At 43.5% G+C, this 266304-nt stretch overlaps 1 protein-coding gene and 1 non-coding gene across 4 annotated transcripts; both read right to left on the reverse strand.

The window, feature by feature from the left end:
- Positions 1–580: 580 nt before the first annotated feature.
- COP1 (COP1 E3 ubiquitin ligase) lies at positions 581–208281 on the reverse strand. 3 transcript variants are annotated; one of them, XM_039485499.1, is made up of 20 exons: positions 207730–208281; positions 194909–194968; positions 193085–193182; positions 190677–190753; positions 186184–186303; positions 183575–183643; positions 168475–168534; positions 166212–166288; positions 158857–158914; positions 153214–153328; positions 141334–141469; positions 109365–109508; positions 98132–98240; positions 96146–96227; positions 86798–86914; positions 68664–68781; positions 55855–55979; positions 54005–54165; positions 3578–3622; positions 581–919 (listed from the first exon to the last, which is right to left on the reverse strand). In XM_039485499.1, exons 1-20 carry the CDS (start codon positions 208068–208070, stop codon positions 902–904), a joined length of 2130 nt encoding a protein of 709 aa, XP_039341433.1. In that variant the 5' UTR covers positions 208071–208281; the 3' UTR covers positions 581–901. The 3 variants fall into 3 exon arrangements, with proteins under 3 accessions (XP_039341433.1, XP_039341434.1, XP_039341436.1); XM_039485500.1 differs by having other exon boundaries at positions 190689–190753; positions 207730–208279; XM_039485502.1 differs by lacking the exon at positions 207730–208281 and adding an exon at positions 207290–207313.
- On the reverse strand, positions 27646–27782 carry LOC120371227. The gene has a single exon (XR_005584222.1).
- Positions 208282–266304: the final 58023 nt, after the last annotated feature.

Below are 266304 nucleotides of genomic sequence, written 5' to 3' on the forward strand. Positions count from 1 at the left end.
TTTCACCTCTAGCTGAATGATTCAAATCCAGCCCCACTCAGCAGTGCAAGAAGTCATTAGCTAATGGCAGTTTGGTGCCTTATGAGAAACAGTTTAGTTGAGTCAGTCCAGTTCGCAGTCAACAGATGTCCACGTCACAGTTGGTACCCTTGTTTTGTTGGCAAGCTGCAGAGGCACCAAGGATTTTGTGGGCAAGGAGACAGAAAGACCCCATCCTTACAAGCAGTCCCTCCAGGTCAGGGTTGAGGCATACTGGCAGGGGGAGAGGGAAGCTGCCACCTTCCTGTTGTATCTGGAGGACTTCAGTCTCCAGAACTGTCAACCTGGCAATTTTCATGAACACTGAATGCATCTAAAAAACCAAAACACAACTAAACCACATACATCTTATGCTCTCAAAGCAAACTGCTTCAATGTCCAGGTAAAGCTCAAAGAGATTTTTTTTCCCTTTGTGAGGAGGGAGAAAAAGCCCAGGTAAGGTAACCCAGAAGCGTGTGATTCCATAGTACAGCCCTTCTGTGGTCTTGTTAGCTCCCTTCCCAAGTAAATCTGTTCCCATATGCAACAAGAATCTTCCAGCTTCACCTTGTGGCTCAATAATCTTTATTATTCCTTTTTGTTATTTGTTTTTATTTAAAAGACTGTTTCCCTATCATAAAAATTAGACAACCATACAAGCAGCAGCAAAGTCCGTGGAGTTAACCTTGATGGCAGACAGTTCACTGGTGTTCCCTGTGTTTCAAAAGGTCCTATAGAGTCCGTAAATGGAAAAAACCCCAAACATGATGGCTGTGGAGAGGAATATCAAGGTGTTTCCGGTTTCTTGCCCCACTGAAGATTCCAAATGAAAGCTGTAGCGTGTCAGCAGGACCAAGTACCTCACGCCTTGAGAGAAAACACTTCATACCAGCTCCAGTACCTGGTTAAAAAATGGGAGCAAACAAGCAATTAGAACAGGGATTTACTGTGTTCATTATCTCCTACAGCACTAGGAGGTGAGCTGACCCTTTCTCTGCCTCCCTTACTCTCTGTTCACCAGCATACAGTAGTGTCTTGCATGGCCTTGTATGCCGTTTTAAAAAACGAAAGGCATGCATTATGTTTTGATATATCACGACATGATGCAAGACTGTCCAATCACCTCTTACCTTCTTTGCTCCTAATGAGCACTTTCAATCTGGTGTCTTCCTGGTGCACTGATGAAGATAGCACACCCTTTTGTTCAGACGTGCATGAACTAACTCTTCCAAGCTCTGATAGCACCATGATCTGGGGTCCTGGAACGCAGGACTTCCCCCAGCAGGATACAATTTGCACACTCTACAGAGCTGCCTGGGTACTCATCTGCTGAGCAACCAATGGAGTTCCTATTAATTCTTCCTACACCTAAAAAAACAAAAAAAACCAAAACAAAACCCTGGTCCCATCCCACTGACCACCACTTAAAAAAGGCAACACCAGAATTCTAATATCTGTCACTGTTTACACATTTCTCTTCATATCTTCATTAATTAACAAGCTAGGTGTATGTGCAAAATCTCCTCTTTACAACCAATTTTTCCCTGCTGCTGCTGGATTCATTTAAGGATATCATAAGCCTCCGTGCGTGTTACCAATTTCACTAACAGGGAAGTGACTGAAGTAATGAACAAATTGCAACCAGACTAAATGAATCACCAAGGAGCAAAAGGCAGCAGGTGCAACATACTACTGCAGCAGGGAGCTAATACGGAATACTCTAACGTTTAAAAATGCCCTGCAAAGAAAAAAACTAACCACACATCACTAGGGCCTTTTGGGGTGGGGGCTTCTTTCTGATTAAAAGAATGAACTGAGAGGTGAAATTTTTCCTATTAATTTTTCCTCGTTTTTTGTTTGTAACATAAAAATACCAGGGCTATTAAGTCCAGTCAGGTTTTGCCAGAGAACTAGAATGGTCACTGAAGGTCACAGTGACTTGGTTGCACAGAAGGGAAAAGAACCCAGGTCTCTCCGGGGTGAAAACCTGTGGGTAAGTTTGAAAATGGATTGTGAAACACTAATCAACAATTACAAGAAAAAGGCTAGAGCTTGACTACAAAGCCATTTAGGCACCAAGCCTCTAGGGCTAAGGGGATTATGTCACAATGGAGGCTAATGTTGCCGATCATGCTCTGGGGCCAGTCTGTGTGGTATGCCCTGTGATGTGTAGTTCTGACAATCAGAAAGCGGAAAGGGTGCAAGTTCTGAGGTTCATGGAACAACAAAGTCGACAAGCAGAGAGTATCAGCATCACCATTTGGTGATAAAGTGCCAGGGATAAACTCATTTACAGAGTGCTTGTGAAGAGAGGTCCTGAAAACAGGAGACCAAATCACAGCTATCAACCTAGTGTCCTGTTTACTATCTTGCTGGAGACTGAGCTCAAATTTTGACATTTTAAGAAATCTGACTTTAAATTCAAGTTTAAAAGGTAAGTTTGCAGTTCTAATTAGCAGTCATGCCACACACAATCCCTGTGGGAAAGGGAAGATCTCTGAGTGAGTTCAAGGATTGTTGAACACTACCCTCTTCATGTAAGAGGCAGCCAGTCAAGTTTTACAAGCTGTTGTCTGTAGGCAGATTCTTGCACTAGGAATGAAAAAAGGTGAGTGGAGCATGTGCTCATTTGGAACATCAATTCTTATTGCTGAGAGTTTGGATTTCAGCATGATTCATTACGGCACCCTAACTCAGTGGTAGTAGCCAGAGGACTGCAGGGGTTCTCAAACTTCCTTGCACCACGACCCACTTCTGACAACAAAGTTACTACATGACCCTGGGAGTGGGGTGGAGCCTGAGCCCGCCACCTCGGGTGGGGGATGAGGGGACCGCAGCCTGAGCCCTGCATTGAGGTGGAGCTTGGGCTTCAGCTCTTGGTTCCAGCAAGTCTAATGCTGGCCCTGGCAACCCTATTAAAATGGCGTTGCAACCCACAGCTTGAGAACCGCTGGGCTAACACCAAGGAGTTAAGATAAAGCCTCCTCAATTCGTGGCTCGTAGCCACAGAGATTAGCATGCAAACATGAATGCATATGCAGGTGCGTGTGTGTGAGTGGCACAGCATTAAATTAAAGTCTTGCACTTAAAGTAAAGCCACAGTCACTTTTGGATTGATGACAAAACTCTAATGGCTTTTGTGGCAAATGAAACATGGAGCCTATTTGTTAGTACAGGAACACACACCATATGTGAAAACAGAACAGCATTACATGGCTAATCTCAAGGGTAACATACTGCAAAATGTTTCAAGCTTTTCCGCTCTATGTTGATTTCTTTCTCATGCTGCAGAGAGCCCTCAGCACTGGCAATGGCACAGTGGCTGCTGGCCAGTTGCCACCATCTTTTCCACACCTGCCTCCTAACTTGGCTTCTCTGCCTTCAGTTTGCTTTATTCTCCGCTCCAGCTTGTGCCAAAGACAAATGCATTGCTTAAGCTACAAACACCCACAGTTGGGATGACCTCTTCTAACTGCTTCTCCTGGCTGCGGAGTTATGACCTTGTTCCCTAAGAATGGATTCAAGCGTTTAAAAAATGGTGATGCAGGAAATCACTTACCTTAATTGTACCCTGACTGTTAGCAGCGATGAGCACATTGGATTCCTGAAAAAGAAGAGGAGCTATCAGAGTTTGCAATGCAGGTTTGGAAGGGGCATAGAGTAGGGGACTGATTTTAAAAACATTAAACACTTGTCTGATTTCAAAGCAATTGAACTCTTGCCATTTCTGTTGGGCTTTTGTGGCCAGAAATCTTATTTTGAAAGATTACATCAGCTTGAAGAATTAGGAAGGAACGATCCTTAGTGCTTGCACAGACATTTAAATCTTGAAAGTAAATTACAAACTCAAATTAATCGTCACAATACACCTCTGAAGAAGACAAGTAGTATAATCATCACTCATCTCTTGGCAGTATGTATACAAAGGTCTCTGGTGCCTAAACGAAACTGAACTGAATAATTAACATGACCCCCAAACCCTCCAACGAAGGCAACATACCCAATTAAACAGACAAGAAATCTGAAATAGAAAATAAAATAGAAGGACAACAGCTTCTCACAAACAAATCAGAAGGGTCAGAAAATACAACAGTTCAAAAGGAAGAGAATCAGAGGACTCTGGCTCTGGCCTGAAGGATGCTAGAGAGATGTGATGTAGGTACCTCTCTTAGGTATGTATAGAGCAGTGGTTCTCAACCTATTTACCACTGTGGGACGCATATGCAGCTCACTGTGTTTCGTGAACCGCATCCACACTATTTATCGATCGACAGACATCTGTCTATCTCACAGCTGTGTGCTGATTGGGCCGTAAGTGGTCCATGGGCTGAGAACCACTGGTATAGAGAGTCAAACTAGCCACACCTCAGTTGTCTATTTATATGGCCTGTTTCACCAGCCTGGTAGATCCCCAGGAAAATAAAGTTCCCAAATTGCAGGCTCTGGATGGAAGTGGGCCTGCCATCTCCTACACACTCAAGTCCACCACTTCAGATGCTTTGGCGGGAGACAAGGTAGGGGGAAAGATCCAAAAAGACAGACAAAAAGGAGAGAGATTATCAATAAGTTGAAAGAAATAACTGTTGGAGGGAGGAAGAACCCTGAAAAAGAAATCAAAGAGGCAGAATCAAACTTCTCAGAATGGTTTCCCACATCCCTTCTTTTCTAGCCATGCAATACCAGCAATTGTAGTGTTTACTGCCAAACTGCTTGGTCTAAAAGCAGCTGATATTAGAAGCAGCAAGATAAACGGAAAGATCTGTCTCAGAAAAGCTATCCATCCTCTGATGAATTTGGCTTAATTATCCCATCACTTCACGCATACATTTTTAATAATCTCAGTGAACAGAATATCCTCACTTCAAAGGCGCATTACACACTTGTATTCTGTGTGAGAGTTCGAGGAAAACAGCTAGCCTAAACCAGCTGTGTGTAAAACTGGTAGATGCTGGCACTTTGTAGCATCAGAGGTGAACACATTGTTAGCTCAGCACATAGCAAGATTAGGCTACAGACTGCCTCATCGTGAGGTTCTGAAGTCTACAGGACCACCAGCTTTGAAACAAAGGGAGAGAAAACTGGTATATTATTCAACATAAAAAGCTAGTTACCTAACAATAGCTGCCATTTGGTAAACCACTGGACTACTGCATTACAAATGGATTTGATCATCCCTGGATAGCGTCCATTACAGGATTAGCAAGAACTCTTGATAGCATCTCACATGTGACCCTCTAAGTCAAAGCACTTGTATAGAAAACATGCCCTAAAAAGAACCATAAAGTCCCCATTTCAATTCTTACACTGGATACGAGGATGGTCTTGATATTGGCACTGTCTGAGAATGCCACAACTTCCCAATGTAAAGCATCAGAGCATTATACCAAATCACAAGAACACGTACGTCATTAAGGAAAATCTTTGATAAACATATACAAAAACAATGCCCGACAACTAGCTTACTTTGAGATATCTGACTAATTTTTGGAGACAAGGGAGGAACATAAACAGATATCAGATGTCTAGTACAAAGGGCTGCAGCTGATAAGTGCAAGATTGTTGGTTGTGAACGATTCTTGTTTGCATTGTGAATGACTGGTAATTCAGCATCCCTGCTGCAGTCTGTCAGGGCACCACTGTAAATGAGCTCTGGCTCAATGGGTTGCTTTACCAGCTAAATAAAACAAAATGCCAGAGGGTAATTCACTCTTTCCTGGGAACCTGCCGTTTTTCTAGCAGAACTCCTCTCTGGGTCTGAGATAATCATTGATCTGCGGCTTTCATCCCCAGCACACACAGACAAACAGGAGCAGACACAGGGGAAATTAGCACCAAGTCTGTCACTGAACAAATAGCCACTTGCTTGTCAAAGCACTCTAGCACTGTGGTTGCTTCTACAGGGGCAAAATCTAAGTAACTGTTTTATCCCCTGGAGGAGCAATTCTCTTCCCCTTTGTATTGCCTATAAAACAGCTATTATGCTCAATGCATTAAAAACCTAAGCAGGCTGTGAAATAAAAATTATTCACATAGCATGTGATCTGTAGATTTACAAGTGGTGACAGATGCTCATGTGTTTAATCAATCTTTTTGCCTGTGTATACTGTGACAGACCCAGACCAGTGGGGTACAGGAGTCTGGTGGAGGGCAAATATACTGGTCACTGGATGAATAGTTTTCTGTTCCCTGAGTGACCAGAGCAGGTTCTGCACTAGAGTAATCAGGAACCTGCTAGAACCAATTAAGGCAGACAGGCTGATTAGATCACCTGCAGCCAATCAAGGCAGGCTAATCAGGGCACCTGGGTTTAAAAAGGAGCTCACTCCAGTCAGGCGGGAAGGAGCCAGAGGAGAGGAAGAGCGTGTGAGGAGCTGGGAGCAAGAGGCACAAGGAGCTGAGAGCGAGAGGGTGTGCTGCTGGAGGACTAAGGAGTACAAGCGTTATCAGACACCAGGCGGAAGGTCCTGTGGTGAGAATAAAGAAGGTGTTTGGAGGAGGCCATGGGGAAGTAGCCCAGGGAGTTGTAGCTGTCATGCAGCTGTTACAGCAGGCAGTATAGACAGCTGCAATCCACAGGGCCCTGGGCTGGAACCCGGAGTAGAGGGCGGGCCTGGGTTCCCCCCAAACCTCCCACCTCCTGATCAGACACAGGAGGAGTTGATCCAGACTGTGGGGAAGATGACTGAGGTGAGCAAATCTGCCAACAAGCGCAGGACCCACCAAGGTAGAGGAGGAACTTTGTCACAATACATAAAAAGTTGCCCAGTTTGTGCCAAATCTAGGGTTGATTTTACTGCTTAACAGGAGCCATAAACTCGATTTTAAGGTTCTTTGATTTATGCCCAGAACATACCATGACCTTTATCAGCATCTCTTAGATGCCATCAAAAGGCGGCACAACAACTTACTATGAGGGGAGGAACCTCCACTCTGCCAGATTGAATTGTATAAAGAACTGTTGCTTACCCTATAGTAACTGTAATTATTTGAGGTGTTGGATCCCACTTAGAGGTGCATGCACTTCACACATGCAACAGAACAGCAGTGTCCATTGAGACCTCACATGCGCCCAGTGCCACCACAAGCTCCTGCACAAGGACATAAAGGCCAGGGAGGCAGTGACCCTCACCCCACCCTTGAGTTCCCTCCCAAATCAAAAGCATTTACTGTGGACTCTGAACACCAAGGATGGAAGGCAGGTCATTGGATCCACAATGACTACAGCATCTCAGAGAACCAGTTACTGTAGGGCCTGGTCTACACGGGGGGTGGTGGTAAGCTGAAGTCGATGTATCTTATTTCGACTTACATCCCGTCCTCACGGCACAGGATCGATGGCCATGGTTCCCCCGTCGACTCCGGAACTCCACCAGAGCGAGCGGTGGTAGTGGAGTGGACAGGGAGCACGTTTGGTGATCGCTATATCGCGTCTAGACGAGATGTGATATATTGATCCCCAATAAATCGATTGCTACCCACCGATACAGCAGGTAGTCTGGACGTACCCTAGGATAAGTAACCTTTCTTCCAGTCTAGGTGGCTGGCAAGCAGTATCCTCTCTGGATGGTAGGAATGAGGAATGTCAGCAGCAGTAGTCAAAAACTGAAGTACCAGCTCTTTTGAACTTGGCATCAGACCTGGCTGCCATGCAAAGGCAATGTTTGACAAAAGTCAGTGGGCTTCTCCCTACTGCTGTGTCTCTGAAGTAGGCCAAAGAAACTGCATATGCCCTAGTGAAGTGTGTCTTGGCATCTGGAGGGAAAAGGCACTGCATGACCCACTTAGAGATTCCCTGTGATGAGATGGCCTGGCCTTTTGATGAGCCCCAGATAGCCACAAAGAGAGGAGACAGTCCGAACGGTTTGGTTCTGTCAAGGTAACAGAGAAAGGCTCTGGAAATGTCCTAGGTATGTACCCTCTTCTTTCCTGGAGTCAAGTGTTGCTTCAGGAGGAAGACTGATAGGGTAACTGACCGATTTAGGTGAAACTCCAAGATCACCGTAGAGATAAAGCTAGGGTGTGATCTCAAACACCTTGTTGCCGAAAGGACTCATAAGGAGGTCTGGCCATAAGGACCAGGAACTCTCTGACCTTTGATGCAGAGGTTACTGCAGCCAGAAAGATGGATTTAAGGGAAAGGTAGCAAAAATGAATGACCCAATACTGTACTGCGGGGTTGGGCAAACGTTTCGGCCCAAGGACGACATATGGGTATGGAAATTGCATGGCAGGTCATGAATGCTCACAAAATTGGGGTTGGGATGAGGGAGGGGGTGAGAGCTCTGGGGTGGGTCTGGGGCTGAGGGGTTGGGGTGCCGGAGGGGGGCAGGGGTGCAGGCTCCAGGAGGCGCTTACCTTAAAGCTGCTTGCAGAACCAGCAGTATGTCCCCCCTCCGGCTCCTACGTGGAGGCGCGGCCAGGCTGTGAGCGCTGACCTGCCCCTTGAGGTGGGAGCAGTGTGTGGAGCCCCCTGGCTGCCCCTATGCGTAGGAACCGGAGGGAGGACATGCCTCTGCTTCCAGGATTTGCACAGAGTGGGGGAAGCCCCCGACCCCACTCCCCAGCGGGAGCTTGAGGACCGGATTAAAATGTCTGGAGGGCTGGATGTGGCCCCTGGCCCATACTTTGCCCACCCCTGCTGTACTGACTGGAGAAGCTCAGTGAGTTTCAGGAGAACAATATATGGTCCAACTCACTGAAGCCAACCCACTGGTGCCACAGAAAGCATTGGCACTGAACACTACACTGACATCTACAGTAGGGTGTGTCAACCTCTGCATTTCTGAGCCCTCTCCTCCCTCCCCCCCCCACATGCTATAAAGACTGCAGGGCCCGGGAGGGGGAGAGAGAGAGAGAAAGAGAGAAAGAAAGAAAGAAAGAAAGAAAGCCGGCCTTTGGGCATAGGTGTAATTTGACTTCTATTTTCCACGGGGGGGAGAGACAGGGCAGAGCCTGGCCTGGTGGGGCTCAGGCCAGTTCCGCAAAGTGGGGACTGCAGAGGGAGAGACCATTCAACCCTTACTCACCACAGCAGGCCACTCAGCCTGTCTGGGGGAGGGGGTGTCTGGGGGGGTGTAACCAAAAATATGAGAGTGGGCAGGGGGTTTGGCTGGGGCTGTGCGTGGATGGGTTAGCTAGGGGCTGTGTGCGGATGGGGGGGCAGCTCAGGGTGCAGGGAGGGAAGTAGCTAGGGTCTATGTGTGGACAGTGGGAGAGCTCAGGGTGCAGAGAGGGGTTAGCCAGGGGCTGTGTGCAGGCACAGGGGTAACTCAGGGTGCAGGGAGGGGGTAAGCTAAGGGCTGTGTGCTGGGTCCCCCTACAGTTGCAGCTCCCCGAGAGCTCTGCCATCCTGGAACCAGGTCCCCCGCCCAGGCACCCCTTACTGGATGTGTGAACAGTCAAAGGGGGCTGGGAGCTGAGGAGCAGCCACAACCCTGGGCACCAGCAGATGACAGGGGAATGCTGTGCCTGCCCCCTGCATGGCACCAGCCAGAGCAGTAGCTCTCTGCATTGCCCGGCTCCAGCTTCCCGTCTCCGACCTGGCCAGGGAGGAAGGGCGTGGGGGGGGGGGGGGAAGAGAGAGAGAGAGAGAGAGAGAGAGAGAGAGAGTGTGTGTGTGTGTGTGCGCTCTCCCATGACTGCCCTGCTCTGGGTAAGGCACTGCAGTTTGGTGAGGCAATGCCCCACATGTCTGTCCATGGGCTCAGGGCTTCTGCCCCATCCGGAGCACCAGTGCTTCAGCCCTGTGGCTCCCGGCTTTAGCCCCACAGGGGGCGCTGGGGCTGTGGCCATGGGGCCCTATGGGTCCCCCTGAAAGGGCTTATGGCCCCCCCAGGGCACTGTGGACCCCCAGTTGAGAACTGCTGACCTATGGTACTCAGAGGGGCTGCTACAAACAGAGACAGACTCCAGGCAGAGCTTCATGTCTTCTCACAAGTACAGATCACTTAAATCCTCAGGTGTCTTTACTCAGCACCATCTTCTCTGCATTGGTCTTTGATATCACTTGTCTGCTAGACATGGTGCTAGAGGAAGCTAGCTTGTCTGTTACCAGAACTCTGGAGTGCATCTCCTCAGGACCTGAAGAGACTTTCACAGATTGAAGTTTCATCTCTGGGAGCAACCACATGTCTTGTGACTTATACATTCTTGCAGAGAATGAAAGGATAATGGGACTCTCTTAAGCTGCAGAGGCAATTGCTGTGTCCACCTTTCAATGGAAGTCCATCGCAGGATGGTCAGGGCTTGAAGATTGCCGATTTTGGATCTGCCATGTTGAGAAGCCCTGTACGGGGAGTAAGGGTGGGGGATCTGTATTGAAGCTTTCAGGAGAGTCTGACCATAAATGTTCAGTTTATATGGGATGATAGTATTCACAGCTGTCATCGCTCAGAGAATTAGAAGTGTGCTTGAAGTTTTGAGCAGTTTGAAGAAATGTAGTCAAAGCTAAGAACTAGAAGGTCAAACACACACCAGGTTCTGTCTCATTGCTGTAGGTGGTAAAGGGGAACTGAGGGAGAGAGTCACAACTGTCCTGCCCTTTATGTATTCCTATGAGAATATGAGGCAGCACAAGGTGTATGTGCAGCCCTAACAGATGCTGCTATTCAAAAGGCTGATCTTGGGCACCTGCATATCTACAGTGGGATCCACACTGACATGTACTCAAAGACAAAACACTGTCTCAGACAGCAACTGAAAGCTCCACTCAACCACTCATACCCAACTATATAATGAGCCTCTCGATAGCAAAGGCACTCACCTGTGCCCAATCTGGTCATTAATGAAAGACAGTTGTGAGAGAATCATCAAGTACTAAGTCTCTCTCCCGCTTCCGTCCCCACAACCTCAGGCACTTTGGGTGAGTTGTAGCATTACTAAAAATGAAGACTAGATGGGCATTGATGAGAATCAAGCATGGCACAGGCAGTGGCTGTGTAAGCGTCCCTAGTACAGCTCTGCCAAATGCTGGTCCCTAGTATTGGAGCTGCCGGGACAGGGATCTCAACCCTTCAGGCTGGATCCACAGGCATAACACACCCATTTTTGGGTGGGGCTGGGAGAAAGCAAAAAGGGAGAGGAAAGACTGCCCCTTTCCTGTTTTTCCATTTGCTTTGTCCCCCAAACCAAAATTTCAGAGGCCATAGATTAAAACCTAAGCCAATGCACCAAAGCTTCTTCCTGCCATAGTTCTTTCTGAGAAATATGTAATCTTCCTAGTAGGACTTGGGGATACAAAACCCTGTAAAATGCCAGGCTTGGAAGTGGAAAGCCCTGCAATTTAACTTTTTTTTTTCCATTAGAGATCAAAAAAATTCAAGCTGTAGCTATCTTAAATGCCCCAGAACATTAATATTCACCCTACCAAAGGTGCTCTCCTGAGACTATGAACGTGTGCTTCACATGTTTTCTCCCTGATATAAAAACGTGATCCTATCCTGAAGAAGCTCAAAATAAAAAGGATTAACACATACACCATGCATATCATTTCTTTTTCTTAGTATAACTCTGTCTGTGAGGACACCTCTTCCTTGTCTACAAAACTCAAATGCAAAATATCACAGCCTGGTGCAAATATGCCTGAAGAAATAGTTGCAAGTTGTCTGAGGAATAGGAAAGTCAGGATGCTGATTTCTAAGCACATTCTCAATTACTCTGTTTGAAATGAGATACTAAATTAGGGTATTTTTTTATGTACCAATTACACAGATTCTCTGAATGTGATAGCTAAAAAAAACAAAACACCACATGAAATGTTGTCTTATTGAGAACAAAAAAAATACTTGAACTGAAAGAATTGTACTGAGTGTCTAAACAAAGCTCTCCAGCCACGTAAACTAGCAAGTCCAAGAGAAAATGCACAAATAATACAAGGGCATTTCATAAGGGCAGTTAACCTTTTAAAGTTTGGTTTTGTCAGACTAACAGACTGGAAGCTGATCTAGCTACATTTTCCACTGAAGGTAAAATTGCTACATTATGTTACACACATGGCCCTGATTGAGGAAACAAGAAGCAAAGCTTGGCAAAGGAAATATCAAGATATTTGATTTTCATTTCGGTCATGCCAATTGTGATGGTGCTACACACTGCAATGAATTGCAGTAATAGTTTGATGTGCTGAAGCTACAGTTTACTGAAAAGATTAATTCGATCGTAGCCATTTGGAGCAGGGATCATCTTTTCCTTTGGTGTGCTCGCTACTGTTAGGTCCAGTTACTTTTCACACTTAAAAGGATTCACCCTCTTTTTTAGGATAACATTTTCCCCAAATTCACAGCACACTCCGAGGGTAAAGTCTGAATATTTTGGGAATTTTCAACTAAACTTATTATTTAGATTAATTTCAAATGGGACCATTATGAAAATATTCTCTGGAGCCTGACCCTTTTCCCCCTCCCAGACCTATTTTACTAAGAAAGGGCTAATTTATCATCACACTTTCCAAATAGTTAACACTCATTGAGAGCTAATTTGGAACATATATTCATGTTCCTAGTAAAGACGGCTGCCATTTGCCCCCCAATGAGATTGAAGCCACAGGCGGTTTTCAGGAAAGATTGCCCTCATTTCACTAAAGCCTTTGCTATCACCTGTCGTATCTCTCAACCTTCAATCCTTCTAATGTGTGAGTCAAGCCACTGAAATGTGTGAAAAATGGTCAAACGATGGAACACCTTTGCTGCACATGATGCCATAATTAATAGACTAAGATGGTTTCTCAGTATAAAACCTGATTTAAAAGAATATTTTCTCATTGTATGAATAAACTAGTTTTTAAAAAAAGGAAAAGAGGAATTCTGTCACATGAAACAATATGAGGCTCCAATATGGGTCATCAGCAGATTTGAACCCTAGACCTGCAAATCAGATCCCTACCCAGACTGCTACCATGTAAACTACAGAAATACCTTATTGCCTATGGGAGGGACTAATGTATTGTGTGTAGCACTTTTGTTTATCTTTTGGAGGCAGAATTTCTTTGTGATGATGCAGAGTCTGTAGCCGTCAGCGGAAACATGCTGTGTGGCGTTTTAGGGAATAGTTAAAAGGTGTCTGACAAACAGGACACAAGGATCTTTCAGGGGATGACCCTGACAGACCTGGCACAGGTTCTGGAGGCAGTGATCCCTTTTTCTTAGCCACTGAGTGCTCTAGGGGGAGCTTCTCCCCCGAACATCTTCTAGCAGGTTTTGGTACCAAAGAACTGAGGAGGGCCTGTGCCTTTTCTTCAGCGCCGGCGAAAGGGATCAAGGAGCCTCACATATCTCTGGCACGGCGCTCTGTATTGAGGCCAAGGTATTTGTGGCACTCTCCACACGCACCAGCTCTGATACAGGGCAAAGTGTTACCCCCATAAACAGACACTTGAGCCTGGCCGCTCTACCTTTGAGAGGGGCTTAAAAACTTTACAAACGTGACATTTGTCACTGCTATGAGATTCTCCCAAACATTTCAGGCAAGATGGGTGCGGGTCATTGACCAGCACAGGCTTGTTGCAAGACCGGCCGGAATTAAACCCCAGAGAGTGAGGCATCGTTCCGATACCAAAAGATTAATTTTAACCAAAAAGACCTAAAAACTAAAACCCAGCACTAAAATCTAACTCAACTAACTTTAACTAGCTAACTCATTTCCAGTAGTAACAGGGACTATATTCAAAGGAGCAAGGGAAGAACTAGGCACAAGAAGTCTGAAATTGCTCCAACAAAAAAGTCACCAGTGGTAAGAAGGAACTGAGGGACGTCGGGGGCAGCACCACGCTCGTATACCTACACAATGCCTTGTGTAACGGCAGAGGGCACACAGGCCAGCCCAATAGGTACTGTTGAGAGAAAAAAGTTCCCTGACAACTGTGCATGGAGTGCACGCATACCTACAGTGGAATGGACATGTGCAAATACTTGAAGAAAAGATATTAGCTCACCGATGCTGTCTTTTGAAATTCCTGGGACCAACACTGCTAACATGAATTCTATACATCATTCTGACAATTATTTTCCTTTTCACATGTGAAGATCAAGTCTCTTCAACACAAAAAAGATCAAATTAGGATTATTTGGAAAGAAATGTGCAACAGCCCAGCAAATGCAAGAATGCACCCAGGTGCCTCTTTCCAGCTTCAGCTGTTAAAAAAAAATATCCCATTTTATATTAAGTTTCTACTTGCTACCCGATAACTGTATATTTTGTAACAATGAAATTATTCACACAGCAAGAGACAAATTTTTCTGTGTGTGCACGCGCGCATAAAAATAGAGAGGAGTTGCCCAATTTGTGTCATGTCTGGTACAAACGTGTGAGTGTTCTCTTGTCTCACAGGCGTTCACAGACTCTCTACCAGATCCTACATCAGGAGCAAGTTTTCAAATTAGTGCTTTCATCATCTTAACACAGGCACAACCTGCAGCTCCTATAGAAGACAAGATGTGGACTAAGCAGAAATTCACTTCCCAGCCTGTTAAATCCCTCCACAGCATTTTAATGCAGACCAACGCCTTTAACTTCTCTCTCTTATTCAGACTTTCCTTTAGATAAATCCCTCAAAACCAAAAATGTTTTCTGGCGTTTTTTTGCCCTGCATTTTCCATCTGAGCCACATGTGGATCCCTTGACATAAGCGACATCTATCCTGCTTTATTAAAGCCCCTATACTGAAGGGACCTTTATTAGTGCCTCTCTTTTTTGGATTTCACAGTTAATGCATTTTTTTCTGCTTTTATTTAAGCTGAATTCAGAACAAAATATCCTACCGTATAACTGGAAGCTCATTAACTATCATACATACACAAATTTATGCCGTCACTCACAGCATATGGGGGCACAGCGGAAAGTAGTCAAACACTCGCTCCAATGAGAGAGACTCGCATAAGAAGAAAGCCATTTGCCAGCCAAGTGTGAAATCATTTTTTCTTAGCATGACCTTTCCTTTCAGCATGTGCTTTTCAGAAAAGCAAGACCAAGAGGGCAATTCAGGACCCGGCTGGAACAAAAAAGCGTGTCTGATTGCATGTGTGTAGGGAGCTGCCCACAGGTTGCTATTGATTTATCCCATTTTGCGAGGTCCTCTGAACCCTAGACAGAAACAAATAAGGCCCACAAATAAGAGGGGGAGGAGCCTGTAAAAATGGGGGTGGGATTTGGCGATCTTCTCTGAAACTTTTATGCAGCATCTCTGTATTTCAGTCATTCTGACACAAAAATGTATACAAATAAGCACCTACCTGGAATTTACTTGGAATTCAGTCTGGAATAATTTGTCAGTGACAAATTATGCTACAAACACCACAAAGGACAGAGGCCCAATGGCTGGTGCACAGTTCCCAACAGGCAGGCAGAGACAGACATTAAAACCAGTGTATGTCAGTATCAGCATTATGAAAATTACCCCTCCCCATACGAGGGAATGCTGAGCTTCACTGCCCATCTCCTATCCACAACAAGGTCTCCAAAGCCCCCCGTCCCTACACAGCCATAGCTCATGGGACAGACTTACATTCCAGGCACTCTCCACAAGGAGTAAGTTTGAGGCTCTTAATGAAATCTCAGCTTTATACAAATACAGCAGGTAATAAGCCTGCAACACTATGTACAAATAAGCAACAAGTTAGCATCACTATTGGAATACCACAAGAAATGGCTAGGTAAAGGCCTAGTGTGGATTGCCTTTGCCCAGCTATTTATATTTGAAAGCCCCAAACACCTATTTGGTGATTCTAAACCAAGTTACACACCAGCTAGTCTGAGGACTGCACAGGCCCAGGAGGAACCGGCCATTATCACTGTTGTATTTGTTCTCTCCCCGCTTCCTCCTCTCCTACTGTTTGTTACTTTCACTTCTCACATTTTGTCTTAAACTAGAGTCAGTTTTTCAGTACACAGGCCAGGCTGTCGTGTGTTTGTGCAGGGCCCAGCAGAATGGGGCCCCAGGCACTGTTTATTACCGCTGCTATTCTTGTTCTTATTCCCTGGGCTCCTCCCACAAATGCTCACTCCACCAGAAGGAACTAAAAGATCAAATACACACATTGGACTGCTCTATAAGATGCTCCCAGGTCCTGAAAAAACTAATATTTAGAACCATAATGGCAATAATTCTGTTAAAAAACCAAGAGTGCGCAATAGAGTAAGGGTATGTCTACACTGGGAGCTAAGGCTGTGATTCCCAGCTTGCAGAGACATGCTCGTGCTAGCTCGCTAAAGACAGTAGTGTAGCCATGGTAGACTGGATAGCGGTGAGCAATGGCAAGGGATAGCCAGGCCAAGTACAAACCTCCCTGGACCCTGTGGGTAAGTACTTGGTGCAGTTAACCCACTGCTGCTTCCCGCATACTGAGGCTCCAATACTGTTTTTAAGCACACCAGCTTGATTAGTACTAGCATGAGAATTCTGAGAGAGCTGGGAATCACAGTCCCAGCTCCAATGGCAGACATAGCCTAAGGGCTTATCTACATTTAAAATCCTAGAGTGGCACAGCCGTGCTATGGTGACAGGAGGGATTCACCTGCCTGCTTAGGCAATCCACCTCCCCGACAGGCAGTAGCTAGGTTGATGAATAATTCTTCTGTCACCCTAGTGCTATCTACATTGGAATTTAGATCGGCTTAACTCTGCCACTCAGAATTATGGACTTTTCACACCCTGACTGACGTAGTTAAACTGACCTGATTTTCTAGTGTAGACCAGGCCTATGAGACGCAATCCTAAAAGCACCTCAGTGTACTGGCATTTGGGTAGGGGAAGAAAAGAAACTCAACTAGGTAGGGAACTTCTAATTTTTGTGCAGAAATTGCACTGCAAGATCTATGACAAGCAATCACTCATCACAAACTGGAAAAAGAAAGCAGGAGACTAAAGGCCCACAGTGAACCAAACAAAATCTGAAATTGAAGGGTCAGTGTGCACTACAATCACAGCTATTACAGCAGTACTGCTAACACAGTTGCAGACCAAGCTGGTTAAAACAACGTCCTGGTCTTGTATCAGAGGGGACCAAATCATGCCCCTGAACAGTGCTAACCTTGGATAGTGTACATGGGCCCAGATACCTGTGTACGCTCCCATATATTTTCCTTTTCTTTCCTGTTCTCTCTTGACCACACAAAAATGGATATTGTGTATCACCTACAAAACTCTGGCTGAAGACAACTGGAGCATGCTCCCACTGAAGAGTGATAAATCGTTTCTAAGTGGGTCTAGTAGGGTTCGTTCTTGAATTACACAAAATTCTTTCCCACTTGCTTTATGGAGCCCAATTCACTGTCTCGACATGGCTTGAGGCTCCCTTGGACCAGGCACAAAAGGTTGGCCCAAATATTAAAGCAGAGTCTCCTGCACACAGCCCTGACCAGCTAAAGGCTTGCTTCTTAATCGCCGGCTTCTCCTACTCTGCCAGTGCTGAGCTTCATCCTCTAATTAGGTGAATGATACAGGTTTAAAAACTGACCTAACAACCTTGACATTAATATTTTAAATTATTAATTCTCAATTCTATAATGCCAATCAATCACTTATATGTGCGGATTTAATTAACAATGCAATCATTAAAAAATAATATTTTGCCTTTATATTGCACATTTCACCAGAGGATCCAAAGACATGGTACAAATACTAATTAAGTCTTACGAAATCCCCGTTAGGTAACTAAGTACTAACCTGTATTACAACTGAGGAAACTGAGGCAGTGCATTCACCTGACATGGATTAAGCTGCAGAGTAAATTGGTGACAAAGACATCAACAGAACCCAGGAAGTTTTTACTGAGGAGATGGAATAAATATGCAAGGATGAATATAAAAGGTTAGTTTCCCTTATATAAATTCTGCTTCTGGAGTACATCATTGATTTACAAACTGAAGGAAAACCCATTTCGAAGTTTACTCTTTGCCAAGCAGATTAAAAGCCCAAATTACTACTAGTCTAATCTAGTCACTGTTTCTAGCTCTGGACTCTAGGACACACGCCCAGGCCCAGAACACTTACCCAATGCCCTTCCTTGGGATGTGGGATACCACGCTCTCCAACCACCCTAAATCCTGAAATCCGTGTCTTAGACTTCCTGAGCCTCCATCATTTACACACATGCCCTCAGAGTTCCATCCAGAGTGTGGGCACTCTGGGCTTTTAGTCTAGATCCTTCAGAGACAACATGGCAGGAAAACAAGGAATGCAGTCTTAGGAAAGGAACTTCTTAACAACTTTACTTCTATAAAGCACTGGAGAACTCCTCCCCCGATGTCTGATCTCAACCCTTCTGTGGGTCTACGGTTTGTCAGCATTTCAGGCTGGGCAGAGTCCATACTGCTTGCTATCTTCTGCAAGGCCTCCTTATATGTGGTGATGACTGGCCCTTTGCACAGAGCAGAGCCCCACTCTTGTGCATAAGAATGGACTTACTGGGTCAGACCAAAGGTCCATCTAGCCCAGTATCCTGTCTTCCGACAGTGGCCAATGTCAGGTACCCCAGAAGGAATGAACAGAAAATCATCAAGTGATCCATTCCCTGTCGCTCATTCCAATCTTCTCGCAAAGAGAGGCTAGGGACACCATCCCTGCCCATCAGGATTATTAGCCATTGATGGACCTATCCTCCATGAATTTATCTAGTTCTTTTTTGAACCCTGTTATAGTCTTGGCTTTCACAATCCTCTGGCAAAGAGTTCCACGGTTGACTGTGCGTTGTGTGAAGAAATACTTCCTTTTGTTTGTTTTAAGCCTGCTGCCTATTAATTGCATTTGGTGACTCCTAGTTCTTATGTTATGAGAAGGCGTAAATAAGACTTCCTTTACTTTCTCCACACCAGTCATGATTTTATAGACCTCTATCATATCCCTCCTTAGTCTTTTCCAAGCTGAAAAGTCCCAGTCTTATTAATCTCTCTTCATATGGAAGCCATTCCAGACCCCTAATCATTTTTGTTGCCCTTTTCTGAACCTTTTCCAATTTCAATATATCTTTTTGAGATGGGGCGACCACATCTGCATGCAGTATTCAAGATGTGGGTGTACCAGGGATTTATATTGAGGCAATATGATATTTTCAGTCTTATTATCTATCACTTTCTTAATGATTCCCAAAATTCTGTTCGCTTTTTTGACTGCTGCTGCACATTGAGTGGATGTTTTCAGAGAATTATCCACAAGGACTCCAGGATCTCTTTTTTGAGTGGTAACAGCTAATTTAGACCCCATCATTTTATATGTATAGTTGGGATTATGTTCTCCAACATGCATTATTTTGCATTTAGCAAAACTGGATTTCATCTGCCATTTTGTTGCCCAGTCACCTAGCTTTGAGAGATCCTTTTGCAACTCTTTGCAGTCTGCCTGGGACTTAACTATTTTGAGTAGTTTTGTACCATCTGTAAATTTTGCCACCTGTTTACCCCTTTTTCTAGATCGTTTATGAATATATTGATTAGGACTGGTTTCAGTGCAGACCCTTGGGGGACACCATTATTTACCTCTCTCCATTGTGAAAACTGACAATTTATTCCTACTCTTTGTTTCCTATCTTTTAACCAGTTACCAGTCCATGAGAAGACCTTCCTTCTTATCCAGTGACAGCTTACTTTGCTTAAGAGCCTTTGGTGAGGGACCTTGTCAAAGGCTTTCTGAAAAATCTAAGTATACTATATCCACTGGATCCCCTTGGTCCACATACTTGTTTACCTCCTCAAAGAATTCTAGTAGATTGGTGAGGCACAATCCCTTTTCAAAAACCATGTTGACTCTTCCCCAACAAATAATGTTCATCTGACAATTTTGTTCTTTCCTATAATTTCAACCAGTTTGCCTGGTACTGAAGTCAGGCTTACCGGCACGTAGCTGCAAGATCTGGAGCCCTTTTTAAAAACTGGCATCACATTAGCTATCCTCCAGCCATTTGGTACAAAAGCTGATTTAAATGATAGTTACAGACTACCGTTGTTAGTTCTTCAATTCACATTTGAGTTCTTTCAGAACTCTTGGGTGAATACCATCTCTGGTCCTGGTGACTTATTACTGTTTAGTTTATCAATTTGTTCCAAAACCTCTTCTAATGACACCTCAATCTGGGACAGTTCCTCAGATTTGTCACCTAAAGAATGGCTCAGGTTTGGGAATCTCCCTCACATCCTCAGCCATGAAAACCCATGCAACTAATTCATTTAGTTTCGCAGCTGTGTCCTTATCATCCTTGAGTGCTCCTTTAGCATCTCAACCATCCAGTGGCCCCACTAGTTGTTTAACAAGCTTCCTGCTTCTGACGTACTTAAAAATTTTTTTGCTATTACTTTGAGTCTTTGGCCAGCTGTTCTTCAAATTCTTTTTTGGCCTAATTATATTTTTACACTTCACTTGCCAGAGTTTATGCTCCTCTCTATTTTCCTCATTAGGATTTAACTTCCACTTTTAAAAGGATGCCTTTTTGCCTCTCACGGCTTTTTTTCACTTTGCTGTTTAGCCACTGTGGTACTTTTTTGGTTTTCTTACTACGTTTTTTAATTTGGGGAATACATTTAAGTTGAGCCTCTATTATGGTGTCTTTAAAAAGTTTCCATGCAGCTTGCAGGGATTTTACTTTTGGCACTGTACCTTTTAATTTCTGTTTTACCAACTTCCTCATTTTTGTGTAGTTCCCCTTTCTGAAATTAAATGCTGCAGCGTTGGGCTGCTGTGGTTCTTTCCCTCCGCCGCAGGGATGTTAAATTATATTATATTATGGTCACTATTACAAAGTGGTCCAGCTAGATTCACTTCTTGGACCAGATCCTGTACCCCACTTATGACTAAATCAAGAATTACCTCTCCTCTTGTAGGTTTCAGGACTAGCTACTCCAAGAAGCAGTCATTTAAGGTGTCAAGAAACGATCTCTGCATCCTGTATTGAGGTGACATGTATCCAATCAATATGGGGATAGTTGAAATCCCCCATTATTATTGAGTTTTTTATTTTAATAGCCTATCTAATCTCCCTGAGCATTTCACAGTCACTATCACCATCCTGGTCAGGTGGTCGGTAATATATCCCTACTGCAGGGCCTCCACCTCTCTGCTATGTGCTTCAGATCCATCAGTCATGCTGCCCCCCGCCCCTTCCTCCGACTCCATCCCACCCGCTATTCAGGTGCCTGCCTAGAAAGGCTATTGTTCCATGGGAGCGGCCTAGTAGTTGAGTCATTCAAGTTGATGGAATGCTCTCTGTGATGGTCCTTCAATGAGATTTCCTGGGCAGGGCAGTGGTCTATAATGCAGTACAATACTCTGCCCTCGGGCAAATCCAAACTCTGGCTCAACCGATGAGACAAACCAGAATTTATAATTTGATACAGAAATAGCCCACTGTGTTACAAAGCTTTCTTCTGGGGAAACTTGTTGCATACTCATTGAGATACTTTTCCTGGTTATTATATGTATAAAATTGTGTGGCCAAAATTTTTAAACCTAAGTGCCTGAGGTTCCTAAAATCCATATATGGGCAGCTAAATAAGACTGACCTGATCTCAAGTAGCGTTGAGTATTGACAAATCCCACTGAAGTCAATGGGAGTTAACGCACTCAGCATCCTTGATAATCATGCCATCATTAAGTTCCTAAGTATGGATTTAGGACTCTAAACTCACATGGGCAGAGTGCAGCACCTTCCTCCTCTTGGGGATGGTTCACAAGGTCCTGGCTTCCTTGAGGGTCATTAGAGGGCAGGCACAGCTGCCAGAGCTGTAGCAGGAGTATACCGTTAGAGACTGGATTTCATTTAGAACCCTGTGAAATCATCAGAACCGGAAAAAAATGTACCGAACTTATTTGGTCAGTAAAAGCATAAATGAGGGGGAGTGGACAGGCATGGCCACTAAATGGGAATTAAAAAGCCACCCTCAGAATAAGAAAACGTTGATGCATGAGCATGTTTATTTTAATGCCCAAATGGAGGGAGTCAGATATATTAGCATGAGTTAACAAGGAAATAAATATTGCCTATGAAGGTAGGCAAGACAGAAATAGGGTCAACACTAGGGGAGTACTTTGGCAGAGACACATGGAATTTTTTCAGCCCACCTCTCAACTGTTTTAAAGAAGATGTAACCAAGTCAGACTTTTTGTTACTGTTCATCTCATCTGGTTAGGCTGTCAGTCATTTGGGGCCAGGGCTGTCAGTAGATGTCTGTAAGCTCCCCAGCACAATGGGATCCTGATGTTGATTGCATTAGGGTAGCAATTAGTATTCCTGGACACTCATCACTACCTCCCAGCTTTGAAAATTTGGGACACATTTGTTATAAACAGACCTATACAATTTCATTTTGTGCTTCAGCATCAATGTACCAAGGGGATTACACAGGGCTCAGGTATATGAGGAACACACACTAAGAAATGTGAGGGGTTCATTGCATCTGCAAGCATTCTAATTATCCTTCTGGAAGGGCTAGATGCCTGGCAGCAATGAAAAGTCAAAGCCGCCATTTCTCTCTTAGCAAGCAATGATATTGTTAATGACAACAGGAGCATAATGCTTATAGCTCTAAACGTGGGCATGGAAGATACCATCATCTCATGGCACTGTGCACCAACGAGTGGCACTAGTATGTGTGTGGGGCGGGGGGAAGAGGGCGCAGAAGAGAGGTACTCAGGAAATAGTGCAGTTTCTACCAGGGGAGAGACGCTGTAATTACAGCATGGGGCTGAATGTGGGCCTAAGATGTTTTCATAACAGAGAGTTTGGGGGTAGATGAGAGAGAGATGAGGCAAGTGTCAGGAAAGCCAGAGGAGGAGACTTCAACAGTCCAGGCAAAGGATGATCAAGAGCTGGACAATGTTTTAAGAAGTGGGGAAGGACTTTTTGGTGATGAAGAAATAAGACCAGCAAGACTCAGTGATGGAATCTATATGGGTGAGGGAAAGGAATGGGCAAAGCCAAACATGGTACCTGCTGCTAGGATGGGGCACAGACAGCACTGTCATGTACCTGAAGCCCCGTATCCCCCGAGTTTGTCTACACACTGGTGAATACACTGGTTTAACTGAACTACACACACACACGCACACTAGTGCTACGCCATATACCAGTTCACCACAAATGCCTCTGAGTTTCAAAGATTGATTTTATCTACACTAAAGTTGAAAATCTGTGTTGACTCTGAAAAAAATTCACTACCAGAATTATGACATCCTTCAAAATTCAGTTCTGCAAATTTCTAACAGAAAGGACCAAGCACGATGCTACAGGACTGAAAACCTCACTATTGCAATATAGACAAGGCAGTGCAACCTTTACAGCACTACAGTGCCTCCATTAGTCTCCAGAGATAGAAAGCTTTTCTGAAAATACCGGTGCAGAAGGCTGAAGTGCCTTGGGGGTAGTGTGCAGTTATAGATTTTGACCAGCCAGAGCGTTTTTTCTAGTGTGAAGGTAAGTTATGCAGGAGGGGATGTGAGACTGACTGGAAAATGGTTAGAACCCATATGCATAGAGAGTAGTTTTGATGTTATCTTCTACTGTGCTTTTAAATGTCTTAGCCTTAAAGTACAGTTTTAATCTGAAAAGTTTTAAAAAGTCACATTTTTACTTAACAGGTCCATTGGTTCCCTGTGCATATTTGAGTGCCATACATTTAGAGGCATAAAGGTTTACTTGCTCCCTTTCTAGTCCTGTTTGTATAGCAGAAACAACCCAGCTAAAGAGTAAGTGAGGTTGTCCTATATATCAACAGAATTGTTTCAAAATTCCCTGTTACACCAGAGAAAACCCACAGAAGAGAATGGGGTGCAGAGGTGCAACAAGGAAACACACCCTGTTTGACTCTCAGAACTCTGAGTTTGCAGAGCTGACAGTTAGAAAAAAGTATCTTTTCACGTGTAAACAAAAGATGTTTGCTCTAGGAATCAAAAGAGGATAAATGTGGAACCCTGAGATGCCACTTTAAAAGTGTTAGCCTTCAGAGTAAAGTCACATTGTTCAATATCGCTACTAATCAATCACCAAAACATAACTGTTTGCAGTGTGGTTGTAGTCCTGTTGGTCCCAGGATATTAGAGACAAGATTTTGAGTTACACAGAGCTCTTCAAGTTTGAAGAAGAGCTCTGTGTAGCTCAAAAGCTCATCTTTTTCACCAGTACAAACTGGTCCAATTAAAAAAAAAAATCTTGGGAATTGAGAGAAGTTGTGATGAACTGAAGTTTAGGTAGAGCTGATCTGTTATAGGGATAAATGAGTGGCTGTCCATAAAATGTAAAGCACTGTATTAATCCAAACAGCTGTGTACAGTATAGATGACAAATATTCAATTTCTCCTTAACATCTCACTATTGATCTTTCTTTTTTTTTTGCGCGCAGGGAAGGGGGGGAAATGGAGCACAACTACTCTTAGGGTGTTAAGAGCTACAAGCAGAAGTTCAACTTCACACACTTTTGCACACGTGCAAACAAAAACAATTGCTCATTAGTCACATTAGAACTCAGACAAGCTGTTAAAAGTTGCCCTCTTTCCCATTTTTCAGAAGATATCCCGTGTTTGACAGTATCATCTCAAAAACTTGGCTTGCAGCACATTAAAGTATCTGAAACAGACACAGTGCAATACACATGCCATGCACGACATCTTCAGTTGGTCTTGCAGAATAAACTATTAAAGATGGTAATCCTGCCTTTGCGTGATCTGAAAGATTTAAATGTGGCCTACAGCCTGCATCTGAATTAATGCCGAAGGGGACAAGGAGTCAGTGCTTTATATAACTTTATCTACTAGACTGGTCCAATGAACCTAAGCCTGTCCTGCATGCAGAGGGGCAACTCAAGTTAGTAGCATACACTAGGTACACAGCTCAATAGCTAGAAGTCACTTCCAGTCTCATTCTTCTGCAATGTTTTACAGATACAAAAATGAGAACTTTAAAAAATTAAACTCAGTCCATGGTGAAAAGGCAAGTAGTTTATATTCTGCCTCATTTTATTTTGACAGATTTACTGATTGTGATAGCAAAAGATGAGACAGAGATGCATGAGTCCCAACACCACAGGGGAATTCCCTATTCCTGTCATACTGAAAAATCATTTCCTTTCATTCACCCCTCACTTCTAACTCAAACTAATACTTTGAATATACTAGTCTGTCTGCAATTTTATCATCAAATAATTGCAAAAAGATGACAGGACCATATATCCGACCATATATCCTACCACGACAGGTGCCAACATATATAAAAATTCCCACCTAAAAATAGGTTAGATTCAATTATGGTTGCTAGACTGCATAAAAAGGAAGGAACTAAAAACTTAAATCATTCAATACACCATCTATGCTCCCTTTTTAACCCTAATTACTACTTTTCTACAACTCACAGCCCACATGTATCTCCACGAACGCTGGCCATGTGATCTGATGAATAGCAGAGTTAGTGTGGCTTTCATACATTACAAGGTATGCAGCTTTGCATGGTTCTGTAGGGCTCTGCCTCAGCTCCCTCACATGCCAGGCAGAATGTCTGTGCCAAAGCATTGGTACATCAAGGGCTCCAAGTTTCTACCCTACACAAGTTCTTATACCTGCCACATCAGCACAGCATGAGTGCCTTCCAGTCATGCATTAAGTACCACACATTACAGCTAGTTGTTACGGTTTGTTTTTTTTCTTGCGTGGCACTACAGCCTCAGTGTGTTGGGGCAGCAGTGCTGAGGGAGCCCTTCAAGCACCAATGTCGTGGCACAGGCACCCTGGGCTCTCCTCACAACCTTAGTTCCCTGCATGCTTATGGACAGAGCCCCTTGCTCAAACGCTCCGAACTCCTCAAAGTTCTGCTCAACCCCTATTTACTCTGCTTACCCCCCCACATCTCTAGTCACACTACTTGTATCCCTACTTGCCCCCATGTCCCCCCAAAGCCTCACCACATGCTTCCGCCTACATATCCAGCAACCTTGCTCAACAGAAGTACATGTTGAGCACAGCGAATCACATACTTTGTGTCAATTGCACGCCAAGATTCAGGGAGACAGTCTGGCAGCACTGGAATACTGAAATAGCTGATGGATCTAAACAGTTCTATCAGTGAGTGATTATCCCAAAAAAGGAAAAATTTGTTATCTTTACATTTTAAAATTCCAGGAGTGGCTTATGGCCAAGATGAGATCAGATTATGAAAGAATTTTGGAACTTGTGGGAAGTATGGTTGTATAATAGTGAATGCAAAAGAAAGTGAGGAAAATAGGAGCATTTTAAAATCTTTTCTTTGCAAACATTAGTAATTTTTTCACTAAAATAATTTCACAGAAAATGCAACTTTTCTCTGAAGAGTCACTGCACTGGATCTGGACACTAAATTAAATGCAAAAGCATTACACAGAGGGCTTTGAGTCCTGTTTTAAGCAAAAGTTTCAGTACAACCTTATCAATGAAGTCCTGTTGATACTGCTGTAATACCACGTGAAAATGCCAGCATGACCAACATGAGCATTTTTATAATGTCCATTAAATACATAATGGGCAGTGAAGCCCAAGCCCCAAAGCTCCCTGGAGTTCATACTTATGGTATTGAGTATTGACTGTTCATTTAAAAATAAACCAAACAAGGTAATAAAACAGGATCACTTGTCTGCATAAGAGAATCAGGACTAGAACAGTAAGGGTGTCAGGAGTCAGGTGCTTTGGTAAAGCCTAGTCCACTGAACCTAAACCTTTCCAGAGGTCAGAGAGAATTCCACATACAGATGCACTGACATAACTGCAAAGGCAGCCTGTGGGTCATTGCCCATATACACCTCTACCCTGATACAACGCTGTCCTCAGGAGCTAAAAAAATCTTATCGCGTTATAGGTGAAACCGTTTTATTTCGAACTTGCTTTGATCCGTCGGAGCGTGCAGCCTCCTCCCCCCAGAGAGCTGCTTTACCGCATTATATACGAATTCGTGTTATATTGGGTTGCGTTATATCGGGGTAGAAGTGTATTTCCTTTTTAAAAACAGCAAATTATTCACTTGGAATTATTAATCATATGCCCTTCCTGAACTCATCCATTGTGTCATTACCTTCTCTTCCAAATCTATCAAGTCCCACTTGTGTCACTATGTCTATAAGAAATCAGCCAATTCATGATGACTCAAAAGGGCAGATGTGGCTAGTTGGAACTTGTAACCATTTAAAAAAAGGAAAATTTATGTAACAATTGTATATTTTATTGTCGCTCTTCTCACCACCCACTTTTTGATGTCAAATTTTCTTTTTAAAACTACATGCTCTTTGTGTTTCAGTAGAGGTTTCATTGAACTTAGCACCCTGGGGTCCCAATCCATTACAGCTGCATTGTACCACTGCCTGTGGCCTTGTCTACCCTACAGGAAAAAGTTCATCTAACCTATGCAATTTGAGTTACGTGAATAGTATAACTCAAGTCGACATAGCTTGGATCTACTTACCGCGGGGTCCACACTACGCAATGTTGATGGGAGACGCTCTCCCATCGACTCCTCTTACTCTTCTCGATCCGGTGGAGTACAGGAATCGACGGGAGAGTGATCTGCGGTCGATTTAGCAGGTCTTCACTAGATCTGCTAAATCGACCACCGATGTGTCGACCTCCCGCTAATCATAGACAAGCTTTGTGGAGACAGGTACAGGAGTGGGGAACAGGTCTGGATGAGGGTGAAACACAGTGTATGGAGGGGAACGATCAGGTTTAGCTAGCTGTCCTAAACCAGACAGAGACCTCCACTTTATTCTAGGAAGACTGCAAATGCAGACAAAAGACATTTCATTTGTCCACATGGTCAGACCCTGCAGCTTCCAGTTCTAGTGCGTTTCATTATTAAAAGACCTTTTGTTACGTAATCTTTTTTATCCCAGGCCCCAACTGCATCAAATCCTCAATTAAACACACTTTAATGCATGCAAATAAGCTAAAGAAAAAAGGATTCAGATTGCAGAAAAATATAATTAAGTAGGCAAATTTAACCCAGAAGGTCAAAACCATTATTAGCCAGTGTGTGAAAGGTTGCAAAGAACACATAAAGGGAAAGATGTGCACACCACACACATACATAATGGCATTAAATGAGGCACTCAAGTCTCCTTTGCAATTAACTTGGGGGAACAGCTCATTGGAAATTTTAAAAAGTTTACTTCTGCTAGCCTGACATCAGGTCAGAAACAGCTCTGATTTTATCAGGCCCAAAGATCTCCTGGCCTTGACTCTGCTCTAAACCATGCAGAACAGCAAGCTATTGGTGCATTGACAAGCCAATGTCCTTACAGTAATGCCACTGAACATCAAACTGCTTTTGAACAAGGATATGCATATTAAATGATTTAGAATATATGATCTGTCACTGGATGGTAGAAAAGGGGACAGGGGTTTGGATTCCCCATGGCATTGACTAGTGAGTCAGAGCTACCCAGGCTCTCTGGGTATGTCTACACTGCAATGCAACACCCATGGTTGGCCTGCGTCAGCTGACTCGAGCTCGGTGTGTGGGGCTGTAAAACTGCAATGCACATGTTTGGGCTTGGGCTGGAGCCTGGACTCGGGGACCTGCGAGAGGGTGCCAGAGCCCATGATCCAGACCAAGCCCAAATATCTGCACTGCAGTTTTATAGCCCCACACTCCAAGCCAGAATCAGCTGACACAGGCCAGCCATGGGTGTTGTATTGTAGTGTTGACATTTTTTATGCCAGGATTTCCAGAAACCTCACATGGGAACAAGGGGTTAAATAAATGGATTGTGTTTTTAAAAAAATATTTTTGTAAGTGAATTTCACTTCACTTGAAGGAAAAATCATGCTAGCTAAAACCAGGTATAGCGAAAGGAAACAATGTGTAAGTATCAAAGTCTGTTCTTCAGTTCTGTCCTGCAGCACATGCTGCTATAACAGTCCTGGAGCTCTCCTGAGCCAAGAGTGTCCATTACACATAATTGCCTGATGGTTTGGGGATAATCCAGAGACTACATTCATTCTCATTTGTTAATCTTTTAGTCAGGATTAGAATCCAGATCCCAAAAGCTGAACATCAAATGCATTAAATCGATTCCAGCAAACTTCAAATAGTGACCTGGTAACACTAGACTTTTATGATGTCCGCGTACTTCACAGATAAAATGAATCCTGTTCATTGGATGCTGAAATATTTTCCATCTCCCTAGTAACATACTGCACTGACTTAACCTATTCCATTCCATAGCTTACCATGGTAACTTTTGTCTGTCTAACAGAAGCATGCTCATTTTTAACAGACAGCAAAGCAGAAAAGACAAAAACAAAAAAAAAACCTCTGCCTACTCATGGTGCTACTTAGCAGTGTGCACATCAGGGAAGCGAGTGCATGGAATCTGTAGAGACTAATTTCTTCACATTGTAGAACCATAAACATTTCACTGAGGTGAGATGCTGTTGAGTAAAGTTTATCATATTTGAAGACAACTCAATCATTTTTGTTGAGCATTAAGTCTCGCCACAGATTACTCTCTATTCAGAGCAATGAATAGGAAATCAGGTTCTCAACAGTTGGAGGGGATTTTATCTTTAAGCCCAATTCATAGGACAAGTGAAATCACCTCTCTTTTATAATGAATAATTTTGATACAGTTGGCGTCAGTTTTGCACAATGGCTGCAAAAAATCTTCAGATAACAGTGGTTTTTTAACACTCAATGTCATTTTGAATGCATGTGGAGATTACCAATAATATATGATCAAAAAGGAAAGAAAATTCCAGCAATAACAGAAATGCATTAAGATACCAAAGATTCTAATAGCAAAAGGCAAGTTTAAAAGGATTCAAGCAAATAAGGATTAAAATAATCTAGTATTTGTGCTTCAATGATACAAGCGAACAAAACTCTGAGACACATGGTATCTGCCTGGATATCCTTCAGCTGCATAAATATTAGAAAAGCCAACTTGAAGAAGATAGGAGAGGTGAAAGAATAAGTATTTCTCCTATATTTGATTACATGTCTAATCTACATCATCCTCTCTGGACTAGTGCCCTTTAAATATTCCTCCTGCACAGCTGTTGATTTACTCCTCAATAGACGTCATGGTGACTGAACCCAGAGCGAATGGCAATTATACATTGCCATTTTATTGGCCTGTGTTGGATCTAGTTAAAGTATAGTAATATAAAAAAATAAGAGTAGAATACAGTTGTTAAAAGAAATCTGTTTTAGATACTTGATCCGCGTTAAGTGAATTTCTCTCCTGAAATTTGTTGAATGAATCTGTGTAACAAGCCCAAGGCCAAAATACCAGCCTTATCTAAGGCCTGAATATGCAAGTAACCAATAAGAATGCTGTTACGGGAGAGAAAGTCTGTACCAAGGGATGATAAGAACTTTGGGAAAAACAATGATGTTTTCTTAAGCCATACCCACTGATCCTCTCATCCCTTGAGAAACATGATTAGGCCTATGTAAATCTTTTAGCAATAAAAAGAGGAAGACAAGAATTAAATCAAACCTGTTAAATCTGGATGTAAGAATGCTGAGTGCATGGGAGCGAGTGTTTGTGACAGGTAGATACTTGATCAGAAACTAGTACCAACCAAAACCTAAGACTCACAACCATCAATGGGCTGAAGAAAAGGCAGGGTGGAGGCAACCGGATGACCCCCGGAGGGCATGCCGGAACCCACCCAAGCGCATCAAGGAGAGATAGAAGACTCAAAGATAATGTATACCCATCATGGATGTACCATCTGCTGATCAAGCTGATTAATGGTTACCCCAATCACGAATTGAGCATAATGAAGCAACTTCCATAGACATACATTGAGGCAAAGACCTATAAGAACAGTACCAGGGGACTGAGCTCTTTGAGTCTGGTTCTGCGACCACCCTCCGGGAGCATCGGAGGAGCATCTGACATGACTCGGCTCCACTCTCATGTCCAAGCCACCTGGCCAGTGATTTGGCACTAGCAACTCTCAGGCTGGTAACTATAACAATCATTGCAGAACTTGTGTGAATGTTTGAGAGAGTGAATGATTATAACAGCTGTCAAAACTATTTTGTTGTATTTGAAATAAATGTGGCGTTTTGCCTTGTCCCTCTTATAAGATCCTGTTGGTATTATTTTATTAGTAATCTGATTCTTCAAAACAGATTAACACAGACAGTAAGAAAGGACTGGACAGAACACAATAGACTTCTGAGGAAAGGAACTATTTGTTTTATCAGGACTGAATACTATGGATTTCAATTTACAGTGAACTGGTTTGTTTTTATCAGCAATAGAAAAGATAATTAATGGTAATATCTAGATACGGTCATCTACAATTGTAGATCATGACTTCAAATGAACTGTTGCTGTAAGTAGTAGCATTTAAGAAAATATGCACATACAATATGTGTTTTTTCTGCATGGGGAGGGGCAAAGGGAGAGAAAACATGGCACAATGTATGTCAGACTACTTCAATAACTTTTGTTTCAGGAAAACTGGGTTCAAATTTAGATTCAGTGCATGAAATTCATGTAACAATCTCAACCTCTCTCAGTGTACACTTGACAATATCACAAAACCACCACGCAACGTGACAGTCTGCTCAGAAACACGTAATCACTTCTGGTGCTTTATAGTTTCAAAGCTCTGCATAGAAATTAGCCCTCACAACACCCATCTGAGGAAGGTAAATATAATTCTCAGTTTACAGATGAAGCAATTGAAGCACAAAGGTGGTAAGTGAGTTGTCAAATGTCACCCAGGGAGTCAGTGGCACAAGTGGAATTAGAAACCAGAAGTTCCTGGAGCTCAGGCCCATTGAACTACAGTGGCCTGGTCTACACTACACAGATAGGTCGACGTAAGGCATCTTATGTCAACCTAATGTCGTCTGCGTTTACGCTACCAGGATCCTTCCACTGCCGTAACTCACCTGCTACGATGACTTAATTACGCCACATCCGCGAGATGCATAGTGCTTAATTCTACGTAGTTAGGTCGACGTAGTGGCAGTGTAGATGCTGTGTTGCTTATGTCGACTTATCTGGCCTCCAGGAGATGTCTCACAATGCTCTGCTGTGACCACTCTGGTCACTGTTCTCAACTCCACTGCCCAGCAGCCAGGTACACAGGAAACAGTCCCTCCCCTGTTAAACAACCAGGAACTTTTGAATTTTAATTTCCTGTTTGTTCAGCGTGGAAAGCTCACCTGCCCAGGTGATCATTCCAGCTCCACACTCCAAACATTCTCCTGCCTGGAGTACATAGGAGGCGGTGGATCTTCTGGGTCTGTGAGGAGAAGAGGCTGTGCAGGCACAGCTCCGATCCAGCCATAGAAACAGACATATACAAGCAGATCACTCGCAGCATGGGGGAGAAGGGCTACACCACGGACACACAGCGGTGCCATGTGAAAATCAAGGAACTACGGCAGGCATAGCAGAAGGCAAGGGATGTGAACAGTTGCTCTGGTTCAGTACCGCAGACCTGCCATTTTTACAAGGAGCTGCATGTTATTCTCAGCTGTGACCCCAACACGACCCCCAAGACCAGTGTAGTACCTCTGAGGAGTTGGAGACATGGGCCACCGCAGACAACACTGAGAAGATAGTCTTGGACAAAGAAGAGGAGGAGGAGAATGGGAAACAGTTGAGTGCTGGATCCATTGTCTCAGAGAGCCAGGAGCTGTTTATAACCCCAGAACAGTCTAGCCAGTTGCAGCAGAGCAGCATGTCTGAGAGTGATGCCAGGGAAGGAACCTCTGGTGACTATGCAATTCCAATTAACATTTTTGGGTCATATGTTCTTATAGTCTACTTTTTATTTTAAAAAAAAAACAGTTGAGGTGTAGAGTGGCTATTTGCTTCCCAGTGGCTGTACCAGATAGGCAGAGGGTGCCCCGCGAAAAAAGACTGTTTATGTACACAGAAATGTCCTGGGATTCCTTCCTAGAGATCTCCAGGAAACTTTCATGGAACTACTCTGAAATCCTTTGCAGAAGGTTTCTGGGAAGGACTGCCTTATTTCTTCCACTGCACTAGGACACTTTCCTACCCCACTCCAGTATTAATTCGCCAGGCATCATTGCAGTACACAGCATGGCAACATAAAGTCCTGATCTGTACCTGGATGCTTGCAGCAGCTGTTCCCTTGCCACCTCTGTTACCCTCAGGAGCATATCACCAGCAAGGGTTACTTATGGGAGACGGTGGCAGTTTTCATTTAAATTGCTCAACTCCCTCTGCAGAACGACATTCCAACATCACTACACTCCTGCTCCTGCCCTCACACATGTTCCACTAGGTGAGTGGGGCCAGTGCAATATCCCTTCCACTCAATCCTGGGAGAGAGTGCCAAGAACAACAGCTGCACATATGCAGAGGTATGATAGGCAAGGCCGCTGTTCTTTTAAAAGACAAGATGAATAAGTTCTCCCCTCCCAATTTTATTCCGCCGTCTTCCCAAGATTTAATTCTTGTGACAGATCTTTCGGTGTCTATACCTGCATGCAAGGAAAGTCCAGATCTTGAAAATGAAATCTTTATTAATTCAAAGCAGAAGGGGAGGAGAGGGACAGGGAATCTGAGGCACCGGGGGTAATTTGCATGGAAAAGAAGCATAGCAGTCACATCAAGGTTCAGATTATGGTAGGCCCAATAGAGAAAAGCAGCGCGCGCATTACTGTGGATCATTACTAAAACAGGTTTTCAAAGCCTCCCTGAGATATGCTGCTCCATGTTGAGCTCTTCTTATAGCCTTGGTATCTGGCTGCTCAAAATTAGCAGACAGCCTATCCACCTCTACATTCCACTCCTGTGGAAACATCTCCCCCCTTACTTCACAGGTATTATGAGGCACACAGCAGGCAACTATAACCATAGGGATATTTTTTTCCACTGAGGTCTAACCTAGTGAGCAAACTGCACCAGCGACTCTTCAAATGGCCAAAGGCACCTTCAACCACCATTCTGCACTTGCTGAACCTGTTAAACTGCTCCTTGCTGGTATCCAGGAGTACAGCTTGATGAGCCATGGGAGTAAGGTGTACGCTGGGTCTCCCAGGATAACTATTGGCATTTCAACGTCACCAATGGTAATTTTGCAGTCCGGAAAGAAAGTCCCTGCTTGCAGCTTTCTGAACAGACCTATGTCTTAAAGATTCATGCATCATGCACCTTCCCAGACCATCCCATGTTGATGTCAGTAAAAAAAAACCTCCGATAATCCACCAGTGCTCGCAACACAATAGGTAAGTGTCCCTTTCTGTTTAGGTACTTTTTGGCAAGGTGGTCTGGTGCCAAGATAGGGAAATGCATGCCATCTATTAATCCACCACAATTAGGGAACCCCATTGTGGCAAAACCATCCACTATGTCCTGCATATTTCCCAGAGTCACTATCTTTCTTAGCAGAAGACTATTAATGGCCTTGCATACTTGGATCACAGCAACCCGCACAGTGGATTTACCAATTCCAAATTGAATCCCCACTGACTAGTGGCAGTCTGGCATTGCAAGCTTCCACACAGAATTTGCCACTCGTTTCTCCACTGTCAAAGCAGGTCTCATTTTAGCGTTGCTGATCAGCAAGGCTGAGGAGAGCTCCACACACAGTTCCTGAAAAGTAGCCTTTCACATACAATAATTTTGCAGTCACTGATCATCATCCCATAAGTGCATAACAATGTGATTCCACTAGTCAGTGCTTGCTTCTCAGGACCAGAACCAGTGCTACATTGTGTTAAGCTGCTGCGCCACTGTGAATAGCAATGGGAATTGTTTCATTCCAGCAGAGCTACTTGAAGGGTGCGGCGGTTCCTCTTGCAGCTCTGGAAATACTGCAGGATAAGGGGTGTAATGTTTGCGACACTTGCCACAATAGTACACAGCTGAGCAGGGTACAAGCGTCCCTGCAGATGCTGTATGCACAGCTATGCCCACTTTTTGAAAAAAGAAAAAAAAAAGGCATGAAATATGGATTGCAGATGAAATCAGGGGAGAGAGAAAGCTGCATCATGGGATATTGAAGCCACGTTCCCAGTCACCCCTGCGAGAATGTTTTGGTCCCATGAAGCACTGCAAGCCCTTCCCAAAACCTCACTGCTCTCTGCATCAATGCAAGTGCTGCTAATGACGACACGCTCCACCAATACAAGGAGTGTGGTGTGGACATACACAACCGACTTACTGTGGCAGCTGGATGTCAGCTTAAGTTTGTAGTCGAGACATGGCCACTGTCTCTTGGGAGAGGCCAGCTACTGGAATAGTAAAGCTTTCTGTGGGTCAGACTGAGCTGCTTTGGGCTAAGGATCAGAATGGCAAAAGTGATGCAGGTTATTACTGAAGTCTATGGCCTGGTCTACACTGGCGTAGCTGAAGTCGACGCATCTTAGATCAACTTACTCTGCATCCTCGCGGCGCGGGATCGATGGCCACTGCTCCCCCGTCGACTCCGCTTCCGCCTCTTGCCCTAGTGGAGTTCCGGAGTCAACGGGGAGCATGTTTGGGGATTGATGTATCGCGTCTAGACGAGATGCGATACATCGATCCCCGATAAATTGATCACTACCCACCCGATCCGGCAGGTAGTGTAGACATACCCTATGGCTGGAACAATACCTGAGAGAATGCTTTTACAGCTTGCCAATGAACTATGCCTCTCTAACCACTATCGTGCATTCACCCTAAAAGGTAAAAGCATGACAAAAAATTTACATTGTAGTTTTACAAGCACTTGTAAATAAGCAAGCATCAGCAAAGCCAACGTAACGTGGGCAGCTGTACACTGGCTAACTGCATGCTATGGATTGACAGACAGAAGAGAAAAGTCTAAGGGCACATGTACACTTACCGGGGATTGACGCTGTGGCGATCGATGCACCGGGGGTCGATTTATGCTAAATCAACCGTAGATCACTCTCCCGTCGACTCCTGGACTCCACCGGAACAAGAAGCATAAGGTAAGTCGACGGGAGAGCATCTCCCGTCGACCCAGGGCAATGCAGACCCTGCAGTAAGTTGACCTAAGCTAAACTGACTCCAGCTATGTTATTCACGGTTCCTTTCACATAGCTGGAGTTGCGTAATTTAGGTTTACTTACCCCAGTACTGTAGACAAGGCCTAAGAGACAAAGTATCCACTTCATCCTGTGCATAGTGGCTGGTAAAACATTTGTTAGTTTGGTAACAGGTTGCTAGCAAGTGCTGACCTGTGTGCTACCTCAGATTTTCATAGGTCTTCCAACAGAATTCAGAATACTTGTTTTGTAATGTAAACTCAGATGTGAGGCAAGAATTTCCTGTACAATAACCAATTTTGCACTAGTGAAAACAAGTACACTACAAAATGAACCCAAGCGCATTCTTTTAATATGAATATGCTGCTTTTACTTTCAGCTCATCTCTTTCCTGTTTTTTACCACGGCTTGTGCAAATTGACCAGTCTCATGGTATGTTCAAATCAACATACAAGTTCTGAAACACTGTATGGAAATGGAAGCACCACTCACTTTCAATTCTAAATGAAAGATTTTTTTTATTCAGAAGAGATGTAACACTTTCCACAAGTACACTCTTCATAAACTGTATCAGTTTCCACTGTTCAGTGGACATGAGGAGATCTCTAATTTAGTCAGGGCAGACTGCTGCACAGCATGTCTCTTTCAGCAGCATCAGGCAGACTGGCCGCAGACAATCAAGCTTCCCAACCCAGGAGCTGTGGAAAATCTATGCCAGACTCACATTTAGCAGTTCGGAGAACAATGCTAAGCTTCTATCTATGGTGACATTCAGGAGGGATGCAATCACTTCCTTCCTCTGAATTGCATTTACATGCTCTCCGCACTTTGCAGGCCAAAGGAATTTTTATGGATCTGAACCAATCCTTCTTCCCAATCTCTCTCTCTTATCTTCCTTCCAATATATCTCATTATTATAAGTAAGTGGGAAACAATGCCATTGTCTTCTCCGCCAGCTCCCCAGACTGTGTCGACCCTTTAACTTAATATTCATTTCAGACACACTGAAGTGAATTTAAAAAACCTTAACACACTGAACCCCTGGCAATGCAGTAAATCATTTGCTTCATTCCAGGTTCGGCAATCCAGAACAAGAGTTTGGGATAAAGTGATTATGGTATGCAATAAAATACAAAAGACTAAAGTAACTTCAGTGTTATTTGCTTTATAAAAAATCCTCTTTCAAATTGTATAATCAAAACACCTTGAAAGAGTACTGCACAATCCTGTTTAGCTGCAACAACCCCGATGTTATCGGTAACCTTTAGCTGTGTTTCATAAAACAATGGATCCCTATTAAATATAATTTGGTTTGGTTCAGATTTATTTTTAAATGACTCCCTGCTGTGCTGGGTATTTGTTTGTAACTCATTTCTCAAAGCAGCTATTAATGTAATTCTATTTCCAGATTTATTTTGTTTGGCTAAATGGCTTGTTGTTTACAGGTACTTTCAATTAAGACCCACTGTGCCCTCCAAAGCAAGATCCATCTTTTACTCTGTAGGTACAGCGCCTAGCACACGGAAGGCAGTAGGAACAACAATAATCAGCAGCAGGTCAAGGTAAACCCCAACTAGGAATGAGCAATTCTTCTTCAAAGATGTAAAATAAAGGACACAAGACTAAGAAAAGTGAACTATTCATCAGATCTGCCTGAGTGCATTGTTTAATATGCACCTTAGCATCAAGGTTTTTTTTTTTATTATTGCTTATGGCTGGGCAGCTTGATTGATATTAGACTGACCTGAAGCTACTGGATTATAATCCATTTTGATCCAGACCATAGGAGAGAGGGTGTGAAACCTATAGTACAGGGCTCTGATACTAAAGTGATGGATACAATATAGAAGCATACATAAACAAAAGCTTTTGTTGTTACAAAGCTAGGAGCGTGACTAGTTCTGCATCAGTGCTTCCATTTCACTCAAAGGTGAAACTGTCTGATCAAAATCTTAAAATTGAACGCTGGAAGGAAAAAAATTAGTTTTATTTTTCCACCTCATTTGAACACTACAGAATGTTAAACAACTGTGGTCTTGTGTCACTTGCGACAGGTAAATATATACAATCTGAACAAGCATCAGCTTTACAAAACTGCAGAAGCTAATTTCATACAATGCAGCTACCGTTGCTGTAGCATTGGCAATGTTACCTGTTAAAAGGAAGGAAGGGAATAGATCTATAAAATAACGTTCAAACAAGAAGCTGTAGTATACTCCGAGTGGGGTTTTCAAAATTCTTCAGTGTAGGCCTAATTCTGCTCCCAGTGAAGTCAAAGGGAACTTTATTATTGACTTCAATAGGAACAGAGTTATTTCAATGAGTGCTTTTGAAAAATCCCACTCAAACCACACACTTTAGAAGTCTCCCCTCAGTTTAGAAGAGCCTATAACGCCTCCTGTTTATACATATGGATTTCACACATACCTGTGCATATATGGGGCAAAATTAGGGTGACCAGATGTCCCGATTTTATAGGGACAGTCCCGATTTTGGGGTATTTTTCTTATATATGCTCCTATTACCCCCACCCCGTCCCATTTTTCACGCTTGCTGTCTAGTCATCCTATGCAAAATCCATGGAATAACACTATAGAACCATGTGAAATGTATCTTGTGGGCCTCAATCTGCATCCTAGTCCTGGCAGAGATGTGTTAGTGGACTGTGCCCACTAACACATCTCTGCCAGAACTACTTCCAGTATTGAAACCCCTCATCAGATTCAAAGAGCCACTTAAACTGCTAGCAATTCCTCTGCAAAGGATATTCCTCTACTTCCATTTATGTTGAAATGTCATGAAAAATTATCACCAGCTAATTTCCAAGAGTTAGGTGTAAATTGTTCTAAGATATTTTTGTTTTAAAGCTTACAATAGTAGCTGTCTTGTACTGACAGAAGGAGAACCAGGCTAAAGCATGGTATGCATTGTTATTCCTGAAGGATGGGCTTTTAAGAAACTCTCAGAGTTGGCATTAAACCAATACCAATTGCTTTTGGAGAAAAAAAATACACTCCAACTTTACAAAACTTCAGGATAAGGAATTACAGACATATTGGGTACGTATTAACTAATTCATTCCAAAGATTTTATTTTAAATAAGAGTTTAATTGCTAAGTGTTGTTGATTTATGGAGTCTAAGGCCTGGTCTACACTAGGAGTTTGTCGAATTTAGCAGCGTTAATTCGATTTAACCGTGCAACCGTCCACACCAGGAAGCTAATTAGTTCGACCTAGAGGGCTCTTTAGTTCGAATTCGGTACTCCACCCCGACGAGGGGAGTAGCGCTAAATTCGACATGGCTACGTCGAGTTAGCCTATGTGTGGACGGAAATCGACCTTAGTAGCTCCGGGAGCTATCCCACAGTGCACCACTGTGTTGACGCTCTGGACAGCAGTCTGAGCTCAGATGTTCTGATCAGCCATACAGGAAAAGCCCCGGGAAAATTTGAATTCCTTTTCCTGTCTGGCCATTTTGAATCTCAATTCCTGGTTGGACATCGGGGCGAGCTCAGCAGCACTGGCAGCGATGCAGAGCTCTCCAGCAGAGGAGTCCATGCAATCTCAGAGTAGAAAGAGGGCCCCAGCATGGACTGACCGGGAAGTCTTGGATCTGATCGCTGTGTGGGGCGATGAGTCTGTGCTTTCGGAGCTGCACTCCAAAAAACGGAATGCAAAGACCTACAAGAAGGTCTCCAAAGCCATGGCACTCAGAGGATACAGCCGGGATGCAACGCAGTGCCGCGTGAAAATCAAGGACCTGAGACAAGGCTACCAAAAAATCAAAGCGGCAAACGGACGCCCGAGCCCAGCCCCAGACATGCCGCTTCTACGAGGCACTGCATGCCATTCTCGGTGGGTCTGCCACCACTGCCCCACCAGTGACCGTGGACTCTGAGGATGGGATAGTGTCGACGGGCAGTTTCTCGGCGATGTTCGCGGATGGGGAAGATGAGGAAGGGTTTGTGGAGGACGAGGCAGGCGACAGCGCTTACAATACTGCTTTCCCCGACAGCCAGGATCTCTTCATCAGCCTCACAGAGATCCCCTACCAACCCTCCCCGGCCGTTAACCCGGACTCTGAATCAGGGGAAGGATCAGTCGGTAAGTGCTATAAACATGTAAACATTTATTTTTTAAAAAACAGGAATAAAAACTATATGAAAAGAAGGTTAATACATATAGGGATCGAACAGAAATCCTCTTGGGACAGTTCCACGAAGCTCTCGTAGAGGTACTCGAAAAGCCTCCGCAGGACGTTCCTGGGGAGAGGTGCCTTATTGGGTGCTCCCTGGAAGCAAACTCTTCTGCGCCAGGCCATCCTGAGGTACAGTGGGAGCATTGCCTCGACCAGCATGGCAGCACAGGGCCCTGGTCTGTGCAGGGTTTCACGCAGCATGTGCTCTCTGTCTCTCCTAGTGACCCGCCTCAGGGTGATCTCGCTCTGCGACTGCTGCATCTAATTAGGGGAATTACTGTAATGTTACTATTGTGAATGCTTGACTTTTCCTTTGCATAACAATGACCGTCGTTTAACAGCCACATGGTGGAGGCTGCAGAGGAAAAGCATACAGGGATCTTTCCCGGGGACAGCCGCGAGGGGCTGGAACAGGGTCAGACTTTATGCTTTCCAGATTGCCTGCAGCAGGAGGGCACTGCTATCCATTAACTGTTAAGCAGCCTAAAGTTTACGGCTTACCAGGCCTGGCTGCTACACGGATTCTGCTGTCCTGCCCCGCTTGTCCGATCTCCAGTGCAAGACCCCAGGCAATGAAAGCGAATGCCGAAAATTCGAACTTGTCCTGAGAGCACATGAGATAGGTGCCCTGTATGGTCTTGTTCACAGAAACTGAGTAGACTGTGTTCAGTGTTCGCAAACATGCATCTTTGCAAGGAAATCACTTCCTTTTTCCCCATCACACAGCTGCGGCTCTTTCCCGAACTGCCCCGGCATCCCCCTCACAGAGGCTGGCGCACATTAGGCGGCGAAAGAAAAAGACTCGGGACGAGATGTTCGCTGAACTGATGGCCTGCTCCAGAGCCGAGGCGGCCCAGCAGAGCCAGTGGAGGGAGACCCTCTCTCAGCAGCAGCGCTCACACAGCGAACGGGAGGACAGGTGGCGGCAGGAAGACCAGCAGGCGACTCAAACGCTGCTTGGACTAATGAGGGAGCAAACGGACACGCTCCGGCGCCTTGTGGATGTTCTGCAGGACCGCAGGCAGGAGCAGAGAGCCCCCCTGAACTGTATCTGCAACCGCCCTCCCCCGCCACAAAGTCCTGTCCCCCCCGCACCCAAAATCACAAGAAGGAGGGGCGCTAGGGGCCATGAAAACTGTCACTCCACCCCAGCAGAGCGCTCATGTAACAAACAGCTCTCATTCCCTAAAGTATGAGAATTGCTTCCCTTCCTGGCTCACCCAATCCAAAATCCCAGTTTCATCCCCCAACTGTGTAGTTGAGTATTAAAAATAGTTTGCTGTTCATTACTGTTTCCGTCATGTTTCTTTGCAGAAGACTTTGTGTGAAGGGGAGATAGGGGTTTGTTAATTGCATAGGACAGCCACCATTACCAGGGTACAGACATGGGGGCAGGATCAACAGCAGGTCACACACAGAGTGCAGTCACTAGGCACCCGGGTCACTCTGGGAGGTGTCTGCTGCCCCAGGTCAGTCTGGGAGGTGTATGCTGCCCCAGGGTCGAGCGCCTGGCATCCACAAATGGCAAGGCAGGCTGCCCTTACCATGCCCTTCCACCCTAGCCATGAACCTCTCCGATGCCCTGAGCCCCAGCCAGAGCCATCATCCCCCTACACCTACTCACCCTTCCCACACACCCCTCACCCCTTCCTGCAAACCCACCCCTTCCTGCACACCCTCCTGTAACCGTCCTCCCCCCAGAGACCGCTGTAGGAGCAGGAGCCTGTCAGTCCTCGAGTGTAGAAGCGGTCTGTACATCACTGCACACCGTACCCACCACAGTCTGCGTCCCTGTTTGAACCCTTTAACGCGAATTCGTTAGTAAAGAAAACTTTGTGAATTAAAAATGTTCCAATAACTTTATTTTTAAACGTCTGTTGGAAGGGGGGAAACCTGGTGAACGGGGTATGTAACCGCTGAAAAAAGTCAATAGTAACCGAAACAGGGGCAGGTTCCGCTTCTCTGTAAAGAGACTGGACAGTCATAGGTTACCCTGCTCTCTGAGGAACCTAGCTTTCAAAGCCTCCCGGATGCACAGCGCTTCCCGCTGGACTCTTCTAATCGCACGGGTGTCTGGCTGAGCATAATCAGCAGCCAGGCGATTTGCCTCAACCTCCCATCCCGCCATAAAGGTCTCCCCCTTGCTCTCACAGAGATTGTGGAGCACACAGCAAGCTGCAATAACAATGGGGATATTGGTTTCGCTGAGATCCGAGCGAGTCAGTAAGCTCCTCCATCTCCCCTTGAGACGTCCGAAAGCACACTCCACCACCATTCTGCACTTGCTCAGCCGGTAGTTGAAGAGCTCCTTGTCACTGTCCAGGGCGCCTGTATAGGGCTTCATGAGCCAGGGCATTAGCAGGTAGGCTGGGTCCCCGAGGATCACTGTAGGCATCTCCACATCCCCAACAGTTATTTTGTGGTCCGGGAAGAAACTACCTTCCTGCAGGCGTCTAAACAGACAAGAGTTCCTGAAAACACGCGCGTCATGAACCTTGCCCGGCCACCCGACGTAGATGTTGGTAAAACGTCCCCTATGGTCCACCAGTGCTTGCAGCACTGTTGAAAAGTAGCCCTTTCGGTTAATGTACTGGCTGGCCTGGTGGGCCGGTCCCAGGATAGGGATGTGAGTGCCATCTATAGCCCCACCGCAGTTTGGGAATCCCATTGCGGCGAAGCCATCTATGACGACCTGGACGTTTCCCAGGGTCACTACCTTTGAGAGCAGGAGCTCAACGATTGCGTGGGCTACTTGCATCACAGCAACCCCCACGGTAGATTTGCCCACGCCAAAGTGGTTCGCTACTGACCGGTAGCTGTCTGGCGTGGCAAGTTTCCAGAGGGCTATGGCCACTCGCTTCTGCACAGTCAGGGCTGCTCGCATCCGGGTGTCCTGGCGCTTCAGGGCAGGGGCCAGCAAGTCACACAGTTCAAGGAAAGTGCCCTTACGCATCCTGAAGTTTCGCAGCCACTGTGATTCATCCCAGACCTGCAACACTATGCAGTCCCACCAGTCCGTGCTTGTTTCCCGGGCCCAGAATCGCCATCCCATAGCATGAACGTGACCCATTGCCACCATGATCTCCGCGGCGCGGGATCCCATGCTTTGTGAGAGGTCTGTGCCACTCTCACACTTCATGTCCTCACCGCGCTGCCGGAGCCTCCTCGCCCGATTTCTCAGCAGCTGACTGTGGAAGAGGTGGACGATAAGGTGCGAGGAGTTGACAACGGCCATAAGTGCAGCGATGATCGCAGCGGGCTCCATGCTCGCAGTGCTGTGGCGTCCGCGCTGTCACTCACCAGAAAAGTGCGGTAACAGATTTCCCGCCGGCGCTTTCAGGGAGGGAGGGTGGGAGTGACGGTTGAATGACGACAGTTACCCAAAACCACCCTCGACACATTTTTCCCCCAGCAGGCATTGGGGGCTCTACCCAGCATTCCAATGGGAAGCGGGGACTGCGGGAACTGTGGGATAGCTGCCCAGAATGCACTGCTTCCAATGTCGACGCTTGCCCCGTTAGCGTGGACTCACAAAGTCGAATTAGTGTCCTTAGTGTGGATACACAAATTCAAATTCATAAGGTCAAATCCACAAATTCGACCTAAGTTAAATCGAACTACTCTTGTAGTGTAGACATACCCTAAGCTGTGATTGCAAGAAACCGGCATTCCAGTACTGTGTTGGCATCAAAACTGTAGCTCAAAATTAAAAAGGCCTGCCCCAGTTAAGGTCAAAGGTGGGATTAACTACTCACTTCCTGCTAATGGCTAATGCCAGAAATTTCATTAGGAACTAAAATTTTTGCCTGGTACCTGAAGGGAACACACACATTTACCGGTTAATTCAAATTCTTGCAAATCAATCAATCAATAGGTTTCAGGGCCATTGCACTTCCAAGGCATTCATTCCCCGGTCAGTTCAGAGCATAGTTCAAAACCGACCTCATTTTTTAAACCCTTTTTTAAACCCAGGGACTTTGTCATTTCATCCCACTCTTGCTCATCCACCACCAGTCTCCTGTACCAACCCTGAAAGCTTGTGTGGAGACAACAGTCTTGTCATCTGTAGCTCCTATTCTTCTTGAACCACCCCCTTTTATCTGCTTCACTTGACTTTCCATCTTTTTGCAAATCTCAGGGAGATAACATTTTCGCCCAGGTATATGACAATTTCTTTGTCTGCCTTTATTAAAACATGGCATAACTATATTTTCCAAATGTCCAGAGGTTGGCCAGGACTGCCCAGAGGTTTTAAGCATTGGCCAAGGGGCACTCAGTCCCAACCAGAGCCATGGGCTCAGTTACTTAAAAATAAAAATGTGAGAGATACAAGAAGGCAGAAGGCTAGAGGCTGCCCACCTAGCCTTTACCTTGACTCGACCCCAAGTTTGCCCTTTGCTGAAGTATGAGACCCAGGGAGTAGATGCAAGGAGAGTAGGCAGAGTGCCCACACATCCTGGCTGGCACCTGCAGAGATGCATTGTTTTGGAGGGGACAGTTCTCCATTCCACACTAGACTCTCCATATCAGGGCTGAGAGGAACTGAGATGGTGATGCAGAAAGTGGGACCACATCACAGGTAGAGGTGACTTAAGGAATGGGTAACATCAAACGTAATCCATTTCCATGAAAGAAACCTGTGGGCTCCTTTCATACAGATTATGTGAGGATGTTGCCTGAAGGTTGCTGGGGGAGAGTAACAAATCTCTCCACCCATATAAAGGCAAACGGTGGGGGGAAATCTGGGGTGCAGGGGGAGAGAGCCTCCAAAGCTTCCAACAAGTATTGGAATTTCTGGATGTTTACCTGAAATCCAAACTTCATGATGCCTTTATAATTACGGTATTAATGAAATAATTAAAACCTGTCAGGGTGTATATCAACCCTCTGGGAGCAGGGAGCCTGGTGGAAATTCTCCTGGGAAGGCGGTGGAATTGACAGCTGTCTTTAAAACTAACATTTGTAAACTCTTTGGGGTTGAGACTGTGCACACTTCCAGATGTATACAGTGCCTAACATAAGAGGGCTCTGAACTTGACTCTGGCCCTGGATGCTACTGTAAAATAAGTATCTGATATTAATAAAAATAGTTTAGAACACATTTTATGTGAAAGACTACACAAACTAAAGTGGTATATTATGTCTTGTAATACAATGGGGAATTAAAGACAGAGTTGGTCTCATCTCTGAATTTCCTGGCTTTTGTCATTTAATTCTAACCTTTTATAAATAGTTAAACCACAAAAGGGACCATGCTTTAACCACATTGGTATTTTAATAAGTAGCAATTATTAAACAAAGAGAGATCCAGCAGAAGAGAAACTTCTACTCATAAATTTAACAAGAACTGTGCAGAGGTATTTCTTTGTGTTCCCATTCACAATGAATACTGTAACAATACGATTCTTGCTGTGCAAGTTCGTATGTCTCAAGTTCAGGAAATAACAGGAATACTAAGACCTTGGCTACATTAGCAGTGAAATATAATGCACACTCGCTAAAACTCTACCAGTGGGCTCAATGGCTGAAAAGTAATGTCAACAGTTCTCAGATTTCTACCACTATGCCAGTCATTAATGACTGAAAAACAGACGACTGATAAAAATGCTTCTGGCCTATCCAATGGTTAGCATTGCTGGACATGCACTGGTGATGAATGACAGCTAAGTAGTTTGCTGGTGTAAATGCTGCCTCAGTTAAAAAAAAAACAAACCTCTTCAACTTTGATCTCTCTTTTAAACTCACAAAAGACCCCTAGGCAATTTATAAAGGTCAAGCTTAAAAATGCCCCCTGCCCCCTTCTTTTTTTAAGAGGGGAAAAGAGACTTTAGATTAAGTTTGTGAAAATAGACTTGGAACCAAGAGGAAAAACCAGAACCCATTCCTTTGATAAGACTATTCTCAAATCCAAGCTAGAGTGATTTCAGAGCACTGCAGCAGAGGCAGTGGGGAAGAATAGGCCTTTTAGTGCTGAACAATAGCATCAGTGTGGTCAATCAATTGACATAGGAGTATAAGAACAGTTAATCTGAATCTAGGAAAGGAAGGATTAAAAATGATGCATTATTGCATCAATTAGCAGTCCTCAAACCAGCCGGAAACCTAGAACAGCAACAAAAATGCTGCGATACAGTTTCTCCAATTGCACTGGAGAGGGGGAAGAGATGTCAATTTTAGTAGTAAAACTGTTAGCCCCAGAGGAAGAGGAAAAACTGAAATGGATGGTCTCTTGACACATGACTTACCCCTGCATACACCGAATAGCAGTGGACAGGGAATTTGTGGCAGTTCTGAGACCCATTCATGTCAGCGAGTATCACCTTTACAAGAGAAACCTAAACAGGTTCCTGAGCCCGGGGAGAGAATAAATGAAAAAAATACTGGAGATTTTTTTCATAAAAAGGGATAAAAAATAAAATCCTTCTAAATCCTGTAATTTGCATAATCACATTATCTAGAGGGTCTTGCATAAGGACTAAGGTGTCAAAACACTGAAATTTTAAGATAGCAAGCGAGCCACTAATAATAGAATATAATTTTCTCACGTAGCTCTCAATAGTCGGACTCCTAGGGTGGTAATGATGAGTAAAGAGTTGCTACATTCAGCTGGGTATTTTCTTTGCTTAATTCTCTCTTTTCATGTAAAAAGCAGAATCCAAGAACGAATATCTCTAAAAGGATATTTGCATTGTACAAATTTAACATGCATTATATACAAATACACACACCTCACTGAGTTTCCCTGAAGACAAGAACATGCCTCATGGAATTACTTTATGCACAAAATTACACCCTTTCAGCAACAGACATGTGGAAATGTTACACATATTACATTTCCAATCTAGGAACTTTACAAGCCAAGTAAGTCTCAAGTGTATTTTATGATGCTCTGGGTTAGATTTAAAAAATAAAGATGTAACATTCTCTGTTTAAGAAAATGAGATTGACAAGACTTGCATAGCTCCTTTAAGAGGCTGAGGAAAACAGAATTGAATGAAATAAAATGCAGTAATAATATCTTGCTGCAAGGTGCTAAGCAACAAATAGAGGAATCTGCTTGCGTGAGAGGATGAAAAGTTGTTGGGCTTTTAAACACAACTAGAAAGAACTTGATGTGGCCAGAGAGAAAAGAGTGCAGCAGAGAAGAGCAGGGAGCCATCATGTTGACAAGTCAGCTTCTCAGCAGGTCTAAACTCCAAAACAGGCAAACTCCACAAGGAGAAGTGAAGCATTTAAAGAAATTCTAGGCAAAAGCAGAGGAACTCTGAGCACATTTAAGCGTACCTCATTTTTCTGGGAAAGGATTCTCAGATTGCCACAACCTTGATAAACTGTTAATTATGTATTACAACCAGAAGAGTGAAGAGGGAGCCAAACACCAGCCCTCTTGTGGCTGTACGAAGGAGATGCAAGGCACACTGGGAGTGAAGCTCTAGAACTCAGTGCAGCAAAAGATCAGAGTGCATGATTAGGTTTGACCAGTGAAGAAGCAATGCCAGGATAAAATGGAGGCAGACTTGTGAGAAGTGTAACCTATGATAATGACTCAACAGTTGTGAGTAGGAGAGGAGAAACTTGGATAAAGCAGGGGATGGCAGAGGCCCTCACAGAGATGCTCGGAATGGGACAGCAAGTACTACAGCTGCCAGTAATCACCTGGAGACAAGATCTGATTGAGAGGCCCGAGGAATCAGAAAGGACAGTACAGTTCTGGTATTGTATTGTGAGTACTTCACACACAAATCTCAGATTACTTTCTAGATAAGCTTTAACTACCATCTAAACAACTCCATTTGAGAATTCTGCATGAAAAATACTGGTTTAATTTTTAAATCAAAACTGCTAGCTGTTTTGAGATTATTTTAAACCCCAGCTTTTGCAACAGACCACAGTTAAGTGGAGTGAAAAAGATAAAATCCTTTGAACAGGTTTCAGTTAAGATTTCCAAATAGATTTCAGATTAACAGAATTACAGTTAAAATCAGGGCAGGTTATTTTAGATTAAAGTAAGGGTTTGGTTATTTGGGAATAGCAAGGGAAGTTTCATGTTAATATTAATAACGCTTCCAAATTAATTAATAGCTAAGAACTGCAATGAATCACTTTCTGAAATAATCTGAGATGGTTAGATTAAATCCAGCAAAAGGGAGTCAATTTGCTGACTGTAAATTATCGAAGTCCCATGTGTACTAGCTAGCTCATATTTATTAATTCTGTGGGAAACAAAATGAATAACCCATGGAAAGTAGTTAACAGAAAATAAGGGTACTTGTAAATGAAGGTTTACTGTAGAATAATTACATGTTTTTAAAAAACATGTAATTAATTTTATTAATTTTTAATGACATTTAGAGAACTGAAATCTGAGATGCTCCATAGAAATAAGATGACTGTTAATGGTAACAGGATTGTCAACTGTTGTAATTTTGGCTAAAGAAAGGAAAGCTGGTTTCCTAAAGTAGCAATCCAAAAAGGTGTGAAACACGACCCTTTCTGAAGAGTTGTTTATAAAACCTAGAACAGGGTAACCTGAAACTCAGAGTAAGGAGTCCATGGGAGTTTGCTATCTTAGTCAGAGTGGCTGGTGGGAAGTCATTTCTCTAACGTTTCATGGTAAGTGGCCTGGAACAACTTTGGTAAAAGGACCTGCCACACAAACTTGCGACCTGTTTTACCTTCTGTAGGGGACAACTACAATCTTACCAGAAGCCCCCCAGAGATAATACAGCAGTCGTGCATGGAAGGAAATAGATATGGAGACACTTGTGTTATATAACAGCATCTAAATGAGCCTTGAGACCTCCTAAAAAGCCAGTTCTTGTGCCTCTCATTGGTGGTTAGATGTTAGTTTCCCAGACTGCTAATCTACCACTGATTTGAAGAACCACCCTTAGACAGGAACACAGACCAGTTTTCTGTTCGCCCAGCCTGCATCTCAGCTCTTTAAGATGTTTTTACAAAGCTGCAAAGTCATTTCTCTATCATCTGATGAATAAAAAATTAAAAGCATTCCACCCAAATGTCAGATGCCCTTTAAACAAAGAACTGGAGAAGCACTGGGACTATATAATGTAAAGAGAACTGGAAGACCTAATTTAAAACAAAAATGCACAATGCTATTGCCAATATATATTTTTTTGTCTTTAAAAAGATACAAACCTTTGCTTAGGCTAATTTACTTAGCATATTCTTCTCTTATCTGTATCTCCTGGCTTCTTATCAAAGTCTTGATATTTCTGCTTGGAAAGTCTTTCCCAACTAACCTGCTTATCTGTGGTAATGAATACTCATGCAAACAGGCACAAAATTAAATGGCTTCTTTACAGCGATTATGATAGATTGAGCCCTGCTTAATCTACATAATCAAATTGCTTTTGTGTTCAGCAATAATACCTTTTCTGCTGTCCAGGGAGCAGCCAATGCTAAACCTGCTCTCCCAATAGCTCCCTTCTGAGAAACACCAACTGCAGTGGAAGGGAGGAGGGTTATTTAAGAGGTAATGGAGCAGCAGATGTACGAGATGCACCTTTAACTCTGAACGTAACAAGCCAGGTCAGAGTGAAGGGTGTCTACCTCTCAGGAGGCGTGGAAATATCATGCAGGATAATAAGGAGAAACCAAGTACAAGAGGTTCTCCTCAGGGCACTACCTACATTCCAATTGTCTATCACAGACAAACCTTAAATTGACTCTCCCCCACATACACGCATTTTAAGAAGACAGACATTTCTGCTTGCCTAGCATTGTTCTAGAAGTAATACTTCATTTCCTTTCCCTCGGTAAGAAAGCCATGTGTGTTTCCACTAGTTTTCTTATGGTGTTTACACTCTAATAGAACAGCAGAATTTATTAACAACTCCAATACTAGAATTGAAGTTTTACATCAAGCTGGCTGTCTTGCCAGTGTGTTAGGGAATATTTTTTTCTTCTGTTAAGGAGAGACTTAGAGCCAGGCATGTACATTACAAACCTCTCAGTTTAGAAGTTAGAGGTAGGCATTTAGGGCAAATGACAGGGTCAGAAGCTCTGGAGCATATCCCTGACTCTGCCATTAACTTATTGTGGGTAAAAGTTTTCTAGACTGGCTTCTAATATTAGGTGGCCTACCAATTTTCAGAGTTGCTGAGCATCAGCAGCTCCCACCAACTTCAACTGAGAGCCACTTTAGAAAATGTGTATATTAGAGTCTCCGTGACTCAATTTACCCATCTATAAAAGGTGAGTACACTTACCAAAACAAGTGCTCAGAGAATTAGTTCACTGATTTATCTAAAGTGTTTAAGATCTCCAAAAGGCATGGTACAAGACCAAAGTAGTAGTAGACTAACTACTGTATGTTTAATACAAACTATTACCGCTATTACCAAAATGTACAATTTTCTGGCCACTCTAGTGTCTCAGAGGCAGTGCTCTGGCAGGGAGCACTGCGCTCAGATTTTTGGGAGAGGAATGGTCTTGATCAATGTGGCCAATTATGGATTGGTATTGACAGATGCAGAAGAAACACCATGTCCAGCCCTCTTCAGATGAAAGATGATAGCTGTGACAGAGGATCTCAAGAGGATGGAAAGAGGGAACAGAAAGAAGCTCAGGGCTCCAATGATAATTCAAAGGATTCCTTCTCTGCGCGTGCGCGCATGCGCGCACACACACACACACCCCCCTTCTCTCAAATCCCTTACATCAGAAGGAAGCATACATTAATTTTTATTTTTGTTAGTTTCAGTGGGCATTTGATGGGAAAGCAGATGCAGATGTTAGGAATCACATGAAAAGCATTTGGTGCAGATGGAGGGAGTTGATGGGAATTCTCTGTGACAAAAATGTGCCAAGCAAATTAGGTCAGCCATGATGTATGGGTTAGAATGCCAGCCAATGAGGAAGAGAGAACAACTTCACACTGCAGAAATGAGATTGCTCAGGTGGATGCTGGGTAAGACAAGGCCTGAGAGGTACAACATGAAATGGTATGAGTCACGATGCAGGTAGCCCCCATCGTAGAAAAGCTGAGGGAGTATCAATTGAGATGGCTGGGCCAGCTGAGACAGAGAGGTGCAAGATATGTTGGCAAGAGGGTACAAAAACTAGTAGTTACAGGACAAAGACCATAAGGAAGACCCAGAAAAAGGTGGTTTGAGATGCTGAAGGAGAACATGAAGAAGGTTGGTGTCACCTTGGAAGACGCACTTGACAGGAATGCCTGGAGCCGTAGAACAAAAGCTGCCAACCACGACTAACAGGACAAGGCAAAGAAGCAGCAGCTTCTGTGAGCGTTTTAACTATCTGAAGGGTTTTTATTGTTCTTGGATCTCAGATTTTGCACTTTAAGTGGATACAGATACTTATACTTTGAGGAAAGCATCAGAACTTAAACTTGTTCCTCCCTTCTCAGTTGGTAAGGCTACTGAATTAGAGAAGAGTCCACAGCAACACTACAGGGAAAATGAATCAACTCTGGGTTACGTTGGGGAATCCTGAGGCAAAGCTAATACATTGTATTTCTATGCTGCCCTTCATCTGAAGAAGCAGTGTACAAATATAAGCAAGCTAAGCCTGAAAACCCATGTGAGGTAGGTAGAGTAAGTTTTATAGATAGGGATATGGAAGCAGAGAGAGTAAGAGACTTCCTCAAGGTCACAGAAAGTCTGTGGCAAAGCCAGGAATAGAACTTCTTGACTCCGATACTGGGGAGACTGCCACAATACCATCACCTCTTCCAAGCACATTCCATGATTCATTAAAACACTTGCCATCTTCTGGGGTGCTCACATAGGTCTGAAGTCTCCTTAGAAAAGAGCATGACATCACAAGAAAATGTAAGGGAGTGAAGAATAAGGAAACATTCTCCTTGAAAGGGGTACTGTGGATGTAGATCAGCTTTCTGAATCTCTGCAGTACAATAAACCAAACACAACAAGTACACTTGTGAGGTTTGAGCAAGATCCACTGTACCATGGCAAGTGACTTGTGTTTGAAAATAAGCATGTGTGGGTACATTCAGAAGGAATAGCACCTAGCTCAGTGATAGCTGGATGTACTATAAAAAGAGATACACGAGGGCCTCCTGGCAAAAAGCAAATCACATTGCTGGCTGACTCATGAAACAGTGCCAGTGCAGTATGTAGAGAAGCATGGGAGGTACTACATTCAGAGGTATAATGTTGAAGCAGAAAAACTCAGCTCTCTAACCACATGCAGCTTTTCATAGCTCTCTTTCCAAATCAGAAGGTGATGCTCTGGTTGCCACAGGAGAAAAATATGGTAATTTAAAACAAAACCCAGGGAGAAATGTGGGAACTAATGACAGACAAAATTAGGTTTCTCAAGAATGGTGACAGACTGAATGCCAGAGAGCTCAGTGAGCTCTAACTATTGTAATAATTGCTGAGCGCACCCTTTATTGAGCTGATTTCATTGTTACTTTATGATACATTTGTTACATAAAATTTTGCATTTGAGTTGTGTTGAATACTCTAGTAGCACTCTACAACTCCGTTCAACAGTTTTTCAGCTGCTTATGTTAGAGTGCCACTCAGACTAAAAGCACGACAGAAGTGGGAGAGATCGAGAGCAATGAGAATCAGAGGAAAAGGTAAGGAGAAGTAATCAAAAGGGCACAACTGATCCCTATTGTCTGGCAGATACATTGTAGTCAGAGGACAGGCTGGCTGGAAATATTGCAGCAAAGAAAAGAAGGAAGGGAAGCTTATGGATGCAGTTGGTTACTTCAAGGCTTTCACTAGTGCAGATCTGGGTTGAAAGTTGCATTGTTTCTATTTTCCACTTGAGACTTCGCATCCATTTATCTACATAAGTCAGTCACCTCAAAACCTAGCTTATGATCCAAAAGAATATTAGCCCTATTGGTATCCTTAAAAATAAATCAGCCCATTTTTTCCATTGACTTTAAAATTAGAGATACAAAGTTCAGATCCAGATCCAAATTCTCTCAACACTAGAAAGTTTTAGTTTGGGGGGCTTGGTTCAGGACAATTTATTTGAAATAGTCTCATGCTATTTATGATTGTGAAGACACTTCCAGTATACCGTAAACACAGATAAGCAATTGTTAACTTGCTAAAAATATTACCTTTCAGGCTGCAATTTCTCAGGTTTGTTCTCAGTCCAAATGCTCTCTTCACAAGTTTATAAAAATTCCATTTAGCTATTTGAAATACCCAAGAATGAATCCTCCCACCCCCAATTAAGGACCTCATCTTCAAACACTTATACACATGAGTAAGTTTTCAGAGGTGTTTTTTACATGTAACTTTAGAAAGCTCTTTTTAAACACTCCAGCTCAAAACCAGCATATTTTTCAATAGTCATAAGCTTTAGAGTGAGAAACACACTGAAAGTGCAGTGGGTACACTACAAGAGAAGCATGTTCCAAATATACAGAGTGCAAAGTTAATTGAAATAGTAACTGAGATAATGTAACTGGTACTTAGCTCAGACATGTATTAGGGTGTGAAATCCCATATAGATGAGAACATTTAAACATGCATGGTGAATTTACTTGAATGTGATCATATACAAAATTCATATAAAAATGAAATAAGGAAATTAAATGCCAAAAAACTGTATTAATGCATCACTATGGTTGAGATTTTCAATGCACAAACTCTTTGTGATTACCACAACCGTTTGAATTTCCCAATTTTAACAACTATTACACTGCAGTTCCATTTTTTATACTCTTCAATTACTCTGCAAATGTGCACTTTTTACTGCTGACCTGCAAAATACCTTGGAATATAACTGGGAAAAAAGAAAAGTGGAGCCAAACCTTCAATGACACCATCTTAAATGAACATATTCACCCAGAAGCAATCTTGGTAAAAATAAGCAGAAAACTTACCCCATCTGGAAGTGCCCTCCAGCACACAGCACTGACAAACTCATTTGTATCATCCTCTTTTCGGTCCTTGTCCAGGACGCTTTTGACTGTGTCAAATTTGAAAGTCAGAAGTGTCTTTGAGAGGCCCTTATAGTACAGGTAGAGGGAGTTATTTTCGCTTCCTATAAATACAAGCAAATTAATAAAATAAGTTCTAGAAATAGACCCCTGATAAGCAAGTCTTTTTAGATCTTTTACTAAGAGTGTAAAGAATTATTTCAGCCTAGTGCCTGTGAGTTTAATTGCCCCCTCTACCTGCTATCACTGATAGCTGCTGCAACTAAAGTACAGGATCACTACAGGGTGGATGTCCAGGTTACTATGTTATAATTACAAGAGAATCAATACACAATTACAACACTGTTTTGGTAAGACTTTAACCTTTGTGATGGGGTAAGGCCAGATGGCTACAGTAAAGTAGTGAGGAACAGGTATGTTAGCCCCAGGCTAAACAAATCCCTGGTAACCAAATGGCAGTTGCTCCAGGTTAATCAAGACACCTGGGGCCAATTAAGATCTTTCTAGAAGGCAGTGGAGATAGCTACATTGATTGGGACACCTGAAGCCAATCAAGGGCTGGCTGGAACTAGTTAAAAGCCTCCCAGTTAATCAGTGAGGTGCGTGTGTGAGGAACTGGGAGCAAGAGGCGCAAGGAGCTGAGAGGGAGAGCTGGAGGACTAAGGAGTACAAGCATTATCAGACACCAGGTGGAAGGTCCTGTGGTGAGGATAAAGAAGGTGTTTGGAGGAGGCCATGGGGAAGTAGCCCAGGGAGTTGTAGCTGTCATGTAGCTATTCCAGGAGGCACTCTAGACAGCTGTGATCCACAGGGCCCTGGGCTGGAACCCGGAGTAGAGGGCGGGCCTGGGTTCCCCACAAACCTCCCAACTCCTGCTCATTTACAGGAGGAGTTGACCCAGATTGTGGATTCCACCAGAAGGGAAGATCACTGAGGTGAGCAAATCCACCAATAAGCACAGGACCCACCAAGGTAGAGGAGGAACTTTGTCACACCTTGTTCCATAACTTTGGCAGATACTTGAAAAGGCATGCAGCATAATTAAAGACTCCATGTGCAAATTGCACAGATGTCAGTGGAACTCAGATGGGAGATGGCAGCACAGCAGCAACATTTAGGGGGATCTTTTCACCAGTACTGGAATTGTTTTTTCAACTCCTAATCCAGCAATAATTGGTTTAACTATCCCTGAGAGGCGAGTCCACCATTGTGCACTGCAGCAGGAGATGCAGACTTACGTAGGTCTGATTGTCAGTTTTAACTGTAGGAAGAGAGAAATCTCCTCTGTGGAAGCTAATTGTGGTTTTAAAAGGATTATTTCAGAAAGCTGTCTGAATATAGGGAACTGGACTGGTTTGTCTATGTAGAGTGCAGTGCTAAATGACACACAAGATTGCCCACCCCCAGGATCATCCAACTGGTATAGAATCCTGACCTTCCCTGAAAGGACTTGGAGGGATTTTTTTAGTTTAATTATTTTTTAAAGACGTATGTCATATTCATGCCAGCTATGTAGGGACTGTGAACTTACCTGTGGACTTTTCAGTGAAAGTCTGGTGGTTAAAGCAAATCATGTAAGTTAGGCCAGAACTGGAGTAAGTGCACACTGCCGTACAGCTACTACTTTTTATACTATTCTCTAGGGCAAAGGCTGATGGGAGAGGCTAAAAATAATCCTGTATTTTCTAAGATGTCTCAAGTACTGAGTTCATTTTTATGCATACTTTTCATTAGAAGTAGTGCAAGCCCTGAGGAGCCATGCAAACATTTCTTTGGGTGGATGCTCTACTCACCACAGGCAATGTAGTCTCCATTGGACGCCAGGCCTACAAAATTCTTCTCATTGATGTGACCCTTGAAAGAGCGCAGGCAGTGTGGTTTCCCTACATTCCACAGCTTCAGCTGACTGTCGGTTGACCTGCAATCATCAGTACAGAAAAGTCAGAATGCTACCATGAGATAGGGGACCCCAATTTGAATTGTGATTCCTTAGTGTGATACTTACAACTCTCACACAGCATACTTGATTAACTCAAGGAGGTTTTACCTGATTTCATGTCTTGCTCAAAGTGAACCAGTGAAAGTATCAAATTAGATTAAAGCCTGTCAAATGGGTGACTAGGCTGCACAAAAAACTATCCCAACAAAGTTATTCCTTTCTGCAATGCTGTTGTCAATACCACTGTCCTCCACTTCACTCATTCTCATAACCCTGGGCCATCTTTGATTTCTTATCCCCACACATCCAAGACATCATCAGATGTTTCTACCTCTACAATATAGCCACAATCTGTTCGTTCCTTTCTGCCCTGCTAGTGAAAATACTTGTCCATGTGCTTACCTCCCGCCTTGAATATTGTGACCTCCTCCTGTAGGTTCCCTGAAAGTATGGCACTCACCTCTAGTCCATCCAAACCTCAGCAGCTAAAATTAACCTCTTGTTTATGAGATGTCACTTATTTTTAAATCCCTCCACTGCATCCCCTATTTCTCAGTCTGCCCTCAAGCCTCTGCACAGGTTCTGGGCAGGGTTAACATCTCTGATCTCATTTATTGTGTTCCCTTTAACCCACAAATAAAACCAGCCTCAACAGCTCTTTTTCCACTGACTCCAGCCTTCATGTCTCCTTTCTCTTTGCCCTCAATACACGGAATGACCTTCCAATCCCACTACAAAAGGCTTCCACACCTCTCCTCATTCAAATTCTTCTTATTGACTCACTTGTGTCCTCCACAAACACTAACCCACATCAAGCTCCTCTATTCCATCACTATCCAAGGAAGTGGGAAAAACAAGTTAACTCAGTTCTTTGGATCTCCCAGTATTGTCCTGTCTTCATTATGCCTCAGGGTTTTACAGTAATATTAAATATTTATAGTATGGTTGCATCCAGAGCCTATGACTAGGATCAGGCCCCACTGTTCTAGGTATAGGTGCAGTTCCTGCCCCAAAGTTTCTTGTACAACTCAAATATATTTTCAACCCACCCCATTGCCTACAAATTGGTGGTGATAGTTTCATTTACTGCATATCTTTGATTCAATTGCACACAGACCATTAAGTTATCACCACTGGGACTACTTTTAACAATGCAAGCCTTCAGCATCTCACAACCCATCAGAACTAGAAATGGAAGGTTTATCTCTCTGGAAAAGGGAAATTTCCAAGTGCTGCAAAAGACCACAGCTCTTCTTGACTCAGTAGGTCCACTGTGAATAAAATATCTGGGTAGTTTCTAAAATGTATCATAATTCCTCTCTCCATCAGAGTCCTGAAATATTAGAACTTGGGGTAATAATGCCAAGCAGCGGGATAAGAAAAAAAATAATACTTAACTCAGATTTTTTTTATTGCAGTAAGTGGTATATGAAGACTCCATGATGGTGTAGTATAGAGGTTTTATTAGCACTACACTCTCATAGCTTACTCACAAGTGAGTAACATGCCAATCTAGTATGCATACGCTAATCAATATATTCCCATAGACAAAAACGGTTTAAAAGCAGCTAATATTGCTTCAGGGCACATCCAAAGTCACCCAAACCCTTATAATTCAGGAAGCAACAAGTAAGGGGAAAATCTCTCATTCTGTGACACCCATAGAATTATCGCCAATGGTACAATTCCTGCCCCCACAGGAACACTCATTTTCATCTCCAAAATATACCCCAAACCCCTACATACTGCAACATGCATGTAACTCATGCAAACCTTATCTCAGACCTCAAACATAGTTACAATTATAACAGATGAGGAGAGAGGTGTAGTTTGATTTGTCAGACATTTGTAACAATAGCATGAAATCAGAGTGAATGTTCTGATTTATATCTTTTGTTACTGGGACTCAGGAAGAGAAAATTACTTACTTTATGCTAACTGGAGGTTCTTCAAGGTGTGTGTGGCCCTTATCTGTATTCCACTGGGCGTATGCATGTGCTCCATGTGACCAAAGTTGAAGAATTTTTTAAAGCATTGTCCATTGGTCTGTGCATGCACCCTCACTCTCCTCTCATGCCTCCAACCCAGGTGATAAAGAACGGAGCAGACAAAGTGCCTCTCCAGTTTCTTCTGTACGGTGAATCCAAGAATGAGCCAAAGCAGAGGGGAAGAGAGTAGGTAGTAGAATACAGATCGGGACCACGCATCTAGAAGAATCTTCAGTTACAGTAAGGTAACTTTCTCTTCTCCTTCAAGTACTGGCCCCTTTGTGTATTCCACTGTGAGTGATTGACAAGCACTACTCAAGAACAGTAACTCCTCACTTAACGTTGTTATGTTCCTGAAAAATGTGACTAAGTGAAACGATGTTAAGCAAATCCAAATAAGAATTAATGTAAATAGGGGGGGTTAGGTTGCAGGGCAGCTTCCCCAACTCTGCAAGCACCAGGGGCAGGGGGCTTAACCCTCAGCCCGCCCACTTCACCCCTTCCCCCAAGCCCCCACCCTTGATCCACCTCTTCTCCCCCCCATCTCCTTCTCCTTTACTTCGCATGCTGTGTCCTGGCCTCCCCTCTCCCTCCGCTCCGGAGGCAGGGGCGGAAGGGGAAGCCTGCAGGCAGAGTCCTGTTCCTCCCCCCTCTCTCCTGCCTGGGGCAATCAGCTGGCTTGCCACGTTCAGGAGGCAGGGGAGGGAGGGGGAGCCTGCACGCTGAGTCTTCGCTCCTCCCCCCTCCCTCCAAAACACCCCAAGCCAGCTGATTGCCACGGGCAGGAGGAAGGCACCGATCCGCGGGGTCTGCCAGTGGGCAGGAGGCGCTGGGGGCGGCCTAGGGAGGCTGCCTGCTGTGGAGAAAGCAGGCAACCAAACAATGTAAGAGTGGAGCATTGCACAACTTTAAATGAGCATGTTCCCTAATTGATCAGCAACGTAACAACGAAACAACATTAAGCAGGATAACTTTAAGTGAGGAGTTACTGTAGGAGGATGCAGGTGGCAGAGCTGTTTGAAAGACCACTGTCTCAAAAGGCACATCAGTGAAGGAGAAAACTGTCTCACAAATGTGCAGGTGGAACTCTACAAAAGTTGTTTTGCAAATGTAAAGTAAAGGTACTTCTTGATGCAATGCCATTGATGTCACTTGTGTTCCTGTACAAGGAGCCCTCACCCCCTGAGGGGGAGGAGGATGCAACAGCTGATAGAGTAAGATACATCCTGAGATCCATTTAGAGATCCTCTGAGAGGATCTATAGTTTGACCTCAGACTCTTTCGGCTAAGGTGATAAAAAGTCTCAGTGATTTTCTGGTTGGCTATGTCCTTTGCAGGTAAAAGGTTAAGGACTGTCATATTTCAAAGGAATGAAGTCTACTCTTTGTCATATGCTTCTGGTTCAAGAAAAAACAGGAAAGTGAATTGACTGGATTAGTCGAAACTCTAACTACTTTGGGGGTGAACTTAGGATGTAAACGCAATGAAATTGTGTCTCTAGGGAATATAGCGTAAGGTGGCTCTGCCAACAGTGCTCTCAGCACACCCCCTCCTGGCTGAGGTGATGGCTACCAGGAATGCAACATTCATCGACAGGAGAGATATGGAACATGCAGCTAGTGGTTCGAAGGGAGGCATAGTGAGCACCAGAAGAACAAGGGTTAAGTCCCACTGAGAAGGTTTCCTTACTGGCAGAAAGGTTCTGATTAGACCCTTCCAGAATCTAGTAATCAGTGGGTGAGCGAAAAATGAGCAACCATGTGAAGGTGAGTGGTATGCACTGACTGCTGCCAGGTGGACCATAAATCTTGACTTTAGTAAAGCTCTTGATACTGTCTCGCATGACCTTCTCATAAACAAACTAGGGAAATGCAACCTAGATGGAGCTACTATATGGTGGGTGCAAAACTGGTTGGAAAACTGTTCCCAGAGAATAGTTATCAGTGGTTCACAGTCATGCTGGAAGGGCATAATGAGTGGGGTCCCGCAGGGATTAGTTCTGGGTCCAGTTCTGTTCAATATCTTCATCAGTGATTTAAATAATGATATAGAGAGTACACTTATAAAGTTCGTGGATGACACCAAGCTGGGAGGAGCTGCAAGTGCTTTGGAGGACAGGATTATAACTCAAAATGATTTGGACAAACTGGAAAAAATGGTCTGAAGTAAATAGGATTAAATTCAACAAGAACAAATGCAAAGTACTCCATTTAGGAAGGAACAATCAGTTGCACAAATACAAAATGGGAAATGATTGGCTAGGAAGGAGTATTGCGGAAAGGGATCTGGGAGGGTCATAGTGGACCAAAAGCTAAATATGAGTCACCAGCGTAACACTGTTGCAAAAAAGAGAACATCCTTCCGGGATATATTCACAGGAGTGTTGTTGTAAGCAAGACACGAGAGGTAATTCTTCCGCTCTACTCTGCGCTGATTAGGCCTCAACTGGAGTATTGTGTCCAGTTCTGGGAGCCACAGTTCAGGAAAGATGTGGACAAATTGGAGACAGTCCAGAGAAGAGCAACAAAAATGATTAAAGGTCTAGAAAACACGACCCATAAGGGAAGATTGAAAAAATTGGGTGTTTAGTCTGGAAAAGAGAAGACAGAGGGGACATGATAACAGTTTTCAAGTACATAAAGGAAGTTGTTACAAGGAGGAGGGAGAAGAATTGTTCTTCTTAACCTCTGAGGATAGGACAAGAAGCAATGGGCTTAAATTGCAGCAATGGAGGTTTTGGTTGAACATTAGGAAAAACTTCCTAACTGTCAGGGTAGTTAAGCACTGGAATAAATTGCCTAGGGAGATTGTGGAATCTCCATCACTGGAGATTTTTAAGAGCAGGTTAGACAAATACCTGTCAGGAATGGTCTAGATAATACTTAGTCCTGCCTTGAGTGCAGGGGACTGGACTAGATGACCTCTTGAAGTCCCTTCTAGTCCTATGATTCTATGATAAAGAGTTAATAGAAAGACTAGCTGTTTTGAGGGAAAGAAGACAGTCCAGAATAAGGTGGTGATGGTGGGGGGATACTCACAGCTTTTGGGGATGGTTTTTTTTTCGTGCCCACAAAGAGAAATGCTTCTACTTGGCTAAGTAGCATTTTCTAGTGGAATCTTTTCTTTTATTAGTAAGGATGCTTTGCACCGCTAGATAGCATGAACATAGAGTTGATGCCCATTCAAAATTCAGGCCTTGAGACAGAGTGCTGGGGGGACTGGGATGCTTGATTCCATCTTTTGCCTGGGTCAGCAGACTGGAAAAGACTGAATGTTGATCGGCAACCAAGACAACATTCGCAAGATACTCAGGGACCAAAACTGTGCGGTCAGTTGGGGACAATAAGGATGACTCGTATCTTGTACTGACTAATTTTCTTTAAGACAAGGAATGCAAGGTAGGGAATGCAAAATTCAGATGGTCGGTCTGACCACAGAAGGATAGCACCGCTGAGAATGATATGCTAGGGCTCCTCTGGGAGAATATATGTTGCACTCTCTCTTCACTGAGAGGTGAACATGTTCCCATAGAGCAAAATCATTGTTCACTAATGAGTCATGTAACTCCCACTCATGGTTGATAGCAAAGTGTCTGCTGAGGGAGTCAGCCACCACAATTTGATTCCCAGGAAGGTAAGCTGCTGACAGGGTGATTTGATTGTTGATGCACCAGTTGCATAGAGTGACCACTTTCACACACAGGGGAATGGATCTCCCTCTGTGCTTTTTGATGTAAAAGACGGTTGTCATACTGTTTGACATTATGAGGATATGGTGACCTTGAATGAATAGTAGAAAGGCTTTGCAAGCCTCTTGGACAGCCCATAATTCCAAAACGATGTGCATTCTGGCTTCTCGGGCTCTCCAAGCAATCTACAACATGCAGCCATCCATGTGAGCTCCCCAGTCTAAAAGGGAGGCATTTAATGATCATCCTATCTGGTGAGGAGGAAAGGAAGGGAATGTCCATGCATACCTGCTGGGGATTCTTCCACCACAATACAGATTATTTTATTTTGGTGGACTGTTTGGTGGGTACATGGTTTGAAAGGCAATGAAGATAGAATCTGGTGAATGGCATGCCATAAGTACATGAAGCCATACATCCCCATAGAGAAATTTCTTACTGGTGTTCAAGAGTTGCTCATGATCTCATCTATGAGGTCATGCATCACTTGGAACAAATTCATTGGCACATAAGCCTTTGCCATGCCTGAATTAAGGGACCCTCTGAATAAGTCAGAAGTCTGTTGGAGTGAGGACAGACTTTACTGAATTTACAATGACCTCTATGGGGGACAAGAAATGAAGCATTGGCTAAGTCAACTCAGAGGCACCGTCAAGGTAGGGGAAGCCCCAATACCTGATATGGGCTGCTACTACTAAAACAACCTTGGTAAAGACCCTGAGGATGGTTGTGAGGCCAAAGAGGTGCACTCTATCAAAAATGGTTGGAGCCCACCATGAATCTGAGAAAACATCTGAGTGTGGGGGTCAATGTAATAGGTAATAATTGGAGATATACCAATCTCCTAGAACTGGAAGGGACCTTGAAAGGTCATCAAGTCCAGCCCCCTGCCTTCACTAGCAGGACCAATTTTTGCCCCAGATCCCTAAGCGGCCCCCTCAAGGATTGAGGATAAACAGTCCATGTGAAAGAACCAGTTCTTAATATCGAGAGCTGTAAATAACATATCTTTTTCCAGGGATGGGATTATAAATGCCAGTGTGACTATGCAAAATTTCAGTTTGCAAATAAAGAAGTTAAGAACACAGAGACTGAGGATGGGTCTCCAGCTGCCCTTCTTTTTGGGTACTAGGAAGTATGTTGAGTAAAAACCCTTTCCTTGCTATGAAGTACCCGCTTTATTGCTCCTCGCAGTAAGAGGGCTTCTGCCTCTTGTTTGTGAATCTCCTCATGAGATCAACCCCTGAAAAGGTGTGAGGATAGGGACTTGGGAGGGGTCAGGGATGCAAATTTGATTGCATAGCCAGAATGGATGACGATTAGTTCCTGTACTTACCCATTGTTATTGTACTCCAGCTGTGGTAAAAGTGCTAGATGAACTCCAAAGGGTGTGCGGGAATCAGCAGGTGGTGGCATCACTGGTTTGCAGCACTCCAACTCCCATCAAAAATATTATATAGATGGGGGCTGGGTTAGTGATGATATTGCCACAGAAAGAGAGGGAAAATGGGACTTCTGAACTCTTTTGCTTCTTATGGGGTGGCTCATAAAGCTACTGGAGGTAAAATTATTGATCCATCAGTCTAGGCTTGTATGACTGCCTGCGGAATTCTCTCTTTGGGGCAGGTTTATATATTCCCAGAGAGCAGAAGGCAGCCTTGTAGTCCTTTGTAATGTGCATGGACTCATCTGTCGTTTGGTTAAAAAGATGAGTTTCATCAAAGGACAGGTACCTCCATGGCGTTCTGGACTTCCCTGGGCTACTCTGAAGCATGAAACCACAATTCATGTCACATCACAATGGCAGTAGCCACTGCTCTTGAAGATGTATCTGCTGCATCTACTGCTGATTGAAGACAACCAATTTGCGTTCCTCAATGAGAGCCTGGAATTGAGCTCTAAACTGTTGCAGAAGGTAGACAATGAGTGCCATGAATTAAGAATAGTTCAGGTGATCATAACTGGCCATCAATACTTGGTGACTGGGCATTCTGAATTGAAGGCTAGTAGAAGTGAAGCCTTTCCTTCCCAATAAATCAATCATTTACCATCTCTCTCAAATGAAGTAGCTGTACGGTGATCCTGTCTAGATCCCTCCATGGCAGTCTGGACAACAGAAGAGTTAGGAAAACGATTAGAAAGAAAAATTCCACCCCTCTGGCTAGCACAAACTAATGCTTTGCTGCCCTTTAGGGGTTTTAGGGGTAAGGGCACAAGTGGCTGGGGAATGCCAGATTGTTCTATCTGGTTCCAAAATATCTTCACTAACAGGAAGTGCTATTTGTCTGGATCTGGAGGATTGGAGGATGTATAGGAGTTTATGTTGAGGATCCTGAGCTTCCTCAAGGGAGATCTGTAGCTCCTCTGAAACCCTACGTAACAATTCCTGGAACTGCTTATGGTCATCAACAGGTATGGAGACATCGGAGTGACTGCTTCACCAGAGATGAGAATGGTCTCGTTGGTACCATCAGCACCACTGGATATGGCTCATAATCTTCCTTGGGGTCAGGAGGAAGCTCTGACTGTCCTTTTTGAGGGGAGGTGTGGACAAACTCCAGAGCACTATGTCGACTCTGCGGGACAGTACAGGTGCCATGGTCCCCAGTATAGCCAGTAAGTCAGGTCAAAAGGGTGGTTGTAGAGGTCCCCATGGCATTCTGAGGCCGTTGTTGAGGTGGATGTTGGTTCCAGAGTGCTCCGGGTCTCTGATGGGGTGGACTCCTCACATTAGCCCTGAAAGAGCTGAATTAGGCCAGGTGGGCCAAATCTGCTAATTAGGCCTCAAGCAGGAGAGCCTTAGGCTATAAGGACACCACTGATTGGGAACAAGCTCACCTGTGCAGGAAAAGGTGGGGCCTGTATAAAGCCAGGTAGCTATCTACAGACAGGGGGCTGCTGGGAAAAGCTGTAGTCACTCCTTGAGTGGAGCGAGTTGGAGGCTATCACAGCCAGAGAAGGAAGAAGCCCAGGGAAACAGCAGCAAGATGTGGAACTGTACAAACTGTGGCTGCTTGTTTAGGTCCCTGGGCTGGAACCCAGTGTAGAGGGTGCGCCTGGGTTCCCTTATCAGCCACTGTGGAGTAGGAAGGGCATTGGAGACACCAACCAGACAGCAGGTCTGGAAAATCTGAATTCCCTGGAAGGGGAGGACTTTACTGACCCGGCCAGAGGGCCAAGCCACAGAGAGGAAGCTGCAGACCCAGGAGTGAGTGGGGCAGCAGAGCAAGACAAGACAGGAGAAGAGAACACCACAAGGAGAGTGCAAGCAGGTGGAGCTAATCCCCAGGACAGGCTGCAGGGGGTGCTGCGCTCAGGTGAGTGGACCCCATGACAGGGTCCCTTTTCTGGGAAGGCATGCCTCAGAGGAGGAGACTGGTTCATCAGGCGATTCAGAGTCTTCCAAGAAAGGGCCGATTCTGGATCCATCAGTGGTACAGACAGTTCTGCTAGAGGGAAACCATGACTGGATGATAGATTGGGAGACAGATGCCTCCCACAAGATGCATCTCCCAGTGGAGTCAGGTCCTCCCTCGTGAGGGAAGGACCTGTTGGCAATGGAGACTGGGGATTCAGGAGAGCAAAGATGTCATGAAGTGGAGCATAATGCTTTGCTCTCTCTGGAGCGTGAGGGGTTTTGCCTGCCTGAACCAACTGAGCTGGAACAATTTGCTCCAGTCAGGCAAGGCAGAACTATTACCCTCAGTGGCTGAGGTGCCTGATGGTGCCTTTGTGTCTGTGCTGTCAGTTCCCAGTGTTTAGGTTTAGTTGGTACGAGAGGCACCATTGCTCCCAGCACACGGTCTGGTACCGGAGCCCTGGATTTGTGGGTTTTCTTGTCATGACCCCGAGACTTCAGACATGCTAAGTCCCCTCATGGGCTGAGCAGAAAGACTTGCTCAACTTAGGTAGGGTTGTATATGACTTCTTTGGAGTAGACTTGGAGGATCTGCTTTCATGGTTATGATAATGCTCCTTGCCTTCTTGACAAGTCCCTCAACATAGGATCTGTTTGAGTAGATTCCCTCGTTCCCAAGTCAGACCTCGTGGCAGGAGGTACACTCCTTGCTGAGTCAGGCAGATATATGGGAGAAGATGTGGACACAAGAACAAATGGATATAACTGGACACTAGGAAGTTTAGACTTGAAATTAGACGAAGGTTTCTAACCATTAGAAGAGTGAAGTTCTGGAACAGCTTTCCAAGGGGAGTAGTGGGGGCAAAAGACACATCTGGCTTTAAGACTAAGCTTGATAAGTTTATGGAGGGGATGGTATGATTTTGGCAATTAACTGATCTTTGATTATTAGCAGGTAAATATGCCCAATGGTCTGGGATGGGATGTTAGATGGGGCGGGATCTGAGTTACTACAGAGCATTCTCTCCCAGGTGATGGCTGGTGAGCGCCACGTGCTCAGGATTTAACTGATCGCCATATTTGGGGTCAGGAAGGAATTTTCCTCCAGGGAAGATTGGCAGAGGCCCTGGAGGTTTTTCGCCTTCTTCTGCAGCGTGGGACACAGGTAACTTTCTGGAGGATTCTCTGCACCTTGAGGTCTTTAAACCATGGTTTGAGGACTTCAATAACTCAGGCATAGGTTAGGGGTTTGTTATAGGAGTGGGTGGGTGAGATTCTGTGGCCTGCATTGTGCAGGAGGTCAGACTAGATGATCATAATGGTCCCTTCTGACCTTAAAGTCTGAGTCTATGAAGAGGGAGGTATTTTGAAGCCTGAAAGTGCAACAGAATATGGAGGAGCAGAAAGGAGAGTTCTCCAGGACAGTGGTTCTATCTAATTATAAAACTTAACTAAAATGACAGAGTAAACGTCTAAACTATTTACAAACTGAAGAATGAAGGAAGACAAAGCTCTTGACACACTGGAGGATCCAATCCAGGCCACGTGGAGACAGAACTGGAGAGGCAGTCAGTCCACTCTGCTCTCTCTCTCTCCTTGTTTGGAGGGTGCATGAGAAGAACAATGAACGCTGTTTTCAAGAATTCACCGACTCCCCACAGTGGAATACACATCAGGACCATCACTCAAAGAAGGTAGTGTGTTCTCCTTTGATCTTATAAGCCTTAGCCAAGAGAGTTTGTCAAACATTTCCCTTTCCCGTGCTTTCAGATTTGTACCGTGCTGCAGTAGTTTCTAGAAATGGAGAGGGGTTACAATTTTACATTGCCTGCCCTCCCAGAGATATAGGGGCTCCTTGTACTATTAGGGCAGCTACTACTACTGATTTTAAACACAAGCTCTTGTACCTTCTATGGGTTGCTACCAGTCAGATTAGCTAACCCCATATCTATGAGTCACCAACACAATTGTTCCCCAGATCCTAAGCTGCCAGAATTCTTTGACTGCTTCTGCTTGCTTGTGCCATCAGTCAACTCATCAGGAAGGTCCTAATATAGGCACTTAAACCTCCGTGTTTTAGTGTCATACAGTCTAAATCTTTGTTCATTAAAATAAAAATACTTAAAATCTATTGTTGATGGAATGCATTTAATAGTAACAAATTCATCTCAACCTCTAATTATGTTTTCATTGCTCAAGATATGAGCACCATAATGCAAGAACAATCTACCTACCACTATACAGCAGGGAGAGGAAGAAAACACTGATCCTCTCTCTTTGTTACCTTACACTTCTCCACTTCACATCCTCTCCAAAAAATTATCCTGAATACACTGCTCTATCAAAATCAGACTCTCTGTAAAGCAGCACCATGATCAATGGACCCTGCTGAACATTAGGCAGTTCTGAACACTGCCGGAGGTCAAAGCCTAACTTAACAAGGTTGAACAAATCAATACAATCTATGAAATAACTTTAGTTGGAAACAAAGAATTTTATTTGTATGTATATTTTGATTAAAGCAGTAAATCTTTGGTACTCAGAAATCTTACTACCATCTCTTCTCAAAATTTGGGAGAAGCTAAAAATGAAAGCAATCTACTTTTTATAAATTAATTTCAGCATGCAGTGGAAAAAGATGTCCCAGCTCTGCACGCACAATCCCTGCAACTCTGCTGTTGCCTTATCAGAGGCTGACAGCTCTATCAATATCCCTCCCGGGGTTGTGGAATAAGCATTCTCAGATGGCCAGCTCTCAAGCAGGACAGTGCCATTTCGTCATTATATGTCCCATGTGTGATGTGCCATCTCATGATGCATCTACAACATTTCCTGCCTTCCACTTTTCCAAAAATACTTCACTTCTACACAACATTCAGTTCAATAAAAGCATGGGGTTAATTTGCTTTAAATTCTAAAAACAAATGTGCACCTTTTAGAGAGTAGTAATGCTAATGAAGATGAGATGAAAATGGAACTAATTAAAATCAGACATCACTGGAAAGCACTGTGGAAGTTTCCACCACACAGCTCTGCCTATAAGTTACTTTGACCTGCAGCATCCTCCATGTTGTAGTACTGAACCAGTATATACACACACCTCAGTACTGACTTAAAACATCCCATTCTGTTCTGGCCCTAGGCCTCTAGAGCAGAAAATGCTGGTTTAATCAAGATGCGTGGAACTGTGGTATGATTTCCAATATGGATAATTGTTCATTAGACCTCTAAACTTAGTCCCTCTTCTCCTTTCTTTCTGACCCAAGTTAAATTTGCACTCAGGGCTTTGGAGGAGACTAGTATATCACTACACTGTGGCACCCAGCTACTCCTTCCAGAACAGCTGTTTTACTGGGGGGAGGAGGGGGAGGATCATGATCATAAGCCATAATCTAGCTGTACTGGTATTTTTCTTGAATTCCTTGCTATATGAGACAGCAAAGCCTACGACCGGAAATTGTTTTCTATTTTTGTTCTACAAAGCACAGCAATCTGCTATTTAACAGAATGACAATTTGCAAGTATGTGGTATACACCCACCCACGCAGGCTTGTATGTACAACAGTCAAGAATGATTCTTAGCAGCTTTCTGAGCCTATGCTTTTAGCCCAATGAAAGGAAATACTTACGCAGAGACAATTTCTTCTCCACTCACAAACTTTGCATAGGAGACTGCCTTGCGATGCCCTTTGAACACCATGATTGGCTGCTTAGTGTTGCGAAGATCATAGTAGTGAACACAGTGATCTAGAGACAAGCAAGGAAGAGAGAGTACAGAGGCAAAACTTGTTAGGAGGTAATATTTGTGATATTGATCTCTTATGTCTAATCAATCAGTTCAAAAAACAAACCAAAAAATACCTGACATGAGACAATGCCACAAGCTACTAAAGTAGAAGCAGCACAGAAATCCACTCTAAGGTTTTCCTGACTCTGACCTAGGTGAAGCTTGTTAGCACAGTCTGCACTGGATTTAGATAGGCTGAAGACTCAGTCTGCTGCTGAACTTGGAAGGTGGAAAATATGGCTAAATTTTTCATGTTTATCTAAAATGGACTCTAGCATATTACACTTTTGCTTCCTTTCTCTCCCACCTTCCCTCCAACTTCATTTCAAATCAAGAGAGAATTGGCATTTTGGCCAATGAGGGAAAGCAGACTAGATTTTAGCTTCCTTTAAGAATTATTTGAGATGTATTGCAAGGTCATAACCACATAAAAGGAACCACTACACAAGTAACACTGCATTTTAAATGTCTGTGCAGCTAAATCTCAATTCCCAGAAAAGAGCAGGGAAAAACTCAACTGACCCAAACCCAAGAACACACCAAACATTCTCTTCACTCCAACAAGGTCAATCAACTCCTTCCTTCCCCACTTTTCCAATTATTTATGCTGATCTTTATTTAACCAATGACTGGTATTATTAAAAACGGAGGGAATGAAGGGGGCGCTATATGTAGGCTGAAACTGAATAAAAAATCCCATTCCCACATAGATGTGATAGATCTAGAGCTCAACTGAAAACTAAGGTTTATTCTCCTAACAAACCATGCCCCCCCCAAAAAAAAACCATGCCCAAATTGGGGTTTATTACAATGAGTAAATTTAAATGGGTTTTAATGCCAATAACTACAGACATTCAGTAAGTTGTGTTCTCACTTGGAATTTCAAGGCAATATTCAGAATCTTAAAAATGATACCCAGTTTGTCTGGAAATCCAAGTGATTAGAGAGAGAACTGGATTTAAACCTATTAGGTTACGGTTACAAAAACTGCCACTGAACAAGCAAAGGCAGCTTTTTACCTGGCTAAGCACAACTCTTGTCTGGGGCTAGAGAGGTGGTTCTGTCAAGCAAGCTTCAGTAAAATGAGAAATGCGTCAATTTATACCCGACATCCTTTATGATTTGTTTTCTCTTTGTATGTCAACATGGAAAGAGTATTTTGGTAAAAGGAGAGGTTTCCCTATCTCTTTTTCAAACCATGTCCTCTCGTCCATGTACATCGCAAATGATCAAAAGCAGTCACGTCATGTTATTTCCACCACATAGTTGCTTGACAAGATTCCAGTGTAATTTCTGCTGTATTGAAATTCAATTGTTGCACCCACCACCACTGGCACTCAAAACCATTTGAAAGACTGCTTTTGGCTTTTGGCAGTTCTCTCTCAAGAACTATTGTTTCTACTACAACTGAATATTAGCCCACTATCCATCAAAACCCCAGGTAATTTCTTCAGTTTTAATACTGTAGTCTGCTTCAGAATGAAATGATGCACCAAGCTCCCTCAGTAATGGAGAGGCTTGCAAAGGTGCCTAGGAGAATTAAGTGCTGAAATCCCATTAATGGGATTTGGGGCCTAACTCTCTTTGGCTCCTTTGAAAAAACCCAGCCTAAATATGGTAAGTGTTCTGTTTTAGGGCAAACATGTGTGATTTGGCAACCCTGAAACACTGAATTGGCTGCAATTACTTTAACAAGCTGGATGGTTCCAACAAGTCTTTCATTAGGAAGTTGTTACTGTATAAGCCATTTAAAAAGCTATTTTTATTTGGAATCAACCTCCTCTCCAGCTGGACAGTCATTATCTGAACAGAACATATCTTCTGAGTTCTCCAGATTTCATACTTCAGGTGGTGATAGGGAGAGGTGTGGTGACGAGGGAAATGGAATAAGCAGCTGGATTAATGTAGATGGGAGGTTGTGTCCATTTTCACAGATAAGATGCGAAGTTGTACTTACTTTCTAAACATGGCAATAAACAACCCCAAGTGTGCTGGCATCTGGCTCCAGCACAATGCACCTATCTGTGCTGACAGGACAATCAATCACTGTCTGCTCAGATCAGTGAGAGTTCAAGGGAACAGGAAGGCCACAGGGTTCTAAAATTAGCCACTTAATTATTAATTGCTTATTTCAGCAGTGAAAGTATTTGTGCCCAACCAAGGTTTTTTTTTGTTTTTTTTTTATGAAACTGAAGTAGCTATTTTAAAGTAGATATATAAAGACTAAAGCTCATTGCATTCATTAAAATCCGAACAGGTGGTCACATTTTACAATTAAAGAGACATTCTTTTAGGCCATATGGACCTTCACAAAACAAGAAAAAATGCCATCTGCTAAGAAAGCAGAAATCTTTAAAACCAAGCAAAATGAGAAAAATAAAAATTTCAGATATCCCAGCAGAAGCCTCTCCCTTGCCCTATTCTGAGATTGTCCACAACTGGCAAAATTTCTGGCATTCCCCTGTATCTTGGGTTAGACATTAGTGACCTGTCTAGAACACTTCTAATCATGAAAGCCAAGTACAGCGCCAAAAAACACTGAATGTTCCCTCTCCATGCACACATCCCTTCCAAAACTCTGCCTGTGTCCCTTAAAACCCCACCTATACCACCTCAGCTTTCCATACAGCTCTATAAAACACACTTCAGTTCTGACCTGCAGCACCAGCTGCTATTTGCCTTTAGTTTTTTTCCTTAGCCACAAACATTGGAATTACACAGATGCTCTGTGGAATTTTGCCACAATGCTGCGATGTGCATAAACACAAAGGTTGTGCCCCAGACCAGCAGACTGACTGACATCAGTTTCAACTTTGAATCCACTTTTCTACAGTCAAAAGCCTTATGCTGAATGCCACTCAAATGCCAACCTCCTTATCAACTTGCTTATTTCTTACGCACTCTGATTTGCCTGAGATCTACAAATGCTTTACCCTATTCTGGGTTACTATATCAACCATATAATTTTAAGACACTGTAATAATTCCTGTTGACTTGAATGTTACTGGAAGCAGCTCCCATGCTGTTCATTTCTAAAAATGCTTCAAGTTTTTTGAGCCAGGTCACACTACACACAACAGTTTTCCTTTAATTGCCTCAGAAGGCAAAAAGAGCAGCCAAGATCAACTACAGTTATTGGAAAAGTCCCAGACTCCAGATCGTTGTATTAAATAATGTTTCTTCAAAGTGCTCAAAGATAGTGTAACTCAAAAGGGATTAGACTATGTTTTGGGCTTTGAAGTATAAGTGACAACTGACCAAGAAGTGTCTCTCTCCACCACAAAACTTCTCACCACAAAGTGCATATTTATCAATCAATGGTGACCTTAGAAGCAGTTTCTTTTGTAATATGGGTTAGAGAAGAATGGGTAATGTATGAGCAGTTTTGTACATTTCCCTGGATTCTGGAACATTTAGAGTAGGGATACACAAACTGAAGGCTAGAACAATCGATCTATCCAGCCATCCAGAAACTCTAGGTAATACTCACTTTCTACATCAACTACTTTATCACTTCCACCATTAGCACTTCTAACACAGCGTTAGCTAAACATTGGACAATTGCAAGCCTTTCCTCTCAGTCTGCCATTTCTGGAAACATTAGAAGAATTCAAATTACATTCTTTTGAAATTTTTATGTACATTATAAATCCATTTCAAGAAGCAAGAAGCAATTGTTTATTTAAATGATTTACAGTTAAGTATACATTAAGTCAGCAGTTAGAAATATAGGTTGTGTGCTGCTTGGCGTATATGAAGTCAGACAGGTAAAATGTCAAATTCAAGAAAATAGATAGGTTTGTGGAGAGAGACGTAGGATAGGATATCAGTTAATATGCAAGTAGCAGAAGTTTGGAGTGGAGCAAAGTTAGCTATAATTTTCATGTATGGTGGATCAACAGTATAGCGTTTTAGTTCATGGTTTAGGCAACTGCCTTAATGTGCTTGAAGTATGAAGTAATTGGTCTGTTAGCACCTCTGTTCTCAAAGCACTCTTTGGACTGTGATTTGCTCCACTCTTGCATATAGTTGCCAATTTCATTCTATGCAAAAACCACATTACATTTTTAACTACGGTCTGGATCTACAAAGGTGGGGCCATACATGGCTCTGGATTCACAGCACTGAAACAACTGAAGTTTGGTCAGAGACAGAATATAGCTCTTACATGGTAACTTTTAATTAGAGAAAGTATTGCTGCATTCTGCTTCAAACAGTGGAGTACTACCTATCCGCTCTTTATTTGCTCATTTGCACATTACCCAATTTACACACACGACAGCAACTGGGCACCTAAAGATAATTCCAAATAATGTGAGTGTCAAATTTAAATCTAAGGATTAGCACCCTTTAAGATTAAGGTCATAATTAGGTCAGGGTCTTGATAATTACCCCAAGTGGGGAAGAATCATACCAGATGGGTCAGCCAGCCCATGGGCTAAGTGTCATTTGCAACCCACAGTATAGCATCACAATGCCTTTCTTAGCATATGTTAATATTTTGAATCTCTGCTTTTCTGATTATACGTAAGTGGGGCTTTTATTATACCATATGCTCCCCCAGCCCACCCTCCCAGTCTGTTGTGTACAGGTAATTAGAATATGTGGATTGGAGGAAAGTGCCCAAAACGCATATCTGGCAATCCATCCGCTCAGAGTCCCTTCAGAGGTGACTGAAGGTGGTAGGTTGCATTTTGTTTACGGTAACTGGTGCGCAGGAAAAAAAAAAAAGTGGTCACTGCACTGGAATTTTCTTCACGATAAGAGGTGGCGGTAGTATGGAGTGTCTGGAAAACATTAATCCAGGAGTATTCTATGGTACTAAAACTCAGCTTTATTTATTTGGTACCCAGGCAGGGCAGTCTGATTACTGACCCTTTAAATCTGTTTGTCTGTATAAGGCTCCTCCACTGAATTTCAAGTTTGGACATTGGTTGTCTGGTTTCATTCCAGTGAGAGATATTATGAAAGTAGCAACCACTAGAGATATTTGGGGAAGCCTGACCATTTTTTGTCTATTGTTGGGTCGGCTGTTTTAAATTATTTCAAATCAAAGGCAAAGGAGACCTAGTCTAAGTGAGTCAGCTCTGCTCCCCCCCGGTCATATCATCATGGGAGAGAACAACAATAAAGTCACAAATGTCAGATGTGTAGAAGGCAGGATAGGGGAGTTACCTTTTTTTGCATTTTCACTCTGTTCTTTTAAGAGGTATTGATTTCAGAGGTACCAAGAGAAGTGCTCACTGTTCCAGAGAGGCTGTACGTGTTGAAATCCAATCAAGTATATTTAGACATTTATCTGCAGACACTTATGTAATTAATGCTACCTTTTTGCTCCCCCAGAATAAATCTGGACATGAGTGCCCAGCACACACACAACTGAGAAGCAGAATCCTGAATTGATACAGTGTATGTCTGAAAAAGTTTTACTTGGTGATAAAACTAGTGGGTACGCAGTCACACCACTGTCAAATCTGAAGAGTGGAGAAAGCCGAGGTTCTGATTAAACACTGCACCACAGATGCTTCTTGATAGAAAATGGTGGTAATCCCCCCATGGGAAAGCTTGGTCAAATTTAACGGATTTTGCTGAACAGGCACAAAATGGTGGACTAGCAGAATTTGATCATCAACACAAGTTGGCCGAAGGCTCATGTTAGCAAGCAGGCCTAGCATGAACGCCATATTGCTTGATAAAAAAGGGAAACAAATGCTTAGAGGTAACATCCCTGGCTGGAATAAAAATAGCAACAAAATGAGGGGACAGATATAATTTCAGGGCCCTCCAACAGCTTTTTTGAAGCTTCCTCCCTTATGTTACTGACAAGAAAAAGGAATAAGATGACATAGTATGCAAGACACCTTTGTCTTGATGGAAACCTAAATAGGGGATATGTAAGCAATTAGGGAAGCTGCTTGGACCTCTTCTTTCCCCTGGTAGAAACCGGGACCCTGACCTCCGATGCCCATACAGAGAGAAGGGGAGGACTGGTCCTAGAAAAGATGCCTTCCTAGGTCATCTAGGACCCTTAATTAACTTGGTGAGTCCTAGGACCTGGACCTCCTTACTGGGATGATCCTTCTCCTTACTTTGTCACATTCCCTCTCTCCCCTGCTGCTACTACCTCCTCCTGCCCCTTCGGCTTCTTGTTCTTTATTTCACGAGTGCACCTGTATAGTGGGCTCACTGTGCCTTGTCTATATATTGACCAGATTCAGAAACATCAAACCCATAGTCCAATGAGCTCTTAAGTATTGTTTCGGAGCGGTTGCCCCACCTGCTTAACAACGGTTACCCAATAAGGGGCACTGAAGTGAGATAATGCAACCAATGCAAGTTTTCCCTGCAGGCTGACTCTCCCAGGTGCTGTGCTGGTATCTGACAGCGCAAAGTCCATATAAGAGATGCGTAACTCAAGGTTTCTTTAGATTCATTTTCCCTGTTGCCTAGGTCTGGAAATGTAACAACTGAGGAAACCACAGAATTGCCTGAGTTTTTAATATGATTGAGTTACATTAAGTAAGTCTGGCCATTGAATCCTTGGCAGCGCCATCAGAGCTAACAACTGGTACACTGCTCCTGAGAAGCTCACGACCAGGACAGCAGGGTGTTACAGCCTAGCAGTTTTGTTCTTTGACAGAACTCTGTGGGGATAACTGCACAGCACTTGCCTGCACCACATGCCTTGCTTCATTCAGTGGTTTTCATTTCTTTCACTAGCACCAAATTCACTGCATTTTTTTAAGTGTGGCTCAACATTAGCATTTCATTAGATAGCTGTATCTCCCTTTGCTGAGTAGATAAAGGGAACAGCAGCCTTGATGGGAACTGCCAGACTGGTTTTTAACCTTCACATTCGATAGGCTCCCTATGGCTTGAGGTTACAGATGACATTCATCAGGCTATGGATAATGGTCTTTGCCCACTGGGGACATTTTTTATTGACTTTGTCTAAAGCTTTTGACACAGCAGCCCATAAAATCTCCACTAAATAACTTGTCTCATATTAAGAGGGAAAAAGAGACATACAGCATTAGAAATCAATCTGCTGGGGCAAGAGCTCAGATGGGGAGGGGAAAGAAATGTAGGGTTTTTTTGTGGAATTCTTGTGAATCTTTGACCTTTTTGACTCTAAAGAGCTGGATCTGCAGAGGATTCTCACGTAAAAAGGTAACTCAAAGATTGGTTTCCTGTCAGACAGACAGACAGGCTGTCTGGAGTGGCTCACAAACGTGGGTGCAAACCTAAGAGCAGATTGTTACAAACTAGGGCACAAACCCCAAACTGGTTTCATGTTCTATAATTAGATTTCACCAACCAAGTATCAAGTGTGAACTCTTCAAGAACTGTAATAGCCTTAACGTGGAGTCTTAGTCCCCTTTGGACACTCTGGTCTATCTTGCCGTGCATGCAAGCCTGCCTTTGTGACAGATGGTCCCTTATACCAAAAAAATCACAATATTCAGGATACTACCAGTCCCACAGGACCAATCACTTACCCCAGGTTAACTGTAGGTTAGATATCTTGCCAAAGACCATGCTTTTAGTCAATTCTGTAATAAACTAACTAAAGAATAACTACGAAAAAGAAATGAGTTATTTACAAGATTAAAGCAGATAAATATACACACACAAATGGGTTATGGATTTAGGTTCCAAAAGTAGTAGCTGCTACATATGCACACTTTGTATGTTCTTTAGGGCTAACCAAAACTCAGCAGCTTTGGGATCCCTTGCTTATGCTTAGACACATTGCCCTCTCTGAATTCTAAACAGCATAGTGATAATTTTTCTTGACAGAGTGGTTGAGCCTGTAGTTGGTTAATTAGGTCTACCATAGCCTTGAATATCTCCTGTGGTAGATATACTGTGGCTGATGTGGAATCTATACAGCCCCCATGAACTCTATTCTCTGGTTTGGGTAAAGTGATGACTTTTCTTTGTTGATCCTGAGACTTAGCAGGGTGAAGAGACATAGGATTAGGTGAATGGAACTGTTCACCTGCAGCATTGATCTTTTTCCAAGATGAGTCAGTCATCACAGTTCGATTCTTGGATCCCTTGTCATCTTATATGAGCTGCTACATATCAAGAACTCATGAGAGGGGTCCCTGAAGGGAGGGGAAGGGAGCTGAGAAAAGCTACGCCTCATTTTACTAGGTGCCGGGGGCATAACCTAGGTCTGCATTCACTGTGGGAACAATGTTTTCCTACCCTTCTCGGGCTGGGCAGAAGAGGACTTAGCTTCTCTTCTGTTCTCAGTTGATGAAGGTTTTAGTCACTTAAAAGTCAGCAGAAGCTCATGGGAGCATTAGCTGACAGCCTATTCAGGCCTGATAGGCCCTTTCCACAGATAACAAGGAAGCTCTCATTGAGCTCCCCAGGAGAAAGAGTTTAAGCCAAGCTTCGCTCTATCTGTGCTCTCTTGAAGATGCAGCAACAGATTGAGTATCTAACAGAGATATGCCTCTCTCAAAGGCAAAAGAGGCACCATCATTAAGTGAAACAGCTGCATAATAGACGAGTCAGCTTTTGAATCCCAGGGACTTGTTTCGGGGTGCAGTAAATCCCAGTACCAGGGAAGTTACTAACAAATAAGAGGTTTTTTAATATCTAGCCAACTGGAGTGGGGGGGGGGGAGAAATGACGATTGCTTTACTACCTACACACACACACACACACACAGGTATCAAAACCACACAGTGCACAAAAAGGAAACTACAGGGGCTCCATTTCTCAGTCATGGAGGGTAAGACGAAACCGAGGAATGGTTTTGCCCACTCTATCTTTTACATCCTTGGAGAGGGAGGCACAAGGGCATCCACTGTGCAGGCATGGCCCCAATGTACAAGCTCACGTACAAGAAAAAAAGGTTACCAAGATAATACACATTTATGTAAGGTAAAACAATTGACGACAGTCTGCAATGTATGGTAATTAGATTCTATCAAAGTATATACGAGGGGGCAGATTTACAGTTGCACATGTAACCTTAGTTTTGACATTTCCTGATATTTGGCTGCCTAACCATGTAACTTTCAGAAAATGTTCTCAAGGCAGCTTTTAGTGCGGGATTCTAGTAGAATCATCTTCCTTTAGAATTCTTACTATGCTAAGTGCTCAGATAATGATAAAATCTCTATAAAATATAGATATAATCTGTAGTTTACTAACTCTAGCATCAGAATATTGCACACTCAGGGGCCACAGGCTTTACTAGCTCTGCGCTAAGCTTCAGTGAAATGCAGCAAATAGTACACATTAAGAACGCCTAAATGGGTACTGCACCTGAATAAGGAACTGGAGGAGTTAATTTGAGTCTAAGCAGCAGCCTATACAACATAGTATTATGATACTAAATATACGATGTGTTGAGGCATTACAGAAGGTGCCATTCCATCAAGCAATTCTGTTGAGTAAATTGCTGGAAGACTCCCAAATGAAACTGCTGCCTTGGGAACTCCTAAAGTGGGAAAGCATTCTTCTCTCTAAGGGATACAGCAATAGCTGGTAGTGACAGCAATTTGGAAAAGATTAATCTGAACTTGCCTTTTCTATTCTTGAATTACAAGGTTCATTTCAATTTTAATTTGAATAATTTTGTGACACTGACAAAATGACTTCAACTAAGTTGTAAGAAAATGTGCAGGAAAAGAGTATTTAAGCAAAACAATTAACACATCAATTTCTGCTAATGACAGATTTATCCTTTTCTCTGGATAATCAAATGAAGCTTTTCAAACTGATTTTATCATTTTACCCACTACCGAAGAACAGCCACTTCTGGGATGAAATCTAGCAACTGTTTAACATTTCTCCAAACGGTTACACAATAGTTGTGTGTAAACCCTTTATGCTTAAGGATCTGTCCCATTGTGCATTTTAGTTTGGATAGTTTAAATTACCTTCTCCAAACCCAATGATTAACTCTGTGAAGCTCAAAAGCTTGTTCCTTCCACCAACAGAAATTGGTACAATAAAAGGTATTACCTCACCTACCTTGTCTTATATCCTGGGAACAACACAGATATAACACTATAAACACAACAGTTAGGAGAAATAAACACTTTATCCAGCTGAAATTAAAAAAAAAAAACAACCCACACATTAAACTAGGAGGAACATTACGCAAACTTTTAACTACTCTTCTGAAGAGTTCTTAAGGATCTAATGATCACAAGAGGTGACTACCTTCAACGTGAAAAACTGATTTGGTACTGACCAAGGTAAGATTAATCTTCCACATCATCAATGCTATTTCCTACACCATTTGGGCTTCTCCTTGGTGGTCTTCATTTCACGTGCTGGCTACAAATGAACCAGCTTTGCTATAAGTACAAGATAGTACAGTTTGGCTGCAACTCCTGGTTTATAATTTAGCACCATGGATTCTGACACTATTGATGCCATAAAAAGATTTTCAGCAAGTGCTTGTCAAGGCAGCAGTAGCTGCAAAATGGCAGTTGAAAGTAAGTAGAAACTTAATAAAGTACATTCTACAATTTATATGAGGGGAGGACTACTAAATATTGAAACTTTCAGAACACTGTGCTAAGAAAAATGGACCCAGTTTACTTTTAAGAGTAAGCAATATGTTAAAATATTCAAGGCAGATTTAGGTGAAACCACACACTTTCAGAAAAACACAGATTTCCCTCAAGCCAACACCAGTTTGGGATTTTCCAAGAGCACTGAGGAAGATACTTTCAGACACAAAAGTGAGCTCAGTGCTTAACTGTCCTTTGTGCCTTTGAAAAATCTCTCCATAAATTCACAGGAAAAGGTGACTTGCACCTCAACTCCAATCTATCAACCTACTCCCACCCCAAACATACCATGTGTCTGCTCACAATAGATGCTTTGAGAATCAATTTATGTTTTCAATATAGTTAAGTACTTACCAGTGAGAGCCTATTAAGGTAAGAACTTGCTTTAACTGAAAAGCCTTCACATTCTCTTAGAAAAATCCCAATCTATCTTCTGGGTCATTAATATCACATTGCTCCTCCATTAATAGCTGGAAGTGACACAAAGCAGTCGAAGCACACAAATCTAAAGCAGCCTGAAAGACTGGTTTTACAACATGACATTGGAAAAAGTCAGTGCTCCACTTATTGTAGTAATCAATATTCCACTGGATATGGATGGTCCAAGAAGTGGTCTGTCCTGGACATACAGTGTATTATCAGCTTCATTCAAGGCTGCTGAAGCAGCCAGATGTGGTCCTGAACTGGAAGTGCATCAGGACTTTTTGTTTACAGGATGGCGGTCTTCAGGAAGAGATGGGAGAATACTTGTAATAAAAACAAAGCTATTGGCATAGCAACGTGTGTCTTGCATGTTCTAACATGAGCCATTATCACTGGCCTGGCATCCTGCATCTTCAGTTATACGTCACCACCACTGGATAAGCGTTCATTTGATTTATACATTTAAGAATTTAAGGCTATATTATTCAAAGTCTGCAAGTATCCTGAATTTGTGATACTGAAGACTGTTGACTGCGTTCTGTTCCCTGCAGAGGCCTTCCATACTGTGACAGGCCCTCCTATCCTGAACGTTAGTCACTAAAGTTAAAGTACTCTTCTAGTCCTAGCTCATCTGTTCTGTTCAGCACAACAGCAACCTGACAAACATGAACAAGCAAATAAAAGCCTGATAAGGTGAAGTTGCTCGAGTTTAGAAAAATCAAGATGTTCTGAAGGCATTTCAAGCATGTACATTTTCAGAGTACCACACAGCTTACAACAATTTTATTGTATTTGGGAAAGCTCAATTTTAAAAGTGGCTCTCTCTAGGCATGAGGCAGATGCCACAATCCCTAATATGCAGTTACTAGAGAATCCCAGTGATTCGTTTCCTCCTCTTTTCAGTTCCCTAGGAAACTGGTCTCTGGATTACGGGGCCCTCTAAAGACCCTAAAAGAGAGGACTGGTTACCTGACACCCCTTAAAAACCAAAAGGGGGAGATAATGATCTTGCAGTTAATGCAAAGTGGGAGATCTGGGTTCATATTTTGGCTCTGCTACAACCTAGGGAAAGTCGCTTAATCTTTTTGTGCCTCGGTTGCCCATCTCTAAAATGGGATAATACTTTCCTACCTCAGAGGGATGCTGCAAGTATGAACTCAATCTTCTGAGGTGCTCAGATACTATGGTGACCATAGAGTAGATATGTAGAGAATGGACAATAAACAGACAGCCCTCTTCCCCCAGAAAACATAGAAAGGGAGGGAAGCACCTTTGCACAAGAAAAAGGGTTCTTAGTTTAAGCTCACGTATGACCCTATGAACGTGCAGATGCTGGTATGCTACCAACTCTTTCATATGGACTCTGAAGAGTTACATTTGTGCATCTTGCATTAAGAACAGCCTGGATTTAAATAGCTCTACTATGGATTTAGACTCGATTTCCTCGGAAAGCAATCTTGCACATGATGCAGCAGGAGGAAAAAACATGCATTTGATAAACACGCAGGATAACAAAATTCACTTTTAATATCATCCCATTTGGACAACTATAGCATAAACCAATTCTTCATGCCTGGTAATAGGTACAAAAAATGCTGTGAAAATGCTGCTTTGGAAATTTTTGACTAGAGGCACTAAAAAGAGTTAAATACAAACATTCCTTCCCCTGTGCCATTTCACCATATAACTGAATGAGAGAAGGAGCAGAAAACAGCAGTTTAAGATGCAAGAGTGGTAGTGGGTTTTTTTGTTTTGTTTTTTTAAAGGCCCTGCTGTGTATTCAGAATAAGTGAGAAGGGAGACGGGGGTGCAGGGAAAGGGGCTGAGATAATGCAGGATGGATTATTGATTTTTGTAGGAAAGGGAGTCCTCATTGGACCGCACTGCTAAGAAACCTGTTGTGCAAAATCCTATCAGTTAGTAATGGGGACTTTAAAGGAAAGGTTCTTCCTGGGAAGTGTTCAAGTCCAGTATCATTGTGCGATAAGAGGAATGAAGGAGGAGGAGGAGAAGAAAGGGCAAGAAACTACAAATGGATAGGACAAAAAGGTGAGAGACCGGTTAGTGCTATGGCTACAGTCTGTGATGCTTACTGGTAGGCTGTAATTCAAATACATAATAGTGCCAACAGGAGACCATTCTAGTGTCAAGAGCTAGGAATCAGGGAATTTTGATGGCTTGATCTCTATACTACATATGGGAAATAAAGGGTCAATGGTAGCTGTTAACAGCATTACAGCACTATTTTATTCTCACCATGCTATCAGCTATATTTAGCTCGCTGAAGTTAACACAGACAACCTAGCCGCAGGGAAACTGGACAAGCTGAACAATAATCTAGTTGCAAATTGCATACATTTTCAGTTAACTTGTTTTTCTAAGATGTGCTACTGGAAAATATATGGGCAGAAGGCATCAGTGTGTTACTGCTGGAGCAGAACAACAACTTATTAGTGATTTAAATCACTAATTTCAGGATAAAAAATATACTATCTTTTTTTAAAGAAAGAGGAAGAGACCACAAAATTACCTGTATTTTGTATTCGGCAGTGGTTACAGCTTATACTGCAGAATGTTTCAATTCAGTAAGCATGCAAATAGAATATTTTATTAAAATCAGAGAGCTTGGATCTTTTCCTCTCTAAATGCATTTTCCCCTGTGGCAGATCCTGTCAGGTTGCAGTTAAACAATTTCTTACCTCCTCCGTCCACCACAGTGAGGCTGTGCTTTTAAGAGATATATTTCCTAAATCTGAAACCCAAGTCCTACATCAAGCAGATTCCTTCTCTCTTAGACATACAGTTTGTTCTAGTTTATCTTGTCAAAATGAGCTTTAGGTGATGCTTTCAGAGAGTCAACTGTCCAACAAACACAACAACAAATCACATCAGTATTAGCCACAGAAAGTTATTGTGGGTTTGCTCCTAAAGGAGTGGCTAAAATGCCAGTTGTGAGCCACATGTACTTCTCCAGGGCACCTAACGTGAACTAAGTTCAATACTTGACATGGAAGCAGAAGTGCTTGTAAGTAAATAGTCTATATTTATGAAATATAATTACATAACACCTTTCATCAAAGATCTCAAAATCTGTACAGTCTGCTAGGTCTCACAACACCCCTTTCCTGTAGCTATTATTCCCATTAGATAAAACGAGGCACAGAGGGCATCAGTGACTCGCCCCAAGAGTCTAGTGCACGAGTGACAGAGCCACACTCTGTTCTGACTCTCAGTGCATAGTTCTGCCTAACAGGCCACATGTCCTCCTTTTAGAAATTACCATTAAGTGATCTGCTTCCATTTTCTTCTCTTGTCACCAATTAAGGGAGAGAGCCAGGACAAGAGCTCAATACAAAGTATTGTTCTGCATCAAAAAGAATTGTATGATATGAACTACAATGGGCAGACTAGCAGAGTCAGCAGAGTTTTATCAGTAAGTAAACAGTAGCCAAAGCTATTAGAGCAGAGAGCCCTAATTCACTGTGACTGCTAAAAAGTTTGCTGCCTGGCCTCTGACCAGAATCAAATCACCTCAGTACTTCAGTACATTCCTTTTATTTGGTGATTGATACAGACAGCATATACACAAACACAAGGGTGCAAGTTTCCTTTATGCATGCCCTCACACCAGACTTCATTAAGGATACATTGGATTGCAAATAATATGCACCTCAAGCAACGACTAGGTAGCTTTCACAAAAATTGATGCTAAACACAAATTCCAAGAAATATAGTGAAGACTGTACTTCGCAATCAAGGGACTTAAGTCACCTTAACGTTCCCCACCCCCATGGAGTCATCAGCCTATAATCTACTCAGCATACATGAAGAGAACTGAAAACGTGCTCCACACCACACTGGTCTTATATTTGCTTCATCCATTTATGTCTCCAGTATCAAGCATGAAGCTCCGTCACCACACAAAACTTTGCTCTTCTCCTGAAAACATTCTAATTCAGTTGTTCTCAAACTGTGGTATGTATACCACTGATATACTAGTGGGGGTTTCTAACCCACCTGTTATCATCAGTAGAAGGATCCTTCATAACTACACTGATTAAAATCATAAAGGCGGTATTGCAAAGGACGCTGGAGTTTTAGATATGGGATGCGGACTCTTGAAGTTTGAGAACTGCTGCTCTTATGTCATGATCTGAGTTCATGAAGTTGGTATATAGAGGCACGCTGTGTTTCATGTTTAACACATGCATAATTGGCTGTTACATTAGCTTTCAGTCCTGTAAGGTGCGTAACATTTCCTCCCCTCCCTGTGTGAGGCATTGCAAACCAAAAAGTATCAGAGGAAAAGTAACAGAATGTGAGAACTGGAGTAGGATTTCTGCTCATATAATTTTAAAGGAATACTGTACAAAATTCTACTACATGTGTAATGCCATAAAGTATTGGCTATTTTGTTACAAATTAATTATACCATTGAAAAGTAACAAACATCAATTTACCTAACAGGGAAAAAACCTGCCATGAATGTATATGGGGTTGAGGACAGAGACGCTACATTTTACATAATGGTAGCCCATTACTTTAGTTCTCAGTCAACGAGTATGTTTTACAGACAGTCTTAGGTTCCCACAGGGTGCTGAGAGTGATGGCAAAATGGGATTGTATGTTTTTGATCTGCCATTTCTTTCAAAGGGGGTTTCATTTCCAATACTGCTCTCTTGAAGGCCTTTTTTTATTATTCCCTTATTAGTTTTATAGCCTAAAAGCAGCTCTAAAACTGTTACATTTATAACCTATATTTCCTTCCTTCTAAAATAAATAAAATTTGTAAGCATTATAAAATTTGAAATTGGTATATGCAAGGGAAATGAGAAATAAAATAACTATCCCTTTGCCTACCCAACAATACAATGAACTGTATGCACAGCCTGTTTCTGCACTTAACATCGAAATTTTGTTTCACTGTAAAGTTTAAAAATGGGTTCCTGAACTTATTAAATTATTCTATTCTGTCATCTATTCCATCAATTATTTTCATACAAGTTGGTGACTGCAAGATCCATTAAAATTGCTTTTATGGGCAAGTCATTCCCATCATTTCAGTGCCTCCACAGGATTCTTATAGCAAATCATTAAGTGGCCAGATATCCATTTTAACTTGGATGAATAGACAACTCCCCCAAGTACCAAGCAGAATTTAGACACGTCGATCTCAACTTATACCTTCCCCCACCCCCAGCTACTTCTCCCCATTATTAATGCCATTTTGCTCCACAGCATTTTAGTCAAACCTTTCTGATACTCTCAAAATGCAGTCATTTAAAAAAATCTCCAAATAATTCCAACACGTTTCTGCCTCTTAATCCAATCTTGCTCAGAGGATGAAAGTCCAATATGGTTTATGGAACATTTTAAACTGCTTTAATGCCACGTCTTGCAATTTTAACATTTTTCCTAGATTTTGATCTAGTTTCCATCTGTGCTTTGTAAGTTTAGGCCCCAGTACATTTTAGATAAATGGCAATCATGGTTATCTGATTTAACAGGAAAAAATGCTGGTGCTTGATGTCTTTTACACCTATATTTTATTCGCAGTTGTTCCATTTGTCAGTGGTGATTCTTGCACTCATTTCCCTAATATATTTCATAAAGAGTCCTTTACATTCTAATATTGCTGATTAACATTGTAATTCAATTCTATTTTTGCATGTAGTTTACTAAACCTGTGAGATTACCTTTATCAAGCAAATCAATATTTTACACACTCCAACTTCAATCTATTTTTGCAGTGTGTCAAAAATTCATTCCCCCCACCCGCCTTCTTAATAGTCAATCTAAGCAAAGCCTGCCTGGAATTGTGAATTTTTAATGAGATGGCAAACTGTTGGTAAAAACATGGTATTTAAATATCTCCAAGAGTTCAGAGTGTACAAAACATCGGAAATTCTTGTTACAAGTGCATTAAAACCACAAGGAAGGAAGGAAATGATGTGTTATTTTTATGCCAATGAAACAGTTGTGGGCACCGCATGTTGTTTTCAGCTGTTTCCAGGTACAATAATAAATTACGTTTACACACTCCTCAAAACTAGTTCTAGTGAGGTCATCAACTTAAACTATTTTAAATCAATGTCGTTTCCTGCCCACAGTGTTGCCACTATAAAGTCTCAGTTAGCCAAGATTCCTCTTTTAGCCCAGAGGACCAGAAACAGGAGAATGGTAGCGGTAGGAAAAGAGTAAAACTCCATATGTTGGATGCAACATTAAACCTATGCCTCACAGGGCATCTGAGGTGCAACCACAACTGCGCCCCTAGTTCTGTATTATTTACAGAGCCTCACATACAGTGATACATACCTGCAACTATTCATCAGGCAAGAAATACAAAATAATTAAGTGTAATAAAGTATCTCTTAAGACTGGGAGATATTAGTTTCTCATAGTGGTTTAGTGTTTGTGTAGACAAGCCATTAAACAACAGCAAGCTGAGGTAGGAATCTACCTCACATTAGCCTGCCACCACCTAACTGTCCATGTGCTGCCTGCTGATGCATGCTAACAGTTTGTTGGAGCACTATGATCTAGTCCTCTTAGGTGGGACTAGCTCAAAGCACATTAACAAGCTGTTAACACATCTGCAGGGTGCACAGATAATTAGGTGGCAGCTGGCTACTGCAAGACAGATTCACCGCCCAGTGTGCCATGGTCTAATTGGCCCTGTACAGAAGGCCTTAGTTTCTTCATAGGTCAGCCTTTTCAAGAGATCTCAGCTTCCATTTAAGCATCAGAATTATTGAGCAGATTTTCAAAAAGCTTGACACCTCAGTGTCAAAATGGCAGCCTGCTGGGCGCAAAGCGCTGGTAGAAATCCAACCCCCCAGTTGTGAGGTCTGAGCAATTGAAAATCTGGCCCAGGAGTCTTTTGAAGAATCTGGCCTCAGAGGGGTATCTTGTTTGGTTGCAAATAGGAATAGTCAGAAACTTGAGGGTTGTCTGCTCTTTCCCTACACCTTCTGTTCCTCTATAAAACACACTGGTTACCTACCTGCACAGCCAAAAGCCAGATGGTATCTAGAAGAGGGGCTGAATTTGACACAACACACATTAGCCTTGGCCTCAATACTTGCAACTGAATTATCCAGGTTCGTAGACCACAGCTTCACTGAGGAGAAACACAACAAGAGAGGCAGAAATGAGTAAGTGAGGCTGAAAATGCTTTTTGAAAGATTTAAAAACATGGTCAGTACTCAAATAGGTTCCCACAGAAACTCATCACACACTTGCTTGTAGGGATTTTCATGAACATTAATATTTTTGACAAGGTGAACAAAATTAGTGGGTACTAAAAGGCAGCTTTTGGTCGATGGATCAATTTTCAGCACATTCTCAAGCACAACAGTAGTTTACCACTTCTACACACCCGATATAAACAATATCACAGGATTCAAGCCTGCATTCCTGTGGAGTTTGGAACCTCATGCAGGTGTCTAGCTGCATACTGTAATCACAGTATGCCAAGGCTACCGGACCTCAGACTTGTACAACCAAGAGCAATGAGGCTGATATTCTACCTACTCTGTCATCCAGCTGTGCTCTGAAGAACTCCTGCTCAGTGCGCTCAGTTGTAACCACTCTGCATAGATTTCATTTAAATGTATCTGTAAGCACAACTAGTAAGAACAATTTGTTTTCCATTCTTCAAAGATTGGTACCAGGAGGAAAAAAAGCTGCACTGGGGTATAACCTGTCATTACTTTTTATTGTTACATTTAAATTCAATCCACGTGAATGACTATTGTGTAGAGGTAAACATAAAGATTAATCTGTACTGGACTACTCTAGAAGGGGAAATGGTATACACAAATACCCACATACATGTGATTGTATTTTATGCCTGCTTAGACAGGCCTCTTTCACAAATACGAAGCGATGGAGAGTCTTTGAGGCTCTTCGTTTTTTTCCCCTAATAGCTTCGTGTACACATTTAAGGTACATATTTAAACCCACAAAGATTAGGCATATTAAGCACTATCCACCCAGTCAACCATGAATTTTAAATTGCACTGCAAATTGTGGGCTAACTCACAGCTTTGCCAGGAGCGCAGAGGAAGGGGTATTGTGTTGCACTCTCCCAGGAGCAGCCCGGGAAGCAGACTATACCTCCTGATTTCCCCCTTTTGCTCTAGTGGGGGATAAGGCAACTACGTATTGGATAGTGGCTATGCAGATACACTGTTTGGGGAGAACTACCTATGAAAACAGACAGGGTTAACATAGATTTGCATGTGACAGGTCCTCTATAGATAGATATCCCTCCTCTGTATAGAAGGGGTACTTTGGTGCCTCTGTGGAGGGAAGGGGAGAGGGCTGGCCACGAGGAAGGTGGGGGGAAAAAAAAACACCACTCTGCTTTGGCTCCAAGATAGATACACAAAAATATTGTTATTGCTCCAGTCTATTAGCTTTTCCCCATATTACCCCACTCCCCAGGAGCTTCAGAGGAGGAGGAGACATAGCCTCTGGACAGATGCCTATAGAACCACTGAGCTTGGGGACAGCTTATCCACAGGAAGGGTAGTGGACTCTCCCCCTCTCCTTTTTATTTATTTTAATAGTTCACACGAAGGAAGGGGAGGGAGTGCTGCTCCTGGCCTGCCCTAATTCTGGCCATCTTTGGAGGACACTTTCAAAGATGTGAGAGTAACAGCAATGCTTGGAGCATATTGATGCATCCTTTAAAAACAGCACAGTGGGAATATCTGACAGATGTCTGGAGCCATTACAAAGTATCACATATACCCATCAAACGCAGATGTTGATACATACTACATTTGCATACAAGAATTACGAAAAGAGATAAATTACATGCAGCTATCAGTTTCCAGACAGTAATAATCGATTTTCTTATTTACCAAAAGTATAGTTTGCATTATAAACAATCAGCTACATTAAAAAATAATATACAGCTTTGCAAGCATGGCCTGGACCTTCTCTTCCTCCAAGTGATACTAAATGACAGTGCCTCATCTGGAGTCAGGGGGTAGGAGAGAATTTTTCAAGCAAATAAAAGCTTTAGCTTCTCACTTTAAAGAAGAGCTGCCAACAGAAGCTCAGTGTATGTCGCAGTGACAGCAGAGGACGTTAGCATTATTGATCTGATGGCACAGAAAGCAAGTAATTCTGATTTCTGTGGTTTAAAAAAATGTAATGTCAGCAGATAATGTTCCTTAGATTGAAAGCTATAGAGTCTATGGGTATTTGTGGAAGTCAAATGAACACACAGCTCATAGTAGTGCCCCTCGCAAACATATGTCCCATGCAGCCTCTTGTTTTGAATACTCATTAGGCAGCCTTCCAACTAAGTTCTACAAGTTAGAAACTGTGTTCAATATGGGTAATTCTCTTTTCGGCCCCACATCAATATAATGAGCAGATACTTGATCTTAATTTTGTAACAAATAAATCAGGGGCTTGGTTTTCAGCACACTAGCCTTTCACCTTTGCACAATTTCATTCAAATCATCTTCAGATCACAAAAAGTAGAATGATCTTGATGAGCTCATCTGCTGTTTAATCAATACGGGTGCTCATAAAAACCAACATGAAATTTGTTACAATTGGTAGGCCAGGGTTAGATTCCACAGCAACTTCTATGACCACATAGCTGTGGAACATAAAGGGCTCTGATTAGAACAGTGCTCTCAGCTTTTTTGTGATTTCCTACCCCCTACCAACTCTTGCCCCCTAACTTTAAAAAACATAAAACCACATCACAAGTCATGTTTTAGCTGGAAATAAATTTGTATACAAGTTCATAAACTCTGGTTGTATGAATTTTGCTTCACTTACTGTGAATTTTAGCAGTTTTGTTGAGACTGAGGTGGTAATTATAAAACATACAGATGCCCTGATAACACTTAGAACTGTGCTGATGAGGCAAAACTACCCTATGAGATCAACTGTTCTTAAAACATGCTTTGCCTAGTTTTGTTGCTGCAGAGAGCCGCATCTCTCCATGTGGCCAAGCATCCACACCTTACAACAACAAGATGATGTCTGGGAAGCAGCTTGTTTAAATTGATTTAATTTTATCAAGTTTCTGTTTAATTGATTGGTGCTTTGGTTCAAATGCTCATTAGTTTATAAATTAACCTACTATGGGTCAGAGCTTTGGACAAACTTCATAAGAGGAAGCTATTCGCTGCAGTAGTTGAAAGGAACATTCATCTACATTATGAATATTAGCTAATATTCTTCACAAAACATTCATAATATCGAACAGTCATTTTATTTATATACAAGATGCACCAGGTAATATGATTTTGCTATAGGACACAGTATCACCGAGCCCGTTCTCTAAAATTAGTCCATCTGCCTATCAATTTCTAAGCTCAGCATACACTAAAGGATCATGCTTCCCTCATCATCCCATATGCAGATATTGCTTTAGGTCAATGTATTAAGTTATGAGATGAGAACAGTTCTCTCGTCTCACAGTCACTCTCTCCATAAACTATTACCACATTTATTTACTTTTCCATGGCATTCTTGGTAGTATCTGAGCACCCCACAAACAATGAATATAGCCATAAAACCCCTATGAAGTAAGCAATTATCCTCCTTTTATAAACTGGGAAACTGAGGCATCAGAGCTTAACCTGATTTTCAGAAGAAGTGTGCACCTAAAATTCCAATTAAAATTATTTTCAAAAATGGAGCTCCCCCTAAAGCTCTAAGTGACTTGTTCAAGGTTAAATACAATGTCCTTGATAGAGCTGGAAACAGAACACTCATCTTTTGATTCCCAAGACAATGCCCTAACTACCAGGCCACCCTTCCTTTCCATGGACCTAGTTCTGCAAACCTGAACTAACTCGCTCAGTTCACTACAACTAATCAACATGTTTATGTGCAGAACTGCCGCCTATTCATTATTTCTATATCTAGATGGAGGAGAGAATATTTTACTTTCACTAATTCACATTATGAGAAACCAGTTCACATAGATGCCTTAAGTTCTACTCCAAACTCATGAGACAATGAGAATGAAAAGTAACCTCCCACTGAGCTCTCAAGTGTACTGGAATTTGTGGGACCATCAGCATTTCAGTTTGATCAGGGTGTCTGATCGCCAAGCCTAGAAATATTCCACACACAGGCACTCTGCCCAGCCAAATAACCTGTAGTTTAGGGTGGAAGAATAAACAACTAGAGCAGGGGTAGGCAACCTATGGCACCTGTGCCGAAGGCGGCACGCGAGCTGATTTTCAGTGGCACTCACACTGCCTGGGTCTTGGCCACCAGTCCGGGGGGGGCTCTGCATTTTAATTTAATTTTAAATAAAGCTTCTTAAACATTTTAAAAACTTTATTTACTTTACATACAACAATAGTTTAGTTATATATTATAGACTTGTAGAAAGAGACCTTCTAAAAATGTTAAAATGCATGACTGGCACGCAAACCCTTAAATCAGAGTGAATAAATGAAGAGTCGGCACAGCACTTCTGAAAGGTTGCCGACCCCTGACCTACAGAGAAGTTCTGATCTTCTTACCTGTGAATGCCGTTTATGGGCTTGTCTACGTGAACAATTAAACAGCAAGCTGAGTTGTGAATCTACTCCACACTAGCCTGCCACAGTCTAGCTGTCCACATGTACCCTGCTGGCACATGTTAAGTTTATTAGAGCACTGACTTCAAAACACTAACAAACTGTTAATACACATCAGCAGTATGCACATGAGCAGTTAGACCGCAACAAGCTAGCATGGAGTATATTCACACCCCAGCTTGCCACATAGAAACTGTTTGAATAGACAAGCCCTAATTTCTGTGCACCTCACGAAGCCTCATGCCCTAACCCAGACAGCACTCAAGTATTCTATTTTACAAGTTAACTGAGAAATTGCACAAGGCCATTTCAGGCAGAGCTGGGAATAGAACCCTGGCCTCTAAGATGGCAGATCCATGTCTTCACGCACTCAGGCCAACCACACTCTTCTAACCACTAGATTTCATTCTCTCCTAGAACAGAACCCACTGGCAAAGTGGGTCTAAAAAATCCCTCTAGTAGGTAGTCCACTAATTATCCTTTGAGCTCAAGTGATAGAGGTCTGACTGGGGGATTTGAAGGTCCAGGATTCAATCTCTGCAAATAAACCATGGGGAGTTTCTTTAAAATGGCACATGATGAAATTTGTTTTTCCTCCATTTTCTTTTTGAAGTGCTGATTTAATTAAATTCACAGAGTGAGGAAACATCCATAAAACAGTTTTTATAGTTAAAAAGTATTATAATGGCATCAGTTTTGGCACAACAGGGCACAACTACAGCCAGAGTTTGGTCATTTGCCACATTTTGCTTGCCCATCACAAGTTGGAAGGTTTGAAGGTTGAGAGGTATGGATGCTGCCTATTATATAGTTAATTTATATAAAAATATTTTTGCTATTTTTTGTATATTTTCAAAGGCTGTGTACTTAGAGTATAATAGGTTCTTGCAGGTCCCTACAATCTATTTCTGTGCCTATGACTAGGTTACCAAAACTTGCTTAAGAAGGATTTTTATTGAAGGCACGTTTAGCAGTCAGTCACAGGTAGTTTCAATCAATGATCATTCTAATGTCTGAAAGTTATGTCACTGGTAGGAAGAGTCAAAATATAGAGAAGGGAATGTGACTTATGTCTGAAAATTATTTTTCAATTTGAGGAAAAACACTGCTCTGATAAACCAGGTTTAAATTCCCATCAACTGTTTGAGATGGGGCAATAAAAGTGTATTTACAATAGTAAGAATTTAAGGTCATACCAGTCACCACGGGACACTTTCTTGCACAAACTTCTGTTTCCTTTAATAAATTGGCCACTTATTCGTACCATCAATGTTTAAAATAATGCTTATGTAATGAAGTTTGGCAATAGGTGTTTGCACATGCCCAGGAATGCTCCAAGAGTAGGCAGGGTACAGAGCTGACGGCAAAACAAAGACAACATGATGGTCCACATGTGGTTCTCTTCTCAGAGACAGATCAACTATAAAATCTGGCCACTAGGGGAGAATATCTGGTGATCTCCACCATGAACTGGTCAAGAGATCCGTCTTTAAGAGTTTCTAGCAGACGAGGTCACATCTGCCTTACAAGATGTCCTTTCAAGCCTCAGGAGCTCTCCAATTCCCTGCTTACTGTGGTTCAGAGGGTCCCAATATGTAGACAGTATTAATGACACCTACACCAAGTCCCTTTCTAAAAATTTCAGGAAGATAAAGTAGGTATTTTTACATATTTTCATTTATAGTTTCAAGGTCAACTGCCTACCAGACCCAGAGTTAATTAAAGTCATGTTTTTTCTGGTTAAATTAGAATTATAGTCTTCTATTTTATAGAAATATCCCAAGAAAACAGAAGGCTATGCAGCTTCTCAGGGCTCTGGTAACATGGGCCAACATTCTAACAGTCATCATCTCTCTTCGGGTGTGTAAATCTCAGCTACCTCTGTAGCAGCAGACAGCTCTACAAATACTCTAACTAAACATATAATTTGCTTTTTTAAATACAATGAACAATTGGAGTCAGAGTGCTTCTATGCGCCAATTCTCTCCTATGGAAGACAATATACAGAGAATTCCTACAAACAAATTCTAGATGACCTTTGATTAATGAAGAGGATGGAATGGTATGCATAGCCCTGACATGCTGTCTGTAATTATATCAGACTCAATCTTTGTTCCAGTGGGGTTCTGTTGCTCAGTGCTCCTTTTGCTGTGTCTGATCTTTGACAGAGGAGTGAGCACAGGATTACTCTCCTCAATGTGTGTGTATCTGGCAAAGGGCATTGCAGTGCACCAAGTACCCAGGCATCTAACACCTTGTCACCACTTTAAAAGGGGAAGGGGGAAAGAGAGAGACAGGAACATCCTGCAGCAGGGATGAGGAGGGAGGTTTGGTAAAGCTTCCACACTCAGCAATCAGAAAAGGAGCTAGGGGAGGAAAAGATCTCACCCCCCAACCTCTCCCACCATTACATTACACCACCAATGCATTACAGTTCCCATCATTCCAGACACAGCCAATAACTACAGATAGAAAGCTCAGTGCCTACACATCCAAGCATTAGGGGTAGTTGCGAGGAAGAACAGAATGGTAGTGCTGGGCTTCCCAACAGGTGTTAACCCTGACCAGATAGTCTCTATGAGCTTTGGGTAGCAGGTTTTGACATTTGGCTAACAGATGTCTAGCAAACTGAGTTCTCCACTATAGCATTTAAAAGAGCTATACTTATTTAAAATACTTTTAAATAGGTCTCCAATTCTGGCATTCGCCTCTGATGTCCTTGTTATATATGTAAATACTGAAAAGACTGCATAAGGAGGGGGGATGAAACACACTAGCCCAGGCCTGATCAGAAAAAAAACCCTATATACCTTTAAAGAAAACTACTATTTGAATAGAAAGGCAGGATGTGTATAGAAAATGCAGGTCTTTATTAATACATTATTTATGTGTGTAAACACTGCACTTTTAAAAACAGTTTCTGCAGAAAAGAATTGTTAAGCTGTGATGTGAGGCCCTGTTTTATAAAGTGAGCTCAGGCGGATAGCTCTTTACCATGCTAATAAATGCATGTCTATTTGGAAGATAAGCTCTTTTTAAAATGCACAGCATGAATGGGGAGCAAAATGATAAAAAGGTTGATCATTTATACAGAGGGACTTTTTCCTTATTACATTTAATTGTAAAGGAAACAGTCTTGACTTCCACCATAAAGAAGAAGAAAAAAAATCTATTAAAAGCCATTTAAAAAAATCTCCATAATATGAAATTATCATAAAGGCTGCATTTTGTAAGTGAAATTACCAATTACCTTGAGAACGTCAAACACATTTAAGAAACACTAATATGACTTCCTTTTGAAACAGAATTTAAAAGCAATTTAGGGGGCAGAGGCTTGCAAGGCTTAATGTTTTATGAAAAATTAATTTGTCATTCAAGTAAATCATGAACAGCTCTGTCCAAAGCTGTTTGCGCCCATTTGGGAGAGTTGATCCCCAGTGGCTGCAGAAGGAAGTCAAAAGCAATGATTGCCTAATAACTAATGTGATATTGTAGACTGACTGCAGATAAAGTCCAGTTCTTTAGGGAAGTAGAAAGATTATGTATTTCAGTTCTATCCATTCCCCCTTTATAGAAATTGTATTGCTTCCAATGTGCAGTGCTCAACCAGTGGGACACAATGGTGTGCCTGGTGAGCACTCCAAAATTCTGGGTCATTAGGGCCCAGAAGGAGTCTTGGGAGGAGTGAAGGCAAGGAGCAGCTCATTCCCAATATCTACTCCTGCAGTTCCCATACCTTCCTGACCACCACCCAATTTTGTTCACACCGCTGTTAAGTTTCTCAAAAAACATGTCACACATCCGACAGGACAAGGTGTTTCTCACTGTGTATGATCCTTAATGCTTTATCATCATTTACTAGACACTCTTAGATAAAAGCAAGAGAGGACATTCTCAGTCTCCACCCATTTATCTGTAGCCACTCCCTTTCTTGTACACACTTTTTTTTTTTTTTTTTTAAACCAAAAGTTCCCCAATCTTCAGACTATCAGTCTGGCACATGCTGAAATAAAACTTGCTATGTCTACACTAGAGTTTAAGAAGATGTTAGTTGGATTGTACTAGCTAACATGATATACAACCTTCCCCATAAATCCTAGACTAGACTAAGGCTGATCCATAATTTTCATCTGAATGATTTTCCAATGAAACATGGCCATTTCACAAAAAAAAAAAATCAAGATTTCCCAAGAGAATATTTCAATTTTTCTGAAAGATTTTGATTTTCTATTGGTTTAAAAAAAAAAAAAAGTCAAAATGACAGCTGCTTGGCTGCCCACCTGGAAGGCTCTTATTACTTTCACTTTATGCAAGTGAAATTGACAAAAGTTTTCAGAGGGCTGCCAAGGCAGAGTGCCAGGGGACTGCTTCCCACACCAGCTCCAGGCGACAGTCTGAGAGCCACGGCGCTCTGCCTCTCCAGTTCCAGGAGCTGCAGGTGCAGGCTGAGTGTCCAGGCTCTCTACCTCTATGGCAATTCAGCAACTGACAACTGCAGGCAGAGAGAAAGCTAAAAAATTCCATTTCAGTTCCCCTGAAACAAAATGTTTCAAAAAAACATGAAATTTTTCAAGGAAAGAGATTCCCTTTTTTTTCCCCCGACAGCTCTAGACAAAGCTCTCTTCCCTCTTTTCATCTGATCATAAATGGTTCTATAATATCCTGGGAAAGTCAGTTACACTAAGTCAGTCAAGGAATCAGTTACTAGACACATCCTATATTGACAATCATAGGGAATACACGAGTTCAGCTTTTGGCACTAGAATTAAAAATCAAAATACCTTTTGCATCATCAGAGCCTGAAGCCAGTAGTTTAGGGTCCATCAAGTTAAAGTCAACACTCCAGCATCTTTTCTCATGCTCCTGTTTTGAGAAAGAGGAAAATATTTGGAATGTAGTACATTATAATTCCCAGCACTAAAATACGCATTAAAGCAAAACATATGCAGTTTGGTATGAATTAAGATGGAATTTCTGGATATGGACATTCACTATGTATAGCAGTGATCTTAAATACATTTCTCTCTCACACAAACTAATGCTTGTGTAGTTTAAGAGAAGCCCCCAAAAACGGCAACACTAGCAAGCTACATCCAGGATGGGCTTTGTTTGTTTGTTTTTAAGTACTGCTTATTTGCTCATCTCAGAGGACACTTCATGACCATGTATTTTGGTTTGTTACTACTCCCTTGTGGCCCTTCATTCTGTTTGAGCAAAACATGCATGAATTGTCTAAATACCATTAAAATGCATCTTTCAACAATGAGATTATTGAATTTGTTTACAAAGTCCAAAAAGGGGAGTATCGTTCATTCAGATATTAAAAGTTTAAGTGGTCACAGGAACTGTAGTTTATCACACATATACATGTAATTTCAAGTCAGAGTGCTTTTTCCTTATAAGTGATGAGGAAGGTTTAATATACTAGCACCACAACATTCTGTTAAATGAAACTTGAAGGTTAGTTAAACTATTTCAAACTTTCACAAAGCTTGAGAAGATAAGTGAAGAGGGCACGAAAAAACATCCAGCACAATGTTCCAAGCAGTATTTCAAATATGTATACAGCATATGTCTGTGCACATACCTCGACTTATGAAAATCTGGAAGAAGGGACAAAAGAATCGATAGGGAGTTTAAATAATGAAGTGGAGTTAGTTTCTTTTAGTACAAGTAAAAGTTGGAATATAACTCCAGTTTCACCATTTCGCATTCATAATGAAAATGTATAGTATATCAATAAATTGTCCTCAAATTCATTATATTAAGATTCATTGTGTTCAGTGAGATCTCTTTCTAGTTGGCATACATATGATAAAAGGATGTCAACACAGAAACTTATGATACAGATTAATATACAATAATAAGAGAGCTGCTGTTTAACTTAAGGAAAAATCTTACATTCCTATTTAACTGTCAAAGGGAGATGCATGCTCTACGGCAGCAGCTTGCATATACTCTTAAGAAGTGGTCCACCACCTCCTCTCCCAACTTCTCAGTTCCGATCACACACCTTCCTAGTGGCCCTCATTACAACTGACTAAATGGAAAAGTAATGTTAGGACAGGATAAAGGAGACAAGATGAAAAATTCTAATGTATAGGTGCTTGATTACATTTACCTATTCTGTGTTTGTGCTGTTATTTTACTGGCCCATATGCAGGACTTTATATGTACTAGCATCAAATCTGCTGTGGCTGCCTGCAGCTCCACTACTTCAATCTTTTCACTACTTCTCTCTCTGCAGTGTGTGTGCTAGTCTCCTATTTCTTAGGCCTTATGCAAATACAATCATGGTTGAATGTACAGCAGCAAAATGTCTAAGATGGAAATGAAGCAGCCATGCAGGAGGGTTTTTTTGTTTGTCTGTATTAAATTCACATTAAAAAAGTTAATTTAAAAATCCAGTAACTCTCCTCTTCCTTTTCCTAGATCTGTGCCCTAGCAGCAGGGTTTTGGTTAGCCACACAATCATCACTGCTTAAAGGCTGCCATGTGCCTCACTATTGTGACAAGAAGCTACTTTGGTCACTGCTGAAGAATCACTGCTCAATGGAGTTATAGAAAAGTAAAAAACATGGTAATTCCCTTCTAGCCAAGGGAATTCACCTACTGTAGATGCAGCCATTTCACCTCATGCAGCCATCAAGCCAACAACCATCAGCACACTACTAGAAACATCTTAATTAGAACATTAATATGCACACAAACTTGAAGCCATGGCACTTGCAAAGAAGAAAATGGTACTGCTTGGTGACTGCACTTACCTGGTAGACCTTTGACCTCTGTCCTGTGAACCCATCCCACAGGATGACGGTGCCTTCATAGTCACTGCTGGCTAACAGGTTCTTGTGGTAGCTACTCCAGCTGATACAGCTTTAAAAAGAGAAAATCCCAAAACAATCTTACTTTATATTATTTACACCTTAAAAATAACGTCTGCAATAGCTCAAGGCAATTAGGATCTTTGTGTACTTTGGGACAGCCCAAAGCAATCTTGGATCAGTTGCCTTTTATTAAAATAATCAGACAAGGAAAAAACAAAAAGCATCAGAAACTTGGAAAACTTTTCAGCATACAAACTACAGAAGTGTTTTTAATATCTTTGTTATGCAGTTCACCATCTCAAGATATTATTGGCAACTTGTATGTTTTATGCTGTCCACAGCTCTGTTTCTACGATGTGTTTGTACTCACACAGAGATCCAGAATTTTAAAAAAGGATAAAACATTTCAACCTTTTAGCTCCTTAAAAGCCACAATTTTAACCATGATGCCAAAAGCAGAAGTCTACTAACGCAATCTACAGCTGTAAAATATAGAACTACATTGGTACCAAAGGATAAAAAAAGCAAGGAGACTATGACCTCTTTGACACAGACGAAATAGACTATTTGTTGCATTCTTAGTTTAAAGAGTGCCCTCCTCTGACACTTGAGAAAGGAAGGTTTGAGGGAGATCTCTAAACAGGGATCAGAGAAAATATATAGGTTGTGTTTGTATTTTATATTGAATTGAGCAGTCCTGAAGGATATAGCATCTGATTAATACTGAAGAGTGAAACCCTTTAACTGGTACAACATGGACAATAATAGTGCCAGCTTCCTCTCACCGGTCTGGCAATATGCTTCAAGCCTGGTGCCCAAAAATATTTCAATAAGGGTAAGAGATTTTAGAACACGCATTCACACCATTTTTGGCCCATCTGGTGTGAAAAAGTGCCAGCTGTCAACTGTGATGCATGTAGCAGGAACTGAACTGATACTGATCCATTTCACATAGGTCATCAAATAGCTATGAGAGAGTAACTAGCTTAGATTATTACAGCCTTGATAAACTCAGTCAGTCTATGCTAGCATTCCCATTGTCACTGGAATGGTGTGAATGCAATGCACAGAAATTTCTCTAAAACTGGCAGCTCAGATAGGGTCTTAGAGGCTGAGTCACGATAACCCAGTTACGGCATGTCTACCCTAAGAAAACAGGTGATGTTTTGAAGAGTGTTAGCTAGCATGTTTTAATTAATGTGGTTTTATTTAAATGCTACTTATAGCCTTATACACACACAAGGTTTAACACCTTTAAAAATGTGCTTGCTAACCTGCAATTTTCTGCATTGTTCCCAGTGTCCATTTCTTTCTCTATCATACCTCAACCCTTGTATTATCTCTTCCACTTCTTTCCCTCCCCCATGAAGAACCTCATTTCTAATCTATCCCATCAATCTCACTCTTTCCACCCACCTCTGCATCCCTGTTAACACCCTCACCTCAACCTCTTCATTCATTTGTACCAACCCCTTCATATATAGATTTTTCAAGCCTTAGCAGCCAGAATTCTGAACTAAGATGTAGAGTACTACTGTTAGAGGTAATGCCCAGGCAAGAATTCAAGCCACTCTTCAACACCAGCTGCTAAGAAAGAGTGAAGCTAAACTATATCTTCAGAACAGTAGTAAGCTTTTAATTAGAAAACACGTATGCCTCTGGTCCTTATAGTTGCAAAGGACCTTCAAAATGTGAATAATGCAGTGACATCTGCCTGAATCAGCAAACAGTCTGAAACAACAGTGAAGAGAACTGTCCTAGTTCATTTAAAAAAACAAAACACAACTTAACTCTGAAGTCTAAGGACAACCATATAAACAAAGAAATTGCTATACTACAGCAAATTAAAACTATCTAGTCCAATATCCTGTTTCTGATAGTGGTAAGTACCAACTGCTTCAGAAAAACATTCAAGAAACCTTATAGTAGGAATGTATAGAATAATCTAGCCACAGGGAAAATTCCTTCCAAACCTCCAACAGATGAGAGTGACTTGTGCCCTGAAGCACAACAATTTAAAATGTCAGCATTAATTATTTCACTGATAATCAAATCATGCAAGAAAGAAGGACAACCATATTATGAAAGCTCTGCATGATCTATTGTGAGCTGCATGTTGTATCTATATAACAAGTGAGTAGAACTTGGGCAAGTACCACCAGTAATTCTTTTCTTCCAATCTAAGTCCTGGAGAAAGACAGAAGTGTTGGGCTTCCTCTAGGATGCTATCCTAGGTCCCTGCTCAAGGGCTCTACTTTTTGCTGCCTCCAGCTGGTAGGCAAATAAAAATCTGCTTTCCTCCCTCCTAGTTGCAGAGCGAGACTGACATGGTTCTTGTCAGTTTCACTCCAGCCCACAACATTGTTTTTAGTCTCATGTCATAAATCTTTAAACACAATCCTTAAAAAAATTTAAAAAGGGTCATAATTAGATAAAAACAAAGAATTTTCTTCATCTTCCTGACTTAGTTCTCCCCTCACCATCACCAAGCTTCCTTTAGATCAGGGGTCGGCAACCTTTCAGAAGTGCTGTGCCGAGTCTTCATTTATTCACTCTAATTTAAGGTTTCGCGTGCCAGTAATACATTTTAACGTTTTTAGAAGGTCTCTTTCTAGAAGTCTATAATATAGAACTAAACCATTGTTGTATGTAAAATAAATAAGGTTTTAAATATGTTTAAGAAGATTCATTTAAAATTAAAATGCAAAGTCCCCTGGACCGGTGGCCAGGACCCAGGCAGTGAGAGTGCCACTGAAAATCAGCTCACATGCCACCTTCGGCACGCATGCCATAGGTTGCCTACCCCTGCTTTAGATCTTAAACACCCTGGAATATTCCATTAAACAGTACAATGCATAAGGTTTTGTATAGCTTATCATTAGACTAACTTTTATGAAACGGCATACTCTAAGGATACATCAGACTAGTAGAACAACTGTTCCTCCAGGTTTGTTGAGAGCTCTCTTCATTCTTAAAGCTTCCTTTTTTAATCTAGAAATAGTCACACTATCATGTTCATATGCCCTTACTATTTGTGCTACTGTATTTATTGATAGCCTTTTTTCCTGTGAGTACTATCAGCATAGAGCTCCATTCTTGGGAAATTAACTAGCCAAAACAACCTCACACAAGGTGCATCTGAGGAGAACTAGTTGTCAACTGCTAACTTGCTCTCATGAAATTGGGCATCAGATCTGCACTGTAGGGCTTGTCTACATGGCCAGCAGTTTAGTCTTTTTTAAACAGGACTACCTTAATACAAACTATATACACCTTTTTGTTCATGCCCACAGCATCCACACGGGAGATTTAACAGCCCCACACACTAGCTCATACTGTAATTCACACCCCCATAGTCCAAACTGTGGGCCATGTAGATATAGCTTGAGAGTCCGATCTTTGAAAGAAACGTGCACTGGCTTCACTTTACACATCTGAATGGGGACTACTCACACCGTGTGCAAAGTGAAAAAGAGAGAGAGAAAAGTTCTGTGTGGTAAGTACATGAACTGAATTCCAGGTAGAAGCCTTACATGCTCAAACATTTCAGCTGTACGACTGGCTTCTAAAAGACAATGCAAATGACAGCATGACCGAATGCTGCAGTGGCATAGAACTAAATTACTATTAAAATATTTTTTTAAAATACATTTTAACTCTTTACCTAAATCCTAGCTAAGATAGCAGACAAATGGTTTTGGAGAAAAAACAGTATGACAGACAGAAGGGGAAACAACTCTGAGAGGATTACTTCAGTAAGTGAAAGCGAGGGGAATTCAATGCTACAAATCCTCACATCACATTTGGTCCAAACATTCTGTGTCTCATGGGAGTGTGTGAGGTTCCAAGGTGATTATTTTCTAAAGGGCTCCAACAGCAATGCAGAGAGTTCATGTGGACTCAGTGAGTTGGGAATCTAGGTTGAGAATTTTAGCTTAACTTTATTTTGGTGCTTAGAAATAGTGAGAGTTTATTGCCCTTACAAAACCTGACAGTAATGAACGGATCAATTGTGATTAGGATGGAATAGCCATACATGTGATTTATGGACATTGAAAAATAAAACACATCCTAGGAATAATTTTAAAAACAAAAAGTAACCTATTCTTGTGGTTTTTGCTTTTACTAGAGTTGACTAAAGAGATGCAGCTGATTTTGGAGTTGTGATACCATTTATCACAGAGTGCTGCTGCTGCACACACACACTGCGGTGAACATGCAGAATATTAAAGATGTATTTCATAAGTGTTTTCCTACCCACATTTGGTATGCTGCCTACTGTAGATTAGGCAGCCATGAGACTAATTTCTGTTTTTGTTGAACACTAGATCTTCACATTTCTCTCAATGTATGGCAAAGCAACAATTTTGTCTCCTGAATAAATCACAGAAGCAGCGCTAGCATTAGCTGCTACCTGTTCATCTCTTTCTCTCCCTCTTTCCCGTCTCCCTCTGCACCAAGGAGAAGGAGAGATTATCACCTGTCATAGATAGGGATATTGCAAATCATAATTAGATCATAGGGTGCTGTTTATAGTTACTACACAATGCCAGGATTTGTTCCTTGTACTGAGGCTATGAATCTGTAAATGGGATTTTTATAAGGGTTTATGTCATCATCTGTTTTTCCTGGAAGCATTTAGTACTTCTGGGGGGAGCCGTGAAAATTTAACAAAAACATGCAAATGCTTATTTCCTCCCTATTCTTAACAAAGAGAGATCAAAAAGCCCATATAGGCAAGAATGCATTTAGGAAGCAGGTGGGAAAAAGGAGAGAGAGAGAGAGGCAGATGCAGCTGGTTTAAGGGCCCTGCTCCAAAAAGGTTTACAATGAATTACCCCGAGTGAAGCAGAATCTTTCAACAAGCACCCAGTTGGCACTCAGCAGAGCAGGGCTGGGATGGTGCCAGCCCGACACTGGGCAAGGGCTTCCCTTTTCACAGCTGCTCTAGGACACCAGACTTGCTCTTGGCCAGACATAAGTCCTCACAAATGCAGTCACATGCCTGCTTCCATAAATGCCTGTCACAGCCACTGTTCAGAAAGCAGTCAAGCAGTAGGAGGGGAGGGCCGGGAGAGGGGGGGGGGTCATGAATGCTTTGGACAATGTTAATAGGTCAATTTAGGATACATTTCCTAGAATGTTAAATTCAGAAAGGAAAAGGAAAATGAACCGTGCAGAAGTGTAGTTTGGTGTTATGTGAAGAAAAGGAATGGAATGTACAGGGAAACTTTAATAAACTCATCTTCATAGATTAATTTCACTATAAGAATTTTCACTGGAACTACAAATTGCATCTCACTGACCATTTTGTAACTTCAATCTGCCACACCAATACGCCTCTCTAGCATGCGTATTAGTAGGTTGTTCACATATAACTGGAAAAACTGTCAATTGTCTTCAACTACCTGCGAAGTCACCACTATGTTCCACTTGGTGATATTAGAGCACCATTCCTTAAATGCTGCCACCAGGGGCCTTTCTTGCAGCCACCACCGCTTAGGCAGTGCCCCCCCCCCCCCCAAGCCAGAAACACCACAAGAGTAGGCAACCAGTATGAGTTCCCGACCTTTCTGGGGGCAACTTCAGGCTCACCACTCCCCCGCAATCACCTTTGGCCCGCACTGCCTCCTCTGGTCACAGGCTCCATCCGCGGGCCTTTGGGCTCTGGCCCTAGCCTCACCACACCCTGCCCGTTGCCAGAGCTGTCCCATCCATAGGATGGACTGGGAAAACTGCCCCAGGCGCTGCGCTTCAGGGGGATGCAGTTGGGGGACAGGACAGCCCGGGGGACTAACAGGGGGCCTGGTGCAGCAGCAGGGGTTGGGCCTGTGCCCCACAGTCACAGGCGTTTATTTCTTTTTCTTGCCCACAGCCCCCCAGGCTCAGGCTCTGCAGCAGTGAGCGACCCAGTCCCAGCCCACTCCACTGGCTCCCAGTGTCACCTGCCGCCGCAAGGTCCTAGCGACCCCCAACCACTAGTGCCAGGGCAGGCTGATCCTGACCCTACCCTTCCGCCTCCGACAGACCCTTCCCTTTTCCAGCAGGACCCTCCACTAGCAGAGGGGGCCCCCCTCATCCCTTGCACAGGTGAGTGCCAGCCAGTAGTCTACATCATCCTTCACCTGTCACCCAGCCCTGATGTCCCCTCAGTGCCCCACACCTCCCCTCTCCCAGCACTGGGTGGGGTCCTCCAATGCCACCTCCAGGCCAGGGCCAGCCCTTATCATTCCCTTACCTCAGGGTCCTCCTTGCCTTTCGGCTCTCCAACCTTGGGGTCCCCTTCCGCGTAGTACCAGGACCTGGGGTCCCACAACTCCGTTCTCTCCACCTACCCCCAGGATTGTGGCCGTCCATCTGGTTTTCTGCCTCCCCTCCCAGCCCCCAGAAAAATCAGCTCTTAGAGTCTGTCCTCCATGCTGGAGGGTCCTGGGGTCCCCCACCACCATGGCACATATAGGCCCTCCAAGAGACACCCAGTTCCCAAAACATGGGCTTTTGGTGTTGCAACTGTGTAATTACATTTAAAAAGAATCCACTGAGGGTAGCAAGACCATATGCACCTGGGAAGTGAGTTTGCTGCAAGGAAGTCCAGGAAGGTGGATTTCAGAATGTAAGTGGCATGACACTGATCGTAAACGGTGAGTTGTTTAAATTATATGAACTTGCCCCATGATGGCAGGCCCCCACCAGGACCCAAGGCGCTGGCCATGCCGCATCCCCCCCAAATCACCCCTGACTCCCACTGGCTCCTTCAGTCCCCCCAATTCATCACCCCTGGCCCCTGCTGCCTGTCTACCCACCTCCCCATCCACGGCTTAATTTGTCCCACAGCTTGCCGGGAAAAAATGATATTTGTATGTTTGTTAATATCACTTTTCACTGCCTCCCAGCTAGCTAGCTAGCCTGTTTCTGTAAAAAATGATATTAACATACAAATGTCACTTTTCACAGCAGCAGACTTACTAGCTAGCAAGTCTTTAAAAAAAGCAACCAAAAAAAGGAAAAGCAGCAGCAACAACAAAAGACAAAAAGCATGCAAAGGACCTTATTTTTGTTTCTATTATGTTTGAGTCCAGTAAAGAAGAGAACTGTACTTTATTTTTAATATTGTGCATATTTGTTTTTCCTGAAGTTAATTAAGAGTTTTAGGAAAAACTGTCAGAGTGGCCACTGGCAAGAGTTGGTGGCCGCACTCTGAGGCCACAAAAATTTTTGTTGTGAGAACCCCTGTATTAGAGTATTGCTCACTTATACACATATATACATAATGTCTAAAAACAATTTGAGGATGAGAACATTCTGTAACATAGCTTTTCCACTACAAAATATAGTTCCTAGAAAGAAAATAGTAGCAACAAGGAGAATGCCACCAGTTGCCCTCATCCTGGTTTTAAGAACTTCAGAATTCTTTTTTTAACATAACAGATGGATTTCTTGCTCTTTTTGGTGAGGTCCCAACCACACAGCATTACAGTTGGTGTATGGTTGTGACATCTAAAAAAGACCCAATTGGCAAATCAGAACCTGGGTTTGGACAATCGTTCTCTCTACTTAAATTATGAAGATGCATTAAATCAGAGCTTATTGTAAAGGAGGTTCCACTTATTTAGGTTTTTATTAAATATGGATGTTTTTGGATAATACCTTACCAAACAGTACAAATGTGGTCTTCACTACACCAATGTTCCTCCAAGGCAAGCAATTTAGAATAGCAATTTATTATCTGTGCCACAGTGTAAGAGTGAGTGCTGGCATAGTAAATGGGCACACCAAGAGTGCATTTGGTCAATGATCACCAAACATCATCTATCAAAACTAATAGCACCCCCATGCTGGAGGCAGTAGATGGGTTAAGGAACTGCCAATTTACAAATGTATTTGTTTAGGAGGAAGGGGGGAAAAACAGGAGAAGGTCCCTTTATTTCATTTCCTTGCTCTCCCACCCACACTTACAGAGTGCCAGGGAACTTTACTTTAAATTTTAATTTGGTCACAGCTCTGGGTGTACACGCACATATATAAATATAGCATATGAGGGAAAAGGAAAAATCTTGAAGCTGTGAAAAGCGACTCATTTCATACACAAAGTTGACATGGTAGACATCCCTAAATGTGTTAATGTGGCTCTCTCCTAACTGGAGGCTGGTAGAGAAGCGAGAGCAAACAATGACCTTCTACTGAGAAGATTGTCAGGGTTAGATTATCAAATTTAGAAGTAGCGAGTTCAGTCTGGAAGTAGTCTCAGATGAACAGAAAAAACAAATAAAGCAGAAAGAGAGCTTTAAAGTGTAAGTGCAATAAGAGCACCTAATCCACTGCTAGATTCCCAAACAAATCGGTTGAAACTGAGTTTCAGTGACATTACGCTAACATTCCCACCAAAAAAAAAAAAAAGTTATTGTCCTTATGAAAACTCCATACATTTAGAAAATCATAATGTTTTAAAGCCTGGTAAGAAACAGTTTATGGAACCAACCAGTTCCCCATAGTTCTATAATCCTTCAATCATCTACCAATTTATACTGCCCACCCAGGAAGGTGGAAACAATTGATTTTCTTAGGGGGAGAAAATGGCAAGCCAATGAACATTTAAAATAGTTGGGTTTAAAATATAAACCTCAATGCTAGAGGTTCTAGACCAATCAATGCTGATTTCTCTCAAAAGACTGGTTTTAGTGATCTCTGTAAAGAATATCACAGTAGTTAAAGATAGAAAAGACATAGTATAACCATGATAGACTCAAACATCACCCCTTGAACACTTCACCAGCATGTTGTTCCCCTTTGCCCTAACCTGTGTTTTTAATACCACTAGTCTTTGGATCAGAGAGTGCCTTTTTGTACATTTGTACAATGCCTAGCAAACACTGGGTTTTGAAAGGAATATAGTCTCATTCTGTCAGAATTCTGTATGTTTTCTCGTAGTAATACAATATGTTGCAGTAGAAGAATATTTGTCTGAATAGAATTGGATTGACTGATCTGTTTACTATTATGAAGTTTACTGATTACGTAGTGTGATGTTGTAGGCGAAAATTTGTATTGTGTAACATCCATAGCTCTCTGTTATAACACTGTAGTATGTGTTAGTGTTCTCCTGGAAACTGTTCCCATGGATAGACAATGGGATTTTATAATTAAATCTCCTATTTTTAGTTTTGCATGTGTTTTTGTTAATTTTAGAAGATAAAAATATAGGCTGGGCAGTCAGAATACGTTCAGTAAGATGACTGATAGATGAAGATTTATACTATTGTGATGAATTGGTTTGATCCTTCCAATTTTTTCCCCCCAGACTTTAATGTATGTTTTTAAAGGGTTAGAATTTTTGTATTAAAATATAATTTTAAGGTGTTAACTGGATTCTATGGAAACATTTTCAACCAAAATTCCAACAGTTTCTTTGGGAATTTCCCTGGGCTTTTTAGTGCATGTTAGTAAGCAAGCAAGCACAAACAATTAAATTGAGTTGAGGCATTAGGAGTCCAGGAAGGATGTTCTGCTCTGGCAGATCTTACGATGACCACCAAAATGGGACCTCCCTCATGTAGATGTTAACAAGTCCATAGAAAATGCGTGTGCTGGGGAAGATATCACACCGACGACTAGGTATATCTCAGTGGGATGGGGGCATAAGGGACAACGGAGGGGAATTGAGTAGGCAAGGTTCCTAGCCATGGGGGTACAGGGGAGACTTTAAACACTTTAAAGCTCTTTAAATTGTCACTTCCAGTGTATTGTCATCCACAACTATTCCTTCCCACCTGTGGCTCAGCAGGTCACTTTTAATAAAAATGAATGTTTGGAAAGAATACAATTACACTACAAATGGTAAAATAAAGAATAATTGAGGGTTTTCCTCAATCTGCTGAAAAAGAAAAAGCAGACCGATAAAGCACGTGCTGCTTAAGTCAAGACCAAAAAAAATGAACTGTACCTAGTTTAATAGGTCTCTTGTAAGAAGGCAAGTCCTTCTGCATAAGCAGGACAATTTCCCAGTTCCTCATTTCTCTCTGGTCTAAGTTCCAGGAACTTCCCCTCTAGAAGAGGTTAAAATTTGGGAGAGAGATAACACAAGCTTCCTCTTAATCTCAGAGACCCTCCTCACTCCTCTACTATTTCTGCCTCTCTCTAATGAATTCTTTGTTAGTCCCTTCCTTGAAAAATCATAGCATGAGATAAACATCCCCTATGACAAATTCATTATATATCAGTGCAATTCTTCCACTAGCATTCACTCCCTAGAATGGCTACTGCCACTCCATACCAATGGAGGGGGAGGTCTTTTCTTCATAGACTTGAAGGTCAGAAGGGACCATTATGATCATCTAGTCTTCAACTGAGAGGGAATCTTTCAGTGGGTGGCGGTGAGAGATCATCATTCACACCAACCGTAATGAGCCTCTGCAGTAACAATGGTTTCAGCACCTGAAGAAGCAGTGGGTCAGAGCACTGAGTAATCCACATAGTATTTCTGTCATTATGAAGAGATATTGCCATTAATATCTCCTTCACTAAGCCTCTTTTCATAGATAATCTGAAGAGCCAAACAGCCTCTGACATCCCACTTCCTCAAATGAAATGGGATCTGAACAAACAATGGTTACAGGCTCTGGAACAAATATGGTGCCAATTAAATTATACTCTTATCCTTCCCAACCCCTGAACCACAGTGATGCCCACTGTGCAATATCTTTATTCTGAAGCCTCCTCCCTAAACCACACTGCTTTTCCTCTCCTTTCCAGCTTAATATATCCTCCTCAGCCCGGATCAATTCCATCATCTGGAATCTGGACCATGCTGTTTATAAACTCTTTTTACAGAGTAGTTTTTTTGTTGAATACAGCTCTCTCAAGAAAGAGCTAATCATTCAATTGTACCACATGCCCATTCTCCTCTAGCTATGGGAATAAATCTTTGGGTATTTTTAAATACAATGTCTGGGTGTGAGGATCGGACATTGCAGTCCGTGTAATTTTATGTGAACTGAGATCGTGCCTGAACTGCCCACCACAACTTGAATACAAATAAAGCTCTAATATAACTTTTCCATCTCCCCTTCACCAGCACAGTGCAAAGGATAAAGAAAGCGATGCTGTATTTATTGTGTGTAAAGGGACACTAATTAAAACATAGCATGTTGGGACTCAAAGCAAAGGCAATGCATACCTGATTTTGGAATTACAGGTCATTTCATTCTCAGGGTAATGAATGTCCACTGCGTCCTGAATGACAGTGCCATACTCGTAGACTTTAATCTTCTTCGTCACCCCGGCAATAGCAAAATAGTCACAGTCCCGGTCGAATTCGATACTGAGGAGCAAAAGAAGAAATCAAGGACTACGTAAAACACATTCACTTATGAACAGGACATTTTACTGCCTGAATGATAATCAGGGTTTGGTACTTGGCTATTACAATTCTCCTAAAAAGTGCAGTTAGAAAAATATTTAATATTCTACCTATGCCAGGATAAGTCAGTTGCTTCAAATGGACTAAAACAGCACGGAGTTCCTATTCCTAGGCACAGTTGCATCAAGAAATCATGATATGCAAGCCCCCATCCAATCGATTTACTGAAAATGGACTTTTGTGGCTGCACAATATTCCTCCTGCAGACGGTACCTTTGTTCAGACATTTGAAATGTTTTTCAGTTCAACTCTACTGTCTACATTACGATGCACCCAAATGACAAAGCTGAGAGCTCAAACTGGGAAGGTAGTAAGAAAAATTTGACCACATGGTGTATGAATAATATGCCACAGGATATTGCCGATTGATTTCTTTTACAGTTTGACTCTGTTCCACCCATTGTCGCCTTTAGTATGGTAGTTTGGAGGTCTTTACCATGAGTACTAATTTGCTTTGCATTAACCCTGGGAAATCCAAACTCCCTGAGCAACAAGAAAATTAAAAATATATTATCAAAACTATAAAAGCCAAATACACAACATGCTTCCTATCTAGGGCTGTTCTCATGAACCAAGGCATTTTTTGTCTTGAAATGCTAGGCATGTTTGTAACAGATGTGAGTGGAGATGGAAGAAAAAGCAGTCACTTTATAATGAGGTTAACCCTTAAACCAGAAAGCCCTCTGATCAAACATAAAAGACCTCTGAAGGGAAAAAAGGGAGAGTGGGTTATGAACAGTGAGCATCATCATCAAGTTAGTATATTGAAAGGCCTTGAAAAGTGTACCAGACAATCAGAGAAACTACAACTACTATCCAGAGGCAACTCCCTTGTGAAAAGCTGAGCACCACCCTCTCTAAACTACTGCGGGGAGGAGAGAAGGGGAAGTTGCAGGGATTTCTCACAGACTGGTAGGCAGGGCCGGCTCCAGACCCCAGCGCCAAGCAGGCGCGTGGGGCGGCATTGTCCTGGCAGGGCGGCATTTGGCTCCGGCGGACCTTCCGCAGTCATGCCTGCGGGAGATCCACCGGAGCCGGGATGAGCGGACCTGCCGCAGGCATGACTGCGGAGGGTCCCCTCTTCCCGCGGCTCCACTTGAGCTCCCGCAGGCATGACTGCGGCGGGTGCGCTGGTCCCGCGGCTCGGACGGAGCTCCCACAGGCATGCCTGCGGAAGCTCCACCGGAGCCGTGGGACCACGGGACAGTCCTTAGGCACTTCTGCCCCAGCCGCGGGACCGGGGAAGGGCGGCGCGAGCGGCGTGGCGCACCGCCCTGCTTGGGGCGGCGGAATTTCTAGAGCCGCCCCTGCTGGTAGGATGGAAATGTGGAGCTTCTTACGCTTATCTGAAAGAAGGAAAACTCCCCCTGCAGACCTAGAGTCTCCCTGCTGCTATGATTGACAGTAGTAGACTCTGTGCACAAGTTGGGGGGACGAGACCCATGGACCCCCCCCGTCGGACTCTATCCCCTAAGCCCCGAACCCACCAAACTGTACTCCACCATGTGAGGGTCGTCCCAACCCCATTACTCAGCCTACTTATTCGTGCCCATAACTATCTGTAACCTGTTTGTATGAGTGATGTACCCTCACCGTTTACTTGCCTGTACCTTGAACTGACCCACCGTATACCCCGCATTGGGGACATGACAGACTATGTATATGTATGTGCTGCCTAACCAAAACGTTAACATCCCCCCACAATCTGTATGTAACCCCCAATGACACAATAACTGACGCATCAAACACTTTGTATCGTTTATTATAATCACTCCCCACAGGCTCTCGGCTGATGTCATAGTACTTTTCCACTACTACCCCAGCTGCCTCATTTTGGGCTCTCCTCTCCAGTGAGCAGAATTCAGTGCACAACTATGCGGTTGCTCTGAAGCGTTACAATAGCATCACTTACTGTTTCTTGGAACTGTCTGTTTAATACTATGCTCCACTTTCTGAATGGCAGGAAAGTAAAATGACAACATATTGGTCAGTTTTCACTTTAATACAACTATAGTTTCTTGCTGCCCACAGGGGAATCTGACTAGTCTTGTTTTAAAAACTAGTGCTACTTGGTGGAACCCTAATCAGCACCAGAGGTCCTTGGCACTTTGCATGCAGATTCAGGATGACAGAATACCAGTTTACACTCAATCTTTGAAACTGTAGAGCCATAAACTTAAAAGGGAACACACTATCAAACTTTACATCTAGTCAGTTGTAGTTTACACTTGCTTCCTACTCTACCAATTTGTGTGGATTTACATTAGTTTCCTACTTTTTAAAGTGTTTTTCTTCCCCATTGCTATTGAAAGACCCCCACAACAAACAGTTCCATGAAAAATGGAGCCTGATCAGCCAGAGATATCAGGATAGAGTGGCAAGACCCAGCCAGGGCCCCTCCCATAGCCTTTTCCCAGACTTCAGAGGGAACCTTCAGCCTTGGGTGTCCCAGACCCCAAGAGAACACCCTCCCTGAGCCAGATGAGCTGGGAGGATGGGCAGGGGAAAAAACACACACACACACACACACAAAACCACTGCTATAGAATAATCTGCTCATAGGAGCAGCACAGGCTGCTTGGCCACAGCTGGAAGCAGCAGAAAGGAGGAGTGTGGCCAATACAGGCATTCCACCAGGGTGGACCTCCTTGGCGGCACCTGACCCCAGAGGAACCCTCCTCCTCCAGCTATGTGGGCTGGGAAAGCATGACAGCACTTTCAGAGGCAGATTAATGGTCGACAAGCAAGATTAGTGACTAGGGTCTGACATTGTTTTAGGTGAAAACGGGACAGGGGAAGATGATTTCTCAGGACTGGTTCTTTTTGTAGAAGCCAAACTAGCCAAGCTGCTTTTTGCAGAACACTACATCAAAGCAGTTCAGCATCGCACTGACACGTCAACTCTCTCTGCCCCAAGAAAGAGGTTTACATCCAGAAACCTATATAACATTGCAATGGATTTATTTGTACCACAATCTTAATTGAACTGCTGTCTCAGCTACTGTTTGCTGCCCTGTGGATTCTAGTACAGCATAACTAAACTGATGGCAGCTATTCATCTACTTGGATTCAATTTATACCCTCAGCCTTCTGCTGCTGAAGGAGAAATATTACTACGTCTGGTGAAGGGCCAGGTTATTAAAACTGAAAATCCTGTCCTACCTGAGGAGATTTTGTTACTGTTAGCTGTACAAACTTTGACTAGCATTACTCCCATGCTATACATTTTTTCCTTCTTAAAGGCATACCTTGGCAAACAAAATCAGTAGTTCAAGGTCTAAAAATTAATGTACCATTAAAAACCCTTTTTTTAAATAAAGAGCTTGAGCACAAACCAGTGAAACTGATTCTCAGACCTCTGACCTTCAAAGACACTGCAGGAGAAAACCAATGCAGAAGCGAACTACCATCCATACAGATGTTCATCTGCTGGGAGGGAGGGGAAACATTTACACCTCCCTGCCCCTTTATTAAAGCATATAGCAGCATCTTGGCTTGAATTCTCCATCCATAGTATATACACAACAGTAGCTATTTACAGCTATTACAGTAGTACTGTGAAAAACTGAGTTTGATGGCACAATGAAAAATAAAATGAAGTACAAGCTCGGCATTCTAATCAAATTGATTATTTACCATCAAGCAAAATAACCTTCGAGAGCATTTGCAAAGCTCCACTTCCCTCACCACTCCTGACTATGACAGACATCACACTGGCACAGTGACAATTATTTCAATGCTTTTTGCTCAGAACAGTCGATAGCATAAACACCAGTACACATCTAAGTTTAATTTGTGGTTTTCAAAAAAAAAGTTTGCTTGGGCTGTGTGATATAATACACAAAGTAATTTGTGTCTAACTAGCTTGACAGTCTACCTTTCCACAAGTATTTGAAGTATGTTTTGTTTTAATATAAATTCTCATTCATGCATAGTTTATCTATAGGAAAAATCACAGGAGCTATAACACGGTTCTTGCATACCGTTTTTAAGCCACCATAGGATTAACCTTTGAGGGGGTCATGTTTCAGTTGCACATATAAAATGTATTTCTACAGTTGAAATAAATCTGATTGAACAATGGAAAGGTGTAATCAAGCAGTCAGTAACAAACTGTACTATGTCAGAAGGACATCAGGCAAGTGATTAAGCAGTAAGACAACAGACCATGTGATACAGCTGATGAATGCTTACCTCAGGTGCTCTGAGAGCCACAAGTCCATCAATCAACACTGCCCTACAGCCTGTTGGGTCTTCTTATAATGATAGAAAAATCTGGCTTTGGTAAATGTCTATTTTAAGTGACTTTAATGCAAGGAACTGGATCGACAGCCCTGGAGACTGAAATCCTCTATATATCACCAGACCAGATACAGAAAGAGCAGGGAGACTGCAGTCTTGTTCCACACACCCCACTATTACACTTCAACCTTAGCCTGAAAGGACCACCTCTAGAGATGAGCAGGTAGTTTGGGCTTCATATCCATTCATTTCACTGGCCTCCCTACTGAAACTGCCAATTAGTGCAAATTGTGGAGGTACTGTCACTTGGAACATCTGTTCGTTAGGAATTGGACAGATCAAACTCATTTCTCACAGGCCACTGAACAGACAAGATAGCTAATTTTCATGTTGAATGGACATGTTCAGGATGAAACTAATGCATAGTCGCTAGCTGAAATGCAGAAAAGGAAACAAGTCTCATTTATGAGCAACTATAGCCACAAAAAGCACCAGTAAAGCCCAGTGCCTCAGTAGCATGAGAGAGGGTAGAAGAGAAGAATCTGTTGCAGAGGGAAGCCAGATAGATCCCTCCCAGCCCCAAATCATCCAAGTAAAAAAAAAAAACAAAAAAAACCCAGAATGCTTTAAAATGAATCAATCTAAGCTTGGCAGGGAAGAGAACAGGAACATAGTAGTATGGATAGCTTTAGATATGCCTGGAAATCTTCCTTCTCCCCGCCACCCCTTCATTATTTTTTCAGACTAACTGCCACTCTTTCTCTCTGTGATAGAATGCAGGGCCGGCTCCAGGCCCCAGCACACCAAGTGCGGGCTTGGGGCGGCATGCCGCAGGGGGCGCTCCGCTGGTCGGCGTGCCTGCAGAGGGTCCGCTGGTCCCGCGGCTCCGGTGGACCTCCCGCAGGCATGCCTGCGGAGGGTCCACCGGAGCCGCGGGACCAGCGGACCCTCCGCAGGCACGTCTGCAGGAGGTCCACCAGAGCCGCGGGACCGGCAACCGCCAGAGCGCCCCCCATGGAGTGCCGCCGTGCTTGGGGCAGTGAAATTGCTAGAGCCGCCCCTGATAGAATGATATAAACACTACAGCCAAGATTAGGAACTAATTTTTGACAAAGTTAATTAGGGAATAAGGAGCCTAACTTTAAAACCTCTTAAAAAACCCACACAAAACAAAACTTGGCCAAAAGATTTTTCTGAAGATTTAGATACAGAACCTGTTTTGGGTATCAAGTTTTTTTTGATGTTTGAAGGAAAGGATCAAAGTCTAGCAAAGAATTTAATGACAGCAATAAAAAAAGTTAGTTGGCTCTCCTCCTACATGCCAAGGGCAGACTCAATATGTGAATATTAGGTGCTTTCTGAAGTTTTCTAAAGTCCTTATTTTCCAAGGGATTATCTCTAATTAAGACATTGGTTAGCAACCTAGCGCTATTCTTCCATTCCTAAATCAATATGTTCTCCTTACATGGAAGTTTCTTTATTGTTTCCAACTAAATTTCAATCTGGGAGATTATTTAAAAGTCAAATTTAACGTCAAAAGAATCAAATGAGCCTTCAAAAATAATGGTAATGGTGAGAAGTGACTGAAGAGCTGCATCAGATGCACTAACTGCTTCCTAAGACCACCAAGTTGATAGCTTCTAGCTCTGTAATTGATAAGGGAAAACATGGTGGAGAATGAAGTGCAAGGGAGCATCTCCTTCATCTAGGCCCTTGTGGTACCATACAAGTATTGTCATGTTCTTCTAAGGAAGCACCATTGTTATTTTTTGTCTGTGCTTTGTTGGCATTATGACATCAATCAAAAACAATATAAAAATATCGGATGGAGACTTGTGATTCCATAAACCAAGGAAAGCTGGCTTGTGAATTACAAACAGAAGTTATCCCAAAGATGGAATACTCAGAACCCCCCAGCAACACAGAAGCCAAATGGTTCCAAAGGCAGAAAAATCAAATCAAATCCCACATAAGACAGTCCCACTCCCATGACAAGTAAGAGTCCACAATATTGCAGGGAAAAGGTACCTCTTCTGCAGTGCATGCAAGATACACTGCTGTTCTGCCCACTTCACCCTTTGGCAACCCATACACGGAGCCTGAGTAGTGTGGGAGTCTCTTATAGAGGCTCTCTGCACCACAGCACAAATTCACTCAGTATAAATAGGTAAATCTCTACTCTGTTATATTATTGTTACATAACAACATTTGTAGTGCCTAGAGGCCAACCAAGTCATGCCCCCACTTATGCTAGGTGCTATACAATTATGACATTCTACAGCTGTTTACTTCTGAAGAAAAAAACCCCACAAAAACCTGAACTTCTGAAGGTTAAAAAAAGTGTTTTCCTTTTTTTAGGAAATGTTTAAAGCTTTCAACATGTATCAACAAGGTATTCAAAAGCAGCACAAGTCCAGTCTTTCCCCTATCCTGCCCACCTAAGGCACCTTTAAAGTTGAAAAAATACCTTTGACTCATTTCCTGTCTTCCTTTCATTCCTCCCCCTTCCAACCACTTTCCTTCTTTTCTGGCCAAGAGCACTGTTAGCCCTTACATCCAGACTAAATGCCATTTATGTATGCCTTGAGGGAATCCTAGAACTCACTCCCAATTTAGTTTTTAATACAATGCAAAAAATTGGTTGCACTTATTCTCAAGGAAAAGCCTTGCTGAACTATAGAGAGAATGAGAGAAGGAAAAGAAGAGGGAATTCTCTTATTTTTATACAGCTTGCCTTTCAGTAATTTCAGTAAAATGGTGTCCATTTTGTGTTTTCCTTCATTTATTCCACTTTTAAATTTAAAATTACAGCGCAACAACCAACATAAACAGAGAATGATTTCTATTTACTCTAATAGCTACATAGTGGGCTAACTAGTATTTCTTTGTGGTAAGTCCTTGTATGCCTTCAGAGCCACACACATTTCAGACAACCATGGAGAAAAATTTTGAACGGATCTACAGTAAGTAGTACTAGGTCACTCTATTATTAAGAAATTCTAGCTAATTTTTTTCTTCTCACACTTACTTGCATAGTGTAGTACAGGATTACAACACACAAATCAGGTAAGTAGGAGTAAGATATGATGCCAACAACAATTTGGAATCATAACCAACAGTCCAATTCTGGTCTCCCAGTGTTCCCTCTGAACTCAGTGAAATGTTCAAGTGTCCAAGAAATGCAGATCTGGACACTGAATGAGTTCAAATGAATTAGCATCCCATATAAATATATATATATATATATATATATATATATATATATATATATATATATATATATATATATATATATATATATATATATATATATATAAATATATATATATATAAATATATATATATATAAAAACAGACTACAAGGTCCTCCCCCACAATTCTGCCATATGGCCCCATTTGCAAGTTGAATCATAGAACTGGAAGGGACCCTATTATGACTGACATACAGAGTTGCAAGTTTTAAAACAAAGCCATATTCATGCATGCAAAGCCACAATTTAAAGGATCATTGTTTGCATTCCAAAGTCTATCCACATTTATCATACAAAAAATTAAAAGTTACTGAGACAAAGCATATAAAATGTCACTCTAAAAGGATTGTAGTGAATCAAAGGGGAAATGAAGTGCCCATCAAGTATTTTACAGTCTGATTGCTCCTCAACCTTGTCAAACACTGGATAATCTCTTGAAACCAGCTTCTGGCATTTTTCCCGGTTTCCAATAATCTTTCTGAATTCAAATATTCTTTTCAGATCTTCTGGTCTTCCCCATCCTCGAAACTCTAAAAGGATTGTTTTTGCTAAAATTATAACTTAGCAGAAAACAAGGTATTTTTCTTTTTTATAGAAGCCACTTCTCAAACTTAACTGCTAGTACGATACCCATAATCCACGCAAAATTAAACTTTAGCTCAAACCGAAGAAGTGCTAGTCAGACAATTTAGACTATAATTTAGAGTTTGCTACTAGATATCTCTAACCATTCATTTGTATAGGCTGCTCACTTGTAGCTCTGGTGTAAGTAACCACTTAGCTAAAAGTTAAGGAACTATAATGTATGAACTGTGTCAATTGCACAGTAAACCATACTTTTTAATCAATACCCTATAACCCATCACTCTATAAGCAGCTCACCACAAGACCCAAATTTGGCAAGAGATGGCTGTATTACATTCCTTTATTCCAAAATGTCAGTTTCACAAGCATTCTGGGAATTGTGGTTCAAATGACCTATTAAAAAAAAATCATTCAAGACTAAGTAAACAAGACAGTTTTTTTTCTTGCGTATAAATGTATCTTCTCAATGATGGAAGCCATTGCCCTCCAAAGTGGAGATTAATCCTGATCAGATACATACAATGGTCTTGGATAGAGTTGTGCTGGAAAAATTTGGACACATTTCCCCCATGTATAATTGGATGAATTGCACCACAATTCCAGGAGAAGCTTTCAAGGATTCAACACCAAGAAGCGTACTAATCGGACAAAGTTTAGAAGACTGGAAATTAACAGGCAAACAAACAACATACAAAAAAGGGAGGGGACCTTCACTTAATAGACTGTCATGCATTTGTCTCTAAGAATCCATTAATTTGGAGATAGATTTTACTAGGAATTAGCATAAACTGCCCAATTTGCCCTCTGTTCAGGTCATAGGAGTCATAGAGCCTCTAAAACAGTGGTAGGCAACCTGCGGCTTCCCGTAGCTCCCATTGGCCAGGAACGATGAACCACGGCCACTGGGAGCTGCAGGGGGCCGTGCCTGCAAACGTTCAATGTCTGCAAAATGTCTGGTGGCCCGTAATCACCTTACCCTGATGGGTTGCATGCAGCCCGCGGGCTGCAGGTTGCACACCACTGCTCTAAAATGACACACTCTAGATAGAACAAAACAATGATTATGGACATCTATAAAATGACTAACAAAAATTTCCTTCATGAAACAGGGCATATTCCACAAAATCAATAAACCTCCTCTGTCATGTGGGATTAGCTCCTTCTATCTATCCTCTCAATCTGTAAAGCCACAACCTTGTTGTCTGTATACTCACCCACCTGTCACCAGAAAACAGATATTTCTTCCTCCACGTTTGGTCACTGGATTCTGTAAAATACTCTAACTTCTCTCCTATACCTTCCTCCCCTTCTCATTTGCCAATTCCTAGTAATCTCTACCTCCAAATTGTAGTCTCATGGACACCCCTGTACATGAAGAGAACAGATGGCTTAGGTCTATTTAATAGACCTCCAGTAGAAAATTGAGGGAGTCTTTCACAGGCACTTCTTGCCATTGCTTCCATGAGAAGGACCATACAAAGACATCCCATATCATGTAGTAATCCTTAGAAGTAAGTTTCTTCCTGTACTTAAGTAGACTGCTAGCTGGTAAGACTACCCAAAGTTTAACAGGTTTAGCTTTCAAAGTTCCATGCCGCTAGCTTGAATGTCTGGATTCTGGCAGCATCCACGCAGTTGACATTTCAAAATGGTAATAGGCAACTAGTAGGAAGCTCTGAGGATATTAGCATTGTCCCCCCATATTTACCCAGACACTTAAGCCAGCAGAAAGAAAGGTTGGAAAATATCTATCAGGCAGCTGGACCACTTGAATGAGTGCTTCTGTCCTCAACGCCATTTTGTCCTAAGAGCTTGATGGAAAACAATTTAGTTTCCTGATGCTTGAAGCAAAATCAACCTCTGGAGTCCCCGTTCCCTGAATATCAGGTCTGCAATTCTCTGATTTAGTTTCCACTCCCCTACAGAGGGTTTGGCAGATCAGCCAGTCGACTCAGTGATTTTGTCCTAGATGTAATTAAATTACTCAGTTTCTTCTGTTCTGCCCACGGGAGGATTCTAAGGGATTCCACATTGAGTATGGGACTCCAGAGGCCCTCCTGATGCGTATGCTTTAAAAATACATGATTGTTACTCTGCAGAAAAGCAGATATGAATGTCAGGTGAGCGACGAGACTGCATATTATGCTGCTCGTGCAGCTCAAGTGTAACCAATTTCCTTCTCTGATGAAGACTGGCCTGTGAAGTAAGTTCTCCCACAAAAGGCTCCTATCCAAAACAAAGTATATGTAGTCACCCTCAATGGAGAAAGATCTGTTAGCGGTTTCTCTGTGGCAGGGGCCAGGATCTTTGCGGTTAAAACACCATTTTGAAGATTTCAAGGGAGAGGGGAATAATTCACTTTTCCTGGCAATCCCAAGTAGATAGGAGCAATATCTGGAGAAGTCTCATGCAATGAAGACCCACTGCACTGTGTCTGTGCAAGAGATAAACTGTATGAGCTGCAGAATCTCCCAGGCTGATGTAGCAGGATTCTTGGATCTGGTACCTGGATCCTGACTACCTAGTCCTAAGAGAGGACCCTGTTGAGGTGGCTATATCTTGGGTAGGCAACAGTAAGCTCTACTCAGAGGGCATAGGTAAACTGATTTTGTCAGAAGACACCAGAGAGAAAGCAAACTCTTTCAGGAGGCTTCTCTTCACTAGTTTGTTAGCCTTTGGTTTACCACGGCTGGACTTGTGGACAGTTTTGAGACAGGAAAATGATGCTATAGGAGGCAGTCTCCAGCAGACGGAGAAGCAGCAGCCATTAGAGCCAAAGAGCAAGACACTTGGCCTCACACTCACTACTAGAGTAAAGCAGTACTCTGCTGGGGGGTTGGGAGGGAAGTGCCAACCTGCCACTTCTTCTACCAGTCTGGTAATGAGTAGAATACCACCAACAGTACAGCCTCTGCTGGGGTTGTGACCATGGGATATCTTCATGTGAAGGTTCCCCTTGAACTGGCCCTGGGCTCTGCTAAGTTACTTGGGTTTGGATGCCCCACTGGGTTCCGCAGGATTGGTTCCTGTTTCAGTGAGGCTCTGATGCCACAATCCCCATGCTCCCAATTCCACTGTTTATCTGACTTTTTGGCTCCACAATCAGATTGGAGGGAAAAAACTTCCCCAAATAACCCCCGCATGGGGCACCAAAATAAGGCACTATTCTGTAGCCCAGTGGTTCTCAAACTTTTGTACTGGTGACCCCTTTCACATAGTAAGCCTATGAGTGCGACCCCCCCTTAAAAGTGTTTTTAATGTATACATATATTTAACACCATTATAAATGCAGGAGGCAAAGTGGGATTTGGGGTGGAGGCGGACATCTTGCGACCCCCCATGTAATATCCTCACGACCCCCTGAGGGGTCCCAACTCCCAGTTTGAGAACCCCTGCTGTAACCTGTTCAGATCTTCATATTAGGATTACAGTTCTCCTTCCTTACAGGCTATGAAATAGTCAACACAGACATGAAAATTATCACCAAATAGTCATTTAAGATAACACTCCATAGAGATAAAAGGCAATTCATAATTCAAAACTATTGTTTCAGGCTCTCTGCAGACTCAGGTAGACATCACTGGACTGGTACACGCTGATGACATTTTCAAGATTATCTTCACAAACAGAATAAGAGACCTATGTTTCTCCCGTTTAGGAGAGGAAGACGACAACTTTAAAAAAGTACCAGGTTGTCAACCCAGTGTGATCTGGCCTAATTCTAGTCTAACTTGCAATAAGAGAAAATCCTTTTATTTTTATGCACAATGCAATACCATCATTTCTACTAAAAGTTGCTCTAGCAATGCTTCCAATCCATAACATACATTTAAAAAAAAATATATCACCAAATGGGATTCAGTAGATTTCATGGGTTCTGGAGGTCAAATCCAATAATGATACTTTTGTTGTTTATATCATCATCAGAATAAAGGGAAATTATTCCTTTGTAATTTAGTACAGCACAACTCATTTCTTAACTAGCTATGATGGCTGCAGCAGCTAAGTTTTCTGAAGCGGGAACATTTTTCTAGTTTAAGAGGAAAAAACTGGACCCAACTTTTAGAAAATGGACAACCCACTCGAGAAAAATCTAGACACTGCAGAAAGTCATAATGGATTTTTTTGGGTCTCTAGACTATGGTTGGAGAACCTCTAGTCTACTACATAAGCTTTAGTAGAAGCTTGCTTAATTAGCATTCTGTAGAAGCATAAGCATTCTGTAGAACCTTGCTTAATTAGTAATAATGATGAGAAAACCTATGGGGAACTACTAAATTCTGCAAGCAACTGAACTCAAAATGTATTGATAAAAAGCCAGTTTAGTGCTAGAAGATACTATTTTGCATGTTGAAGATCAGATGATGACAGTCCCAAGGCTTGTATGCCAGATATACAAAAGTACACTGATCCAAAGTTAATGAGGTTTTCCTACAGGGTTTATTTTCCCCCACCCCCGTTAAACAAGTTGAGAAAAGACGGTTACTCACCGTTGTAACTGTTGTTCTTCGAGATGTGTTGCTCCTATCCATTCCAGTTAGGTGTGCGCGCGCTGCGTGCACGGCTCGTCGGAAGCTTTTTACCCTAGCAACACTCGGCGGGTCGGCTGGGCGCCCCCGGAGTGGCGCCACTATAGCGCCGAATATATACCCCAGCCGACTCGTCCGCTCCTCAGTTCCTTCTTGCCGGCTATTCCGACAGTGGGGAAGGAGGGCGGGTCTGGAATGGATAGGAGCAACACATCTCGAAGAACAACAGTTACAACGGTGAGTAACCGTCTTTTCTTCTTCGAGTGATTGCTCCTATGCATTCCAGTTAGGTGATTCCCAAGCCTTACCTAGGCAGTGGGGTCGGAGTGAGACGTGGCAGAGTGCAAGACTGCTGAGCCGAAGGCTGCATCGTCTCTGGATTGTTGCACCAACGCGTAGTGGGCAGCAAAGGTGTGGACTGAAGACCAGGTGGCCGACAGATGTCCTGGATGGGGACATGGGCTAGGAAGGCGGCAGAAGAGGCTTGCGCTCTCGTAGAGTGAGCAGTGAGACGGCTAGTTGGTACACGAGCAAGCTCGTAGCATGCCCGGATACATGATGTCACCCAGGAAGAGATCCTCTGCGAGGAGACCGGCTTGCCCTTCATGCGATCGGCAACCGCTACAAACAGCTGGGGCGAATGGCGGAAGGGTTTCGTCCGCTCTATGTAAAACGCAAGGGCTCTGTGGACGTTGAGGCTGTGAAGCTGTTGCTCACGAGGAGGGGCGTGTGGCTTCGGAAAAAATACCGGGAGGAAAATGTCCTGGTTGACAGGGAAGGCCGACACCACCTTAGGGAGGAAGGCCGGGTGTGGCCGGAGCTCTACCTTGTCCGCATGGAAGATGGTATACGGCGGACCAGCCGTTAGGGCGTGCAGCTCGGAAACTCGTCTTGCTGATGTTATAGCGACGAGAAAGGCCGTTTTCCATGACAAATAAAGAAGGGAACATGTGGCCAAGGGCTCAAATGGGGCTCCCATAAGCTTAGCGAGAACTAAGTTCAAATCCCAGGAGGGTGTAGGATGCCATATCGGCGGGTACAAGCGATCTAGTCCCTTAAGGAAGCGGGATACCATCTGATTGGAAAAGATGGATCGTTCTCATACGCCAGGTCGAAAGGCAGAAATTGCCGCCAGGTGCACCCTCAAGGAGGAGACTGCGAGACCCTGCTGCTTGAGAGACCAGAGGTAATCCAGGATGGTAGGAATAGGGACTGCAAAAGGATTGAGACCCTTCTGATCGCACCAGAGTGTGAAACGCTTCCACTTCATGAGGTAAGTCGATCGAGTCGAAGGCTTTCTGCTTTCCATCAGGACTTGCTGCACCGCCACAGAGCGGTCACGTTCCGCTCGGGTCAGCCACGTAGGAACCAAGCTGTAAGATGGAGGGACTGCAGGTCCGGGTGGCGAAGCCTGCCGAAGTTCTGAGTTATCAGGTCCGGCCACAATGGGAGAGGAATGGGATCCCGTACCGAGAGCTCGAGCAGCAGGGTGTACCAATGCTGTCTCGGCCAGGCCGGAGCGACAAGTCTGAGGCGGGCCCTGTCCCTCCGGAGCTTGAGTAGCACCCGGTGTACGAGGGGGAACGGAGGGAAGGCATAGAGCAGGTGACCCGACCAGGAGCAGAGGAATGCGTCCGATAGGGAGCCTTGGGAGCGACCCTGGAAAGAGCAGAACTGGTGACATTTCCTGTTCTCTTTGGAGGCAAACAGGTCTATTTGGGGGAAGCCCCACCTCTGGAAGACTGTGCGGATAACATCCGGGCAGATTGACCACTCGTGGGAGAGGAATGACCTGCTCAGATGGTCGGCCAGCGTGTTCTGTACTCCTGGAAGAAATGATGCTACCAGGTGAATAGAGTGGGTTATATAGAAGTTCCAAAGGTGCATCGCCTCCATGCAAAGCAGGGAGGAACGAGCTCCCCCGTCTGTTCACGTAAAACATCACCGTTGTGTTGTCCGTGAAAACGGCCACGCAGCGCCCTTGGAGATGGGCGCGGAAGGTTTGACACACCAAGCGAATTGCCCGCAGCTCCCTGACATTGATATGAAGGGAGAGCTCTTGAGGCGACCAGAGGCCCTGGGTGTGCAGGTTGCCGAGGTGCGCACCCCAACCCAATGCCGACGCCTCCGTGGTCAAAGTGACAGATAGGTGGGGCGGGCGGAATGGAACTCTGGCACACACTACTTCCGGGTTCAGCCACCAGTTGAGCTGTTCGAGAGTCGACCGCGGGACTGTGACCACCATGTCCATGGAGTCGCGGTGCGGGCGGTCATGAGTGTATCGACTGAGGAGAGCCTGTTGGTTGGCAATCCTCAGTTGGAGACCACCGGCCGAATAGATTTTACGGCCTAAAAGGTCCATGCGGCGGGCCTCTTTAGACTTTGGCGCCGGGGCCGGCTGTCCATGGCGCTCACGGTCATTAACGGACTGCACGACCAGCGAGTCCGGAGCTGGGTGTGTGTACAGATATTCATACCCAGTGGAGGGGACCGAGTACTTCCGCTCCACCCCCCGAGCCGTAGGCGGGGTGGTAGCCGGTGACTGCCAAATGGTAGTTGTATTCCTTTGGATGGTACGAATGAAAGGCAAAGCCACCCGAAGAGGCGCCTCTGCGCCAATTATGCTCACCACCGGGTCATCATCCTCTGCCACCTCCTCAACGGGCAGGTTAATGTTCTGTGCCACCCATCGAAGCAAGTCCTGGTGGGCACGGAGGTCGATCGGGGGAGGGCCCGATGACGACGCACCCGCCACTGCCTCATCTGGTGAGGAAGACGACGACAGCCCGGGGACCAGGGTGTCAGGTGGCGGCTCGTCCACGTCCTGCACAGCCTCCGTGGCCGGGGGATGTTCGGCAACCACAGACGGCTGAAGGTCCTCTACCAAAGGCGAGGGAGGCGGCCTGCTGACTGTAGCCTCGGGTGCTGCGTGGACGGAGGTTCTGGGCCCTTGAGAGGGAGGTACTCCTTGCGCCTCGTGATAGGCCCATGGGGTCCAGAAGCCCCACTGTGGGGGGCCCTGGTCCTGGCCTTGAGGATCAGCACGCGGATCGGCCACACTGCCCGCTTGTGAGTAGACAGACGGCTGACGGGACGACCACGGTGGGGCGGAGGCATTGTGGGATTGCGCCGCCGACGCTGCCGGTCTATCCTTGGACGGTACCGGGGAACGGTACCGGTCGTCACGGTGCCGGGAGCGGGACCATCGACCGTGCCGGTGCCGGGAGGTCGACCTGGACCGCAAATCCCGGCGGTGGGAGCGGCTGCGGGAAGAATGGTACCGGCGGTACCAAGATCCTGATTGTCGCCGATAGCAATGGTCATGCGAGCGGGACCGGGATCGTCTCCGGGAGTGCGACCGGTACCGTGATGGCGAGCGGTACCAGGACTGCGACCGGCACTGGGATCTGGACCGGCATGAAGGAGTGTGTCTCCACGACCGGGACCGGGACCTGGAGTACCGTCTCTCTCTTCCGTCAGGGGAAGGAGGCCGCATGATAGCCGGCTTACCCACTGACTTCACAGCCCGCACCGGCGGAGCTGGGGGCTGGATGCGCTGTGGCTCGGTGAGCGCAATCAGCTCTCTCGCCGTCGAGAAAGTTTCAGGAGTCGACGGGAGAGGCAGCTCGACCACAGTTTGCACCGGGGAGCTAGGCGGTACTGGACTCAACAGCTCTTGCGGTGCCAGAGTCGACGGTACAGCGGCTGTCTTGGGCGCCTGCGGAGTCAGTGCCGAAGGTTGCGCCAGCGGACCAGGTGCAGAAGTCTTGGTTGCCGTCTGCGCCGGCTTACGCTTCCTCGTAGGAGAGAGTGAGCTGTGCCGGGACGTCGGTGCCGGTTGCTGCGTCCTCGCAGTCTCGGTACCGGACCAGCCAGGAATTGCTGGTGCACTCCGTACGGAGGAGGACTGCGGAGCGGCCGAGGTCGGCACCGCAGGGCTAAGTGCCGACTCCATCAAGAGCTGCTTTAATCGAAAGTCTCGCTCTCTCTTTGTCCTCGGCGTAAATGACTTGCAAATAGGGCACTTATCTGCACGATGGGACTCTCCCAAGCACCGCAGGCAGGAGGCGTGAGGGTCTCCTATCGGCATGGGCCGCTGACAGTCTGAGCAGGGCTTGAATCCCGGTGCCTTGGGCATGAGCCCGCACCAGAGCGGGAAAAGAAGGGCTAGGCCCCCCAATTTCCCCTAACTAACTAATGAACTAATCTAACTAATTTAAGAACTATATACAAAATTTACAACAAACAAATCCGAGAAACGCTAGGGCTGTGGAGGTCAAAGTAGCACTCCACTGTTCCAACAACCGTCACGGGCAGTAAGAAGGAACTGAGGAGCGGACGGGTCGGCTGGGGTATATATTCGGCACTATAGCGGCGCCACTCCAGGGGGCGCCCAGCCGACCCGCCGAGTGTTGCTAGGGTAAAAAGCTTCCGATAAGCCGTGCACGCGGCACGCGCACACCTAACTGGAATGCATAGGAGCAATCACTTGAAGAAAATTTAAATACAGTAAAGAGTTAAACATAGAAGATTTTTTAGAAAAAGGTTTGAAGTTAATGCCAAATAATTATCTGGTCTGCTGTAATATTTTGGATACCCTACCATCATTTTTTTTTAAGTCCCTTTCATGTGTCTCAATAACAACTCTGCAAGAGATACAGGGTTACCAACAGCTATGGAGGCACTACAGGTTTGACCTGAAAGTACATTGTAAACAGGTGGCAATTCAATCTCCAAGAGTGATTAATTTCCCCTCATGAATCAAGTTTGGGAAACATGTTCTGGAGTGGGAGTCCCACAGCCCCATCCCCCACAACTCAAGAGTGAACATGTTCTGGGGTGACAGTTTGAGGGGATGGAGTGCTCCCCCAAAGAAAGAGTGGTTCCAGAAGCCCAGCAGAGACTGAGAATCAGAGAATTACTGTGGTAATAGATTATTTCAATTTATAATTTTTAATCCAGCATTTGAAAAGTTTCATACCAAGCATGTTAACTACCACATTTTTTGTTGTGCCAACAAGGTTTTCATCACAGCTGGCAGGCTCTGCTCAGAAGAAACCTAGGACTGGAATAACAGAGGGAGCCAAAGACTGAAGTACATTAAATGAGCTCTGTGTGGGAAGCCTCTACAATGCCAGAGTTGTAACTAGTACTATCAATCTAACTTTCATAAGTACTAAAATTCAGAGAAGCACATACACTACAGTTGTGCAGTCTAGAAAAGCCAAGGGATTTAACCGGAAAGAGTTGCTGCTTCTGGTCCTGCTAGTTAGCATTGATTGAATGATGTTGAAATGCCACTTGAAGCACTTCAGTCTGACTGCCATCTTAGATTTTTATTTTGACAGCATTTATTTTGAATGTTTTTTGACACATCATTTTACATGCTACACACACCTCAAGGTGTTTTAGAAAAATGATGAAGCCATTAACTGATACCCTTTGCTTTATCTAATCAATTTCACACAGAATCATAGACTAAGGTCAGAAGGGACCATTATTGATCATCTAGTCTGACCTCCTGCACAACGCAGGCTACAGAATCTCACCCACCCACTCCTGTATCAAACCTGTGTCTGAGCCACTGAAGTCCTCAAATCATGGTTTAAAAACTTCAAGGTGCAGAGAATATTCCAGCAATTGACCCATGCTCCACGCTGCAAAAGGCAGCGAAAAACCCCCATGGCCTCTGCCAATCTGCCCTGGAGGAAAATTCCTTCCCAAGCCCAGATATAGCGATCAGTTAAACCCTGAGCATGTGGGCAAGACTCACCAGCCAGACACCCAGGAAAGAATTCTCTGTAGTAACTCAGATCCCACCCCATCTAACATCCCATCACAAGCCATTGGGCATATTTACTGCTAGTAGTCAAAGATCAATCTCATTATACCAGTCCCTCCATAAGCTTATCAAGCTTAGTCTTGAAGCCAGATATGTCTTTTGCCCCCACTACTCCCCTTGGAAGGCTATTCCAGAACTTCACTCCTCTGATGGTTGGAAACCTTAGTCTAACTTCAAGTCTTAACTTCCTGATGGCCAGTTTATATCCATTTGTTCTTGTGTCCACATTGGTACCGAGCTTAAATAATTCCTCTCCCTCCCTGGTATTTATTCCTCTGATATATTTGTAGAGAGCAATCATATCTCCCCTCAGCCTTCTTTTGGTTAGGCTAAACAAGCCAAGCTCTTTGAATCTCCTTTCATAAGACAGGTTTTCCATTCCTCAGATCATCCTAGTAGCCCCTCTCTGTACCTGTTACAGTTTGAATTCATCCTTCTTAAACATGAGACCAGAACTGCACACAGTATTCCAGATGAGGTCTCACCAGTGCCCTGTATAACGGTACTAACACCTCCTTATCTCTACTGGAAATACCTCGCCTGATGCATCCCAAGACCGCATTAGCCTTTTTTACGGCCATATCACATTGGCAGCTCATAATCATCCTGTGATCAACCAATACTCCGAGGTCCTTCTCCTCCTCTGTTACTTCCAACTGATGCGTCCCCAACTTATAACCAAAATTCTTGTTATTAATCCCTAAATGCATGACCTTGCACTCTTCACTATTAAATTTCATCCTATTACTATTACTCCAGTTTACGAGGTCATCCAGATGTTCCTGTATGATATCCCGGTCCTTCTCTGTATTGGCAATACCTCCCTGCTTTGTGTCATCCGCAAACTTTATTAGCACATTCCCACTTTTTGTGCCAAGGTCAATAATAAAAAGATTAAATAAGATTGGTCCCAAAACCGATCCCTGAGGAACTCCACTAGTAACCTCCCTCCAGCCTGACAGTTCACCTTTCAGTACAACTCGTTGTAAGAACATAAGAACGGCCATACCGGATCAGATCAAAGGCCCATCTAGCCCAGTATCTGTCTACCGACAGTGGCCAATGCCAGATGCCCCAGAGGGAGTGAACCTAACAGGCAATGATCAAGTGATCTCTCTCCTGCCATCCATCTCCATCCTCTGACGAACAGAGGCTAGGGACACCATTCTTACCCATCCTAGCTAATAGCCATTTATGGACTTAGCCACCATGAATTTATCCAGTCCCCTTTTAAACACTGCCATAGTCCTAGCCTTCACAACCTCCTCAGGTAAGGAGTTCCACAAGTTGACTGTGCGCTGCGTGAAGAAGAACTTCCTTTTATTTGTTTTAAACCTGCTGCCTATTAATTTCATTTGGTGACCCCTAGTTCTTGTATTATGGGAATAAGTAAATAACTTTTCCTTATCCACTTTCTCAACATCATTCATGATTTTATATACCTCTATCATATTCCCCCCTTAGTCTCCTCTTTTCCAAGCTGAAGAGTCCTAGCCTCTTTAATCTTTCCTCGTATGGGACCCTCTCTAACCCCCTAATCATTTTAGTTGCCCTTTTCTAGTGCTAGAATATCTTTTTTGAGGTGAGACCACCACATCTGTACATAGTATTCGAGATGTGGGCGTACCATGGATTTATATAAGGGCAATAATATATTCTCAGTCTTATTCTTTATCCCCTTATTAATGATTCCTAACATCCTGTTTGCTTTTTTGACCGCCTCTGCACACTGCGTGGACATCTTCAGAGAGAACTATCCACAATGACTCCAAGATCTTTTTCCTGACTCTTTGTAGCTAAATTAGCCCCCATCATGTTGTATGTATAGTTGGGGTTATTTTTTCCAATGTGCATTACTTTACATTTATCCACATTAAATTTCATTTGCCATTTTGTTGCCCAATCACTTAGTTTTGTGAGATCTTTTTTAAGTTCTTCACAATCTGCTTTGGTCTTAACTATCTTGAGTAGTTTAGTATCATCTGCAAACTTTGCCACCTCACTGTTTACCCCTTTCTCCAGATCATTTATGAATAAATTGAATAGGATTGGTCCTAGGACTGACCCTTGGGGAACACGACTAGTTACCTCTCTCCATTCTGAGAATTTACCATTAATTCCTACCCTTTGTTCCTTGTCCTTTAACCAGTTCTCAGTCCATGAAAGGACCTTCCCTTTTATCCCATGACAGCTTAATTTATGTAAGAGTCTTTGGTGAGGGACCTTGTCAAAGGCTTTCTGGAAATCTAGTTTCCCCTTTAACCAGTTCCTTATTCACCTTTCAATTTTCATACTGAGCTAAATTGGAAAAGATGGGGATAATAAATTCCCCATGTGGAACCATATCGAATGCCTTACTGAAATAGAGGTAAATTAGATCCACTGCGTTTCCTTTGTCTAAAAAATCTGTTACTTTCTCAAAGAAGGAGATCAGGTTAGTTTGACATGATCTACCTTTTGTAAAACCGTGTTGTAATTTGTCCCAATTACTGTTGACCACAATGTCCTTAACTACTTCCGCCTTCAAAATTTTTTCCAAGACCTTGCATACTACAGATGTCAAACTAACAGGCTTGTAGTTGCCTGGATCACTTTTTTCCCCCTTTCTTAAAGATAGGAACTATGTTAGCAATTCTCCAATCATATGGTACAACCCCTGAGTTTACAGATTCATTAAAAATTCTTGCTAATGGGGTTGCAATTTCATGTGCCAGTTCCTTTAATATTCTTGGATGAAGATTATCTGGGCCCCCCGATTTAGTCCTATTAAGATGTTGGAGTTTGGCTTCTACCTCAGATGTGGTAATATCTGCCTCCATAGCCTCATTTCCATTTGTCATCCTACCATTATCCCCAAGACCCTAATTAGCCTCATTAAAGACTGAGGCAAAGTATTTGTTTAGATATTGGGCCATGCCTACATTATCCTTAATCTCCACTCCATCCTCAGTGTTTAGCGGTCCCACTTCTTTCTTTGTTTTCTTCTTATTTATATGGCTATAGAACCTTTAACTATTCGTTTTAATTCCCTTTGCAAGGTCCAACTCTACATGGCTTTTGGCCCGTTTCACTTTATCCCTACATGTTCTGACCTCAATAAGGTAGCTTTCCTTGCTGATCACTCCCATCTTCCACTCCCTGTAGGCTTTCTGCTTTTTCTTAATCATCTCTCTGAGATGCTTGCTCATCCAGCTTGGTCTACAACTCCTGCCTATGAATTTTTTCCCCTTAATCTCCAAACTGGACCCATCCTGGAATTTGGCTTTATTAATGAAGAAAACAATAAGATAATAGAATGATCAGCTCAAATCTTCTCAGAACTTAGGAGAAACTACTCTGTACACACCATGAAACCGCTACGCAAAATAATAAATTGACACAAATCAGACGTCAAAAATTATAACATTCAAAAACCAGTCGGAGAACACTTCAACCTCCCTGGTCACTCAATTACAGACCTCAAAGTCGCAATACTCCAAGCAAAAAAACTTCAAAAACAGGCTCCAATGAGAAACTGCAGAGTTGGAATTAATTTGCAAACTGGACACCATTAAATTAGGCTTGAATAAAGACTGGGAGTGGATGGGTCATTACACAAAGTAAAACCTATTTCCCCATGCTAATTTTTCCACCTACTGTTACTCACACCTGCTTGTAAACTGTTGGAAATGGGCCATCCTGATTATCACTACAAAAGCTTTTTTTCCCCTCCTGCTGATAACAGCCCACCTTAACTGATTACTCTCGTTATAGTTAGTATGGCAACACCCATATTTTCATGTCGTGTGTGTGTATGTATGTGTATATATATAAATCTTCCTACTGTATTTTCCACTGTATGCATCTGAAGAAGTGGGTTTTAGCCCATGAAAGCTTATGCTCAAATAAATTTGTTAGTCTCAAAGGTGCCACAAGCACTCCTTGTTCTTTTTGCTAATGTAGAGAGCCACCCCACTTCCTTAATATCCCGATTTAACTCTACAAATTAGAAAACTCATCTAATTATCTGCAAATGGAGACAGCTTTGAAGTATTAAGAGCTTAATAGGAAATGGATCCCAGAATTACCAGATATTCTAGAATTACTAGGAAAAAAATAAGGTCCTGCCTGTGTCTCTCTAGCTTTCGTTTACTAACTCCTCAATTTCATATTATGCAAATTTTGTCCCTAATAATTAAAGCGCTCTCAAGTGTAGATACAAGGACAATTTTCTGACCCATCATGGGACACATTATGGAGTGTCAACAAAAATCATAAGATTCAGTTGTTTATTTTCCAATCAAGATTTGAGATACCAGCCAAAATGTTCTTTGCAGGTCTCATAATCATTGTTTGTTGGTGCTCCAGAACTAATCCCTGGGAGTCAAGACTGCCCTAAATTCAGAGTTCTGGAATGACAAACGTACTGTCCTTTCCTGGGTACAAATCATCCTTAGCCTCTGGCCATAGGATCTAGTCCAAAATGATATTTTAGGAGGCTTATCAGCTCTGCCCTCAAGAGGGAATACAAGAAACAGAAAAGCTCAGTAAATATACCGGTAGTTAGTTTTGATTAAACCAAAACCCACTTCTATCTTAGATAACCAATCGGGTATACAGGCATCAGCAAATTAGCCAATGGGAAATAAGGTAGAGTAATATAAAAGGAGCATTGTAAACATAAGTTCAGGTACTATACTTGTTGCCAAATCTCCATTACCATTTTTGCAGTTTTAGTCACCTTTACCAATTTTAAGTGCTTTTCTTTTCCTCTTGCTGTGTGAATGACCCACACAAACAGGAAAAACTGATCTAAGCTGTACAATTGCTACTTTAATAAAAATGAATTGTAAAGTAATTGCTTTACCATACCAAAAAAAGAAAAGGTTGCACCCCCTCATTTCTCATCTTCCAGGGAACAGTCATCCACTGCACCCAAACATACCAATCACATGAAGGGCAAACATTCATATGTTTCTTTCCCTTATTTTTACTACCCCACAGGCAGAAGTGTTACTAGGTGACCACTTTTGGGGAATGTGCTCAGTGGGAGCGGCCACTCCCCCGCAGCCACGCTACTGACTAGGTCACACAAACCTTTGGTGTATCAGCTTAGCACAGACCAACCATCCCACTGTGCTAAATAAAGGCTACAGTGATACAGGACACAGTCCTGCAGAGTGCCTCACTAAGGTACCCAAAATTTACATGGAAAGGCAATTTTAGCCCATAATAAGAGATGAGGAATGGAAATGATTCAGTGAATAGATAGAAACATTACTCTTAATAGATCTGTTCTTTTAGTCCTCTTTAAGAGCGTTTCAATATATTATACTCAAGAGGTCAAAATTGGGCCAGATTTTACAAGGCCAGAAATATGATCATGAAATAGCAGAATAATTATTATTTGAATGCTAATATTTCTCAAACCCCTCCATTACTTTGACATAACTATAAAAGATAAAATCAGAGCTAACTTCAACACTGCTGTTATTGTAGCAAAAAGCGAGATTCAAAAGGCTTTTAAAAAGCTGTCTCTAGACTTACTGAACAAGACAAATTAGGTTTCACGGATCAGGCACAACTAATTAGGAATCTTTTAGTTTTATTAGCCAGTCATTGACATTGGGAATTATAATCTTGATTACCCAATGGTCTCAAAAGACTACCCAAAACTTTTCAAACAAACAATCAGGGACCTAACCCAGCAGACTGAAGTCTGTGCAGATTGCAGAACTCCTGACACATTCCCCAAAGGCTTGTGGCTCTGGAGGACAAGTGCTGGTCAATCATGAGGATCACACTCAGCTTTCGGCTAGCCAACCTTCAGGTAACTGAGGTCTGGACTGGAGTCTGCTTCTTGGATTTTTCTGTGCACAATCTCTTTACATTATGAAAGGCTCAGCCATATTATTCTTTCAAGGGCTATGTTTGACAGTGCTAAAGCAATTTTCTATATATCTCAAAGCAATGCTAACACAGCAGCTTATATCCTCTCCTTCAAAAGAACGCTTTCTACTATTTACTTCCACAGTAGGTGAAGAGAAAAGTTAAGCCCCAATGAGTTGACCTGCCATAGATGGGTGCCATAATACATTACAAATTGAACTCAGACAAATCTTAAAAAAACAACTCATTTTATTGTATATGGGAGATGCCCGAGAACTAAAGGGCTGCCTGATCACAGCTACTCACGTACGTACACACACACACACACACACACAAAGACTAATAAATATAACAGTATGTGCACACGTATGCTCGTGTTGAAAATCTTTCAAAACCAACATTGGATGACCAGCCACTGTAAAGCCCTGAACACGTTTCTATTGTACACTCTTCTCTAACTACATTTCTCTATTTCTTTGAAACAATAAAGGAAGACTACAATTCTCACTTGTGAGGGACTCACTGCTTCAAAGAGAAGTAACCCAATTCTCTCTCATCCTACTAGTGATCTTATTTAACAAAGACCACATGGCAGTCAGAAAAATTTCTATCAAGGAATGTAGGATATAGGTTTGTGCCAGTCATTAACACTGGTGCAGCACTGCTTACAAAGTAAATAAAGGCTGCCACCTTGTGGACTGAGGACTACAAAACTGGCTAAATGAGAACACAATGCAGAGGGGTAAAACCTCAACAAAACATTGGGATGGAGTGGGAAAGGGAGTAAAAAAAAAGGAATTTGTTTAAGAAATTTGCCTTTTGGGTTCAAACCACATTCCTGTCATTACAAAACCCGCAATCATACATCCAAGACTCAGTTTATGGATTTATTTCAGTGGTTTTCAACCCTTTTTTCATTTGCAGACCCCTAAAAAATTTCTAATGGAGGTGTGGACCCCTTTGGAAATCTTAGACGGTCTGCAGGCAGGTTGAAGATCATGGATTTATTTTGATAGAAAATAATCATTTTAAATTGTTTTACATTACTCTTGAAATAATTATACTACAACTTCTGTATACTTACAATCTACCACTCTTCATTAAAAAACATTAAATGGAGTACTGATCATTGTTTTTGTATTTTGTTAGTAATTTATTTTGATATTTTGTTCTGAATGAGAAGGTTCTATTGGCCTAGGTTCATTATCTACTTCATTTCTTCAGTTATGTGCTCTCCGTGCTCTTTTCTTAACTACCACCCCTGCCTGCCCTGCCACAACATGCAATTTTATGTACTTCTAAATGTACTTCCATTTTTGAAAGTACTGGAAACACTATTTGGCAGTCCTCTTCTTTGGAAACTGAAAAATGACTAGCTCTTGAAGAATTTTCTTTTTAAATAAACAGGAAGTTCCACAGAGAGCAGTTATTTAAGTCCAATGGGCATTCTCCAAAGACAAATTTTAAAGGTACTGCACGCACGCGCACACACTATTCCAACTTGTGACAGCTTATTTTATATCAATTTCTTATTTACCAGAGTGAAAATAAATTTTTACTTTTTAATATTAAAATTACTTGATTCTTGCTTGCTTTAAGACTTATATTCTTAAAACAAGTATCTTGATAGTAAGTATTTGCAAAAAATGGACAAGATTCGCTTTTCTGTAGCATGTACTGACAGCAAGCTTAGGATCTACTTATTGGACCAGTTCAACTAGACATTTCTCCCCAACCCATCCCACATCACCTTTATCACTGACGTTTAAGAAAAAAGCCCCCTGACTTTCACCCACCCAGTCACTGCTGAACTGTCCCTTTCTACCACCTTGAGTTGCCACCTCTCCAAAACATGAGTCCCATTACCACTTTGGATGGACTTTTTCTGAAGTTGCAGATTCTATCAGTTGGAAACAGAGAAATGGATAGTAAAAGGCAGAAAGTAGGGGTTACTGATGAGAGTTTTAAAGAACTATATACTGTTCTTGGTTGCAGCTTCAACTTTAAAAAGGAACAGCTTGGGTACTTGAAAGCCAACAGGGCTTCCAGGGGGCAACATACTTTCTCAGTGTTGTCATATTTACTCAAATATAGGATCCATGTCAGTAAATCACTGAAATACATACTAAAAGCTAAGCACTTTGACAGCCCAACTCAGCTTTGAAGGGACTACTCACATACTTAAAATTAAACACATGTTGACATGCTTTGCTAAATCAGAGCTACTAGTAGAAAAAAATATGAAATTGTAAGATCAAATTATTTTCTTGGCTAAAATCAGCAATATCTAACAGCAACAGCTAAGCACTAGTCTGAAACAGGTAGAAAGGGGACCCAAAAAAAATCTTAGCTTTAACACTGTTAAAAGCATCACTGTCACTGTACCATGAATCAAATTCCTTCAAAGAAAATAGTGAGATTTTATTGCCATTCCAGTATTTTCTAACCAATTACCATTCTTGCAAAATGCCCAGGAAGGGCACAAGAGCAAGATCCACTCCAATATGAACTCAGTGGCTAAAGAAGCTTGTCTATACTACAGGATGATTTCTATCTGCATCTCACTGCAGCCACCATGAACTTAGTCAGTACAGGTTAAACGTATGTCACATTGGTGATAATTGTATTTTGACCTCCATGGCTAATTTAGCCATTATACATTCTAGTTATATAATGCATAGTAAAAATGCACCATGATTTGTTTGCACAAAACCTAAAGTTTCTTGGGGCCTTCAACAAATATTCAGATTGATCTAAGGTACTTATCAGAGGTTTGCAGTGTAGTTTTCAATTGTTCACTATCAAACTGGGGGACATACCTAGTGGGATCTCGCAGGGGTCTGTCCTTGGTTCAGTACTAATTCAATATTTTCATTCATTACTTGAATAAAGGAGTGAAGAGTGTGCTTATCAAATTTGTGGATGAAATCAAGGTGGAAGGGGTTGCAAGAACTTTGGATTAGGACAAGATTTGAATTCTAAATGTCTTGATAAATTGGAAAATTTGTCTAAAGTCAACAAGATGAAATTCAATAAAGACAAATGCAAAATACTACATTCAGGAAGGAAAAAATCAAATGCAGAAACAAAATGAGGAATAACTGACTAGGTGGTAGTATCGCTGAAAAGGATCTGGGGGTTATAGAGGATTGCAAATTGAACAAGAGACAACAATGTGATGTAGCTCCAAAAAAGGCGAATATTCTGGGGCAGAAGTGCCATATGTAAAACATGGGAGGTAACGGTTCTGTTCTACTTAGCACTGATGAGGCCCTCACAGCTGGAGTATTATGTCCAGTTTGGGGCACTGCACTTTAAGATGAGGACAAACTGGAGAGAGAGTCCAGAGGGGAGCAACAAAAAATGATAAAAGGTTTAGAAAACCTATGAGGAAAGGTTAAAAAAAGACTGTAGGGGGACCTGATAAGTCTTCAAATATGTTCAAAGCTGTTATGAAGAAGATTTTGATCAATTGTTCTCCATGTCCACTGAAGGTAGGACAAGTAGTAATGGGCTTAATCTGCAGCAAGAGAGATTTAGGGTGGATATCGAAAAAATAGGGCTGTCAATTAATCGCTGTTAACTCACGCAATTAACTCAAAAAATTAACTGTGATTAAAAAAATTAATCACACTGTTAAACAGAATATCAATTTAAATTAAATATTTTTGGATGTTTTTCTACATTTTCAAATATATTCATTTCTATTACAACACAGAATACAAAGTGTACAGTACCCACTTTATATTAGTTTTTATTACAAATACTTACACTGTAAAAATGATAAACAAAAGAAATAGTATTTTTGAATTGGTGGTTGAAGCATGAAGGGAAATATGAACCTTTAGCGCATCTGGCATATAAATATCTTGTGACACCAGTTACAACAGTGTCATGCAAACGCCTGTTCTCACTTTCAGGTGATGTTGTAAACAAGAAGCGGGCAGCATTATCTCCTGCAAATGTAACCAAACTTGGTCCTACTTCAGTCAATTGCTCAGACAAACAAGTGGACTTGTAGGCTCTAAAGATTTACATTGTTTTATTTTTGAATGCAGTTATTTTTTTGTACATAAAATTCTACATTTGTAAGTTCAACTTTCATGATAAAGAGACTGCACTACAGTACTTGTATTCATCATCATGTTCCTATTACGCCTCTGGCATTTAGGGCAGTGACGAAGTTCCTCCACTCCTGTCCGTTTCTGGCAAAACTTTCAATGGTTCCTCAGCTGTGCTGCAGGTTTTTCAGCTCAGCTTCCACAGCTCTTTGCCATGTTTTCAGGCAGCCCCGTTTTCGCTTGCCTTCTGGTGTCCATCTTACTGCTACTCTGGTGATGGAATCAGTTTCCATCTAAGGCACACGACCGATCCATCTCCAACACCTCCTGGCAATGATGGTGCTCAGATCCTCTTGGCTGCACTATGTCAATGGATCTTGGTTTGAGATTGTTCTGGGCCAAAAGGTACAGAGGATTTTTCTGAAGCAGGTTGTATGGAATGAAGACAGTTTAGACATGTCATACTTTCTCATTCCCCAGCATTCTGCACTATAAAGTAGTGTTGAAAGTACGCAGCCCTGAAATCTTGAGTTTGGTTTTGGTGTTGTATTTAGATGCTTTCCAGACTGTATTTAAGCTCCTGAAGGTGTTCCTGGCTTTATTGATTTTGTTCCGACTGATGGTACTGCCCAAGTATGTGAGTTTTTCTACATTGGTGAGAACATAATCCTCTATCCATACTGGTGATGGTGAGGAAATATGAAAGGTCATGATCTGTGTCTTAGTGCAGTTGATTTTCAGTCTAATTTGCTGGCTGAATACATTGAGTCGAGTTGTTTTTTCTTTTATATGGTGTTGGTTATGTGACAGGAGAGCAACATCTGCGAAGTCCAAGTCTTCAAGGGATGAGAAGAGTGACCATTTAATGCCTCTTGGCATGTCTTCTGTTGTACGCCACATTACCCAGTCGATGGCAATGTTGAAGAGGATTGCAGACATGACACATCCCTGACATACTCCTGTTTTTACTTCAAAACTGAACTCACTGTGATCAACACTGCATGTAAAGTTGAAATAGAAGCTTTTGATGAGGTTGATTATACAGAAAGGAATTCCATATGCCTGCAAAATGGGCCATAGGCTGGTCCTGTGAATGCTATCAAAAGCCTTCTCAAAGTCTATGAAATTTATGTAGAGTTGCCAATGCCATTCTAAGTACTGTTCTATAATGTTTCATAGAGTGAAGATCTGGTCTGTGCATCCTCGCCCTTTCCAAAAACCAGCTTGCTCTTTTCTAAGAACACTATCAACTGCCTTTGACATATGCTGGACTATGATCTTACACAATACTTTGCTTGGCACAGATAAAAGTGTGATACCACGCCAGTTATTACAATCACTGAGAGTTCTTTTCTTTGGTATCTTCACTATAACCCCATTGGGCAACTCATCTGGCACTTTTTCCCTTTCCCAGACTGATATAAATAGAGGGTCCAGGATAGATGCTGCTAATTTAGGATTTACCTTGAACAATTCTGCATTCAAATTATCCTTGCCAGAAGCTTTCCCATTTTTATTATTTTATATATATATATAAATTATATACCCTTTCCCATTTTTATTATTTATATATATATATATATATAAAAAATAATAAAAATGGGAAAGGGTATATAATTTTAAGGGTATCTATTATTTCTTTTGTTTTTTACAGTGCAAATATTTGTAATAAAAAATATAAAGTGAGCACTGCATACTTTATATTCTGTGTTGTAATTGATATCAATATATTTGAAAACATAGAAAACATTCAAAAATATTTAAATAAATGGTATTATATTAACAGTGTGATTAATCGTGCAATTAAATTATGATTAATTTTTTTAATTGCTTGACAGCCCTTGGGGGAAAATAAATAAATAAAAAGATAACTAACTACTGAAACAGGTTACCAAGGTAGGCTGCAGAACCCCTGCCATTGGAGGTTTAAGAAAAGGTTAGTCACAGTGTTGGTTAGGGATAGTCTAAATATATTTGCTGTTGCCCCAGTGCAGGGAGCTGAACTAAGTGACCTCTCCAAGTCCGTTCCAGCCCTACATTTCCATGATTATCTTTGCAGTCCAGTGGTTAGGGCACTAGCCTGGGACTTAGGAGATCTATTCCACAGCATCACTATAGATTTCCTGGGTGATGTCAGGTAAGCCAACTAAATCTGTTACTCAGTTCTCCATCTGTAAAATTAGCACTTCCCTGTCTCACAACGGTGCTGTAAGTATACAGTAGAGCCTCAGAATTACGAATACCAGAGTTACGAACTGATCGGTCAACCACACACCATACTTGGAACCAGAAGTACACAATCAAGCAGGACAGACCAAAAAAAAGCAAATACCCTTATAGTATGGTGCAGTGTTAAACTACTAAAAAATAATGGGAACTTTAAAAAAAAAGATTTGACAAGTTAAGGAAACTGTTTCTGTGCTTGTTTCTCTTAAATTAAGATGGTTAAAAGCAGCGTTTTTCTTCTACATAATATAGTTTCAAACTATATTAAGTCAGTGTTCAGTTGTTAACTTTTGAAAGATCATAACATTTTGTTCAGAGCTACAAACTTTTCAGAATTACAAACAACCTCCATTCCCAAGGTGCTCATAACTCTGAGGTTCTACTGTAAATACATTAAAGATTGTGAGGCACCAAGACTCTATGGCAATGGAACCCATATAAGTATGAGGATAGACAGATTTCCCAATTAACTTTTCAACAGTTGATGAAATTTCTAGCTATCTTCTGCTCACAGTCCCATAATTACTCTTTCAATAGTATGGTATCATTTTGAATTTTGATTTTAACCAGAACCTCCCCCATGCTAGGCAAAGTTTAGGCTTAGTGAGGCTGCAACACACCATTAACCCTTTACTGTGACTATTAGTGCTATACCCACCAGTGACTGTTAACACAACAGCAACACTCAGATTCTTTAGCAAAATTGCTGACAATGAATAAACAGTGGCTTCAATATACAAAAGACATTAGCAGTCACTTTAGAAACAGCTTTTTAAAGTTTTACCAAAATGCATTAATGCAAAGAGGTTAAACAGGCACCCTCCTACAGCCCTCTGCTTCTTTCGTTTTCAACACAGGGATTTAAGATTTCCACTGGTCCCACAAGGGTTTTAAATTCAGTGTCTTGACAGACAGAGTAAAATTTACAAAAAAGGCAGCCGTCCAGTGTTTACAGGTCAATGACAACCAATGAGTTTACCAAACATTTGGGGGGGGACGGGGACCACAATCATACACAAGTACAAGATTATGGCATTGCAACTGAAAAGAGCTCAGTGCTCTCAGTCTTATTTGGCAATCTCCTCATTGTATCGCGTATTTCACTTGCACCACATTGCTTACCTGGATACTATACTGGAGCCATTATAGAGATCGCTAGCATAAGACAGTGTTGCCAAAGGTCGGACGGAATTGTAGCGAGTGAACTTGGATAGGCACTCCTGAAATTCATCCAGCTGGCTTGTGGTTCTGCTGTCATCTAGACAAAGGTAGCAGAATTGTTGTTGATGGAAAAGAAAGAATAAGAGGGAGGTAAATAAAGTTTAACAGTAAACAAAAAATCCTAAGGCTTAAGTAGTCACATGACGACATTTCCTAGGCAAGGCATCTGGGGATGAACACTTGTCAACAAACATATTAACTGACTTTTCACTTCAGCACATACCTCTGAATACTAGTTCACTTTAATGGAAAATACGTCTTTATAATACCATGTTAGAAGAGACTACAGTAAAAGCTTTATCATCTGGCACATTGGGGGAAATGGGCGGTGCCGGTAAGTGAAAAATTCCGGTTAACTAAGAGAGAGAGAGAGAGAGAGAGAGGGGATGCGGGAGGGGGCTTGGGACAGGGGATTGGGGTGCAGAAAGGTTTTGGGGTGCCAGATCCAGGGGGCACTCACCTCAGGTAGCTCCCCGCAAGCGACGACCTTTCCCTGCTGCTCCTAGGCAGAGGCTCAGCAGGCGGCTCTGCACGCTGTTTCCTCCTGCAGGCACCATCCCCGCAGCTCCCATTGGCCACAGTTCCCAGCTAATGGGAGCTGCAGAGCGGAACTTGGGATGGGGCAGAGGTGAGCACCCCTCATATCCGGTACGCCGAAACACCTTCTGTACCACAACCCCCTGCCCCGAGCCCCCTCCCACACCCAAACTTCCTCCCAGAGCCTGCACCCCCTCCTGCACACCAAACTCCTCATGGCCGTTCCTCCACCTAGGAGCAGCAGGGACATGTTGCCACTTCTGGGCAGCCACATGGAGCCAGGTTGGGATGGGGCTGGTAGGCTCCCTATCGGATTATAAACTGGACTTTCTATGAAGATTAGAAATGCTGGTTTATAGAGCTTTCCAGTTGGTACAGGGCCTGATAACAGTTTTTACTGTATTATACTACTTCTATCAAGAACCATGAACATGCCCTCCCTTGTGTAAAAGTCCACCAATTTTATGTAAAGGCAAAGGTCCTGGGCGATGAGGATTACCATTACTTAAAACAAAAATGGATACAAGTGTAAGCAAACCTATGTACCATCAAGAATATGTACAGTTACAACATGCTATAGAGGTAAACACATTTATCTTTCTCCAGCTCCCAATGCAATATGCTCTAAAGAGATAGTCTATTATACTAAAGAAATGATTATAGAAAATTTTCCCTCTCACTCCAAAAGCAGAGCTAATAGAGTGTGGAAAAACCCACAAAATAGAGATGCCTGCCTTACAAACTCAATGCAAAATTATGTCCTTCTGTAGCCAGGGAAAATTAAATCAACTTGAAAATACAATGACTTGAAAAATATTTGGTGGAAAATTGAAAGTGGCAACTATAGAAGTTAATAAAATACAGTAAGCAATAAAAAAAGAGAAAAATCCAAATTCCTCCTGAGTCATAACTTTAATCATTTTGTTGTTAAGATTTCCCATAGAAGAAAACACTTTTATTGCGGTGCCACGCAGATGAGCTAGCCTTCATAAAATGATCGAGTACCAGAAACCAACAGGCTGAGATTATAGCCTTCAGGTTTGTAATACCCACCAGAATTGGTAAGAATTATACTTTGCCTTCTCAAACAGGCCCAAGAAGAGGAAGCTCACTTTTGCATTGTGCATCAAAGTGATGTACCAACAATTTCAACTACTGAGTCTAACAACCATCACCACCCTTACACCTAGAACATGTGTCAGCCCAAAGCCGTTCACAAACAATCCAGTATGCTGGTACATACAATACATTTCACCCACCACTCAAATATAGTAACTTTCGGGGTGAAGTGCAGCAGCTATTAGCAGTACATACCAACACCATACTTACAGTTGAGAATAAAAATGTCATGAACCATTAAAAAGTTACAGCTCAGTGGTGTAAAGGGAAAGGGTAGCTCACCTTAGCAGAACTTTCTGAATGTTTTGTGGGAGTGAAGAGAGCAAGGACAGCATAATACTGACTGCCCATGGAAAAGTACTGGAAGGGAAAAAAACGCTTTCTGCACTCTCCCAAATTCCTGTCCCTCAAATATCAAGAGAGACCATTTCAATCACAGCAATACATCCCAGCTGCATTTTAAAATATAGTCAGTAAGCAAGAGTGACATTTTAATGTCTATATTAAAAAGGGGAGAAGGAAACATGGTTAGAAGAGCTCTGCGTGGATACAAAATTTGTATCTGCATCTGATCGGTAAAATGGTCCACTGACATATAAAGCGGATATCTGCAGGGCTCTAAATAAAAAAAATCATATCCGCATCCGATCCGTGATCTGCAAAAATGGTCTGTGGCTATCCGCACAGATGTTTGAAGGTATTGGCTATGTGTCTCTAGAGTCCTTCACAGTTGCTCTTTTCACCCTGATTAAAGTCCCAATTTAAATAAAACAAGGGCCTGCACCAGACTTTTTTTGTGGGGGATTCTACTGGAGGGAGAGATGGTTTGAGAAGAAGAAAGCAAGTAAACACCAGCGGGTGTCTTCAGAAAGATGTTTTGATGTAAGTGTCAGTCAATGGTGGAAGCAAAGAAGGAGCTATTCTTCCATTTCCCTCAAATCTAGAGATCATGTACCTCTTTCTTCTCTAATGTATTTTATACCCAGACCTGCAAATTGAGATGCTACTTTTCAAGATGTTTCCCCTGTCAAAGGGGAAGGCAAATCTTAATTAAAGCTATTCCCTACCACCACCACCTCTAACTACAGGACAGTCAAAGCTCTTGCACAAAACTTCTCTCTTCATTTTGTATGAGAGTTCGTACACCACCTCTTTATACTACAGATGTTTAAATAATCAGCAGCAGAACTTAAACTAAACTTTTTTTTTAAAGAAAGGAATCCCTGGGAACCCCTGCTCTTCCTTGACATATGGGGAAAAGCACTGCGACAGACACTTCTACTATCCCAGGTCTCCCCACAAAGAACATTATCACCTCACGCCAGTTCTACAGCTGGCTCAGATACCAGTCATGGCTCTGACCCAAGCACTCCATGTCGCCAACTATTTTAATTTCCATAGGGAGTCACGCACCTCACACATCCCTTTGTCACCAGTCAAAATTCATATCAGACAGCTAAAATTCCCAGGCAGACTCCTGCAGGGCACTAGTTCTGTTTTTTCTTAAACTGGAGCAGCAACAGAAGCTAGCCAGGGTGGATAAAAAAAATCAATGACAAAAAAAAAAGATTTTTTAAAATTTAAATCAGATTTTTTTAATAAAATGCTTTTTGAGGAAAAACCTACCTAAAGATGGTTTTAATTGAGATATCTTTGAGCTATAATGTATCTTATCATGGAATAGGGATTATAAATTCTAATTCTATAGAATGAGGCAATATATTCATGTAATGTTTAAGAAAAGTTTTGTAAATGAGTTCCAATAGTTCATGGATTAGAGAGACCCAATCTTTTGGGGTTCCAGGGGCTTCTGTATAGATTATTTAGGTTAATCTTTCTATCTACCCAATGGGACTCAGTGTTCAGTTAAGAAGATACCATTAGAGATGCTTAGTTTTGCAGTTCTCAAAAAGTGGATAACATACTTGTTAACAGCAAAGATGTTTTAAAATAAATAAATTCATATGTAAAGGTGAGAAATAGCAGACCTCAACCCTACTGTCCCTCTGCAAATGTGTCCATCCCGTACCTCTTTCTAAAAGTGCACAGTTTCAAAAAATGCATTGAATCGAAGATTGTTGGGGGCAGAATAGATCTGGACAAGGAGAAGTCTGGAGATAAGTGTGAGAAGGGAGGAACAGGCAATAGAAACAAAAGCGAAACTGTTTGAGCAGCATATACCAGAAGTTTTGAGGTCTGAGTGTAGCCTTCATTGATTTGAGATATAACATACCCATTCTCTTACTAGAAGGGAAAACTTATAATGGCAGCAGGCCATAAAAGAGACAGTTTGGGAATATTTTAATGAAGTTCCTCTACCTGTGGGTAAGACAGGCATGCATGCAAAATGCAAACAGTGCAACAAAGAACTGCAAGGCTTAGTTGCCCGAATGAAACAACATCATGAGATGTGTTCCGTCTCAGGAGGAAGCTGCAGTGAAGATGAAAGGAACACGTCTGAGCATGCAGAATCTTCAGGTTGGTGAACTTTTTTATTTCACACTTCTTTCTTAAGGACTGCCTGTCTTCTTTCTGGACTATTCTTGAATTCTCATGTTTGAGCAAAAAATATAATTGTTACTCTCTGGTACTATCATTTTAGATACTGTTGTGATAAAAAAATAAATAGCTGAAATAGGCAGATCTTCCTTTTACAATTTCACCTTTAAAGTAGTACACCTCTACCCCGATATAACGCTGTCCTCGGGAGCCAAAAAATCTTACCGCACTATAGGTGAAACCACTGTGATAAAGTTCCTCCTCTACCTTGGTTGTGCTGCGCTTATTGACGGATTTTGCTAGCCTCAGAGATCTTCCGTGTTGGATCAGGAATTGGGAGGAACCCGGGCCCGCCCTCTACCCCAGGTTCCAGCCCATGGCCCTGTGGACTGCAGCTGTCTAGAGTGCCTTCTGGAACAGCTACAACTCCCTGGGCTACTTCCCCATGGCCTCCTCCCAATACCTTCTTTGTCCTCACCACAGGACCTTCCTCCTGATGTCTGTTAATGCTTGTACTCCTCAGTCCTCCGGCAGCACGTCCTCTCTCAGCAACTTACACACACCTCACTAACTGGAGTGAGAGTCTTTTTATACCAGGTGTCCTGATTAGCCTTAATTAATTCTAGTAACTTCCCAATTGGCTACAGGTGTCCTAATTAGCCTGCCTTAATTAGTTCTAGAAAGTTACTGAGTGTTCTGGAATAGTCCCTGTTATCTTAACCAGGGAAAAGAGACCTGCTTAACCTGGAGCTAATGTATCTACCTTCAACAACTCTTTTGTAGCCATCTGGCCTGACCCTGTCACACCGCGTTATATCGAACTTGCTTTGATTCGCCAGAGCGTGCAGCCCCGCCCCCACCCAGAGCACTGCTTTACCGTGTTATATCCGAATTCGTGTTATATCAGGTCATGTTATATTGGGGTAGAGGTGTACTGAGTGTCAGTGAATGCAATGAATAATACTAAATGAGCAGTATGGTAATAATAATTAAATAACTGCACTGACTTATTTGGGGGGGGGGGGCGGGATAGCTCAGTGGTTTGAGCATTGGCCTGCTAGACCCAGGATTGTGAGTTCAATCCTTGAGGGGGCCATTTAGGGATCTGGGGAAAAAACAATCTGTCTGGGGATTGGTCCTGCTTTGAGCAGGGGGTTGGACTAGATGACCTCCTGAGGTCCCTTCCAACCCTGATAAATAATGGAATCATAGACTGTTTATGAGAATCCATCCTCAACATACAGGATTCTGAAGACTATCTACCTTCAAGATAATCATTTTCTATGGTTTCAGAGTTATCTGACAATGATAGTGTTTGAGTCACATCATGTATGTCACACAGCCACAGTATATCACCTGTAGCAAAAAAAAAATCATCATACAGAAACAGCCATAGGTAAGTTTGTGATAAGAACTAGCAGATTACAAAAAGAGGTAATTGATGAAAAAATTGCCCAGTTTGTTTATGCAACAAACTCTCCTTTCCGTATGATTGAGAACCCACACTTCACTAACATGGTTCAGTCATTAAGACCAGGATACAGTCCACCCAACAGAGCAGATGTTGCAGGCAAACTGCTGGATAAAGTGTATGAAAGAGAAATTGAGCAGTGTGCAAAAGGTTTCAGGTTAACCATTTTACCCTCTAGTCTTGATGGGTGGAGCAATGTCCACAATGATCCTGTTGTATGTGCTTGTGTGACAACAGAAGAAGGGAATGTCTTCCTTACAGAAACAATTGATACATCAGGAAATGCACACACAGAAGCATACTTACAAGAAGTAGCAGTAAAAGCTATAAAACTCTGGAAAAAAAATTCAAATGTTTAGTACGCAGCTTGGTCACAGACAATGCTGCAAATATATCCAAGATGAGGAGAAATTTTTTAGGAGAGAGTGAAGAGAGTCGCAAGCTAATAACATACAGCTGCAGTGCTCTTACCCAAAGACTTCAGTGTTCCAGAAATAAAGGCTAATGTTGTAATTGCAAAATACTTCCCTAACAGCCACTTTGCAGCAGCTGCTCTAAAAAAAGTGGGAGGAACCAAGCTAACTCTCCCACAAGATGTGCGATGGAACTCAGTAGTGGACTGTTTTGAGCACTATATCAAGAACTGGCCTAATCTGATGACTGTTTGAGAACAAAATCATGAAAAAATAGATGGCACTGTCACAGCCAAAGTTCTCAACATTGGGCTTAAGAGAAATGTTGAACACATGCTGAGTACCCTGAAGCCTATTTCTGTAGCCTTGAACAAAATGCAGGGAAATAGCTCTTTTATTGCTGACGCTGTTGAAATTTGGAAGGAACTGAGTGAGGTTTTAAAAAGAGAAATATGCAATGACAGAGCTAAATTACAAGCTTTAGACAAACGAATGGGACAAGCACCATCTCTAGCTCATTTTCTTGCAAATATTCTCAATACTCAGTACCAGGGTCAAACCTTAACTGCTGAAGAAGAGGAATTGGCTATGACATGGACATCCAGCAATCCTCCTTCCATAATGTAAACTATAAAACTTCAGAGCTAAGGGTGAACCATTCAAGAAATATATGTTTGCTGATGTTTTAAAGAAAGTCACACCAGTGAACTGGTGGAAGTCACTTAAGCACTTGGATTCAGAGACCGTTGAAGTGATAATCTCAGTAGCTTCTTCTGCTGGTGTAGAAAGAATATTTGCTTCCTTTGGACTAATTCATTCCAAATTAAGCAATCGCTTGGGACTTTAGAAAGCAGGAAAGCTTGTTTTTCTTTTCCAGATTATGAACAAACAGGAAAATGAAGGTGAAGACTACTGTATTAGCTGCAAATGCCAATATTTTAAGTTTCTCATGTTGACCTGGTGGACAGAGTTGATTTAATTTGTTTTTAAAAATATATATATTTCATGTAACTATTAAAGTTAACACAATTTTTAACAATGACAAACCTTATTTTAAAAAACTTTAATGTTTAAATTCAAAATATTTTAACAAAACAAGCGCATGAATTTATGTTTGCTGTTGAAGAAAAAAATCCAGAATACATAATGATGTTGTTTTAGTTAAATAAAACAATTTAAATGTGTCTGGTGATGTTCTCCTTCTAATACAGCATGGCAAGAAAATCCTCCAAATATTAATGATTAACCTGTTGAACTGGATACCTGCTTCAATTACCTTTGGTAAATGAAATAACCTATATCATTCATTTTCTGATAAGCTGTGAAGCTAATCTGAAAAGTTTTCAAAGTAAATCACTTTAAAAATGTATAGTGTACACCTTCTAAAAATGAAACCTTCATCTCTCCACGTTGTGGAGAATATGTATTAAGGTTATAAAAACCAACAAGAATGCACTTTTATGTAGAAATCCATGATTACATTTAATCTTCCTGACTAGTGATTTAAATCACTGATTTGATTTAAATCAAACTCGCCCTGATGCTATCATAATGTATCTTCTACTGAAGAAGAAAATAATTTAAACATACTCCAAATTAATGTATAAAGCAAGCTTATTTCTGATCTCCTGCTATGAAAGTTAGAGATATGTCTTACCCCAAATACATCTAAAATTCCATATATTCAAAGAGCCAACTTCCAAAAACAAAAAACAAATAGTGATACACAGAGATCTTGTACTCAGAATGCACTGAAGTGCATGAGTGAAGTCTAAAAGAGGGGAAAAGGCTAAACGAAAGCCACAGATTTTTCCCTGATTGGGAGAAAGTGCACCCCTTTTATCTTGTAATCCTCCACACAAAGTGTGGCTAATGTTACATTTTACAACACCTGCGGATGTTCTGTTAATCAGATAGAACATTTGCAGTTTCAATTTCTGAAGAGAGAATTTCTCATGTGAGGACTGATGGTACTATTTTCATTGCACAACAGGTGAAGAAATATTGTATTTTATCATACACTTATACATTGTCTCCAGGAAGTATCTATTACTCCTGGGAGAATTCTGCACCAAAATAATTCTGCAAAATTCTGCATATTGTCAAAAGTTCTGCATAGTGTTAAAACAACACTATATAATCATGCCAGTTTCAATTATTTTGGTAATTTATTTCAAAATACCTCCTCCCCTTGGCAGTATCTTCTATTTCCAAGCTGGGGAACTGGGCTCTGCTGGGTTCAGTGGCCCCTACTAGCAGCCAGCAGCTCTGCAGTGCTAATTCTGTGCTAATTCTGCATTGCGCAAAATTCTCCCAAGAGTAATCTATACACTAGAGTTTCTCACAATTTGTGTGGATTACTACAGCCTACAGAACACTTGCTGAAGGTCTGTGGAAAGCTGGCTGCTCACAAGCTACAAGCTCCTCCTCTTTTTCCAGCTGCTAAATTTTATTTTCAACGCACTACAGACTTAGGTAATAAATTACTTTTTTATGGAAGCAACTGTTCTTACCAAAAAGATATTATGCAGTTATAAATGAAAAGAGATGTTTCCCAAGCAAATGTGAATAAAAGGGTTTCCGTTGCCACAGGACAATTTATATTTAAAACATTGTCCACACTGTAAACAACACGCACGCACGCGCACACACACACACACACAAATAATTTGAACATCAACCCTTCACGGCATTTTGCCCCATGATCTGGTCTGCCCATAAGGTATCCTATGTAATAAAACAAACAGACTTTTTACAGAGAGTAAAATCCAAGGCCTCTTTCCATTCAAAAAGAGTGTGTTGTTAAATCCAGAGAATATACTCAAGGAACATGGTGTTGGAACATTCTTCAAAGCTCATATCTAGTGCCATTTATGTTTTAAGTACAGGAGAACATGCCAAGTTATCTTCCTACCTCCTTCAATAGCCTTTGAGTTGTAATCAACACATGCCTGTTTGAGTGAAAAGGCTCCTCACAATGGTATCTCAAACCCTTTTTATGCCTCAGTACATTTTTAAAGGGATGTACTAGGTACAGACAAAAGCCCTATTGTTCTTTAGGAGGATTGTTGTACATATCTTTCATGCACTGCCTTTGTAAATATACCTCCTTGTACCTCTTCTAAAATGCCAAGAACATATTTCTTTGATTTAAAAAAGCCAACCCAAGACTGGACAAGAGATGAAGTTCTGCCCGTCAGCTCTAGTGTATGTGCATACAGAACTTGGAGGGGAGAAGTGAGATATGCTCTCAAAAGCAAGTCAATTTCTGTGATCCAAGGACATAAGACAGTAAAAGCAGCAAAGAGTCCTGTGGCACCTTATAGGCTAACAGACGTATTGGAGCATGAGCTTTCGTGGGTGAATACCCACTTCGTCGGATGCATCCGAAAGCTCATGCTCCAACACGTCTGTTAGTCTATAAGGTGCCACAGGACTCTTTGCTGCTTTTACAGATCCAGACTAACACGGCTACCCCTCTGATACTACTTAATGGTACGTTTACACTATGGGATTATTCCGAATTTGCATAAACCGGTTTTGTAAAACAGATTTTATAAAATCGGGTGGAGCGCGGCCATACTAAGCACATTAAATCGGTGGTGTGCGTCCATGGTCCGTGGCTAGCGTCGATTTCTGGAGCGTTGCACTGTGGGTAGCTATTCCCTAGCTATCCCATAGTTCCCGCAGCCTCCCCCGCCCCTTGGAACTTCCGGGTTGAGATCCCAGTGCCTGATGGGGCAAAAATCATTGTCGCGGGTGGTTCTGGGTAAATGTCGTCAGTCACTCCTTCGTCTGGGAAAGCAACGGCAGACAAGCATTTCACGCCTTTTTCCCCTGGATTGCCCTGGCAGATGCCATAGCATGGCAATCATGGAGCTTGTTTTGCCGTTTGTGACTCTCACCGTATGTGTACTAGATGCCGCTCACAGAGGCGATTCAGCAGCGCTACACAGAAGCATGCTTTTGCTTTTGCATGACAGCAGAGATTGTTACTAGCCATATTGCACCATCCAAACCCTTCCATAAATTGGAACTGAGGATGATCATGGCTACCAGTCCTTTTGTACCATTTGATGTTATTTCCACTGGCCGTTCAGCCAGGGGAGCAAAAGCCAAGATTGGTTACTAGCCATATTGCACCTTCCATCGTTTTGTACCATTAGCTGCTGTCATAAGTGCCCCTGGCCGATCAGCCAGGGCGCAAAAAGCAAAAATTGGGAATGACTCCTGAGTCAATCCCTCCTTTTTGGTATCTAAAAATAGAATCAGTGCTGCCTAATATAGGCAAGTGTACTAGAGAACCACCGTATCATAGAACCAGAGAGCACAGCTGCTCTGTGTCAGAGCCTGCAGAAATTATGATCTGTATGCTATTCACAGGGGTGCTCCTGTAACAACCCCACCTGTTGATTCCGTTCTTCCCCCAGCCGTTCTTGGCTACCGTAGCATTGTGCCCCCACTTGTGTGATGAATTAATAAAGAATGCAGGAATAAGACACACTGACTTGTTAGTGAGAAATGAGTGGAAGGCAGCCTCCAGCTGCTATGATAGTCCAGACAGGACATTAAGCAGTGTGTAGGAGAGAAGCCCAGCATCCCACTGCTAGTCCAGGGGCAACTGAATCTTTTCTTTACACATGAAGGGTGGGGCTGATGGAGCTCAGCCCCTGTTGCTATGATGAGGATGGTTACCAGCCATATTGCACCATCCATCCACCAGAAAAAATTAGGGCCAATAGGCTGATGACAAGGACGGTTACCAGTCCTTTTGTACCATCAGCTGAGGCTGATGATGAGGATGGATTTCCATCTTTTGTACCATCAGCCACCCATGGCGGGAGCAAGGATGCGGGTGTTTAGTGCTGCACAATCGGGCCTAACTGCACCATTAAGTAAAGATAGGGTTAAATTTAAAATAGTAAGAGGATTTTTTTACCATTCGCTTCTGGGGTGGGTGGGGGTGGGTGAGTAGATTGCCAAGCTATGCCCTGACCCGCGGACACTGTGTTTGACCCTAGAAGCATTTGGAGCTCAGCCAAGAATGCAAATACTTTTCGGAGGCTGCAGGAACTGTGGGATAGCTTCAGTCCTCCAGTCCATGAGCATCCATTTGATTCTTTGGCTTTCCGTTACGCTTGTCACGCTGCAGTGCGCTGAGTCCCTGCTATGGCGTCTGTCTGGAGATTTTTAAAAAAGGATTCTGAATTTCATCTTCTGTAACGGAGCGCTGATAGAACGGATTTGCCTGCCCTTACAGCGATCACATCCGCATGGTCCATGCGGGAGCTCTTTTTTTATTTTGATTTCGGACTGCATCGCCACCCGTGCTGATCGGAGCTCCACGCTGGGCAAACAGGAAATATTCAAAAGTTCGCGGGGCTTTTCCTGTTTACCTGACCACTGCATCCGAGTTCAGATTGCGGTCCAGAGCGGTCACTGGTGCACTGTGGGATAGCTCCCGGAGGCCAATACCGTCGATCAGCGTCCACACTAACCCTAATCCGATATGTTAATACCGATACTAGCGTTACTCCTCTCGTTAGGGAGGAGTACAGAAACCGGTTTAAAGAGCCATTAAAATCGATATAAGGTGCCTCCTAGTGTGGACGGTTTTGGCGTTAAATCGGTTTTACGCTCCTAAAACCGATTTAAACGCCTAGTGTAGACCAGGCTTAAGACAGGCAACTGGAAGAACTTCAGAAATTCAACTCCAAATTCATTAATGCAAAAGAAACATACCTGATACACGAGTCATCCTGGTAGAAAAATAGCACTGCTCCAAGTCCTCAAAATGAGCTGTAAGCCTCTTCCGCCTTGATGCCAACGTGCTGTTATACCATGGCTGCTTTTTAGTCTGAGTGGAGAACAAGAAATAATTATTCAGAAGAGGGGCCCAGGCCCGGCTTTACCGATTTTGGTACATTTTACCAAAATGTATAGACATGTCCTTTTATTTTTAAGAGGTTATGAATCTGGAAAAAGATCAAAGGCCTTGTTTCCACATGTATCTGCCTCTTATGGATCTCTCGTCACATCTGGTTATTTTACTGACAAGTCAGTCAGTCACATACCTGTAATTCTTGTTTTCTGAAGGTAGTAATTATAATTGGATAAGTCATGGGCTTCAGCTTCAGGCATGAGATTCAGAAGCCAACAACAAAACAAAAACAACAAAATCCTTGCAAGGAGAGGGGGGGAGGGGAGGGTCACAGATCATGTCACTCATGGATCTAGAGGACACAGTATCAAACTTCCCCCAACTATCAGTTCCTTTTAAAAGACAAAATGTGCAAGAATCAACATTCAGATGACCAGAAGAGATGGCTGGGCAAAAGGGTTTTTTTAAAAACTATCTTAGAAGAACAAGAAGTAATTCTATTTTATCTTAAAATGACAAGTAGATAGAGTGTGGGAGTGTCTACTAAAGAACAGGAGTACTTGTGGCACCTTAGAGACTAACAAATTTATTTCAGCATGAGCTTTCATGAGCTACAGCTCACTTCTTCGGATGCATAGAATGGAACACACAGACAAGAGATATTTATACATACAGAGAACATGAAAAGGTGGAAGTATGCACACCAACAGGAAGAGCCATCATCAGCAGGAGAAAAAATAACTTTTGAAGTGATAATTTAGATGACCCATAGAAGGTGTGAGGAGAACTTAACATAGGGATGTTAATGCCCCTCTGCAATGTACATTGGCCAAACCGGACAGTCTCTACGCAAAAGAATAAATGGACACAAATCTGACATCAGGAATCATAACATTCAAAAACCAGTGGGAGAACACTTCAACCTCTCTAACCACTCAGTGACAGACTTGAAGGTGGCAATTTTGCAACAAAAAAACTTCAAAAACAGACTCCAAAGACAGACTGCTGAACTTGAATTAATATGCAAATTAGATACAATTAACTCAGGCTTAAACAGAGACTGGGAATGGTTGGGTCATTACACTAATTGAATCTATTTCCCTATGTTAAGTTCTCCTCACACCTTCTATGGGTCATCTTAATTATCACTTCAAAAGTTATTTTTTCTCCTGCTGATAGCTCATCTCAATTGATTAGACTCTTCCTGTTGGTATGCATACTTCCACCTTTTCATGTTCTCTGTATGTATAAATATCTCCTGTGTTCCATTCTATGCATCCGAAGGAGTGAGCTGTAGCTCACGAAAGCTCATGCTGAAATAGATTTGTTAGTCTCTAAGGTGCCACAAGTACTCCTGTTCTTTTTGCGGATACAGACTAACACGGCTGCTACTCTGAAACCTGTCTACTAAAGAACAATCAAGTTCATTGCATATGAAGTCTGGAACACTTCATGAAGGTACCTCCTATACCCCACCACCAATTAAAAAAAACTGAGGGGAGAGAGGGAGGTCTGAAACTTTTTAAAAAGAAATGTTTATAAACTACCCCCACCACTGAAGGAGTAGGAGAAGAAAGAAAGAATCTCTCTTGCTCCCCTCATATATTTGTATTACTGCTAAGAAAAAAACAGGCAATTTATCTGCTATACGAGTTACATTCTCTTTACTTGATCTTATAAAAGATAAGCTTACATATAAAAACTTCACCCCATTATAGCCGGACACATTAAAAAAGAACAGATATAAAAACTCAAACATCCATGGGCAGGAACAGTCTTCTTGTTCTGAGTTTATACAGGGACTAGCACAATGGGGTCCTGGTCCATGACTATGGCTCCTAGGCACTACAACAATCCCTACTGAGTCATTAGCAGTAGCACTGGTGGTGCACAAAAAGGTTTATCACATGATAATACGCAAACCAAGTGTGAAATCCTGGCTCCACTGAACTTAATGAGAGCATTGCCACTCAATTCAAAGGTGCCAGGATTTCAGCCTAAGAATTTAAACACATCCAACATGCTCCTTGCTTGCATAATTAGCAATTTACTCTCAGTTCAGAAACAACAAGAAGTCACTCTCACATTACAACCAGCAAGAAGCCAACAAGGATGTAATTAAGTTGAAATTAAAGGAATACACTTTATGAAGAGTACACTGTATGAACAAGTAACCTGAAACAAAATAAAGCAATGAAAACGTCAAGGACTACCCATCATGTAAGATCCCTGACTGTATATTGACTGGATGAACCATAAAGTTCACAACTTCCATTTCATGCTGATTGCACATATCTTGTAGATACTCATTTTATACTCACAGCAATTCAGCTTTATGCCAAATGCACCTGACATTAAGCATCTCTACTTCACTGTAGTTTTGACAATGAACTACACACGACAATTTTACAAATATTGAATGGCACATGCTAATACCATTTTTATGTTAATTACATGAACCAGGCTGCAACTGCTTTAGCCTCAGCAAATTGTGCCTATCATAGTTGAAGATGACTGTAAACAGCAATGAGCAATCACTTCAATTTCAACTTCACAACTGCCTGGAATAGGATGAGCAATATAACCTAAACCTAGATCTTCTAGGCGGTTCCAGTCTGTACTGAGATTAAATCAATCACATGGTAAGTAGTTAATATAATTAGCACAGCTATTACTAGATTTTAAGAGCCAAATTCCACTCCAACAGGTCTCAGACTTGGCAAACTGAGTTGTGCTGGGAATCAGTCTGCATTAACCTGTCTTGATCAGCTAAATGCTCAATTGTGCCTACTCTAATGAAGCACTATCAAGCTTCTAGGCAAGGAAGTCTGCTTCTTGGCTACTCAATCAGTTCCTAAGCAACACTGGAAAGGAGGGAAAGGGGGAAGAGAGGGAGAGACAAGCAAGCAGCTGGCCCAAGAGGGAAAAAAGCAAAATCTTGCTTCTTCCTGCCAAAGAAGAAAAGGTTTAGGGGAAATGCTGAGACCAAAGGTCCAAACACAATGACAAGATGTTGAACTCAACACTTACTGCTGGAGGGGTTCTCAAACTAGGGGTTGGGACCCCTCAGGGGGTCACAAGGTTATTAGATGGTGGGGTCGCAAGCTGTCAACCTCCATCCCAAACCCTGCTTTGCCTCCAGCATTTATAATGGTGTTATAAATTAAAAACAGTTTTTTATATATTTAAGGGAGTGGGTGTCACACTCAGGCTTGCTATGTGAAAAGGGTCACTAGTTAAAAAAATAAAGTTTGAGAGCCACTGGCTTAGAACTTGTATTTTTCTCTTTACTTTGGGACCTGACTGAAAAGTGTCACGGCTATACATAGCTTGAGGTTGGACTGGCTAAAGCCCTGCTAGGGTTTGTGAGAGTCTTAGAACAGTGGATGTCAACCAGAGGTACATGTACCCCTGGCGGCACACAGAGGTCTTCCATGGGGTACATAAACTCATCTAGATATTTGCCTAGTTTTACAACAGGCTACATAAAAGGCACTAGCAAAGTCAGTGTATGAATTTTTAGTTTGCAAACAATGACATGTTTATACTGTTCTATATACTATACACTGATATGTAAGTACACTATTTCTATTCCAATTAATTTATTTTATAATATGGTAAAAATGGGAAACTAAGCAATTTTTCAGTAAAACTGTCCTGTGATGCTTACAAAATCCGACATAAGTAAGTAGTTTTTAAGTGAGGTGAAACTTGGGGTACCCAGGACAAATCAGACTCCTGAAAGGGATACAGGAGTTTGGAAAGGTTGAGAACCACTGCCCTACAGGAAGACTTTTTTCCTCTATAATAAAGCCCGTGCAGGTGTTTTGCACTTTATTTGGCTGCTCACTACGTTATGAAAACTAAGGAACCATTTAGGATCCTCTAGATGAGGATAGTTGTTTGGAGCACCACACTAGCAAAAATTGTCAGCACCTGGCCTCCCACAGGTCATCCCAAAGTAAGTACCATTAGAAACAACTGTCAATCTAGCGACAGCAGTCCCATGGTATCTCCTATCCACAGGAAATACAGAAAACCACCATAATTATTTCAAATACCTGAAGTGTTGAAGTGAGTTTTCATATGAAGCCTACTAAGTATTTTAACCTCTCTTATTAATGAGATAACTATAAGAAGTTAGGGGAGGAAGCCAAAACTTAAAACATTAACCCTACGGGGGAAAAACCTCAGTCAAAAGACCAACACACAAGCTCATTTCTATGTAGAAAATGAAAATTATTAGAGGCTACGATAGTTTAGCCAAACCCTCAGGTCATATGGTAGGCAACTCTCCAAAGGTCCCAAATGCCTTTTTCTTGTGATCCAGCCTCTGAATATGAAATCTAGGCTGGAAATAATAAACTAGTTACCCTAGAAGAACATTGGTCAGCAGTGTAATGCTAATTAAGGTGTGAAAGGAGCTGGATGGTTCATTCTGACCCAGTATCTTGCTTCCAGTATTAGCTAATATCTGATTTTACCATGACTGATCATTAACAAAAAATGCAACTTAGTTTATATTCATATGGACTATTTTCACTGGAGATTTCTTGTGCAAAAGAAAATTAAACTAAATGTTTCTTAACATTAAGAATTATTTCTAGATTCCCAATCTAAAAATATATTAAAATTTAATTAACAATCTGCCCTAGAGAAAGCAGACTTCAGTATATATGGTTTTCGTGCTAATAGGCTGCTATCCAGAGTGACAGGAAAACCTATCTTGGGTTGGGGGTAGAAGGAGGAGGTGGTAGAATTATGCTGTTCTTTTCTATTTCAAAGAAGAAATTAAAGTATTAAAACAAGTAGCGTCCATGGACAGCAACAAATGAAGAATATGCCAGATTAAAGTTCTGAACAAACTCTCCATCTGTATTTTATACACCCTTTAAAACCAAATAGATAAAAGGTATTTACAGAGCCAATCGCCTTGGTATCTAGCTACCAATAACAGCCATAAAATGTCTCAGAAAAAGAGAACCTACTCTATCCATTTACTAACTGCCAACTGATTTTACCACAAAATATGCTACAGAAACGCAGTCTCCGGATTCTTATTACTTTAAGTTTCGTATCCATAGCTAGCTCTAAAACTTAAGTTTCAAAAGCATTTTTACCTGTACATTACATCGCCATGTGAACCCTGCTACTGCGCACTAAAGTTACACAGAGTACTCTTACACGCTGTACAGTTTCCAGCAAGGAGGAATGAGGCTTCAAACTGATCCCCCTATCTAATACAGTCACAAGAAAAATCAACTTTGGAAATGAAGTCCGGTACCTAAAATTTATGGTACCATTTCTCTCTGCAAAGAGCATGTACCTGAATATGATCTGATTCATGAGCATATGCAATTATTCCTAAAGTTTAGTCTCTGCCACAGATAACTAGGTGACTATTTAAGGATTCAGATTTATAAGAGCCAGTTTGGCCAATATCCTGGAGACTGCAAACAATCTCTGACCTTTGTCCCTCCCTCCATACATATGTATTATCTTACCTGAGAACTGCCACTGAATCCTGGAGGCTGGCTGTACTCCGTGGAATCGATAATATTACTGTAAAATCAAGAGAAACAGAGCCTGCTTAAAATCACTATGCACTCATCCTTTATCATTTTCAACCTACTTACTTTTCCTATTACATCTAGCAGCAAGATTGTGTTTGAAATTCATTTTGTAGGCATGAAACATAAGCCTTTTTAAATATACAGAATGAGGATATCTCTTATGTCTACAAGAAATTCTAAATTACTGTTAAACACACTTCTATCCAAGTACAGTCAAGTGTGATAGTGTTACAAACAAAATTTCAGGACAGACTGGTCCTGTATTTAAAGCATGCAGTGTAAAGCACATCTTCTACACACTGCTATTAAAAAAGTATTGTGTAGGTATCTCTTCCTTCCTAAAAGGGAGTTATTGGTATTTCATGGGGTCCAAGATAGTGATGTGAAGGGAACAGTCAAAAAGCTAGTTTGGAAAACTACTACTGTCCCAGTCACCTTAATATTATAGAGATGATCTCTTCAAGTGTCTGACCTACCCCCTCCCCCAAAAAAAAAAACCCTGGTACTTGAGTTCTGAAGGACAGATCTCTAAGTTGATGTCCAGAATTACAGCTCAGAAACATTCCTACGGCATGTTATTTTCCAGTTTTGTGTACTTTTAATTTTGAGATAAGATGCAGAGCTTGCCTCTTTTGGTCTTTTTTTTCCCCCAGAGGCTAGGAAATGTACAAACCACTTCTCTATAAGAATAGTTATTTATAGTTAGCTCCTATCATGCAGACCACCTGCATGCATTGACTGAAGCCAAGATTTGAAAAACAGCTCGTCTAAAGTGAGGCACCTAACTGTGTGTTTGTGAGCTACAGTTACATGGCCTGAGTACCCAGCAGCTCCCACTGACTTCAGTAGGAGCTACAGACTGTTGAGCACGTTTGCAAATCAGGACCATTATTTAGCCAACTAAAGCATTTAGAACCCTAACTTTAGGCACCAGTGCTTGAAAAATCTTGCCAGTAACATTTTATTTCTATATGATACACTAATCCTTTACCCACTACCCCTTAATAATCAGCCTTGTATTTGCCCCGAAGTATTTTTAGATTACCACACAAGAACACTATCATGTTAAAATTATTTAGTCAACAAACTATCTGTGTTACAAATATCTACTGTAAAAAGGTATTTTGAAAGCCTTGCTTTCACCACTATTCTTGGCTTGTTTATTTTATTTCATGTGGCTTGAAACAGATTATTCAATTTCACTTTCATTTCCTTATCTACAATGTATGTTAGATACAAGTATTGTTCTCACTGAAGATTATGTTTTAAGGGGGGGGGGGGGGAAGAAGAGGTTGGAGGAACAGGTAGTTTTTATAAGGTTACTGGAAATATTTTTATTGGTCTTGGTTTTGTAAAAAGTGATTTTACACAGATTTATTTTTAGGTTCTGGTTGCCAGCACTGATCACCAACACTGACATTCCAGTGCATGATGGGACTACCGACATAGCATTAAGCGCATTTCCACAAGCTGTAAATCTAGAAAGCCAAAATACTTGTAATTTGGCTTTAATACTTCACTCCAATATCAGTTTTAAAAATCTACTGGAGGCAAATCTGAGTTGAAGAGAATGTTAAAACTTTAACACATCTGTAGCTAACTTAAGTGAACTCCAACTGCTGATGTCTTAACACTTGCAGTCAAAATAGAAAAGCTACAAGCAAAACACAAAAACCATCTGCTAGGAAAAGAATTATTTTCTACTAGATCTTTGTGGAGGAAAAAAAGTAATAATGCTGCTTCAAGCATATTCGGGGGACAATAAACTTTAATCATGGGGGGGATGAGGAGCAGGCAAACTAACAAAATCTATACACCACTTCCTGCCAGTGACAGCAGGAGAGAGATGTACCACTGGAAAACAATGGAAAATAAGCTGTTACTAGAGGCAAGTACAGATGCAATTAACAGCAGCCTTAAAGTGTCTAGTCTTATTTTTGCTATAGATGTGCTGGTAACGCAATATAATCTGGGTTCTAGAAGTGTAGATATAATTCCGCTATCCACTGACAAATTCTAAGCCAGTTTTGTGTAACACCCTTAGCTGAAGCTGACTTGCAGATACTTGAATAATTGAAAAAAGAAAGATTATAAAAACGTTAAATTAAAAGTCCTGTTAACAAAGGACAATTAATTTTTGTGATTAAGAAATTCAGCTACATTCACTAATTATAAAAGGCATAAAATCAGGGATCAAAAAATGGGGTCAAACATCAACCTGTGGGTGGCAATTGGAGCAAGAAGGAGCAAATTTTGAGACAAAGAACTGTAGTCAATGACCAAAAAATACTGTTTAAACAAAATGAACCTTTGGCAACCATGTAATTAATTTTTATTGGGTCTCTTCCCCAGGAACTCATGACAGAATGGTTAAATTTTCTATTACTGCTTCAGAAACCAGAGGTGTATTCCCCCCATGTCATTCACCAACCAAATGACACACCAGGTTTTTTGTGTTTGTTTTATTTGGGGGAGGGTGAAGAGAAATTTTGAGAAGTATTAGTTTTTAATCCTCCTCATAATTGTTTGTATTTCCCTAATACACAAAAACTAGAAAACCTTAATCCTGTAAAAAAGTACTGTACCATTACCCCACAATGTTTCACCACATCTTGCAGAAGTGCACACAAAAAAAGTTTTGATTTCTTTTAAGCAGCATTAGTTACACATACTGAATACAAATTCAGCAAAGTTAAAACAGTGAGGTTTCCCCCAGCAGTATTCACCTACGAAAAATTTAGGATTATTTTAAAGTTCAAGAGTGTGGATATAAATGAGATGGAAATAGAAAGCACATAGCCAAAAAAGTGATAGTTGCTTATGACGACTAAGAGGCAAATGTGGAAAATAGAGAAAACAGTTGAACTGGTCTTTAAACAGGGTCTGGAGACATTCAAGCGGGGGGGGGGGGGGAGGGGAGAAAAACCAGAGTATTGGAGTGGACTACTGAATCAGAAGTAAAAGTGGTTTAAAGGATAAATCAGACAAGGCACAAGACTGAAGGCTCTAAATTTCAAGGGGGAATGCTGTAAATCTGAAGGAAAAATAGAACAAAATAAATTAAACAGTATGACAGACAAAAGGAAAAAAGTCTGTTTTCTATCAGCACATATTTAAGGTAACTTTATGCTATTTTATAAAATGCATTAGTAACAAATGCTCACCAGATAAGTTATAACAGAACAGAAAGTATGCTGACAAGATATGTACTGGTTTAACCACACCATTTTAATTAACAGCAAAAGTTGAAAATATCCATATAATTTAATAAAGTATTTGAATATGGAAAATTATAACTAATACATGAAAATATAAATGTATTTCATTATTACTCATTCAGTGCGTCTCTAAAAAAAAAGTGTTTTTAAGATGAAGTATTTCAGTTAACAGAACTGGAGGACTCAGCAAATTTTAAAGCTCCCATCAATTATTCTGTAGTACTCTTTCCAAGGAAAGATCTAGGTTGCAGTTTTTGAACTATTCACCACAACATATGTTTAGCGCTGAAAGCTAAATTAATTTCAGAGAGTAGGTGGTTTCTAGAAAATAAAGCCAAAAAATTCAAATCTTTGGTCATATGAAACCAGACACAAGACTACTATGTGTCAAGAGATATAGGCTCTAGAAGTCATCCAGCAAGCGAAGCCTCTTAAGAACCCTCACATGCCACTTCTCATTTTAGCAGAAAAACTACAGAACAAGTCCTGATTTTGGCAGAGTCACTGAGGAGTACAGGAAGGGACTTCTCTCAAAAGCTTGGTGAGAGACTACCTCACGTGCATTGTGTAAAAGTCCCTACTAGTCTCTTCTACCAGGTTCAGATAATGCCAGACTAAATAATGCTTCATTCAAGTCACATGGTCTGGAGAACAGAGCCACAGTAAATGGATCTTGTTACAAAAGGAATGCTGGGTCACAGCAGTGTAACAGACATTTCTAAAACCAAGAAGCCCAATGGGCTTACAAGATACATATTTTGCTATATCAAAAGACTAAAGTAAAGCAGTTTTATCAAAATAGCTGTGAATAATTTGAGTAGTTTTGTGACCAATATCTATAGTGGCCCAAGCACATGTACTCTACGCAGACCTGAAAGAATGCCAGAAAAGCTTTGCTAGACTGGCCTACACAGGTTTCAGACAGATTTTTAAAACTGTTTTCAAACAACTTCTTGGGCTAGAAAATTATTATTCCAGGTCCCAATGGTATAAAACAGTGCTTGAAAAATTCACTTGTTAACTTGCTTCATGCGACAGAACTAGACCATCTACTTCTGCAGAACTTACTGTATATACTCGTTCATTAGCCCATTCGTTTATAAGCCGACCCCCCAAAATGGATAGGTAAAAACAGCAAAAACTGTATGACCCTTTCATAAGCCGAGCTAATATTTCAGAGGTTGGAAAACTTTGGCTCCCAGCCCGTTAGGGTAAGCCACTGGCGAGCCGGGATGTTTTGTTTACTTGGAACGTCTGCAGGCATGGAGCCCCTCAGCTCCCTGTGGCCGCAGTTCACCGTTCCCAGCCAATGGGAGCTGAGGGGGGGCTCCATGCCTGCAGGTGCTCCACGTAAACAAAACGACAATGTATTAGATATTCAATTCAATGATTCCATAGAGTTTAAAATCATCACATTTTGGTGTAGACTCGTTTATAAGCTGACCCCCGTTCTTTAATGCATCACTTTTTTTTACCAAAAATATTCAGCTTATGCATGAGTATATACGGTAAGCTTCCATTTTAAGGAAGAGTTTCTAGCCCTTACACTTAAAGATAATGATCCCAATGTGAAAAGTGTGAAGTAGTGCAGCATCAACTTATTCATAGATTCAGAGTTTAAGGTCAGAAAGGAGCATTATGATCATCTAGTCTGACCTCCTGCACAACGCAGGCCACAGAATTTCACCCACCCACTCCAATAACTCAGACATAGGTTAGGGGTTTGTTACAGAAGTCCTCAAATCGTGGTTTAAAGACCTCAGGGTGCAGAGAATCGTCCAGCAAGTGACCCATGCCCCACACTGCAGAGGAAGGCGAAAAACCTCCAGGGCCTCTGCCAATCTGCCCTGGAGGAAAATTCCTTCCCGACTCCAAATATGGCGATCAGCTAAATCCTGAGCATGTGGGCAAGACTCACCAGCCAGACACCCAGGAAAGAATTCTCTGTAGTAACTCAGATCCCAACCCATCTAACATCCCATCACAGACCATTGGGCATATTTACCTGCTAATAATCAAAAATCAATTAACTGCCAAAGTTAGGCTATCCAATCATACCATCCCCTCCATAAACTTATCAAGCTAAGTCTTGAAGCCAGAAATGTCTTTTGCCCCCACTACTCCCCTTGGAAGGCTATTCCAGAACTTCACTCCTCTGATGGTTGGAAACCTTAGTCTAACTTCAAGTCTTAACTTCCTGATGGCCAGTTTATATCCATTTGTTCTTGTGTCCACATTGGTACTAAGCTAAAATAATTCCTCTCCCTCCCTGATATTTATCCCTCTGATATATTTGTAAAGAGCAATCATATCTCCCCTCAGCCTTCTTTTGGTTAGGCTAAACAAGCCAAGCTCTTTGAGTCTCCTTTCATAAGACAGGTTTTCTAGTCCTCAGATCATCCTAGTAGCCCTTCTCTGTACCTGTTCCAGTTTGAATTCATCCTTCTTAAACCTCGGAGACCAGAACTGCACACAATATTCCAGATGAGGTCTCACCAGTGCCTTGCATAACGGTACTAACACCTCCTTATCTTTACTGGAAATACCTCGCCTGATGCATCCCAAGACTGCATTAGCTTTTTTAATGGCCACATCACATTGGCGGCTCATAGTCATCTTGGGATCAACCAATACTCCGAGGTCCTTCTCCTCCTCTGTTACTTCCAACTGATGTGTCCCCAATGTATAACCAAAATTCTTGTTATTAATCCCTAAATGCATGACCTTGCACTTTTCACTATTAAATTTCATCCTATTACTGATCCTGAAACTCCCAGCTTTCCCAAGCATCAGAAGCATGAAATTAACAAAGACTCATCAATTTCACTGCTAATATTCAGAACCCTGTGAGTGGCACAAACTATCAAGAATCATGGCAATTTCAGGTAGCTACTGCTTGCAGAAGCAATGAGACGCAGCAGAGAAGAGAGATACTGGAGTTATTCACTGGTTTAAAAAGTCCCAGAAGATGAGACCTTGCAGAGGGATAGAGAGTTTCTTCTCCCCCAAACTTTAAGACACCTACTGCATGATTATGAAAGATTAGAGTCCCAAACAGGATCCGGGGTAACAACCTGGTACAAATACCGGCAACTATTGGAAGGGCTCCTCTCCAATCCATTGTCCCTGAAACTCTCCAGTGTAGTACCTCCCAACATCTTTCACATATAGCCTCTGGGGTATTATGTTTAGTTCTCTAGCTAGCAGACATGTAGTAAAGTACGAGTATCAACCAAAACCTCTGCTGGTAACCTCTGGTTTAAAGTGTTTAAAACACTTTAAACCAGTGTTTAAAACAAGTGTTTCCAGAAAGGAAAAAAATATATATTCATTTAATATGCAAGATGAGAGCTTGGGGGCATCATAACGTATTCCAGCTGAATGAATATAAGAATGTATGCAGAGTGAAGCTCACTTTAAACTGAATCACTGACATGTGCATCTTGGACACACAAAAGGTTATTCACAATTTTATCTGTAATCCAGGGCACATAATATGACAGACTGAAAAATTCCCATCAACAATACACTAGGGAAATGACATTTCAATCTAACCACAGAGTTACGCAGGCAGGTGGGTAGAACCAATGAGTCTGTTAAATTTAAAAATCTGACCATGGGAACATGCAAATTTAACCTTTCATATTGAACAGAAAATCAAAGGTCATTCACTTATTTAATATGAAACTGTTTTGGACATCGTATGTGCCAAACACCACAAATTAAATAAATGTACACCTGTGCTTTTAAGATCATGTAACACTAACGTTTTACACCCAGCAACTCAGATTGTCTGCAGACTTACCTGTACAGTACTGAAAAGCTGAACGTTTATCAAAGCATTCTGGAAAAGGAAGATCTTTAAGCCAGCTGCGAATTCACAACACAGCATTCTCTTCACTAATTTATTGGCATGAAAATAAATACCACTGAGAAAACAGATGGGCCTTGTGAACGTTATTTTTATATGATCCAAGAACTAGTGGGCTTGTGTGCATGGCATAGCAGAGCACTAAAGCCATATGAGGGATCTGTAGCACAAATTCTGAGCAGCTGCAAGCTTTGTACCTGTTTGAAGGTGAGGGGGCTTCGAATTGAGGCACCGTACTATCTTCACTGACTGGAGAATACAAGCCACTCATTTCCTGAAACAGAGAGTCAAGTTACAACAAAATGAAAGACATGCATGCAATGGGCATCTTTCAATATATAGTTTTGGTGTATAATTTAATTTTTGAAGTACGTAACCATAGACATCTAATTTTGCTTAATTCATACAAAGGAATCTTCCCTCTTTCCCCAGTAACTGATTCCTATTTCCTGCTGCCATTCCAGTTGGTCTTCTCAGGGCCTGTGGCCAGTCCATCTTGCTCAAGGATCAGGGTGGCTTGCATCTTACATATTAGAGATCAATGATACTATCTGAAAGATAGCCTGCCGCCACCAGCTCAGAAGCAGGAATCTGGCCATTTCCCAAAAGTGCATCTTACACAACGGCTCACTTGTTCTGCACTCACACTACTAAGACAGATACAAAAACTTATTCCTGAAACAGCCTTTGCAGATGCAAAGGAAGGTGGAATTTGGGTCAAGGGAAGAATACATGAGGGACTGAACAGAACCAGAAAAGATTAAGTTACACACTAGGCTTCAGCAGCATCACCTGCCACTGATGGGGTAGATGCACAATCTAGTAGTCTGGTTAGATTCCCAGTTGCTATTGAAAGATCAGGTAGAAGCTATGGCCTGGTCACCTCCCCCCCAACACACCTTTTAAAAATCTACATATAGCTAAGATGTTGCACTTGTTTCTTTCAGAGGTGGACAGACCTTGCAACTATCATGCATGACTGTCACCTCCAGATCAAATCATTGCAATGTACTCTACATGGTGCTACATCTTAAAATCTGTCTAGAAACTGAAGCTGGTGCAGAATGCTGCAGCTCATTAGTTACAAGGTACGTGATCTAAGCACACAGAACCAGCGCTTTTGGACCTACACAGGCGACCAATTTTTTACTGGATAGAATGTAAGGTGTTTGTTTTGATGTATAAAGCCTAAATGGCCTGACATCCCTTTATCTGAAAGACCATTTCTCTCCCCATGTTATACAGCCACATCTGTACAGCCAATCAGTGGAAGCCCCACTTATAACAGAGAGGAGTAAGTGGCAGGATGTTCTCCAAGAGGTGTCTCTACTTTGGAACTTGCTCTCCCCTTCATCTGAAACTGACCTTCTTTATCAGCCTCAGGAATACACTGCAATACACATTTGTTTTTCCTAAGTGGAGAAAGACTGGGTGGACTCTTGGATTAGACTGAATTTTTTTTTAATAGACTGAAATATGTTTCTATCTTCTGGGTTGATTTGAGTTAGGTATTGGGTAAAGGAAAGTTCCTGGAATTGTTTGTTTTATTTGTATTTTATAATGCAGCAAAGTGCCTAGAGTAAATTATACTCTTTTGCAGAACATGTATACAGTGAAAGTAAATAAAGAAATCTAGTTACGGGGGCTTGTGGATACTAGTTGGAGGGCCATTGCTGAAGAGGGATGACAGATTCAGGAGTTCAGTTGGTGCCTGAGTAGCTTTTTGGGCAGTGCCACTTCATGAAGCTGCAGAATTAGCTCCACAGCCTCTCAAAGCACCAATTCTCCACTCCCAGAGATGAGCATTGGACAGGACAGAGCAGAAGTAGTCCAGGAAGTGTTCTCTACAGAATGAGTCGGGATAGAGGGAGCAAGGTGGCAGGTTTAGAAATACTTGGGAAACAAACCCTTAGCAGACTACAGAGTATCCAAGAACACCATAGAGAAATGAGAAAAATTGTGCATTGTGGTTCGCCTTCTATATAGCAGTGTTTTCTACTTCTGCTTTTCCCAATGCACTCCCCGCTGGAGGACCACTCCCCTCCCCTCTTAACGCCACCCCACCCCCCACACACCCACAGATCTAATTTGGGATGTTTGCTATAGTAAAACACCACAATTGACCATGTAGTATTTTTATCATCAATACAATGGACTTCCAATGCCAAGTTACTAATGCTGAAGTGTTTTTTTTTATTGTTTTTTTTGTTGTTGTTTTTTAAGGGGGCGGGGGAGACTTGGAAAAAATAACTTGAGTAGTAGGTTTGAACTGATCCCTTTCACCAAGCTGCAGCCTGTATTCATTCAGTAGACGAATACATTAAAGAAAGAGCATCATCTGTTCATTTTTCCATTATTGAAGCCATGGCCATAAATTTCATGCAGCATCATACAGAGAAGCAAACAGTTTGATGGAAATAAAACACTGCCAGAGTTGCAAAGAATGTCTAGGTTCCTCACCTCCACTCGTTTAATATCCTCTTCCAGAACACTTAGCTCTTTCTGGATCTGCTCCAGTTGCTGTAGATGAAAGAATAAAGGAAATCTAAACCAATTTGTACTGGCACCACCATAGACCAAGTAATGGACTTAATTTATGATACCTTAACTAAATTAGCAAACAACATTTCAGATAGTCACTATGCACAAAAGTGTACACATTACCTAGATGAGCAAGCAAACAGACTACTTTAAATGACACTTATGGTTGTGAAATAAAAACAGTACAAGCAAGATTATGTTCTTCAAAAGTAGCCACAAAAGGCTCCAGATTATTAAAATGTACTTCTCTAAACACCTTCCTTACAAGGATCTAACAGTTCTTTACAAATAATTGTGGCTTGAAACCTCCTGAGAGCCACAGGGATCACATGACCTTAAAAATAAGATGCAGACCTCTAACAAAAAAGCAACTCTTCAAAATCCTTTATAAAAGAGAATTAGTACTTACTTTTCATAAAAACATGCCAAGGGTAACCATATACAGTTCAAATTACATTCTACCTATCCGAAAAGTTTGCCATTACATTGCCAGAGCAGGGATCTGTCCAGGGCACCAATGTTAAGTCTCCATGACACTTAAGGGAGTGGCTTTGGACATACATCTCATTGAAAGATGACGACTTAATACTCTAGCGACCCTAAAACCGTGCAGGTCTTCAGTAGCTATTCAGAGGAAAGAGCACCATCTACTCAATCATTAACAACTTCACATAATCACAGGATGCATAAGAGCTAAGTAGTTTGAAAATTAGGTAATTTGAAGCTGGCTTTGCTAATAGGCTCTACTATAACTATACGTATTGGTAACAGACAAAAGAAAAGCTTCACTGTAGATCTGGTTCCCCAAGACACATAGGACTAGCAGAGGACTTTACAGCAGGCAGCCTGGCTGTGCCAGCACTATTTCAGTGTCGGCTTAATTCACTAAGTTAAATGCCACTGATGACCAGCTTTGGGGGTTGTGTTTTAAAAATTGTTACTAACTGGGCAGTTCCACTAAAGAGTGCCGAGATTTCTGGAGATGAAGTACAATGCATCTTTTTAAACAGATATGTAGAAGCCTCTCAGGTCATCCAGACTCAAAGGCATCTGTATGGTTCGTCATAAATTCCAATGCTGATCAGCAAACTGCTCCCAGAAACACTACAGCCTGAGTACTTGAGTTTGGTTCTTAAAGCAATAGAATACTTTGCACAAAACAGACTTCTCTAAAGTACCTGCCACTGAACATAAAGTCTAGTATGTCGACTCTGCTATAGATAACACTAGCACAATCACATTAAGAATTAACTATTTAACATTTTATTGTCTTTGAAGAGAAAAGCCTTTTTAGAGAGGGAAAAGAAAAGCAGGTATTGATTTTCAGAAGATTTCTCTTTCCCCAAAGTTAGGTGACACTGTGTTAATGCACCGATCTCACCCCTCTAAAGTTTTGGGCTCATTTATTTTGGTCACAAATGCAGTTAGTTCAGGGATTTAAAACTAGACTGCAGCAGATGATTTACAAAACCAGCACATGCAGCACTGTATAAGTGGCAACATCAGCTTGAGAAAACCATAACTAGAATACTAATGGGCACTGTTGGTCAAGTTAGAGGTAATATTAGCAAAGCTGTCTGTAGGGGAAGCTTACACAGCATGTGTCCTATGTTCGGCTCTAGCTGTCAGTGTCAATCCCCCACGTTCATAAACTCCATAAAAAATCACATTAAAACATTTCAAAAATGTAGCATGGAGATAAATATCAGGAAATCGGCTCTAAAATTATTATTCTACAACATATTGGCTTGCAGCCAGAGATTAGAAAATGGCAAAGAAACAAGTGGCAGGTGTTGCAGTCATCTGGAAAAAAAAAAAGTGGGCTCCATTATATGTACCTAACAGATACTTGTCAGTTTCCAACTTCTATTAACTGTTGCATAAACCTTGAAATGGGAGATCTGGGACTTCCTTTACTATCTATCTGTAGAAGGACAAATCTTTTAAATAAAGCATAGGCTTATCAGACAGTTTTTAAATTCACTACTAAGGGCTTGTTTGCACTGGCACTTTACAGCGCTGCAACTTTCTCGCTCAGGGATGTGGGAAAAAAAAAAACACACCCCTGAGCGCTGCAAGTTTCAGCGCTGTAAAGTGCCAGTGTAGACAGTGCACCAGCGCTGGGAGCCGTGCTCCCAGTGCTGGTAGCTATTCCCCTCCTGGAGGTGGTATTTTTAGCACTTTAACATTGCTAGTGAAGATGTGCTCTAAGTAAGGATTGGTCTCATCCTACTCCCTGAAGAGTTCATATTGCTAAAAACAAATCATACTATTTAACACTTTGGAATAGCAGTAGGCATTTCAGGTGAGGATGGGCTTATTGGGAGAGCTTTGTAAGAGCCCAGAGACTGTAAGAGGAGTGGTGAGTCAAGACTGAGGTGTATTAAAGTCAGGTGGTGCTGCTATAATGTTTAAGCGGCAGATAGTAGTATTAGGCCTGGTCTACACTAGGGTGGGGAGGGGTCGAACTAAGGTACGCGACTTCAGGTACGCGAATAGCGTAGCTGAAGTCGAACTACCTTAGTTCGAACTTCTTACCTGTCCAGACGCCGTGGGATCGAAGTCCGCGGCTCCCCCGTCGACTCCGCCACCGCCGTTCGCGGTGGTGGAGTTCCGGAGTCGACGGGAGCGCGTTCGGAGTTCGAACTATCGCATCTAGATTAGATCAAACTCCGAGAAGTCAAACGCTACCCGTCAACCCAGCCGTAAGTATGGGCGTACCCTTAGTCTCATTTTTGTGAGTACTAAGTCTATGCACAAACATTTTAAAAGAAACAAGTCTACAGCAAACTTATTCAGCCAACTAAGCTAAGTAGCTGAACATTCAAACAGATCAATTTAGATGTCATCTTGTGCCATGACATGTCTAAAGAACTGTTTTCAACATGAATATTTTACCTTTAGTCTAACAAAAACCATTGAGTCAGTTTGTTTTCATTTTGATTACACTCTTCAATGGATAAATGAATTATGCTTTTCATCCACTGTAGGATGTTTTAGGGCCAGGTAGTTCTTATCTGATCATTTCTTTTCTCTGAATAGATAGCCTGACTATTCATAGTATTCCCTCCCACCCCCACTTTTCTTGTGCAGACTTAAAGCAAGTCAGTGTTGTCAATCACTAGGACAGTAATTGGCTCTACTCATCTTGGAATAGAGCCAGTAAAAATAGTTTCAGAGCTGTACTATACTAAATATCTGTTAAAATGTATATATACCCTAATAAGCCTATACACCACTGAAAGCATCTTCTATAGAGCTAAAAAGGACCAATGTGATCAGGACTAATTAGAGGGGAAATTTTCAATCCAGTGGGCCTTAAAAAAAAGTTAACCTAGCTATACAGAGACCATACTACAGACACTCCCCAGGTTACGCAAACCCGATTTATGGAAATCTGCATTTACAGAAAATGTTCTGTAAATTCCATAAGCTAGAAAGGTATTTTTTGTTTGTTTTTCGCGAATGGTCGGGTATACATTCCCGACTTAGGCAAATTTTGAGTTGCGCAAGGCGTTCCAGAACAGAACGCTTGCATAAGTCGGGGAGCGTCCGTATCTACAACCAGGTCTATTAATCCTAGTCTGGGACTAATTAGTGAACCCCCCAAGTCATAAAACAAAGATTGTATGGACTTTGTGTAGTGCACACCAGTTTAAAGCTGTGCTTAAAGAAGTCTCTACATCCAATTTATAAACATCTGATGAATGCATAAACTTAATACCAAGTAGCTGTCTTGCAAATGTATAAAACACAAACGTTTTCAGACCATGAAGTCTGATAATCTCTTATACTGTTTTGTTTGGAAAGGATGTGGATTTTATAAGCTTCTTTGATACAATGGAGAACTTTGATATCTTGGCTTCCTTCTATTACAGAATAATAGAGAGTGAAAGACATGTGATTTCCTAAAACATTTAATCCTTTTTAAGTTAAGTTCTTTGCCTCTCTACAATGTGCCGTAATGTTTCCTTTCAATGAACAGGGTAAGGATAACAGAATGGAAGACTACTTTATCTTTAAAGCAAGTCCCTAATTTGAGTAAAATGTGCACTAATGAGATGCCACTGACAGAGCTTTAGTCACCATAAAGAGAAATAATATAGCAATGGGGTGAAGTGCTTCAAATGGAAGCTTTATAATAAATATCCAAAGTTGAGTTTTCAGGGGGCCACTGAGAAACTCATTGAAGATTAATAAGGATGGCACCCTCATAAATCACTTGCTCTGTGGATGGTTAATTCACTTTTGTTTGTCCATGCCTTCCTATTGCAGAAACAGAAAAGAGTATATTTGTGCAGGATATTCACTTTCAGACCTAGGAAAATTCCATATGTTTAGTTCTAGGGCATGCGGAAGATTCAGGGCATGTTGTGATTTTGCACAGGAGAACAAAGGGTTTCCCCCCCCCCCCCCCCCGCCACAAGAGAAAGAATATAAGAGGCCCTGGAAATCCCTCCATTTTGTCTTCAGCTGCCTCTCCACGCCAAAGAGATGCCTGAAAGAAACTGCAACAAAGGACAGTAACTACTGGGATGTGATTGCTGGACCCAGAGTGCTCCATTGTGACCATTCTCGACAGCGCTCTCAACTCGGATGCACTGGCCAGGTAGACAGGAAAAGCCTCGCAAACTTTTGAATTTCATTTCCTATTTGGCCAGTGTGGCAAGCTGATCAGCAAAGGTGACCATGCAGAGCTCATCAGCAGAAGTGACCATGGAGTCCCAGAATCGCAAAAGAGCTTCAGCATGGACCGAACAGGAGGTACTGGATCTGATTGCTGTATGGGGAGATGAATCTGTGCTATCAGAACTCCGTTCCAAAAGATGAAATGCCAAAATATTTGAAAAAAATCTCCAAGGGCATGAAGGACAGAGGCTATAACAGGGACCCGCAGCAGTGCTGCGTGAAACTTAAGGAGCTCAGGCAAGCCTACCAAAAAACCAAAGAGACAAATGGCCACTCCAGGTCAGACCCCCGGACATGCCACTTCTATCATGAGCCGCATGCAATTCTAGGGGGTGCCCCCACCACTACCCCATCCCTGTACGTGGACTCCTGCAAGGGAGTCTCACACAACAAGGATGAGGATTTTGGGGACGAGGAAGGTGAGGAGGAGAAATCATCCTCCCCAACAGCCAGGAACTGTTCATTACCCTGGAGATATTACCCTCCCCACCCTCCTAACCCAGGCTCCCGGACCTTGACAGCAGAGAAGTCACCTCTGGTGAGTGTACCTTTGTAAATATAATACATGGTTTAAAAGCAAGCATTTAATAATTAATTTGCCCTGAAGACTTGGGATGTATTCACGGCCAGTAAGGCTACTGGAATGCAGCCAAGCAACATCCGTTCTTTATCTCTTTCTGTTATCCTCAGGAGAGTGATATCATTCATGGTCATCTGGTTGAAATCAGGGGATTTTATTAAGGGGACATTCAGAGGTGGCCGTTCCTGCTGGGCTGTGTGCCTGTGGCTGAAAAGAAATCATCCCCGCTTTTAGCCACGCGGTGGAGGGGTGAAGCAATCATCCCAGAGAATTGGGGGGGGGGGGTTAAGCTGGGTTTGTGCTGCACATTAAACCAAAAACCGCAGCCCCGCCTTTTAAATGCCAACCCGACTCTCCCTTTTTTTCCTCCCGCAGCTGCAAATGTTTCAACGCTCCCCCTATCGTCTCCGTCCCAGAGGCTAGCACAGATAAGGCGGCGGAAAAAAATGCACTCGCGATGACATGTTCTGAGCTCATGCAGTCCTCCCGCACTGAAAGAGCCCAGCAGAATGCATGGAGGCAGACAAATGAGAGTCCAGGAAAGCACAAAATGAATGCAAAGACAGGAGGGACACGCAAGAGGATAGATGGCTGGAGCAACGGGAGCAGTGGCAGCAGTGTGATGAGACGAGGCAGGATGCAATGCTGAGGCTGCTGGAGGATCAACCTGATATGCTCCGGTATATGGCTGCGGTGCAGGAAAAGCAGCAGAGCACAAACCGCCGCTGCAGCCCCTGTGTAACCAACCGCCCTCCTCCCCAAGTTCCATACCCTCTTCACCCAGATGCCCAAGAACGCGGGGTGGGGAGCTCCGGGCACCCAACCACTCCACCCCAGAAGACTGCCCAAGCAACAGAAGGCTGGCATTCAGTAAGTGCTGAAATGCAGTGTGGCCTTGTCCTTCCCTCCTCCACCACCCCTCCCGGGCTACCTTGGCAGTTATCCCCCTATTTCTTTGACTAATTAATAAAGAATGCATGAATTTGAAACAACAATGACTTTATTGCCTCTGCAAGCAGTGATCGAAGGGGGGGAGGGCAGTTGGCTTACAGGAAAGTAGAGGAACCAAGGGGGCAGGTTTTCATCAAGGAGAAAAACAGAACTGTCACACCATAGCCTGGCCAGTCATGAAATTGGTTTTCAAAGCTTCTCTGATGTGCAGCACGCCCTGGTGTCAGGCTGCGTGTAATCAGCAGAGAGGCGATTTGCCTCAACCTCCCACCCCGCCATAAACGTCTCCCCCTTCTCTCACAGATATTGTGGAGCACACAGCAAGCAGTAATAACAATGGGAATATTGGTTTCACTGAGGTCTAACAGAGTCAATAAACTGCACCAGCGAGCTTTTAAACATCTAAATGCACATTCTACCACCGTTCTGCACTTGCTCAGCCTATAGTTGAACAGCTCCTGACTACTGTCCAGGGTGCCTGTGTATGGCTTCATGAGCCATGGCATTAAGGGGTAGGCTGGGTCCCCAAGGATAACTATAGGCATTTCAACACCCCCAATGGCTATTTTCTGGTCTGGAAAGTAAGTCCCTTGCTGCAGCCGTTCAGACAGACCAGAGGTCCTGAAGATGCGAGCGTCATGTACCTTTCCCAGCCATCCCATATTGATGTTGGTGAAATGTCCCTTGTGATCCACCAGTGCTTGCAGCACCACTGAAAAGTACCCCTTTCAGTTTATGTACTGGCTGCCTTGGTGCTCTGGTCCCAAGATAGGGATATGGGTTCCGTCTATCGCCCCACCACAGTTAGGGAATCCCATTGCAGCAAAGCCATCCACTATGACCCACAGATTTCCCAGAGTCACTACCCTTGATAGCAGCAGCTCAGTGATTGCGTTGGCTACTTGGATCACAGCAGCCCCCACAATAGATTTGCTCACTCCAAATTGATTCCCGACTGACTGGTAGCTATCTGGCATTGCAAACTTCCACAGGGCTATCGCCACTCACTTGTGAGCTGTGAGGGCTACTCTCATCTTGGTATTCTTGTACTTCAGGGCAGGGGAAAGCAAGTCAAAGTTCCATGAAAGTGCCCTTATGCATGCGAAAGTTTCACAGCCACTGGGAATCATTCGAGACCTGCAACACTACGCAGTCCCACCAGTCTGTGCTTGTTTCCCAGGCCCAGAATTGGTGTTCCATGGCATGAACCTACCCCATTACCACAATGGTGTCCAAACTACCAGGGCCCGTGCTTTGACAGAAGTCTGTGTCCATGTCCTCATCACTCATCACCGCACTGCCGTTGCCTCCTCGCCTGCTTTTGCAGGTTCTGGTGCTGCATATACTGCAGGATAATGCGTGAGATGTTTACAGATCTCATAACTGTCGCAGTGATCTGAGTGGGCTCCATGCTTGCCGTGGTATGGCGTCTGCAAGAGAGCATGAGAGCAGAGTGGCAGCGGAATCGTGACAATGGTTTGCAGCCCTATTGTACCACCTGCTGCCAGAGCAGGAGAGCAGAGTGGCAGCGAAAGCGGTAGTTCGATGACGATAGTTTGCAGCCCTACTGCACCGTCTGCTGCCAGCAACAGCCAGGACACAACAGCAGCGGCTGAGCTGAGCAGGCTGCACACTTGCTGTGGTATGGCATCTGTGAGGAAAAAAAGTAGCTACCCACAGTGCAATGCTCCAAAAGTTGACGCTAGCCTCAGTACTGTGGACGCACTCCGCCGACTTACAAAGCACAAATTTCAGATCTTTTCCTCTTTGGGATAAGTCTCTGGAGATCATTGGTCAGAAGAACCTGAGCAAGACAGACTGAGACTGTTGATGTCTTGAATGTCCTGCTGTGGAACCTTTTGCCACATCCATTGTGGAAGAAGTTGGTTTGCAAAGAATTTTTGAGTCTCTTACATTTACTGGGAAATCCCATATGTTTTTGATATCACAACCTCTTATGTCATGTTATGAAGCCTTTGAACAACAAGTGAAAAGGAATGCAGAGCTTTTTGGAAGAAGACAGGCATATATCCCAGTGGTCTTATTGTTGTTTTATCCTTACTTGTGAAGTTTGGAATATGGAGGTTCCAGCCAGATATGCAGATAGTTGATGAATCTGGGGCACCCACTCAAGACAATTCACCTTTCTCTGCAGAGGAGTGGTTTCTCCCTGCCCCGCCTAGTTGAATTCCCCCAAGGAGAAACTTTCCTCTTTATTGATTTGTGGAGTGGTGTCAGGATCAAAGCCCTGAATTCAGGATCTTTTAAGCAGAAAGCAGAACTCTTCAGGGAGGAAAGACATCATGTGAATCATTAAGAACGTTAAGTTTCTCTTCCTTTTCTATTTAAACAACTTTGGTAAAGGGAAATGACTTTGGATGCTCTTGGACAGAGCTAGGTGGAGAAACAGTAGTAATGCTCCTTCAAGCTCAGCTAGGAAAAGTGACAGGGGGAGATCACCTACAGTGAATAAATTCACTATTGCCTTTGCTTAGAGAGAAAGAGAAAGAATGGGAGAAGGGAGATGAAAGTAACACAGACTGCTCAAAAATAGAACCACTGAAGAAAGGTTGCTAGGCACCACAAAATGAGGCTGGATGGTTAGCAATAACAGCAGCTGAGGCAAGGGCTGGGGAAGCGTGGTACAGCTGTCCCAGAGAGTGAGAAGCCCCTACAGCTTTTTCTGCTCTGGGAAAGATACCAGAAAGTACTCTTGTAAGAAGCGGTGCTGTGACTGTACCAGTAGAAACTGAAGTCTCCAGTTCCTCTTCATCTCCGGCCAACATACAGAGGGAAACTCTCCCATATGAAAAGGAAGGTTTGTTCCTCCCCCCATGAAGGACTGAGCGGATTGGCATTTCCTCACCACCTTATCTTCATCACAGTCTTATCCTCTATTTCAGGGGTGGGCAAACTACAGCCCATGGGCCGCATCCAGCCTGCCAGCTGTTTTAATCCGGCCCTGAAGCTCCCGCTGGGGCTGCTCCACAAGGCTCCCAGAAGCAGCATGTCCCCTCTCCAGCTCCTATACATAGGGGCAGCCAGGGGGCTCCGCTCCACACACTGCCCCCGCCCCAAGAGCCACCCTCACAGCTTCCATTGGCCTGGAACTGTGGCCAATAGGAGCTTCAGGGACAGCGCCTGCGAATAGGGCAGCGCGCAGCAGAGCCGCCTGGCCATGCTTCTGCATAGGCCATGCCTCTGCATAGGAGATGCAGCACAGAGAAAACCATAGTAGAAACAGTTAATATGAGAATTTAGTTTTGGTTATATTAACAACATAACTAAGTACTATTATAAAAATTATATTACAAAGGTATTGAACTCCAAGAACTATCAAAAGTACATGAGTCCAATAAGGTCCCTTTTAGTATGAGAGCATCACCAATTTTTCATTTGAGCAAAAAAACCTACCAAAACAAAGCGAGTCAGACATGTATCAATGAATGCATAATAGATTAAAGTCTCTCATTTTGTTCCCTACATACTAGCAATTTTCTAGGCTTACTGTCATCTAATTCAGTTCTAACATCCCTTATTAAAAAGCTTGATATGTAAAGAAGCTTAAATAACGGAGTTTTTAAAGACAGGGGCTAGGAAAGTCCTACAACAACTATAAATCCACCTCAGAAGTCTTGGAACATAATCAAGAATTTGTGACATAATGGAAGAATGATTGATTTCTAGCTTTGTCACCTCCCCTTGCCTGCTCATTATCCTGTCCATGTGTGTAGATACTAAGCAATAAAGTTTGACAGGTAAAGAGATTAACAAGAGCTAATCGCAACCCTGGAGAATTCATGCTTCTAATTCCTTGCAATTATCCCCTTATTTCTACAATTTCACATCTTCATTATAGGAAAGGAACAAAAAGTTTGAGACATATTGATGAGGCAAGAAAGATCACTATGCTGAAATACTGAACAGGCAATTCCAGCAGAGCAAAGCTGTGCAACACTTCAGGATTACTCTGCTCCTCCGAGATACTCACCTGCTGAAAAAATAATACTCATCACATGACACATGGAATAAGAGGCCTCATTAATTAAATGCAAAAGACTTAATGCAGTATTAAGAGTATGCTATTAGAAAAAAAAATCACAAATTACAATAAAGATGAAAAAACAATATTTATGTTAGAGCTCCACAAGCTATGTTCTAGGATACAGATATCAATAGACCTCTTTCCCTATGCACAAATATGACAGTTGAGATAAAGTAATGAACTCACACCCATAGGTCCTAAATTTGGATATATGGGGTCAAAACATTTTCTGCAGATGACAAGACTTGGCACATGATTGTTCCAAAGTTTGGTGGCCTTCATAACAGTGAAAAGCACCAGAATCTGTCTAAGGAGCAACTGGTAAGGTCTTTCTTTATAGTTAAGTGTACAGTTGAGAGATTTTTTCCTTTCGTTGTAAATGACACCGGCCAACTAATTTTAGAAGTGTTTTTAAATTAAATTTAGGTAAATATGAGACACATGAGACAATGTGTGTTTTAAAAAAATATCTAAAATTAAATTAAACCAGACCAAAAAAAATTTTCATTTGCGCAATGTGGCTGAGTTAATGCTGTTGTGAAACCTTAACTTTTAACATTCTTATTTTAACTGTGCAACTGTAACTGGGTTTTGCATTTGTTTTAAAAAAAAAGATAGAAAGAAAGAAAAAGCTAAAAATATTCCAGAGCTGGTTAGCTTGACCGTAGCAAGCCCCTTGCTTTACACCTTTTTCAGCACAAGAGATTGTCGGATCAAGGAACAAAGCAGCATACACTTAATTAACCATGCACACATATGAAAAAACACATCCATGTTAAATTTGCACTGCACACGAATAGATTTTCTCTTATGAATGACTAATACATACTTTTCAAAGAAGTTGTACCTTTGCTTTGTTTAAAAGTTTTGTTTCAGAGCCATTGGTATCCATGAGTTTCAAACTTAAGCCATTTTTGTTCATAGGATTTTTTTCAAGGAAAGGTGGTTAGAATATTTTAATTACATGGGGAAAGTTATTTTTGCACCATGTTTCCAAACTCAAAAGGATTATGCTCAAATTTAAACAAAAAAAATCTTTGTGAAGACACCATGCATGGATAACTTCAGCCCCAAAAGATCAGTGTTTTAGAAAGTTACGAGCATGTGAAAACAAGGAACTCTAATGGGAGATTCTTCTGCAATTGCTACAACTTACCTTTCTCTTTTAGAGGGCCAATGAACATGAAATTGAAAGATGTTTTTTCAACTTAAGAACTGAGTCATGTTCTACTCCAAAGTGCAAGTACATAAAAGTAGCATCTTCTTATAAGAACTATAGATCTTCTCCTCAAGAGCATCCAGGAGCATTTGGTTACTTTTCTGACCAAAATAAAAGCTTTATTATTTATTTCTATTTCAGACCCAACACAACTAAGATAATGAGTTGGATTCTATGCTGGCTCACACTCAGTTATCACAAATTCTAATTGCAGAATTTTTATTGTTGGTGATGTGAGAGCCCAAAAGTATGGAGCTTGATGTTCTGAATCCAGGCTGAGTTTTCAGCTTTAGGAGTTGGGGGGGGGGGGGGGAGAGATTTATAAACTCATACTGAGCCAATCTGATCTGGAGCCATCAAGAAACTCTGAATATAGAATCCCAAGGAGCTACTTTGACAAAGTAACAGAGTAAAAAGTCAGTAAGACAATCTTAGGACTTACAGCTCCAAAACTAATAGTATCTAACCTATTTGGTTGTTTACAATACACGTTATTCCAACCACCTTATAGGCATATAACTTGTTCCAATCTCCTTGCAACTAGGGCTGTAGCTGTTTATTATGTACTTTGAATATGCTGGTATCCAGAATGGCACAGGTAAATTCACTCTGGAACCTTATCAAGAGTACAGTATCAGACAAAGAATTTATCTAGATTGTCTAGGAACTGCAACACAAGTGTTATGTAAATATCAACCTCTGTTTAGAAAATCCTGTAATAATAATGTACTGCGGCAGGCTAGGAAATGTCGCTTCCAAACAATATAGACACCCACAGCTGGCCCATGTCAGCTAACTTGGGCTTGTGGGGTTGTAAAACTGCAATGTAGATGTTTGATCTCAGGCTGGAGCCCAGGCTCTGGGACCCTCACCTCTCATGGGGTGATGGCTCCGACTTGGGATGCAGGCTCTGGAGTGGGGCTGGGGATGAGAGGTTTGGGGTGCAGGAGGGTGCTGGGGCTGGGACCAAAGGGTTCAGAGGGGGATCAAGGCTGGGGTAGGGGTTGGGGCACAGGGAGGGGTAGCTCAGGGATGCAGGCTCCAGGTGGCACTTACCTCAAGGAGCTCCTGGAAGCAGCAGCATGTCTCTCTCCAGCTCCTATGCAGAAGCGCAGCCAGGCAACTCTGCTGCGTGCCACCACATCCGCAGGCGCCGCCCCTGCAGCTCCCACTGGCCACAGTTCCCAGCCAATGGGAGCTGCGAGCGTGGTGCTTGGGGCAGCTTGCAGAGCCTCCTGGCTGCCCCTATGCATAGGGGCCGCTGCTTCCAGGAGCCATGAGGAGTGGCCCCCGACCCTGCTTCCCAGTGGGAACAGCACAGAGTGGGGAAAGCCCCAGACCCCGCTCCCCAGCGGGAGCTCGAGGGCCAGATTAAAACGGCTGGTGGGCTAGATGCGGCCTGCGGGCTGTAGTTTTCCTACTCCTGCACTAGAGGCATGCCTCCACTGCAAAGTTAACTCAGGTGACCAGCACTCAAGGTTAGCTTCAGCTGAGAATGAGCAAAGCGATACTAGAATTACGGTGTCCTGACTGGTGCCGCACTCACCCGGGTGCATTGCTAGGAATTCTTTGTACTGCTGCAAGCTGAGCCACTGATTCTTTTGGGAGAACCTATTTGTCCTTCTGGGCATACAAATTAAAGCCTCACTCAGGTTTTAGCCTTCGGCCACAGACAAACCAGCTAGCCTGGGCTAAAAGCATCAAACTCAGGTGAAAGGATTATGTGTATGGATGGGAGGGGAGAGTGGTAATGCCAGAGTAAGAGCCAAGTTAACTTTGCAGTGAAGACCTATCTTGATTCAAATTTTTGAAGTTTTCTTCACAACCGTAACAGCTAGAGGTTTTTCTTTATTTAAGATGAAAGCAGAGATACTGAAGATAGGGTGACCAGATAGCAAATGTGAAAATATCTGGACAGGGGTGGGAGGTAATCGGTACCTATTTAAGAAAAATCCCCAAATATGGAGACTGTCCCTATAAAATCAGGACATCTGGTCACCCTAACCAAATACTAAGATAGATACTAACACCGGAACAAACCAATCCAAGTTCTACTACCACCCAAAATGAACATACTTCTCTGAGCAAAGTTTTTTTTACCCTTCCTTCTTTTAAATTGTGCATTAAAACGTTTAAGAGAAGCAGGTTTAAGAACTACAAGGTGCATGCTTTATAAAGTACAGAAATTAGAGAGGGAAGAGATCTATTAGGTTAACAAAGACCATGCCCAGCCAATGCAGAACTGCAGTCTGTTAGAATCTAGTTTTAAACTATGTAAGTCATAGTGCTTTCACCATTTCATATTGGAAGTTACTCCTAGTCTAATAAACCCTGTATTTAAGAAATTATTCCAGATATTGAACCTAAATTTCTCTGTCTCAGTTCCATCCCATTACTCCTCCCCAGGGACCTTATCTACTGAAGAGTGCCATCAACTTCAATGGGCTTTGGATCAGGCCTTGTAACTTGCTTGGCCACTCTAGACAGTTCCTCTATCATCATTGGTATTTACAGCCTGCAAATACTTTAGGCTTGCACTCTTGTTGCCCCCCTCACTAGTCAAACAGCAAAGCTATACATGTTCTACTTTAAATCTTTCATCAAAAATCAGCCCCTCCAGATCCCCAGCCATTTTGGAGACTTTTTATTGCAATTCTTTCCAGTTGGTTGGTATATTTCTGATACTAAGGTTTGCAGCATTGTATAATATTCCAGGTGCAGTTTCATTACAAACGGGACCACCACTTCCATGGTTTGGGACATGATGCCTACAAATCAACTCTCTCTCTTAAAAAAAAAGGGGGTGGATGGGAAATCCACATGAAATACGAGTTTGTAATGCTGTATATGTTGTTAGAAGAGCCAATTTTCTGCCCACCATCACCTCCATGTCTCTTGTTCCATTTTAGCATTATTACTTTCTAAGTCACTCTTCCCACACTTTTGATTATTTGTGTTTTGGATTTTTTCTGTGTTATATTACCTTCCTTTTATTTTTCCTATTTTAATCTCATTTTGTTATTTCCTGCCCATTTAATAAAAAAAAAAAAAACACCACACATCCTGAGTGCCTTTATCTTAATTCTTTGTTCTTACTGATTTTTGTAACTTATCCCCATTTGGTACTGTGACTGAGTGAAATTAACATTCTTCCAGATCCTGAAAGCATTGACATTTTGGAAACAATTTTAAAAGGTGGCGACCAGCCTTCCCTCCCTCACTTCCCATTTTTCCCCTCACACTTGCATCTTGTTTCAAGAATTTGCCGCAAGTTGCCAGCGTGAACTCTTTCCTTGACAATTTCCCCCCTCCACATGTATGCAACCAACAATACGAATCAAAAGGCAATGTAGGTTAAAGACCGAAGTTGTCATATTTAAACTGATCTATTCTCCTTGAAATCCAGGTATTTCAAATATCCCTGGGCAGCTGAGAATTTTCTTCTCAACGAGGAGATCATTTCAGGCTCACTTTAAAAAAAAAAAAAAAAGGAAAAGGCCTCACGCAGTAGCAAAAACAAAACAAAATCTGCTACCTCTCTTTTATTTCTCCTGGCAACCTTGAGGAATTCCATAAGGATCTGTAGTTGGGCAGCATGGGACTCCTGTAACAGAAAATTAAATTTAAAGAGAAATTTTATGCGCAATTCACAGCAGGCATGGAAACAAATCACTTTCATTTAGAAGTAGGGGAAAGCAGCAGCACATTATGTCACAATTACAAGTAAGGTGGTTTTGCTTTGCTTCTAGGTTTCAAAGCTCTGGTTGGCACATGGCAAAGTTTTACATTATATTACACGAATATTCTCCTTTTGTGTATTACACAAGTGGTTAATAGGCAATGCACATTTTTCATTCTCATCCCAGTTGGATTGATTTCAGACCCTTTTGGAACAAAGGTTGCTCATCTTCCACTATTGGCAGATCTTGAGCTTTCACCTCTAATCAACCAACATGCCCAAGTGGAATAATTTGGTTTCAGAAAATGACAACGCTTTCCCCAAATGAACATTTCACAGAAGCACAAAAAGAGCTTCTGTAATGGAAAATAAATGTGCTAGTGAAAATTAGCTGTTTTGGGAAAGGGAAAGAGGTGTTTCCGTTTCCTAAATAAATTAATTCTTTACATTTTCCTTTGCAATGACCAGAAACTTGAGGCGGCAAGAAGGAAACAGGAATGTAGATTCCCTCTCTACTCCAGGGGTAGGCAACCGGCGGCACGCGTGCCGAAGGCGGCACGCAAGCTGATTTTCAGTGGTACTCACACTGCCAGGGTCCTGGCCACCAGTCCGGGGGGCTCTGCATTTTAATTTAATTTTAAATGAAGCTTCTTAAATATTTTGAAACCTTATTTACTTTATATACAACAATAGCTTAATTATATATTATAGACATCTAGAAAAGACCTTCTAAAAAGGTTAAAATGTATTACTGGCATGCAAAACCTTAAATTAGAGTGAATAAATGAAGACTTGGCACAGCACTTCTGAAAGGTTGCCGACCCCTGCTCTACTCCTAACATCAGTGCAGCACTAATACTAATCTGGCATATGGAAGAGCAATGTGCACAGATCTTAGAAAAAAACTCTTTTACAGTAGGACTGAGTATGAGTTCAAAGGTGGGCCAGGGGAAAGGGCATCAGGGATTCATTATGGGGAAAAAAACAGCTGAGAAGGATGGGATAAACTATTTTTCTGGTTTGGTTCTTTTGCTATTGTAAGATGTTTCCATAATAACCAGAAAAGGAGGTAGGTAAAATTTACAGAGGAACACATTCAGTTTTTAAATCGGAATGGGTACCTCCAAAAGTGTAAGTGAAGCATTACTATTCCTACACCTAGATGATGCTTCTATTCTAAAGATGATAGTCTTATAACTGAACAGGATATCAGCTCTCATTTCAAAGCTCTCTGCTCAAACATTTGTGGTGACAACCTGATGTGTTTCACATGTGTCATTCCAAGACTTCCAGAAGAAAACAGATTTACTATGAAGTCTGACCCCAGTCCAGTCCAATGGAGAACTTTAAACAATACCCCCAAGGGGTCTGTCCTTGATACACAGGAAAGTACACATGTAAATCCCCACATAATCTGATTAAAAGACCTCTTTTATATATAATATAGCCATTTTGTTACCAGAAATGTAAAAGGGATTTTATTTTAGTGTATTTCGTTTCCTCACAGGAAACGAGCAAAAAATTATGACTTAATTGATCCTGAAAGCCTCCAAGAGTTCTTAATAAAAAATTATTGTTCTAATGTACATGCCACTGGCAAAAAAGTCTGCCCAGCCTTGTATCAACTGCCAACTAATTCCACGTCCAATATTAGACCACTGCCCCTCTTACACACACTTCTTCATAGACTGTCATTAGGCCTGTCTCCTCTCACATGGTTGGTTTCAGCTGATCATTTTCCAGCAAGATATCCAGTTCCAGAATTATACTCAAATACCAATTATAACATTATACAAAAACAAATAGACTTCAGTTTATTCATAGTGACAGACTGCTTTGTACCTTATAAATTTTCATACTGCTATGATACGCAAGACAGCTACAGTTTGCCTTTAAGCATAAAAAGGGAAAGGTCCTGATTTTCAGAGATGCTGATTGCTCATAAATTCTCTTGGCTTCACATTGGGAGCTGTTAAGAGCTAAAAATCTCATGTTTCACAGTAACTTCAAGATGCAAATAAATTAGTAAACATATGGAGCTATTGTTTAGTTAGATCCTCAAAGTTTACATAGTTTGAAGTGAAATGTTCACTTAGCAAATGTCTAATTATATCAAAGAAAGACAGTGTACTCTAACTGCCACTTGCCTGGCAGGTCACTTTCTGCATTCCCTTTCCCACTGATATTTTCTCTCAGCTTTCCCTTCAGCATGATCCTGCCTCAAGTGAGATCATAAATAAATGTTTATTGTATCATACTCCAATACTGGACATAGTTTGCTGTCATGAAAGTCAGTGAGATGGAGAAGTGCTCAATACTAGAGCAATGGGATCCTATAGAAAACCCTAAGATTAATTCTGCATTATGATTCCATTGCAGAAACAAGGAAATATTTTTGGAAGGAAGATGCCTGTGATTAATCACAATTTATTAGTAAATGAAATAAGAAAAGAAAAGCTCCTTACTGCCTCCAACTGCTTCTTCTTTTGCACAAGCAGCTCCAACATCAAGTTAACATTGGCCAAGTCAAGGTTATCTTGATCAGTTCCCAATAAGTCTTGAAATATCTGCCATCTGTGTCCATTCTAAAAAAAGGAGCAAAGAGAGCAAAGGAAGAGAAGGTAAATACCAGTCAGAGTTATTTGACATGAGATATTTAAACTAGTATTGCAGTATTTCATCCTTTGTAAAGTACACAACAAAGTAGTTTTCAGAAAGAAGAATCCCAAAAAAGTATAGGAAACAGTTATTTATCCTGTGAAGTATCACACCCCAGCAACAACTTATCTTGTAGGGGGAAGTATTTTGAGGAACTATCCTATGCTAAGGTAGAGCTGTAAGGTAGACCTGTGTGTTTACCACAAGTCTGGTGCCATTATTAAATTCAGGAATTGGCAAAACAAGTAGAGAAATATCTTTAGCTCTCACTAAGAAACAAAGCCAGATAAAAACTGACAGAGATAGGTCTATCTGACTCGATAATTCAAGATGTTTTGTTATGCTGCAGGATCTAAGAGATTGGTGAAAGTTCTCCGATTTTCATTTATTGATTACTCACGCGTTTCCAGTTAAGCATAGGCGTTCACAGGACTGGGGATAAAAGCGGTCAACAACCCAATATTGCGGATAAGCAAAGTTTATTGTTTTGCTATGGCATGTGTGCGTTACAGCATTAAGTATGAGTAACGTAACAAGAATATACTACATTTATCAAGTAAAGAAAAGCACATTTTCATTTCAAGATGTTCATTTCTGAAGTGATAGGTTCCATTTCTCCTTCACAATTCTCTCACGCTGAAACACACTGGATTTTAACATAAATAGAAAAAGTCAAAATAACTCCTAATAGGTGGCTTGTAGGGTTAGGAGAGAGTATATGTGTGTGAGATAAACATGATCCTATTTCAGCACTTCTAAGTCATCCATATTTTAATAATTAGGGCTATTTGGACAGTAGCAACAATTCTTTACACTGTGGTTAATCCATTTCAACATACAACTATTTCAATATGGGACAATCCAGTTTTCAAATAAAAACCAATCTTGTTAGAGTGCAATTAACTGACGTGAGAAATAAAAATTTTTAAGAGTTTCAACAACCAAAAATCACCTAAGAATAAACTACATTTAAATTAGAAGTGTTGTAAATAACCTACTCAACCCAAATATTTTAGCCATAAGAAAATAAATGAGTGTCATCCACATACAACTGTATTTCCTTTTATAAAATGCTTAGTAGATAGTTTAAGGAAATCATAAATACAAAAGATCTCAATTTTAATCTGGCACTAAGCTACTGGAAAAAGTTATGTAATGTTAAAACAAGTCCATTTGATTTGAAACAAACTAATACAACCTGAAATATCTTCTAACACATGCTGGATTCCAGTAAGAATGGAAAAAATAGGAAGAACAGAATAAATGTTGGAGTTATGGAAAAGAAAACAATTTTTTCTCATTTGACGTTGCCCCACACAAAGTTTAGTTTGGACAAAATATTACAGAATACTTGTAAATTTAAAATTAGTGATATCTTTGAAGATCCAAGAATTTTCAATTGAGGAGATCTTTAAAAAAAAAAAAAGACTATACACCTCTACCCCGATATAATGTTGTCCTCAGGAGCCAAAAAAATCTTATAGGTGAAACCGCTTTAATATCAAACTTGCTTTGATCCACCAGAGCGTGCAGCCCCACCCTCCCAGAGCGCTGCTTTACCACATTATATCCAAATTTGTGTTATATCGGGTCGCATTATATCAGGGTAGGGGTGTAATTATAAGAAGGGCTAGTCTTAGAGGAAAACCTAATTCTGCTGAAATAAAAAATAATCTCCACATTGCTAAATGGGTACATCAGGCTGAATAAGCAAATTTAGGGAAAACATTCCAATAAAATGAGGAACACATTTTTAAAGAAATAAGTCAACTCCTTGAGGTGCATGATTCACATGTAGTATGGATAAAGATGCCACATTTGCTTATTATATACATTATGAAACTTCCTTTAAACAATTATTAAAGGGACTGGGCAAAATTGGTTAGCTAGTACAGGTGCTTTTAGCTAAATATCCAATTCAACTGGACAGGAAGACTTGGGGATACTTCAACATAGTCTTTTAAGCAAGAACTCCTTATGAGTTTCTGTAGTGCAGGTTTCACTTTTATTTTTTATTTATTTTTTTTAAATGCAACATTGAAAATGCAATTTTAGATCAAAGAGAGCAAACATACATCAAGTTCGTTAGTATACAAGTGTCTAGTAGGTATTTTTATTTGCTGCCAAAATGTAAACATGAGTATTTTTGGAATACACTCATGACAGTAAGTTTCCATGATAGTCATCTGTATCATAGAAGAACCTAGTGGTGTTTCTCTCATAAGTGTGCTATCAATAGAGAGCAGGACAAATTCCTAAGGGAAAATAAGAGGAGAGAGATTCTGACTAAATGCATCCCTGTATTCATAACATACACAGTGTAATAAACTTTGTACAAAATATGCTTTGTGAGGGGTCATTTGAAAAATAACTCATTGGCCAATATCATTGTGAAATATACGTAGTAACATTATATGTAAAGTTAAGAATTCCCCCTGCATGATGTTGGTAGCACATGTTCAACTGACACAGCCCTGACTAGGCAGGAGTGATTAAACAAGTCTGTCCTAAACAAAGGAATGTGTGTTTACCTCAAGTAACACTGATTTAGTAAGCAGGGTCCCTAAGACAGCAAGAAGGAGGCAAGGCAAATCTACATTTCAGCATACGCAGGGGAGAAGAGCAAGCGTGGGGCCACCTTCACCCCCAGACTCCACATCGCATTCTTTACAATTTAAATAAACTTTGCTTTGGGGGTAATCCATAGAAGAATCCACTACAAAGGGTGACTGGATTACAGCAGTGAGGGGCAAAACACAGATCTCTCCCTCTCCTTTTTCCCCCACCTAATACAACAAAGGAACCAGCCTTTTGACTTGGGGAGAGGAGGGAAGAGGAGAAGGGGCATCCTGACTTGAGAATTTGATCAGCAGTGTTGCTGGGAACATGTGTTAAGGATTTTACCTTGAATCATAGACTCATAGAATTTAAGGTCAGAAGGGACCATTAAGATCATCTAGTCTGACTTCCTGCACAATGCAGGTCACACAATCTCACCCACCCACTCCTGTAACAAACCCCTAACCTATGTCTGAGTTACTGAAGTCCTCAAATCGTGGTTTGAAGACTTCAAGGTGCAGAGAATCCTCCAGCAAGTGACCTGTGCCCCATGCTGCAGAGGAAGGCAAAAAACCTCCACAGTCTCTGCCAATCTGCCCTGGAGGAAAATTCCTTCCCGACCCCAAATATGGCGATCAGTTAAACCCTTAAGCATGTGGGCAAGACTCACCAGCCAGCACCCAGGAAAGAATACTTTGTAGTAACTCAGATCCCACCCCCATCTAACATCCCATCACAGACCATTGGGCATATTTACCTGCTAATAATCAAAGATCAATTAATTGCCAAAATTAGGCTATCCCATCATACCATCCCCTCCATAAACAAGTTTAGTTTGTTGAGTTTAGTTGTCACAATTTTAATTAATGCATGATTTCTTTAAACGAGCGTTATCGGCATGGAAGCATGTCCTCTGGAATGGTGGCGAAGCATGAAGGGGCATACGAATGTTTAGCATTCCTGGCACGTAAATACCTAGCAATACTGGCTACAACAGTGCTATGCAAACACCTGTTCTCATTTTCAGGTGACACTGTAATTAAGAAGTAGGCAGAATTATCTCCCATAAATGTAAACCAACTTGTTTGTCTGAGCAATTAGCTGAACAAGAAAGGACTGAGTGGATGTGTAGGCTCTAAAGTTTTACATTGTTTGGTTTTGAGTGCAATTATATAAACAAAAAAAATCTGCATTTGTAAGTTGCACTCTCACGATAAAGAGATTGCACTATAGTACTTGTATGAGGTGAACTGAAAAATACTCTTATTTTTACAGTGCAAATATTCATAATAAAAAATATAAAGTGAGCACCACACACTTTGTATTGTGTTGTAAACTGAAATCAAATATTTGAACATGTAAAAAAAATCCAAATTATTTAATATATTTCAATTGGTATTCTATTGTTTAACAGTGTGATTAAAACTACGATTAATTTTTTTAGTTAAATCGTGTGAGTTAACTGCGATTAATCAACGGCCCTACTATTAAGTATATCTGATGACATCTGAAGTAGGACAACTGCTTGCTTCTACATTCATGATGGAAGGCAGAGAAGGAAGGGTCAGCCAGAATGAATATGGCTGCTGTGATCCAAAGCTACTGATCTAGGCTTATTCCCCTTAAAGTAAACTCTTCCCTTCACATAAATAGTGAAATTTGTCCTGCATTAACCTAGGCTATGCAGCAATTCCCATCCAAGACCATTAATAAAAACAAAGTAAGAAGAGTTGAAACATACGGTGCTACTCACTGAATGGTCCAGTTTGAATCGCTTTTCCTCAAATCTTTGCTTCTGTTTGAGGATGAGCTCATTCACTAAAAATCAGAAAGAAAATACCATGTTAAGGCAAGAGATGGGTGAATAACTTAAACATTAAAAAAACAAAATTCTGCTTGAAAACTGTTTTACCTACTAAGTGTTAATTGTAACAAGATTAACATAACTGAAAGATTAGAGAAAAATATGTTTTCAGATTACTGGGAACATCTGACAATGTTATCTACAAGCAGTTTCACTGATTCATCCTACCTAGTCACTTTCTCTCTCTTGTCTTTCCTATAGCAACATGGGAGAGACTTTTCCTTTAAAACAAAAAAAAAAAAACACACACAAAACACAGCAGGACCAGGAGTTAGGGGCAGGCGTAGTTCCCAAAACTTCTTTAGTTCATCTTTCTAAATTACTATAATCATTTAATTAGACTAATTGTTTCAGCTCTGGGAAAAGTACAATCAGAAAAGAGTGAAAGAGATGAAGTGGTAACTGATTCACTGCAGATTAGCAAATAGCATCAAACAGGCCAAAAAAAATTTAAAAGCCCCCAAACAACAACTAGCTTCTAACAACGTATTCTTTAAATATTTATTTTTTGGTATAATTTTGTTTCACATATTGATTTAGTCTCCCCCTACTCATTCTTTGACTAACAACCCCTGTTCCCCACACACCCAACACCCTCCTTTCTTTCAAGCTGCTTTAAAATCCTCAAAAACTTTATTAAAAGAAAAGTTTGATATATCAGAGTAGTTCACTCTCACTTTAATGGCCAAAAAAAATATTTCCACATTTCAGTCTATAATTGTAACAAAGGAAGTTTGTGCATGCACAGGGGCACTCTCTAAATAGGAATGCTGCTTTCCACATTCTTGAGGGGGGAGAATCTCAGAAATATGATTTATACAGGTGCACAGTTGCATAAGTATTGGAGAGTCAATTTGAATCTGGAAGATAAAGTCTGAATGAAACATCAAGGCATGAAAAAATTGAGATTATTTAAAATCTTCTAACACCCAATTGCAATTGTTGTATTTTTCTGAAAGAATTCAGTGGAGTTCTGTGGGGGTCACAGGGGTTCACCCTCTAAATATAACCTGCAGAACAAAAGCCTTACAGCTTGTCTACATGGGGAAATTAGTGTGCAGTTTGGGTGTGAATTTAAATTGCACTAGCTACCCTGCACTAACTCACCATGTGGACATAGTATCAGAGGGGTAGCTGTGTTAGTCTGGATCTGTAAAAAGCAACGTAGAGTCCTGTGGCACCTTATAGACTAACAGACCTATCGGAGCATAAGCTTTCGTGGGCGAATACCCACTTTGTCAGATGAATGTCATGTGGACATATTTACTGTGCACTAATAGAGCCCTCAGCCAGTTTAACTTAATGCACTTTGGAAGTGCATTAAGCTAATGCACTCAGAGGAACTCAGTGCATGGTAAGAGTGTCCGCACAGGGAGATAGTGCAGAGTAACTAGCATGTGCTAGCTACTGCAGGATTTTTTTCCTGTGTAAACAAGCCCTTATATAAGGTATCCCATTCAGGTCTAAATGCGCTTTACAAAAGAGAGGCAAGTATCTGAAACACTATAGTTTCCTTCTTTACTCCAGACATGGACTAGTTCCATGATTAAGAATATCCAGTCCATCATTCTAGGTTCCAACCCTTACTGAGGAAGGGAAGGAATTGTCCTTTATTTTTTAACTTAATACATTTTGGATTTGAGATAATTGCTTTTGAAATGTTCTCATGTCACTGTGACCTTTCATTTGTTATTTTACTTAAAATTAAAGTAACAGCTCAACCCACAAAACTACTAAAGTTTACGCATTTCTCAATATTTCCTAGTCCAACTTTCTTCCTTCCCTTGCCTCAATCTTTCAATTTTTATTCATTAGGATAGAAATACATGGGAAAATTAATATATACGTGCCATATGGTACCTCATGATACATGCAACTTAAGTCTAAATCCCAAGTAAAATTGTATCACACACAGTCTAGTGTCTTACAATGACTGCACCTTGTAAATACCTTATAGTCAAAAATACGGTGTAAGAGGTAGAGTAAAATCAGTTCATAAAGATTTAATCTATGGTCTTCATTTTGCATCTTATAGAGCACCAATAATAATGGGCCAGATCCTCACCGACTGTAAATTGGCATAGCTCCATTGACATCAGGGTGCTATGTCAATTTACACCACCTGCCTGGCCCCACCGGATATAGTCACAAGCATGAGGGCTGATGTAGATTTTGTACCTGGAATTGTAAGTTTACAGGACAATTTTGCAAGGCTGTCTTTACTACTGCTAAATTCTTATCCTGAGACAGTGTTTCTAGTGCAAACAATTAAGCATAAGACTCACCTAAAAAGTTGGGGTAAAGATGATCTATGTTATCAACCACATAGTTACATTTGGGGCATCTGTTGTTATCCTCCAGACTCTGATGAATACATTTATAGCTGTTCAAGGAAAGTAAGAAATAAAACAAGTTAGAGGCCAGGAGGAAAAAGGCACAATGAAAGTGCAGTACAGATAACAGCAGAAAAATAATATCAGCACTTCATTAGGTGCTCCATACACCCTGTTAGATAACAGCTGTAAATGGAGCACAAGGATGTATCTAGAAGGGAGTGATATCAGGATGTTCCAGTATTAACTAGTAACGTCCTAAAGCAAAAGGGCAAGTTAAAACTTCATATCCAAAACTTGGATAGGCCACAATCATGTTTCTGCCTCGGGTTAAGGGAACAGTCAATCAGCATATACATCAGATTGAAGGACAGTATGTAATACACTAAGTGTCTTCGCCCACCAGGAGACCTGTATCTTGCATCTGAAGTCAGTAAATGCTCTGCATAGCACAGACTGGCAGCTTTTACCACTTTTGTAAGCCACAATACATGACAGCAGTGTCTGGAGTTTGTATAAAGTAACTTTGCCAGAACTGTAAAAGAAACTTAGTAAACAGTATTATCCCTAGACTACAGGATTATCTGGCACCCACAGTAACTTTAAATGAAACACAGACAAAGCATCTTTGGTCTCAGCTTCTCCCACTTCCTTCCAGCAGAGTGGATTAATAAATGTCATGCCATAAGGGACTTTCTGCTTCACTGCTAGGAAACCCAGGGACACACTAATCAGACACTGCACCTTGCTGTCAAGGACAATCATCCATCTCTGTAACGTTACTATGTAGTATCTCACTCCTCAGATCAGTGACTGGAACAATGGACTGATATTATTGGATTGGTGCTGTCTCATGGACACTTCAAAGGACTTACAACAAGCACAAGATGCTGCTTATGACACCTAGTTGCAGAAGTCAGCAGCTACTTCTTCTGGAAGCATAATGCTGCAGGGGAGAAGTCTATTCCACACTACAAAACTTAATCTGTAGGATGAGTGTAGTGTTAAGTGTTACTAAAAGATCAGTTAATGTACCAAAAGAATGATAAAACTCACAAGAGTTCTTTCTATTCTAACTGTATGCAAAATGCAAATGAGATATTAAGCTTTATGCTTCAGGGCTTAAGCTGATCACTAACTATCAGATCATAAGGAGGACTAATTCGGGGGGGCAAATTATAGCACATCTGCCTTCTGAAGGATTCTTCCGCCCTCCTCTGAAGCATCTAGCCCTACCCACTGCAGGAGACAGGTTACTGCAGTCGACAGATGTTGAGAATGATCCAATATGGCAATTCCTAGTAAAACTTTGCAAAAAAACAGATATTTGAAGACAAGGGAATGGGGGGGGGGGGCGTGCCTCGGTCTTCAAGAGTGACAAGTAAATTCTCCCCTCAAAAAAGAGTTTGTTAACAAAAATCACATCCTCTACAATTTTTAAAACTTTACTAAATAGGAAGTTGACTGACAATATTTTACCTAAGTACAGTATACTATAAACAATATGCAAGTGCTCAAGTTACAAGTGATGTGGTAGCACAAATATTTTTCACTCTGGCCACATAGCCTTAGTCCTCTGACTAGTAGGTCTCAAAATTTTAATTCCTGTTTTTACCCATTAATTCAGTCACAATTAACATGGGTTAAGCAGGAAAACAAAATGACAAAGAAACAAAATTAAGTTCCGAGTTTCAGTGTAAATCAATCTCTAACCACACTATAATGAAAGTATTTACAGGATGATCAATGGACATTTTGCTTAACATAAAATCTTACCAGAAACTGTGTCCACATTTCGTCATGTATGCTTCTTCAATCATATCAAAACAGATGGGGCTACAAGTAAAAATAAATAAAAATAAAATGGTGTCTTTTTAAGTGTAAGAAAAGCAAACAAGAAAAAAAAACTGTAGTTAAAAAGTTCAATGCAGCCACCCAATCATTAAGAGGGAATATTTTCTGTTTGTAAAAGGGATTTAAAAAAAAAAGAAAAAAAAAGACAGCAACAGCACCTTAGCAATTTAAAGATCAAATGGACACTCAACAGTTATTCTGTGAACAAGAAAGATATTGTGAAATCTACAATTTACTACAATTAGAAACCAGGACAATGTCTGATCACAGAACTTTCAGCAGTTACAAACAACTTCAAACACAATTACAGAACCTTTATAACAAGCCATTTAAAAAAAAAAAAAAGAACCTTCTGACAAGCAATGCTAAGTCTAAAAACAACAGTTTCAAAGTCAAAAGCCTGTTTCTTTTTACACTGTTCAGTTACTGCACAAGACTATTGTGATGATGAGTCACAAACTGTAGGACAGGAGAACAGGGATGACAAAAACAAAAAGAAGGGGCACTCTAGTTTTGCTAAAACTCTAAACTGACAGCAAGACATGCCAAAAAGAATGTGATATTAACAGAGGGGTAAGAATTAGACTTTGGAATAATCAGCACAGAGATGGGAACACAACCATGAGACAGGGACAAAAAGGAATAAAAGCAGAAAGAAGCTGTTGATGGAACCTTGCATGGCATTAGCAGAGAGTAGGAAGAGGTGAAATAACCACTGAAGACTATGAAGGAGCAGTCCAAGAAGCACAAAAAAATAAAAAAACAAAAAAAAAACAACCAGCCAAGCATGCAGTTGTCAAAGCCCAAAGGGAAAAGAAATTAAGGAAAGTGGAATAGCTGAGGGTGTTAAAAGCACTGGACAGGTCAAAGAGAATGGGGATGGAATTAAGGCTTTTGGATTTACCCAGAAAGAGGTCATTGGTGTTTTTCGCTAGTGCAGTCTCAGCAGAGCAGAAAGGGTTAAAACAGACTGTAAAGGATTAAGAACATAAGAACAGCCATACTGGGTCAGACCAAAGGTCCATCCAGCCCAGTATCCTGTCTTCCAACAGTGGTCAATGCCAGGTGCCCCAGAGGGAATGAACAGAACAGGAAATCATCAAGTGATCCATCCCGTTGCCCATTCCCAGCTTCTGGCAAACAGAGGCTAGGAACGCTATCCCTGCCCACCCTGGCTAAGTCATGAACTTATCCTCCATGAATTTATCTAATTCTTTTTTGAACCCTCTTAAAGTCACAACATCCTCTGGCAAGGAGTTCCACAGGCTGACTGTGCGTTGTGTTAAAAGATACTTCCTTTTGTTTTAAACCTGCTGCCTATTAATTTCATTTGGTGACCCCCAGTTCTGATGTCATGAAAAGGAGTAAATAACACTTCCTTATTTACTTTCTCCACACCAATCATGATTTTACAGACCTCTATCATATCCCCCTCTTTTCCAAGTGGAAAAGTCCCAATCTTATTAATCTCTCCTCATACAGCAGCTGTTCCAGATCCCTAATCATTTTTGTTGCCCTTTTCTGAAACTTTTCCAAGTCCAATATATCTTTTTTGAGATGGGGCAACCACATCTGCACACAGTATTCAAGATGTGAGTGTACAATGGATTTTTATGGAGACAATATGATATTTTCTGTCTTCTTATCTATCCCTTTCTTAATGGTTCCCAACATTCTGTTTGCTTTTTTGACTGCCGCTGCACATTGAGTGGATGTTTTCAGAGAACTTTCCACAATGACTCCAAGATCTTTCTAGAGTGGTAACAGATAATGTACACCCCATCATTTTATATGTATAGTTGGGATTATGTTCTCCAATGTGCATTACTTTGCATTTATCAACACTGAATTTCATCTGCCATTTTGTTGCCCAGTCACCCAGTTTTGAGAGATCCTTTTGTAGCTCTTCACAGTCTACCTGGGACTTCACTATCTGGAGTAGTTTTGTACCATGTGCAAATTTAGCCACCTCATGGTTTACCCCTTTATCCAGATCATTTATGAATATGTTAAATTGGTACTGGGCCCAGTACAGACCCCTGAGGGACATCACTATTTACCTCTCTCCATTTGGAAAACTGACCATGTATTCCTACCCTTTGGCCTGGTCCACACTGGGTGGGAGGGGGGGGGGGGAGAAAGGGAAATCAATATAAGATACGCAACTTCATCTACGAGAATAGCATAGCTGAAGTCGACGCATCTTAGATCGACTTAGAATCACTTACTTTGCGTCCTCGTGGCGCGGGATCGACGGCCGCCACTCCCCCGTCGACTGCTTCCACCTCTCGCCGTGCTGGAGTTCAGCAGTCAACGGGAGAACGATCGGGGGATCGATTTATCGCATCTACACTACACGTGATATATCAATCCCTGATGGATAGATCGCTACCCACCAATCTGGCGGGTAGTGTAAAAGTACCCTTTGTTTCCTATCTTTTAACCAGTTCCCAATCCATGAGAGAACCTTCCCTCTTATCCTATGACTGCTTACTTTGCTTAAGAGCCTTTGGTGAGGGACCTTTTCAAGGGCTTTCTGGAAATCTAAATACACTATATCCACTGGATCTCCCTTGTCCATGTGCTTGTTAACCCCCTCAAAGAATTCTAATAGATTGGTGAGGCGTGATTTCCCTTCACAAAAACCATGTTAACTATTCCCCACCAAATTATGTTCATCTATGTGTCTAACAATTTTGCTCTTTACTATAGTTTCCACCAGTTTGCCCGGTACTGAAGTCAGGCTTATCGGCTTGTAATTGCCAGGGTCTCCTCTGGAGCCCTTTTTAAAAATTGATGTCACATTAGCTATCCTACAGTCATTTGGTACAGAAGCTGATTTAAATGATAGGCTACAGACGACAGTTAGTAGTCCTGCAATTTCACATTTGAGTTCCTTCAGAACTCTTGGTGAATATCATCTGGTCCTGGTGACTTATTACTGTTTAAGTTTATCAATTTGTTCCAAAACCTCTTCTAATTACACCTCAATCTGGGATGGTTCCTCAGATTTGTCACTTAAAAAGAATGGCTCAGGTTTAGGAATCTCACTCACATCCTCAACAGTGAAGACCGATGAAAATAATTAATTTAGTTTCTCTGCAATGGCCTGATCGTCCTTGAGTGCTCCTTTAGCATCTCAACCATCCAGTGGCCCCACTGGTTGTTTAGCAGGCTTCCTGCTTCTGATGTACTTAAAAAAAAACTGCTCTTACTTTTTGAGTCTTTGGCAAGCTTCAAATTATTTTTTGGCCTTCCTAATTATATTTTTACACTTCATTTGCCAGAGTTTATGCTCCTTTCTATTTTCTTCACTAGAATTTAACTTCCACTTTTTAAAGGATACCTTTTTGCCTCACTGCTTCTTTTACTTTGTTGCTTAGCCACAGTGGTTCTTTTTTGGTTCACTTATGTTTTTTAATTTGGGGTACACATTTAAGTTGAGCCTCTATTATGGTGTCTTTAAAAAGTTTCCATGCAGCTTACAAGGATTTTACTTTTGGCACTGCACCTTTTAATTTCTGTTTAAGTGACTGCCTCATTTTTGTGTAGATCCCATTTCTGAAATTAAATGCTACAGTGTTGGGCTGCTGTGGTGTTTTCCCTGCCACAGGGATGTTAAATTCAATTATATTATGGTCACTATTACCAAGCGGTCCAGTTAGATTCATCTCTTGGACCTGATCTTGTGCTCCACTTAGGACTAAATCAAGAATTGCCTCTCCTTATGGGTTCCAGGATTAGCTGCTCCAAGAAGCAGTAATGTAGGGTGTCAAGAAACTCTCTCTGCATCCCTTCCTGAGGTGACATATACCCAGTCAACATGGGGATAGTTGAAATCCCCCATCATTATTGAGTTTATTTTAGCAGCCTCTCTAATCTCCCTTAGCATTTCACAGTCGTCATCACCATCCTGTTCAGGTGGTCTCTAATGTATCCCTACTGCTATATTCTTATTATTCAAGCATGGAATTACTATCCACAGAGAGTCTATGGTACAGTTTGCTTCATTTAAGATTTTTACTTAATTTCATTTTATGCTCTTTTTCCACATATATAGTGCCACTCCCCCACCAGCATGACCTGTTCTGTCCTTCCGATATATTTTGTACCCTGGTATTACTGTGTCCCATTAATTATCATCATTCCACCAAGATTCTGTGATGCTTATTATACCAATATCATTTAATATGAGGCACTCTAGTTCACCCATTTTATTATTTAGACTTCTAGCATTGGTATATAAGCATTTTAAAAACTTGTCACTTTTTAAGCTGCCTGCCATTACATGATGTAATTGAATGGGACTTTTTTTCATTTGACTGTTTTTCCATCAGATCCTACCTGTATTTTATCATCTTCCAGCCTCTCCTCCTTACTAGGACACAGGGAATCTCAACATAAAAAAGTTGATGGTGAGAAAGTGAAGATTATGAGAATCAATAGCACTCTCCAGGAGCATGAGCATGAAGAGAAAGAGGAAGAAGGAGCAATAGTTGGGGGAGACAAGAGGAAGTGAGGAAAGTCTTGGGCTTCTAGAGTAAGAGAGGCAGTGGTATGTTTGAAAGGGGCCAGATGAGAGTGGGATTAAGAAGAAGAAAGTAATCCCCATCTCAGATTATCACCCAACAGAAAAGATAAGCAATAGGATATACAAATTTTAAGATTCTGAATGGTTGTCTACCAAGATGCAGCATGTAGGAAGACAACAACAATTTTGTATCTAATGCATGGCTCAACTAATATCAAATTTCAAGGTTAACAGTTAAATGAATACACTTTAAGGAACCTTTACAAATATGTATCATTCGATAGGATGCAAAATATGCTAGTCTCCAGCCAGTAAGTCTCTAACAAGGGTGTACTCCCTTCACAAGCATCCTCCCCATGGTTTGCCAACAAAGCAAAATCTTTGCATGTCAAAGATACCTGTCCCGTTGCAGAAAAATGATGGGGGGGGGGAACCCAATCTCAGGCAGAAACAACTAGGGTTTGACAGAACAGACTACATACATGAAAGGAACCAGAATGTTACTTTTCTTTCTTCACTCCACTCTCTCCACTTCAGCATGGTGTAAGTGGGTAATAACTTCCCACAAGTTGATCCTCACTTTCCACCATCCACTCAAGAGGAGAAGTGGGGTCTTCTCCCAGCCTTATCTCATCCATCCTGAAGCAGGAAGGAGGACAATGCCTCCCAGTCCATCTCAAATATCTTAAACCCACTGGAAATAGAAGTGGAAGCCACAGCCTTCCTCTGGGTCAATTATCCTCCCCAGATTGGACAAGTATTGCCCTGAAAACTAGATGGAATCTAAATATATAAACTACACTGGTTCTCAGTATTCTGCAACTGAATCATGTATTCAAAACAATTTAGTTTGAGGCCCATAACACTGCACTTAAAAAACCCCAACAGCTTGGACCAAAACTACAGACTATCTAGCCCCTTTCTTAGCATGAGAACCACAAAAGAAATGAGAAAGTAGCATGGAGTATCCTTAATATGAAGTGGCAGGTTCATTTTGGGTTGCATATTGTTTTTGTTCATTTTGATTAGCATCCAACTTCAGAGTTGAAACCAACGTCTCGCAGCTAGTAATCGTTTAATGTCAAGGCATTATTCAGCTTAGAAGAATTTTAAAAATAGTTAGCCAACAAGAATATATTAGTAGGAGAGGGAAAGATTATTAAAGACTAAAAATAATAATCAAGGTTTTGCAATGATTTGAGGTTGCGCCCCATGTTTGTTTATATAAAATAATAATAAAAACCTTCACTCATTCACTTTCTTCTTGATTACCTCCATTCTAAGGAACATGGTGAGTGTGTCCATGGAATGTAATGTCCAAACAAGAGATTCTAAATACATGCATTTATAAAACCATTTCTACCATGAGAACAACAGTCATCTCCAGAAGCAGCAAAGAATCCTGTGGCACCTTATAGACTAACAGATGTTTTGCAGCATGAGCTTTCGTGGGTGAATACCCACTTCTTCGTCATCTCCAGTATGCCCCTAATGTGCAGAGTTTGGAAAGTGCAGTGTGCAAGGTCTATAACATGATACAGAGTTGAGTTAACTCAGAGTTTCCCTTCACATGCTAGCAATCCAAAACTGTGCTGTTCTCCAAATTATTCTTCTTCATACCAGTCTGACTGGATAAGTGGCAGAGCCAAAATAGCTGAGGAAGAGGCCAGTCAGATCCTGCAAAACACACGTATGATGTGACAAATCATTCTTAAAGGAGGCTAACATTTCCATTATTAAAAGACTGCTCCCCAGCAGAGCTCACTGTTTTATAAACAGAAACTAGATTAGCACCTTTTAATACTTATCACAGTCACCACTCGCTACCTGAAATTTAAGTGGCTATGCAAAAATATGTCTTAAACTAAGCTTAAATATATAACAGCAGAGTCCTAAATAGTATCTGTTTACCTAGCTGACCTTACAAATAAAGGCTAAAACGTCCTAATTCAATGACCTCAATGGGACCACCAGTATCACAAAGGCAAGAAACCAAAAGGCTCAGGAAACCACATGGATGTAGTATAAAATGATTCCCTGTCTAAGACCATATAGAATCATGCAAAGCCTTGCTTTGAAGTTCTGGACAACTCAATGTTGGGAGCAGATCTCAACTGTACAATGAATGAAGGTTTTCATTTGTCATAGTACAGTACTTATTGAAACCTGGTTTCCCCATGTGCTTCAACAGTAGAAGGTTTATCACAATAAATATATCTCCTCTTTCAGCTAGTGCACAGAACATTACAAATGTATTCCAAGACCTTTTAAATACCTAACTCAGATACACAGTCCAAAAACAAAAATTAAGGCAAAAATGCGTAGAGAGCTGAGTGAACAGTTAAAATGAATCCAAACTGATTCATTGGTTGGTGGTGCTCTGTTGGCAAAATACTAAAGCTATGGCAAAAACTTAGGAAAGAATGAGAAAAAAAAGTGTTCATCCAGCCCCAGTGGAAACATGGGGATGAGGAGGGGAAAGATCACTAAAAATAAAAAAGGCAGATTTCCAGCAGGACTGTTATAGAAAGCCTAGAGAAATTCCAAAGTAGCCAATATATAAAAATACATCATAAAAACTTACCAAAAAAATGTAGTTATCCGCTTCTTGGAGAAGGAAGGAACCACATGAGAGAGGTACAAGGGGGAGTGGCAGACAGGTAGCTGAAAAGTCTTAGGGCTTGTCTACATAGAGAAAGTGACGAGCATAGCTGTAGCAGAATAGTTATTCTGGTTAATTTCCCCATGTAAACAAGCCCTTATTCCCCATCCATTGCCTTAAATGGCAATCTCAGGTGAAAGGGATACAAATTGCATGAGCAAGCCAAATCCTCTTTTGTAAGTAGAAAAACCCAGTCCCCATTTAGTACTATATACAGGAATGACAGGCATGAAAGTCTTTAGATATTTAGAAGGCCCTAAACATTCTATTTCTCTTTGATTGAAGTTTTCAGATAGCCTAGCAGATTTAGACATAGCTTCCATTAATTTTAACAGAACATATGTCCCTAAATTCCTTATACTGCTTTGAAAATTTCTTCTTCTAGACTGTTATACTGTACCCATCACAGTGGTATTCAACCCTTTATAAATATTAAGTGTTCTATGCAAGTCGTGTATGCGTGCGCGCGCACACAGAATTTTTCTGTCTCTTCCTATATAGCAACAGGTAGAAACCACTGCAGTTTCTCTAACTTGTCCTCTTATTCTCCTCTCTCTCATTTAATAGTAGAGTATGGCTTTGTGTGACACACACACACACACTTTTTTTTTTTTTAATATAGACAGACATGAACCACTGTCTCTATGAGGCAACTAAGTCAAACAGAGAAGTCTTGCATTTTGTCCAGAACGTGGTCATATTCTTATCCTCAGATATACTGGCAGGAAGTTCCACAGACTGAATTGTGCTGTCTTCTGAACAGGCTCATCTCCTACTTATACTAGTCTTACCCCAACTGTTGAGAGTTTCTTGTTGCCCAAGAAGATAGCCAACTCATGAAGTCAGAGGTGCAGAAGGGAAGGTGGTATATGAGATAAAGATTCTCAGTAAGCTGGGACCAGGCAATGATCAAGAGCAGGCCTTAGAACTTGATCCAGTCTTTGATGGGCAGACAGTGCAGTACTAGATGATGCAGTTCTACCAATCTTTGTGTCAGCAAATGGGCTGTTTTGTTTTACACCAGCTGTATAGTGTTTGTGGATGCGTTCCCCAAATACAGCACATTACAAACTGAATTACTATGGACAGGTCTATGTCTGACATTAGGATTAACAGGTTTCTGAACACTCCTGTGGTTAGATGTTTGGCTCTGTGTATGTTTTCCCTCTGTGTGCTGCCCCAGCCCTGCAGAGACAGCTGGCACAGCAGACATTGAGCCCAATGAGTACAAGATCTGTTAAGGGATGAAGGTACCCAGCCAGGTTTATTGTTGACAAAGCACGGTACTAGTATCCCACAGACTCTACCGGGACACTAATACATGTATGCCCGTAACAATGGATCAGCTTCATGAACAGCTTATATTTTCTTATTAGGAGGTCTATCATCCTATAATCCTGACTTTTCAAATGAAAAGAAGACAATAAGCAGAGCAATGAGCTTCCAAAATTCAAGTCTGCAAATAAAACTCAGTGCATAAGCAATGCCCAAGTCTTGCTGTTTGTTCTCAGAGCTCAGAAACAAGTACTACTAAGAAACATTACAGTCACTGAAGAAGCAACATGCTCTGCTCCCAAGCAGCAGCAGCATGTCACCATTCTGGAAAGAGTTCTGTCCAGCATCCTGTTCAGAGTTAACGTGGAGCCTAGAAAGGAGTACTAAAGAGTAAAGTGTGTCACAAGGTCAGGGGAGGAGATTCTCCATGATCAGAGACTTCCTCCTCCCATCAACTTCCCCATAGACAATTGGAGAAAAAAGCCTAATAGAACTGTTATCCTGTATTTAAACACTCTTTCTTCTAATACAGGATGTAAACTCCCGATAGTACTGCACTAGAGAAAACTATTCACCAACACAAAAAGCTCATCCTGAATACAGTTTTCTCCACTTTGTATCCCCAAGTATTGGCTGAAATGTACTACAACTTGTACACAAGAGATACTCCAACAATGTACTGTTTGCTAAATATTTCACAATCCAAACCAGCAACCTAGGCCAAACTTTGCATTGCAGCTTAGCAATCACGCTGCTGAGTAAGCATTTTTAAAGTACTGAACAGAGGATATGGGCATAAACACCACTAATATTAAGCATGATTTCTGCATGCACCTTTGCAAATCCCACTCACTCAAACCCATTTGTCCATTTCTCAACTTCAGCCTGGTATCAACAGAAGCCACCATAGATCTTGCAGGTGTACCTTTTGTTACAACTCATGGTCCACATGCAGAGGGACCACCAACTGTTCCCTGTAGCATACTGTCTTTTAGAAAGTGTCTCGTTTATTGAGTTTTTCTTTATGGGAAATTTTTGCTTCTCTGATTGGCCAAAATAAAAGCTTATTTATTTAAATTGAAGTGTATGGCTCTGAAATCACACACATTTGACTGTTCATACATTGTACACAACTCCAAAGAGAGTCATCCAGTTTAGATTCTTACCTCTGTAGGTCACACAGATAGAGCATTATCTCAGTGTTGCTACTGTAATTAATTGACAGGGCAGCTGTTTTGAGGATGACATTATTTCATAAACATTAAAAAGGCTAGGGATATACCTACTGCCCACAGAAGTCCATGACAATTGAACCCAGACAAATTACATGTAAGTCACGGTCTGCCCTTTAAGCAGCTATAAAAACCCCAATATCGTTTCTCTATAAATGCCACTGAACAGCAAAATATAAGAGTTTTTCCCTGCTTGTCACTTCATTAAATTCTTCCTCTTGCTCTGCTTAGCCAATTGTACTTTGAAGAGAGACTGTGACTAATTATGCATGTGCTCTCTTCAAAATGTGTATTGGACTCAACTGAGAAAGTTTTAAAGGTTGGTTTTCAATCTTTTGAAAAGACAAAGAATAATTGCTAAAGCATCAAGAGTTAGAGTTTTCAACAGGCCAATAAGCCACATGTTCTTGTTGTATCCTTTGACCTCTCTTCCCTCTAACCTTCTTTCTCCCTGCTACATTTAGTACTGTGCCGTGCCATGCTTAAATTGATCATAAGTACTCTAGGTAGGGGATCATGTCCTCCAACCATCAACTCCTCAACAGTGTCATCTCCCAACCACCTCCCCTCACTATCATCCACCCCAACAGTGCTATCTTCCAACCAAACCATCCTTCCTTCTCACAAAAAGTTGACAACACACCAGTTGAACCCACCCACCAACCATCTCAATCAAAAGCCCTAACCCAACCACATCTCCTTAATCTTGGTGTTCGAGTGTATGGAGGGGAGTGGGAGTTAACAGACATGGGTTCTACTCCATCTCCAGTTGTGCCACGAACACCGTGACACTCACTGAGCAAGTCACTCAACCTCTGTGGCCGCTTCTCTCAAATTATAATTATGCCACTCGATAGCTTCAGTTCTCCATCTGTACAATAGCAATAATACTTCCTTTGTACCACCCTTTGCCTGTCTTGTCTATTTAACTAGCAAGACAATCGCCACTCTGAGGAGCTTACAATGTGTATCTACAGCATCTACCACAATGGGGTCCCCAAGCCTGATGAAGCCTGTGTGTGCTACTATAGCACAAATAGTAATAGATATTCCACTGAATCCTTAACCCAAATACCAACAGCCATACAGAGCAGTCTTATAAACAGCCACCCCCCACAAAAATCATTAACAGTCCACCAACCAGCCTGACTTCAGTGAAGAGCCTAAACCTTCAACATACATCAATACATCACCATCACATTTACCACCCTAAAAATGGTGCACTACCACTCGTCCATATTGTCTGGTTATATTTCATTGCATTCATCCATCAGTTAATTAAAACTTTGCCTCTTGTAGCTGATTGAGACCAGCTGGAAGGTTTGGGGCCTATTAATGATAGGAATTATTAATGCTTTCTTTTTTTAAGGCAGATTGCCATCAGTGACAGAAAGGCACTGCCTCAAGAAGCCATTTTATTGTTAATGCCTAACCTGTTACTACAAATTAACCTAAAGTTTTTGGAGAACTCCAAGTACATCTTTATCATCAATGTTCACATTTCCTACTGATCTGGTTTTAGGCACTGGTCTGATACACGTGCAATTGTTACTGACCTTCCAAGAAACAGACACATCCATGCTGATTTTGTTAGTTCTATCAGCAGGTTTCAATACCAGTGATCAAGAGATTGTTGACTCCTCTTCAGAATCTCATAAGAGTGGACAGGAAAACCCTTCAGTGGGTTCTTTCCTGTCCAAGAGATGGACATGCATGGATTTGCAGGGCTCTGTTTTATATCTGCAGGTGTGGATATATCTGTGGACCATTTTTACAGATCGCAGATACAAATTTTGTGCCAGCACAGGGCTCTACCAAGAGGTGCTAAAGGATGACAAAGAGTGATTACTCTTTCTCCTTAAAAGCCATCTCATATGTGCAGTTATAAATGGCTCAACATAGGTAAGAAGAAAGCAATGCCAAATATGTAAGGGGAAGAATTTAGGCACTGGACAAGAGCAGTGAGCGCATTCTCTCTTGGAGATACATGACTGACCACTGACGATATGTTTTACATTTTGTAGTGAAAAGGCCTCTATTACTTTTTCTGGATGCTTAGGTAGCAGTCATGGCATTTAGTTTTTTCCATCTAAAGTTTGTTGCAAACCATTCTTTCCTGATGCACCACAGTGATCTCTGCCATGGTAACTTAACATTTCGCTATTGCAACATGCTGTACTTGAGCACCTTGAAACTTCAGCTAAGCAAAATGCTTGTCTCAAGTGCTGTGAGACACTACTGCCACATACAACCAGTTCTCTGTGCCCTATACTGGTTACCAGTTTGCTGACTGGACTGCACCTGTAAGTAATCTACAAACACACTAAGACCCATTCTTTCAGGGCTTATCTCTACAGCAAAAATGCACTGTATTAGAAAACATTAACTCACCCAATGTACAACACTAGCACTGATGAGGATAATCATGTTTAAAGTCAAGTTATGGTTAAACACAGCCAGCTAACCATTTTAAAACATAACTATTCTTATAAAGCATTCAGTGTAAACATACTGCACACACTAACACACTGCTTTTTCCCATAGTAGGCAAGTTCTCTCCCCTAGTACCCTATAACTAGAACTATGGTCAGTTGGGCACTTACTGTGACCACCCAAGGCTGAATTCTTGAGTGCTAGACACATTCCCAACGGGAAGCCTGTATCTCTGAAACCTGCTCCTGGCCACCACCTGCTAGGTCCCAAGTGTATTGAGCATCAGGTGAAAACGCCATGATTTGTTCGGTCAGGATTCATTAATTTGCGGCCTCAGTGACATCTGCAGAGGCGGCACCCCAGAGAAGAGAAGAGATCTTCTTCTGTAGGGGGGTGCGGGTGGAAAGTCCTACCGAGTCTCGTTAGGCATACAAAGGGCAAGCAAGAGGCAGGAACGCCCCCCTCCCCGCCAAACCCCAGCTGCCCAGACAACCCATCAACGCCCCTCGGCTTCCCCCAACGCCCGCAGCATCACCAGCCCCTCCCGCCGGGACAGCCTAGGTGGCAGCGGGGAGGGGCGTGCTCCTGCCCCCGGCCCGGCCGCACTCACCACACGAAGTCGTTGCTCTTGTCCTCGTACGAGTTGAGGAGCCCGTTGCAGAGCGGGGTTAGCAGCGGCCTCTTCCTGCTCCCGACGCCGCCGCCAGACGAGGAGCCGCCGCCGCTCCCGCCGGGCCTAGCCGCCCCCGCCAGCCGGGAAAGCCCAGAGGCCGCAGCCCCGGAGCCCGAGACGGCGGCCGCCACCAGCACAGGCCGCGCGGGGCCCCCGAGCCCCGCGGACGAGGAGCAGGAGCCCGGCGCCGACGACGAGGAAGCCGAAGTGACGGCGGAGGCCGCGGCGCCCTGCCCGGCCGGGGGGTGCTGCTGCGGCGGCTGCCGGCTGCCTGACATGCCGAGGCCGGGCGGGGGAAGCCTTAGCGCATCCTGCGCGCCGCCGCCGCCGCCACCACCACCACCACGGCGAAACAATAAAGTTTTGTTCAAAGCAAGCACCGCCCATCCGCCGGGGCCAGAGCCGCGGCCGCGCGCGCAACTTTATCGGCACCCCCCCCCAGCGGCGGCAATACAAGCCTACGGCGGAGCCAGCCTTGTTCAATCTTTATTGACAGGACCCCTGCGGGAGACAGCAGACTGGGTGAGGGGGACGCTCCGCGGCCACCGCGCACGCGCGGTCTGCGGTGGAGACGGGTTCCGCCGGCAGGGGGGAGGAGAGAGAAGAGCGGCGCGTGCGCAGCTCGCCGAGGGAGGGTGAAGGGGGGAGGAGGGGCCGAGGGGGGCAGTTGCCAGTGGCTGAGGGGCTCTTCACCCTAGAGCTGGGCCAGCAGCTGGGAAAGGCGAAGGTACTGGCAGGCAGGGCCGGATCTAGGTTTTTTGCCCTCCCAAGCAAAAAAAAAACAAACCCTCCTGAGAGCGCAGCTGCCAAAGCAAAAAAAAAAAAAAAAAAAAACCTCCCAGAATTGTGCTGCCCCTGGAATTGTGCCACCCCAAGCACTGCTTGGTTTGCTGGTGCCTAGAGCCGGTCCTCCTGGCAGGCCCATGCCACCCGTCCAAGGAAGAACTTCTCCAGGGCAAGGCCAAGTGACGGCAGCGTGGCTCAGCACCAGCCTCGGCAGTGAGTGGGGCCAGTCCTCCAGGACCTCAACCAACATGGCTCCCCAGCAGCTCCACCGTCTCCCTGACATGGTCATGATGGAGGAGCAGCAGGGCCAAATTGGAGTGGAGGTGTGACCCCCTGCACCTGGTTGCCATGCCACTTCCTAAGATTTGGCCTAGCCACCCATCCTGACAGAGTGGTGTCCGGGCTGATGGAGAGGAGCTGGGTCAAAGTCAAGTGAGGGACATTGTAACCTGGCACAACGGATCACAACACCACTCAGATTTCTGGCAACTATGAAAATTATAGTGTGTGTTAACACAGTTTCCTCAACAATCACAGCCCACTATTTTCTTATAGCCTCATCCACATGATGATGGGACAAATGGCAACCCTAGGACACCTGGGGTCTGTACCCATCTTGCTGTGTGACTTTGAGCAAATGACTTAGAGTCTGATTTTCAGAGATGCTGAGCATTCATTGATTGATTTCAGTTGGAGCAATGGATGCTCAAATCAGGCCATTAACCAATCCATGCCTCAGCTTCCCCCTCAGTAAAAAGGGGTGATGCCCTTCACTGCCTCTCAGGGTTGTTGTGGGGACATAGTAGTTGACATTTGTAAAGCACTTTGCAGTTTATCAGTGAAAGGTGCTGTGGAAAGAGAAAGTACTGTTATTTACTTATTTTTACTATAGAAGAAACAGCTTCTGTTTTTATAATCATCCCTGAAATCTATTAAATTTCTGCCTAGTCCAATATACTTTAATTAGGATAAAGGCACACAAAAAAGGGATCCTCCCATCCTTGCTGTTAGAATAAGGACTCCACTCACCCTTTCTTAAAGCTCTGCAATGGTAACAGTTTCTGTAATCTGTTCCTCCTCCCTTATCACTGCCCTGCCTCCCTCCCCCTCCTCCCCCAAGCCATTCCCTCTCTCCTCTGCTGCTATGTCCATCCTGGTCTCTCTCCCTCCATGCTTTCCCATAGTTTTTGCCCCACATGTCCCCCCACTTCTCCATCTCTGTCCCCTTATTCCTTGGCCTCTTTAGTCTCCTTGTATTCTACAATCCCATTAATCGCCATTGTTTTCTTTCCTGCACCCCACATTCCCAGGTATCTTCCCTCAGTATTCCTCTTGCCCCACTCCCACATTCTCATGTTTACCCTCCCACCAGTACCACCACCCAGATCTTGTTCAGCTCAACACACCAGTGGAAATATAGCACAGGGTGTCTCAGATTGGACACCCAACACTGAAGCACAACAAATTAGTGAAAATGTGACCTGGATGCAGTTCTAGCTTGTGAAGAGAAACTGGCCAGGGTTATTCAGTTTCTCTACATCTAGTGCTTTACATATGGAGCTGGCTGCAAGGAGAAACTGACTAGAATTAGTCTGTTTCACTTTGTTTCATTTTGCAGCCATCTTCATGTGAAAATAAATTGATACTAAGAAATAACACCATTTTCTTCTGCAAGCTCTGTACATTGGGAGCCTAGCAAAAGGGTGGGAGGACACCAAATGAGAGTAAAGTAGGAAAAGCACAAAATAAAAGCAAAAGAAGAGCAAATAAGGAAAGAAATTCAGAAGACAACACAGCCACAGTAAAAAGGTGTTTTTATGTGAAGGGGGGAAAGAGAAAAAAAAGAAAGATTTTTTTTTTTAATTGGAGATATGCCAATCTCCTAGAACTGGAAGGGACCTTGAAAGGTCATCAAAAGTCCAGCCCTCTGCCTTCACTAGCAGGACCAGTTTTTGCCCCAGATCCTTAAGTGGCCCCCTCAAGGATTGAACTCACAACCCTAGGTTTAGCAGGCCCATGCTCAAACCACTGAGGGATCCCTCCCCCCCTGAGGTAGGAGGAACAGATTACAGAAACTGTTACCATTGCAGAGCTTTAAGAAAGGATGAGTGGAGTCCTCATTCTAACAGCAAGGATGGGAGGATCCTTTTTTTTGTGTGCCTTTATCCTAATTAAAGTATATTGGACTAGGCAGAAATTTAATAGATTTCAGGGATGATTATAAAGATATACTCTAATAATACCATTTACTTTTCACATCTACTTCTGCTCCTCCAAAACTGAAGATCAAGATACAGAAGTAAAATGTACAGGCTGAGAGCAACTAGTGGAATGTCTATAAGCTACCTTGCTCCCAAAGTTCCTATGAATAACTTTTAGATATTTGCACTGATCCCAAAAAAATTGCAGAGATTAAAAACAAAATAATATCTTTGAAGAATGTTATTGCAGTGAAATAAACCAATCAAAGCCAATGCATGTGTGGAAGTCCACCCATTACTGTACATGATAACTAGCCTTTGCAGCATATGCATATAGACCCCTTGGTTGTGAGTAAGGATTGAACCCAGCAGTGTCAGCATCAAAAAAACAAGTCTCTGCCTCTTGAGTTTAAGATTTTCTCTACCTATGCAGTACTTTTAGCCATGTTCATCCCAGGATATGAGACAAGATAGATGAGGTAATAACTTTTATTGACCAACTTCTGTTAGTGAGAGAGACAAACTTTCAAGCCACACAGAGCCCAGACCTGAAGAAGAGCTCTGTGCGGCTTGAAAGCTTGTCTCTCTCACCAACAGAAGTTGGTCCAATAAAAGACATTACCTCACCCACCTTGTCTCTCTAATCTTCTCTACCTGTGAGATAGTAAGGTCACGGTGACCAGCCTCCAGAGGGCGCTATGATCAAACTCATTAGACCAGTGTACTGCACATGCATTTATGGTAATTGTATACATAAATCAGACAAATTACCCTCCAAACTCTACATTGGCATGTGTAATCACTTGCACTGTATATGCAACTGCAGTAAATGCACACACAGTTGAGGGTACATCTTTGCAGGAATACACACATGGATTTCTACCTCTTGCAAATTTGTTAGAGTCTCCTGTCTGCCACACTCACAATATTCTTTATTCCAGTCCCCACAGTATTATAGTGTCAAGGCTACTTGTGTGGTTATTGTCGTGTTCAGAAGATGATGTATTAAGAATACATTCAAAACAAAAAGAGATACTCTCCATCATAGTCAAATATTACTGGGGCATCAATATTAGAAGGAAGGAAGTGAGAGTGTATTTGCAGCTGAATGCACCTTAATAGAAATATATGTTTCTGCCCTTTTTCACACATCAATCCTCCTTACTATAAATTGTGTTTGTGACTTTTATGACTGTCTCCATTTACCTACACCGTTTTCCACCAGAGCTGTAATGATCACGCCTAGCCCAACCATTGAAGCAACTGGGAACAACATGCATCTCATCAGTCCTTCTCCACAAGGGAGATTGGCACTTTTTCTAAATAAAAGGATGTGTCGGTTAGTTATTTGAGACTGAGGACTGGCAGTCAAGTGTCTTAGGCTCAGTTCATGACTGCCACTGACTCACTCTGTAAACTTGAACAAGGCACTTAACCTCACAGTTCCTCAGGTTCCCTACCTGTAAAATAATAATAGGGACTGCATAACAATGGGCATAATAGTACCTAGTAAGGGCTATAATAATACCTCATCAGAATGTTGTAAGGCTTAACCAATTAACGTTAGGAAAGTTCTTGCGTATCTTTCTATGAAAAATGCTATAGAAGTGCAAAGCATTATTATTATTTATTTCTATTACAAACATGTAACATCTTCCATGAGAGGACCTAAGAGAACTTTATAAATAATACTTGATTAGGACTCTCGATTATCCAGGTGACAGGGGCGGCTCTAGAAATTAGGCTGCCCCAGGCAGCGCGGTGTGCTGCGCCGCCCTTCCTCGGTCCCGCGGCGGGTCCCCTCTTCCCGCGGCTCCGGTTGAGGTCTACCGGAGCCCCGGGACGAGCGGACCTGCCGCAGGCATGACTGCGGGAGCTCCACCGGAGCCGCGGGAACAGCGGACCTCCCACGGGCACGGCTGCGGACGGTTCGCGGGTCCGGCGGCTCCGCTTGAGCTGCCGCAGTCATGCCTGCGGGCGGTCCAGCCGAGCCGCCGGACGAGCGCCCCCTCCGCAGTCATGCCTGCGGCAGGTCCGGTCGTCCGCGGCTCCGGTGGACCTCCCGCAGGCATGACTGCGGCAGGTCCACCGGCCCAGCCTGCCGCCCCCTAGATTTGGCCGCCCTAGGCACCAGCTTGGTTTGCTGGTGCCTAGAGCCGCCCCTGCCAGGTGATATTAGAGATGATATTTTACAGATTGGGAAATTGAGGCATAGATAGATTAATAGCCTGATTTTAAAGTCAGTGGGTGCTCAGAGTGCTCAATGCCTTGGAAAATCAGGCCGTAAGTGACTTCCTCAAATCACAAAGGAAGTCAGTGGCAGAGCCAGCCAGGACTTCTGGCTCTCTGGTGTATGTTCAACCACTAAATATGCCCCTTCCTGAATTTACAAAAGGGAATTGGGAGAAACTTAACTGAGTCCTTCTGAGCTTTAAATTCTACAAGAAATTAGACTCAAAGATCAAAGACTTCCAAGAACTTTATCCAGTCATTTAACACATAGGTTGCTCAGGATGTAAGAAAAGGAGTCAGAGCAGAAGTGAAAGAGAAAGATAAACACAGCAGAAGTTCTAAGAACTTTTATTTGTTATTCTTTGTTTCGTGGATTTTAGTCTAGGTGCAAGTGAGGCTTAGAATGTGGAATATATGGTGATGTCTAATACAGTGAAGATTGTACAAGAGTTTCCATCTAAAGGGTCTTTTCCGGTTCTTTATAACTTAGTCCAACTTCTACCTTTTGGGCTGAAATTTTGGAAAGTTTGAGGAAAAATGGTTCAGAATGACAAGAGTGAGGAAAATAGTTTCTCTCTCTCTTTCTACACACACACACACACACACATTATATATATATATATATATATAAATAAGATCACCACTATATATATATATATATATATATATATATATATATATATATATATATATAAAAAATATCACAACTATATATATATATATATATATATATATATATATATATATAGTGGTGATCTTATTTGAATAGCTCTAGTTCCTGAATGGTAGGTAGTAGAAAGTTGAGGTGTTGAAGAGATGTGGTCCCTTGATCAGGAGCGGCGCCAGGGTTTCTGGCTCCCTAGGCAGAATTCAGGGTCGCCTAATGGAAGCGCCGGCTCTGCCCTTGATCACAGATATGCCTTTCAGTGATCTGGTGAAAATTTGTTTTGATTTGACCGAGTTAGGAGATTTTTAAATACAGTACTTTATGCACGTGCACTGATTTTGATGGGGATAACGGTGGCTTTGTTTTTACTAATCTCACAATGTTCCATTGGCACTGCAGATCTGTGCCTATATCAGAGGGCTGAAAGAGATCTGCGCATATGTGTGTGAAAGAAAGATGAGTGGAGGTTAAATTATAATGTGTGGGTGAGTGTGGATTGAGACAGGACTACAAAAGAGTCTTGTCTCATTTATGATCTATTAATGTATGAATTCTCAATTGGTGCCCAATACTGTGGAACCCTGTTTACAGGGGAAAATATACATGATTGTGTAATTAAAGATGACGTCATAATGAATATGCATGAGGAGAGAGTTAAGTTTGCACGAGCAACCTTATGAGTGCTTTGCTTTGCACTCTTACTGTCCTTTTAGAAGTGTAATAGGGTGATTCACTCCTTAAGGACTGGATGGATGGGTCTAGACAACCCCGATTATTAAAGAAGCACATTTAGGTTGGATCAGGGGCTTCCTTATAAAGAGCAGGAGGAAGCTACTGAGTATGGCCAACAGGAGAAGTAAGCTGTGGCCACAGGTGCAACTGGTGGCTTTGAATAGAGCAGACTGGTACTGAGAAAGCTGTATGTGGTGAACGAATCAGGGCTGGGTATGAACTTTTGTGTTATCAGTATTGATCAAAAATCATGAGATTGGCCCAAAATATCATGACCATTTAAGAAAAGATTGTATTGTGGGAGGGTTTTTTGGTCAGTCTCTTGACTTTTCAATTCCCCCTGCTCATCCCCAGGGTATGTGCATGTGACAATTAGTGTTGCCCCCTCTTCCACATGTACTGGATAAGGTGATTTTGGCCCCTGCTGCAGGAGCTCTCACCCCCACATCTTCCCGTCTCCTGCCCAGCAATTAATCCTGTTCCCCAGCCCCCCATCAGTTCTGTCCTCACCCAAACCCCTCTATTCTGTCCCCCTCAGTTCAGTCCCTTCTCTATGTCACACACTGGTAAAATCATATGACTTGAAGTGTTGCCAACTCTCATGATTTTATTGTGGGTCCTGCAATATTTGGTGTTTTTCTTAAAGTTCCAGCTGCTGGAGTCAGGTGACTACACAAGAAACTCAACTTTCAGATTTTAAAACTAGTACATTTCTAGCCTTTACGATTGTAGAGAAAAGCTTAAAAGTGTGACTTCTAACACCTCAAAAAACAGAAGGTAAATACACTCCCCTCCCATTTCTCTTAAGGCCACTGGGACCTGAAAATTTTGACCTTCCACAGAAGACAATTTCCATTAGGAATATCAGGGTGACTTATGGATTTGTTTGCTCCCCACTTTAGCCCCTCCCCACTCAGTTCTGCAAGAGACAGGCAGAGAACAGAACAGTGTACTGTTTTGCCAAAGCCAAGACATGAGACATCACTGAAAGATTGGATAGGGTTCTGAAGCTGATGGGCATGGATCTAGTGATAATGGTTCATCTCAGCACTATTGACACTGTGTCGGACTATCTCACAGATAACAGATGACTTCAGGAACCTCAGAAGTGTGCTGAAGAAGTAGAATGTCCAAATGATCTTCTCCAAAATCCTTTCTGTCCCATAACTGAAGAAAGACAGAAAGCAGAAGATTCTGGAAGTGAACCACTGGTTAAATAAGTGATGTAGTGTGGAAAGTTTTGGGTTTGTGGAATATTGGTCCACCTTCTATGAGGAGAGGGGGTTATATAGTTTGGGTGGCCTTCACCTCAGTAGATGGAGAACCAATCTCTTTGGGAACAGGCTGGCTAGAGTAGTCAGGAAGTCGTTAAACTAATAACAAAAGGGAACGGTAAAAAGAGAGAATACATGAGCACTTATTTAGCATAAAATCAAAATGTTGAGAACAAAATTAATTAAGGAATCAAAGGATCTGAAGAGAAAACAATTCTTTAATTGCCCATTCATCAATGCTAGGAACCTGGATAGCAAACAAGAGGAACTGCTCATTTATTAGCATATATTCAATCAATCTGGTATTCCTGAAACCTGGTGGGATGATTTGCATGGCTGGAATGTTAAAATCAGTGGTTATAATAACCTATTTAGGAAGGATTAATTGGGCAAAAAGGGAGGGCAGGTGGCAGTCAATGTAAAAAATGACATCTGTTCCTGAGCCACTGACAGCTCAGAAGATAATTATCTTGAATGCTTATCGCAGTGTCTACACTGACACGTTGTCGATCTAAATTTGCCACAAAAAGCTCAACGCCTCTTGTCGAGGTGGTTTTATTCTGTTGGCAAAGCAGGAGAGTTTTGCCAATGGGAGGAGCATTGTAGTGCTCCACTGTTTTGTCGATGAAACCTGACTTTTGTCAACAAAACTTCGTAGTATAGACAAGGCCTATGGCTCAATGTCTTAACAGATAAACTTCAAGTCTTCAAATCTGTAACTTGAAGTCTTTAAATTGTGATTTGAGGACTTCAGTAATGCAGCCAGAGTTTATGGGTCTATTTCAGGAATTGGTGGGTGAGGTTCTGAGGCCTGTGATGTGCAGGAGGTCAGACTAGATGATCATGATGTCCCTTCTGATCTTACAGTCTATAACTCTATAGAACACAAGATGGGGTATTAGTTGATGTCTTCTACAGACCACCAAATCACTCCAGGGAACAGCTGATCAGCTCCTGACCTATAATATGTATGGGGAAAATGGCGGACTTCAGTTTGAGTGACAAATCTGGAAGTTGCACACTGCCTGTACTAATACATCCTTGGAATTTCTAAATATTATAAGTGACCAGTTCCTAACTCAAAACAGTGTTGCATCAAACATGGGGGAATTCTATATTAGACCTTGCTTTGACAGATAAAAAGGAACTGATCACAGAACTAAAAATTAATGGTAGCTTAAGTACAAGTGATCATGACTTGATCATATTTATGATGTGAAATCAGAATAAAGTCCAGACCAATTATGTATTTACTTGGTGCTTCCAAAGGACAGTTTCACAAAGCTGAAAACAATCATGACACAAATCAGCTGAGAGGGAAAATTTAATCAGAAAAATGTGAATAATAATTGGTTATTGTTTAAGAACATTTTATTAGATGCCCCAAATGCCACAATTATGTATTATTGTGGGCCAGGGATTGTATTTAATTCCCTGTGGGAAGGTGACCACAGCCCTCCAGGAATTAAGAAAAACAGGGAGTGGTTAAACAAATTCACTCAGGCTGTACACCTCCAGAGAGGTACCACCCCCTGGAGAAGTTCACACATACTGGCTCAAACTGGATTCTCCAGGGACCAACAGACAAAGAAAGGACATTTGGAAAAACCGCCCAAGTTTAAACTGACTCAGGGCCTTCATTCTTATCCAGCAAATGGACAGGACCTTTTGTCCAAAGGTTTAGAAGGATAGCAGCCTCCTGAGGCTCCGTAAGATTGATGGGTGATTTCCGATAAGCTTTTAGCATGAGACATAGGAACTCATGTTGAGTTTTATGTATATGTTTTCTCTGTAATGCTTTTGCCTTAAGGATGACTGTGCTTGCTTAAAAAGAGCTGTGTGGTAACTTATAATGGGGGGCAATGACACTGTTTGTGGCTTCTGAGGAGAAAGCAAAGCACAGCCATTGACCTACCTAGACAGTCTGGGAATAACACAGTGTAGGCAGTTAACTGGGCAGCCTGGAAAACCCCCGCTCAGGAGGGGGAGAGAGGCATGTCTCTGCCCAAGAGAAGTGATATCTGAGGAGCTGGGAGCCTAGAGTGGGCACCCTTGGTGGACTGCGGAGAGGAAATAGAGGTGCAGTTGCCCTGAACTGTACGAACTTCAATCCCAACATATTACACAACTACTTCAGCACTAGCAGTATTGCCCTGAGCCCCATCTCCCCTCCCCCGACACACACACTAAAACTATCTAATCGCTGTCTAAGGGCCTGATCCCCTGAGCTATTATGAGCCCCAGCTCCCACTGCCAGCAGGTGCTCAGCACCTCACAGGATTGGGCCCTCCCAGCAAGAATTTACTCCTTGGTGGAAGTGGTATCAGGCAGTGAACCCTGCCTCACTTGGAGCCATGAGGGAATGTGGAGCTCCCCCTGGGTCAGTTGATTTCTCTTATTCTCTCCCTTTTCCTTCATTCCCCTCACCCTGGGCAAATTCCAGCTTTGGTAATTATGTTGTGTTTACCTAAAATCCAGTATTTTAGTCAGATGCAGTAAGGCAGATCCTGATCTTAATTATACTGGTGTAAATCAAGAATAGCTCCACCCAAGTCATTTACAGTGTTGCAGTAACTGTGTTGGTCCTGGGATATCAGGGAGACAAGGCAGGGGAGGTCATATCTTTTACTGAGCCAACTTCTGTTGGTGAAAAAGGCATGCTTTCGAGACAGGCAGAGCTCTTCGGTCCTGTGTAACTCAAAATCTTGTCTCTTTCACCAACAGAAGCTGGTCCACCTAAGGCAACAGTTGACTCCAGATTCACTCTAGGTTAACTAGTTCTAGAATCTGCTCCTGTATTTTTCGCTTCCTGACTTAAATAGCATAATAAGTAGAGCTGGATGGGAAAACAATTATTTCTGTCTCATTAAAATTTTCAAGATTTCAAAAAGAAATTTCTCCTCCCAACTAGGGGTGAAAAGTCAAAATCTTGAAAATTTTGCAAACCAAAAATAAAGAGAAAATTTCAGTTCAGGTCAGTTGAAACATTTTTATTTGATAATTTCAAAAGATTTCATTTTTATTTTGACCATTTTAAGGTTTGTCTGTTTTTGTATTTTTTTTTACCAAATTAGCTTAAATTTTGAAACAAAAAGTCATTTTGAACCAGAAAACTGGACTTTTTCTTTTAAAAAATGTCAAAACTCGATGTTTTGACAATGTTGAAACATCTTTCAAACAAATGCTTGAGTAAAAAAAAAACCCTGACCTTTTTCGGCAAAAAGTTTTAGTTTTGATGAATTGCCATTTGCTGACACACACTCCAAAAATGTTTAGTCAAAATATTCCCAACCAGCTCTACTCCATTGTGTTTGGGGGCAATGCTGCATACAGCCGAGATGTCTCCAATTAAGTGTTTGGTGAAATTATTTCTCTGTGGTTTATCTAGTTGGTAAAATTTGCAGAGCACTTTGGGATCTGTAGATGAAAGGTGCTCTATTTTACTATGTCAGTTGGTGTGTGCCTAATTTTTACATGTTTGCCCATCTTTCTGTTTATTGTCCCACAATGTGTCCTATCACCACCTCCCTCTACTGTATGGAATGTGAGACTTGCTGAAGTACACTGACGCAACCCTTCTGCACAAGATACCGATCTGACGTCTCTGAAGTGTCTCAGAGAGAGAGAGAGACAGAGATCATAACACACTCTAGTGGTTGCAGCCTACAGAAGACCAAAAGCCATTAATCTACTGCACAAGCATGAATGTTTCACCAAGTTATTCTTACTATTATGCCATCTTTCTTTTGGTTATTAAGAGTTATTATATTTTCTTTGCTGCACTGTGACAATGGAAGGATACACACCATGTAAATCAGTCCTACATGCTATCCCTCTCAGCATATCAAATAGGGTCAGCTATTGGAAGTATTCTGTGTACATCTGGGATCTGAGCATCACATAAGGCTGCAGGCAAAACAGGCCTTTGCTTTGAGTAATGTTTTCCCCATTGGATGCCCCTCATTTTCCCTGTTAGAGTTAAAGGATTCTGCCCTGCATCCACTGGTTCCCATCATTCATCCTACAAATCTCTGTATTGCAGCTTCTGCTGCTCGACTGGACTTCTGCTGGAACTCCTCCATGCTGCTCCTTCTCAGCTAGGAAGGCTGAGCTATGCCTAGCACCTCCTGGAGCAGAGCACGTTGCTTCATGTCCATCTCCACAATACAAAGGGGTGTCCTAAAGAATCGCCATCGCCGAGTGACATCACACATGATAGTCTGAGGAGGCTCTGATTGCATCTGAATCTGCAGGAATCTCATGAAACCATCATACTAGCAACAGGGCCCTCCTATGGAAAAACTGGGGCAACCCCACAGTAGAGCAATGAAGAGAACTGGGTTTGGAGAGGGCTACTGAGTCTTAGCGCCAACTTTAACCACCAGAGGGCAAACTTAGCCCAAGAGAAAAGACAATACCATACACACCATGCAGGAGTTCTGCCAATCTGCAGCTTCTCAGATCCTGTGTCAGAGGCTGGAATCTTGACTGCTTGGGTGCATTCTGATAACAGCGATGGAGAGCAATACCCCCCAATCTCCATCTCAAACAGAGAGCCCAAGAGAGCTTCACAAAGAAATGGGACTGGGATTCTCTGGTGGCGTGCATCATCCCACCTTTGCTGCTGCAAAATCAGCATCACCAGCGGAGACTTTTAGCCCCATATTCCTGACAAACAAATATTTTGCCTTTGGAATGCAATAGACTATCACAAATGGCAAGGGTTTTCCAACAAGGATACCCCTAGACTCTCTCCTCCTCTCCAGATTACTCAGTTCAGACTGTGCCTAGATCAGACCAGTTCAACAACACAGCACAGAAGATCATAGCCTCCTAAATCAGGGTTTTGTATGCTTTTCCCTTTCAGGACCTTCTTTTTACAGTCCAAACACTTGTGTCCCTCCCTCCTCCCCCACCCCACACATCCCCTCATTATAGGATTTTATATTTTTAATAACACATGTTGTGAAGTTAAAGTTATTAACATTCATTTGTCATCTGAGGATCTTGAAGCTCTTTAGAACATAAATAAAATTGCTTCACAAGATCCATGAGCTAGGTGTTGTTATCTCTATTTTATACGTGGGGAAACTGAGGCACAGAGCAGTTTGGTGACTGCAAGGCAGTAGCAGAGCCAGGAATTCAACCCAGGAATGTTGTGCTCTGGTCACTAGGTGATGTCCATCCCTTTGAAATGTAAAGCACTAAGGGATGAGAGGAAAGGCAAATGGTATAAAACATGGGTAAAGTCGGTGATTCATGAAGGTTGGAATATCAACTCCTGTAAACTGCAGGAGGGGGTGAGCGGGGACTGGCTTTCTTCACTTCCTTCTTACTGGTGATGGATGAAACCTCAAAAAGTTCAAGACTCATTTGAGAAAAGCTCTTCAAATCCTATGGCCACACAAACTTCATCCACACTACTTGGAGGGCCAGCCCCTCAGCTGGTGTACTTCAGTGGAGCTGTGCTGATTTTCACCAACTGAGAATCTGACCTTGAGTTTGCAAATTTGGGCTGGAAACCTTATAAGAGAGATCTTAGGGGGGGATTCCTGTTACTTCCTGTTTCTGCTGCACAGATGCAATCTCGCTCAGGCCATGCTGGTTCTTTAGATTAAAAACTAGGAAGTACAACTGTGAATGAAAAAGGAAACAGAAAAACATGTTGCATTTTAATATCAAAAGTGTTTCAACTTCACCCTGCAGCATGGGTGAAAATTTGGGCTAGTCCCTGCTGTTCCAACCCTGAGCTCTGCCCATAGACCTCAGTCCTCATGTGCTGCACCAGCTGCTATTTCCAGTCCTGGGGCCCCATACAGTTGACTGATGCACCTAGGTGCTGACCTACATAACGCTTCTAATTCCAGACCTGAGCCCCTCTCCCCAGCTTTGCCAATGAGTCTCAGTCCTAATCCTCAACCCCCCATGTTAGTCCTGAACCTTATTTTAAAAAAATAGTGTTTTTCAGTGTTGATCACTGAAAGGGGGATTGCACCTTAGTCTTTACCTGTAATATTCCATTATTCCAGTCTTGGATCTCCACCAAGCACAGATGGCCATCTGTGCCAACCATGCTCACCTCCCAAGAGGGAAGGACAATCGTCAAGTAGGTGCTGCGTTAAGAGTAGGTGCAAAATCAAATGAGTTTAAGTTGCCCTAGTGCCCATTACTATTGCATTAGCCTCTCGGCTGAGTGGCTATCTGCACTTAGGAACTATGAGGTAGTAACTTTAGTTATTTTCAGGGGATGGATGATACACTTGGTTATTAAGTGCCATTTTCCTGTGTGTGCATTATATATACAAAAGGTACCTGGCTGCCATCTTTTCTCCTGTCTATTTTGAATGTGGAATCAAGCCACATTTTATTCTCCAAATGGCAGATAATTGAATAAAATGTGCATTTTGAATGAACTTAAAAATCCCAAGTAGCATATGCTACCCACTGGAAGTCAGTCCATTTGCTGTGTACCAATTTTGTCTGCCATTATTTCTTAAGTTGTAATATCAACCTCTAGCTTTTTTTAGGGGGAAGGGGGAAAGATGTTAATGGAGTGTAAGTTTTGCCCAAATTTTTATATTTTTTTCAAAAACTTAAAAAGATATTCACACTGTTAAAAGTGAAATTTGGAACACGCCCTTCACTATGGTCTCACAACCACATGTCTGTCATAAGTAGCATTTTCCTTGGTGATCTGATGAAAAAAATGCATTTGCTATTTATTTATTTATTGCAGTGAATATTTATTTTGTCAGGCTTCACACCTTGTACAGATACCTGCAAAACACAGATGTCTGAAGCCTGACAAAATAAATATTAACTGCAAAAAAACAAAAATATTTCACATTTTTAAATAAAATTTGCCTGAGTGGAGTTGGCTTGTTTGTATACACTTTCCATAAACATTCTAGCAAATACATTCACAGGCAAGAGTGTTAATGGAAACAGCCAATTTTTAGTAAATGTGCAGTTTGGAAACATGGGTCTTTGCACCAAAAACTTGATTCCATGAGTTACTCCCATGCAATCAGCAAACAGAAACATACCAGGTGATTTGTGTCCAATCAGAACTAACTAACACAGCTCAAGTTTTGAATTTCAAATAGCAGCTAATTGTTTACACTCAATCTACAGACCAAGAACTATTAATAGAAAGGATTCAATGAATAATTTGGAAGAATGGATAAATTGGAGAAAATTGTAAACCAGTCACAGACAATTTACAAAGAGAAAAAAAAGAGGCAACATTCATCAAATAAACTAGTGAGCGAAAATGATTTACTCAGCTCTCCTCTACATACACATGGTATTTCACACACATGCACAAACACCCACAACAGGCCAACCTTTTCAAATGTAGGTTCCTAAAGTCAGGCTCCTAAATCAAAGTGACCTGACTTTCATAGGTGCTGAGAACCCACAGCTCTATTGAATTAACTGGGATCTGTGGGCATTGAGCACTTCTGAAAAGCAGGCTGTGACTTTCTGGATGCCTAAATATGGATTTTGGAGCCTGTTTTAGGCTCTCCTATTTGAAATGTTGGCCACAGAGTTATGGAGCTGGAAGAAATCTGTATTTCAGGATGCACAGAGAGATTGGCAATAACATTTCCAGTTCTGGGCACCGCATTTCAAGAAAGATGTGGAGTAATTGGAGAGGGTCCAGAGAAGAGCAACAAGAATGATTAAAGGTCTAGAGAACATGACCTGTGAAGGAAGGCTGAAAGAATTGGGTTTGTTTAGTTTGGAAAAGAGAAGACTGAGAGGGGACATGATAGCAGTTTTCAGGTATCTAAAAGGGTGTCATAAGAAGGAGGGAGAAAACTTGTTCATCTTAGCCTCTAAGGATAGAACAAGCAGCAATGGGCTTAAACTGCAGCAAGGGAGGTTTAGGTTCCAGTGGCTGCTGTTCGCTGCTCCAGGCCAATGGGAGCGCAGCCAGTACATCCCTTGGGCCGCACCACTTCCAGCAGCTCCCATTGGCCTGGATCAGCGAACCGCGGCCACTGGGAGCCGCGATCGGCCAAACCTGCAGACGCGGCAGGTAAACAAACCGGCCCGGCCCACCAGGGGCTTTCCCTACACAAGCAGCGGAACAAGTTTGGGAACCACTGGCTTATACACTGCTGTAAAGTAGGGTGTTTGGCTTCTTGGTGACTGCTAAGTGGCCTCGTTATGTGTGGGAAACTGACGCAGGCCACAGCAGAGCCTCTCTCCACCTCAAGAGGGTGCTCAGGTGGCAAGGGTGCCTCTTCTACACTCCCTGCTTGGACCTTACTCATAGATTCCAAGACCAGAAAGGAATCACAGTGATCATCTAAACTGACCTCCTGAATAACCCAGACCCTAGAACTTCTCCCAAATAATTCCTGTTGGGACCTTGGGCAAGTCACATACTCTTTCTGTGCCTCTGTTCCCCCTCTGTAAAATAGGGATACTAATTTTTTGTCTCTTCAATTTACATTGTCAACTGGTGGGGGCTGTCTTACTATGTTTATAAACAGTGCCTAGCACAATAGGGTCCTGATTTTGGTTGAGGTGCTAAAGAAAAATTATTTACATGTCAATAATATGTTGATCTTTTAACAATAAGATGTTTTGAATCCCAGCTGCTGCAGATCAAATGCTGGTTCCCTCATTTAAGAAGGAGCGGGTGAGCCAATTGTGATAAGTAGTGTTTGAAAAAGCTCTGAAGTAACACAGCTTGCTCAATGGCAATTCATTTCCCCTCGTTTGTGCCAATGCCTTGCACAAATAGCTGAAAGACTTGGCCTAGAACAAAAGGAAACCATGCAGTGGTGCAAATATATTTCTCCAAACCGAATAGCAAAAAAACTGATACCACACCAACAGATGTGTCAGCTTTTGCCTCAGCTGATAGACTGGCATCGTGAGTTGAACAAACTGGCAGCCTGGAGAATGAGGCTCATAACAGACTCAACAGATGCCAGTGAAGTGAAGATCTTCATGCGGGGAGTCAAAACGCTGACTTCACCCTGCTTCCACTGAAATTCGGTAAAACACCCAGTGACTTCAGTGGGAGCAGAATTTGGCTGACACTTCTGCAAATCCTGCCCTAGCTGTCTTCAGTTGGAATCAGTGTGATCCAAGAACACCTTAATGCCAACTGGCAAAGGGGCTCCAGGAAACTCCTGATTCTGGTATTTGCATTTGGGTTCAACAAAGAATGTCATGTGAAGTCTCAAACTAAAGCTGCAGTCGCACTTGGCTATTAATATCACTGTGAAATGTTTGTACAGATGTGATGTAAGGAGTTACGTGTTGGTATACTGAAAACATGATCTTAAAGTCTGCATTAAAGTATCAGTCATGAGCAAGGGTGAAAAACAGGTTTTCTGCCAGACGGGTGCTGTCTATTCATCTTTGTTGCCATGTATATTGAGTATTGTCTCGTTTACAGTGGGTCAACAGTCTGAACTGAATGCAAATGAAGGATTATGAGGACTTGAGAGGAAAAAAGTCTCTCTGTAAGAGAAAAGCAAGGGTGCGGAGAGGGAACCCCACCTGGTGGGTGCACTTCAGAGGCTTGCTTGTCTGTGTTTGGGGGGTGGAGAAGGCATCCTTCCCTGAGAAAATAACAGGACAAGGGTGTTTTCCTTCATGGAAAATGGGCCTCAGCCAGGCTTGGTTGAAAACACTGAAGAGAATTTGGGGTGAGATAACTTCTTTAGACAGGAGGTCTATTAATTCAGTTTGGAGTCTACAAAGTGGGTTATGATTTTGTTTGATACGTAACCATTTGTTTCCAGCATTCTTACTCATTGTGACTTGAATCTTTGATGAACTTATTCATGTTCTCACCATCCCTATAGCTACATGCTGTGATGTTACGCAGGATGGGGGTCCTGAACAGAACGCATCAGCTTATAAGATTCAGGTCCTTTGGGAACAGCAGGCCTGGTAATTTTGCAAGTGTTAGTGGATAAGTGGCTGTAGAGAATGCTCCGAGGATTCAGGGATTACTGTGTGCTTGTGGCTACCTGTACAGAGAGAGCAAAGCCTGTAAGGTAGTGCTTGTGTTGCCGGGGCTGGTGGATTCAGGGAACTGATCCACACAACTGCTTCACACTAATGGTAGGTGGTGGTGGTGAGGTGCTACCCAACCCCAGGTACCGTCGCAGTAAGGCATGCTTTCTAGGCTGTCAGTCTCTCTCTTTGCAGTGTATATGTAATGTAATGCCACGCTTTGGGGTGGATCATTGGCAGGAGGGATTGAATCCAGGAGGACCTCTGCATCTAAAAGTCCCACTTTTGTTAGCCAAGACTGTTGCAGGCTCCTCATCAAACTCTATACATGGCCCAGCCACCAGTAGAGCAGGACAGAGCACTACACTGAGTGAGTGCAGATTACATATACATAGGGTAATGCTGTAATATGTTTGTATCAAGCGAACATTGTTCAGTGTTTCTTTCTAGGTTTGCAAATATACAATGTATATTTGCTTTTTCTTCTGTATCTATTTCTTTAACTTTGTGGACTTCATTCCTTTTCTTTTCCCATCCGTCTCATTTTCCGGTTCCTTTCCTGCCCACAGGGCTACCTCCCCCTTCCCTTTCTTACCTTCCGTCATTGCTAACTTTACTTGTAACTTCTCTTAACCAAACTAAAAAAGGTTTGTAGCGTCACATGTGCAATACAATAATAGTAGTAAGATGACTGCCACAACAACAGTTGCAGGGCAATAGTAAGCGATGTTTTCTCAGTGGACCATGACCTTGTGTAACGCCAACAGACCTTGGTCGTCGGCAGGCAGGATCAAACCTGGAGCCTCTGGAGCTTACTGCATGAGGTAAAAGCCAATGGGCTTTTAGCTAATGCTGTAGAGTAGTCTGTCTCTCTCTCTCCCTCTCTCTCTCTCTCTCTCAACAGAAAACCACACCCTGTCCCCTCTAGTAGTACCATACAGTCTACATTCATAATTCAACGTACAGTGCTTTACCCTTCTTGTGCTGAGAATTGTAGGCTAACTGGGAAAGGGGAGCATGGGGAATCAGTGTGTTCAGAGGGGGAGATTTGCAAAGACACAAATTGCAATTCAACACCTACCAGCCGCTGACTAGCAAAGGGAATTAGGCACCTACCTTTGTGCTTTTGATGATCTCCACTAGACTATACACGTGGTGGTGGTGGCGGTGGCCATGTAACAAATGCATCTCTCAAGCATCCTTGATCTCTTCACCTGCACTCTGCCCACCAATCTGTCTTTGTGACTTGTTCTCAGCAGAGCTGGGCTGTTGCTGCAAAAGATCATCCCACAAATATTCATTCCAATTTGTAAACAAATTCCTTTCAATGGGGTTGTGCTCAGGCATTCTGCCTTCCCAGGAGTAGCATAGTGAGCTCATTTACTGGCATGAATGTTTAGCATTACATGGAATTTTAAGGAAATATCACAGACTAGTTGTGGAGAGCAAATCGTGAGCATTGTATTTGGATTGGGAAAACTGATTCCAAGGGTTGTGCTCATCTAGGGTCTAATTCGGAACCCAGTGAAGCCTGTGGAAAGACTTCAGTGAGTTCAGGTCACTAGCCAGAGAAGAGAAACATACTAAGGCCCTGGTACTGGAAAGTACTTCAGCATGTGCTTAGCTTACAGCGCATGCTTAAGGCCAATCAGTGTCCTATGTGCTTAAAATTAAGCACATGTTTGAGCATTGTCCTGAATAGGGATGCTTTACTGAATAGGGCCAAGTGATCCATGTATCCAGTCAAAATAATTGGAGTGCTGAATATCAGAACCTAAACAAATTGCTCATGCATAAGCAGTAGACTGTTATGCCAAGAATAATTTTGAATAACAAATTTGACTAAATTGTGGTCTCCTCACAGACTATTCATACACTGAACAAGAGATGAAATTCATCAGCTCAATTTTTAGAAATAATTATTTGTACTGTGGTACTTCAAACCTCTGAGCAGCTTGCAACAACTTACACTTTAAAATGAAACCACAACCTATTGAAGAAATCTTTCTGTGGTTCCTCCTGACTAGGGAATGTTCCTCCAAACACTTGTACACTGACCAGGTTAGGCGATAGTAAACCCACTTTTATTTGTTAGATACTCTTTTGCCTTGTGACACAGGCAGCAATCCAGTCTTTCCACCTTTGTCTGTCTAATGCTATGTTTCTTGCTCTGTTAGAGTCTGTTTCCATATCAGTGACATCTTTCTCAATGGCTTTCTTATGTCATCTATTGTCCCCCTCTTCATCACCTATCAGGTGATATCCAGTCAAGGGCTTGTCTAGGAATAGTCTTTGAACATCCATACATATTCAGACCACTTCAGTCTTCTTTCTCGAATCCTTGTCTCTACAGTCCTTTGTAACACATCAGCATTGGTTACTTTATCCCATCAGTGGGCAGTGAGTATTTTTCACAAGCATCTCACATGGAATGCATTAAGCTCACAGTTGTGGGTTTCTAGCATTTGCCAAGTTTCAGAAGCGTATAACAATGTGAGTATTACAGAGGTACTGTCTAGCTTTACTTTGGTTCCTGTGTGAACTCTGCTGCCAGGATATCTGCTGATCCATGAGGACTAGAAATTGGAACCTTAAGCAAAATAGAGATTCTTGGCTTTCTCAGAGAGGTATGGCAGAGGTAGGATAGTTTGGTGGTTAGGGTGAAAGCTTGGACTCTGGGAGACTCGGGTTGGATTCCCTGGTCTGTCACAGCTTCCTGTATGATGCTGTATATGTGCCTGTAAAAATGGGATTGTAGTACTGCCTCCTTAATCAGGGTGTTGCATGGTGCTCATGTATTTTGGTGCTATGGGAACCGTATAATCAAGTACCTTATAGCACCTGTTTTTGCCATGCTAGGTCCTGAGGTTTGGACTCACCCTTGAGGTGGTGTATGAGGACAAACCATCCTGGGGAATTTTGAAGAATTTTAGATTGCATTAGTTATAAAAACTTGATCCCCCCCCCCCCTTTTGGGGACTAGCTCAAGGGAATCTTGTCACAATGGTGACATCTTTAGTCATAAAACTCTGTGGACTTTTCTCCCCTGAAAATCAATTTTGATATGAAAAATGTTCAAAATGCAAGACTTGTGACATTTTGACCAGCTGTAACTTTAACTTCCCCCCAATTTCTGTATTCCTGGACTCATGGTACTAATGGTTTGGCTACATGGGAAATTTTTCCAGTTATACCAGTATAACTATACTGTATAGTTATACCAGAATAGCAATAGCAGTTTAATTCCCCATATGGATGCTTTTATTCTGGAATAAGAACAGCTCTTTTCACCTTAGTTTAAACCCCTTCCATAATGGCATAAACTAAACTGGAAAAAGGCTCCTCTTATACGGGAATAAGTGTGTCCACACCAGAAATTATACTAGTATAACCATAGCACTTTAAACTCACATGTTGCCTTACATCTATAGCTTTCCAGTGCAGATAAGCTCAAAGAGTGCACACTATCCAACCTCTGCAGTGAATGAGACAGGGATCCTCCCAACCCTAGCCTCCTTCACCATCAGCTTGCACGCTCTATTTTGTAAATTACATATCTAATATGTTAACACACATGTGGAGCCCATCCAGAATGCTGGGTATCAATACAGTGCCTTGCATCCTAAAGGGCTTACAAAGTATTATACATGCAGTACAACACCAGTGAGTGCCTCTAGCCACAAACACACAGCACAAGAGTGTCAAGGGGAGATAAATACCGGTGAAGGAGCACCCTTCCTTTGCTTGTGAGAAGTGCCATGGAACTTACAATGCTCACACAGGGCAGATGGGATCTCCGCTTTTGAGGTCTCATCTGAAAGACCCTCCCTCACACCACCAAGCAACCATCATTGTACTCCATTTATTTATATCAGAAGGAAGAGGCAATATAATGAACCCAGCCAGGATATAGACTCTATCTACACTTGTGTGCATAACTTAGTAGTGAATTGTGCAATGCTCCCATATGCTTCCCATACCCTCCCCCGAGAGTCCCTGTAAACTGTGCTGGATATGGGTATGATACTACATACACACATATACCCTTGTCCATACTGCCGCTGTTATGTGACATTGGCGCTACCCTCTTGGGCAGTATCCTGGGGTTGTGCATCTCATCAAGATGCTCTAGGAACCACTCTATAGTGTGGAATTGGTATTGTCCCCCACCTCTACACGTTTGTTGATGATCAGGAGCTGCCAGGCTCTCTCAGAGATCCAGAGCGGCCTGGACCACTTCCAGCTTTTGAGGCCCCTAGCCATAATAAAAATAAAAAATGACAACACATGAAAACAAAATAAGACACCAAAAAAGGAGTGAGACATAGCGGAACGGTGATAGTTCTTTACCTCCTTCAACACATTGAAGGTGCATTCATCTGAAGCCACTGATGCAGGCAAACTGACAAAAATGCGCAATGCAATTGTGATATTAGGAAACACCCCAGAGAGTCCAAGTTTGAGTATTTCTTTAAGCAATTCCTTTGGCTTGCAATCCAATTTAAAGTTCGTGGAATATATGTTTGAGGAAGATGACCTCGTCACTGAGATCTTTTGAGATGTATTTGTTGTACTGTTGCTGAAATTGTTCTGCTGTAGAAAGTAGATCTTCATTACTCAGTCTGTTGAACTGCCAAAGAAACCCCAAAAGGGTACAAATTAGTTGCAGTGACTCAAATTGACGTGTAAGACCTGATTGAATAGTGTCAATGATGACAAGGAAGACATTGACCCTATAATGCTGCTCAGCATCGGATTCAGTAGGTAAGTTGCAGTTGGTGGAGAGCTCAGATGAAATGCCAATATTCTGTGCTACTAATTTGGATTCAGTCAGGATCGCATCCCATTGTTCACAAATCTGTTGAATGTCATTGATAAGACTTTCAGTGTTATCCCTCTCAACATCAAGTGTAGCATTGCGTGCTTCAATTATCCAATTAGTTTGATGGATCATTGTAAGTAGCTTCATCCACAAAGATGACGTCAGAATGCATTCAAATTTGGACATGTGCTTCTCAGTAGACTGAAGTTCAGTTCGAGCCTGTGCAGTGCGATTGAGAGAGTCAAACTCATTTAAAGCCTTTCTCACTGAACTCAAATGTTGTGCAACTGGTTGAACACCATCAGTCCCTGCAGACTGTCTAGTTTTGAACACCTCATGCAGTGAGACAGGAAGATATTGTTTCAGAATTTCCCACCTTTGTGGACTGCTACTGAAGAGATTGTACATTTGCTGAACAGTTCCAAAGTAAGTAATTGTCTCCTTGCATGATTCAGCACAGTCAACACCTACAAGGTTTAGGGTGTGGTTTCACCAGCTGGAGAAAATACAGTTTGAATTATGCTCAAGCAGAACTGCTTGTACACCTTTGTACTTCCTGGCCATATTAGATACATTGTCATAGTCTTGACTTAAAAATCTAACTTAAACCCATCTAGAATTGCTAGTACTCGAGCAGCAATTTCTCTTCCAGCTTTTCTCATGAAATTATCAAACAAAATAAACCTTTCTTCAATTGTAGACAGCTCAGAATTTTCCATCTTTAACAGATCAAATTACCATAGTAGTCTGTTCCTTATGAGAACAATCTGGAGTGGCATCAACAATGATTGAAAAATACCTGGCATTTCAAATCTCATAAAAAATTGTTGTTTGTATGAATGACCCACATAGCTTAATAAACTCATTTTGTATGCGTGTGGAGAGATAATTGACTTGCATGCGCTTTTGACTCTCTTGCAATTCTCAAACACGCTTAACATGCTCTGATAAAAGTGGGTCATATTTTCTGAGGAGCTCAACTATGCCTAGAAAGTTTCCATTTACACGATCACCAATACGTTGACTGGAACCAAAGAAAGCCAATCCCTGCTCAGAAAGAAAAAAGAGGACATTCAGGATGTGCTCAAGAAGTTTTTTCTAGTTTGTGTAGAGAGTGCAGTCAAGAGTAAATTCTCAGCTGAACTTTCAGCTGATGTTGTCCTACTGGCTGATTTCCATGCAACATAGTTTTCTTTGTGTGACAAACTCTCATGTGATGGTATTCGGTCTTTCATCTTCCTCCAACCTCTGTTCAGGGGCGGCTCTAGAAATGACGCTGCCCAGCAGCGCGGAGCGCTGCGCCGCCGTTCCCCGGTCCCGCGGCGGGTCCCCTCTTCCCGCGGCTCCGGTTGAGCTCCCGCCGGCATGCCAGCGGCAGGTCCACCGGAACCCGGGACCAGCGGACCTGCCGCAGTCATGCCTGCGGGAGCTCAACCGGAGCCGCGGGAAGACGGGACCCGCCGCAGTCATGCCTGCGGCAGGTCCGCTCGTCCCGGGCTCCGGTGGACCTGCCGCAGGCGTGCCGGCGGGAGCTCAACCAGAGTCAAATGCCGCCCCCCCGGGAAACGGCCGCCCCAAGCGCCTGCTTGGCGCGCTGGGGTCTAGAGCCGCCCCTGCCTCTGTTAATGCTGGATGTGTCTATCCAGCCAGGAAAAACAGAGGCAAGACTATTTTTAGGGTATTGTAGTTGACCCTCACTCATCCCGGAGGAGGGAGGCCACTCGGTCCAGTCCTGTTTGGCCAGAACCACAGTCCACAGGACAGTCTAGAGCCTCCAGTGGGGCAGAACAACACAGTCCCTGTCAGGGCAACTAAAACTGTCATCGCTTAAACTGAGGCTGCAACTGGGCTGGGGCCTGGGCTTGAAGGGGCTCAGGCAGCCAGCAAACAATACAGTCTTAGGTGGGTGTGTGGGAAGGGAGGCGCCTTCTCCACAGCAGGAGCTTCCCAGTGTCAGGCAGGAGTTGGCCCCTCCACCGGGGTGGGAGCAGGGGGATGCTGGCCCACCCTACTCCACCGCATCCCAACCCAGGTCCCTAGCAGGGGCAGGGTTGGCTGCCCCTGCGTTGGCGGGGATCCAGCCACAACATGCCAACTCAGCCACACCTGGCTTTGCAGCTGGCGGCATGGTGGCTACCCCTGGGCTACTTCCTGCCTCCCCAGGAGTTGGTACCTCTGGCCTCCAGGACTCATCTAGCTCCTCAGGGTACACAGCGGCGGGCACTCCAGGCCAGTCCTCATTACTGTCTGGGGCTTGGGCACAGACAGGCAAGGGTCCCCTCCGGGCCGCTACAGAACAGGTGGAGCATCCTTCTCCTCTGCAGGTTCTGCCCCCACTGGGCTGCAGGGCCGGCCTTTTATAATTCCAGCCATGCCCCTGTACTTCCGGGGAGGGGGGTGGGGTGACCTAGGCTCTGCCTTCCAAGAGGAGTGTCGTGGACCCTTGCCCACCCCAGAGGAGGGAGACCACTCCGCCTCACTACAGGTATCTTTTCTAACCCCCTCCCCATGTGGGGTGAGCAGAGTGGATCCTAAAAAGGACTGCTCAGTCATGGGTGCAGCTGCCAAGATGCTCGACCCACCTCAATCCTCAGACAAAATGACTGTATCACACACCCACTGCTTGCATGTCGGTCTGTAACTAGGAACTTCCGGATTTCACTGGCCTGTTCATGTTGCCGCTCGCCACCGGACTTTTGACTTGTGCAAATGTTATTTTCCAAAAAAACTGGAATATGCCTGTGCAGGACTTCTTTTAAAGTGGGGAGACTGGTGCACAACAGTCACCACACCATCCTTGACAGATAGAGTACTTAAAACCAATGTCATGGACACCATGATGATTGGACATCCTTTGTCTGCTGCAGCCTTCATCCACCTTCACAGCTGTTGTAACATTGCACATTGGAGGTGAAACTGTTGTGTAGTTATCCTCCATCTGCTCTGCTGTTAGGGACTTCTTGGATCACACTTTCTCTGTCGTTCTGCCAGGGGTAGCCCTAAGGGAGTACATGACTTCAGGCAGCATCGCTCTCGGGGTCATTGAAACACGCAAGCCTCTCCACCTCTACAATTCCACTGGACTGGCCACTTTGTCCAGATGCCAGACCATCACCTCCCAAAATAGGTCCTGTTTTCTCATCTGAAAGAAGGGCACCGTAACATGGGTGGACAATGGAAGCGTTATAAGGACCTGCTGAAGGACAACCTAAAAAAATATAATATTGACACTTGGGAGACACTTGCCCAGGATCACTTAAAATGGAGTGAAGTCCTATGTGATGGTCCCTTGCATTTTGAACTTGCTCGCCAACAAGCTGAAGAGGACAAGAGGCGCAGGAGGAAGGAGAGACTGACTTCCAGTCATGGTCAACAGCCTCCTGCTAATCCTGAAAACATCTGCACTCATTGTAATAGAACTTGTGGTTCAAGGATTGGCCTTCTTAGCCATCTGAGGACCCATAACTCCCATGGAAGATGATCATACTTGGTAATGAGTGATCACCTCATCATCCTGCTGTAAATAAGTAGTTTATCTGCACTTGAAATCTTCTGTTGTAAACATGTACACAAATGCTGAATGGTAGACAAATGCTGATAAGACTTAAAATGAAGGAATACTAATTAAGAACACAAAATGAAAGAGTCAGGTTATTATCCTTATCACTGAATCAAAACTCAAGTATGCAAGGTATAATATAACAGGCTGAGCTGAAGACAAAGGAATGACACATATAAAACACAGACACGAATACAGAGGGATAATGTCCAAAAATTTCAAACGTGTCCTCATGAAACTCACTGTACAAGATTGTCCTCACAAATTTCCATCTTGAATCTGGGCCTACAGACTACGAAAGCCTATGATGATGGCCAAGCTACCAAGCTAGGGCTCAACCAACCAACCAGTCACCTTTTAGCTACCATATGAAGATAATAATGAGGAATTCTCCCACATAAACTCCTTGGTCAACTAGATGTAAAACTACAGACACTAAAATGTAATAATTCTCTACCTTTCAACACGCACTTGATCCAGCACCAGCCACTAGTAGTGGTTTGTTTATATAATCAGCTGATCTAAGAGGACATGTTCATCATGGTCTAATCTTGTGCCATTGGAACTGATATTTTTATAAATATTTATGAACATTTTTAACTCTTTAATATGACAAAATCTATATCAGTTAACAAAAAAATTCTTTTACCAAATCACATCTCTTATTTGCTTAAATTTGCACTCTAAGCTGAGAGTGTGTGTTACATTTTGGTCCGATAGGGACGCACATAAAAACAAGTTGCAAAATTTATCAAATGCCAAAAAATTAATGAGTGTCTAAATTTGAGGCCCCCTTTGAGCTTGAGGCCCAGGCCAAATGGCCCTCCTGCCCCCCCCCCCTCTGATTGGCCCTGGGAGCTGCTACATGACCCCTCACTGTTGTTCCATGCCTTCCACCGCATTTTGCATGGAACATCCAGCAGCGGAGCTGGATTGGCTCCCCCTCCTTATGGAGGGTCAAATGGTTATATAGCAGAGTGGGCACTCAGCAGAATACTGGATGGAATTTGGGCAGCATTTGCTTCCATATTGAAAATGGCTGAATTTGAGGGACAGTGATGATTCATTCAGCTCCTGGTGTACAGAGATGGTGAATGCTAGTATTGTCACAGTGTGCCCTTTCAGTGACTCTTGCTTCTGATGCAGGAAAACCAGTACAGCATGGTGGAGGGGTTATATAGTTTTGGAACCCTAGGATGACTGGCAGTGGCCTCGAACTTCCACTTGAGGAAACAGACCTTCCTGGAGTTGTGTGAGGAGTGTGCAGGGTCGGCTCCAGGCACCAGCGAAGGAAGCAGGTGCCTGGGATGGTGAACAGAAAGGCGCGGCACTTCGTCCATTATTGGGGCAGCAATTCGGCGGCAGGTCCTTCAGTCCCTCTCTTCCACTTCGGTGGCACTTTGGCGGCAGCTCAATCGCTCCGCTTCAGTCTTCCGCAGCAATTCAGCGGTGGGTCCTTCACTCTCTCTCCTCCTCTTCGGCGGCAGCTCAATCAGGTTTTTCTTTTTTCTCTTTTTTTTTTTTTCCGCTGCTTGGGGCGGCAAAAAAGCTGGAGCTGGCCCTGGGAGCGTGCACCAGAATGCTTGAGTAGCAGAAGCTCATGCTAAAATAAATTTGTTAGTCTTTAAGGTGCCACAAATATTCCTGGTTTTTTTTTTTGTAGAAGCTATATTGGTTCCCAAGCAGGTGGCTATTGCCCTGTGGAAGCTGGCAACCCCAGACAGCTATAGGTGCATTGCAAACCACTGTGCGATTGAAAAGTCTGCTCTCAGGGCAGGGGCTGTTCAGGTTTCTGAGACAGTTTAACACTCTGGTTTACCCCTGGGTGGCTGCCATAAGAAAAGTTCCAAAAATAATAGCTGGCTTGCAGAGGACGGGGTTTCAAACTGTGCAGAGGTCATTGATGGCTCCCTAGCCAAATGCTTTGCCCCCCAGAAGGGACAAGTGAGTGGGTGACCCAAGAGGTTACTTTACTATTGGCTCATTCTGCAAGGCTCAGTGCACAACGAAGGCAGATTCCTTGAATATCGATGTGGGGAACCCTGGAGAGGTTCCTGGTGCCAGGGTGCTGAGGAGCTCAGGATTGTACTTGAAGTGGGGGAGAAGGGAGCTTATTCCCCAGAAATGATATGGTTCCGTAAGGCATGTCTGTGCCAACTGTTATTTGAGGGGTCTCCAATACCCACTCCTGCCTTGGCTCATGGCATTGTACTCCGACAATGACCCTGGAAAAAGAGACTTCAATTAAAGCTAAATAACTGCAGCGCAGGCATGGAGTACGTGTTTGCTAGGCTGAAAGCTTGCTGGCACTGCCTATGCACCTGCCTGGATGCCAATGTGGCAAATGCCATTCATATAATTCTCACCTGCTGCACACTTCATAACCTTTTAGATGATAAAGGGGGGTGTGCTTCCATCCCCAGTGGGCTCTGGACAAGTCTGGTTTATGAATCCTGGCTAGGCAGCTGGAGCCATCCATGTGCACACTAGTCCTGGTTCCCAGCAGGCAAGGGAAATCCAGGGTGCCATAGGTGCTCATGTGTTGATACAGCAGGGAGGCAGAGGATGATGTGAAGGTGTTCCTTGGCATAGGCAGACATCCTGTAAACGGCTAGAAATGGACATGAAGGCCCATTGGTACGTACTTATGGAGCGACACAGCTTTGTGAGGGTTTTGTTCCCTTGTAGGCAAAAGGTTTGTGTGCCCTGGCACATGCTAAAGACCATTATAGCTGATTATTACCTTGAGGCTGGGTTTGGTGGCAGGCTGAGTTGTTATCTAGTCATTCTGCAATTTTTTTTTTAAGTTTTCACTAGTCACACTTCATTAGCTCTTATTGGGAGCACTTGAACTGTTTTAATGAGCTTCTCACAGTTTGCTGTGGATGGGGAGCACTGCACCCATTGGATGTTGTGGAGTTTGGTTTCTTTTTACTTTTAATTGCACTTACCACTACTCTAAGAAACAGCTGTTTCGAGAGCATTAATCACTGGTGTGGGCAAAAGCCCATCAAGTTGGAAGGGCTGGGGTATCAGGATATGCTGTTATTGCCGGTATGCTCCCTTGTTCTTTGTTCTTGGGGTTTTGATTGTCAACCTGGGTAATAAACCCCTCTTTGTGTGCTGTGTAGAAAAATAGCAATGCTTTTTAAAGCACATAGCGCCATGCACCGCACTTTCCCCATCCCTCACTTGTGTCCATCTGACTTAAGATATTTCTGAACTTTATGGGGGGAGGCTCAAATATTTACACTTCAGATGCCACCAGATTTTTCACACCATTCCATTCGTGAAGTAGGAAGCTTGCGGCCCATTCAGGAATGAAAAACACCTTTGGCTCATCGTTCGGGAGGAGGACCAACACACAGTCAAAGCAGAACATTTATTAAAATGTATGAGGTAGGAGGTTTAATGGAATGTGTCAGGGGAGTGAACTCCCTTCATCTGAGCCTCAAGACTAGTCAGCCCCACCTCCAGGCAGATTAATGAGCTCAGATGGACTGTGGTAGGACCCACCTGCTGGTCTGAAGGGAGTCAGCTGGACTGCTTTTAAGCACAGCATCAGGTCACTTGCTGCTCAATGCTTACGCCAGCAGCTGTGCTCACTCTGGGCTTGCTTTGTTCCCAGCCTTGATCCTGTTCTGCTTGTTCCTGTCTCTGGCTCTGACCATTGAGCCTGGAACCAGAGTCATGACTCTTGCTCCAACCACTAGGCTTCCTCTGGCTAAGCAGATGCTGGGTGGCAACTGAAGAAAGAGGAGGTGGTGGTGAAGGGTTGGCGCTGGGGCCTCAGCGGCAGGCAGAAACCAGTTTGATAAGCCTCTCCATTTGGGAATGCTCCCATTCCCTATGGCCTGTCTCCATGTCCAGGAACTGGTCACAAGTGTGTTCTCCTACTGAAGAGACCAGTCCCCTCATGCCCTGAAGAATTCAAAATGCTCCTGGTTTCTCCTGTCCATCCCTATGAACAGTCCTTCTCCATCTACCTCTGGGGTGCTGCTCTTGCTTGCTGGGTGACATGGTTTAGCTCTCAAGAGCTGAAGGCCCTGCCAGATCAAATAGGAGAGCATTATATTTTTGACCTTTGGAACAAGCAGAGAAATCTCCCCCACCCCCATAACACAAGTCTGCTATTTAAAGGCCAAAATTTTGATACTTTTGAGCACTGCAGGAATGTAGCTATCACTAGCCTTGCTTCTCAGACTCCTCTTGCAGCCCACGAGGAAGGAGAAGAAGCTAATAATGGTTTTAAAAAACAAAACAACCCCCCCATACTAGTGTTTTTTAGCAATGTAAAATGTTCATACTGTCTCAACGGGAGCGGGAGGAAGTGGAGTAATTCCCTCCAGGGGCCTTATTACCAATTTACAATTTCTTCCCTGAGGGCTGGCCAATGTTTGGAGAACACAGCATTTTTCAAAGTACCAGAATGGAAAAGGGAAGTGGCTTTCCAGTCCTGTGGAGGAGATCCAGTGAGCTATGTCAGAGAGATGTTTCTGCTAATGGTCACCCCTCTATAGTGCTGAATGGAGGGGTTTAGTCAGCTACAAAGGTAGACCAAGCAGATGTGCACCGCCAGTGAACCTGAAAAACCAGCTGGAGTTTTTGCTGCAACAGAAATTTGCTGAAATATAGGATTGAGGCAATTTGATTTGAAGCCGTACCTACATTCTCAGCTAGTCTAGGGAGATTTCATGCAAAAGGAGACCAGATCCGCTTCCCGGTCCTCTTCCCTCCTCTACCTGAAGATCCTAGCTCAATCCCTGCCTGGCAATGGTGAAATGGACCAGGAAAGAAAGACACCACAACTTTTGTAGGTTTCCTGAAGATTCAGCTCAGCCCCACAGCCCCCCGCCTCAAACAACTGGAAAGGGACACTGCACTGTCTTTATCCGACCACCAGACCAGATCTTTCCACCCCTGCTCTCTGAGATTTGTGCGGCAAGACTTCGTGTGGGGGCAGGGCAAACACCAGGGACAGAGCCTGGAAAGACTTGGCAATCCTCTAAGGGAGACCAGACTGCTGTTGCTAACTTTTCCTTAGACAACCAACTGTAAGTTTTCTGCATCTGTGTCCTGTTCCCTTTCCAAACCCCTTCCTCCAGTCTGCCCTGGGACCATCACTGCCTGACTGCTGGCTGAGAAATGCACAGATGCTGGGACACACTAATTTTTTCCTTTATAATTTATTTGGGAAAATATGCATTTGGCTTCAAAAGCTAACTGTGGCTCATCAGAAATCAATACATGGATGGACTGAGAACTCTGTCTTGCTTGAGGACCATTTCTGAGGTGGGCAGAGAAGGGCTGGAAATCATGGAAGTGTAGGACTGGAAGGGACCTCAAGAGGTCATCTAGGCTAGGGTGACCAGACGTCCTGATTTTATCGGGACTGTCCCGATATTTGCTTGTTTGTCCTGCGTCCCGACCAATGTTAGGTTGGGACACTGGACAAACAAGCAAAGGCTCCGGAGCCCAGAAGGGCTCGCGCCCTCCCCAGCCCCGACTCTGACCCCGACCCCTTCTTCCCCCATTGGATCCCCGCCCCCATCCCCGCCCCCTCACTGCCTCATTGGCTCCCTCCCCAAATCCCCGCTTCTTGCCAAGCATGCCATGCCCAGGAGACGCAGGGGAGCGCAGGGCTGTGGTGAGTGTGAGTCCGGCCTGGCCCCGAGCAGGCAGGACTCGGGCGCGGTACCTGGAGGGAGATTGGGGGCGGCTTGCGGGACCAGGCGGCGGCTGTTCTCCCCAGCTGGGCAGTGGGACTCGGGAGCAGCTGCTGCTGCAGCTCCCACTGCCGCGGGGGGAGGAAGTGGCCAAGCACGTGGCGCCCGGGCCCGAACCCCCCGAGCCTGGGCCTGCTGCGGAGACCCAGCAGCGCACACTGCGCCCAGCCCCTGACCAGTCGCGTCTGGGCTGGCTGCCCAGCTGGTGCAATCCCGCAGCGGAGGCATCGGCAGCCCAGCCCCGTTCGTTCCCCTGCGGGACCCGAGCGGGATGGGGGGGCTGGGGCCTGCTGCCCCCACTCTGGGGCCGCCCATGGGATTGCACCAGCTGGGCAGCCAGCCCAGACGTGACTGGCCAGGGGCTGGGCGCACGCAGCGTGTGCACTGGGTCCCCGCAGCAGGCCCGGGCTCGCGGGTGTGGGGGGTTCGTGGGCGCCAGAGCCGCAGCCGCCTAGCTTGGCCAGCGGCCGCTTCCCCTCACCCGTGGCAGTGGGAGCTGCAGCAGTGGCTGCTCCTGAGTCCCACTGCCCAGGTGGGGAGAACAGCCGCCGCCTGGCCCAGCAGACCACCCCCTACTCTCCCTCCAGGTACCGCACCCGAGTCCTGCCTGCTCGGGGCCAGGCCAGACTTACACTCACCCCGGCCCCGCGCTCTCCTGAGTCTCCTGGGCCTCCCTCCAGCGCTTGCGGCCGGAGGAGGAATCGGGGGTGAGGGATTTTTTTATTTTTTTTTCTCTGCCGCCATTTTTTCCCCCTCTGCCCCCGCCCTACCCCCCCGCGTCCCGATATTTGACCTGGGTGATCTGGTCACCCTAATCTAGGCCCACCCCCTGCACTCCAGGCAGGGCTACGTAATAACTAGGCCGTCCCTGACAGGTGTTCATCTAACCTGCTCTTAAAAATCTCCAATGACAAAGATTCCACATCCTGCCTAGGAAGGTTGGAGGAGTTTTTGGTAAGAGGATGAGGCACAACAGTGCTTTGGTTTCCACATTGCAGTTCAAATGCAGAGAGAACAATGCCTGGCATGTTATCCAGAGAGGACAAGTCAGTGCACAAGACTTCAAATGCCTTGATCTTAAAATCCGGAGTCTAGCACCAGAGCAAGAGAGGGTATTGGTGAAGGTCCATTGTAACTTAGGGCTTGTCTACACTGGCAGTTTACAGTGCTGCAACTTTCTCACTCAGGGATGTGAAAAAACACCCTCCTGAGCACAGCAAGTTTCAGCGCTGTAAAGCAGCAGTGTAGACTGTGCACCAGTGCTGGGAGCCATGCTCTCAGCACTGGGAGCTACGCCTCTTGTGGAGATGGTTTTTTAGAGCACTGGGAGAGCTCTCTTCCAGCGCTGCGCCGCGACCACACAAGCCACATTAAAGCACTGCCGCAGCAGCGCTTTAGCATTATAAGTGTAAACTAGCCCTTAGTAGCTTTAGGTTCTGGTAAATAGGTTGAGAACCACTGCTATAGTGTGTGGTTCCCAGGTCTGTAGGTAATTCAGACCTGAACTTTAGCCATCATCTCTGGCATTTTAGATGTGCCCTTGTGATGGGCCAGGTGCCCCAGCGCCCCCTCGCGGCAGGGGCGGGCTGGGGCCTAGCACTGCACCACTCGCTTGTCTTCCGGCCTGCCTCTGGTAGCCGGCGTATCACGGCCTAGTGGCCAGAGTCTATGGACACCCCCTCCGGGGTAGAGTAGCACGGCCTAGTGGCCGGAGTCCGTAACCGCCCCCTCTCGGGGCGGGGTAGCGCGGCCTAGCGGCCGAGTCATAGCGCCTTCGGGCGAGTAGCACGCCTAGCGGCCGGAGTTCATACACCCTTCGGGGTGGGGTAGCACGGCCTAGCGGCCGGAGTCCATACACACCCCTTCGGGGTGGGGTAGCGCGGCCTAGCGGCCGGAGTCCATACACACCCCTTCGGGGTGGGGTAGCGTGGCCTAGCGGCCGGAGTCCATAAGCGCCCCCTTCGGGGCGGGGTAGCGCGGCCTAGCGGCCGGAGTCCATAAGCGCCCCCTTCGGGGCGGGGTAGCGCGGCCTAGCGGCCGGAGTCCATAAGCGCCCCCTTCGGGGCGGGGCAGCGCGGCCTAGCGGCCGGAGTCCATAAGCACCCCCGGCCGGGCGGGGCGGCGCGGCCGAGCGGCCGGAGTCCATAAGCCCCCCCCTCTTTGGGGCGGGGTAGTGTGGCCTGGCGGCCGGAGTCCATAAGCGCCTTCGGGCGGGGTAGCGCGCCTAGAGGCCGGAGTCCATAAATCCCCTCGGGTGGGGTATCACGGGTGGGGTAGGGGACTCGGGCCCGCCTCTCCTCTGAGTCCCGACCCAGGGCCCTGATTGTGGCAAGCTCTCCTTGCCACCCGCTCGGCGGGGATCCGCCCGCAACACGCCGAGCGGTACTGCAGCTTTAAGGCTGTCAGTTTCTAAAGTCCCCTGGGTCACTTCCTACCCCGTCTAGTCGGACGTTGGCGTTGTGGGAGCGGTTCCCCCGTAGGTCCCCTCCGGCCGGCGTCCCTCTCCGGGTCTCGGTATGGCCTCTGCCCGGCTGACGCCCCGGTCCAGGCTCCTGGCTCTCCTCCGCAGGAGCTGACGGTCTGCGTCCTTCTCCCCCGGTGGTCAGCCCAGACTGAGCAGACCTGCAGGCTTTTATACTGGTCTGCCAGTTGGAGCATGCCCAGCAGAACTTCCTGGGCGTGGCTTCCTCTGCTAGTAGAGAAGGGTTAACCCCTGCTGTACCAGTGCGGGGCTGCCCTGCCCGTCACACACCCTCCCCCTTAAGACAGCCGCCGGGGCCGGCCGACCCTGGACTCCTGCCTCCCCTTCCTCCTCCCCGATGCGGGAGAAGAAGTCCGCGTTCCCATGAGCCCTGCCTGGCCGATGTGACACACGGAAGGCGTAGGGTTGGAGGGACAGGTACCACCGCATGATCCGGTTATTTGTCTCCTTCATACTATTAATCCATCGGAGGGGCGCGTGATCAGTCACCAAGGAAAAGGGGTTCCCCAATAGGTAGTACCGTAGTGCCTCAACCGCCCACTTTACTGCCAGGGCCTCGCGTTCTATGGTGGAGTACCGGGTTTCGCGGGGGAACAGCTTGCGGCTGAGGTACAAGACCGGGTGTTCTTCGTCCCCTACCTCCTGTGACAGTACGGCCCCCAGTCCCACCTCCGAGGCGTCTGTAGGATAAAGGGTTTTGAAAAATCCGGTTGGACTAGTACCGGCTCCCGGGTTAATTGTTCTTTCAGGGCGCGAAGGCCTTTCGCAGCCCTCCGTCCAACGTACTTTCGGGGGTTGTGAACTGCGTGTCAATTCCGTTAGCGGGGCCGCGAGTGTGGCGAAGTTAGGCACAAACCGCCGATAGTACCCGGCCAGCCCCAAGAACTGTCGGACTTGCCGCTTGGTTGTGGGCGTGGGGTTCGTCCTCAACGCTTCCACCTTATCTACGAGGGGACGGATCTGACCCCGACCTACCGTGTAGCCCAGGTAAGTCACCTCCTTCTGGCCCAGGTGACATTTCGCAGGGTTCGCGGTGAGGCCGGCTTCGCCCAATGCCTGCAGAACTTCAGTCAGGTGTTGTAGATGTTCCTCCCAAGTGTTACTGTAGATGACAATGTCATCGATGTACGCTGCGGCGTATTCGTTGTGGGCGTTCAGCACCTGGTTCATGAGTCGCTGGAAGGTCGCCGCGGCCCCGTGCAATCCGACCGGCATCATCGTAAACTGGTAGAGTCCGAACGGCGTTGGAAATGCTGTCTTTTCTCGTGAGGCCGGTGTCAACGGGATCTGCCAATATCCCTTCACAAGTCCAGTGTGGAGATGAACTCGGCTTTTCCTAGCCGCTCTAGCAGCTCGTCCACCCGGTGCATGGGATAGGCATCAAACCGTGAAATTGCATTTACCTTGCGGAAGTCGATGCAAAACCTGACTGTTCCGTCTGGCTTGGGGACCAATACTATGGGACTCCTCCATTCACTCCGCGACTCTTCCACCACCCCTAAGGCTAACATCAGCCCGAGTTCCTCCTTCACTGTCTCCCACATCTTCCTGGGGAGCGGGCGGTGTGTGTCCCGCACTTTGTGTCCTGGAATGGTAGCGATGTGGTGGTTTGCTAACGTGGTTCGCCCGGGTCGCGTTGACAAAACCACGGGGAACGCCGCCACCAGTCGTTCTACCTGGTCCCGCTGGGCTGGGGTAAGCTCGCGGCCTATGTCTGCCGTCCCGGCTGCCTCGGCTCTCCCACCAGCGGCCCCAATTCTGGTTCTGGCGGGTATGGGGCTATCAGCAGGCCCTCTCGGTCCCTCCAGGCCTTAAGGAGGTTCACGTGGTAGATCTGGGTATCCCTCCTCCGCCCGGACAACCGTACCTCATAATCGACCGGCCCCATCCGCCTGACCACTTCAAAGGGGCCCTGCCACTTGGCTAGCAGCTTGGACTCTGAGGAAGGAAGTAGCAAGAGGACCCGATCCCCTGGCTCGAAAGTTCGTACCTTGGCCCCCTTGTTATACTGAGCCTCCTGAGTCTGCTGAGCTCTTACCAGATTTTCGCGGGCCAAGGCCCCTAGCTCCCGGAGACGTTCCCGCAGCTGGAGGATATACTGCACCGATCCCCGAACACGGGTCTCCTGCTCTTCCCAGGTTTCCCTTAGGAGATCAAGGATACCCCTAGGCTTCCTCCCGTAGAGGAGTTCAAAGGGGGAGAACCCCGTGGACGCCTGGGGTACCTCTCGCACCGCGAAGAGGAGTGCGGGGAGTAGTCTATCCCAGTGTCGGGGGTCGTCTTCTACAAACTTCCTCAGCATGGCCTTCAAAGTGCCGTTGAATCGCTCGACCAAGCCATCCGTCTGGGGATGGTAGACGGAGGTCTTTAGTGCCCGGATGTTCAGCAGCCTACACAGCTCTGCCATCAACCTAGAGGTAACGTTCGTCCCTTGATCCGTTAATATCTCCCTCGGGATACCTACCCGAGCGAAGATTTGTAATAGTTCGTTAGCAATGACCGGTGCCGTGGTGGACCTTAGTGGCACCGCTTCGGGATAGCGTGTGGCATAATCGACCACCACCATGATGTACTTATGACCCGTGCCGCTCTTTTCCAGGGGTCCCACGAGATCTAGGCCTATCCGGTCAAAGGGCGTCCCCACCACGGGCAAGGGTACGAGGGGGGCCTTTGGTACACCTTTTGGGCCGGCTCTCTGGCATTCTGGGCAGGAGGCGCAATAGTCTCGTACCTCTGCATGGATGCCCGGCCAAAAGAACCTCTGGGCCACCCTTTGTAGCGTCTTCTCTCTGCCTAGGTGTCCGGCCCACGGCACCGAGTGTGCCAGACGGAGCAAGTCCCGACGGAACTGCCGCGGGACCAATAGCTGGCGTAGTTCTTCTTTTGTCTGGGGTTCGGGCACCACCCGATAGAGTAAGTCCCGATGGATCTCAAATCGGGGCCCTTGTGGCTGGCGGTGGGGCGGGTCGTCCTCCCCTGGTGGACTAGTCGCCTGTTCCCAAGCCCGGCTGAGAGTGGTATCCCCTCGTTGCTCCTCGAGGAAGTCGGTGTCCACATCTAGCCAGCCCGGGCCCTCTGTTGCCGGAGCTTCGGTAGGGCCTTGGCTCCTTACCCCTCTCCCGGAGCTCCCCGAGGGTCCCTCTAGGGGGTCCTCTGCCGTTGGCTGGCCTAGAAATCCCGGCCGTCTAGCCCGTTCCCCAGTTCTCCTGCCTGGCGGCGTAGCCCCTTCCCTCAAGAGGCTTGTGAAACCCGGCCAGTCACGCCCTAGGACCACGGGGTACGCCAATTTGGGAGCCACCCCCACTAGACACCGCGCCCGGTGTTGGGCCGCCTCCAGCTGTACCCAGACAGTGGGGTAAGGCTTCACATCCCCATGGATGCACTGTAGCTGGATGGGGGCCCCGGCAGGGCCGGTGAGCTTGATCAGCCCCTCCCGAATAACCGTCTGGCTACACCCGGAGTCCACTAAGGCCCAGGCAGACGTCCCATCCACCTTCACCGGCAGAACAATTTTCCCCGGCTCCCAAGCCCGGGCCCGGTGACCCGCCGTCAACACTTGCCCATAATTGCAATCCATGTACGGGCACTCCCTCCTGAAGTGCCCTACCTGACCGCACTCGTAGCAGCGGTCCCGTCTCCCTTCTTCGGTGGGGTTGTGGCGGGGGCTGCCAGGCCTTGCGGGGGCCTCCTCCGAGCGTCGTGGGATATCGTCCCGGGGTGTTGCCCTAGGGCCCCGGGTCACTGGTATTACGGGGGGCTGGGGAAGCCGACGAGGGTCCCCCCCGTCCCCCTTACGTGGGCCCTGGGCCTGTCCTGGGCTCCGTCTGCTGGGCTCACCCCCCCTGGGGTTGGCCTTCACGTCCCCATCTGCCGCCTGGTAGTCCTCCATCAGGGAAATCGCGTCCGCGAGGGTCTTGGGGCGGTGTCGCTGTACCCATTCCTTCCCTCCCGGGGGCAGGGCTTGAAGGAACTGTTCTAAGGCTACCATCTCAGCCACCTGAGCGCCCGTCCGCCCTTCCGGTTCCAGCCACCGCCAACAGAGGTCCCGGATTCGCTGGGCCACGGCCCGCGGCCGGGCCCCGGGCGTGTATCGTTCCCGGCGGAGTCGCTGGCGGTAGGTCTCAGGGCTGACGCCAACTTCGTCTAAGATGGCGGCCTTAACCTTCGGGTAGTCCAGTGCATCCTGGGAGCCTAAGTTCCGGTACGCCGCTTGGGCTGGGCCCGTCAGGTAGGGTGCCAGTATCGTGGCCCAATGAGCGAGGGGCCACTGCATGGCGGTCGCGACCCTTTCAAAGGTCACAAGGAAGGCCTCGGGATCATCCCCCGGCCCCATCTTAGTTAGGCGCACGGGTAATTTCCCGAGACCCTCGTCGGGGTTGCCCTCGATGGCCCCGAGAGGCGTACCCGGTGCCGGTCCGATTAGCGCCGCCATCTGTTGAACCAGCCGCTCCTGGTTCGTCTGTTGCTGGGCCGTCAGTTCCCGGACCAACTGCTGCTGCTGTTCCTGTTGCTGGACGGCTTGTGCCTGCTGTTGGGCCGCCAGCTGCTGGAGCAGCTGCGCTTGCTGCTGCTGCTGTTGTGCCATCTGCTGCTGCTGATTCTCCAGCAGCCACTGCAGAAGTTTCTCAGGGTCCATCTTGGGCCCTGTGGCCTTATCTCAGGCCCGTTCACGTCCCTGGTCAGGTGCCAATTGTGATGGGCCAGGTGCCCCAGCGCCCCCTCGCGGCAGGGGCGGGCTGGGGCCTAGCACTGCACCACTCGCTTGTCTTCCGGCCTGCCTCTGGTAGCCGGCGTATCACGGCCTAGTGGCCAGAGTCTATGGACACCCCCTCCGGGGTAGAGTAGCACGGCCTAGTGGCCGGAGTCCGTAACCGCCTCTCGGGCGGGGTAGCGCGACCAGCGGCCGGAGTCCGCAAGCGCCCCTTCGGGCGAGGCGGTAGCACGCCTAGCGGCCGGAGTTCATACACCCTTCGGGTGGGGTAGCGCGACCTAGCGGCCGGAGTTCATACACACCTTCGGGTGGGGTAGCGCCCAGCGGCCGGAGTTCATACACACCTTCGGGTGGGGAGCGCCCTAGCGGCCGGAGTCCATAAGCGCCTTCGGGCGGGGAGCGCCCAGCGCCGGAGTCCATAAGCGCCTTCGGGCGGGGTAGCGCGGCCTAGCGGCCGGTGTCCATAAGCGCCTTCGGGCGGGGCAGCGCCTAGCGGCCGGAGTCCATAAGCGCCCTTCGGGCGGGGCAGCGCGCCTAGCGGCCGAGTCCATAGCGCCTTCGGGCGGGGCAGCGCGCCTAGCGGCCGAGTTCATAAACCCCCTCTTTGGGGCGGGGTAGTGTGGCCTGGCGGCCGGAGTCCATAAGCGCTTCGGGCGGGGTAGCGCCTAGAGGCCGAGTCCATAAATCCCCCTCGGGGTGGGGTATCACGGGGTGGGGTAGGGGGACTCGGGCCCGCCCTCTCCTCCGAGTCCCGACCCAGGGCCCTGATTGTGGCAAGCTCTCCTTGCCACCCGCTCGGCGGGGATCCGCCCGCAACACGCCGAGCGGTACTGCAGCTTTAAGGCTGTCAGTTTCTAAAGTCCCCTGGGTCACTTCCTACCCCGTCTAGTCGGACGTTGGCGTTGTGGGAGCGGTTCCCCCGTAGGTCCCCTCCGGCCGGCGTCCCTCTCCGGGGTCTCCGGTATGGCCTCTGCCCGGCTGACGTCCCGGTCCAGGCTCCCTGGCTCTCCTCCCGCAGGAGCTGACGGTCTGCGTCCTTCTCCCCCGGTGGTCAGCCCAGACTGAGCAGACCTGCAGGCTTTTATACTGGTCTGCCAGTTGGAGCATGCCCAGCAGAACTTCCTGGGCGTGGCTTCCTCTGCTAGTAGAGAAGGGTTAACCCCTGCTGTACCAGTGCGGGGCTGCCCTGCCCCGTCACAGCCCTGTACAAGTGAAACTGAGCTCTTCTTATAAAGATTCCTTATGCCATTTGTGACTTTGCACTCCATATGTTTATGGAAATACGCTTATGAGTGTAAATACAATGTAACTGGAATATGCTTTATGCAAAAAGTCTCTTGTAAGGTATCATTACGAATCTTATCTACCAAGTGTGTTCCCCCTATTTGTTTGTATGTATGTATGTATCATTCTTGTATCTAAAACTAGAAATATGAAGCTAACTCTGAGGTCTTATTGTAATTATGCAAAGTATGGGCCATTAATAGTGGTTTAGAATCTTGATGGTTCCCATTAACGAGGATAATTGATTGTAAATGGCTTTGTTTACTTGTAAGCCTTCCTCTGTTCATGTGAGTCAGTCTGGAAAGAATGGAGGCTTGGGGTCTCACAGGACATGTGGCCATGTCACCTGGTACTGGAATCCATCTTAAACCTGGTGCTTTTACATTTAGAAGGAGGGGTGAGGACCCAGAGAGACAAAAGATTCCCACCTTGTGCCAAAGCCATAAAAGGGGGTGGAACAGAACAAAGAAGGTGCTGCCAGTCATGAGAAATCCCCTAGCTACCACCTGAACTGGAACAAGAACTGTACCAGGGGAAAGGATTGGGTCCAGACTAAGAAGGAGTTTAGTCTGTGAAAGAAGCTTATTGGAACATCTCTGAGGGTGAGATTTACCTGTATTCATTTTCTTAATGTATTAGGCTTAGACTTGCATGTTTTGTTTTGTTTTGATTGGTAACTTACTTTGTTCTGTCTGTTATTACTTGAAACCACTTAACTCCTACTTTTTATACTTAATAAAATCACTTTTGTTTATTAATTAACACAGAGTAAGTGATTAATACCTGTGGGAGCAAACCCCTGTGCATATCTCTCTATCAGTGTTATAGAAGGCAGACTGTTTATGAGTTTACCCTGTATAAGCTTTATGCAGAGTAAAACAGATTTATTTGGGGTTTGGATCCCAGTGGGATCTGGGTGCTGGAGATAGGAAACCTGCTGAGCAGTTTTGGTTAAAATCTGCAGCTTTGGGGGTGTGGTTCAGAACCTTGGGTCTGTGATGAAGCGGAGTAGCGTGTCTGGCTCAACAAGACAGGGTTCTGGAGTCCCAAGCTGGTAGGGAAAACAGGCTCAGAGGTAGTTTCAGCACATCAGGTGACAGCTCCAAGGGGGTGTTTGTGACCAAACCCGTCACACCATTGATCTGGGCAGTAGGCATTTCCTGGGCCCTTCCCATTTGGTTAATCCATCCCCAGGAAATATCCTGTTGAAGATGATTTCTGCGCTTATTAAAGACATATAGCATTTGAACCTCACATTGTACAAAGCTGAGACCTTCCCTCTTGCCAAGCTCCAGTGACTGCCCCTTTTCTTCCCCCAGTGAGAACCGAGGAGTGTGCTTTAAGGTCCTGGGGATCTTCTCCTCGGCTAGTCCTAGCAAGGACATTAGGAGCAGCCAGCATACAGCTGGCCCTCAGCAAATCTGTGGCTTGTGCTGTGCCCAGCAGCTGCCAGGACAGGACTTTGGTGAAGCTGATGGCTGCGAACCTCACCTAAGGAACTCTCAGGAGCCATGGATGAGATGGGAATGTACACCCATACGCTCAATTTGCTCCTCCCACTTGGCCCGGCTGTGTAGAACAATCATGTTCTTTGTGATAACGGGACTGATTTCCGGTTGCCCTGTCCCTTGGGCAGGTGCTGACACCAACGTGAAGTGAGCATTGAATCAGAAGGTCCCTGTTGTATAACTCCTCTGCTCAGAGCCAGAGGACACTTTCAGTGGACTAGTTCCTGTGATTGAAAAATGTGACTTCAGTTCACTCAAAATAGTTTGAAAATGAAAGCAGATTGTTTTGGCCATTCACAAAAAGCCCAGAAGAGGAGTGGAAGGTGGGTGATGCTATTGCTGCCCTTCTCCCTGCTTCCCCCATAACCTTTTGCTTGGTGTTTACTTTAGGACCCTCCCTGGGACATGGGACACCCAGGTTCAAATCCCTGCTCTAGAATAGGCACATAACAGCCTTTTTCTCTCAATTTTTAATTGGTTTGACTCCTCCCCCCACAATGAATCCCCCCAGAGTTGCTACTGAACCGAAAACCCAGTTATCCGCTCTGCTCTGTACTGGGGTAGCTGGCAGGACAACGGACAAGCAGGCTGCCATCTTGCTTTCCACGCAAGAGTCTGAGCTTGGGGAAATGGCTCCTCTGTACTCCAACCCTGTCTTATGTTCCTTTTCATCTGTCAGCTTGAGGTAGCTGAGAGGAAGGGGAGGATGGTCTTACTTGTGCAGGTCTCGGGGCCACTGGTCACAAAAGGAAGATTTATTTTTTTAAAGCAATGATTGCAAGCTGGATCTGAATTTCATAAGGAAAAGCAGAGCCTGGAAATCTCCTGTGCCCATGCCTCCTGGCAGGCACTGGATGCTGAGTGGGTGGGATAACCCCCCCTTACCACTCGATGCTCCAGCAGCAGGTGAAAGGCCCTCTTGAGATCCCTTCTAGTATTTATGGCTTCCCTGGCCTTGTATATTCAGGGGCTAGTCCTGATTTTTGAGAGGGACCATCCTTCAAGGCCCATTGAAAATTCCCCAGGACAATGTGGTGCTGGCACAGTACTAATTGTGGCATGACAGGTGAGAAATTTTCCCTGCTGTGCTAAAAGAGAGGGGCAGAGAGCAAGACTTGGGGCAAATTCAACCCTGCGCCAGCTTTAGTGCCAGTGCAAGGAGTGAGGAGTGGCAGCTCTTCTAGTCTCTAGGTTCTTGTCCCATCCTCTTCATGGTATCTGAGCATCTTCCAGCTGTGCATTAAGTGATGTGACTAACACTGTCACTTGTGTTTGTTCTCTCCCTCATCCTCTCCCCGGGGATGCTGTGAGAGCCAGTTTGGACCCTGTATTCAAGCTAGAGCAGCTTTCAGGGCTGAGAGGAGTGCTGTGACCCTGAGACTGCCTTGGCTGGGACCTCCAATCCAGCACCTCCTCCAGCGTGCCCCTTCTCATCCCCTTACAGAACACCTCCCATGCTGATATCTTCTGAAGCGGTGGTGTAGAGGAAGCAGCACTGGCTCTGTGGCTGCTATTAAAGCCCCCTGTGCCAGAGAGATTCCCTGGTGGGGCTCATGGGCCTATGGACCCTTTGCAGCAGCCTGGCATGGTCCATAGGACAATGCTGAATCTGGGCCAGAGAAGGGCCAGGAGGGCAAAGTGAGAGTGTTTATCTAATCCCTTGATTTCAATCAGGAGCTGAATGGGTCTTTCAGATGTTCACATAAACAGCCCCTGTTATGCTCCCTTATACAAAGCACAAACCATACACAGGCTGAGCTACTCTCTATTTCACTTTAATTGAAAGAACAAATATAAGATCCCCATGAGAAAGCACAGTGCATGTGTCTTGTCTCTAACAGGTTGCAGTAACTTTGAGGACAAAATGGCTGCTGCCTCTGCAAATCAGCAGGGCTCTTAAAAATGTAAAGATAAATTACACAAAAAGAAAGGCATCATGGTCTCAAGATACATGCATCCTGCTACCTCTAGGCAACAGTGCTGTACTGCTTTCTGACTAGCTTTGTGCTTTATCTTACAACCCTGATGCTGCCCTGTCAGCTTTGGCCCTGTCACAGGGTCTGCACAGGTCTCTGCCCTCTCGAGCCTTTGCCGGCTGGTTAAATAAAGAGTCCCCATGCCTTCTTGGTGCTTCACCCGTGTGTCTTTATGTACAGTGCAACCATGTAGTCCCCCTTATTCCCCCAGCAGCTCTCCCCACTCAGACCCTTCCCAGGGTCTAACCACCATAAGGCTCCATGCCTTTGGTGAGGAGACAGAGATATGAGCCGTCTATCCCCTCCCAGGTGAGGCTAGCCTCCTGACTGAGTGGTCTCCAGGGCTTTTATAGCCCTCCCCTTCCTCAGCCCAGCTGCCTCTACTTAATTCAAGTCATTGCTGTGAGCTGGCCCTCGTTAGGGCCTGTAGCTGGGCTCTCTGCTCGCTGCCCAGGCCCCTGCATCTAGCTTCCCTACCAGAAAGCAGGGCTTAGCCAGCATTTTAGCAGGGCATTCTAGGGGTTTACCCCTGCCCTGCCACAGGCCCCATGAAGGGTTTGATCAGGATGCTCTATCTCAGAGGGTTGGCTTGGCCCTTTGTAGAAATAGGTCAGCTACAAAATTCAGATCTGGGTTCAAAATCCAAACCCCTCCAAAATTCAGGGTGCTCAGAGCTGGGGAGTGTGGCTCAAGGTTCAGCTCTAGCTAATCTCTGGGCCAGGAATCAGAAATATTATCCCATGGATTAAATACTGCGATCTGTCAGAGATGTTCTAGATCTATTTTATCCTGCCTTGGCAGGAGGGGGTGGATTAGATGACCTTTCAAGGTCCCTTCCAGCCTGGGATTTCTGTAGATGAATTTTCACAAATCACATTTGAGCTTTTGGATACTAATCCAAAATTCTCGATCCTTGAGACTCGTCCATCCCTTGTGAAGCAACTTGAGATCCTTGAACGGAAGGTGAAGTATTATTATCAAGGATCTTCACGGGAGAGGTCAATGGGCCAAAAGTAGGATGGGCTGCTTAATGTTGGGGGTGTGGGATGTGTGGGTGCTAAACCTGAAATGGTTTGGGGGGAGTGAAAAAACTGGGTGTCATATTTGATTCCTTCCTCTCCCACCCACCTCCAGGCCATTTTTGTTATTCTTTCTAGTCCAAAAGCATGCTGAGGCCCACCCAAGATCAGAGGCCTTCTATAGATAGCACCCCAAAGGCCTTGCAACTCAACGGACAAAGGGTAGGACGGGACACAGACTCATCCAGGGTCACACAGCAGGTGAGTGGCAATAGAATCAATGTCAGACTATGCTGTCTCCAGCCACAGAGCCCTGTCCTTTCCCCATGAAGCTGTGGCCTGCACTCTGAAAGCATTGGTGACCCTGGGGTTAACTGCTGTGGGGTGCTGCAGATGGGTAGAATGCTCCTCTCCTTGCCATTGTTTTGGTTTCTGTGGGCCGAGCCCCTCGCTAATGAAGTGTTCAGCAGCCAGCGTTGAGAGCAGGGCAGTGCCCGATGCCTAGGGCTCCCCAAACAATCCCTCCCCTGCCCTTTCCTAGTGTAAACAGTATTCGTTTTCCTGGCAGGTGGCGCATGTAACATGTCTACTTCCTCTGGAGGGCCCTGCCAACCAGCCTCGATGAATAACAGATGAAGATTGTCCAAAACCAAGCAGGCCCCAGGGGGAGGTATATTTGTCAGCACATCCAGGCTGCTCAGGTACACAGGAATGCATCTGGGGAAGTCCTGTTCTGGAGTGCGATGACCCCTTGCCTCACAGCTTATAGGCTTGCTTCCTAACATGCTGGAATAGCCATTCCCAAGAAGAAGGCCTAAGGTATCTTGCCGCACTGAGTCCAAATGCTACAGCTTGTTGTCTGAGCCTCATGCCCCCACAGCAGGGCTTGTCATGTCCTGAACCTCTATATACTAATCCTCATTAGAATCCCCCCAGAATCCTTTGCACAGGATGGTCACCCCGCTTGCCGTGGAATTCAGATCACTTGGCAATACAGGCTCAAGTTCTTACTCAAGCCAAACTTCCATTCAAGTCCATGGGAGTTTCTTCCAAGTAGAGATTTCAGGTTTTGGACCTTCTGGCTCTCCAAGCCCTTCACAAAGCTCGGTAGGTGTTATGGGTAATCTTAGGGATAGAGAAGTGAAATTCAGTTGCCATGGTCACACTGAAAGTTACTGTCAGAGTGGGAGAGAGAACCCAGGAGTCCTGAGCCCTAGCCCCTTGCTCATGCTCTCTCCAGGCAGTGCTTTCTGTGTGGCTACTGGGGCCGGAGCAGGACAAATTGCATGAGACTGAGGCCCAGATCCTCAGAGGTATTTAGGCACCTAGCTCCCATTGATTTCAGTGGAAGTTGGGCACCTAAATCCCTTTGGGGATCAGGCCCTGAATTGTTCTGCCGCAGCTGGAGAATGGAGATGGGAAAAGATTCACAATGCTCCCCTGTAATGACTGGTGTGTGACCTCTGACCGCCATAGGGGCTGCAGCCTCCATTTGACAATCAGTGCACATGAATGCATGCAGGGGCGGCTCTAGGTATTTTGCCGCCCCAAGCACAGCAGGCAGGCTGCCTTCGGCGGCTTGCCTGCGTGAGGTCCCCAGTCCCGTGGATTTGGCGGCCCGCCTGTGGGAGGTCCGCCAAAGCCGCGGGACCAGCGGACCTCCTGCAGGTGTAAGGGGACTGTTGCCCCCTTACTAACATTCAGTGGGGGTGTTTTGGCTGCTAGCTCCCAGCACTAAAAGGGGAGGGATTGATGGCAAATCAGGACCCTGAGACTGACAGTCCCCAGGAACAATGGCAAGAGGCCAATGCTCCAGGTCAGCCTGATTGACAGGGCAGGCCGGCTAATCAGGGAGACAGAAGGCCAGTGTGGGTCCCGTCCTCCGTGTGTGAGCAGGAATGTGCCGGAGTCAGACAGAGTGGGGCCGAGCTAAGGAGGAAGCAGGGGCCCAAGCTGAGCTGGAGAACAGAGCCAGGCCAGATCCAGAGGGGCCAGAGCTGCAGCCAGAGAGCCAGAGGCACAGCACAGAGAGAGCAGATCCTGTGCTGGGAGCGGAGCTGCAGCCAGAGAGCCAGAGGCACATCCCAGGGAGAGCAGATCCTGTGCTGGGAGCAGAGCTGCAGCCAGAGAGCCAGAATGTGGTGAGCAACTGGGGCCAGCCAAGGGGGAACCTTGGTAAAGGGCCCAGCGCAGAAAGACACTCCAGCCAAGGGTCCATGCAGGCCAGGCTGGGAGGGGGACCTTAACCTGCCGGGGGGCTGGCACTGGAAAGAAGGATCCCACCACCCAAAGCCCGGAGGTGTGTGGTCACCACCATTTCAAGTGTCCCACCCACAGCATCCCTGCAGCACAGCCAGGGCCTGAGAAGGAGGCCTGGGGCCTACAAGGAACAGACTGCAAAGTGCTTTGATGTCCAGAGACATTGTTTGTAATGTTCCCTGCCACAGAGCAGGGTGATGTGTTTCCCTGTAACCGTTCCCATTTATTCTTATTCTTTTCTTTAAATTGATTGTTAAGTAAACAACTTGTATTTGCTTTAAATTGTATGGAATAATCAGTGGGTCAGGGAGGTGCCCAGTGCAGAGAGGGTACCCCGGAGTGGGGACACCTTAGCCCCTGTCCTAGGTGGCCACAGCAGGGTTGGGGGTTGAGCCCCCCAGGAATCCTGGGCCCAGTCTTGTTGGGGCTACGAGAACTCTGCCAAACAGGAGAGTCCTCAAGGGCAGGGAGGCCTCTGGGTAAAGGAAGTGGGAGCGAGGACTCAGATCCTTTCGCTAGCCCACTTCACCGGGGTACACAGAAGCCAGGAAAGTTCCCCACAATAGCGGGACCATTCCCCCGCTTACACAGGCATGCCGCCGAAGGTAACCTGCCTGCTGCCCTTGCGGCGCCCAGCAGAGCGCCCCCCGTAGCTTGCTGCCCCAGGCACACGCTTGGCGTGCTGGTGTCTGGAGCCGCCCCTGAATGCATGGGGTCTAGGCCTGGTGTCAGAATTCTTCTGGACTGCTGCGGTGCTTTCAGGCTGAGTGTGGAGCTAAAGCTGGGCCAAACTGCTGCAGTCCATCTCTGAAGGGCCATAGACACCCCCTCACACCACGCGGGTTCCCCCTTCACCAGGAGACCCAGTTCAGAGTCCTGATTCACACCTTCAAAGCCTCCCCTGTCCAAGGGGCCATCTATCTGCAGGACTGTTCTCTCCTGGGCCACCCAATGCTCCTGTGATGGACAGGTGCAATACAGCCGATGGGACGCAAGGAGGCAGCTCCTCAGAGGTGGAGATGCAGCATCTTTGGTGATGGTCACCTGACTGCAGATCTCATCATACATTCATAGACCCATGGAGTTTAAGGCAAGAAGGGCTGATTAGAGCAGTGGTTCTCAACCAGGAGTACGCGTACCCAGGGATATGCATTGGTCTTCCGGGGATACATCAACTCATCTAGAGATTTGCCTAGTTTTACAACAGACTACATAAAAACACTAGAGCATGCCTTGTTTATACTGTTCTATATACTATACAGGGAAATGCAAGTACAATATCTATATTGCAAATGATTTATTTTATAATTATATGGTAAAAATGAGAGAGTCAGCAAGTTTTCAGTACCAATGCGCTGTGACACTTTTTTCTATTTTTATCTCTGATTTTGTAAGTAGCTTTTAAGTGAGGTGAAATTTGGGGGCAGGCAAGAAGAGAAATCAGACTCTTGAAAGGGGCACAGTAGTCTGGAAAGGTTGAGAGCCACTGGATTAGATCATCTATTCTGTCCTCCTGTCCAACACAGGCCATTACATTTCACCCAGTTATCCCTGTATTGGGCTCAATAACTTGTTACTCTCAGTCAAAGGAGAATGAAATCCTGTCCCCCGCAACCCCCATTTTGGGGTTCAACCCCAGACTCAGCTGTTTGTATAAGCCTTTCCTCAATAGAGGGGGTGAGCTGTGTTTCCACCCACTAACAGAAAAACCATCTGTGACATTAGAACCTCCCTCCGTCCCCCACAAGGGTGGGATGCCGGGTACTGCCCTACTGGTTTGACATTGACGTGTGCCATTTCTGTATTCCGTGCCTAGGTACTATGATGAACAGCCCAATATAAATGCATTGTGTGATGGGGTCTCCAAACCCTACTGGAGTCAGGAAAGGGTTAATGTGCTTCTGGGGGCCCAATCAGCTCCCCCCCCCACACACACACCCACACACACACATACACACACCCCACACACACATCCTGAAGTGGGACTTAGGCTCTGAGGGAAGAGCTGAAAAGGGAGAGCCCAGCTCAGCTGCTGCCTGGCCAGGAGGGAGAGCAGGGCTGGAGCTCTCACTGTGGGAGAGAAGGTGGGCTGGGAACCGAGCAAGATATCCGCTGATCAGTGCCTCCCTGAAGGAAGGCATGAGTGGGTTTATTTTGGACTTTGGATGCCCTGGAAGGGGTGGAAGGGCTATGGACGCTAGCTGGAGAGCTAGGCCACCGCAGCCTGGAAGGTGCTGGAGACTGGAGGGAAACAGGGGTGGAGCTGCTGCTGCACTGTCATGCCATGAGGGGTGTGTTCAGGGAAGGGGTGCGGCCACACTGTACAGGTAGGTCTGTGAAATGGGGATGATACCACCTATGCGTGCCGTGAGCATTAATAGGCTGAAAGGGAGTCAGGTACAGCTTCTGAGCCTGGGGATAGCTCAGAATAACCTGGAGATTTCTCGAAACTGTGCTGGATGGCTGTAGCCCCCGAAGAGACCATTGCCAGCGAAGGAGAGCCAGCATGCATGACCCCCGACGAGCCTCTGTCACAGGGGCTGTGGTGGAGGAGCTGTCTCTGTCTGTTCTAGCACCACTGGGGACTCCCTCCTCTCAGGATCCGCCCAGTAGGGGAGATGTGGCAGCTTTCTTCTCCCTTGGCCCTGCTGGAGATGCTGGGCCAGTACTTATAAGGCACTTTGCAGAGGGAAAGGGCTAAGCTATTTTTTTTTGTATTACAGTCTCACTGGACAAGACAAAAGTGGTGGAGGGGAAACAGGCTTCTATGGAAAGCAACTAAATAATGATTGGAAATATCATTGCATTCTCAATCCTGCAACCACTATGAGTCACTTCACTCCTGTGAGGAGTGGTATGCAGAGGCATCTTAAGGTGTTAGGTGCCCAACTAGAACCGGCCAAATTTTTTTCTTCAATATTGTTTCTGATGGAAAATTGCGGTGTTGTTGAACATTTTTTCACCAAGAAGTATATTACCTCACCCACCTTGATATATATTACTCCCTCCCATCCCCCCATATTACCTCATTCAGCTTTCCAGGAGTGAGTTTTCATGATGATATGGGAAGTGCTCTGACTGGTCCTGACTTCTCTGTATCAGCCCCTCTAGCTTGCCCTGCAGCCCAGTACCTGGGGGCTGGGTGCCTGCAGCCCTGAGACTCTGTGACATCAGGGACTCACAGACCCAACTGGGAGGGGAAGGGCACCCCTCCTCGGCCTCTCTCTTGCTGCCTCCTTTTCCCGAGTGCATCATGATGCACAGAGCCAGCGTGGCTAGGTGCTGCATTGGAGAATCTCCCAGTGCAGCCCCCCACCCCCTCTCCCCCATGCGAACCCCCAACAGACCCTGCCCACCTCTGTCCGATTGTCTTTCTTATGCGGGGGACTGTGCTCCCCCCCACGCCGCTCCTGTGTGCTGCCTGCTTCCAGGAGCCACTGATTGCAGAGCAGTCCCCTCAGGAGAGATGAGAAGGGCTGTCCCACCAGGTGCATGCGCAACCCCCTGGAGCACTGCTTTGTCCCGTTGTATCCCAATTCTTGTTATATCGGGTCACGTTATATTGAGGTAGAGGTGTAATTTGATATGTCGGGTGGCGCTTTTTTTTTATGTGTTCGCTCCCCCTGATGTTAGAACCAGGCTACGCCACTGAGGGGTACAGTCTGTCATAGGGAAAGACTGTCTCTACCGCAATGGAGCCCCCATCTTGGTTGGAATATCTAGTTACTATTGTCAGAAAAAAAACAGTAAATAAGAGATCCCATGGTCCCTCATGCTCTAGGCAGAAAATGCTGCAAACTAGCACAGTCAAAGCACTACTGTTTACTTAGGGTGAAACATCTAAAGCTGCACACAGTCTCCTTAGAATGGATCTACAACTTTAAAAATCTCTTACAACAGTCTTTCTCTTTTGAAGAATCTATAATTATAAAATCGCTTCCCCCAATCTTAAAACTGGGTGCTTTTTTCTAAGCATGCCAGGACTTGTTACAAATTTCCCAGTTGCGTTTTAATGAATTTCTTCTATATTTTTGTAGAGCACCTAGCACAACAGAACCTGAGCTGCCCACCTAGTAGGGATCACTACCACACGATCTTAAATAACGTGCAAGGCAGCTGTGATCCACAGACCAAATATATAAATGACTATGAGTGGGGTGAGATAACACTGGTCAAAGGCTTTGACCTTGGTACTTTTGTATTTAAAGAGAGCTATTGTAAAAGGAGTGGGTCAAATGTATTGCTCCACTGGCTTCAGTGGTGTTACATCAGGGATGGATCTGGCCCTATAGCTAAAACACAGCCTGATGATTAGGGACCGAGATCTGCAGGTTGTTCCTTGTTCTGTGTGAAACGAAATGGGTGTTCAGTCTGGTTTCCAGCGACGAGGAGTCCATGTCCTAAAATATGCCACCACAATTGGCACTGGCGCTGCTATTGAGGCATCTCAGCAGAAAGGCCAAGTTTTGAGGGAGACTTTCCATTGATTTAAATGGGCTTTGGATACCTGGGTATACGGAGCTGCCCTGTCATCCCTCCGGATTAAGGTCGAGACCCGTTGAAAGGACAGCATGGAGGGGAGCTCGCTGGACCTAGCTCATGGATAAATAGAGGGCTTCCATTTCCAGGGCTGCCCGTCTGACATCTTTTGCCAGAACTAAATTAATCTATTTTAAAAAATAAATTGAGAGAGAACGTAGAATCAAACTGATCCCCTCCGCTCTTGCACCCCTCCCCCCACACTTGGCATCTAGTCCCCAAAAGGAAATCCAGAGCCACCTCATAGCCATGTGACTGACCAAGGGCCAGGTGGGAATCAGCATTACTGCATTGACACCAATGTGGCTGCCCCCACTTGCACTAGCTGAGAATCTAGCCCCTAAACCTACCTGGGACATGAGTTGTTTTTTAAAATGACTTAGGCATGATTGCTCCAGACCAGCTAGCCAAACTTTACCAGCGGGTTTTGTGTCTCCGCTCCGCCCCAGGATACAAAGAGTAGCCCCCAGCCTAGCTCTTGTCTTCCATCCCTCCCTCTCTTCCACACCCCCCACCCGCTCTGCCATCCAGCCATCCGTTCTCTCCTCAGCTAATGGAGCAGGAACACACAAGCAAGGTTTCCGAAAAGAACTCTGAACCTGAAGCGACAGGAGAGAGAGGCTTTTTGAATATTGAATTAAGGCTGTCTCCAGCAGTATTGATATTCCCATAAGAAAGCAGTTAGCTGCCTTAGTGCCCCATGAATATTTCATTGCTTGATTTAAGCACTGTGAAAATAATTTGACCACACAAAGCACCTTCCTGGCGTACAGACCTTATTCCAATCAAGTGCACACGGCTCCCATGTCTAGCATCAGCTATGAGGTCACCATGGCTGGCAGTCGGAGCCATCCAACACTTAGCCATCTAAATATGTCTAACCAGGGCAAAGTTTTTGGCAGAAGCAAAGCAGGAATTTCCAGGAGATAACTGGTTGGGGTTCAAAATGCATTAGTGTCTGACTGAATAAAACTGCTGTGAGAGCTGCGAAAGTCAGGGCCATGAGCTCAGAGTGGCTTCTTAGGCTGCTTGCTTCAGCATTGGCTTCTCGCTCTGCTTCAGAGTAAAGAGAAATGAGAGGGTGACTATAACACTAGCTCAAGGGAGTCTTTCCTGGGGCTAGTTTCCATGGGGTATTTAGATGTCAGGGTGCTGATTCTCCACTCCCATATGCTGGAGTCACTCATGCTTTATACCAGTGTTAGTGAATCAAGACTAAGCCCCATAGGTCTGAGGTGTTTAAGTCTGGGGGTGGTGGTCAGGGACTTGGGGAGGTTTCTTGTTGGATGTTAGTACTGAGTTGTTTCTCTCAGGCTGTTTTTATGGGGAGATAAGCCTGATCTCAGCGGGATGCCTTTAATATGGGTTTCAGTGCAAACAAGAGGTCTATGTACTTGAACTGCTCTGGGACAATCCTCAGTAACTGAATTCTCTATCCGATTCCTAGAGCTATTAGCATATTGCTCCTCAGTGGCTGTAAACTTCACAGAACAAAGCATGGGCCCCAGCCTCACACATTGCTGGTAGTTACACAGATGCATGACCATAGAAGGCTGAGGGCCTTTTTCCTCCCAGCATCTCACGTGCTTTCAAGCTGCTGCTGACGTAGGCTTCACAATACGCCTGTGAGATGGCTAAGTGTCATTACCCCATATTACAAATGAAGTCAATGAGGGACAGAGATCATCTAGCAGTTCAGTGACAAAACTGGGGTTGAATCCCAGACACCCTGACAGACATTCTTACGCACTGCCCAGTAGGCCGTGCTGTCACTCAGTTCCCAAAGCTTTGGATGCTTCGCTATAGCTTCTCTACTTTCCAAAACTCTGGAATCTGCCAACTTAGACAGAAAATCTCCCAAGAGCAGGCTCTTTCCAGAGACTACCCCTTTATTTCCAGCTACACCACTGATTCTCCAGTGCCTCGCGCTTTGTGGAGTCACTTACATCCGTGCAAAACGGAGGTGAAAATGCTACCACTGGGATAAGAAACTGGGCCCAGATTCACTAAGAGTTCATCAACGCTGCCAGAAAACCCCAGCATCAGCGAGTCTCCGAACCCAGAGCTACAGACTCGGGCTCACGGGGCTTGCGCTACGATGCTACAAATAGCAGTGAAGACGTTCCTGCATGGGCTGGAGCTCGGGATCTGAGACCTACCCGCCTAGCCGGGGTTCAGAGCCTGAGTGGGAAGGTCTACGCTGCTATTTTGAGGGCCATAGGGCAAGTCTGAGTCCATTGGGACTTGTTGCTGTGGGGGTTTTTTGGGGGGGGCAGGGTTGTGTTGTTGTTGTTGTTTTTTTCAGATATACCCTAAGGGACTTCAGAGTTAGGCATTGCAACACCTTGAATCTGCAAACCCTGGGTTAGATGCCTAGGCCCCCTATACAATGCAGGGGGACAGGCAGGGGCCTCAGAAGGCGATCCACAAAAGCCAGCATGCTAGATCGGGAGCTGTCTAAGGTAGCTAATAGAAGTTGCTGATGAGAGGGGTGTGTCCTAAGCCCTGCCCCTCTCACAGCCCTGCCCCTCTAAGTCCAGGCTGCAGGGAGGTGCTTATGTCTGCTTGCAATGCACAGCTGGAAACCCCTCCCCTGGCATCAGGCACCTAAGCCATTCTTGTAAGAACAGCATAGGTGCCAAAACAGCTGGTGGGAGGAAGAGCCCAGGGGTTAGAGCATTCACATGGGATGTGGGAGACCCCGGTTCAGTTTCCCTCTCTGTCTGAGGCGATTTCCCATTGCTTAGATGAGTGCCCTACCCACTGGACTACAGAATGATTCTCATTTTCTCTAGCCCAATTAATATTTATTAATCCAAAGTGGCATGACTTCAACTGTAGTCCTTGCCAGAGCAAAGATCAGAATATCCATAGCACCCACCTGAGAGGTGGAAGACCCCTGCTCAAATCCTTCTGCCTAACGAGGACAAGAGGGAAATTGAACGTGGCTCTCCCACATCCTCGGTGAGCACACTAACCAGTGGGCTGAAGGTTATGATGGTAGCTGCTGCCTCCTTGGCTGCCTGGTGTAAAGTGAGGCATGCTCTGAACTAGGCAGGTGGGTGCTTACCTGAAGCAGCGGTGCATGTGCCCAGAGGCAGGTGCCTAAGGTGCTTTCACCCTGCCAGCGTGGGTGCTGAGTGGGTGAGGCACCTCCAAGGTTAGGTGGTAGTGAAATGTGGGTTTTGTGGATCGCAGTGGGTCCTCAATCTGAGGCATTGGTGCCCAGGTCCCTTTGTGGATCTGGGCCCTGATGGAACCTGTTTGGATCACATTTCACATCCACTTTGCACAGGTGTACAGGACTACACAAATGCCTCACGGTTAGGCTTTGTTTTTCATAGTATTTCAGCATTTCTATGTTGCCTGACAGGCGAGTGAAAAAGAACACTACTGAGAAAGAAAAGTTCACTGAATTGGCAGAAATGAGCTTGCTCTAGTTCTGTAAGGAGGCTCTGGCTGGTTCTGATTTTTATTTGGCTCATTCACCCCATCCTTAAGTATTTGCTCTTGTCGCAGGCTTGTGTTTTGGAAGTGCCAACGATCGGCTCTTTCCCCAGCATCCAAGAGAGTCGTCTGAAACCATTTACTCAGCAAACATTCTAGGCAGACGCGGCTGCAGTAAGATTCCATTCTCTACATTACCCGATGGGTTCAGAGGCCCCCTAACCGCAGCACTTAACATCTCTCTTTGCTGTTGCCAGACGCTTCTGGGCTGATCTGGCATTACCTGACTTGGTCACTTCAACACTGTTAGCTCTCCCTCCTTGTCTGTTTAGACTGTAAGCTCTTCAGCGCTGGGCCTGTCTCATGCGGTGTTCAGCACAGTTCCAGGTGCTACTGAAATACAAGTGATAACTTATCATAATAATGACCCAAAACAACATGAAGAATTCAGAAGTGCTGGAATAGTTCCTTCAGCGGGTGCCACCAGCTTGCATGCCTCCATTCCTAGCACCAGCTTGGGGACCAATCCTGGCTTCTTGGCCATTCCCTGTAACAGAGCTGTATAAGGCACTTGAACTTTTCCTCTTAACCCCGATGAGAGGAAAGATGAGCTAGTGGTGAGAAGGGTCTGGAACTCTAGTTTCATTCCTAGCTTTGCCGCAGATTTCCTTTTACATCCTATACATTTTACATCTCCAAAATGGCAGTGCTACAAGGCTCCTGGGGTTCATTCAGCCAGGTGAAGTCCTTTAAGATTCTGGGGTGGACAGTTCAAAGTATTCTTATTCCAGTAACCCAGCTTCAGGAATTACAAAGCACTTGGCAGTAGTTCAGCAGATGCCAAGTCATATGACACATCCTGCCATATGCCATCCTCCATCCACCCATATTGCGAGCCCTGCTGGCAGCATTCTGCTTCTAGCAGCTTTGGGTAGCAGCTAGCCAGGTTAGTGTCCCAGGTTGAGCTCATTAAGGATGAACAAGTGCTACTGACTGTTTCCTGCAGTCTGCCTCTACCTCGTGTGTGTGTGTGAGAGAGAGAGTGAGAGAGATGTGAGAGCAGCATGTTCTTTCAATAATAAATGAGAACATATTGCTGTAGGACCGAAATATTCATATTCTTTTGCAATTTAATTAGGGGAAATGAGAACCCCAGGTTAAAAGGTCACACATGTTTTTATGCATACACTCTCTATTTTATTATTTCCAACATCAAAATGGCAACTGCAAAGTATCTCTCGTCCCAAGAAAAAGACATATGGCCAGATTTTCAAAAGGGCTCATCATACTGGGAGCTGAGCTCTTTTGGTAATCTGGGCCCAGTGATGGATGCTGATCATTTGAGAACCTGATTGTGACCAGGTCTGTGAGACCTGATATTCAGGGGTGTAGCACATGCGCAGCTCCAATTTACTTCCAAGCAATTTTTCAGTAGTGCTGAAAACTGGTCCCATGTAGTCTACAACAGCAGAGCCCTAAAGTAAAACAATGTATCATGCAGTCATTTGGACTGCATTAGTTCTGGTGAGATGGATTGCTAGGATCATAAATAGGACAGCTAGATAAGCATGATGGATGGATGGTCACAGAGCAAGTATGCTGTAGACAGATGAATAGGTCACTTTGGCTGTTAATATACTAATGGGAGATGCAGACAGAACTCAGCTTTTAAACTTGGGCACTGAAGTCCAAGTTTAAGCACCTATAATGGTACCTAGGCACCTAAATCTGGTATTTTAAATGCCTGCAATTAATTAGGATAGATAAAAGCCCAGAAGTGTCCATCCTGTGTTTGGGACACCTTGGCAATTGATGTTATCCAAGCGCTAAACGTTTAGGTTGATGAATGGCACCACCAAAGTGAAATAACCATCCTCCTCCTCCTCCCAGTAGCTCTACTAATAAGTTTTCCTTCCAGCCTTCAACCTGTTTCCTCCCCGATTGTCCCAGAGAAAAGATGAGCCTGAAAAGTCTACGGAGCTGGGCTTAAGCCACCCAGGGGGAAGTGAATTCCAGAGGCCTTGATACACACACTGTCTCCACTGATCACAGCTAAGCATGGAAATTGGGACCAAGCAGGTTACTCACAGTCAGCACTGGGCCTGTACCATAATGGCTGTTCCTGTCTTGCTACAGAACCCAGTCTGTATTAGCTGCAAGTTGTGCGTTCAGAGGTGATCAGTTGGTCAAAATGTGGGCACGTTTTTTACACACATAAAAAAGTGTGAAAATATTTGTCCTTCTTTTGTGTGCAAAATGTTGAAGTGTGAAATTTTTCAGCCAGTTCTGGTGATCGGGTCTTGGTGATGCAGAGAGCCTCGTATCTATGAAAACCAGATACTTGGGGCCTTTACTTTTGGGTGTATCCCACCAGTACTTCAGGAAAAGGTAACTTGGAGCTGAGGCAAGTTGTCTCCTCTGCATGGCACACCAGAGTTGCATGGATTTGAGCCTCAGGGTGTCCTCTCCTGATGATGAACTAGTTAAGTGTGGTGGTGAATTTTGCAGAATTGTTATAATTCAACAGGTCAGTATGACTTCGAGTTTCCTGGATCCCAGCTTAGCGAAGTGCTTAAGAATGATCTTAACTTCAAAAACTTGACTAAATCCCATTGAAGTCAATGGGACTTCAGTGCATACTCTAGCACTTTGCCAAAGTGGGGCCCTGGTGTCTTATCCAGATGGCTCACAAGGAGTGTGTGTCTTTGAATTTCAGAGTACCCTGTCCTAAGAGCAAGCCTTAGGTCTGTTGGCAAGCTAGGGGTGGAGTATCTCTGGTAACCTCCCAGCACACAGGTGAAAGAAGTGGGTATCTCACCTCTGTCCTTTCCCAGAGCTCCTTTGTCTCTTTCCCTTCCCAAAGTCACCATCCACCTCTTTCCCTGAAGCCTCCACATCTCGCTATCCTTTCCTTTGGAGAGAATAGGCCTGCCTGCTCCTGTAGCCCATGCTTTAGGGATAGGGATCCTAGAAAACAGGCCTTTTCTGCAATGGAATGTGTGTCAGTCATGATGATTTCCTGATGCCTTTTCAGCGCCCACTGAACTCAGTGGAAAGATTCCAGCAGGTTTTGAATCAGTCCTATGGTTCTCTAGCTACCCATCTACTCACTCTATGCCTAATGACAGCCTTCACTATCCTGATGCCCGTCCATGTAATCATGGTTCTGAATTTGGGGGTCTCTTGCCCCAATTACACCCCAGATGAGGATGGCTTTGTGTTCTGTAATAGACATCATTTAGTTAATTCCAATTCCAGTTAAATGTGGCAAGCATTTAGAAGGCACACAGGGAAACCAAAC

The sequence above is a fragment of the Mauremys reevesii genome, linkage group 8 (assembly GCF_016161935.1).
Source record: "Mauremys reevesii isolate NIE-2019 linkage group 8, ASM1616193v1, whole genome shotgun sequence".
Lineage (NCBI taxonomy): Eukaryota > Metazoa > Chordata > Testudines > Geoemydidae > Mauremys > Mauremys reevesii.

Excerpts from the sequence above, each read along its gene's own strand:
- COP1 (XM_039485499.1), bottom strand. The coding sequence starts at position 208,070 with ATGTCAGGCAGCCGGCAGCCGCCGCAGCAGCACCCCCCGGCCGGGCAG. Across the intron at positions 158,915-166,211 it reads GCCCCCTCACCTTCAAACAG|TAATATTATCGATTCCACGG; the intron begins GTACAAAGCTTG and ends TTGATTTTACAG. Across the intron at positions 98,241-109,364 it reads ACCTGTAATTCCAAAATCAG|CTGTATCAGCTGGAGTAGCT; the intron begins GTATGCATTGCC and ends CTCTTTTTAAAG.